Source organism: Anomaloglossus baeobatrachus, chromosome 5 (assembly GCF_048569485.1).
Source record: "Anomaloglossus baeobatrachus isolate aAnoBae1 chromosome 5, aAnoBae1.hap1, whole genome shotgun sequence".
Classification (NCBI taxonomy): domain Eukaryota; kingdom Metazoa; phylum Chordata; class Amphibia; order Anura; family Aromobatidae; genus Anomaloglossus; species Anomaloglossus baeobatrachus.
This window is the reverse complement of record NC_134357.1, coordinates 505,498,397-505,720,351: the sequence shown is the minus strand read 5'-3', so window position 1 is coordinate 505,720,351 and position 221,955 is coordinate 505,498,397. Positions and strand designations below refer to the sequence as shown.

At 46.7% G+C, this 221,955-nt stretch overlaps 1 protein-coding gene across 1 annotated transcript; it reads right to left on the bottom strand.

The window, feature by feature from the left end:
- Positions 1-66,228: 66,228 nt before the first annotated feature.
- LOC142312847 (uncharacterized) lies at positions 66,229-208,292 on the bottom strand. The gene is made up of 13 exons (XM_075351835.1): positions 208,140-208,292; positions 173,205-173,328; positions 173,024-173,121; positions 151,758-151,848; positions 136,028-137,564; positions 131,161-131,487; positions 128,520-128,647; positions 113,064-113,251; positions 80,778-80,942; positions 80,572-80,695; positions 80,391-80,488; positions 78,410-78,500; positions 66,229-68,083 (listed from the first exon to the last, which is right to left on the bottom strand). Exons 1-13 carry the CDS (start codon positions 208,290-208,292, stop codon positions 67,059-67,061), a joined length of 4,149 nt encoding a protein of 1,382 aa, XP_075207950.1. The 3' UTR covers positions 66,229-67,058.
- Between the last annotated feature and the right edge of the window lie 13,663 nt (positions 208,293-221,955).

The window sequence follows — 221,955 nt, the reverse complement described above, 5'->3', positions numbered from 1 at the left end:
CAATTTCTAGCGATATCGAGCGTGTAAGTACCCGCCCCCGTCGCGCATGCGATTGTTTGTGATCGCTGTCGTAGCGAACATTATCGCTACGGCAGCGTCACACGTACTTACCTGGTCGGCGGCGTCGCTGTGACTACCGAACAATCCCTCCTTCAAGGGGGAGGGACGTTCGGCATCACAGCGACGTCACCGCAACATCACTAAGCGGCCGGCCAATCAAAGCGGAGGGGCGGAGATGAGCAGGACGTAACATCCCGCCCACCTCCTTCCTTCCTCATTGGGGCCGGCGGCAGGTAAGGAGACGTTCCTCACTCCTGCGGTGTCACACATATTGATGTGTGCTGCCGCATGAGCGATGAACCACCTGGATAAACAACCCTTACCGATTTTTGAGTTTGGGACGACCTCTCCATGGTGAACGATTTTCACCATTTTTGAGGTCGCTGGTCAGTGTCACATGCTGCGATATCGTTAATGACGCCGAATGTGCGTCACTAACAACGTGACCCCGCCGATAAAACATTAACGATATCGTAGCGTGTAAAACCCCCTTTAGGCCGTGTTCACACGTAGCATAAATACGGTTTATTATTTTCTGCAGGTGTCCGCACCCAACTACACAATAACAATCTCCCCTGATTACTGCATTTATGCTGAATTTTTATTGCCTTTTCCCTCTTATTTGATGCGTTTTTGGTGCAGATGTGAAGCTGCGTTTTTAATGTGGTTTTATAGTACAGAAAAGCTTTGATTTTGCACTTAACATAATTGTGTATTTTACTTACTTTTTTTCAGGCTCCACACATACTGTAAGCCTCTAGGGGAAAAACAAAGCACCAAAACCGCACAGTTCTATGGTTTTGCTGCATTTTTCCTCTGAAAGGCCACATATTGAGTTTTTTACCTCAACATTTGTAAGCCAAAACCCCAAGTGGGTAAAAAACACACAAGTGGTGCCCGTGTTTCTATTATACTTTTCCTCTAATTGTTCCACTCTGCTGGTTTCGGCTTACAAATAAAAAGGTAAAAAAACTCACCCAAAATGTGCACGTGACCAAAAGATCCCATGTAAGAAATCTACGGCTTCACATGATCACTACATCCAGTCCTGGCCCCGTCCTGCCCCCGGTATAATACACAATCGAACTATAGTCACAGACAGAGATTTATCACAGAATATCAACAATCCAGCACCAAAAACACAGAACTAATGTAAAAGGGAAAATATAAAATATCACAATGTTTCTAAAATATTTTCTATACACTAGGCTAAGACTGTGTGCACACGGTGTGTTTTTATCTCTTTTTCTGACGCGTTTTTGTGCAGTGCATCATCACGATGCTTGATCAAGTACCAAGTAGTGCTGAGCACTCTGGACGCTCATTACTTAAGCTCATAGGCCTCAATGCAAAAGCTCCAAAGCGGCTACCAAATATTGCAGGTGTTTAGTACAACTGATCTTTTCTTATCGGCCAGAGGGACCTTTTGGGCCCCATATGCTCCAGGGCCTGGGGCTATTGCACCTATTATCACTGCGTCTCATTACTGGTCTCCTGTGCTGACTTCTCCTGTGTTTCCTATGTGCCGCGAGCCCCAGTCCTTTCCCTCCAGCACTAAGTCCTGTTCCGTCCCCAGCCCCTCATTACCGGTCTCCAGTGCAGACTTCTCCTCCAGCCTTTCTAGTGTTTCCGGCTGTTTCCTATGTGCAGAGAGCCCCGCTCCTTTCCCCCCAACACTGAGTCCTGTTCCCTCCGTCCCCGGCCCCTCATTACCGGTCTCCAGTGCAGACTTCTCCTCCAGCTTCTCCTGTGTTTCCGGCTCTTTCCTATGTGTAGAGAGCCCCGGTCCTTTCCCCCAGCCCTAAGTCTTGTTCCGTCCGTTCCCGACCCCTCATTACCGGTCTCCAGTGCAGACTTCTCCTCCAGCTTCTCTTGTGTTTCCTATGTGCAGAGAGCCCCGGTCCTTTCCCCCAGCACTGAGTCCTGTTCCCTCCGGCCCCTCATTACCGGTCTCCAGTGCAGACTTCTCCTCCAGCTTCTCCTGTGTTTCTGGCTGTTTCCTATGTGTAGAGAGCCCCGGTCCTTTCCCCCAGCACTGAGTCCTGTTCCCTCCGTCCCCGGCCCCTCATTACCGGTCTCCAGTGCAGACTTCTCCTCCAGCTTCTCCTGTGTTTCTGGCTGTTTCCTATGTGTAGAGAGCCCCGGTCCTTTCCCTCAGCACTGAGTCCTGTTCCCTCCGTCCCCTCATTACCGGTCTCCAGTGCAGACTTCTCCTCCAGCTTCTCCTGTGTTTCCTATGTGCAGAGAGCCCCGGTCCTTTCCCCCAGCCCTGAGTCCTGTTCCGTCCGTTCCCGACCCCTTATTACCGGTCTCCAGTGCAGACTTCTCCTCCAGCTTCTCCTGTGTTTCCAGCTGTTTCCTATGTGTAGAGAGCCCCGGTCCTTTCCCCCAGCACTGAGTCCTGTTCCCTCCGGCCCCTCATTACCGGTCTCCAGTACAGACTTCTCCAGCTTCTCCTGTGTTTCCGGCTGTTTCTTATGTGTAGAGAGCACCGGTCCTTTCCCCCAGCACTGAGTCCTGTTCCCTCCGTCCACTCATTACCGGTCTCCAGTGCAGACTTCTCCTCCAGCTTCTCCTGTGTTTCCGGCTGTTTCCTATGTGTAGAGAGCCCCGGTCCTTTCCCCCAGCACTGAGTCCTGTTCCCTCCGTCCCCTCATTACCGGTCTCCAGTGCAGACTTCTCCTCCAGCTTCTCCTGTGTTTCCTATGTGTAGAGAGCCCCGGTCCTTTCCCTCAGCACTGAGTCCTGTTCCCTCCGGCCCCTCATTACCGGTCTCCAGTGCAGACTTCTCCTCCAGCTTCTCCTGTGTTTCCGGCTGTTTTCTATGTGTAGAGAGCCCCGGTCCTTTCCCCCAGCACTGAGTCCTGTTCCCTCCGGCCCCTCATTACCGGTCTCCAGTACAGACTTCTCCTCCAGCTTCTCCTGTGTTTCCGGCTGTTTCTTATGTGTAGAGAGCACCGGTCCTTTCCCCCAGCACTGAGTCCTGTTCCCTCCGTCCACTCATTACCGGTCTCCAGTGCAGACTTCTCCTCCAGCTTCTCCTGTGTTTCCTATGTGTAGAGAGCCCCGGTCCTTTCCCTCAGCACTGAGTCCTGTTCCCTCCGGCCCCTCATTACCGGTCTCCAGTGCAGACTTCTCCTCCAGCTTCTCCTGTGTTTCCGGCTGTTTTCTATGTGTAGAGAGCCCCGGTCCTTTCCCCCAGCACTGAGTCCTGTTCCGTCCGTTCCCGACCCCTCATTACCGGTCTCCAGTGCAAACTTCTCCTCCAGCTTCTCCTGTGTTTCCGGCTGTTTCCTATGTGTAGAGAGCCCCGGTCCTTTCCCCCAGCACTGAGTCCTGTTCCCTCGTCCCCTCATTTCCGGTCTCCAGTGCAGACTTCTCCTCCAGCTTCTCCTGTGTTTCTGGCTGTTTCCTATGTGTAGAGAGCCCCGGTCCTTTCCCTCAGCACTGAGTCCTGTTCCCTCCGGCCCCTCATTACCGGTCTCCAGTGCAGACTTCTCCTCCAGCTTCTCCTGTGTTTCTGGCTGTTTCCTATGTGTAGAGAGCCCCGGTCCTTTCCCCCAGCACTGAGTCCTGTTCCCTCCGTCCCCTCATTACCAGTCTCCAGTGCAGACTTCTCCTCCAGCTTCTCCTGTGTTTCTGGCTGTTTCCTATGTGTAGAGAGTCCCGGTCCTTTCCCCCAGCACTGAGTCCTGTTCCCTCCGTCCCCTCATTACCGGTCTCCAGTGCAGACTTCTCCTCCAGCTTCTCCTGTGTTTCTGGCTGTTTCCTATGTGTAGAGAGCCCCGGTCCTTTCCCCCAGCACTGAGTCCTGTTCCCTCCGTCCCCTCATTACCAGTCTCCAGTGCAGACTTCTCCTCCAGCTTCTCCTGTGTTTCCTATGTGTAGAGAGCCCCGGTCCTTTCCCTCAGCACTGAGTCCTGTTCCCTCCGTCCCCTCATTACCGGTCTCCAGTGCAGACTTCTCCTCCAGCTTCTCCTGTGTTTCCTATGTGTAGAGAGCCCCGGTCCTTTCCCTCAGCACTGAGTCCTGTTCCCTCCGGCCCCTCATTACCGGTCTCCAGTGCAGACTTCTCCTCCAGCTTCTCCTGTGTTTCCGGCTGTTTTCTATGTGTAGAGAGCCCCGGTCCTTTCCCCCAGCACTGAGTCCTGTTCCCTCGTCCCCTCATTTCCGGTCTCCAGTGCAGACTTATCCTCCAGATTCTCCAGTGTTTCCGGCTGTTTCCTATGTGTAGAGAGCCCCGGTCCTTTCCCCCAGCACTGAGTCCTGTTCCCTCCGTCCCCTCATTACCAGTCTCCAGTGCAGACTTCTCCTCCAGCTTCTCCTGTGTTTCTGGCTGTTTCCTATGTGTAGAGAGCCCCGGTCCTTTCCCCCAGCACTGAGTCCTGTTCCCTCCGGCCCCTCATTACCGGTCTCCAGTGCAGACTTCTCCTCCAGCTTCTCCTGTGTTTCTGGCTGTTTCCTATGTGTAGAGAGCCCCGGTCCTTTCCCCCAGCACTGAGTCCTGTTCCCCCCCGTCCCCTCATTACCGGTCTCCAGTGCAGACTTCTCCTCCAGCTTCTCCTGTGTTTCTGGCTGTTTCCTATGTGTAGAGAGCCCCGGTCCTTTCCCCCAGCACTGAGTCCTGTTCCCTCGTCCCCTCATTTCCGGTCTCCAGTGCAGACTTATCCTCCAGATTCTCCAGTGTTTCCGGCTGTTTCCTATGTGTAGAGAGCCCCGGTCCTTTCCCCCAGCACTGAGTCCTGTTCCCTCCGTCCCCTCATTACCAGTCTCCAGTGCAGACTTCTCCTCCAGCTTCTCCTGTGTTTCTGGCTGTTTCCTATGTGTAGAGAGCCCCGGTCCTTTCCCCCAGCACTGAGTCCTGTTCCCTCCGGCCCCTCATTACCGGTCTCCAGTGCAGACTTCTCCTCCAGCTTCTCCTGTGTTTCTGGCTGTTTCCTATGTGTAGAGAGCCCCGGTCCTTTCCCCCAGCACTGAGTCCTGTTCCCTCCGTCCCCTCATTACCGGTCTCCAGTGCAGACTTCTCCTTCAGCTTCTCCTGTGTTTCTGGCTGTTTCCTATGTGTAGAGAGCCCCGGTCCTTTCCCCCAGCACTGAGTCCTGTTCCCCCCCGTCCCCTCATTACCGGTCTCCAGTGCAGACTTCTCCTCCATCTTCTCCTGTGTTTCCGGCTGTTTCCTATGTGTAGAGAGCCCCGGTCCTTTCCCCCAGCACTGAGTCCTGTTCCCTCCGTCCCCTCATTACCGGTCTCCAGTGCAGACTTCTCCTCCAGCTTCTCCTGTGTTTCCTATGTGTAGAGAGCCCCGGTCCTTTCCCTCAGCACTGAGTCCTGTTCCCTCCGGCCCCTCATTACCGGTCTCCAGTGCAGACTTCTCCTCCAGCTTCTCCTGTGTTTCCGGCTGTTTTCTATGTGTAGAGAGCCCCGGTCCTTTCCCCCAGCACTGAGTCCTGTTCCCTCCGGCCCCTCATTACCGGTCTCCAGTACAGACTTCTCCTCCAGCTTCTCCTGTGTTTCCGGCTGTTTCTTATGTGTAGAGAGCACCGGTCCTTTCCCCCAGCACTGAGTCCTGTTCCCTCCGTCCACTCATTACCGGTCTCCAGTGCAGACTTCTCCTCCAGCTTCTCCTGTGTTTCCTATGTGTAGAGAGCCCCGGTCCTTTCCCTCAGCACTGAGTCCTGTTCCCTCCGGCCCCTCATTACCGGTCTCCAGTGCAGACTTCTCCTCCAGCTTCTCCTGTGTTTCCGGCTGTTTTCTATGTGTAGAGAGCCCCGGTCCTTTCCCCCAGCACTGAGTCCTGTTCCGTCCGTTCCCGACCCCTCATTACCGGTCTCCAGTGCAAACTTCTCCTCCAGCTTCTCCTGTGTTTCCGGCTGTTTCCTATGTGTAGAGAGCCCCGGTCCTTTCCCCCAGCACTGAGTCCTGTTCCCTCGTCCCCTCATTTCCGGTCTCCAGTGCAGACTTCTCCTCCAGCTTCTCCTGTGTTTCTGGCTGTTTCCTATGTGTAGAGAGCCCCGGTCCTTTCCCTCAGCACTGAGTCCTGTTCCCTCCGGCCCCTCATTACCGGTCTCCAGTGCAGACTTCTCCTCCAGCTTCTCCTGTGTTTCTGGCTGTTTCCTATGTGTAGAGAGCCCCGGTCCTTTCCCCCAGCACTGAGTCCTGTTCCCTCCGTCCCCTCATTACCAGTCTCCAGTGCAGACTTCTCCTCCAGCTTCTCCTGTGTTTCTGGCTGTTTCCTATGTGTAGAGAGTCCCGGTCCTTTCCCCCAGCACTGAGTCCTGTTCCCTCCGTCCCCTCATTACCGGTCTCCAGTGCAGACTTCTCCTCCAGCTTCTCCTGTGTTTCTGGCTGTTTCCTATGTGTAGAGAGCCCCGGTCCTTTCCCCCAGCACTGAGTCCTGTTCCCTCCGTCCCCTCATTACCAGTCTCCAGTGCAGACTTCTCCTCCAGCTTCTCCTGTGTTTCCTATGTGTAGAGAGCCCCGGTCCTTTCCCTCAGCACTGAGTCCTGTTCCCTCCGTCCCCTCATTACCGGTCTCCAGTGCAGACTTCTCCTCCAGCTTCTCCTGTGTTTCCTATGTGTAGAGAGCCCCGGTCCTTTCCCTCAGCACTGAGTCCTGTTCCCTCCGGCCCCTCATTACCGGTCTCCAGTGCAGACTTCTCCTCCAGCTTCTCCTGTGTTTCCGGCTGTTTTCTATGTGTAGAGAGCCCCGGTCCTTTCCCCCAGCACTGAGTCCTGTTCCCTCGTCCCCTCATTTCCGGTCTCCAGTGCAGACTTATCCTCCAGATTCTCCAGTGTTTCCGGCTGTTTCCTATGTGTAGAGAGCCCCGGTCCTTTCCCCCAGCACTGAGTCCTGTTCCCTCCGTCCCCTCATTACCAGTCTCCAGTGCAGACTTCTCCTCCAGCTTCTCCTGTGTTTCTGGCTGTTTCCTATGTGTAGAGAGCCCCGGTCCTTTCCCCCAGCACTGAGTCCTGTTCCCTCCGTCCCCGGCCCCTCATTACCGGTCTCCAGTGCAGACTTCTCCTCCAGCTTCTCCTGTGTTTCTGGCTGTTTCCTATGTGTAGAGAGCCCCGGTCCTTTCCCCCAGCACTGAGTCCTGTCCCCTCCGTCCCCTCATTACTGGTCTCCAGTGCAGACTTCTCCTCCAGCTTCTCCTGTGTTTCTGGCTGTTTCCTATGTGTAGAGAGCCCCGGTCCTTTCCCCCAGCACTGAGTCCTGTTCCCTCCGGCCCCTCATTACCGGTCTCCAGTGCAGACTTCTCCTCCAGCTTCTCCTGTGTTTCTGGCTGTTTCCTATGTGTAGAGAGCCCCGGTTCTTTCCCCCAGCACTGAGTCCTGTTCCCTCCGTCCCCTCATTACCGGTCTCCAGTGCAGACTTCTCCTCCAGCTTCTCCTGTGTTTCTGGCTGTGTCCTATGTGTAGAGAGCCCCGGTCCTTTCCCCCAGCACTGAGTCCTGTTCCCTCCGGCCCCTCATTACCGGTCTCCAGTGCAGACTTCTCCTCCAGATTCTTCTCTTACATGCAGCCGCTTCCTAGAGGAAATCACTTCAGAATTAGTTCACTTCCTACAAACTTTCCTCTGACTCCTCCCTCCCATGTGACTGATCACATGACTATGACCTCATCACAGGTCTTGTACATCTTTCCAGAATAGATGGAGGATAACCTCTGCTCGGTGCATTATTCCCTCCGCACACATTTCCCTTTCCTTTCTCCCGGGCAGGAGGAGTTGTCAGAGGGTCGGTGGCAGTGAGGGACATTCAGCCGCAGCCCGAGACTGCAGGGCACAGACCCAAATCCAGTTGTGTCCGCTGGAGCCGGGACGGTTGGGAGCTGCGGGGTTATTTTTGCTCCTTCATAGTTGTAGCAGCCAGAACTTCCTCCTCTTTATGGAGCTTCACTGTACGACATCTCGCTTTGTGTCTGTAAAGCCGTGTTCACACGTTACATAAATACACGATGCTGAAGTTGGTTTCTTATTCGTCAGTTTCTTATTCGGCAATTTAGTTTTTTCAGTTTTTTTATGCATTTAACAACAAAAATAACACATGACAATAATAAAATACAATGCACTGAGGTGCCCTAATATAAATACACTCAAAATCAGCTGCAAAAATTATAAAACTGGCAAAAAAATGGGCATCAAAGTATGTTAGTGAAAGGGTTAAATGGCTTTGGGCCACTGATCTACCACCAGAATTGCCTATCTAGTGATGCCTCTAATCAAATTCAGATCATTCCAGCCTGGCCCAAACAGGTTCTGGGCATCAGAACTGGCATCAAAGTGGGCACACAGCCAATTTTCACAGATTTAAATAAGTAACTGGTGTTTTTGAGGGGTTAAATGGCTTTGGGCCACTGATCTCACACCACATTTACATACCTAGTGATGCCACACATCAAATTCAGATCACTCCAGCCTGGCCCAAACAGGTTCTGGGCATCAGAACTGGCATCAAAGTGGGCAAAAACGCAGTTTTCACAGATTTGAATAAGTAACTGGTGTTTTTGAGGGGTTAAATGGCTTTGGGCCACTGATCTCACAAAACATTTACATACCTAGTGATGCCACAAATCAAATTCAGATCACTCCAGCCTGGCCCATACAGGTTCTGGGCATCAGAACTGGCATCAAAGTGGGCAAAAACCCAGTTTTCACAGATTTGAATAAGTAACTAATGTTTTTGAGGGGATAAATGGCTTTGGGCCACTGATCTCACACCACATTTACATACCTAGTGATGCCTCACATCAAATTCTGATCACTCCAGCCTGGCCCAAACAGGTTTTGGGCATCAGAACTGGCATCAAAGTGGGCAAAATCCCAGTTTTCACAGATTTGAATAAGTAACTGGTGTTTTTGAGGGATTAAATGGCTTTGGGCCACTGATCTCACACCACATTTACATACCTAGTGATGCCACACATCAAATTCAGATCACTCCAGCCTGGCCCAAACAGGTTCTGGGCATCAGAACTGGCATCAAAGTGGGCAAAACCCCAGTTTTACAGATTTGAATAAGTAACTGGTGTTTTTGAGGGGTTAAAGGGCTTTGGGCCACTGATCTCACACCACATTTACATACCTAGTGATGCCACACATCAAATTCAGATCACTCCAGCCTGGCCCAAACAGGTTCTGGGTATCAGAGCTGGCATCAAAGTGGGCACACAGCCAATTTTCACAGATTTGAATAAGTAACTGGTGTTGTTGAGGGGTTAAATGGCTTTGGGCCACTGATCTCACACCACATTTACATACCTAGTGATGCCTCACATCAAATTCTGATCACTCCATCCCGGCCCAAAGGGGTTCTGGGCATCAGAACTGGCATCAAAGTGGGCACACAGCCAATTTTCACATATTTGAATAAGTAACTGGTGTTTTTGAGGGGTTAAATGGCTTTGAACCACTGATCTCACAAAACATTTACATACCGAGTGAAGCCACAAATCAAATTCAGATCACTCCAGCCTGGCCCAAACAGGTTCTGGGCATCAGAACTGGCATCAAAGTGGGCAAAACCCCACTTTTCACAGATTTGAATAAGTAACTGGTGTTTTTGAGGGGTTAAATGGCTTTGGGCCACTGATCTCACACCACATTTACATACCTAGTGATGCCACACATCAAATACAGATCACTCCAACCTGGCCCAAACAGGTTCTGGGCATCAGAACTGGCATCAAAGTGGGCAAAAACCCAGTTTTCACAGATTTGAATAAGTAACTGATGTGTTTGAGGGGTTAAGTGGCTTTGGGCTACTGATCTCACACTACATTTTCATACCTAGTGATGCCACACATCAAATTCAGATCACTCCAGCCTGGCCCAAAGGGGTTCTGGGCATCAGAACTGGCATCAAAGTGGGCACACAGCCAATTTTCACAGATTTGAATAAGTAACTGGTGTTTTTGAGGAGTTAAATGGCTTTGGGCCACTGATCTCACACCACATTTACATACCTAGTCATGCCACAAATCAAATTCAGATCACTCCAGCCTGGCCCAAACAGGTTCTGGGCATCAGAATTGGCATCAAAGTGGGCAAAACCCCAGTTTTCACAGATTTGAATAAGTAACTGGTGTATTTGATGGGTTAAATGGCTTTGGGCCACTGATCTCACAAAACATTTACATACCTAGTCATGCCAGAAATCAAATTCAGATCACTCCAGCCTGGCCCAAACAGGTTCTGGGCATCAGAACTGGCATCAAAGTGGGCAAAACCCCAGTTTTCACAGATTTGAATAAGTAACTGGTGTTTTTGAGGGGTTAAATGGCTTTGGGCCACTGATCTCACACCACATTTACATAGCTAGTGATGCCGCACATCAAATTCAGATCACTCCAGCCTGGCCCAAACAGGTTATGGGCATCAGAACTGGCATCAAAGTGGGCAAAACCCCAGTTTTCACAGATTTGAATAAGTAACTGGTGTTTTTGAGGGGTTAAATGGCTTTGGGCCACTGATCTCACACCACATTTACATACCTAGTGATGCCAAACATCAAATTCAGATCACTCCAGCCTAGCCCAAACAGGTTCTGGGCATCATAACTGTTCTGGGCATCAGAACTGGCATCAAAATGGGCACACAGCCAATTTTCACAGATTTGAATAAGTAACTGGTGTTTTTGAGGGGTTAAATGGCTTTTGGCCACTGATCTCACACCACATTTACATACCTAGTGATGCCACAAATCAAATTCAGATCACTCCAGCCTGGCCCAAACAGGTTCTGGGCATCAGAACTGGCATCAAAGTGGGCAAATGGCTAGTTTTCACAGATTTGATCTGAATTTGATGTGTGGCATCACTAGGTATGTAAATATAGTGTGAGATCAGTGGCCCAAAGCCATTTAACCCCTCAAAAACATCAGTTACTTATTCAAATCTGTGAAAATTGGCTGTGTGCCCACTTTGATGCCAGTTCTGATGCCCAGAACCCCTTTGGGCCAGGCTGGAGTGATCTGAATTTGATGTGTGGCATCACTAGGTATGTAAATGTAGTGTGAGATCAGTGGCCCAAAGCCATTTAACCCCTCAAAAACATCAGTTACTTATTCAAATCTGTGAAAACTGGGTTTTTGCCCACTTTGATGCCAGTTCTGATGCCCAGAACCTGTTTGGGCCAGGCTGGAATGATCTGTATTTGATGTGTGGCATCACTAGGTATGTAAATGTGGTGTGAGATCAGTGGCCCAAAGCCATTTAACCCCTCAAAAACATCAGTTACTTATTCAAATCTGTGAAAATTGGCTGTGTGCCCACTTTGATGCCAGTTCTGATGCCCAGAACCCCTTTGGGCCAGGCTGGAGTGATCTGAATTTGATGTGTGGCATCACTAGGTATATAAATGTAGTGTGAGATCAGTGGCCCAAAGCCATTTAACCCCTCAAAAACATCAGTTACTTATTCAAATCTGTGAAAACTGGGTTTTTGCCCACTTTGATGCCAGTTCTGATGCCCAGAACCTGTTTGGACCAGGCTGGAATGATCTGTATTTGATGTGTGGCATCACTAGGTATGTAAATGTGGTGTGAGATCAGTGGCCCAAAGCCATTTAACCCCTCAAAAACATCAGTTACTTATTCAAATCTGTGAAAATTGGCTGTGTGCCCACTTTGATGCTAGTTCTGATGCCCAGAACCCCTTTGGGCCAGGCTGGAGTGATCTGAATTTGATGTGTGGCATCACTAGGTATATAAATGTAGTGTGAGATCAGTGGCCCAAAGCCATTTAACCCCTCAAAAACATCAGTTACTTATTCAAATCTGTGAAAATTGGCTGTGTGCCCACTTTGATGCCAGTTCTGATGCCCAGAACCCCTTTGGGCCAGGCTGGAGTGATCTGAATTTGATGTGTGGCATCACTAGGTATGTAAATGTAGTGTGAGATCAGTGGCCCAAAGCCATTTAACCCCTCAAAAACATCAGTTACTTATTCAAATCTGTGAAAACTGGGTTTTTGCCCACTTTGATGCCAGTTCTGATGCCCAGAACCTGTTTGGGCCAGGCTGGAATGATCTGTATTTGATGTGTGGCATCACTAGGTATGTAAATGTGGTGTGAGATCAGTGGCCCAAAGCCATTTAACCCCTCAAAAACATCAGTTACTTATTCAAATCTGTGAAAATTGGCTGTGGGCCCACTTTGATGCTAGTTCTGATGCCCAGAACCCCTTTGGGCCAGGCTGGAGTGATCTGAATTTGATGTGTGGCATCACTAGGTATATAAATGTAGTGTGAGATCAGTGGCCCAAAACCATTTAACCCCTCAAAAACATCAGTTACTTATTCAAATCTGTGAAAACTGGGTTTTTGCCCACTTTGATGCCAGTTCTGATGCCCAGAACCTGTTTGGGCCAGGCTGGAATGATCTGTATTTGATGTGTGGCATCACTAGGTATGTAAATGTGGTGTGAGATCAGTGGCCCAAAGCCATTTAACCTCTCAAAAACATCAGTTACTTATTCAAATCTGTGAAAATTGGCTGTGTGCCCACTTTGATGCCAGTTCTGATGCCCAGAACCCCTTTGGGCCAGGCTGGAGTGATCTGAATTTGATGTGTGGCATCACTAGGTATATAAATGTAGTGTGAGATCAGTGGCCCAAAGCCATTTAACCCCTCAAAAACATCAGTTACTTATTCAAATCTGTGAAAACTGGGTTTTTGCCCACTTTGATGCCAGTTCTGATGCCCAGAACCCCTTTGGGCCAGGCTGGATTCACTTGAGTTTGATTAGAGGCATCACTAGATAGGCAATTCTGGTGTTAGATCAGTGGCCCAAAGCCATTTAACCCTTTCACTAACATACTTTGGTGCCCACTTTGATGCCCATTTTTTTGCCAGTTTTATAATTTTTGCAGCTGATTTTGAGTGTATTTATATTAGGGCACCTCAGTGCATTGTATTTTATTATTATCATGTGTTATTTTTGTTGTTAAATGCATAAAAAACTGAAAAAACTAAATTGCCGAATAAGAAACTGGACGAATAAGAAACCAACTTCAGCATCGTCATAAATACTGAGGTTTATCTTTTCTGCAGGTGTCTGCACCCAATTATGATATTTTTTCTAATTATCACATTTTTTTCCCAGCATTTTCTATGTTTTTCCTCGTATTTGATGCTGATGTGAAGCCTCATTTTTAATGTGTTTTTTATACTGCAAAAAGCTTTCATTCTGCATTTGTAAAATAAAAAATGGTGAAGGTTCAAAGATGCTTTGAGGTTGTTTTGCTGCCTCTGGCACTGGGTGCCTTGACTGTGTGCAAGACCGCATGAAAGCTGAAGATTACCAAAAGATTTTGGGCTCATGCGCACGTAACTGCTGAATATTCTGCAGCGATTTGACAGCACATGTGCGCTTCAAATCGCTGCAGAAACACTGCATAATGAATACCACCATTGACAGAGTGGGAGCTGTATCCAAAGCGCACAAATAATTGACATGCTCATTTTGTGAACGCACGGATTTGGGTTAAAATTTTAGCATCCAAATCGCTGCGTTCATAAAAGCATCGTGCGCACGTATCATGCACAATCTACATAGATTGTGCAGGGGATGAAGGATGCATGCATTTACGCTGCAGTGCAATACACAGCGTACATGCATGTGTGCCGCCCCCATGCCAGCAGCTGACGCTGCTCAGGTCCGAGCCTTCAGGGGTGGTGGCTCGAGGGTCTCCGGACCCGGGGGTCTTGCGGACACGCCGAATAAATGGGGGGGGGGGGTGTAGATGTACGGGCTAGGCCGTAACAAGTTCGTGACGCCACCCACGGTGTGTGGTGAAGTGGGACACCACCGCTGCTGTTATGGGGCACCCGGGGGAGATGTTGTGCAGCAAGTTGTTAACCCCTCCGTGGGCAGGGATGGTAGCCCCGGGACCCAGTGGTTCGGTGCAGGGGATGGCGACTGCAGGGGTTGCTGGAGTACTCACGATTAGTAACACACACAAGTGTCTGGTAAACCAAGATGTTGGTGGCCGGTACCGCGGCCGGTTGCATTCAGGGTCCCCCACCCGGCTGGTGGTCTCTATCCTGTTCCTGCACCTTTTTGTGTTCAATGGACTTCCCCGGTATGGAACTCGGGAGTCTGCTCCCGGATGGATGTGGTCTAAGGAGCCGTGCCCGCAGACGCTTGTCCGTGGGATCTCTGGGCCTTGGCGGTGACCACTTATCCCTATTCGGTGGGCTGTTGTCTTCTATGAGGGACTTTGGGTGGGACAGGACCTCTAGTCCTGGCCTCAATCGGTTAATTAACCAGTTCCAGTAGGTTCTGGCACTGGCTTCAGGGTCCGAGTACCCCCCTTTGTGCACGGTTTCCGGTCGGGTCCCCGGTGTAGGTACCGGCGGGCTACAACCCTGTCCCGGTCCACCTCGGTTCTGCCGAGCCGTCTTCCCATCTCCTGCTGACGGAGACCACCGTCTGCCTCCTAGCCAGTGGCACCAGGGCTCCTACCCTGGCACCGTTCAACTTGAACTTCACTGCTGGAGCTACACCTAGCTCCAGCCCACACTCCTCTCCAAACTGAACTACAAACTAGACTGCTTGTTTTCCCGCCCTGGGCTGTCTAGATCCCTGGGTGGGTGTGTTCCAACCACCTGGTCACGCCCACTGGTGTGTCTATCTGTCCCTGAGGGGGGGTGACTAGGGTTTCTGGTCGGCTGTGTGTTTCCTTGTGAGGGAAGGTGTTATGCAGGGGCCTACCTGTGACTACCTGGTTTTGCCAGGGCGTCACACATGCAATTATGCAACGTGCCCACGAGCTCTTAGGGTCACAATGTGGTGCCCAGTGTCATAAAGCTGGTTTTGTGTGTTAGGTCATGGGTCTTCAGCAGGACAATGACCACAAACTTCAAGAAGCCCCTAGAAATGGATAAAAACAAAGTGCTGGAGAGTTCTGAAGCCGAAGCAATAAGTTCGGATCTAAATCAAATTAAATGTTCAGATCAAGCACAGACTTAATGAAAAAAAGTTCGGGTGGTTTACGTATAAACATCACTCGCACGTGACCAGGGCCGGCCTTAGGCTAAATGGCGCCCTGTGCCAAATTACCCTTTGGTGCCCCCAAACCATGTCACAGGCGACCTGCAGCCAATCAGCAGCTGGTTTACTCTCTCCTCCTTTAGATAAAACTGACATCCAGAGGAAGTCATAAACAGCAGCAGCTCTCATTTCTCCTGGATTACAATTTTGAAAGAGGGATAGTGAAGCAGCGGCTGATTGGCTGCAGATCACAAGACCCCGGTGCCCGGTTGTATTGCTTTTCTGCTGCGTTTGTTTTTTTCATGTACTGTAAAATGACAAAAAAGCCTCGCCCTAAGTATACTGCAATTTAGTTATTTAAAAAAAAAATAAAAATCATTTGCAAAACACATCCTGAAAGTCTATATGTATGCGCCGTTGTTACTGGCTTCATTTCTGGTGTCTATGTAATGACGGTATTCTGTGTCCTTTAAGTATATAGAGCGAGGGGCTTCTTCCAATTTTAGCCGCCCCACGAATGAGAAGGTTACTTCTTCTAGCCGTTTCATGGCTTTTGAAGCCTACAGCAGCTAAAATAATTAACCGAAGACGGAACATGTGCACAGCAAAATCATTTTGAAATTGCTGTGCATCATGTCCCTTTGCTATGGTGTATTTGCAGCGCTTTTTTAGGCAGGTACTCCCTGTTGCTCACATGCTTTATCTGTTGTGCACAGAAACATGTCCGCTTTTTTCTGGCATCACTGATGTCCCACAGACCACACTATGCTGTGATCCGTGAAACATGTACCAGAAAAACACGGACATTGAAAATAAAGTGATTTTTACATTCAACTTCTCCAGCTGTTTCCGGCCTCTGCTGGCTGCTGCTTCCTGCCCGGCTAATTACTGTCATGCATATTCATTTATGTATGGCACAGCCGACCCGGAAGTACTTGCAGAGGGGAGACACAGCGGCGGCCAGATGCAGCAGTGCCGGAGAGTTCAGCACCACGGACAGCAGGAGCGGGGGCAGGTGAGTTTATCTCCATGTGCTATCATGTATCACAGATCACGGATTGCACATTGACAACCCACGTGTGCTGTGAATCACGGCACACAGAGGGACACATGCGCTTTTAACACGTCAGTGAAAAACGTCTGTTTTTCACTGACATGCAAAACAGGCCTAAAATCTTAAATCTTAGCATATGTCAGAACGGATGCAGTCAGTAATCTCTGGAGAGGTAGCAAAAGCTGCTGACAGATTCTCTTTGTTGGTGCTGTTACATTGATACCAGATTTATATTGTTCAGCTTCTATCACACAATGAAAATGCTTTTTTTATAAAAAAAAAACAAAAAGTTTTTTCATCGCCATATTGTGAGAACTGTAACTTTTTTCCTTTTGGAGCAAACAGGGCTGTGTGGTAGCTTATTTTTTGCGCAATAAGCTGAAGGATTTTTGGTACTGTTATGGGGTACATACCAGTTCTTGACTGCTATTTATTCAGATTTTTGAGGGAAAACCAGCGATTCGCTTATTCTTTTACATTTTTTGCTCAGTTCACCATGCGATAAAAGTGATGACTGATTTATTCTTCGGGTCAGAACGATTACGCTATACCAGATTTATACAAGTTTTTATACTTTGCAACGTTTGCACACTAAAAGCAATATTTTACAAAAATTAATTTCTTTTTGCATCGCCATATTCTGAGAGCTGTAACTTTTTTTAATTTTTTTTGTTCAAAAGAGCTTTTAGGGCTTATTTCTTCACATAGGACTTTTGTTCGCTTTTTATTCAATTTTTGTGTTTTCAGTAAGACTAAAAAACATTTTTGGAGTGATTTTTCCCAAAGTTTTTTTTTTTTGTTAATTTACAGTGTTTGCGTAACAGCATTATAATTTCTTTATAATAACCTACACCTTAGGTTAGACATTTACTAAAAGAACAGCCCCTGTTAAAAGGGCTGTCCACTAAATTTGACAACCCCTATTCATTCCATTTGTTGAAGCATAACCACATATACCCTTTGTAATAAAATGATGCCCCACTTCAATCCATAAAAGGGATGTCAACATCCCCTTCTCATTCCCCTTGTTTGCCCCAGAAAAATAAATAAAGCTATACTCCCCTCCGGTACGGCTTCGGTTCCAGCGATGTCTAAAGCTGCGTTCCATGAGGCCCCTTAACCAAACAGTGCCCAGTGTCTCTCTCTCCGCCTTCAGACATTTGAGCAGGATGTGAGGGCTACACTGAATATCTGCCGAAATGTCCAAAGGTAAGAAAGCCGGCGCTAATTGCTTTTGGGGTTCGTGTGTCATAACAATGTCACAGATGTCCCTGGAACGCAGCTTTAGACATCGCTGGAACCGAGGCTGCACTGGAGGGGCGTATAGCTTTCTTTATTTTTCTGTAGCAAGTAGTGGACTTCCCTTTTATGGACTGGAGTGGGGCATCATTTTATTACAAAGGGTGTATGTGGTTATGCTTCAAGGAGGTGCCATTTTACAGTAATGGTGCATATTAATATACTACTATGTAAGGACACACTCACACACACACACACACACACACAACACGCCTTGCATGAAAATGATGCCCACTCCAGGAACACAATCACATATCCTTGATGGTAACAAAAGCACATACCACATTTTTTGTTTTATAAGATGTGCCGGATTATAAGACGCACCCCAAATTTAGAGATAAAAAAAAGGTAAAAAAATGGGGTCCGTCTTATACTCCATTGTTGTTTTACTGGAGAGGGAGCAGGGTCACAGGAGGCAGGCACGGCGGTGGGAACGGTGTGGCGGTGCTGGCAGCGGAAGCTGTGCTGGCTGTGTGGAGCAGGCTGGTGCGGCGGGTGTCCCAGATGCTCTGTCAGCGGTGCAGGCTTCAAAGAAATAGCCTCCGGAGCAGATTGAGCTCTCAGTTCAATGACAAGATCTTGAGCTAAGGGCTCCATCTGCACACGCGCCGCCTCGGACGCCATCATTTGAACTCAGAGCATCTGGGACATCAGCCACACCGCCCTGCTCCACACAGCCACCGCTGCCCGCACAGACAGATATCCAGCCGGCCGGCCTCCAGCACAGAGAGGCAGGCAGCCGGCCGGTCGCCCGCGGAGAGAGGCAGCCGGTCGCCCGCGGAGAGAGGCAGCCGGTCGCCCGCGGAGAGAGGCAGCCGGTCGCCCGCGGAGAGAGGCAGCCGGTCGCCCGCACAGAGAGGCAGCCGGTCGCCCGCACAGAGAGGCAGCCGGTCGCCCGCACAGAGAGGCAGCCGGTCGCCCGCACAGAGAGGCAGCCGGTCGCCCGCACAGAGAGGCAGCCGGTCGCCCGCGTAGAGAGGCAGCCGGTCGCCCGCGTAGAGAGGCAGCCGTTCGCCCGCGTAGAGAGGCAGCCGGTCGGCCTCCCGCCCGCGCAGAGAGGCAGGCGGCCGGCCTCCCGCCCGCGCAGAGAGGCAGGCGGCCGGCCTCCCGCCCGCGCAGAGAGGCAGGCGGTCGGCCTCCCGCCCGGGCAGAGATGCAGGCGGCCGGCTGCCCGCCCGCACAGAGAGGCAGGTGGCCAATCGGCCTGCCTGCACAGAGAGGCAGGCGGCCGGCCTCCCGCCCGCACAGAGAGGCAGGCGGCCGGCCGCCCGCCCGCACAGACAAGCGTCCGTCACCCGCACAGAGAGGCAGGCGGCCGGCCCACACAGACAAGCGGCTGGCGCCCGCACAGAGAGGCAGGCGGCTGCCCACCCACCCGCACAGACAAGCGGCCGGCGCCTGCACAGACAAGTGGCCTGCGCTCGCGCACCCGCATAGAGAGGCAGGAGGCTGCCCGCCCGCACAGAGAGGCAGGCGGCCCGGCCGCCCGCACAGAGGCAGGTGGCCGGCCGCCCGCACAGACAAGCAGCCGGCGCCTACACAGAGAGGCAGGTGACTGCCCGCCCGCACAGACAAGCGGCCGACACCCGCACAGAGAGGCAGGCGACCGCCTGCCCGCCCGCACAGACAAGCAGCCGGCGCCCGCAAAGAGAGGCAGGCGGCCGGCCACCCGCACAGACAAATTCAGATCACTCCAGCCTGGCCCATACAGGTTCTGGGCATCAGAACTGGCATCAAAGTGGGCAAAAACCCAGTTTTCACAGATTTGAATAAGTAACTAATGTTTTTGAGGGGATAAATGGCTTTGGGCCACTGATCTCACACCACATTTACATACCTAGTGATGCCTCACATCAAATTCTGATCACTCCAGCCTGGCCCAAACAGGTTTTGGGCATCAGAACTGGCATAAAAGTGGGCAAAACCCCAGTTTTACAGATTTGAATAAGTAACTGGTGTTTTTGAGGGGTTAAAGGGCTTTGGGCCACTGATCTCACACCACATTTACATACCTAGTGATGCCACACATCAAATTCAGATCACTCCAGCCTGGCCCAAACAGGTTCTGGGTATCAGAACTGGCATCAAAGTGGGCACACAGCCAATTTTCACATATTTGAATAAGTAACTGGTGTTTTTGAGGGGTTAAATGGCTTTGAACCACTGATCTCACAAAACATTTACATACCGAGTGAAGCCACAAATCAAATTCAGATCACTCCAGCCTGGCCCAAACAGGTTCTGGGCATCAGAACTGGCATCAAAGTGGGCAAAACCCCACTTTTCACAGATTTGAATAAGTAACTGGTGTTTTTGAGGGGTTAAATGGCTTTGGGCCACTGATCTCACACCACATTTACATACCTAGTGATGCCACACATCAAATACAGATCACTCCAACCTGGCCCAAACAGGTTCTGGGCATCAGAACTGGCATCAAAGTGGGCACAAACCCAGTTTTCACAGATTTGAATAAGTAACTGATGTGTTTGAGGGGTTAAATGGCTTTGGGCTACTGATCTCACACTACATTTTCATACCTAGTGATGCCACACATCAAATTCAGATCACTCCAGCCTGGCCCAAAGGGGTTCTGGGCATCAGAACTGGCATCAAAGTGGGCACACAGCCAATTTTCACAGATTTGAATAAGTAACTGGTGTTTTTGAGGAGTTAAATGGCTTTGGGCCACTGATCTCACACCACATTTACATACCTAGTCATGCCACAAATCAAATTCAGATCACTCCAGCCTGGCCCAAACAGGTTCTGGGCATCAGAATTGGCATCAAAGTGGGCAAAACCCCAGTTTTCACAGATTTGAATAAGTAACTGGTGTATTTGATGGGTTAAATGGCTTTGGGCCACTGATCTCACAAAACATTTACATACCTAGTCATGCCAGAAATCAAATTCAGATCACTCCAGCCTGGCCCAAACAGGTTCTGGGCATCAGAACTGGCATCAAAGTGGGCAAAACCCCAGTTTTCACAGATTTGAATAAGTAACTGGTGTTTTTGAGGGGTTAAATGGCTTTGGGCCACTGATCTCACACCACATTTACATAGCTAGTGATGCCGCACATCAAATTCAGATCACTCCAGCCTGGCCCAAACAGGTTATGGGCATCAGAACTGGCATCAAAGTGGGCAAAACCCCAGTTTTCACAGATTTGAATAAGTAACTGGTGTTTTTGAGGGGTTAAATGGCTTTGGGCCACTGATCTCACACCACATTTACATACCTAGTGATGCCAAACATCAAATTCAGATCACTCCAGCCTAGCCCAAACAGGTTCTGGGCATCATAACTGTTCTGGGCATCAGAACTGGCATCAAAATGGGCACACAGCCAATTTTCACAGATTTGAATAAGTAACTGGTGTTTTTGAGGGGTTAAATGGCTTTTGGCCACTGATCTCACACCACATTTACATACCTAGTGATGCCACAAATCAAATTCAGATCACTCCAGCCTGGCCCAAACAGGTTCTGGGCATCAGAACTGGCATCAAAGTGGGCAAATGGCTAGTTTTCACAGATTTGATCTGAATTTGATGTGTGGCATCACTAGGTATGTAAATATAGTGTGAGATCAGTGGCCCAAAGCCATTTAACCCCTCAAAAACATCAGTTACTTATTCAAATCTGTGAAAATTGGCTGTGTGCCCACTTTGATGCCAGTTCTGATGCCCAGAACCCCTTTGGGCCAGGCTGGAGTGATCTGAATTTGATGTGTGGCATCACTAGGTATGTAAATGTAGTGTGAGATCAGTGGCCCAAAGCCATTTAACCCCTCAAAAACATCAGTTACTTATTCAAATCTGTGAAAACTGGGTTTTTGCCCACTTTGATGCCAGTTCTGATGCCCAGAACCTGTTTGGGCCAGGCTGGAATGATCTGTATTTGATGTGTGGCATCACTAGGTATGTAAATGTGGTGTGAGATCAGTGGCCCAAAGCCATTTAACCCCTCAAAAACATCAGTTACTTATTCAAATCTGTGAAAATTGGCTGTGTGCCCACTTTGATGCCAGTTCTGATGCCCAGAACCCCTTTGGGCCAGGCTGGAGTGATCTGAATTTGATGTGTGGCATCACTAGGTATATAAATGTAGTGTGAGATCAGTGGCCCAAAGCCATTTAACCCCTCAAAAACATCAGTTACTTATTCAAATCTGTGAAAACTGGGTTTTTGCCCACTTTGATGCCAGTTCTGATGCCCAGAACCTGTTTGGACCAGGCTGGAATGATCTGTATTTGATGTGTGGCATCACTAGGTATGTAAATGTGGTGTGAGATCAGTGGCCCAAAGCCATTTAACCCCTCAAAAACATCAGTTACTTATTCAAATCTGTGAAAATTGGCTGTGTGCCCACTTTGATGCTAGTTCTGATGCCCAGAACCCCTTTGGGCCAGGCTGGAGTGATCTGAATTTGATGTGTGGCATCACTAGGTATATAAATGTAGTGTGAGATCAGTGGCCCAAAGCCATTTAACCCCTCAAAAACATCAGTTACTTATTCAAATCTGTGAAAATTGGCTGTGTGCCCACTTTGATGCCAGTTCTGATGCCCAGAACCCCTTTGGGCCAGGCTGGAGTGATCTGAATTTGATGTGTGGCATCACTAGGTATGTAAATGTAGTGTGAGATCAGTGGCCCAAAGCCATTTAACCCCTCAAAAACATCAGTTACTTATTCAAATCTGTGAAAACTGGGTTTTTGCCCACTTTGATGCCAGTTCTGATGCCCAGAACCTGTTTGGGCCAGGCTGGAATGATCTGTATTTGATGTGTGGCATCACTAGGTATGTAAATGTGGTGTGAGATCAGTGGCCCAAAGCCATTTAACCCCTCAAAAACATCAGTTACTTATTCAAATCTGTGAAAATTGGCTGTGGGCCCACTTTGATGCTAGTTCTGATGCCCAGAACCCCTTTGGGCCAGGCTGGAGTGATCTGAATTTGATGTGTGGCATCACTAGGTATATAAATGTAGTGTGAGATCAGTGGCCCAAAACCATTTAACCCCTCAAAAACATCAGTTACTTATTCAAATCTGTGAAAACTGGGTTTTTGCCCACTTTGATGCCAGTTCTGATGCCCAGAACCTGTTTGGGCCAGGCTGGAATGATCTGTATTTGATGTGTGGCATCACTAGGTATGTAAATGTGGTGTGAGATCAGTGGCCCAAAGCCATTTAACCTCTCAAAAACATCAGTTACTTATTCAAATCTGTGAAAATTGGCTGTGTGCCCACTTTGATGCCAGTTCTGATGCCCAGAACCCCTTTGGGCCAGGCTGGAGTGATCTGAATTTGATGTGTGGCATCACTAGGTATATAAATGTAGTGTGAGATCAGTGGCCCAAAGCCATTTAACCCCTCAAAAACATCAGTTACTTATTCAAATCTGTGAAAACTGGGTTTTTGCCCACTTTGATGCCAGTTCTGATGCCCAGAACCCCTTTGGGCCAGGCTGGATTCACTTGAGTTTGATTAGAGGCATCACTAGATAGGCAATTCTGGTGTTAGATCAGTGGCCCAAAGCCATTTAACCCTTTCACTAACATACTTTGGTGCCCACTTTGATGCCCATTTTTTTGCCAGTTTTATAATTTTTGCAGCTGATTTTGAGTGTATTTATATTAGGGCACCTCAGTGCATTGTATTTTATTATTATCATGTGTTATTTTTGTTGTTAAATGCATAAAAAACTGAAAAAACTAAATTGCCGAATAAGAAACTGGACGAATAAGAAACCAACTTCAGCATCGTCATAAATACTGAGGTTTATCTTTTCTGCAGGTGTCTGCACCCAATTATGATATTTTTTCTAATTATCGCATTTTTTTCCCAGCATTTTCTATGTTTTTCCTCGTATTTGATGCTGATGTGAAGCCTCATTTTTAATGTGTTTTTTATACTGCAAAAAGCTTTCATTCTGCATTTGTAAAATAAAAAATGGTGAAGGTTCAAAGATGCTTTGAGGTTGTTTTGCTGCCTCTGGCACTGGGTGCCTTGACTGTGTGCAAGACCGCATGAAAGCTGAAGATTACCAAAAGATTTTGGGCTCATGCGCACGTAACTGCTGAATATTCTGCAGCGATTTGACAGCACATGTGCGCTTCAAATCGCTGCAGAAACACTGCATAATGAATACCACCATTGACAGAGTGGGAGCTGTATCCAAAGCGCACAAATAATTGACATGCTCATTTTGTGAACGCACGGATTTGGGTTAAAATTTTAGCATCCAAATCGCTGCGTTCATAAAAGCATCGTGCGCACGTATCATGCACAATCTACATAGATTGTGCAGGGGATGAAGGATGCATGCATTTACGCTGCAGTGCAATACACAGCGTACATGCATGTGTGCCGCCCCCATGCCAGCAGCTGACGCTGCTCAGGTCCGAGCCTTCAGGGGTGGTGGCTCGAGGGTCTCCGGACCCGGGGGTCTTGCGGACACGCCGAATAAATGGGGGGGGGGGGTGTAGATGTACGGGCTAGGCCGTAACAAGTTCGTGACGCCACCCACGGTGTGTGGTGAAGTGGGACACCACCGCTGCTGTTATGGGGCACCCGGGGGAGATGTTGTGCAGCAAGTTGTTAACCCCTCCGTGGGCAGGGATGGTAGCCCCGGGACCCAGTGGTTCGGTGCAGGGGATGGCGACTGCAGGGGTTGCTGGAGTACTCACGATTAGTAACACACACAAGTGTCTGGTAAACCAAGATGTTGGTGGCCGGTACCGCGGCCGGTTGCATTCAGGGTCCCCCACCCGGCTGGTGGTCTCTATCCTGTTCCTGCACCTTTTTGTGTTCAATGGACTTCCCCGGTATGGAACTCGGGAGTCTGCTCCCGGATGGATGTGGTCTAAGGAGCCGTGCCCGCAGACGCTTGTCCGTGGGATCTCTGGGCCTTGGCGGTGACCACTTATCCCTATTCGGTGGGCTGTTGTCTTCTATGAGGGACTTTGGGTGGGACAGGACCTCTAGTCCTGGCCTCAATCGGTTAATTAACCAGTTCCAGTAGGTTCTGGCACTGGCTTCAGGGTCCGAGTACCCCCCTTTGTGCACGGTTTCCGGTCGGGTCCCCGGTGTAGGTACCGGCGGGCTACAACCCTGTCCCGGTCCACCTCGGTTCTGCCGAGCCGTCTTCCCATCTCCTGCTGACGGAGACCACCGTCTGCCTCCTAGCCAGTGGCACCAGGGCTCCTACCCTGGCACCGTTCAACTTGAACTTCACTGCTGGAGCTACACCTAGCTCCAGCCCACACTCCTCTCCAAACTGAACTACAAACTAGACTGCTTGTTTTCCCGCCCTGGGCTGTCTAGATCCCTGGGTGGGTGTGTTCCAACCACCTGGTCACGCCCACTGGTGTGTCTATCTGTCCCTGAGGGGGGGTGACTAGGGTTTCTGGTCGGCTGTGTGTTTCCTTGTGAGGGAAGGTGTTATGCAGGGGCCTACCTGTGACTACCTGGTTTTGCCAGGGCGTCACACATGCAATTATGCAACGTGCCCACGAGCTCTTAGGGTCACAATGTGGTGCCCAGTGTCATAAAGCTGGTTTTGTGTGTTAGGTCATGGGTCTTCAGCAGGACAATGACCACAAACTTCAAGAAGCCCCTAGAAATGGATAAAAACAAAGTGCTGGAGAGTTCTGAAGCCGAAGCAATAAGTTCGGATCTAAATCAAATTAAATGTTCAGATCAAGCACAGACTTAATGAAAAAAAGTTCGGGTGGTTTACGTATAAACATCACTCGCACGTGACCAGGGCCGGCCTTAGGCTAAATGGCGCCCTGTGCCAAATTACCCTTTGGTGCCCCCAAACCATGTCACAGGCGACCTGCAGCCAATCAGCAGCTGGTTTACTCTCTCCTCCTTTAGATAAAACTGACATCCAGAGGAAGTCATAAACAGCAGCAGCTCTCATTTCTCCTGGATTACAATTTTGAAAGAGGGATAGTGAAGCAGCGGCTGATTGGCTGCAGATCACAAGACCCCGGTGCCCGGTTGTATTGCTTTTCTGCTGCGTTTGTTTTTTTCATGTACTGTAAAATGACAAAAAAGCCTCGCCCTAAGTATACTGCAATTTAGTTATTTAAAAAAAAAATAAAAATCATTTGCAAAACACATCCTGAAAGTCTATATGTATGCGCCGTTGTTACTGGCTTCATTTCTGGTGTCTATGTAATGACGGTATTCTGTGTCCTTTAAGTATATAGAGCGAGGGGCTTCTTCCAATTTTAGCCGCCCCACGAATGAGAAGGTTACTTCTTCTAGCCGTTTCATGGCTTTTGAAGCCTACAGCAGCTAAAATAATTAACCGAAGACGGAACATGTGCACAGCAAAATCATTTTGAAATTGCTGTGCATCATGTCCCTTTGCTATGGTGTATTTGCAGCGCTTTTTTAGGCAGGTACTCCCTGTTGCTCACATGCTTTATCTGTTGTGCACAGAAACATGTCCGCTTTTTTCTGGCATCACTGATGTCCCACAGACCACACTATGCTGTGATCCGTGAAACATGTACCAGAAAAACACGGACATTGAAAATAAAGTGATTTTTACATTCAACTTCTCCAGCTGTTTCCGGCCTCTGCTGGCTGCTGCTTCCTGCCCGGCTAATTACTGTCATGCATATTCATTTATGTATGGCACAGCCGACCCGGAAGTACTTGCAGAGGGGAGACACAGCGGCGGCCAGATGCAGCAGTGCCGGAGAGTTCAGCACCACGGACAGCAGGAGCGGGGGCAGGTGAGTTTATCTCCATGTGCTATCATGTATCACAGATCACGGATTGCACATTGACAACCCACGTGTGCTGTGAATCACGGCACACAGAGGGACACATGCGCTTTTAACACGTCAGTGAAAAACGTCTGTTTTTCACTGACATGCAAAACAGGCCTAAAATCTTAAATCTTAGCATATGTCAGAACGGATGCAGTCAGTAATCTCTGGAGAGGTAGCAAAAGCTGCTGACAGATTCTCTTTGTTGGTGCTGTTACATTGATACCAGATTTATATTGTTCAGCTTCTATCACACAATGAAAATGCTTTTTTTATAAAAAAAAAACAAAAAGTTTTTTCATCGCCATATTGTGAGAACTGTAACTTTTTTCCTTTTGGAGCAAACAGGGCTGTGTGGTAGCTTATTTTTTGCGCAATAAGCTGAAGGATTTTTGGTACTGTTATGGGGTACATACCAGTTCTTGACTGCTATTTATTCAGATTTTTGAGGGAAAACCAGCGATTCGCTTATTCTTTTACATTTTTTGCTCAGTTCACCATGCGATAAAAGTGATGACTGATTTATTCTTCGGGTCAGAACGATTACGCTATACCAGATTTATACAAGTTTTTATACTTTGCAACGTTTGCACACTAAAAGCAATATTTTACAAAAATTAATTTCTTTTTGCATCGCCATATTCTGAGAGCTGTAACTTTTTTTAATTTTTTTTGTTCAAAAGAGCTTTTAGGGCTTATTTCTTCACATAGGACTTTTGTTCGCTTTTTATTCAATTTTTGTGTTTTCAGTAAGACTAAAAAACATTTTTGGAGTGATTTTTCCCAAAGTTTTTTTTTTTTGTTAATTTACAGTGTTTGCGTAACAGCATTATAATTTCTTTATAATAACCTACACCTTAGGTTAGACATTTACTAAAAGAACAGCCCCTGTTAAAAGGGCTGTCCACTAAATTTGACAACCCCTATTCATTCCATTTGTTGAAGCATAACCACATATACCCTTTGTAATAAAATGATGCCCCACTTCAATCCATAAAAGGGATGTCAACATCCCCTTCTCATTCCCCTTGTTTGCCCCAGAAAAATAAATAAAGCTATACTCCCCTCCGGTACGGCTTCGGTTCCAGCGATGTCTAAAGCTGCGTTCCATGAGGCCCCTTAACCAAACAGTGCCCAGTGTCTCTCTCTCCGCCTTCAGACATTTGAGCAGGATGTGAGGGCTACACTGAATATCTGCCGAAATGTCCAAAGGTAAGAAAGCCGGCGCTAATTGCTTTTGGGGTTCGTGTGTCATAACAATGTCACAGATGTCCCTGGAACGCAGCTTTAGACATCGCTGGAACCGAGGCTGCACTGGAGGGGCGTATAGCTTTCTTTATTTTTCTGTAGCAAGTAGTGGACTTCCCTTTTATGGACTGGAGTGGGGCATCATTTTATTACAAAGGGTGTATGTGGTTATGCTTCAAGGAGGTGCCATTTTACAGTAATGGTGCATATTAATATACTACTATGTAAGGACACACTCACACACACACACACACACACAACACGCCTTGCATGAAAATGATGCCCACTCCAGGAACACAATCACATATCCTTGATGGTAACAAAAGCACATACCACATTTTTTGTTTTATAAGATGTGCCGGATTATAAGACGCACCCCAAATTTAGAGATAAAAAAAAGGTAAAAAAATGGGGTCCGTCTTATACTCCATTGTTGTTTTACTGGAGAGGGAGCAGGGTCACAGGAGGCAGGCACGGCGGTGGGAACGGTGTGGCGGTGCTGGCAGCGGAAGCTGTGCTGGCTGTGTGGAGCAGGCTGGTGCGGCGGGTGTCCCAGATGCTCTGTCAGCGGTGCAGGCTTCAAAGAAATAGCCTCCGGAGCAGATTGAGCTCTCAGTTCAATGACAAGATCTTGAGCTAAGGGCTCCATCTGCACACGCGCCGCCTCGGACGCCATCATTTGAACTCAGAGCATCTGGGACATCAGCCACACCGCCCTGCTCCACACAGCCACCGCTGCCCGCACAGACAGATATCCAGCCGGCCGGCCTCCAGCACAGAGAGGCAGGCAGCCGGCCGGTCGCCCGCGGAGAGAGGCAGCCGGTCGCCCGCGGAGAGAGGCAGCCGGTCGCCCGCGGAGAGAGGCAGCCGGTCGCCCGCGGAGAGAGGCAGCCGGTCGCCCGCACAGAGAGGCAGCCGGTCGCCCGCACAGAGAGGCAGCCGGTCGCCCGCACAGAGAGGCAGCCGGTCGCCCGCACAGAGAGGCAGCCGGTCGCCCGCACAGAGAGGCAGCCGGTCGCCCGCGTAGAGAGGCAGCCGGTCGCCCGCGTAGAGAGGCAGCCGTTCGCCCGCGTAGAGAGGCAGCCGGTCGGCCTCCCGCCCGCGCAGAGAGGCAGGCGGCCGGCCTCCCGCCCGCGCAGAGAGGCAGGCGGCCGGCCTCCCGCCCGCGCAGAGAGGCAGGCGGTCGGCCTCCCGCCCGGGCAGAGATGCAGGCGGCCGGCTGCCCGCCCGCACAGAGAGGCAGGTGGCCAATCGGCCTGCCTGCACAGAGAGGCAGGCGGCCGGCCTCCCGCCCGCACAGAGAGGCAGGCGGCCGGCCGCCCGCCCGCACAGACAAGCGTCCGTCACCCGCACAGAGAGGCAGGCGGCCGGCCCACACAGACAAGCGGCTGGCGCCCGCACAGAGAGGCAGGCGGCTGCCCACCCACCCGCACAGACAAGCGGCCGGCGCCTGCACAGACAAGTGGCCTGCGCTCGCGCACCCGCATAGAGAGGCAGGAGGCTGCCCGCCCGCACAGAGAGGCAGGCGGCCCGGCCGCCCGCACAGAGGCAGGTGGCCGGCCGCCCGCACAGACAAGCAGCCGGCGCCTACACAGAGAGGCAGGTGGCTGCCCGCCCGCACAGACAAGCGGCCGACACCCGCACAGAGAGGCAGGCGACCGCCTGCCCGCCCGCACAGACAAGCAGCCGGCGCCCGCAAAGAGAGGCAGGCGGCCGGCCACCCGCACAGACAAGCAGCCGGCGCCCGCAAAGAGGCAGGCAGCCGGCCGGCCACCCGCACAGACAAGCAGCCTGCGCCCGCAAAGAGAGGCAGGCACCCAGCCGCCCGCACAGAGAGGCAGGCGCCCGGCCGCCCGCACAGAGAGGCAGGCACCCAGCCGCCCGTAAAGAGAGGCTGGCACCCGGCCATTCGCCCGCACAGAGAGGCAGGAAATTAACTTCTTACCTCCCTGCAGAGCCCCCCCTGAAGCATGGCCGTTGGCGCCCTGTGCGGCCGCACAAGTCGCACATGCCTAAAGCCGGCCATGCACGTGACCAGTGTGAGCCACTTGCAGTGTTTGAATGGCTCTTACTGTGGGTAACAAAAGTATGAGCAGATGTCGTCTACAGCAAAAATATAAAACAAACTGGAAAACCCCTCCCACCTACCTCTGGAAGTGTTTTGTGTATGGCTGGATGTGGGTGGAGCCCCGAACTGCCAAATTAGTGACTTCAGTTGGGGTTCAGGTTAAGTCTCGGTCCCAAACCGAACTTTATCTAAAGCCCGGATAACGCCGCCGAACTGAATTTCAACGGGCCCACTTCTCTTTAGTGGAGAGATGTTAAGGCTACGTGAGTATGCTTCATCTTTGTGGTGACCACAAAGATGCAACTTTTTGGTCCTAAAAAACCGCACCTTCGGCATGCATTTTTTGCCGCTTTTTACTGTGTTCATTTTACTGCATTTTTGCCCAGTGCGTTTTGTAAGTCAAATCTATTGACTGGAAGGGCTCAAAAACACTGGCAAAAACGCAGAAAGAATTGATATGCTGCATCTTTGTGATCACCATAAAGACACAGCCAAAAAAAAGCTGCAACGTGCGGACAGCAATAATGAAATCTCAGACTTTGCTGGGGAATGAACTGCATGTAGTTTTGGGACCAAAACTGCACCCAAAAAAAGTGGCAAAAAAAGGCGTGTGCACAAGGCCTAAAATTACTGTTAGGAGAAGGCGTCCTTCAAATATGAGAGACCTGGAGCAGTTTGTAAAAGAAGATTTGTCCAAAATTCCAGTTGAACTTGACAGGAATATGAAACTTACTGATGGTTATAGGAAGTAATTGCAGCAATTTATTCTAAAGGATGTACAACCAAATATTATGTTGAGGGTATCAACAATTTTGTCCAGCTGTCACCTGGTGTTCAGCTCTAAACTTACCGAGTGTCATGGCGACTTCTGACCCTGTTCACACTGCAGAGTCTGACACGTCACACTATGGTTTCCCTGGTGCTTCTGAGTAGCACAGTCAGACTTGGGCATTGACTAGTTGTATGCTTATTAGTGATCAGTCTAGCAGGAGTTAATTTCTGCTAGTCTGTGGATGTCTGCTAGGGTCACAGGTTACAGGAGACCTATCACAGCCACCTCCGCCCTGTAAATGATGGTGGAGCTTGTTCCCCCCACTCCGACTATAGCTTTATTTGCGATACCTGTCCTTGTGCTGTGGTGATCTTGTTCTATTGCTCTCCTGTGTGTTATTTGGTGTGTTGTGGAAATATTTTCATAGTCTATTTCCTCCTGACCATCTATTTTCTTACCTCTGTGTGTTTGTGTGCAGTAAATTTACGTTTTGGGTTCTCCCTTGTGTGGAATAAACCACTCCTGTCCTGGCCCACTCCATGGGTATAGACCAGGGCTATTCAGAAGCTAGGGTTAGGAAGGTAGCCCAAACATAGTCACCATAAGATGTATCTTTGGGAATTAGGGTCAGTGTAGGTTCCCTCTTCAAGTTACCTCGTCACACCAGCCCATTTTTAGAGTTTTGTGTGAAATTATGTCCTATTTGCCTTTTTTTGTGTTATGCTGAAACACACAAAAGAAATGAACTTGTGTATGACAAAACATGTGAAATTGTAAAAATTTTCTGGGAGAACTTCATTTTCTAAAAAAATTTCAAGGCTGCTAACACATTCGGCCATGACTGTGTTATGTGGCATTTTGTGATGTTTATTATTTTCTGCATTGAAAATTAAGTTTTTGAATTTATTATTATTTAGAAATTTTATAGGAAGAAAAAAATGAATCTTTATTTTCACTCTGCAATACAGGTACATAGAAATGCATTGATTTATAGCTGGCCGCCGACCCTTTAAATCCCTACATGTGTTGATTGCATGTACCAATGGGCTCTCTCGCTGGCCAGTGCCAGCGTGCTCAGGACTTACTTTGTGGGTGGGTTTAGCGCTCTGCTCTTCCATCCCACAGCAGCTACAAAACATCCAACGGTGTGTGCCCGCCCACCGGTGCTGTGTGCCTTGCGCTCGCCCTCTGGCGCTGTGTGCCTTGCGCTCACCCTCCGGCGCTGTGTGCCTTGCTCCCACTCTCTGATGCTATGTGCCTACCCTCCTGTGCTGTATGCCTTGCACCTGCTCTCCGATGCTGTGTCACCCCCAGTGTTGTGTTCCCTCCAATGTTGTGTAAAACCCCCCTAGTGATGTTTGTGCTCCGCAAGTGCTGTCTGTGCACCCCAGTCTTCCCCTAGTTATCAAAAACAGGAGACCAAAGAGTATATGTGCAAAATAGACACATTTTTATTTATGAAAAAACCACAATAGACAATTAAAAACACGAATAAGACCTCACCAAAATGAATCATCTGAGGGGAATATAAAGATTGTTACACCGACAGGGCCTTTCTCAGAAAAACACCAAGGTCATTCCAGATACCCAGGATCCAAGTGGATCCTAGAAGTAATTAAAATACAAGGTATCACAAAAATGCAATTAGAATTCAGTCTGGTAAATCGGAGACTCCCAGTCAAAATGCTATACAAACTGAAGGGATGGAAAAAGTTGTCAGGGAGCACCACCCAGGACCATAAGATTCGTACCGTATTTTTCGCTTTATAAGACGCACCTGATTATAAGACGCACCCCCAAATTTGGTGAAGGAAAAGAGAATTTTTTTTTTAATGTTAAATGGGGTCCATCTTATAATGCCAGTGTCCGTCTAACAAATCATACAGGGTATATGTCCCTCATAGCCCCCCATCCTAAAATTAGCCCCCTTAATCTGGATATGGCCCCCTTATATTAAATATAGCCCCCTTGTAATGGCACACGTTCCCCTGTGCTGCCTATGGCCCCCTATGGATTGCATACGTTCTTTATATTCCCCTCAGATGATTCATTTTGGTGATGTCTTCTTCATGTTTTTAATTGTCTATTGTGGTTTTTTCATAAATAAAAATGTGTCTATTTTGCACATATACTCTTTGGTCTCCTGTTTTTGATATGTTCATGGGAGTAGTGCTGTCTGAGTAGATGGTTCATTGTGACCATCTCCCAGCATAATTGTAATTGGATCCAATGTTGAGAATTTTGTTCCTTCCCCCTAGTGATGCCTGTGCCCCCCCCCTTAGTGATGTCTGTGCACCCCTAGTGATGCACGTAGCTGCCTGTGCCCCCCCTAGTAATGTCTGTGCCCCCCAGTGATGCCTGTGCCCCCCCCCAGTGATGCCTGTGCCCCTCCAAGTGATGCCTGTGCCCCAGTAGTGGAGCCTCTGCCCCTCCTAGTGATGCCTATGCCCCCTAGTGATGCCCATGGCTGCCTGTGCCCCCCTAGTAATGTCTGTGCCCCTCCAAGTGATGCCTGTGCCCCAGTAGTGAAGCCTCTGCCCCTCCTAGTGATGCCTGTGCCCCCTAGTGATGCCCATGGCTGCCTGTGCCCCCCTAGTAATGTTTGTGCCCCTCCAAGTGATGCCTCTGCCCCTCCAAGTGATACCTAGTGATGCCTGTGCCCCTTCTAGTGATGTCTGTGCCCTTCCTAGTGATGTCAGTACCCACCTCCTGATGTCTGTGCCCCCTAATGCGCTACGTGCTGCCCTAGTGATGTCTGTGCCCCCAGTGCTGTGTGTGCCACACAGCCAAGTTTATGCCTCTCAGTGATGCCTGTGCCCCAGCCCCTCTTGTGATGTATATGTCCCAGCCCCTCCTGTGATGTATGTGTAGCGCCCCTGAAGTCATCAGGGTGCTACAAGGTTTTGCATCCCCACAAGGATGCAGGGCCTACCCCCTTAGGGACCCAGAACCCCAGTGCCAGTAACACCAAAAACCCAGGTAATCCCAGTTTTTCCTAGCAATCCCCCATACAATGGTACTTAGCTAGGGTGGGACCAATGGATGGCTGCCTAGAGGTGGAGCCACTCCAGTCCACTAGTGGACCAGGTGGGAGGGGCAGACTATGGAGGGTAGTCAGACTAAGTCTGAACTGCAGTAACAGTGGAGAGGAGAGTTGAGTAGTGACTGTAGAGGTGTGAAAAAGGAAGTGAAGTGACACCCTGACTCGGTTTATCGGCGACCTGGTACCCAGGAGAGGTACTTGCCGGTGGAGTACTCCCAGAACTATGCACCGATGGGGTACAGGACTCTAGGACACGAAAGAGCTTCAAGCCGACCTGTTAACACCTGCACAACAAAGGGGACCATCAAGGACCTTGCTGACCCTAAAGAATCCGAAGACTAGTAGCAAAGAAAAAAACGGGGACATGTCCAGAGACTCCAACCTCACAGGGTTCACGCTTCGGTCAGGCGGACAGAAGTGGACAAACCACAGACCGGGGACCCCCAGTGTTCAATACCATGGGAACCCACTTATCAGAGACAGGTGCAGGTGAAGAAGGTACCAGAGAAGCCAGACTGGCACTGGGAAGAAAGGGACCTGGAGGCGAAACCAGCCGGCCTCGGGCAACCAGTTAACATCCAAGTGAGTAAACCAGTTGCACTGAATACCTGTCTGGACTCCTTCTTCCGACGCCCACTGCACCATACACCCGCTGGGGCAATACCCTACTTGAGGAGGGACTACCATACTAGCTGCTAATACCATCAGCCCCAGGAGAGACACTTTGCAGCGGCGGCTCCCTATATATAGCCGCAACACCGCAAGTGGCGTCACAAATAAACTTTATTCACCAATCCCCTGTAAATATCCCCATTACAAAAAGGGCCAAGGGCATGGAACCGGGTAACGGCCACCACTGTGACATTCCCAATAGAGACTCTGTCCGGAACCTAGTACCCCATAACCCTGGGTGCTAAATATGCCCCCAGCCCCTCCTGTGATGTATATGCCACATTGTTTCCTGTTTTGTGTATGCCCTCAGCGTCTCCTGTGATGTGTATGCCCCAGTCCCTCATGTAATATATATTACATTGGAGATGCTGGGGCATATACCTCACAGTAGACTCTGTGGCATATGCAGCACATTTGAGATGCTGCGGGCATACAAATAACAGGAGGGACTGGGGGCATATACATCACAGGAGGAACTGGGGGTATATACATCACAGCAGGGGCTGGGAGCATATAGATTACAGGAGGGGCTGGGAGCATATACATCACAGGACGGGCTGGGAAATATTCAGTGGGGGAAAAAAGTATTTATTCAGCCACCAATTATGCAAATTCTCCTACTTAAAAAAAATGAGAGAGGCCTGTAATTGACATCATAAGTAGACCACAACCATGAGAGACAAAATGAGAAAACAAATCCAGAAAATAAACTTTGTCTGATTTGGCAAGTATTTTTTTAATATTATGGTGGAAAATAAGTATTTAGTCACCTACAACATGCAAAATTTCTGGCTCTCACAGACCTGTAACTACTTCTTTATGAGGCTCCTCTGTCCTCCACTCATTACCTGTAATAATGACACCTGTTTGAACTTATCAGTATAAAAGACACCTGTCCACAACCTCAAAGAGTCACACTCCAAACTCCACTATAGTGAAGACCAAAGAGCTGTTGAAGGACTAAGAAACAAAATTGTAGCCCTGAAACAGGCTGGGAAGACTGAATCTGCGATAGGCAAGCAGCTTGGTGTGATGAAATCAACTGTAGGATCAATAATAAGAAAATGGAATACATACAAGTCCACTGATAATCTCCCTTGATCTGTGGCTCCACGCAAGATCGCACCCGTGGGGTGAAAATTATCACAAGAACGGTGAGCAAAAATCCCAGCACCACACGGGGGACCTAGTGAATGACCTGCATAGAGCTGGGACCACCGTAACAAAGGTCACCATCAGTAACACACTATGCTGCCAGGGACTCAGATCCTGCTGTGCCAGATGTGTTCCCCTGCTTAAGCCAGTACATGTCTGGTCCCGTCTGAGGTTTGCTAGAGAGCATTTGAATTATTCAGAAGAGTATTGGGAGAATGTCATGGTCTGATGAAACCAAAGTAGAACTGTTTGACAGAAACACAACTCATCATGTTTGGAGGAGACAGAATGCAGAGTTGCATCCAAATAACACCATACCTACTGTGAAGCATAGGAGTGGCAACATCATACTTTGGGGCTGTTTCTCTGCAAAGGGACCAGGACGACTGGTTTGTGTACATGAAAGAATGAATGGGGCCATGTATCGTGAGATTTTGAGTAAAAACCTCCTTCCATCAGCAAGGGCATTGAAGATGAAACGTGGCTGGGTCTTTCAGCATGATAATGATCCCACGCACACTGCCAGGGCAATGAAGGAGTGGCTTCGTAAGAAGCATATGAAGGTCCTGGAGCGTCCGAGCCAGTCTCCAGATCTCGACCCCATAGAAAAGCTTTGGAGGAAGTTGAAAGTCTGTGTTGCCCAGCGACAGACCCAAAACATCACTACTCTAGAGGAGATCTGCATGTAGGAATGGGCCAACATACCACTAACATTGTATGCCAATCTTCTGAAGACTTACAGAAAACGTTTGACCTCTGTCATTGCCAACAAAAGAGCTATACCGTGGCAAAATATTGAGATGAACTTTTGTTATTGACCAAATACTCATTTTCCACCATAATTATAAAAAATAATCTTGTCAAATCAGACAAGGTGATTTTCTGGATTTGATTTCTCATTTTGTCTCATAGTTGTGGTCTACTTATGATGTCAATTACAGGCCTCTCTCATCTATTTAAGTGGGAGAACTTGCACAATTGGTGGCTGACTAAATACTTTTTTCCCCACTGTACATCACAGGAGGGGCTGGGAGCCTATACATCACAGGAGGGGCATATACATGTGCCCAGCCCCTTGTGTGATATATGTGTCTCCTGTGATGTACATACAGCAGTCCCAGCATCTCCTATGTGATGTATATACAGCAGTCCCAGCGTCTCCTATGTGATGTATATGCTCCCAGCCCCTCTAGTGAGGTTTGTGTCTCCTGTGATATGTATACAACAGTCCCTGCCTCTGTTATGTGATTAGTATCACTGAACATCACAGCCACACCAAAGAGAAGCAGCTCCGGCCACCAAAGTAGGGGTGAGTTAATTGTTTGACCAATATAGCCGGGTCATTTTCACATTGATAACTGGTTGATAGAAATTTGCAAATGGCCCTTGCTAGAAAAAAGGTTCCCCACCCCTGGTTTATAGAGATGTACAGTGTGGAAAAAAAGTAAAAATACACAGCCAATTTTGCAAATTTTCCCACATACAAAGAATGGAGAGGGCTGTAATTTTTATTGTAGGTACACTTCAACTGTGACAGAAAAAAAAAAAATTCCAGAAAAATCACATTGTATAATGTTTTAATATTTCATGCGATAAAATGCAAATTAAGTAATCACCTACCAACCAGCAAGAATTCTCGCTCTCACAGACCTGTTATTTTTTCTTTAAGCAGCCCTCTGCATGGAGCCCCAGACAGAGTAAGGGCTCGGGCGCACGTTGCGTAATTGCATGCATTTACGCTGCGTATTGCACTGCAGCGTAAATGTGCAGGGGACGCAGGACGCATGCAATCTATGTAGATTGTGCATGATACGTGCGCACGATACTTTTATGAACGCAGCGATTTGGGTGCTAAAATTTTGACCCAAATCCGTGCGTTCATAAAATGAGCATGTCAATTATTCCGTGCGCTATGGATGCAGCTCTCACTCTGTCTATGGTGGGGGCAGCAGCCAGAGCGCATGAAATCGCCTTTTTTCTACAAAAAAACTGCATTCATTATGCAGTGTTTCTGCAGCGATTTGAAGCGCACATCTGCTGTTAAGTTGCTGCGGAATATTCAGCAGTTATGTGCGCATGAGCCCTAAGATTGACAGTCAACTTGTGTTTCTTCCATTTTCTAATAAATGCACCAACAGTTTTTGCTTTCGCACCAAGCTGCTTGCCTTTTCTCCTGGCACCCATCCCAGCCTTGTGCATTTCTACAATTTTGTCCCTGGTGTCCTTAGACAGTTCGCTGTTCTTGGCCATGGTGGAGAAGTTGGAGTGTGATTGATTGTGTGGACAGGTGTCTTTTATACAGGTAAAATTAATTCTGAGTGCAGAGTAGGAGGGCTTCTTGAAAAAAAAAAAAAAAAACATGCCTGTGAGAGTCAGAATTTTTGCTGGTTGGTAGATGATCCAATACTTAGTTCATGCCATAAAATGCAAATTAATTATCATACAATGTGATTTTCTGGATTTTTTTTTATTCTGTCAGAGATAAAAATTACAGACCTTTCTATTTTTTCTAGATGGAAAAACTTGCAAATTTGTCAGTGTATCAAATATTTATTTTCTGTATCTTTGTGGACAAGTACAATCTGCCTATAATTTCATAGTGTAAAGTGCACATTCAAGTTAAGAAAATTGTCCCATCTTTGGGTATCAGCACGGCTCTGTACAGCACAAGCGATCGGACAGTGCCATCTTAGGGCTCATGCGCACAATGCAGGTTTTTTTTGCGTTTCTGCAGTGTTTTAAGCTGCAGCGTCACATTGTCAAAATTCATGTGTTCTGCTTCCCCAGCAAAGTCTGAGAAATATGCAAAATTCATGGGCACGATAGTTTTTTAAACGCAGCGTTTTGATTGTCAAAAATTTGACAAAATCTCTGCATTTAGAAAAACAGCATGTCAATTCTTTTGTCCGTTTTGGCAGCGTTCTACACCCATTGAAATCAATGAGTTGTAGAAAAACGCTACCAAAATGCTAAGCAGTGCGTTTGCACTGCGTTTTTGTTGCGATCCGCATGTTTTTTTTACATTCAAATGCAGGTCTTTCGGTTTCTATCTCTCTCTGTCGATGTCGGTCTCTCCCTCCCACCCCCTCTCTCATACTCACCGATCCATGATCACGGCGCGGCGCTGCACGGCGTTCACACTGTGGCGGCTTCTCTTTTGAAAATGCTGGACGCTCATTATTCCATCTTGAAATTCCCTGCTTCCCCGCCTACCGGCGCCTATGATTGGTTGCAGTCAGACCCGCCCCCACGCTGAGTGACAGCTGTATCACTGCAACCAATCACAGCCGCCGGTGGACGTGTCTATATCGTGCAGTAAAAAAAAAAAAAAGATAATTAAAAAAAAAAAAAAACAACGTGCGTTCTCCCCCAATTTGGATACCAGCCAGAGTAAAGCCACATGGCTGAAGGCTGGTATTCTCACGGTGGGGAGCTCCACATTATGGGGAGCCCCCCAGCTTAACAATATCAGCCAGCAGCCGCCCAGAATTGCCTCATCCATTAGATGCGACAGTCCCGGGACTCTACCCGGCTTATCCCGAATTGCCCTGGTGCGGTGGCAAACGGGGTAATAAGGAGTTAATGGCAGCAGCCCATAGCTGCCACTAAATCCTAGGTTAATCATGGCAGGCGTCTCCCCGAGATACCTTCCATGATTAACCTGTAAGTTAAAGAAAATAAACACACACATCCAAAAAATCCTTTATTTGGAATGAAAGACAAAAAAAACACCCTTTTTCACCACTTTATTAATCCCCAAATACACCTCCAGGTCTGACGTAATCCACATGAGGTCCCACGACGCTTTCAGGTCTGCTACATGAAGCTGACAGCGAGTGGCCACAGACCACAACCGCTCTCTGTCAGCTCCACGCAGCAACTGAAGTGAGCCATGCGATCAGCGATGACGTCACTCAGGTTACTCGCGGCCACCGCTCTCAGGTGGAAGACTCCAGCTATGGCCGGGGGTAACCTGAGTGAAAGCACAGTTGATCGCGCGGCTCACTGCAGTCACTCAGGGGATTTGCAATCACAGGTGAGTCCTTCACGTGTGACCGCAAATCAGATTACGACACAAAGAGAGCCGCGCGATGTCAGTGAAATCAGGTGAAGCTCTGACGTCACTGCTGCGGACTCCTGTGTCCTGGCACTGACCTCGGAGGTTCATCTGAGTTCATGATAGCACACAGAGACAGAGCCGCGGGATGACAATGAAGTCAGGTGCAGTTCATCCGAGTTCATTCTCATCGCCCCGCTCTATCTGTGTCTGCTGTCAGCGGGCATATAGCAGAGCTGGGGGACCGCACTGACAAAAAGGCATCCAAAACGCATGTAAAATGCATGCAAAATGCATCCAAAATATCTGCGTTTTGGATGCATTCTTTTAGTTAACACGCAGCGTCAAGTCTGCTAGAGGGTGCATTTATTTCTCCACTGGTCAGGACGCAATGTGCGCATGAGCCTTTAAAGTCCCCTAAGGGGACTAGGAAAAATAAGTAAATAGTTTTAAAAATATGTAAAGAAAAAAAGCCAAAAAAAAGCCAAAAAAACAAAGTTCAAATCACCCTTTTTTTTCCCCCATTAAAAGTAATTAAAAAAAAAAATAAAAATACACATATTTGGTAGTGCTGAGTTCAGAAATGCCGACCTATCAAAATATAATGCAAATTAATGCGATTGCTAAACTATGTGACTGAAAAAAAAATTTTTAAACTCTGAAATTGTTTTTTTGGCCTTCGCAACATTGAATAAAATATCAGGTGATCAAAACATCGCATCTACACAAAAATCGTAAAATTAAAAATGTCAGCTCTGGGCACAAAAAATAAGTCCTCCCTTAGCCCCAGATCCCAAAAAATTAGAACGTTATGGGTCTCAGAAAATGCGACAAAAGGGCATTTACCGTATTTTTTGGACAATAAGACGCACCGGACCATAAGATGCACCCTAGTTTTAGAGGAGGAAAATAGGTAAATAAAATTTTAAGCACAAAATGTGGTCATGACACACTGTTATGGGGTGAGGATCTGCTGTTGACAGTTATGGGGGTAATGTCCCCAAATTCTCTACTAAGGTACCCCATCCTGGTAATGATCCTCCTGCCTTGTATATAATCCCCATCCTTGTATACATATGTCCTTCATCCTGGTATATACCGCCATCCTGGTATAGCGCCCATCCTGCTACATAGCGCCATCCTGGTACAGTATATGCCCTCATCCTGCTATATACCCCCATCCTGCTATATACTGCAATTCTGGTATATACCCTCATCCTGCTATAAACCTCCATCCTGCTATATACTGCCTTCCTGGTATATACCTCCATCCTGCTATATACTGCCATCCTGGTATATGCCCTCATCCTGCTATATACCGCCATCCTGGTATATACCCCCATCCTACTACATAGTGCCATCCTGGTATATGCCCTCATCCTGCTATATACCCCGATCCTGGTATATACTGCCATCCTGGTATATGCCCTCATCCTGCTATACACTCCCATCCTGCAATATACCCCCATCCTACTATATACCCCATCCTGGTATATAGCCTGCATCCTGTGGCACACAGAAAAAATAAACGTTTTTATACTCACCTTTCCTCACTGCAGCAGCATTGCTCATCCTCCTGTCTGTGTCAGCAGCAGCGCTGTTGACCTGTGTGGAGACGTCACCGTTGAATGCAGCATCACGATGTCCTCCTGTCTGCCGCCTGCTGATGTGTGAGAGCGGTGAGCACAGCGATGACGTCATTGCTGTGCGCACTGCTAGTCTCCACACACAGCAGCGGCCGGCAGACAGGAGGACATCGCGATGCTGCATTCAACAGTGACGGTGATGATGATGAGGGGGGAGTAGTGAATACAGCGCTGAGAGATGATGGGCAGGAGGATGCATAAGAAATGAGCGGACGCATGTGGTCACGGCAGGCGCTGCTACAGCCTGCGCATGCCGCGATGACTTATTCCACGGCAGCACCCTCATTCCCGCAGCCATGCCCTACATTCAGACTATAAGATGCACACCCCACTTTCCCCCAACATTTGGGGGGAAAAAAAGTGCGTCTTATAGTCTGAAAAATACGGTAAATAATAAAAAAAAACTATACGTTTGGTATCTACGAACTCGTACTCACCTGGGAAATCATAATACTTGGTTAGTTTGACCATATAGTGAACATGGTATGTTAAAAAATTAAAAAAAAAAAAAAAATATTGTTCAATTGCCCTTTTTTGCTATTTCACCGCACTTGGACTTTTTTTTCCATTTTCTAGTACACAATATGGTAAAATTAATTCTGCCATTCACACGTACAACTCATTCAGAAAAAGAAAAGCCCTTGTACTGCTATAATTGATTAATTGATGGCAAAAGAACAAAAAGTGATGTGGCTAATGTATTATTCAGTATTTTATTCATACTCTTTGTTACTTTCTTTATGTAATGAAAAAATTTCAATAAAAACAGATTTATCATAAAAGAACAAAAAGTTATGGCTCTTCAAAGAAGGGGAGGGAAAAACAAAAAAGGGAAAATCGACCAGGAATTAAAGGTTTCTTCACACACAGTTTTTGCATTCAAAAACAGGTTTTTGGCAGGAAAAATGGTGCACATAGTATCATGATGAGTGTATCTCTCTCAGAGGAGACCCCGCGTGAATCTGGTGTCAGAACGTCACAGCGCCTCGCTGCTGGCAGGTCCACTGTTGTTATTTATTAACATCTCCTTCCTTGTGGTGCTGTAAGGGTTAAGCACCTTTCTTGCCTGGCTGCGGGCTTTAGCTGTCAATCTCATGTGTGGCTCTTTGAGGTCACTTCCCTTCCTTATTTAAGTCACGTGATCTGATCACATGATGCCGGTTATAGAAACTAAATCCTCATTTCTATGTGGTCCACTTTGGAAGGAGTGAGCTCTAGAAGAAGATTGTCTTGTTGTGTGCAGCAGTGGTGTTGGGTGCACTGAAGCTGCCTTGAGTGTCTTTTCCTTGCATATCTATTTCCCCTGTTTGTATTCCTTCCCTTGTGTTTCTGTATTGTAGTGGCGAGTCTAGTGAACTCGTCGGCCTACTCACTAGACAGGGTGAGATTAGAGCCAGCGGAGGGAATAAGGTATCCTGCTCGCAACAGATTGAAAGAACCTGTATAGGGACCCTAGGGAGCTCAGGAGTCCGCTTGAGGTGAGTTCAGGAGGTGCCCCCTCACCCCTCCTAGCACCAGGGATCTCCGTTGTATTGTGACCCGTGTCCCCTGTGTATTGTAACATCTTCTGGCAGTTTACCAGGTACTAGGTAAACTCCGCTAGTCATCTGCGTGACAAGTATGTGCTTTTTTGTTTTTGAGAGTTTCTTCTTGGTTTTTTTTTTTGCTCACCATTCACTTGAATAGGGAAAAATCGCTGCAAAAAACGTTGAACGAATTAACGTGCTGCAGATTTTTAAAAAACCTCAATAGCTGAAAAACTGCAAAGAAAATAAATAAAAACACCCCATTTTTCGAGGTGAAAAGGCACTACATATCACCCCAGAAACACCATACCAGCAGGGAAGTTTGGAGGTGGGAACATCATGGTGTGAAGCTGTTTTTCACAATACAACACTGGCAAACTTCATATAATTGAAGGAAGGATGAATGGACAAATGTACAGAGACATTCTTGATAAAAATCTGCTGCCATCTACCAGGATGATAAAGATTGTACATACAGGAGGCGTCTTGAAGCGGTTATCACCAAGAACAGCCTTTGTATGAAGTATTAAATAAATTTAAGTAAGCGTGTTCAATAATTATTCCCTGTGTCATTTCTCATTATTACACATCACTAAATTTATGGATATCTATGGTTTGATTTTTTTTGCCTGTGTGGTTTGGATGGGTTGGTACCAACATTGGGTGAGAAATTTGTCTCAATAGCACCTTTAGAAGTATATTTACTTAGAAAATTGGTTTTATGTTAAATATGTATTTCACACGCTGTATGTTCAATTCATCTGTTTTGTTTTAACCATCTTAAAGCCTGATATTTACTCTCATCTTTGCAAGCCTAAAACAATTGTATACATTTGTGGTGCCCCTGAGGGTCCAGTCGCAACAGAGGTACTGCACTTCAGCCAGAGGTGTGATATCCCATTCCCTGGTAAGAAGGAGCACACAGACTGTCACACACACACACACACACACACACACACACACACACACACACACACACACACACACACACTGTTAGCATAGCTACACTCCATCAGGCCATGGTTAGGGCGAGTTGCTCCTTATGGAGAGCACAATCCCGGAGCCAGTCTGGAGGTGGGGCTAGTTAGCGGGTGGACACTTTAGAACGGAGTGTGGAAAAGAAAGTGAAACTAAAAAGAACAAGTTAGGCGGAGAATGAAGTAGGAAGCAGAGGGGAGAAGTCCTGAGAACTGGAGCTGGAGGAGCTCGTCCAAGGGACAGGTGGAAAGAAAAGGAAGATAAGGTCCTAGAGTCACGGGAAGTGAGAGTTCCACACATGGGCTCTCATCCACAGCCGACATATCGGTGTGGAGGGGCTTGGCGCAAAGGGGACCGGGCCCTAGACCAGTGGAGAACTACACTGTGTGCAGAATTATTAGGCAAATGAGTATTTTGATCACATGATACTTTTTATACATGTTGTCCTACTCCAAGCTGTATAGGCTTGAGAGCCAACTACCAATTAAGTAAATCAGGTGATGTGCATCTCTGTAATGAGGAAGGCTCAGACTCCAGCAAGGTGAAGGTGGGGTACTGGTATGGGCTGGTATCATCAAAGATGAACTTGTGGGACCTTTTCGAGTTGAGGATGGAGGGAAGCTCAACTCCCAGACCTACTGCCAGTTTCTGGAAGACAACTTCATCAAGCAGTGGTACAGGAAGAAGTCAGTATCGTTCAAGAAAAACATGATTTTCATGCTGGACAATGCTCCATCACATGCATCCAACTACTCCACAGCGTGGCTGGCCAGTAAAGGTCTAAAAGATGAAAAAATAATGACATGGCCCCCTTGTTCACCTGATCTGAACCCAATAGAGAACCTGTGGTCCCTCATAAATTGTGAGATCTACAGGGAGGGAAAACAGTACACCTCTGGGAACAGTGTCTGGGACACTGTGGTGGCTGCTGCACGCAATGTTGATCATAAACAGATCAAGCAACTGACAATCTATGGATGGTAGGCTGTTGATTGTCATCATAAAGAAAGGTGGCTATATTGGTCACTAATTTTTTTGGGTTTTGTTTTTGCATGTCAGAAATGTTTATTTCTAAATTTTGTGCAGTTATATTGGTTTACCTAGTGAAAATAAACAAGTGAGATGGGAATATATTTGGTTTTTATTAAGTTGCCTAATAAGTCTGCACAGTAATAGTTACCTGCAAAAACAGATATCCTCCTAAGATAGCCAAATCTAAAAAAAAACACTCCAATTTCCAAAAATATTAAGCTTTGATATTTATGAGTCTTTTGGGTTGATTGAGAACATAGTTGTTGATGAATAATAATAAAAATCCTCTAAAATACAACTTGCCTAATAATTCTGCACACGGTGTACAAGGCTCAGCTACCAAAACCGGAGGTTGAGGTAACTTCATGTTCCGAAACCACAACCACACACACATCCACTGAAAAGGTGACCACAGAGGGCTGGGGAATTAGGCAGAATAGCCTACCAGAACAGGGTCCGCGGACACCGGCTCAGGGTGTTTCTCACTGTGTGAGACACGGCAGGAGGACGAAGCCAGCAGAGGAAGACGACCAGGAAAGGGACACAGAAAGGAGCACCAGTCTTGTTCCTCCGAATTACCTAGTGATCAGCTGGATCCCATCCCCGCAGGACTCAGCACTCCAAGGGCAGCATTTAACCATCTGGACGCGATAATCTGGAACTGATAACTGTGAGTTAAGAACTTGTGACTCCATCCCGATGTGTCCTAGACTCATTGCCTGCGCAGCCAGCCTCGCGTTATTCAAACATCCCACTGACTGAAAACTGCCTACAGTTGCCCTGGGATCCCAGCTCCACCTGTGGGAAGCTGTACCATCTCAGCTGCGTCACCATCTGCCCCAGCGGTCCCGTCCAAGCAACGTCGGCCATACCTGACCGAAGACCACAGGTGGCGTCACAAATCATGATCCCCTGTAAATATCCCCCCATCTCATCACTCAATTTAAAACGACACCGCCAGGGTCACGGAGTTGGACCCTGCCGCCGTGACCTCCCAACAGAACCGGCCCGGTTCCGAGTGCCCCACGGCCCTGCTGGGCATGTCACATTAATTTCATCTTACTAAATTTGTTCCCTTATACTGTAAGGTCATCTCACTTGCTCAAAGACTTTATGATCCAGGTTGGTCTGCAAGCTTGTTTGTTTGTCTGCATTTTATTGTCTCCTGCTGTCTTAAGTCAATTGATTTATTATTAACATGTTAAATTAGACCTAGATGTTAGCACAAACCTTTCTATATATTTAGACATAGCTAAGGGGAAGGCACTTGTGCAGAATTTATAGAAGTAAGTATTTTCAAAGTACCAGGGCAGTTAAATATGGCAGTTGGGCAATGCATTCAAACAAACTTGTTCCTAGTTCATTTGTACTTCAAAATGTATCAATATATTAATGGCTCTTAGGCCTAGGGGATAATATAAGTCTATTAGAACACACAATATATTCCCCAAATTTATATAATTAATTTTATTCAAGTAAAAAATAGTTTTTACACCACACCATTTTGTGCATAATAAACAATACAATAATCAAATTGTCTTAAGACCAACTTAATGGCTACCCCTGATCTTGAACATCAAGAGCAGGGTTTACAGTAGATAAATGACAAATTTATACAATTTACAGATAAATGCAGTGCTGGTTCACACAGAGGACATAAATATACATCACATCAAGCCAGACTTAACTTTTAAGCTCCCAATGTGACTCTGCTGGCACGTTAGTGCTGATTTAATAAATCACAGTCAGATACAATAATCCAGGAGCATCCACATCAAGGTCACAAGGCGTTGGGTATTTAGTCCCTTAATCAGTATGGTAAACCGCCGACCATTTCTTATTATTTATAGACGTCTCCACCTCAACGCGTTTCCCCACATAAGCATGTGATTCATCAGGAGGTTGTCAGATCAAAAGATATAGGGCATGCAGGTCCATGGCGCCATTCAGTCAGATCAGCAGCATCACAGTACAGTCCTGTCTTGATAATAATATACTGCCGTCCTCCAGGCGTCCGGAGGCCTAAGGTTAAGCCTAAGTTAAGTCTGGCTTGATGTGATGTATATTTATGTCCTCTGTGTGAACCAGCACTGCATTTATCTGTAAATTGTATCAATTTGTCATTTATCTACTGTAAATCCTGCTCTTGATGTTCAAGATCAGGGGTAGCCATTAAGTTGGTCTTAAGACAATTTGATTATTGTATTGTTTATTATGCACAAAATGGTGTGGTGTAAAAACAATTTTTTACTTGAATAAAATTAATTATATAAATTTGGGGAATATATTGTGTGTTCCTTCAAAATGTATTCACCCTCTGTATTTGTAGAATTTATGTTCTAGCTGCTGCAATCACTCATATATACCACCCTTTTGTACACTCTATTCATATCAGTCCCTCTCTCCTCCCCTCACCTATGTACAGCTCTCATGCTCTTTTCATACTCTTAAACTAAACAAATGCATTCACACACACCATATAACACAAGAGAAGCTCTCAGAAATCACTTTATCAACTGCTCACTCTCTCTATTTTCCTTGTCGTATTTGCAGGAGATATCTGTCCTCACTTAATAGTAAATTTAACTTTCCCTACTACATGCAGAAAGCCTGCAAATGCTATTAATATTATTTGCCTGACTTCGTCTGACTCCTTTAACTGTGCCCTCTGGAATTCACATGAGGTAAACATGTAACAAATTCTCTTACATCCATGACTTTTCCCTTTCATATTCTTTTAACCTCCTAGCTCTTACTGAAACCTGGATGCAGCAATTGGACACTACCAATGCTGCTGCTTTCTGTTATAGTGGCTTAAATTTTCACATATGACCAGACCTGAGAACAGATGAGGTGGAGATGGTAGTCTGCTCCTTTCAACAAACTGTCCTTTTCAGGTTATGCCACCAGTACCTTCACTCATCTTCCCTTCTTTTGATGTCCACACTGTCAGACTTTTCCAGCCTTTATCCCTGCAAGTGGTGGTTGAGTGTTGACCCCGGCCTTTCACAACTTGATAACTTGCCTAAACATGACGACAGGAATAAACTGGATCTAATCTTCTCCCGCCTCTGCTCAATCCATGGTTTTACTAAAGCACCGCTTCTGTTCTCTGACCACAATCTTCTTACATTCTCTGTTAAGAACTGTCCCCCGCTCACACCCCCCGCTTACCACACTTATAGAAATTTATGTGCCATTAATACCCAGAAACTTAAGAATTTCCAGTTATCATTGGCTCCAATCTCCTCTCTCTCGTGTCCTGACTCTGCTGTGAAACATTATAGTGAAACACTGAAACAAGTTTTTACTTAAAAGATAAATCTCTGCCCATCGCCTTGCCAAACAAGCGACTGCACCGAACCTCATCACCTCACTATCCAACAATCAAGTGCCTGACACTTTTCATTCCCATCTCAGTCCTACAGTGCAGGCCCCAACCACCACCCTCAGTGTTGACAATCTGGCCAATCATTTCAAAGAAAAAATTGGCCATATCTGACAGGAAATGTTTTCCCTTTCCCTTAACACCATGTATTCACTTCCCTCCTGCACTTCATCCAGGTCACTTTCTGTCTTTGAACTGGTCACGGAAGAAGTTACTAGTATTGATGGGCAAACCTGCAGATATTCTGGATCGGCAGGTCCAACCAGATTTTAAAAAAGAAAACTGGTTTGGTATCGAAATTAATCCCGAATATCTGCCTAGAGGTCGATCCCCATATAATATGTCTATGAGGACCCAAATATTGTTCTTTAAAATGGAGGTAGAAAGGGGTAGGGGATTAGAACAGGTGCGTTATACTTACCGCGTCTCCCGCACAGCGGTAACACTACTTCCAGGGCCGCTCATTACCCTCATACATATTCACTGCTTCCTCCACCCACTGTCAGTCCTGGCGTCTCTGATTGGTTGCAGTCAGACTGCACCCCCCCATCCTATGTAACAGTGTATGTGACAGTGTGTGTGTGACTGCCTGGAATCACACACGCTGTCTGCATACCTATAGTGTAAATATACCGTATTTTTCGCTTTATAAGACGCACTTTTGTTCCCCCAAATTTTGGGGGAAAGTAGGGGGTGCGTCCTATAAACCGAATATACGGGGGGTGAACATATATATATATATATATATATATATATACTGCAGGATCCACTCTGGAGCGGTGCTGGGGGCAGGTGACAGCTGCGAGCGGCAGCGTTTGATCTCCTGCTCCCTCTCATATAATATGCACAGCCGCTGTCCAGCAGTGTGGTGCTGAAACTGCTTCACGCTGAGGGGCTGGGGCAGCGAGGCATATTATATCTGCCTGCGCTCTCCTTTGATCGCACATGATCCCCCCTGTGTTAGATATGGCCCCCGTGCTGCTGCCCATAGTAAAATAAAAAAAGCTTTACTTACCTCTAGCGCTGATCTCCGGTCTCCTGCTGCTGTTGTCTGTGATAAGGCACGCAGAGATGATATCACTCTGCCGTGCTGATCACAAGACTGGCAGCAAGAACCAGGAAGTAAGAAAGCCGGAGCTCAACTGCGAGGAGGGACAGCGCTGAGAAGGTTAGGAAAGAGTGTTTTATTTTATTATGGGCAGCAGCCTCGGGGCATATCTAACACAGGGGAGATGTGCCATCTATAGGGGCCATGGGCAGCACACATGGGGGGCATATCTAACACAGGGGAGATGTGCCATCTATAGGGGCCATGGGCAGCACACATGGGGGGCATATCTAACACAGGGGAGATGTGCCATCTATAGGGGCCATGGGCAGCACACATGGGGGGCATATCTAACACAGGGGAGATGTGCCATCTATAGTGGCCATGGGCAGCACACATGGGGTCCATATCTAACACAGGGGAGATGTGCCATCTATAGTGGCCATGGGCAGCACACATGGGGGCCATATCTAACACAGGGGAGGTGTGCCATCTATAGGGGCCATAGGCAGCACAAGGGGACGTGTCCCAGCACAAGGGGGCTATATTCAATATAAGGGGGCCATATCCAGATTAAGGGGGGCAAATTTTATGAGGGACATATACCCTATATGATTTGTTAGACGGACACTGGCATTATAAGATGGACCCCATTTAACATTAAAAAAAAAAATTCTCTTTTCCTTCACCAAATTTGGGGGTGCGTCTTATAATCAGGTGCGTCTTATACAGCGAAAAATACGGTAAATAAATACAAATATAGAAGTAAGGTCCCCCATATTGTGATACCCAGCACAAATAAAGCATGCAGCTCCCAGCCGCACGGTTATCTTGGCTGTGTATGAAAATAAGAATAACCGCATGCGGCTTTTTTTTTTTTTTTTTTTTAATTATTTATGCTGACGCATCGCTCTGATCTTCAGAAGCCTTTGGACAGTGCAGACAGAAACTGAATAGGATAACTGAAGTGAGCACTAATATATATATTATGAGTGCAAGCCAAAAATTACATACTATATACGGATAAGGCTGCACATCAAACTTAGATAATAGTATAATGCCTCAAGCATATGGACAAATATTGGAATATACAATGAAAAATGCTACTTGCTAATTTGAACATGTGAATAATGAATTGCATACCTGCCATGAATATTAGGAAAAAGGAGATATTTAGCAATCGCATTGATCAATGTAACTGAGCCCCAAGGCCTCGTCAAGGCATATCTCTATATTGGGGTCCCTAGCTCTGTGACCCTAACTGTGTGTCATCTCATTGCAATTAAAAACTGCTATGGGTGGAGAGGGGTAACTAAGGACTTTCTTATATAGGAGATGGAAAAAACATGGCCGAAAGGGGCGGAGCTGTGTTCACATTCAGAAAAAAAACTACATATAACTGAATAGGATAACTGAAGTGAGCACTAATATATATATATTATGAGTTATCTAAGTTTGATGTGCAGCCTTATCCGTATATAGTATGTAATTTTTGGCTTGCACTCATAATATATATATTAGTGCTCACTTCAGTTATCCTATTCAGTTATATGTAGTTTTTTTTCTGAATGTGAACACAGCTCCGCCCCTTTCGGCCATGTTTTTTCCATCTCCTATATAAGAAAGTCCTTAGTTACCCCTCTCCACCCATAGCAGTTTTTAATTGCAATGAGATGACACACAGTTAGGGTCACAGAGCTAGGGACCCCAATATAGAGATATGCCTTGACGAGGCCTTGGGGCTCAGTTACATTGATCAATGCGATTGCTAAATATCTCCTTTTTCCTAATATTCATGGCAGGTATGCAATTCATTATTCACATGTTCAAATTAGCAAGTAGCATTTTTCATTGTATATTCCAATATTTGTCCATATGCTTGAGGCATTATACTATTATCTAAGTTTGATGTGCAGCCTTATCCGTATATAGTGCAGACAGAAAGTCCCCTTGGGGCGCTAGTAAAATCAATAAATAAAATGTTAAGATTAAAAACAAATGTTAAAAAAATTAAAAAAAACAAAAACTAAAAAACATCAAATCACCCCCTTTTGCACCATTGAAAATAAAATAATAATCAAAAACATACACATTTGGTATTGCTGCGTTCAAAAATGTCCGATCTATCAAATATAGAGTTAATTAATCTGATCGGTACATAGCGTAGTGAGAAAAAAAATCTAAATGCCAGTTTAAATAAAGTTTTTTTGGTCGCCACACCATTGCATTAAAATGCAATAACAGGCGCTCAAAATGTCGCATCTATCAAAAATGGTATAATAAAAAATGTCAGCCTAAGATGCAAAAAGCCATCACTGAGCCCCAGGATCCCTGAGAACTTTATCGGTCTCGGAAAATGGCAACAAAAGCGCTATTTTATTTTCAACCCTCTGAATTTTCTTTTCATCATTTATATAAAAGTAAAACTATACATGTTTGGTATCTATGAACTTATACTGACCCGGGGAATTCTATTCCCAGGTCAGGTTTTAAAAATATTGAACACTGTAAATACATAAAAAAAAAAACCAATCGTGTAATTGCAGTTTTTTTATTTTCCAGTACAATATGTGGCAGAATTAATGGTGTTCAAAAGTACAACTCGTCCCGCAATAAACACACCCTCATATGGCAATATTGACAGAAAAAAAAAAAAGAAAAAGTTATGGCTCTTGGACGTAGGGGAGGAAAAAAAATGAAAAATGGAACATCGCCTGGGGGTGAAGGGATTAAAACAGGGAAAATTAGATCTCCTGGTGTGGACAGGTAAATAAAACGGGTATATCTGCTGAGAAACAGACAGTTATAGCTCTAGGAAGAAGGGGAGGAAAAAATGAAAACCTAAAATTTCCCAGGGATGAAGGGGTTAATATTGTATAGGTAAAATCACAGTGGGGATATCATATTGATCATACTGGGGGTTACAGTAGGGATAAAATGTTCAGTGTGAATTGACTTTGGAGGCATCATACCATGTGGAGGGCCACCTACGGGGGAAGGTCACACAGTGTGCAAGCCATGGAAGGTATATGATACTTTGTTGGACACTAAAGAAAATCACTACTTGTGTAAAATACATTTCTCTCTTTTTTCTCTTTAAAGGTTGTGAATTATACTTTTCATGAGCACACTAAATAATTTTGTGAGTTGTTTGAAGGAGTTTCCAATTCAGACTTTTGATTTGGGACCCCATAATTTCTATGAATGCTCCTGGTCACCAGGGTTGTGGAGTGGGTAAGCCAAACCTCCGACTCTTCAATTTCCATGACTCATGTTTGTGATGAATTTACTGTAGTAAAATGGTAACATCAGACTTTTAATCATTATTATGATCAGTGCTTTTTTGTAAAAAAATATATTCGCCGGTACGCATCTCTGAGGCAAGGAGCGGGGAAGGAGGGGTTGCTGTCAGGCACCACCGGCCGAGATTGAGGAGCATGGCGATGGGGGGTGGGGGGTGCCGGTGCCAGTGGAGAGAGGACGATCCTGTGAGCACAAGTATGGGATTTGTACACTTCTGGCCACATTCTGATTTGATGTGTCCAGCCTCAGTCAATTCATTTTCATTGAGCATGTCTGTTCAGCACGTGACCACATCTATGTAAATCGCATACTTGCAGCTTCATAACCTCCCACTCTCACCGCCAGCACCAGAGAATCCTGACAGCGTGCAGTGTGCACACTGTGAGAATTCAGAAGTCTGCAGTCACTCACAGAGTGACACACAGAGTGACTGTAGGCTCATCACAAATTTGGACAACCCCTTTAATGCTCCTAACAACATAAATAAAAACATAGTAACCCTTAACTTGTCAGACGGCACAAGACTTTATTAAAGAGATCGTCCACTACTTTAACATTAATGACCTTTCCTGAGGATAGATCACCAATGTCTGACTGGTCGGGGTCCGGCACCTGGCAACCCCGCCAATTCCCTACTCTGGGTGTCGGTGGTGGCCGGAAGTGCTCAGTTCTGGATCTGCTCCGTCTTCTAATAGTTGCAGCAGTCTCCTATTAAAATCAATGAGGTAAATGTGCAATACTCGGCCGCGGACACCATCAGAGGACAGAGCAGATCCAGAAATAAGCATTTCCGGCCACCTGCACCATAATCAGCTAACCAGTGGGGGTCCCATTGTGCTCACATCAGAAGCAATGCGCAAGTGGGACCAAGGCCTAATGATAAGACAGTCAGTATCAGAAATAAATATTTACATTCAGGTACCTTATAGATGATGTTGTCTCTAGTCATTTCTTTCTATTCTTCATCTTGTCCTGACGCAATGATGACTTTTCACATTCACATCTCGTCTCTGCAGATTTCTATCTTCTCCGGTCTTCTGTAACACATCCCAACACGATGCCCCTAAAAGTAGCAGAACGATTATACTTCTACTTAAAAATATCTGCCCTACACTGTGCCCCAGAATAAATACTGGCCCCTCACAGTATTCTCTGCACAAAATATGACCCACACTGTCCCTCTTATGGTACATGGTCTCCATATTCCCTCTCTTTCCAAACTGAGCATACTGTTTACAGTGTCCTTTACACTGTGTCCCCTTATACTGCCCAGTCTTTATACTGTGCCCTCATCACACTCCCCCTCCTTGCTATGGCCTCACACTGTCCTCCCATTCTGTCCCCTCTCCATACCACCCCCCTCCACTACCCAGTCTTTATTCTGTGCCCCTCACATTCTTCTCATCCCTTACTGTCTCCTCACTACCTCCTGTGTGTCCATATACTTTTCCACCTCACTCCCCATCCTGCCCACTTGCTCCTCATACCATGTCACTCTTTATTCTGTGTCCTCAAAATTTCTTTCCAGTTCGCTCCACATCCTCTCTGTCCCCATGCATCACCCCTCATCCTCTCTGTCCCCATACATCACCCCTCATCCTCTCTGTCCCATGCATCACCCCCTCATCCTCTCTGTCCCCATGCATCACCCCCTCATCCTCTCTGTCCCCATGCATGAAACCTCATCCTCTCTGTCCCCATGCATAAAACCTCATCCTCTGTCCCCATGCATAAAACCTCATCCTCTCTCTCCCCATGCATGAAACCTCATCCTTTCTCTCCCCATACTGTGTCCAAAGATACTTTCCCCCTCCCCATTCTCTCTTCTCACCATACTCTGTCCACAGATAGTTCCCTCCCCCACTCTCTCCCCCCCATACTGTGTATATAGATATTGCCCCCTCCCCACCCTCTGTCCCCTCCATAGAGTTTCCACAGATACAGTGCTGGCCAAAAGTATTGGCACCCCTGGAATTCTGTCAGATAATACTCAGTTTCTTCTTGAAAATGATTGCAATCACAAATTCTTTGGTATTATTCTCTTTATTTAATTTGTCTTCAATGAAAAAAAATAAAAAAAATTGTCATAAAGCCAAATTGGATATAATTCCACACCAAACATAAAAAAGGGGGTGGACAAAAGTATTGGCACTGTTTAAAAAATCATGTGATGCTTCTCTAATTTGTCTAATTAACAGCACCTGTAACTTACCTGGGGCACCTAACAGGTGTTGGCAATAAGTAAATCACACTTGCAGCCAGTTGACATGGATTAAAGTTGACTCAACCTCTGTCCTGTGTCCTTGTGTGTACCACATTGAGCATGGAGAAAAGAAAGAAGACCAAAGAACTGTCTGAGGACTTGAGAATCCAAATTGTGAGGAAGCCTGAGCAATCTCAAGGCTACAAGTCCATCTCCAAAGACCTGAAAGTTCCTGTGTCTACGGTGCGCAGTGTCATCAAGAAGTTTAAAGCCCATGGCACTGTGGATAACCTCCCTAGATGTGGAAGGAAAAGAAAAATTGACAAGAGATTTCAACGCAAGATTGTGCGGATGGTGGATAAAGAACCTCGACTAACATCCAAACAAGTTCAAGCTGCCCTGCAGTCTGAGGGTACAACAGTGTCAACCCGTGCTATCCATCAGCGTCTGAATGAAAAGGGACTGTATGGTAGGATACCCAGGAAGACCCCATTTCTTACCCCGAGACATAAAAAAGCCAGGCTGGAGTTTGCCAAAACTTACCTGAGAAAGCCTAAAAACGTTTTGGAAGAATGTTCTCTGGTCAGATGAGACAAAAGTAGAGCTTTTTGGGAAAAGCCATCAACATAGAGTTTACAAGAAAAAAAAAAAAGGCATTCAAAGAAAAGAACACGGTCCCTACAGTCAAACATGGTGGAGGTTCCCTGATGTTTTGAGGATGCTTTGCTGATTCTAGCACTGGACTGCTTGACTGTGTGCATGGCATTATGAAGTCTGAAGACTACCAATAAATTTTGCAGCATAATGTAGGGCCCAGTGTGAGAAAGCTGGGTCTTCTTCAGAGGTCATGGGTCTTCCAGCAGGACAATGCCCCAAAACACACTTCAAAAAGCACTAGAAAATGGTTTGAGAGAAAGCACTGGAGACTACTAAAGTGGCCAGCAATGAGTCCAGACCTGAATCCCATAGAACACCTGTGAAGAGATCTCAAAATGGCAGTTTGGAGAAGGCACACTTCAAATCTCAGGGACCTGGAGCAGTTTGCCAAAGAAGAATGGTCTAAAATTCCAGGAGAGCATTGTAAGAAACTCATTGATGGTTACCGGAAGCAGTTGCTCGCAGTTATTTGGGCTAAAGGTTGTGCAACCAAGTATTAGGCTAAGGGTGCCAATACTTTTGTCTGGCCCATTTTTTGCGCAGTTTTGTGTGAAATGATCAATGATTTGATTTTTCTTTCATTCTCTTTTGTGTTTTTTCATTGCAAGCAAAATAAATGAAGTTAATAATACCAAAGAATTTGTGATTGCAATCTTTTTCAAGAAGAAACTGAGTATTATCCGACAGAATTGCAGGGGTGCCAATACTTTTGGCCAGCACTGTATTTCCCTCCCCCACACTGTTTCATAAATACTCCCCTCTCACCCCATAATGTTCCTCCTCCGTGTCTTCAGCTCCACAGTGGAGCACTTATCAGTGTTTCTCTGCCGCTTCCGCGCTACGGCGCTGGCTTCCGGGTCAGCAGTGTGATCAGCTGACCTGATCACATGAAAGCCGTCATGCTGACCCGGAAGTCAGCGCTAGAGATCACCGCTTCAATTGTCCTCGCGTCTGACAGATACAAGGACAATTGAGCAGTGGGAGCCGCAAGCTGCACTTTCTATGAGTGCGGCTGTCAGTGTGACAGCCACCCTCAGAAAATAGCCAGCTCCCACCCCGGCAGACTTCCACACCGCCGCATCAGGCAGCCGGACAGCGCCCCGCCATCTCCCCCCTAGATACGCCTCTGGCTTGTGCCTCCGCTCCACACATGGCTAATTTGTATAGTTTACAAATTAGCCATGTGGACAGAGCCAGAGGTGCTCTTCAGATTTTCCAGTACGCCGTAACGGCACGTAAGGCCGCAAAAAAAGCACTGATTATGATAGAATAATCAAGGGGTTTAGATAGAACATAAAATACATTTATTGGAATACAAGTTCAGAACACAAAAAACTTTAATAAATTGTAAATCTATAATACACTATGCAGTAAGTGGGAAAAAAAACAGTTTTCAACAAAAATGTACAGAATAACATTTGTGCAGTCTATGAATTTGTTCTGAGAAATAGTATGGTCTCCATCAGATCCTCCTTTTTAGATGACTTCAAATCTGACCTCATTATTTTAAGACTAGAGAACAACCTCTCTACACTAACTTGGGCCGGTGGCAAAGCGGTGACCACAAGGACAACATCTCTAACAATCTCTGGATATAAAGGAATTGCCTCATGCACAGTCAGTTTTGATGAACGGTCGAACTCTCCTAGTTCTATGAGACCAAGTGAAAAATTTGCTTAAATATGGTCAATCTGCTTGCTATGAGAGTGGAATGTGTTTCCCTGCGGCAACACTTTGCTGTTCCATGTTGTCTAAATACCTTTCAAAATTAAACTCATCTAATGAGGCTGAAGATACGGCAGCAGTTGAACTGGATGAACGATTAGACTCTTCTACTTCTATAAGAGAAAATGAAAACTTTTACTGAAATATGGTCAATCTGTTTTCTATGGGAGTGGAATATTTTTCCGTGGCAATGCTTTGCTTGCTCCTTGTCATTCAAATACTTTTAACAAATAAACTCATCTGATGAGGTTGAAGATATGGCAGCAGTTGCACAGGATGACACAATACCTCTTGCTCCTGGCCGTCCTGTTGCCGCTCCTTCTAAAAGCTACCTTCTTTTCCTTTAGTAAGGTGTTTATCATCCAGCAATATATGATGACTCGGGTCCACATACACAGCTGCCTGAAGACTGTTATTTTCTAATAGCAGTGTCACCTCTGTTTCATTGAAGCAGCTATGCCATCTGCTATTAAACCTCCTCTTTGGGAGGCAAAACAGTAAGTTCTTCTACTCCTTTATCAAAATGTCAGGAGTTAAATCCTCACCTTGTAAACTTTTTAGTCACTGTAAATGCATGATGAAGCAATTCATTCAATTAAGCCACCTGTGTCCATTAACCTTCATTTAGTGTTACCTGAATGTTGGCCAAAAAATGTTTTCAGCTCAAGCAATCGCTCAAACATTAAAACCCCCTTTTAATGTTTGAGCGATTGCTTGAGCTGAAAACATTTTTTTATTAACATATTTTTTATTGTCTAATTCGATATTATATTGAGAAGCAATGTTTTTGTCAAATACCTTATGTTGGCAATCGTGCCTGTGAGAGGCGCTATTGCAGACCGCTGTTCCCCGCTCCGGTGACGTCACGTCAACTTCCACACACGTCACATCCCTGTGGCCGGCTGCAGTCTTCCTGATTCACTAAGGTTTCACCGCTTGCCACAGCCCATCTGCTCCCTGCTCCCTCACAGCAGAACGATGCAAGCAGGAGACGCGCTGTGCTGTTACAAGCGGTGGAACACCACCCACAGCTCAGTGAGTCAGGAAGACTGCAGCCAGCCGCAGGGATGTGACGTGTGCGGAACTTGACGTGACGTCACCAGAGCGGGGAACAGCAGTCTGCAATAGCGCCTCTTCACAGGCACGATTGCTAACATAAGCTATTTGGGAAAAACATTGTTTCTCAATATAATATCGAACTAGACAATAGAAAATATGGGTGAACCACCCTTTTAAATAAGTGCTGCCTCACTGAGTGTCTTGATAAACAATTGCCCCTTTTCCAGCATGTCTCTTCAAGATGGAATCAATTTTAGAGGTTTTGGCAGCAATAACCAATTTCCTCACTTTGCTAGTCAGAGTTTCAGCATGTCCCTCTTGCATCTCTTGTTGATGGCTACAGGATAATGTTACTGTTCTTCTGTAATAATATTTGTTTGTTTCCCAGTTACAGGAACAGGACTGTGGCTCCATCTCAAACATGCTGAATCTGAAGTTTTCTTCTAGCTGCTGTTCACCTTCATTATTCTCATAAGTTTCATTGTACGTATCATGTGTGAAGCATTGTTTGTTACAATAGCAAGAACCTGTTCTGAGATGAGTGCAGTGACCTGGAGTTACCGCTGGGAGCGCTTCTCGCAGAGCAGAAAGCTGCTTAGTCAACAAGCTGTTTGTCTCCTGTTGCTGAACTAACGCCCGCTGGAGCTGGACATTGGTTTGTTGCTGCTGAGCATTAGCCTGTTGCTGCTGAGCATTAGCCTGTTGCTGTTGTGCACTGGTTTGTGCAAAAGCCTGCTGTAGTTGAGCAGTAGACTGGGCCAGCTGCTTTACAAGATCCTCCATAGTGGCTGCTGAGTTAAACTGTAACTTTGCAGGCTTGATCATAAACATGTGAAAACTGGGTTGTTGCCCCTAGCAACCAGGCTGCAACGCCTGTAAGCTTCGTGGACCCGCCGATCCACCGCAAACAGTCAGTAAAAAATATTTTTTTTTTTTTTTCCGGGTAAGTACCTCTTAGGCCATTGCCCTTAGCAACCAGGCTGCCATACCCGCATTCTCCACCATAATGTGAGGTAGCAGCGTTGCTTGGGCAAAATCGTGAGGCAGTGAGGCAGCAGCGTGTTCACACCAACAGTCTATTTATTGTTGCAGCATAAATAGATCCAATTTCCCACTGTCAAAGTCTCTTCCGGATCACAGCCGGTGCATATAGACAAATTCTTTGCATCAAAAAAAGTCTTGTTACCTTAGGACCCCGTTAACCGCAGGGATCTGTGTAAGGTTCTCCTAGGCTCACACTCTTGGCCTGTGTTCACTCCACACAGAGCCAGCCCAGCTCACACGGCATGTGTTAGCTTCACCAAGCCTGGCTCTCAACTGAGACACACCCTGCTGTGCTCTGCATGATTTTAAACGAAAATGCCGGACATGAGGATTGCTACAAAACCTGGACTGGGAGGAGGGATCTGTCTCCCTGTTACCCTTTGTGCTATACTCCCAGTAATAGCTATAGCAAACTCAGAGGGTTTCCAGACACATTCTGGGGGACACATAGCGGTCTTCAAATATTACCCCTGTCACTGCCTCACATATCCCCCCCCTCAGTTCAAACGGGCGAGGTTGAACTTTTGCCAACATACAGGGACCTCTGGACAGGGCATCCGCATTGCCCTGCAACCTACCAGCCCGGTGGTCCACAGAAAAGTGAAAGTTCTGCAAGGAGAGAAACCACCTGGTGACTCTAGCATTTCTCTCCTTAGCATTCCTCATCCAGACCAAAGGGGAGTGGTCTGTCACCAGGCGAAAGTGTCGCCCTAGCAGGTAGTAGCGTAGGGATTCCAGAGCCCATTTTATGGCCAGGCACTCCTTCTCCACTATGCTATAGTTCTTCTCTGCCGGGGTGAGTTTTCTACTCAAATAGGTGATCGGGTGCTCTTCCCCATCTACCTCCTGGGACAGAACTGCACCCAGATCCACCTCAGAGGCATCCGCCTGTACTATAAACTCCTTTTGAAAGTCAGGGTTGACAAGGACAGGCTGACCACATAGGACAACCTTTAGCGCCTGAAAGGCTTCCTCTGCTTGTGTATTCCAGTGGACCGTAACCGACTTCTTCCCCTTTAAGAGATCGGTCAAAGGCGCCGACCTTCCAGCAAAATTGGGTATGAATCGTCGGTAATACCCCATTATACCCAGAAAGGCTCTTACCTGTTTTGTGGTAAGGGGATGAGGCCAGTTTTGAATGGCTTCGATTTTGTTTACTTGTGGCTTGATAACCCCTTGGCCTATCACATACCCCAAGTAACGGGCTTCTTTGAGACCCATAGCACATTTGCTTGGATTCGCCGTCAGACCAGCAGCTCTGAGCGAATCCACTACCGCTTGTACCTGAGATAAGTGGGTGCTCCAGTCACTGCTATAGATGATGATGTCATCCAAATATGCGGAGGCATATGGTTGATGGGGTTCTAACACTATGTCCATTAATCTCTGAAACGTGGCTGGAGCCCCATGTAAACCAAATGGCAAGACGACATAGTAATAGAGCCCCCCTGGCGTGACAAAAGCGGTCTTTTCTTTTGCCGCCTCTGTCAGCGGCACCTGCCAGTAACCTTTAGTGAGATCGAGAGTCGTGAAGTACTGGGCCCGTCCCAGTCTCTCTATCAGCTCGTCGACCCTGGGCATGGGATACATGTCAAACTTCGAAACCTCATTTAACTTTCGGAAGTCATTACAGAATCTTAAAGAACCGTCTGGTTTCGGGATCAGCACAATGGGACTGGCCCATTCGCTCGTGGATTTTTCAATAACCCCTAGTTGGAGCATCTTTTTTACCTCCTCCGCAATGGCTTGCCTACGAGCCTCTGGTACCCGGTATGGCCTCAGGCGTACCCTTACTTGAGGCTCGGTGACAATATCATGGTGGATTACGGTTGTTCGGCCGGGTAGGCTTGAGAACACATCCGTATTCCGCTGCACTAACCTCCGAGACTCCCGTCTCTGCTGTTTTGAGAGAGAATCCCCTATCCTCACTCCCAATTCATCATCAGGGGACTCCTCCTTTGTTGTTGTCAAGGCACCTGAAAAGGTTAGGTCCAACGTTACGTCAGCCACCATACATTCCCTGTCTTTCCACGCCTTCAGCAGGTTTACATGGTAGATTTGCTCTGGTTTTCTTCTACCTGGCTGATACACCTTATAGTTTACTTCCTCCACTTTCTCCCGGATCTCATAGGGACCTTGCCATTTGGCTAAGAACTTACTTTCTGCAGTAGGTATTAGGACTAAGACACGATCTCCCGGTTTAAAAGACCTGATGGAGGCCTTTCTATTATACTGAGTATTTTGGGCTGCCTGAGCATCCAGCAAATGCTCTTTAACAATGGGCATTATTGCCGTGATACGATCCTGCATACCCATAACGTATTCCACTGTGCTTTTGTGAGGGGTGGGCTCCTGTTCCCAAGTTTCCTTAACTATATCCAGCAGTCCCCGCGGATGTCTGCCATACAGTAACTCAAATGGCGAGAACCCGGTGGAAGATTGTGGGACCTCGCGGATAGCGAACATTAAATAGGGCAATAACATGTCCCAATCTTTCCCCTCTTAGGAGACCACCTTTTTCAACATAGCCTTCAGAGTTTTATTAAAACGTTCCACTAGACCATCGGTCTGGGGATGGTAAACTGACGTGCTTAGCTGCTTGATCTGGAGGAGTTTGCACAGTTCCTTTGTAATTTTAGACATAAAGGGAGTGCCCTGATCGGTCAGGATTTCTTTGGGTAACCCCACGCGACAGAACATAGCAAACAACTCCCGAGCAATAAGCCTCGCCGAGGTGTGACGTAGTGGAATGGCCTCCGGATAACGTGTCGCGTACTCCATCACTACCAGGATGTGCTGGTGACGACGGGCTGATTTTACAATGGGTCCGATCAGATCCATAGCAATCCGCTCAAAAAGCACCTCTATAATGGGTAAAGGTATCAGAGGACTACGGAAACGGTGCGTTGGTGCGGTCAACTGACAAACTGGGCAGGACTCACAGAACCTCTTAATTTCTGCGCCGACCCCTGGCCAGTAAAACCGCTGAAACATGCGTTCCCGCATTTTCTCTTCACCTAGGTGCCCACTCATTAGGTGGTTATGAGCCAATTCCAAGGTCTGACGGCGGTACGGCTGAGGGACCACCAACTGTTCCACTATTTCCCCCCGGATTGTATCAACCCGATAGAGCAACTCTTGCTTTAGAGCCATGTAGGGAGTGTCCAGCCTGGCACCAGGCCGCTGGGGTACCCCATCAATTACCTGTACATTTCCACGTCCAGGAGCCAATGTGGGGTCCCGGAGCTGTGCTGTTCCGAAATTATCTGGAGACACGTTCAACTCCGGGATTGCCTCGGGTGGCTCAACCTCTCCTGCCATTACCTCTAGGGGGAACCTGGCAGGGTTACACTCTGTCCCTATACTGGTGACCCCTACGGCAGGTATCCCTGAGTCGGGATCGTCCGGCTCAGGGCCTGGTTCAATCATACACCTCGGAGGGCTAGGTCGCCTCCCACATAATGTCCAGAACAGGGGCAAGTCTCTTCCCAAAATAACAGCATATGGAAGTCTTTTCATCACCCCCACTTCATGTTGAACCTCTCCACACGAGGTAGCAATGGTGACCCTTTCCATAGGGTATTCACGTAGGTCTCCATGAATACAAAGTACCCCTACTTTATGTCCCGTAGGGTTTTCCCCGGAGACCAAGGAGGCATGTACAAGAGTCACTACACTTCCTGAGTCCAACAAAGCCTCTGCTGTATAGCCATTAACACGTACTTTGCAGAGATGGGGCTCCTCCCCCATAGTAACAGTGCTTACGGTACAAACAGTATGGGCATACATTGATACCCGGCGAGCGTACCGGCAGTCCATGGGTTCTGATGTGAGTGGGCACTATGCCATCACATGCCCGAGCTGATGGCACCGCCAGCACATAACAGCAGAGGTGTCCCTGTTTCGGGTGTCTGACTTTGGGGAACCAGGACTCCGGCTGACCTTAGTCTGGGGTTTACTCTCTGCCAGGGCTGAAGACGGGGCAGCACCCGAGGAGGGACGGGAGTCTTTTACCAACTGTGAAGGGGGCGTATCCCTACGGAGTGCCCGCCGTGAAGCAGAGTCCCGGACCAACTCCTGGGTAGCTGTGTAGCGTTCCAGCAAATTCACTAGCTGGTCTAGGGTACCGGGGTCCCCCTGTCCCACCCACCGTTGAATGGGGGCTGGCAAAGTCCGCACAAACCGTTCAATCACCACCCGCTCAATCATCTGTCCGGGGTTCAAGGTCTCCGGCTGCAGCCATTTTTTTACAAGGTCCAGTAAGACATGGGCCTGTGAGAGTGCAGGTTTTCCCTCCACAAAGGACCACTGATTCACTCGTTGGGCCCGGAGATAAGTGTTAACCCCCATTCGTGCAAGGATCTCACCTTTCAGTGTGCCATAGTCCTTGGCATCCTCCGTGCTGAGATCCAGGTAGGCTTTTTGGGGTTCACCTACCAAGAACGGGGCCACGACATCAGTCCAACGGTCGATAGACAATTTCTCTCGCTCAGCGGTCCTCTCAAACACGGAGTGAAAGGCTTCTGGGTCATCCTCTGCACTCATCTTCGTAAGTGCTGCCCTTACTCTGTCCTGGGCCGCAGGAAGGACTGGATGACCTGGAGTTACCGCTGGGAGCGCTTCTCGCAGAGCAGAAAGCTGCTTAGTCAACAAGCTGTTTGTCTCCTGTTGCTGAACTAACGCCCGCTGGAGCTGGACATTGGTTTGTTGCTGCTGAGCATTAGCCTGTTGCTGCTGAGCATTAGCCTGTTGCTGTTGTGCACTGGTTTGTGCAAAAGCCTGCTGTAGTTGAGCAGTAGACTGGGCCAGCTGCTTTACAAGATCCTCCATAGTGGCTGCTGAGTTAAACTGTAACTTTGCAGACTTGATCATAAACATGTGAAAACTGGGTTGTTGCCCCTAGCAACCAGGCTGCAACGCCTGTAAGCTTCGTGGACCCGCCGATCCACCGCAAACAGTCAGTAAAAAATATATTTTTTTTTTTTTTCCGGGTAAGTACCTCTTAGGCCATTGCCCTTAGCAACCAGGCTGCCATACCCGCATTCTCCACCATAATGTGAGGTAGCAGCGTTGCTTGGGCAAAATCGTGAGGCAGTGAGGCAGCAGCGTGTTCACACCAACAGTCTATTTATTGTTGCAGCATAAATAGATCCAATTTCCCACTGTCAAAGTCTCTTCCGGATCACAGCCGGTGCATATAGACAAATTCTTTGCATCAAAAAAAGTCTTGTTACCTTAGGACCCCGTTAACCACAGGGATCTGTGTAAGGTTCTCCTAGGCTCACACTCTTGGCCTGTGTTCACTCCACATAGAGCCAACCCAGCTCACACGGCATGTGTTAGCTTCACCAAGCCTGGCTCTCAACTGAGACACACCCTGCTGTGCTCTGCATGATTTTAAACGAAAATGCCGGACATGAGGATTGCTACAAAACCTGGACTGGGAGGAGGGATCTGTCTCCCTGTTACCCTTTGTGCTATACTCCCAGTAATAGCTATAGCAAACTCAGAGGGTTTCCAGACACATTCTGGGGGACACATAGCGGTCTTCAAATATTACCCCTGTCACTGCCTCACATTTCCAATGTGTTTTTACCCTTATCTGTAGAGGAGGAGCTTCGCTATTTATCATGTACATAAACAGCAGCACAGAGTCATCTCAACTAAAAGCTTAGATCCTTTGGTCAGGAACAGAAAATACATTTATAGGATATTTCATAACTTTCCAAACGCTTTTGAAAAAATGTTCAGCACATACTGCATTGAACTTCTGAACCCAATTTATTACACATTTTAGGTGTCAGGCTATCCATTTTATACCAACTCTGACTCCACCAAAATGGACATTGACTCCAACACCAAGACTTAAGGCCGCTTTACACACTGCGATATCGGTACCGATATTGCCATCGTGCATACCCGCCCCCCATCGGTTGTGCGACACGGGCAAATCTCTGCCCGTGTCGCACAACATCGCCCGGACCCGTCACACATACTTACCTTCCCTGCGACGTCGCTGTGACCGGCGAACCGCCTCCTTTCTAAGGGGGCGGTTCGTTCAGCGTCACAGCAACGTCACAGCAGCGTCACTGAACCGCCGCCCAATAGAAGTGGAGGGGCGGAGATGAGCGGGACGAACATCCCGCCCACCTCCTTCCTTCCGCATTGTGGCCGGGAGGCAGGTAAAGAGAGCCTCCTCGTTCCTGCGGTGTCACACGGAGCGATGTGTGCTGCCGCAGGAACGAGGAACAACTTCGTTACTGCTGCAGTAACGATATTTGAGAATGGACCCCCATGTCGCCGATGAGCGATTTTGCACGTTTTTGCGACGATGCAAAATCGCTCATAGGTGTCACACGCAACGGCATCGCTAGCGCGCCCGGATGTGCGTCACAAAATCCGTGACCCCAACGAGATCGCTGTAGCGATCTCGTAGCGTGTAAAGCCCGCTTTAGACTCCACAGCCCTGCTGGTCACATCCAATTATACTACAGAAGAAGAAATCGGATATATGCGCGCTAATACTCGGATTCAGTATTAATATAATTCCTTTGTTTGTACAGGTCGACGCGTTTCAGAGACATCAGTCTCCTCCATCAGGACATCAAAGGAACAATATGTCATCAGCTCCAGAGAAGCCACCCTATATACAAGTGAAATAGCACTATATACAAGTGAAATAGGGCATTTCACTTGTATATAGGGAGTCTTCTCTGGGGCTGATGACATATTGTTCCTTTGATGTCCTGATGAAAGAGACTGATGTCTCTGAAACGCGTCGACCTGTACAAATAATAAAGGAATTATATTAATACTGAATCCGAGTATTAGCGTGGCATATATTCGATCTCTTCTTCTATTGTATTATATGTCATACACCTCGGGGCTGTGGCTGATACCATCATTGCATGTGTTTCAAAGGGGATGTGACTTTCACAACATGAAAAGGTGAGTGAATCTTCAAAGGATGTTTCACCCATATTTTTTATTGTCTAGTTCGATATTATATTGAGAAACAATGTTTCTCTCAAATACCTTGTGTTGGCAATCGTGCCTGTGAGAGGCGCTATTACAGACCGCTGTTCCCCGCTCCTGTGACGTCACATCAAGTGCTGCCGACGTCACATCCCTGCGGCCGGCTGCAGTCTTCCTGACTCACTGAGCTGTGGGTGGCGTTTCACCGCTGTCATAGCACAGCGCGTCTCCTGCTTGCAGTGTTCTACTGTGAGGGAGGAGGGAGCAGGGAGCAGATGGGCTGTGACGAGCGGTGAAACACCTCTCAGCTCAGTGAGTAGGAAGATTGCAGCCGGCCGCAGGGATGTGACATGTGCGGCACTTGATGTGACGTTACCAGAGCGGGGAACAGCGGTCTGCAATAGCGCCTCTCACAGGCACTACTGCCAACACAAGGTATTTGAGAGAAACATTGTTTCTCAATATAATATCGAACTCCCCAAAATCCTATAGAATGTAAGCCCGCATGGGTAGGGCCCTCTTCCCTCTGTACTAGTCTGTCTACTGTAACTTGTGTATGTATTCTGTATGTAACCCCTTCTCATGTACAGCACCATGGAATTAATGGTGCTCTATAAATAAATAATAATAATAATAACTAGACAATAAAAAACATGGGTGAACCACCCCTTTAATCTTTGCCTATTTGATTTCCCTAATACATAAGACCCTATTGCCATTCTCTACTCCACAGTATTATTACCTGGGTCACATCAAATTGTCACCCTATTAATTGACACTAGCAGGGTATTATATGATTACTTTAGCAACTGTCCTGATCATGTATAGCAGTATCTCTCCATTTTCAAAGTCAAATAAGATGGTAAAAGGCATTACTAGACAAACCCTTTAAGATGCATTTGTAATGTAAATGTAAAATCTTATATACATTGATCATATATAAGTGTATTTGGATACTAATTTTCAATAACTGTCAATGGTAATTGTTTACATTTTCTAATAATCAAATGCTCTAAAAAATTGTTTTCCTTTTCTATTTGAGACATTGTCAATAAAACAATTACAAAAATAAATTGACTACTTTCCTGTGTGAGTTTTCAAATGTGTAAGAAGATTTGATTTTAAACTAAACAGTTAAAACATTTTCCACATTTGACACATTTCATCATGAAAATGGCTTCTCCCCTGTGTGACTTCTCTGATGTGTAACAAGTCTTAATTTAGTATTGCAAGATTTCGGACATTCTGAACATACAAATGGTTAATGCGCTGTGCGAATTACATGTCTATCAAGACTGTATTTCTCTGTAAAACATTTTCCACATTTGAAACATGAAAATGGCTTCTTTCCTGAGTGAGTTCTTAGGTGTTGAACAAGGTGATGTTTTAATGTAAAACATTTTCCACATTCTGAACATGAATATAGATTTTGCCCTGTGTGAATTTTTTGATGCGCAATTAAAGTTGATTTTTGTTTAAAAGATTTCCCACATTCAGAGCATGAAAATGCCTTGTTGCTTGAGTGACTTTTCTGATGTCTTACCAGACTGTATCTATCTGGAAAACATTTGCCACATTCTGAACATGAATATGGCTTCTCTCCTGTGTGAATTCTCTGATGGCTAATTAAAGTTGATCGTCGTTTGAACAATTTCCCACATTTGGAGCATGAAAATGGCCTCTCCCCTGTGTGAATTTTCTGATGAGCTACAAGTCTGAATTTCTCTTTATAACATTTCCCACATTCTGAACATGAAAATGGTTTTCCCCCTGTGTGAATTTTGTGATGCGCAATTAAAGTTGATTTTTGTTTAAAAGATTTCCCACATTCAGAGCATGAAAATGCCTTGTTGCCAGAGTGACTTATTTGATGTCTTACCAGACTGTATCTCTCTGGAAAACATTTGCCACATTTTGAGCAAGAAAATGGCTTCTCCCCTGTGTGAGTTCTCAGATGTTTTTCAAGAATGAATTTCTCACTAAAATTTCTTCCACATTCTGAACATGAATATGGCTTCTCTCCTGTGTGAGTTCTCTGATGTCTATTTAAAGTTGATCGTTGTTTGAACAATTTCCCACATTTGGAGCATGAAAATGGCCTCTCCCCTGTGTGAATTTTCTGATGAGCTACAAGTCTGAATTTCTCTCTATAACATTTCCCACATTCTGAACATGAACATGTTTTTCCCCCTTTGTAAGGCATTTCATGTTCAACAGGCCCTCCATAACTTATATTTGTCTTTGACAGAGAAAAATGACGTCCCTCTGTGCTCCTGGTACAGTCATCTGCCAAGAATAAAAATTATTTTATTATTTTTCAGTAACATTGCACGGGAATTACATTATTATTTATTTAATTATATACAAAAGAGGGAATGATAGTTAATAGTGTTAGCGGTCCTTCATAATGTTTTGGTTTTTTGTGTTTTTTTGTAGGTGATTTTACCTTGTAGATTGAGGCCTCGCGGGCAGGAACCTCTCTCCTCCTGTATCTGTCTGTGCCTTGTATTGTTTATGATTATTGTGCCTGCCCCTATTATGTATACCCCCTTCATATGTAAAGCGCCATGGAATTAATTGCGCTATAATAATAAATAATAATATTAATAATATCATACATTCTCTGACAGGCACAAGCACTAGGAAGGAATATGTACGTAAAGAGGGGTGCAGTACTAAAATCAAGAAGTCAAATATAATAAGAAGGGTGCTATCTCCTGTAACGTAATATAAATGTGTGAGTATCTCACAGCCATTTTCCTTCACATGGTTTGGATTTTGATTCTTCTCATTTGGATTCCCATTGGATTCCTCATGTGTAAGTAACTTTCCTTCCTCACTGTCTCTATATCTGGACCAGGGTCCCATGTGTAGGCCTTACCTCCTTTGGCTTCCCATGCAATTTATATATGTGTTCCCTATTTATTGGTTATTTATGAATATAGGTATATTCTAGCGTTATAGTTGATGTATTTCCAATTGAGTGGTCTCTGAGACATGGTATTAATAACCCAGTGGACGGTTCTCCCATTTTATTTAGCATCTTTACCCGAGTGATAACCTCCTGATTTCTCATATCTAACACTTTGGACTTGTTTTTCAGGCATCTGTAACCTATGTATGCAGGCTACTTTCCAATTGTATAATGGGGGTCTTTCACCCTATGGAGTCTATAATGTTACATCTAATATGAACGATTTTTCTGTACCATTATAAATTGTTCGATATTATACTAGCTTGGCCTATTGTGGCTTACAGGGGGTCTTGATCATTACATTATTTGGTATTTTTAAATGTTTTATATAGTGTGTTTTCTGTGGTTATCAATAAATATTTACACATTTTCTGCTATTTTAGATGTGCTCATCTATTGTATACTGTCTTTCTCCTCCCCTTAATGAGTTTATTAAGTGATTCTATCTCAGACATTCTCTGATTGGTACAAGCTATATAGCAAAGAGCAAAGCACATTGGAACAGATTGATTGTGTACACATAAGCCATGGCTTTGGAGATAATGTAAGGTTTTGTATATCTTTTAGTGCAAGCTAAGTAGTGGATATAATAGAGGAGAATACGTCCTTCATATTCTTATATATGTCATGCAAGCGAATAGACACATTGGCTGAATATTGGAATATGGGAGCACGAGGGGATCTGAAAAATTCTTTGCAGCAGTGTCCTCTGTAAACATAGTTGTCCATCCCTGGTTCTTTTGTAGATCACTTAGCCTTTTGATGGCGCTTGAAAATTTGTGAATCCTTAAATTTTTTTTTTCATATTTCTGCATAAATTTGACCTAAAACTACATCAGATTTTCACACTAAAAACAGATAGAGACTTCTATTTGTACTATCTAGCAGGCCAGTTATGTAACATTATGATTTCAGTCCTCCCCTATGCCAATGGCTGACTATTTTCTAACAACCAGGGTGGCAAGAGCCTGATTACGTCATTTTCTTGAGAAACCTTCCCATACTAATAATAATTGGCTACTTATTCATACAATGTGTATGAAAAGTATTCAGACCCCCTTTACATGTTTCACTCTGTGTTTCATTGCAGCCATTTGGTAAATTGAAAAAAGTTCATTTTTTTTTCTCATTAATGTACACTCTGCACGCCATCTTGCAGAAACACCCCCCCAGAAATGTAGACTGTTTTTGCAAATTTATTAAGCAAGAAAAACTGAAATATCAGATGGTCATAAGTATTCAAACCCTTTGCTCAGGCACTCATATTTAAGTCACATGTTGTCCTGTCCATTTCCTTGTGATCCTCCTTGAGATGGTACTACTCCTTCTTTGGAGTCCAGCTGCGTTAATTAAACTGATAGGACTTGATTTCGAAAGGCACACACCTGTTTATATAAAACCTCACAGGTCACAGTGCATGCCAGATCAAATGTGAATCATGAGGTCAAAGGAACTGCCCAAGGAGCTTAGAGACAGAATTGTGGCAAGGCATAGATCTGGCCAAGGTTAAAAAAGAATTTCTGCAGTATGCAAGCTCCTTAAGAGCACAGTGGCCTCCATAATCCTTAAATGGAGGACGTTTTAGACCACCAGAACTGTTCCTAGACCTGGCCGTCCAGCCAAACTGAGTAATTATGGGAGAAGAGCCTTGGTGAGAGAGGTAAAGAAGAACCCCAAGATCAGTGTGGCTGAGCTCCAGAGATGCAGTAGGGAGATGAAAGTTCCACAAAGTCAACTACCACTGCAGCCCTCCACCAGTCGGGCCTTTATGGCAAAGTGCCCCGACGGAAGCCATATGAAAGAAGATATATGAAAGCCCACATAGAGTTTGCAAAAAAACATATGAAGGACTCCCAGACTATGAGAAATAACATTCTCTCGTCTGATGAGTTGAAGATAGTGGTGATGTTCTAAGCGCTATGTGTGGAGAAAACCAAGCACTGCTCATTACTAGCCTAATACAATCCCAACAGTGAAACATAGTGGTGGCAGCATTATGCTATGGGGGTGTTTTTCAGCTGGTTGCAGTTGAAGGAAAGATGAATGCACCCAAATACAGAGCTATCTTGAAAGAAAACCTCTTCCAGAGTGCTCTGGACCTCAGACTTGGCTGAAGCTTCACCTTCCAACAAGACAAAGACCCTAAGCACACAGCTAAAAATAACAAAGGAGTGGCTTCAGAACAACTCTGTGACCATTCTTGATTGGCCCATCCCTGACCTAAACCCAAGTGAGCATCTCTGGAGTGACCTGAAAATGGCTGTCCACCAATATTCACCATCCAACATGATGGAACTGGAGAGGATCTGCAAGGAAGAATGCCAGAGGATCCCCAAATCCAGGTGTGAAAAACTTGTTGCATCATTCCCAAGAAGACTCATGGCTGTACTAGCTCAAAGGGGGGATTCTACTCAATACTGAGCAAAGGGTCTGAATACTGCATGACAGGCAGTGTAATGAATCCAATAGGCTCTGCCAGTGGTTGTCCATCTGTGAAGGTGATAGTCAGGGGATGCTAATGTGTAGGGAGCTAAAGTCGAGAGACCAGATAAAGATAAATGAAGTTACCCGCAGAGCAGAGAAGGACATCTCCTATCAGGCTAGGGTAACAACGATCAGTAGCTTTGGAAAGCAAATACTCACACCCAGGTTCTTCTCTCCCACTCCACTTGCATCAGCTCAGGAGCTCATGGTGTGGATTGCGGTAGCAAGAAGAAATGGAAGTTTGGGGACAGTCTGGGTGGTCTTCGGGCACGAGGAGACACTGCAGCTTGTTCCATGGTCTGCTTATGGAAAAGGAGATGTATCCTAGTGGCTAGGTGTATAAGGGCATCCAGAAAGGATGGTAGATCTCTGTTTGCCAACTCATCCTTTATACCAGTGTTCCCCAACACCAGTCCTCAAGGACACCAACAGTGCATGTTTGCAAGATTTCCTTAGTATTGCACAGGCGATGGAATTATCACCAGTGCAAAACATGCACTGTTAGTAGTCCTTGAGGACTGGATATGGGAAACACGGCTTTATACAACTGGACAGGTCTTGCCAGAAGGTCGCCATCTGGGCCTTCTTATTGCAAGCCAGCCCCTCTGTAAATGTATGGAAGCATAAGGCATACTGAGCCATGGAGTCCGTTCTCTACGGTAAACACATGAGACAAAGCAGCTGATGGAGGTGCAGCCTGAAATGTCGAATACTGCCCGGAATATGTCCATGGACCTCTCTATGTTGTGGGTCTTTGGACAACCATGATGCCAGATTGGATTTGCCCAGGCCAAGGCTTATATGGACAGCAGGAAGAGCATAAATGCTATGTTGCTCTAATCCGAGGGAAAGAGAGGAGTGTCAAGTAGTTCTCCCAGATTAATGAAGCAGCAGCTCTGCTTGGGGTCTCCTTCATAGTGGCTCGGAAGTGGAAGCTGGAGCTTAGCAGATCCACCAGAAATTGCAGAATTAGGCTGCTTCCTCGAAGAGACTTATTAACCAAAAAAGGATTGGCCAGAAATAGAGAAATCAGAAGAAAAGGAAGACATTGCAGTGGACAGATCCTGCAACTGTGCTGACACCACATTTGTGGCATGCATTAGCTGATTCTGATGCTCACACTGAGTTGGACCTCTTTGTACAGTACATGTACGCTAGACTTGGGATCCCTGGGTCCCGACTTGTCAGCGGAGTCTGGGGCCTGATCTAACTGTAATTCTAGTGGGTGTGGACCCACTGCGCCACTGGCAGGGTTTACCCTGGATGGACAAGAGTACTACTTGTATTTACTGGGTATTTTCTTGAGCCTCTGATAGTGAGAATAGGCTTGGACGCTGGTAGTCATCAGGTACCACTCCATGACAGTTCCTGGGACTGCAGCAGCTAACCAGAGGGTAACAGACATGGATGCGAGGTACACGTTAATGGTAAAAGTAGTAATCAGATTATTCCAGATAAGGGCAGATAGCACAAGTTCAATATACTTAGCTGAGAGCTGAGAGGTCAGGATAAACAAGCCAAGCTAGAAAACGTTAGAGACAATACAAGAAAGCACCGTGTAGGAATCTAGACAGGAACTGAACTAGAACCTTAGATCAGATGGAGAAGTGGTGGGATTAAATTTGTGCAGAAGCTGGCTGTGCCTCTCTATAGCCAGGAGGAAACTCACGTGCAGCAGGTAGATGAATGAATAAATATATTATATTATGTGGCAATATTGGAAATATTACATGTGGCAGCTCAGAAAGAAATTTGAGACTGGAGAAAGAAGAATGACCATCACGAGATATTACGTCTGTCTACATTTTCCTCATTGCACTGAATGGACATGTCAGAGACACATTTGTATATCATTGTCATGTAGAAAAACAAACCCCAAACACAGCACTCAGCACTTCAGAATTCAGGGATTTTTGGTTATGCCTCAATATATTTGTGCTGAATCCATTTTAAGTCCATGCATTTGCTTTTGCACTTCGTGTGTCATTACTTTTTTCTGATGTGGGAAAGAAATCTAAAGATTTTCCAAAGCTTCTCATATCAACTGCTCAGTGAGGAACAAACAGACAGTCAGATGACAGATCTCAGATACAGGAGGTATTCTGGGGTCCATCTGGGTTCTGAGCTGAGTCCATTTTTAGAATGGAAAACTAACTTGTGCATGCTCCACTTATTTTATAGCTATGCATATTTACATGGTTAAAAACATATCAACTATTTTAATCACACCATTTATCAATCTCCATAAATTTGTTCGCTGTATTGTATAGGTTGTTACAATTACACATTGGTATGCCATGTATATTGTACTTGTTTTGCATCTCTATTTTATCTTATAATGTACCGGCATATAGAGATATCTGTATAGGCCAGTATATTATAGCATGTAAAGAAGAATGCTATTGAAGTTTATAGGCGGTGAACAGTCTCTTGTACATAACAGTGAAGCCTGTGGTGACTGGTAATGTTTCTGCCGTCTATATCAGAGGTTACCGACATGAACAATCTTGAAAAATATATTTAGATACTCCACTGAGCACAGTGACCTGTGATGGGTCGGACTGGGAAGAAAGTGTCATCTCCTGTGCACAAGCTCAGAAATATGTTATGGATACAGAGGAGAATTCTTCGTACAAAATAGTGTAAAAAAGCATCTTTGTAGGCACTAAGGGGCTATTCATCAAAGTGCTTATGCAATTTTTCTGGCACAAAACACTGAAAAGCTGCAAACTTTTTGCTGATTGAAGTATTGCAAATTGTTATGATTTTTGGCATTTTCATGCGAGTCTCCGCCAGGTCCACCAACGGAGTGCAGCACTGACATGGCTTGGTGGTGCCTTACAAATTCATCAAGAGTTACTGAAATAATTTATGCATGTCTGATATGTTGAAATAAAAAGGAAACACCTGCACTCTCTAGTGCTAAGAAATATGGAAGAATGAATATGGGAATATAGACATGCATTACTGCTATGAAAAACAAGTAAAAAATAGGTTCTTAGCACACAAAAATGGCCAGTTTATGTCAGCCCAACAGCAAATGGCAAGGTGACCTCTTTTTGTTGGGTCCTTGCTTACTTTAATGTCTCTGTTTGGGTTAGAAAACCTACAATTTATGGGCAGCCAGGAACCTGCAAATGAAGAATTAATCTGTTCACATTAGAAAGGTAGGCTGTGCCATCAGTCTTTTTTAGATGTTAGAAATGTTGCTGCAGGCTATCCCTAACTAGAGCTGATCGAACAAACCAAAAACCGGGACCGGCGGATCACTGACAGATTTAAAAATAAGTCCGATCTGCTCCAGAATCCGGTGCCCATATAAGTTAATGGGCACTAGAATACGGAGATTAAAAACATCTGTGGAGGGAATAAGAGGGCAGGAGCACGCGCAGTATACTCACCGAGGCTGTGTCATGGCAGCACACTCCTTTCGGGTCACGCTTTTACCTTCAGGAGCCGACAATTCTATATTCACTACTTTGCCCGCCCACCGGCTCGTGTAATTGGTTGTAGATAGATGCGTCCTCACCCTGAGTAGCAGCGTATCACCTGACTGCAACCAATCACTGCTGGCAGGATGGCCGGTGGGCAGGGAAAGCAGAGCAAGTGTCTGCGGGTCAGCATGGTGGTAAAAAATAAACAAATAAAACAATCGGCAGCACAGATATAGCTCGCGGCTGCAGCCCCAGCTGTCGGGCTGTATCTGTGCTGTGTATCCAGTCACACCTGCGAGGCTTTGCCATAGCAAACTCTTGCGAGTCCCTCGCAAGTGTGACTCCGGTCTAAGAGAAACCATATGCGGCTTTTTTTTTTTTTAATTTAAATAAATAATTAAAAAAAAAAAAAAAAATCGACGTGCAGTCCCCAATTTTCATCCCCAGCTTTGATAACACCGGCTGGGGGCTGATATTCCAGCCCACAGCCGCCTGATATTGCTGTATCTATTAGATGTGACTATTCCGGTGCGATACCAGCCCTTCCCGGTGGCCTGGTGCGGTGCCAATCGGGGTAATGAGAGGTTAATAGCAGCACACAGCTGCTACTAAACACTAGGTTAGTGATGGCACAGGCGTCTGAGATACCCGCATCACAAACCTATAAATAACAGTAAATAAACAAGACACAGAGAAAAATCCTTTATTTGGAATAAAGTACAAAACACACCCTCCTTCACCACTTTATTAACCCCCAACACACCCTGCAGCTCCGGTGTAATCCACACGAGATCCCACGATGACAAATCCAGTACTGCTACACCTCAGAGCGAGCAGCCATGGAGAAGACTGCCAGCTCTGTGTAGCCTATGACTGAGCCGCGATAAGCGATGACTGCAGCAGAGACTGTCACAAGCTGGGGGCGCGTCAGCCTGGAACCAATCACAGATGAGAGGACGGTCGGTGGGCGGGGAAAACACGGAAAGCTGTGTGTATACGATTATACAGTACAGGAAATGAATGCGTGACCCGGAAGCAGTGTGCCGCCATGACACCGAGTCTCGGTAACTATGAAACTCTCACTTATTTCTTCTTTTCTTTATGTTTAATTGCCGAATCCGGATCGTGCACCCGGAATTCCGCACCCGGGTTCGGCACCCTGATATTGTTGAGACCGCGCGGATCCGGACTTTTGGATTCATTCAGCCCTATCCCTAACGTAAGTACCATTTCTGGCAAGGAGCTCAGAGGCATCTGCTACTAAAAAGATGTGCCAAATTCAAGCAAGTTTCAAGCACGTCTTAATCAATTCATCCTATCTTACCCAATAGCACCCCTTCATTAAGAGACTGATGTGCCAGTGCTAACCTTAATGAATCAGCCTCTAAATCTTAAAGCATAAAATCTACATAAAGAAGTTCCATGTGAACACAACCTAAAAAAAATTGAACATCTAGTTATAATTATTCTATAAGCAGTGAGAGTAAGTTTTTAAACCCGTCTCAGCCAGGTCCATCAATGTGGGTGTAGGATTGACAAGGCTTGGTGATGCCATAACTTAAGCCTGTCAGATATGTTGCTCCAATCCATCAGAAATACCATTTCTGGCAAGGCGCACAGAGGAGCGTGATACTGAGAAGATGCGCTGAATTCAGTACCATATTTTTCGGACTATAAGACGCACCGGACTATAAGACGCACCCTGGTTTTAGAGGAGGAAAATAAGAAAATAAAACTTTAAGCAAAAAAATGTGGTCATGACACACTGTTATGGGGCGAGGATCTGCTGCTGACACTGTTATGGGGGTAATGTCCCCAAATTCTCTACTAAGGTACCCCATCCTGGTAATGATCCTTCTGCCTTGTATATGATCCTGCTATAAACCCAGATCCTGCTCATATACCCCCATCTTGCTCATATACCAGCATCCTGCTCATATTCCCCCATCCTGCTCATATACTCCCATCCTGTTCATATACCCCATCCTGTTCATATACCCCCATCCTATTGATATACCCCCATCCATCCTGCTCATATTCCCCCATCCATCCTGCTCATATACTCCCATCCTGTTCATATACCCCCATCCATCCTGCTCATATACCCCATCCTGTTCATATACCCCCATTCTGTTCATATACCCCATCCTGTTCATAAACCCCATCCTGTTCATATACCCCCATCCTGTTCATATACGCCCATCCTGTTCATATACCCCCATCCTATTGATATACCCCACATCCATCCTGCTCATGTTCCCCCATTCATCCTGTTCATATACCCCCATCCTGTTCATATACGCCCATCCTGTTCATATACCCCCATCCTATTGATATACCCCACATCCATCCTGCTCATGTTCCCCCATTCATCCTGTTCATATACCCCCATCCTGTTCATATACCCCCATCCTGTTCATATACCCCCCATCCTGTTCATATACCCCCCATCCATCCTGCTCATATACTCCCATCCTACTATATGCCCCCATCGTGCTCATATACCATCCTGGTATATGGCCTGTATCCTATAGCACAGAGAAAAAAAATAAACGTTTATACTCACCTTTTCCTCACTCCCTCCAGCACCGATCATCTTCATCTCTGCGCCGCTGACCTGTGTGTGTGGAGCCGTTCCCCTGCAGCATCGCGATGTCTTCCTGTCTGTGCCGATCAGCTGATCAGCACAGATCAGCTGACCGGCACAGACAGGAAGACATCGCGTGCTGCAGGGGGACGGCTCCACAAACGGGGACGGGTGAGTACACTGATTCACTGCACCCCGCGCTGATGATGACGCGCGGGGGGCAGTGAATACAGCCGCACATGATCACTCCAGGCTGTAATTGCCAGGGGTGATCACGCGGGCCGGGTCTTTACTATGCGCGCGTCTCCGCTCGTCCTAACGCCCACCTGTCAGCGCCGGCTTCTGCGCTTAGAGATGGGTGGGAGGATGGGCGTGCATATGTAATGAGCGGGCCCACGTGGTCACAGCAAGCTGCTACAGCTTGCTCGTGCCCCCGATGACCCGCTCCACCGCAGCACCCTCATTCCCGGCCGCAGCCCTATAGTCAGACCATAAGACGCACCCCCAACTTTCCCCCAACATTTGGGGGAAAAAAAGTGCGTCTTATGGTCCGAAAAATACGGTAAGTTGCATGCACATTTTAATGAATTCAGCATATCTTACCACACTGCACCCCTTCATTAAGAAAACTGGCAAACACATTGCCAGCATTAATGAATCAGCATCTAAAGCAAAGGGTAAAATCCATATAAAAAGTTCTATATGAACACAACCTACAAAATAAACTTTAAGGGGATGTGCGCACGTGTGCGTATTGCATGCAGTTACGCTGCGTTCTGCACCGCAGCGTAACTGCATGCGTCCTGCGTCCCCTGCACAATCTATGGAGATTGTGCAGGAGCCATGCGCACGTGGCATATTAGAACGCAGCGATTCGGCTGCTGCCCGAATCGCTGCGTTCTAAGTAGTGACATGTCACTTCTTTCGTGCGGTTTGCATGCTGTCTAAAGGGAGAGGCAGCATGCAGAGCGCACGTTCTCTGCCGGCACCATGCGCTTCAAAACGGAGCTTTTCAGCTGCGCTCTGAAGCGAACCTTTTCTGTGCGGTGCAGAGCGCACACGTGCGCACAAAGCCTTAAGCCGGTGACTGAGTAGAACCTGTGACTTCTCTGCATTTAGTGGTCACTACTCACCTGTGCAGTAATCTGTAGGAATCTCCTCTTTACACCACTCATCACCCCTCACATATGTCTCTGTAGTATTAATATGGGGCAGATCTTCACCCTGAAAATAATATTGTAAAGGTCACAGACAGATGGAGATGTTTGGTGAAAAGAGTTTCAAAAATAACAAAAGATCAAACAATATTCAATCTATTGGTTCCTTTTAACAATGAGCAGATTCAATAACCAGAAAATTGTGAGAAGATCCAGACAACATCTAATGTCTATGATCAGCTTTATCCTGTCATCTCCACCAAGTATAAACCATACACTGAATGGCCACATTATTACAGACACCATCTAGGAGCACATTGGGCCACAATTGGTCTTCAGAACTGCAGAAATTAATCACCTCAGATTCCTCTAGGTGTTGGGATTGTTCCCCAGGAATACTGGTCACTGCCAACAGGATCATTTCTTGCAGTTGTAAATTAGATGGAGGAGCTGACATTATCTGAACAATCTCATCTACCTCCGCCCAGAGATGCTTTATAGGATTAAGATCTGAGGATTATGAAGGACAGGGAAGCAAGAAGAAGTAATGTTATGTTCCTGGTGTAAAGAAATGGCAGATTTTGGCGCTCATCGGAGAGAATTGTTGTGTAAAAATAAAAAAAAATTCTGACCCTCCCATTATCAGTTGGGATTCATCCGAGCAGACAATAATTTACACTGCTCAGTGACATCATTTTCAGTCTCTTTTACCAAATGACTTGTTTTTCCATTAATATACACTTGTCACCATTACACAAAAAAACCCAAGGAAGTTGTCAATTTTTCACTGCTGGTCCCAGCTAATCTTACACCAATGACATTGCTCAATCTTTACATTATGAAAACTGATCACTCCGATTTATGCTGCACTCTGCAGTCGTGTGTCTAATAAATGTCAGATGGGAGCGTGAAAGTGCCTCTAATTACCGTATTTTTCGGACCATAAGACGCACCCTGGTTTTAGAGGAGGAAAATAGGAAAATAAAATTTTAAACAAAAAGTGTGGTCATGACACTATTATGGGGCGATGATCTGCTGCTGACACTGTTATAGCGGTAATGTCCCCAAATTATCTACTAAGGTACCCCATCCTGGTAATGATCCCCATGCTTATATATACGTCCCTGATCCTGCTATATACCCCCATCCAGCTATATACCCCCATCCTGCTATATTGCCAGCATCCTGTGGCCCACAAAAAAAATAAATGTTTATACTCACCTTTACTCACTCCAGCAGTATCACTCGTCTTCCTCTCTGTCAGCAGCAGCGCCGCTGACTTGTGTGGAGCCGGTCACCATTACCTGCAGCATCGCGATGTCCTCCTGTCTGCCTGCCTGCTGATGTGTGTGGAGCCGTGCACACAGAGATGACGTCATCGCTGTGCGCACCCCTCTCTACAAAGATCAGCGGGCCGTCAGACAGGAGGACATCGCAATGCTGCAGGGAACGGTAAGTATACTTATTCACTGCCCCCCGCGCTAATGATAATGCGCGGGGGCAGTGAATATAGCCGAAAATGATCACTCCAGGCTGTAGTTGCCAGGTGTGATCACGCGGGCCTGCTGCTAATTATGCGCGCATCCCCGCCCATCATCCCGCCCACCTGTCAGCGCCGGGTTCAGGCTGAGAGATGATGGGTGGGAGGATGCATGCATATGAAATGAGCGGGCCCACATGGTCACGGTAGGCGCTGCTACAGCCTGCTCACACCACTGATGACCTGCTCCACCGCAGCACCCTCATTCCCCGCAGCCATGCACTACATTCAGACTACAAGACGTACCCCCCACCACTTTCCCCTAACATTTGGGGGGGAAAAAGTGCATCTTATAGTCCGAAAATACAGTAGTTGGCTATTCAGTGTATAATACTGGTGGAAATAAGACTGAACACAAGACCTTCACAGCCGTCTACACATCATAGGGAGATTTCATGACACCTTCTCTACATCTACCTGATGATCCTGAGGAACATCGGAATCTTCTTGTTTACAGTCCTGTGGAAGAAGAGGACGGGGACAAATCTCTGGTGTTGTCCTCTCACTGGACAGAGCTGTAGGAAACACATACAGGGATTGAATTCATTCTTTACATACAGATAATTATAGGCCGTGTGTATTTAGTCCTGTCTATTACCTGGTGATGTGAGGGGCTGGGGAACCTCCATCATGACGTCCTTGTACAGATCTTTGTGTCCTTCTAAATACTCCCACTCCTCCATGGAGAAATAGACGGTGACATCCTGACACCTTATAGGAACCTGACACATACAATGATACCGTCATCACCAGATCCCTTCATACCGTTACTGTATAATGTCCCAGCATTCCCAGCAGTGTCACCTCTCCAGTCAGCAGCTCAATCATCTTGTAGGTGAGCTCTAGGATCTTCTGGTCATTGATGTCCTCATGTATCAGGGGGTGAGGTGGAGGCCCTGTGATTGGGCTCAGGGGTCTTCCCCATCCCTCAGACACAGGGTCCTGACAGCGATCACTAGAGGTCTTCTTCACTACTGTGTAATCCTGGATATGGAGAGACACATTAATAAACCTCACTACAGACATTTCCAGAGTCCTCACCTCTCCAGTTCTGTCCATCTGTTATTCCCATAGATAAGAATGATGTAATGTGACGTCATCAGAATCTCTCACCTCTCCAGTAAGCCGGAAGAGGATCTCTAGGGTGAGGTGTAATATCCTCTCCGCCATCTTGTCCCTTTCCTTATCCATCCTTCACGGATCAATCAGGAAAATTCTCTTATATAGAAGATCTGAGAGGATCCGATATTGTAGGGACCTGAATGGGGGAAAAAATTACAATTTAATATCTTAAGCCCAAAACTTCCTCATCTTTATGTAGCTTCACTATATGACATGTTGCTTTCTTGTATCTGTAAGGCCGTGTTCACACGTAGCATAAAAACGGTTTATTATTTTCTGCAGGTGTCCGCACCCAGCTACACAACAATCTCCCGATTATTGCATTTGTGCTGCATTTTATTTGCCTTTTCCTCCTTATTTGATGCATTTTTGGTGCAGATGTGAAGCTGCGTTTTTAATGTGGTTTTATAGTACAGAAAAGCTTTGATTTTGCACTTAAAATAATTTCATTTTTACTTGCGTTTTTTTTCAGGTTCCACACATCAGCTTAAGGCTATGTGCGCACGTGTGCGCTCTGCACCGCACACAAAAGGTCCGCTTCAGAGCACAGCTGAAAAGCTCCGTTCTGAAGCGCCTGGTGCCTGCAGAATTCGTGTGCTCTGCATGCTGCCTCTCCCTACAGACAGCATGCAAAGCGCATGAAAGAATTGACATGTCACTTCTTAGAACACACGCTTCGGGCAGCAGCCGAATCGCTGCGTTCTAATACGCCACATGCGCACGTCACATGCACAATCTTCATATATTGTGCTGGGGACGCAGGACGCATGCAGTTACGCTGCGGTGCAGAACGCAGCGTAACTGTATGCAATACGCACACGTGCGCACATAGCCTAAAGGAGGAGGGAAAAAAAGCATCAAAACCACACAGTTCTACGGTTTTGGTGCATTTTTTCTCTAAAAGGCCACATTCACAGAGTTTTTTACCTCAGCATTTGTAAGCTAAAACCACAAGTGGGTAAAAATACACAAGTGGTGCCCGTGTTTCTATTATACTTTTACTCTAATTGTTCCACTCTTGGTTTTGGCTACAAATACGGAGGTAAAACAAAATCACCTAAAACGTGCACGTGACCAAAAGATCCCATGTAAGGAATCTCCGGAGCCGTTACCGGTTTCACATGATCACTACATCCAGTCCTGGCCCTGTCCTACCCCCGGTATAACACAATCCAACTATAGTCACACACAGAGATTTGTCACAGAATATCTCCAATCCAGCACCAACACAGAAGAAATCTAAAAGGAAAATCTAAAATATCTCAATACTTATTAAATATTTTCTAAAAACAAGGCTAAGACTGTGTGCACACAGTGTGTTTGTATCGCTTTTTCTGATGCGTCTTTGAGTGCAGTGCATCATCAATGCTTGGTCAAGTACCAAGTAGTGCTGAGGGGACATACAGTGGTACCTCGCTTAACGAGTAACCCTCTTACGAGAATTTCGCTTAACAAGCAAAGCTTTCTGTAAATTTGTAACCTGCTTTACGAGAAAGCTTTGCTGTACGAGCGAAATTCTCACCGCACACACTTCCAGTTTCGTCCATCCACCACACTCTGACCCGCACTTGCAGTCCACACAAACACACACATGTACGCACAAACACACACAAACATACACGCACTCACACACATACAGTATTATGCTCACCTTACCTTCCGTTCCACCGCCGGCCTCATGGTTCTTGTAGATCCCGGGTACATCGCGACGTCCTCGCGGCGAACTACAAGACCCAGGAGGCCTGCGATGGAACGGAAGGTAAGGTGAGCATATAATATAACATAATATGTTTACCTTTCGTTTCATCGCCGGTCTCCTGGGTACTGTAGTGCGCCGCTGCGCTCCAGTCCACGCTGTGTATCTGCATCCATAGCGACGAGGGAAGAACTTCCTGTCACCGCTAATGAAAGGCAGAGCGCTGGCCAATCAGAGGCAAGCGGCTCTGCCTTTGACGTCAGCACTCTGGCCGGGAAGTTCCTGCCTCGTCGTTATGGTAACGCGTTACACAGCCCGGCCCCGTACCAGAGAACAGCAAGTCCCAGCAGACCGGCGATGGAATGGAAGGTAAGGTGAGCATATAATATATGTGTGTGCATGCGTGCATGTGAGTTTGTGTGTGTTTGTGTGTGTTTGTGTGTGGTTGTGCATGTGTGGAATGATAGAATAGGGGACCAGGATGGGACATTTTAGAAGTTGTGGAATGGATCGTCAGCATTGCAATTGTCGCAGGCGGAGGAGGGGACGCTGCGCTCTCCCACTGCTCGGGTCCGGCTGCCGCTGCTGCTGCGGCCGCTGCCGCTCGGTGGCTCGAGCGATGGGCCGGATCCCGGGGACTCGAGCGGCGCTCCTCGCCCGTGAGTGAAAAGGGGAATGGTTTTGGTTTTTGGGGATATTGTCCGTGACGCCACCCACGGTTGTGGTGATTGTGTGGACACCACCGCTGCTCTGGACATGGATCCCGGGAGCGGTGACAGGGAGCAGCTTTGTTGTTACTTCTCCCCTCCATGGGTAGGGGGTTGGTTGTCCCGGGGCCCGGAGATGGGGTAGGGGTGGATGGCAGGCCGGGTGCGGGGCCTGGTGAGGTGCAGGGTCGCGGGGGCAGCGCTGTGCCGCACGGCACGGTGGCACTCACCCAGCCTGAGACGATGACACAGTTCTCGGTAAAACACACGGCTGGAAAGACGGTTCCCACGGACGGCTGCGGTTGCTTTTCCCCGGTAGTTAACGGTGACTGTCTCTTTCCCTGCACCTAGTACTTCTGTTGGTTCCAATGGGTTCCCACCGGTAACCCGCTCCCCGACTTGGATATGGGCCGGAGGAGCCCCTCTTTGCCCGCAGGCGCTGGCCCTGAGAAACTGGTGCCTTGGCGGTGGCGGTGTCTCTCTCATACGGTTGGACTGTTGCCTTCAATCGGGACTTAGTTGTTTGGGAACCCGGAGGTCCCCTTCACTGACGGATTTGGCAAATTCACGGCGACTCCAAGCCTTGCCGGGATCCGAAAGGACCCTGCCAATGGTGCTGGCTTCTCCTTGTGTACCGGTCCGGTATCGCCGGGCCACCGCCCGTCCACGGTCCTTACGGCAACTCCGATAGGCCACTCCTGCAGACGGTCACCGCCGTCTGCTAACCTTGCTGTCTCAGTCCGGGGCACACACCAGGACGCTCTCCCGTCCAACACTAAACTGCCTCTCACTTCCTCCTCCAAACTCTAACTCTTCGTGTTTTCCCTCCTCCAGCACTGTGAACTCCTTGGTGGGTGGAGACCAACCGCCTGGCTCCACCCCCTGGTGTGGACATCAGCCCCTGGGGAAGGCAACAAGGATTTTTGGGTCTAGCTTTGATGTGCCTAACCGGGGTGTAGGGTGTGGTGATGTCATTACCTGTGATTCCTGGCTTGTCCAGGGCGTCACACAATGATTTCCTATGGGAAATCTTGCTCTGCTGAACGAGTACCTTAATTAACAAGCACAGTTCCAGAACGGATTGTTCTCGTTAAGCAAGGTTCCACTGTACTAAAAAGAATGATGAAAAGGAATAAATAAAAAAAATGAAGATAATAACTTATTAGGTGTATATTATGTAGATGTATAAAAGGTTTCTTGGGCAAGTTAGACATGGAATGAACATTATATTTGAGCATCATAGGTGTGCCAATGATCAGGAAATATCTGTAGATTACAGGAGAATTAACGTATATGGCATATAACCAGATGTATATTATGTTACCTGAGCATTATAGGTGTGGAATGATCATGAAATATATGCAGATAAGATGAAAATGAACGCATATGCCATATAACCAGGTGTATATTATGTTACCTGAGCATTATAGGTGTGGAATGATCATGAAATATCTGTAGATAATAGGAGAATGAATGCATATGACATATAACCAGGTGTATATTATGTTACCTGAGCATTATAGGTGTGGAATGATCATGAAATATCTGTAGATTACAGGAGAATGAACGCATATGCCATATAACCAGGTGTATATTATGTTACCTAAGCATTATAGGTGTGGAATGATCATGAAATATCTGTAGATTACAGGAGAATGAACGCATATGCCATATAACCAGGTGTATATTATGTTACCTGAGCATTATAGGTGTGGAATGATCATGAAATATCTGTAGATAATAGGAGAATGAACGCATATGCCATATAACCAGGTGTATATTATGTTACCTAAGCATTATAGGTGTGGAATGATCATGAAATATCTGTAGATAATAGGAGAATGAACACATATGCCATATAACCAGGTGTATATTATGTTACCTGAGCATTATAGGTGTGGAATGATCATGAAATATCTGTAGATAATAGGAGAATGAACACATATGCCATATAACCAGGTGTATATTACGTTATCTGAGCATTATAGGTGTGGAATGATCATGAAATATCTGTAGATTACAGGAAAATGAACGTATAACCCATGTAACCAGGTGTATATTATGTTAACTGAGCATTATAGGTGCGGAATGATCATGAAATATCTGTAGATAATAATAGAATTAACACATATGGCATATAACCAGGTGTATATTATGTTACCTGAGCATTATAGGTGTGAAATGATCATGAAATATCTGTAGATTACAGGAGAATGAACGTATGTAGCATATAACCAGGTGTATATTATGTTACCTGAGCATTATAGGTGTGGAATGATCATGAAATATATGTACATTACAGGAAAATGAACGCATATGCCATAAACCAGGTGTATATTATGTTTCAATACATAAACTGAAACACATATATTATATAGAGTAATTACACACAGAGGGATCTATTTCATGTACTTATTTCTGTCAATGTTTATGACAATGGCTTACAGCCAATGAAAATCCAATGGTCATTATCTCAGAAAATTAAAGTAGGGAGGATGAAGCGTCTGAGAGATAAAATATGACCTAAATAGATATCAGAGGCTTCACCTTGCATGGTTGTGAGAGTCACAACCACTATAAAAGCAGATCATGGCTGCTGCAGTCCCCAGTGTGGTGCATATAGAGTAGGGAGGTTGAAGGGTTAAACACCGCGCTGCTGTATTCCATGAAACATCAGAGGGTGGATATTGGTTAATTAGTCAACGCGTTTCAGGGCTCCCAGAAACATGGCAATATGATATTGATCCTGACCAAGGGGCCAGGAACTTCTGAAATGCATTGACTAATAAATCAATATTATACACACCCTTTGATGTTTGAATACAGCAGCGCAATTTTTAACCCTTCATCCTCCCTACTTTAATTTTCTGAGATAATAACATTTAGGTTTTCAATGTCGGTAAGCCATAATCATCAACATTAACAGAAATAAACACATGAAATAGATTCCTCTGTTTGTAATGACTCTATACATGCGCTTCACCTCATGTGTTGAATTAATGAAATAAATTAACTTTTTGATGATATTCTAGTTCATTGAGATGCACCTGTATATGTCATAGGTCAGGGACACCATCCTTCTCAAAACATATAGGTATGTTAATGCTTGTGAAGGGGTTAAAAAAAATAAAAAAGTAAACATATTTAGAATTGCCATGTCAAGAACAACCCAATGTCTAAAGCTGTTAGACTAGAATACCCATTCAATGAATACCGAAAAAAAAAAATAAAAAAAAAAAATCAACAAATAAAAACATGGTCAACAAGTATGGCTTTTTCAACATAATGACCCCCAAAACATGGAAAAAACGTGATAAAAAAAGGCAAATGTTAATAAATATGGTATCCCTGAAACAAATCTGCATCTTGGTGCCACTTCACCACCACTGTACCTGGTGCTCCACCACCACCGCTGGATCCATCACTACACCACCACTGGACCTGGTGCTCCACCACCACTGGACTCGGCGCGCCACCAATACTGCACCCAGCACTCCACAACCACTGGACCCGGTGCTTCACCACCACTGGACCCGGTGCTCCTCCACCACTGGACCCGGCGCTCCACAACCACTGGACCCGGTGCTCCACAACCACTGGACCCGACGCTCCACAACCACTGGACCCGGTGCTCCACCACCACCAGAGAAGACCCAACCTACTTGGCTCTCTCCCCATCGTCCTGTAGAATGTAAGACCGCAAGGGCGGGGTCCTCTCTCCCCTCTGTATCGGTCTGTCACTGTTAGTTTGTTCATTGTATTTATAACTTGTTCCTATGTAAACCTTTCTCATGTACAGCAGCATGGAATCAATGGTGCTCTCTAAATAAATAATAATAATAATAATTTCAAGCAAAAAAAAAATAAAAAAAAAAAGATATAGATCCCAGAATATAGCAATGCCAATAAAAACATTTTTTTTTACACTGACAACCAAAAGAGTAACAATGTTTTGACCTTTTGACTTTCAGGATCCATATCTCACCATCTACTACAGATTTAAGCAGGTCTAGACTGGGCATCTGGCAAACTGGGCAGATGCCCAATGGGCTTTGGCACAAAAATATCAAATGGCCCGGTAGTCCTGCTTCCCTTCCACAGGTTGTTTCTATTTTTGACACTGGCTCTTTAAGTAAGTTACAAGTGGCAATACAAGTGCACTCACAAAAGCGCACTTCCCCTCTCAGCACCGTCGCGGATCGCACAGTTCTTTTACCAACTCAGACGCTGGGTCGGTGCGAGCATTAAAACTTTTTTGTGGTCGTACTTCATGCTCTGTTCTTTCCGACGTCCCCATGGATTATTTTTCTCACTGCGCCAAGCATTCCGCGCGTCGCCTGCTATCACCGCCCCATACTTTCATCTCTCTCCATCTCCAGGATAATAATAATCTTTATTTATATTGCACCAACAAATGTTTAAGTGCTTTAGAATTCAGTGGTTCATATACTAACGGTCATAAGTAACTGTTATATAAAAATTCAATTCTGAACGGCTGTGGAGGAAAACTTGCTCAGCACAAAACTTTATCAACTATAAATTGATTAAAGAACTTAGAAACTCTGCCCTTCACCTCGCCAAACAAACCTACTTCACCACCCTGATCTCCTTACTATCTAACAACTCAAAGAAACTCTTTGACACCTTTCACTCTCTCCTCACTCCTAAAGTGCAGGCCCCATCACTGACCTCTGTGCTGATGATCTGGCTTCGTACTTTACGCAGAAAATAGACAACATTATCCAGGAAATCAGCTCCCAACCTCCAAGGGCTGTTGCTCCCATTCTTCCACATATTTCCTCCGGCTCAATCTCCATATCTGACCCAGTCACAGAGGAAGAAGTCTCCAGGCTCCTCTCTCTCATCCCACTACATGCACCACTGACCCTACTCTCTCACACCTACTCCAGTTTCTCTACGGTAGTCACTACTCACCTAACCAAAACCTTCAACCTCTCCTTCTCTTCTGGCATCTTCCCTTCCTCCTTCAAACACTATCATTACTCCATTATTAAAGAAATGTTCTCTTGATCCATCCTGCATGAATAACTACAGACCAGTCTATAACCTGCCCTTCATCTCAACTCCTGGAGCGCCTGGTGTACTGTCGCCTCACCCGATACCTCTCCCCCCACTCTCTTCTAGACCCATTATAGTCTGGTTTCTACCCCCTAGATCAGCAAAAATACCTAAAATATAACCTTTATTGGTTTCTCGAAAAAAGGAAAGGAATACCTTACCTCATAGAATATAAAAACAATGTCTGCTGCAGAGACTGAGGTACTGCAACACCCTTCAATCACATCAAGGGATTAATACACTCTGCCACATGACACGTCGGTGTTATGAATGGTACAAACAGGTATTACATCCGACCACAAAGGTACACATTGGTTCTGCACAATTGGCAGTGTATATGGGTAATAAACAGTTGTTTCCACTAATCACACTGCCTATACAACAATGCACCAATACCCCTACCCATTAAAGGGAATTAATGCACATTGACAAACAGATATCCAAACCACCAGCCTGGTGTCCGGGCATCTAACCAAATATGTACTCAGGGTTCAGATGAAACATGACAATGCTCTGAGATAACCATACATAAGGATCCCAAATATAGCAATGTCCAGAAATGTGGAAAAGGAACAATCTCACCCATTTCGGTGTGGCCTATTCCCACAAGGGCAGCTTGTCCTCATTATAGGCGTCTCCACGACCCCTCATAAACTGGGCCTAGGATCCCTTTAGAGCACTTGCTGTCCCATCCCAAATTCTCCTCCTCCCGACGCGTTTCCTACTTTATTATTCATCAGGGGAGCTTGAAGAGATAAAAAAGTTTCTAATGTGGAAACCTCTCATGGGTTAACTAGAAAGAGAAAAAAAACGGGACAATAAACAGGGGTTCCATAGACAAAAATCCCCTAAACACCTTTCCCTTAACTTAAGAAACCAGGAGAAGCAGACATGTTACGTTTCAGGGTATAGATGTTGTCCCACCACTGAAACGAGGAGGTGACTGGGATAAGAAGATCCTCCAGAAAGAATGTAGATGGATTTTTCGGCTCAAGACGGTTCACCCCCTCGGCTTGAATGAATCCCTGTCCTTTGAACCCTTTTTGTAGGTGAAGGATTAGAACAGCTAGGAGGGAAAGCCATCGGTGAGCGGGGGCGCCAATCACCGTAATTTAGGGTGCCAACCTCCGCAACTAGGTAGGGAAAGTTTCATCTAGTTAGTGTAGCTGGTGGTGGAGTTGATAGGTAGTCTATATTTCTCTCTTTTTTCTACCCCCTTTTCCCTGGGGTACTGTCGGTTGTATTCTGGCTGAAGTTGGGGCCTATGATTTCTCTCCCTCTTGATCCTCCTGCCATTTAGTGGCTAGTTTGTCTCTCCGGTATCCCTCTCAATACTAATTCAGTTGCCTAATACATCTGAGTTCCCAGTGATGAAGAGTTATACTATTTGTTGGGCTTTTCCCTCTGGAAGTTTCCATAAGATTCAGTTTATATTTGAGCAATTCCTGGGTCATTGTAGGCCTGCACATATTATCTGGTAATTTATTGTTCCGCTACCTATACGCTCTATTTGACAGAAGCGGTTATTGTATACACAGAAGGAATTGCCCTTTTAAGGTTTCAGCGCATGCGCAATGAAGTTATATGCAGGGCGCTGTTTCTTATCTGTGGAGGGGCGGACTTTGTGGACGCTAGTGCGTTCTGGTCATGTGCCTCAGGTTGGTGATGTCATGACCGCGCAGGGTGGTTCTGGCGTCGCATCCTAAGGGACGTGCGGTCCAGGTATGTGTTAGGGCCAGGTGGACGGGCAGACCCAGGAGGTGGATCCACTGGGCCGAACTCCTTGATGATGGTAAGGGGTCCGGTAGCTGGAGCACTACAGGTAGCAGGAGAGTCCGTGCACAAGAGTATAATGGAGAAGTCCCTGGGACCACGGAGTCACTGATGGTAGTCCGGGTGACGGAGCTCAGGTTCGGAAGCCGAGATGATGTCAGGCGGAGTCCGGAACCGTTGGAGCGAGATGACGGGTCACCACAGGGATCAGAGATGGTACGGACTGTCAGGATGGCAGATAGGCAGCGTTCGGGGTGCGGGATTCGGCAGGACCGGATGGCAAGGCAGGATCGGCTCTAGAAGAGAGAGAGGTGAGTATCTCACAGGAACACAAGGAGACCTGACTCCTAGCTTGGGAAACACGAAGAACAGGCACCGCCCACTTGGACACTAAACCCCTTTATACCCTGTACCTGTGTGCATCATTTCCTGTCAGTGGACGCTGGCCCTTTAAGAAAGGGTCAATGACCGCGCGCGCGCCCTAATGCGCATGCGCGCGGCCCGGGTGCCAGAAGCCAGAGCAGGAAGCTGTGAGGAGGAAGCAGCAGAGCCGGGCTGGGGCTGAGAAGCCGACGGGCGCCGGGAGCGGGGACCAGGACGCCTGGGAAGTGCAGGCAATGGAGGCTGGAGAGCGGGGAGCGGCGGAGACCGGACCGAAGAACCGGGGAGCGAGGCAGGGGAGCAGAGGAGCGTGGCAGGTGAGCCGGGGAGCAGGGCAGGTGACCCGGGGAGCGTGACAGTACCCCCCCCCCCACGCCCTCTCCCCGCAACCGGGACAGGAAGGCACGGATCAGAGGAGTGCCCACATTCTCCCGAGGCTCCCAGGACCTATACTCAGGACCATACCCTGCCCAGTCCACCAGGAAGAACTGTCGACCCCGTACGGTCTTCATGGCCACGATATCCCTTACCGCATAGATGTCGTCATCGGCAATAGGAGGAGGAGCCGAACTGGCAGCAGCGGAGAAGGGACCAAGGACAACCGGCTTGAGCAGGGAGACGTGGAAGGAGTTGGGTATCCTCATCGTGGCCGGGAGCTGTAGCTTGTAGGAGACCTCATTGATCTTGCTGAGGACTTTAAACGGCCCGATGTAGCGAGGACCCAGCTTGTAGGATGGTAGCTTCAATCGGACGTACTTGGAGGCAAGCCAGACGAGATCTCCAGGAGAGAAACACGGAGGGTCCAGACGTCTCTTGTCCGCGTGTCTCTTCATCCGCAGGGAAGCACGTTCAAGGGACGTCTTGACAGAGTCCCAAATCGTAGAAAAGTCACGGACTACAGCATCAGCAGCAGGAACATCCGAGGAAGAGGATACAGGTAAAGGGACGGAAGGCTGAAGTCCGTAAACGACATGGAAGGGAGAGCTGGAGGAGGATTCACTGACGTGGTGGTTATGGGAGAATTCAGCCCAAGGAAGAAGCGTGGACCAGTCGTCATGATGGGCGTTGACGTAGTGACGTAAGAAGGAGGTCAAGATCTGATTGACCCGTTCCACTTGGCCGTTCGACTGAGGATGGTAAGCTGAAGAAAAGTCCAGAGTCACTCCCAGATGTTTGCAGAGAGCCCTCCAAAAGCGGGAGGTGAACTGAGTTCCTCTGTCGGACACAATGTGTGATGGAAAGCCATGCAAGCGGAAGATGTGATGTATATAGGCGTCCGCGAGTTCTTGGGCAGAGGGCAGTCCAGTCATAGGGACGAAATGAGCCATTTTAGAGAATCGATCCACCACGACCCATATGACTGTGTGTCCGGAGGACAATGGCAAGTCCGTAATAAAGTCCATCGCAATGTGTTGCCACGGAACTGAGGGTATAGGCAGAGGCAGAAGACGGCCATATGGCAGGTGTTTGGGCGTCTTGTTCCTGGCACAAGAGGAGCAGGCAGAGACAAAAGAAGCGACGTCCGTGCGAAGGGATGGCCACCAGTAATGACGTACAATCGCACTCCATGTTCTCTTCTGACCAGCATGACCGGCTGTTTTCGAGGCATGGCCCCAGTGTAACACTTTTTGCCTGTCAGTCTCAGAGACATAGGTCTTCCGGGGCGGTATCTGGGCCAGGGTGACAGGAGCCACCGGAATGATTTTACTAGGACAGATGATGGGTTGAGAGGTCTCCTCCTCCTGCTCCATGGGCATGAAAGACCTGGACAAGGCATCAGCGCGTACATTCTTGTCCGCGGGTCGGAAATGGAGCTGGAAATCGAATCTGGCAAAGAACAAGGACCACCTGGCTTGCCGTGGGTTCAGTCGCTGAGCAGACCGCAGGTATTCCAGGTTCTTGTGGTCCGTGTAAATAATAACGGGGTACACTGCTCCTTCCAGAAGGTAGCGCCATTCCTCCAGAGCCAGTTTGACTGCCAATAGTTCTCGGTCACCGATGGTGTAGTTGCGTTCAGGCGCTGAGAAGCTCTTGGAGAAGAAACCGCAAGTCACCATCTTCCCGGAGGAGGACTTCTGCATGAGCACTGCTCCGGCTCCCGAGGAGGAGGCATCCACCTCCAAGGTGAACTGGCGGTTTAACTCCGGACGGTGGAGTACAGGAGAGGAGGCAAATGCCCGCTTCAGAGAGCCAAACGCGGCGTCGGCCGCAGGTGACCAGTCCTTTGGATTAGCCCCCTTCTTGGTCAAGGCGGAGAGAGGAGCAGACAGAGCAGAGAAGTGAGGGATGAACTGGCGGTAGTAGTTGGCGAATCCCAGAAAGCGTTGGATTGCCTTCAGTCCAGAAGGAGGAGGCCAGTTGAGAATGGAGGAGACCTTCTTTGGATCCATCTGCAGTCCGGTATCGGAGATGATGTAACCCAGGATGGGGAGAGAAGACTGCTCAAAGACACACTTCTCGTACTTGGCGTACAGACGATTCTCTCTCAGTCGTTGTAGAACCAGCTGCACGTTCTCTCTGTGGGTCTGGAGGTCCGGAGAGAAGACAAGGATATCATCCAGATACACCACCACACAGACGTAGAGAAGGTCCCGGAAAACGTCGTTCACCAATTCTTGAAAGACTGCTGGTGCGTTACACAGGCCGAAGGGCATCACGCAGTATTCATAGTGCCCATCGCGAGTATTGAACGCGGTCTTCCATTCGTCCCCAGAGCGGATGCGGACCAGGTTGTAGGCACCCCGAAGATCCAACTTGGTGAACACACAAGCTCCTCTAAGCCGATCAAACAATTCGGGGATGAGCGACAGGGGATACTTGTTTTTCACGGTGATTTGGTTCAATCCCCGGTAGTCTATGCATGGGCGTAAGTCGCCTTCTCTCTTCTTAACGAAGAAGAAGCCTGCTCCAGCAGGAGAGGAGGATCTCCGAATGAATCCCCTTGCCAGGCTCTCTGTGATGTAGGTAGACATGGCCCTTGTCTCGGCTGGAGACAGCGGATATATCCGTCCTCGAGGAGGTGTAGTTCCCGGGAGCAGGTCGATGGCACAATCGTATGGACGATGTGGTGGAAGTACCTCTGATTCCTTTTTATCGAAGACATCCGCGAAGGACCAATAGGCCGAGGGCAGTCCCGGTAGGGACTCTGGAACCGGAGGTCGTCGGATGGGTTGTATGGTCTTCAGACAGTTTTCATGGCAAGAAGAGCCCCATCGGGTGATTTCACCAGTGCCCCAGCTGACTGATGGCTCGTGTGTCCGTAACCAGGGAAGTCCCAGCAGGATTTGATGGGACATGTGTGGAAGGACGTAGAGAGCGATGGTCTCGGTGTGCAGGGCACCGATACGCAGTTCGACCGGCTTGGTGATCCATGAGATGGTGTCAGAGAGGGGTCTCCCATCCACAGAGGCAATCACGAGGGGTTTGTCGAGTGGAGTAACAGGCACCTGGTACTTGTCCACCGTGGCTTGCTGGATGAAATTGCCTGCTGCCCCAGAATCGAGGTACGCCTCAGCCGTGAACCGCGTCTCTCCCGTTGTCACTTGTACAGTCCACATAACCGGGTCTGAGAGAGTCCCAGCACCTAGGGTGGCCTCTCCTACCAACTCTAGGCTTTGGAGTTTCCCGGCCTTTCTGGACAGGAGCGTAGCAGGTGTGTGCCCTCTCTGCAGTAGAAGCAGAGGCCCTTGGCGAGCCGCTCTGCTCGGCGTTGTTCAGACTGCCGCACACGGTCGATCTGCATGGGCTCGTGGACGGAGACACCAGATGCCGTTGACTGAAGTACGGCGGGCTTCTGCGGAGGAGAGGAATGCCGTACCGGACGTCTCTCACGGGACACTTCTTTGGATCGCTCCTGAAAGCGAATGTCCACTCGAGTCGCTAGGGTAATCAGGGCATCCAGGGTGGACGGTACGTCACGGCCAGCCAGCTCATCTTTAATTCGACCCGAGAGTCCTTCCCAGAAGGCGGCGGTTAGAGCCTCGTTGTTCCACCTGAGTTCAGGAAGCCAAGGTGCGAAAACGGATGGCGTATTGACCCACCGTCAGAGTCCCCTGACGTAACCGGAGAAGAGATGAGGCAGACGCGGAGGCGCGTCCGGGCTCATCAAAGGTGCCACGAAATGCCTGCAGGAACTCCTGGATGTTTGTGGTCACAGGATCTTCCTTTTCCCACAAGGGGTTCATCCACGCCAGTGCCTCACCCTCTAGATGGGACATGATGAACGCGACCTTGGCTTGGTCGGAGGCAAACAAATGCGGCAGCTGCGTGAAATGAAGGGAGCATTGGTTTATGAAACCCCTGCAGGTCTTGGGATCTCCGGCGTACCGGGGTGGTGAGACCAAACGAAGTCTGGAAGCATCCGAAGAGGCTGCCACGGGGGCTGGAGCCGTGGATTGGCTAGTGGAAGCCCGAGATGCTGAAGATGTAATTGACGCTTGTAGCGTGTTCAGGCGGGCGTCCACCGAAGTCATGAAGTTCAGCATGCGGGTCTGGGTCTCACGCTGGCGTTGGAGTTCCTCCTGCAAGGCCGCTAGTGCTTCAGCGGGATCCATGGCCTGTTCTTACTGTTAGGGCCAGGTGGACGGGCAGACCCAGGAGGTGGATCCACTGGGCCGAACTCCTTGATGATGGTAAGGGGTCCGGTAGCTGGAGCACTACAGGTAGCAGGAGAGTCCGTGCACAAGAGTATAATGGAGAAGTCCCTGGGACCACGGAGTCACTGATGGTAGTCCGTGTGACGGAGCTCAGGTTCGGAAGCCGAGATGATGTCAGGCGGAGTCCGGAACCGTTGGAGCGAGATGACGGGTCACCACAGGGATCAGAGATGGTACGGACTGTCAGGATGGCAGATAGGCAGCGTTCGGGGTGCGGGATTCGGCAGGACCGGATGGCAAGGCAGGATCGGCTCTAGAAGAGAGAGAGGTGAGTATCTCACAGGAACACAAGGAGACCTGACTCCTAGCTTGGGAAACACGAAGAACAGGCCCCGCCCACTTGGACACTAAACCCCTTTATACCCTGTACATGTGTGCATCATTTCCTGTCAGTGGACGCTGGCCCTTTAAGAAAGGGTCAATGACCACGCGCGCGCCCTAATGCGCATGCGCGCGGCCCGGGTGCCAGAAGCCAGAGCAGGAAACTGTGAGGAGGAAGCAGCAGAGCCGGGCTGGGGCTGAGAAGCCGACGGGCGCCGGGAGCGGGGACCAGGACGCCTGGGAAGCGCAGGCAATGGAGGCTGGAGAGCGGGGAGCGGCGGAGACCGGACCGAAGAACCGGGGAGCGAGGCAGGGGAGCCGAGGAGCGTGGCAGGTGAGCCGGGGAGCAGGGCAGGGGACCCGGGGAGCGTGACAGTATGCGTTCCACCACGATAGGCGGAAGTGGGGAGCGCAGTTACGGATGTGACGTCAGACGCCGGCGGGAGAGCGGCGATTATTTAAACATGGCAAATACTGACAGCGGTGTACAGCAGAGAGGATTCATGCTGTCACCGTCTGGTAAGTCTGCTTCTCCTGGTTTCTTAAGTTAAGGGAAAGGTGTTTAGGGGATTTTTGTCTATGGAACCCCTGTTTATTGTCCCGTTTTTTGTCTCTTTTTAGTTAACCCATGAGAGGTTTCCACATTGAAAACCTTTTTATCTCTTCAAGCTCCCCTGATGAATAATAAAGTAGGAAACGCGTCGGGAGGAGGAGAATTTGGGATGGGACAGCAAGTGCTCTAAAGGGATCCTAGGCCCAGTTTATGAGGGGTCGTGGAGACGCCTATAATGAGGATAAGCTACCCTTGTGGGAATAGGCCACACCGAAACGGGTGAGATTGTTCCTTTTCCACATTTCTGGACATTGCTATATTTGGGATCCTTATGTATGGTTATCTCAGAGCATTGTCATGTTTCATCTGAACCCTGAGTACATATTTGGTTAGATGCCTGGACACCAGGCTGGTGGTTTGGATATCTGTTTATCAATGTGCATTAATCCCCTTTAATGGGTAGGGGTATTGGTGCATTGTTGTATAGGCAGTGTGATTAGTGGAAACAACTGTTTATTACTCATATACACTGCCAATTGTGCAGAACCAGTGTGTACCTTTGTGGTCAGATGTAATACCTGTTTGTACCATTCATAACACTGACGTGTCATGTGGCAGAGTGTATTAATCCCTTGATGTGATTGAAGGGTGTTGCAGTACCTCAGTCTCTGCAGCAGACATTGTTTTTATATTCTATGAGGTAAGGTATTCCTTTCCTTTTTTAGAGAAACCAATAAAGGTTATATTTTAGGTATTTTTGCTGATTTAGTATTTACTGTACCTTCAAATACCATAGCAGTGGCTGTATTAATTTTTCTACCCCCTACACTCTACAAAAACTGCTCTCAAAGTGACCAATAGCGTTCTGACAACAAAATGTAATGGTGACCACTCTCTACTTATTCTTCTTGATCTCTCTGCAGCTTTTGACACAGTTGACAACCATCTCCTACCCTCTATGCTGCAGTCCATCGGCATCAATGACATGGCTCTCTCCTGGTTTTCTTCCTATCTTTGACTGCTCTTTCAGTGTATCATTTGCTGGCTCCACTTTCTCCCCTCTTCCTCTCACTGTTGGGGTCCTTCAGGGTTCAGTCCTTGGTCTTCTTCTCTTTTCTCTGTATCCGGCACCTGTTGGACAGACCATCAGCAGACTTGGCTTCCAGTACCATCTCTATGCTGATGACACACAATTATACACTTCAGCCCCTGACCTTAGCTCTGCGGTACAAAAGAACACCAATAACGGTCTAACCGCAGTCTCCAATATCATGTCCACTCTCTATCTGAAACTAAACATTTCCAAAACTGAACTTCTTCTGCTCCCGCCCTCCACTAACCTCCCTAAATCTGACATCTCCTTCTCAGTGTGCGGCACCAAGATAACGCCTAGTCAGCAGGCTCACTGTCTGGGTGTCATGTTTGACACCGATCACTACTTCACTTCCTATATACAATCTCTTCTCCCTTGCACGTGAAGAACATTTCTAGAGTCCGCCCCTTTCTAACCATGGTAACAATAAAAACCCTCAACGTAGCCCTGATCAACTCCCACTTTGATTAAGGTTATAAGATTATAAGATTGATTCTAAGAAATGTGTTCATTCCCCTATTATCTACATATATTACAAAGCTCTCCACAGTGCGGCACCCCCCTACATCTCCACCCTCCTCTCTGTCTATCACCCCACCCGTTCTCTACGCTCTGCAAGCGACTTTCGACTAACATCCACACTAATTCGAACCTCCCACTCCCGGATCCAAGACTTCTTCCGAGCTGCACCAACCCTCTGGAACGCTCTACCCCAAGAAGTTAGGACAAATCACAACTTACTCAGCTTCAGACGCACCCTAAAGACGCATCTTTTTAGGGCGGCCTATCACACTCCCTAATCAGATTCGATTCACATAGTCCCTCTACAACCTCTCACAACATAGCTCCACATCAAACTCCATGGCACCCAAAGGCATCTAAAGGCTCGGGCCCACTGGTCCAGGAAACCATTATCCAGCCCCATTTCCGTGAGATGGTTGGATTGTCATTGTAAATAAGCACTTGAACCTTGCCTCTCCCCCCACCTCATTGTAGATTGTAAGCTCTCACGAGCAGGGTTGTATTTTTTTCCCCTCTAAATATTGTATTTCTATAACTGTTACTTGTTTGTATAGGATCCTCCTGAATTGTAAAGCGCTACGGAATATGTTGGCGCTATAGAAATAAAGATTATTATTATTATTATTAAATGTTCATTCCACAACTATAATGCTCAGGTAGCATAATATACACCTGGTTATATGGGATATGTGTTCATTTTCCTGTAATCTACAGATATTTCATGATCATTCTAAACCTATAATGCTCAGGTAACGTAATATACACCTGGTTATATGGCATATGCCTTCATTTTCCTATTATCTATATATATTTCCTGATCATTGCACACCTATAATGCTCAGGTAACATAATATACATCTGATTATATGCCATATGTGTTAATTCTCCTATTATCTACATATATTTCATGATCATTCCATACCTATAATGCTCAGGTAACATAATATACACCTGATTATATGCCATATGCATTCATTCTCCTGTAATCTATAGATCTTTCTTGATCATTCCACACCTATAATGCTCAGGTAACATAATATACACCTGATTATATGCCATATGTGTTCATTCTCCTGTAATCTATAGATCTTTCTTGATCATTCCACACCTATAATGCTCAGGTAACATAATATACACCTGGTTATATGCTATATACGTTCATTCTCCTGTAATCTACAGATATTTCATGATCATTCCACACCTATAATGCTCAGGTAACATAATATACACCTGGTTATATGCCATATGTGTTCATTCTCCTATTATCTACAGATATTTCATCATCATTCCACACCTATAATGCACAGGTAACGTACTATACACCTGGTTATATGGCATATGACTTCATTTTACTATTATCTACATATATTTCATGATCATTCCACACCTATAATGCTCAAGTAACATAATATACACCTGGTTATATGCCATATGCATTCATTTTCCTATTATCTACAGATATTTCATGATCATTCCACACCTATAATGCTCAGGTAACGTAATATACACCTGGTTATATGCCATATGCGTTCATTCTCCTATTATCTACATATATTTCATGATCATTCCACACCTATAATGCTCAAGTAATATAATATACACCTGGTTATATGCCATATGCATTCATTTTCCTATTATCTACAGATATTTCATGATCATTCCACACCTATAATGCTCAGGTAACGTAATATACACCTGGTTATATGCCATATGTGTTCATTCTCCTATTATCTACAGATATTTCATCATCATTCCACACATATAATGCTCAGGTAACATAATATACACCTGGTTATATGGCATATGTGTTCATTCTCCTATTATCTACAGATATTTCATCATCATTCCACACATATAATGCTCAGGTAACATAATATACACCTGGTTATATGGCATATGTGTTCATTCTCCTATCTATAGATATTTCATGATCATTCCACACTTATAATGCACAGGTAACGTACTATACACCTGGTTATATGGCATATGTCTTCATTTTACTATTATCTACATATATTTCATGATCATTCCACACCTATAATGCTCAGGTAACATAATATACACCTGGTTATATGTCATATGTGTTCATTCTCCTATTATCTACAGATATTTCATGATCATTCCACACCTATAATGCTCATGTAACATAATATACACCTGGTTATATGACATATGCCTTCATTTTCCTATTATCTACATATATTTCATGATCATTCCACACCTATAATGCTCAGGTAACATAATATACACCTGGTTATATGACATATGCCTTCATTTTCCTATTATCTACAGATATTTCATGATCATTCCCCACCTATAATGCTCAGGTAACATAATATACACCTGGTTATATGGCATATGCGTTCATTCTCCTGGAAACAGACAGGGTGGTGGAGTCCGCTTACTACTGTCCCCACAGTGCACTTTCCAGGTCATCCCCCCAGCTCCATCACTCTCATTCCCATCCTTTGAGGTCCACACCATCAGACTCTTCCATCCCCTTCCCCTCAGAGTAGCTGTCATATACCGTCCACCAGGCTCACCCATCCAGTTCCTTGACCACTTTTCAGCCTGGCTGCCACACTTTATGTCCTCTGAATTGCCAACCCTGATCCTAGGAGACTTCAACATCCCCATTAACAGCCCCACCTCCCCATCTGCATCCCAGCTTCTATCTCTCACCACCTCCCTTGGCCTCTCACAGCTCTCATCCTCTGAGACACATGAAGATGGTAACACCCTTGACCTGGTCTTTTTCCGCCTCTGCTCAATCTCTGACTTTGACAACTCACCTCTTCCCCTCTCTGACCACAACATCCTCTCCTTCAAGCTCACAAACCCTCGCCCACCCCAACACACTGCCACCTATCACACATTCAGAAACCTACAGGCCATTGACTCTCAAACACTTACAGACTCTCTACACTTATCACTATCCCCTATCTCCTCACGTTCATGTCCTAATCTGGCTGTAAAGCACTACAATGACACACTCGGAAGCACCCTGGACCAAGTAGCACCCCTCACCCTCAGAACCTCCAAACACCGAGTAAAACAACCTTGGCTCACATTACAAACTCGATTTCTCCAGCGATGCTCTAGGTGTGCCGAGCGCCTATGGAGGAAATCCCGCACACCAGAAAACTTCATCCACTACAAGTTCATGTTAAGGACCTACAACTCTTCCCTTCACCTCGCCAAACAGACCTACTTCACCACCCTTATCTCCTCACTAGCCAACAATCCAAAAAAAGCTCTTTGACACCTTTCACTCCCTCCTCAGTCCCAAAGCACAGACCCCTATCACAGACCTTCATGCTGATGACCTGGCCTCGTATTTCACAGAGAAAATAGAAAACATCCGCCAAGAGATCAGCTCCCAGTCAACAAGCTTTGTGAATCCCATCCCTCCCCATATCCCATCCAGCTCACTTTCCACATTTGACCCAGTCACAGATGAGGAAGTCTCTAGGCTCCTCTCTTCTTCTCATCCTACCACTTGCCCTACTGATCCCTTCCCCTCACACCTACTCCAGACACTCTCTCCGGTTGTCACCACTCACCTAACTAAAATCTTCAATCTCTCTCTCTCTTCTGGTATCTTCCCTTCCTCCCTCAAACACTCTATTATTACTCCATTATTAAAAAAACCTTCCCTTGATCCGTCCTGCACAAGCAACTACAGACCAGTCTCCAATCTCCCCTTCATCTCTAAACTCTTGGAGCGCCTGGTCTACTCTCGCCTCACCCGCTACCTTTCCACTCACTCTCTTCTAGATCCTTTACAGTCTGGCTTCCGCCCTTTACACTCAACAGAAACTGCCCTTGTCAAAGTGACCAATGACCTTTTGACAGCAAAACGTAACGGTGACCACTCTCTGCTTATTCTTCTTGCCCTCTCTGCAGCCTTCGACACTGTTGACCACCATCTCCTTCTCTCTATGCTCCATTCTATCGGCCTAAAGGACACTGTTCTTTCCTGGTTCTCTTCATATCTTTCTGGCCGCTCATTCAGCGTATCATTTGCTGGCTCCACATCTTCTCCTCTCCCTCTCACTGTTGGGGTCCCTCAAGGTTCAGTCCTTGGCCCTCTTCTGTTCTCCCTCTACACTGCCCCAATTGGAATGACCATCAGCAGATTTGGCTTCCAGTACCATCTTTATGCTGATGACACACAGCTATACACCTCATCCCCTGAGCTCACCCCCGCTGTACTACAGAACACAAGTGACTGCCTGACTGCAGTTTGCAATGTCATGTGTGCTCTCTATCTGAAACTTAACCTTTCCAAAACTGAACTTCTGCTGTTCCCTCCATCTCGCAACCTTCCTAAACCTGACATCTCCCTCTCTGTGTGTGGCACAACGATAAGTCCTAGGCTGCAGGCCCGCTGTCTGGGTGTTATACTTGACACTGATCTCTCCTTCACCTCCCACATACAATCTCTTGCCCGCACCTGCCGCTTGCACCTCAAGAACATCGCTAGAATCCGCCCCTTTCTCACAATCGAAATGACAAAAACCCTCACCGTGGCCCTGATCCACTCTCGCCTTGACTACTGTAACTCTCTATTAATTGGTCTCCCCCTAACTAGACTCTCCCCTCTACAATCCATCCTTAATGCAGCAGCCAGGGTCACCTATCTGGCTAACCGCTACTCGGATGCCTCTGCTCTTTGCCAGTCATTGCACTGGCTGCCCATATATCACAGGATCCAATTCAAACTGCTTGTTCTCACCCACAAAGCTCTCCACAGTGCAGCACCCCCCTACATCTCCACCCTCCTCTCTGTCTATCACCCCACCCGTTCTCTACGCTCTGCAAATGACTTTCGACTAACATCCACACTAATTCGAACCTCCCACTCCCGAATCCAAGACTTCTTCCGAGCTGCACCAAACCTCTGGAACGCTCTATCCCAAGAAGTTACGACAAATCACAACTTACTCAGCTTCAGACGCTCCCTAAAAACTTATCTTTTTAGGGCGGCCTCTCATACTCCCTAGCCAAACTAATTTCACCTAATCCCTCTACAACTTCTCAGAACATAACCCCACGTCAAACTCCATGGCACCCAAATGCATCTCAAGGCTCTGGCCAACTGGTCCAGGAAGCCATTATCTATCCCCGATGAGCTGGCTGGACTGTCATTGTAAATAAGCACTTGTACCTTGCCCCTCCCCCCATTTCATTGTAGATTGTAAGCTCTCACGAGCAGGGTTGCCATTTTTCCTTTTAAATATTGTATCTTCTATAATATTTACTTGTTTGTATATGTTTATGTATATCATATGTATATGTATATGAGCCTCCTGAATTGTAAAGCGCTGCGGAATATGTTGGCGCTATAGAAATAAAGATTATTATTATTATTTATTATTATTCTCCTATTATCTACATATATTTCATGATCTTTCCACACCGATAATGCTCAGGTAACATAATATACACCTGATTATATGCCATATGTGTTCATTCTCCTGTAATCTATAGATCTTTCTTGATCATTCCACACCTATAATGCTCAGGTAACATAATATACACCTGGTTATATGCTATATACGTTCATTCTCCTGTACTCTACAGATATTTCATGATCATTCCACACCTATAATGCTCAGGTAAAATAATATACACCTGGTTATATGCCATATGTGTTCATTCTCCTATTATCTACAGATATTTCATCATCATTCCACACCTATAATGCTCAGGTAACATAATATACACCTGGTTATATGTCATATGCGTTCATTCTCCTATTATCTACAGATATTTCATGATCATTCCACACCTATAATACTCAGGTAACATAATATACACCTGGTTATATGCCATATGCATTCATTCTCCTATTATCTACAGATATTTCATGATCATTCCACACCTATAATACTCAGGTAACATAATACCGTGTTTTTCCAAAAATAAAACACTGTCTTATATCTTTTTTGCCTCCCAAAAAAGCACTAGGGCTTATTTTTGGAGGAGGTCTTATTCTTGGAGAAACACGGTTGGGGGGTAAGTTTATCCCCAAAAAAGCAGACCCCCCACTTCCCAGGAGACTTGTACTCACCAGACTCGGACGTCTGCGTGGCTCCCAGGTCCTCCTGTGATCTCCAGTGGTTGCTACACGCCATTCTCCAGTGCTGCTGGCTGACACGCTGACACACACAGCCCGATCGCAGACACACACAGCAAATCACACACACAGCAGATCCCAGACACGCACAGCAAATCACACACACAGCAGATCCCAGACACACACAGCAAATCACACACACAGCAGATCGCAGACACACACAGCAAATCACACACACAGCAGATCCCAGACACACACAGCAAATCACACACACACAGCAGATCGCAGACACACACAGCAAATCACACACACAGCAGATCGCAGACACACACAGCAAATCACACACACAGCAGATCCCAGACACACACAGCAAATCAGACACATACACAGCAGATCCCAGACACACACAGCAAATCACACACACACACACACAGCAGATCCAAGACACACAGCAAATCCCACACACAGCAAATCACACACACAGCAAATCACACAGCAGATTCCAGACACAGCAGATCCCAGACATACACACAGCAAATCACACACACAGCAGATCCCAGACACACACAGCAAATCATACACACAGCAAATCACACACACACACAGCAGATTCCAGACACACAAAGCAAATCACACACACAGCAGATCCCAGACACACACAGCAAATCACACACACAGCAGATCCCAGACACACACAGCAAATTACATACACAGCAAATCACACACACAGCAAATCGCAGACACACACAGCAAATCACACACACAGCCGATCGCAGACACAAACAGCCGATCGCAGACACACACAGCCGATCGCAGACACATACAGGAGATCGCAGACACATACAGGAGATCGCAGACACATACAGCAGACACATAGCCGATCGCCAGACACATACAGCAGATCACAGACACACATAGCCGATCACACACACACACACACACACACACACACAGCCAATCGCACACACGCACACATGACATCACATCCAGTGCTTCCGGCCGTAGGGAATGATGAGAGCAAGTCACGTGTCCGGCCGCAGGTCCTGTTCTGCAGGCCGTTGCGCTCAACCGAACTGCCTCTCAGGATTCTGCCGGCGAGGAGAGATTGGTATTGCTGGATGAGGTAAGTATGTATGCGATCTGATGTGTGTGCGATCCGATGTTTGTGTGTGCGATCTCGATCTGATTATGTGTGCGATCCGTTGTTTGTGTGTGAGATCGGATGTTTGTGTGTGAGATCTGGTGTGTGTGTGTGAGATCGGATGTTTGTGTGTGAGATCTGATTGTGTGTGTGTGTGTTTGAGATCTGCTGTGTGTGTGTGTGTGTGTGTGTGTGTGTGTGTGTGTGAGAGCTGATATGTTTGTGATCCGATGTTTGTGTGTGTATGAGAGCTGATGTTTGTGTGTGTGTGTGTGAGATCGGATGTTTGTGTGTGAGATCTGGTGTGTGTGTGTATGAGAGAGAGATCGGATGTTTGTGTGTGAGATCTGATTGTGTGTGTGTGTGTGTGTGTGTGAGATCTGCTGTGTGTGTGAGAGCTGATGTGTGTGTGATCCGATGTTTGTGTGTGTGTGAGAGCTGATGTGTGCGGGTGTGCGATCACTGTGGGTCCTGCCGCTCAGCGTCAGGTGAGTGATTGCGGGGTGCCGCTGTCTATAATGAAGTGTCCTGTATCTGTAACTTTTTTAGCTGCACGGACACTTCATTACTGAACCGCGACTAGGGCTTATTTTCGGGGGAGGGCTTATATTTAAGCCTTGCTCCGAAAATGCTAAAAATCCCTGCTAGGGCTTATTTTGGGGGGAGATCTTATTTTTGGAAAAACACGGTGTACACCTGGTTATATACCATATGTGTTCATTCGTCTATTATCTACAGATATTTCATGATCATTCCACACGTATAATGCTCAGGTAACGTAATATACACCTGGTTATATGCCATATGCGTTCATTCTCCTATTATCTACAGATATTTCATGATCATTCCACACCTATAATGCTCAGGTAATGTAATATACACCTGGTTATATGGCATATGCCTTCATTTTGCTATTATCTAAATATGTTTCCTGATCATTGGCACACCTATAATGCTCATATATAATGTTCATTCCATGTCTAACTTGCCAAAGAAACCTTTTATACATCTACATAATATGCACCTAATAAGTTATCTTCATTCTTTTTATTTATTCCTTTTCATCATTCTTTTTAGTATGTCCCAGTGCTGAGCACTCTGGACGATAATTACTTGAAGCTCATAGGCCTCAATGCAAAAGCTCCTATACAGCTGCCAAATACTGCAGGTGTTTAGTAGCACTGATATTTTCATATAAGCCAAAGAGACCTTTTGGGCCTCGTATGCTCGAGGGCCTGGGGCGATTGCAGCCATTGTACTTATTATCGCTCCATCCCCGGCTCTTCATTATTGGCCTCCAGTGCAGACTTCTTCAGCTTCTCTTCTGTTTCCTATGTGTAGAGAGCCCCCATCCTTTCCCCCAGCACTGAGTCCTGTTCCCTCCGTCCCCGGCCCCTCATTACCGGTCTCCAGTGCAGACTTCTCCTCCAGCTTCTCCTGTGTTTCCGGCTGTTTCCTATGTGTAGAGAGCCCCAGTCCTTTCCCCCAGCACTGAGTCCTGTTCCCTCTGTCCCCGGCCCCTCATTACCGGTCTCCAGTGCAGACTTCTCCTCCAGCTTCTCCTGTGTTTCCGGCTGTTTCCTAAGTGTAGAGAGCCCCGGTCCTTTCCCCCAGCACTGAGTCCTGTTCCCTCCGTCCCCGCCCCCTCATTACCGGTCTCCAGTGCAGACTTCTCCTCCAGCTTCTCCTGTGTTTCCGGCTGTTTCCTATGTGTAGAGAGCCCCAGTCCTTTCCCCCAGCACTGAGTCCTGTTCCGTCCGTCCCCGGCCCCTCATTACCGGTCTCCAGTGCAGACTTCTCCTCTAGCTTCTCCTGTGTTTCCTATGTGTAGAGTGCCCCGGTCCTTTCCCCCAGCACTGAGTCCTGTTCCCTCCGTCCCCGGCCCCTCATTACCGGTCTCCAGTGCAGACTTCTCCTCTAGCTTCTCCTGTGTTTCCTATGTGTAGAGAGCCCCGGTCCTTTCCCCCCAGCACTGAGTCCTGTTCCCTCCGGCCCCTCATTCCCGGTCTCCAGTGCAGACTTCTCCTCCAGCTTCTCCTGTGTTTCCGGCTGTTTCCTATGTGTAGAGAGCCCCGGTCCTTTCCCCCAGCACTGAGTCCTGTCCCCTCCGTCCCCTCATTCCCGGTCTCCAGTGCAGACTTCTCCTCCAGCTTCTCCTGTGTTTCCGGCTGTTTCCTATGTGTAGAGAGCCCCGGTCCTTTCCCCCAGCACGGAGTCCTGTTCCCTCCGTCCCCTCATTACCGGTCTCCAGTGCAGACTTCTCTTCCAGCTTCTCCTGTTTCCTATGTGCAGAGAGCCCCGGTCCTTTCCCCCAGCACTGAGTCCTGTTCCCTCCGTCCCCGGCCCCTCATTACCGGTCTCCAGTGCAGACTTCTCCTCCAGCTTCTCCTGTGTTTCCGGCTGTTTCCTATGTGTAGAGAGCCCCAGTCCTTTCCCCCCAGCACTGAGTCCTGTCCCCTCCGTCCCCTCATTCCCGGTCTCCAGTGCAGACTTCTCCTCCAGCTTCTCCTGTGTTTCCGGCTGTTTCCTATGTGTAGAGAGCCCCGGTCCTTTCCCCCAGCACGGAGTCCTGTTCCCTCCGTCCCCTCATTACCGGTCTCCAGTGCAGACTTCTCTTCCAGCTTCTCCTGTTTCCTATGTGCAGAGAGCCCCAGTCCTTTCCCCCCAGCACTGAGTCCTGTTCCCTCCGTCCCCGGCCCCTCATTACCGGTCTCCAGTGCAGACTTCTCCTCCAGCTTCTCCTGTGTTTCCGGCTGTTTCCTATGTGTAGAGAGCCCCGGTCCTTTTCCCCAGCACTGAGTCCTGTTCCCTCCGTCCCCTCATTACCGGTCTCCAGTGCAGACTTCTCCTCCAGATTCTTCTCTTACATGCAGCGGCTTCCTACAGAGGAAATCACCTCACTTCCTAAAAACTCCCCTCTGACTCCTCCCTCCCATGTGACTGATCACATGACTGTGACATCATCACAGGTCCTGTCAGCAGAGCATAGAAGGAGGATAACCTCTGCTCGGTGCATTATTCCCTCCGCTCACATTTCCCTTTCCTTTCTCCCGGGCAAAAGGTTGTCAGAGGGTCGGTGGCAGTGAGGGACATTCAGCCGCCGCCCGAGACTGCAGGGCACATACCCAAATCCATTTGTGTCCGCTGGAGCCGGGACGGTTGGGAGCTGCGGGGTTATATTTGCTCCTTCATAGTTGTAGCAGCCAGAACTTCCTCCTCTTTATGGGGCTTCACTGTACGACATCTCGCTTTGTGTCTGTGAGGCCGTGTTCACATGTTACATAAATACTGAGGTGATTTTCTTCAGGTGTCAAAACCTCAGTATACAATAACAATCTCCTGGTTATTGCTGCATTTTTTATGCTTTTTCCCCTTATATGAGGTGTTTTGGAGGCAGATGTGAAGCCGAGTTTTTCAGTGTTTTTATGGTGCATACAGAAAAGCTTTGATTCTGCCATTAAGAAAATAACTGCAGTTTTTTACATGGATTTTTGTAGACTCCAAATCGAAGCCACTAAAGAAAAAACAAAACAGAAAACCGCACAGTTCAGCAGCGTCTTCAGACGCACAGCAGGGGCAGTTTTCATTAAATTACATCCACTTTGCTTAGACAGTTAAATGTCATGTTTTAAGTCAAATGTATGCTGAAAATTCTGAAGGGTTCACAAACTTTCAAGCCTTGGTCTATGAATATATTTGTGTCTAAAAAATAAATAACCAATTATGTCATTACTTTTTTTAACCCCAGTGCGGATTAAAACAGCGACAGGAAAGGGTACTTATTCCATATTGCCATTTTAAAACAGCGGTAAGGAAAAAGCCTGTAGCCCCCCCCCCAGCATTGAAAAATCTCTGGGGTTTCAGCTACCGGTGGAAACGGAGTTCCTGGAGATCATGATTTCGGCTGTTTTTTCCAGTCCTCGGTCATGTGATCGCCATTATACACAGTTATAGCAGCGAACACATGGAAGTAAATGTAATCGGTGAAAAATGCTTTTTCTCACATCTGACATGATCAGATATGTCACATGGGAGAAAAATGACCTCCACTGATCCCATCCGGTCACTCGGTGCTGCCACGGTTCCCCCTTACACCCCTCTTCGTCTTTAGTCTGAAAAATGGCAGGCACATGCTCTGTGTGGCCTCCAAGAAGTGTCGCCATCTGGTGATCTCTCTTACATCTGACATGATCAAACACATCAGATGAGAGATAGAGTACTCCCCGAGTCTTCCCCCAATTTTTGCCCAGTGCACGATCCCCATTAATGTCTCCACCAGCCCCCCCAGCTTGTCAAATAGCGGCTCCAAAATCATCTTCTTCTGTCCCATCTGACATGATCAAACATTTCAGATGAGCCAGAAGTGTCCTCCTCCGGTACCTGAATAAAATTCCAGTTCCCCCACGGGCCCTTGTTCTCTGCTGCTCCAAAATGGCGGGCACATACACAGTGCACTTTCCAAAATCTGCATCCTCCACATAGCAACCTATTTCATTGGTTCCTGGCATTTGATCACTGTGGTAGATTTTATCACAGTGATCAAATACCCAAAATATTTAGAGAAATGCCTCTCTCTTCTCTCCCTTGTAGTTGATCTTGAGAGAGAGAGACTACATCTGCTGCGTGTGAAAAAAAATAAATCAAATTTATTATAAATCTCCCTAAATTGTTCCCGATATCCCCAAATACCGTCATCACTTCCTTGACCATCCCCACCTTTTGTCATTCCCCTAGTTAGAATTTTTTGGGGGTGTTTTCTTGATTTTCTAATTTTTATTTTTCTTTCTTAGACCAGGGTTAAGGTTAAAAAAACAACAAAAAACTAAAAAACAAAATCTAAAAAAATATATATTTAGTCAGGGAAGGTAAAAATAATAGCTTGCAGAACATTTACCGCTGAGCAGGCAAACTCGCTGCTTGCTGCCATCAGTTCAGGCTCGGATACGGAGTCTGCTTCTAAAATCGAGGGATTTTCAGATGGTGACGACTCGGTTTCCTCCACGTGATCCCACAGCCAGTTGGTAGCAGAGTCAGTCGTCACTGCTGGAGCTTCAGAGGCAGGCCCAAGTACTGCAGTTCCCCCTCCACTATGGTATCCCAACGAGTCATTTTCCCCCCAATATCCCCCTTTTGTAGCAGCTCCTGGGATGAAAGTAAATGTAACAAATTTTTCCCTCCTTTATAAACCAAAATGTGTACACTGATAACTATTGCACCAGAATTCCCTTTATAAATTCCTCTATGTTGAAAATACAGGGGCCTGTGGCACAATCAGTAAAAACAGAGTTGGTCAACCATCTCAGTTGGTATCCAAACATCTGGGAAGGGTCCGTCCTGCTCACTAGCAAGTGACCATCTTTTTGCCGTGAAAAAAGGACCACAAGGACGTATTCATGCTGACCAACCCTGCATGCGGACACCAATGTGACAGTATGAGACAGAGGCACCACTAGGGACAAAGAAGCCGCTCTGTGTTGCAGACTATAATAAGTACATAGGAGGCATAGATCTGTCTGATCAGGTGCTTCAGTTTTATCTGGTCAAGTGCAAGACAAGGGCCTGGTTCAAAAAGGTAGCAATCTACCTCATCCAGTTTGCCACGTATAAAAGAGTTGTGCTGTATAAAAAAATTGCAAGGACCACTCGCTTTCCTCCAATATCAGAAGACAATTATTGAGCTTCTACTTTTTGACTCGGAGGCACAGGGCGAAGCCTTCAAGTTGGAGGATGTGCGGACACTGTCTGAGGGCCATTTTATTTGCCTCAGCCCTTCCACTCCCACCAACAACTGTCCACAAAAAAGATGCCAGGTTTTTCAGAAGCATGGCATAAGGAGTGATTCTCGCTACTACTGCCCCACGTGCCCCTCTAAACCAGGCCTTTGTGTCACCCCCTGTTTTGAGATCTTCCACACAACCTCGCATTATTGAATTGGCATCACTTCCCCCAAATTGTGTAATAGCATCTTTTTTTCCACATAATTTATATTTTCTGTTAGTGGACTCCAGTAGAGATTCTATTTATTACGTGTAAAATAAAAATTACTATTTTTATGCAGTAGAACTCATTTTACCCCATTTCAGAAATAATTCCAGGCCACAATTATCCCAATCCAAACTATTGTTCAGACAAATCCTCATCCACATGCCCACATCTGCATACTCCAGAATGTGGATCCCACTAATGTTCTTGAAAAGTCTGATCATTTGACAACTTTCTAGGACTCGGTCACTCACAAGCACTACCTTGGCGGGCAGGAGCCTGTTATGGTGTACCATGTCGCTTGGCATATCCGTCCCTCATATAGTGATTGATGGGGCTAGGAAGACGTTGTACGACCAGTCTCTGAATAATAAACCTGTCCTTCTTGCCCTGCTGGTGTTCTTTCATCCTTGGAACTAACTCAGGTTTGCCACATCGTAGCTGCATTTTCCTCCACATTTTGAACATTTTGCCCTTCACACTAGTACAGTTTATTCTTCCTGCTACAGTATATGCAATTGTGAGATAACTGTTTTGTTAGCAAGACCAAATTTTATAATTAGCAAATGTGTTTTTAGGGGCATGCCCCCCTTTGTGAGTAATAATTCCTCTAAAGATTTTCTTGTTTGGTAGCTCAATGTCTCTGTAAGCTTCGAATCGGTCTTGGAATTCCATCAGTATTACCCTGAAGACCAAATGGGGCACCATCTATAATAGGCACATGCGTGTGCTGCCTCAACTGCATACAAAATAGTGGTGGAAAACTACTCACTACCTCCCTAGATAAATACATTACAGGGTAGATTTTTCAAAAAAACCCATTTATGTTTGTTTTCCGTTGTTCTTGTATCACATAGGCTCTGAAAAATATGACAATCTATTCCAAATACAGACAAATTTGCTTTCCAAATTCAAATATTGCTCCTTCCCTTCCAAGGTCTGCCGTTTGTCCAAACAGAATTTTTTGACTACATGTGAGGTAACGCTGTGTGCATAAGAAAGTGGATAACACACTGTGGAGTCCGCTCTTTGGTGTTATCTATTGAAAAAGTGAGAAAATTAGTGCTAAAGCAACAGTTTTGTAAAAAAATGAAAATTTTCAATATGATGACCTAATGTTATAAAATTCTGTGAAGTACCTGTGGGTTAAAAATGCTCTCTATACCCCTAAAAAATCCTTAAAGGGTCTAGTTTCCAAAATTTGGTTCCTTGTGGGGGTTTCTGTTGTTTAGCTACCTTAGGGACCCTGCAAATGCAACATGGTGCACGTAATCGATTTTAGCCAAATTTGCTTTCCAAAATTCAAATATTGCTCCTCCTTTTCCGGGCCCTCCCATTTCACCGCGCTCATGAGAAACTGGGTAAATAAGTTTTGGGTCCATTTTGTCATGTGGTTTCTTGTAAAAGTGAATAATTGTGGCTAAAGCAACATTTTTAGGTAAAATGTTAATTTATGTTTTTTTTTTTCATTTTTTCATTCCACATGGCTTTAGCTCCTGTGAAGCATCTTGAGGGTTACAAAACTTTTTGAATGTGGTTTTGAGCAGTAAGAGAGGTGTAGTTTTCAGAATAGTGTCACTTTTGGGTATTTTCTGTCACCTAGGCCTCTCAGTTACTTCAAATGTGACGTGGTCTCGAAAAAAAATGGTTTTGTAAATTTTGTAACTTCCTAACCAAAAAATTATGTTTCAAAAATTGCGCTGATGTGGTAAGCTTTATTCAATAACTACTTTGTGTGACGTAACTCTCTGGTTTAAGGACAGAAAAATTAAAAGTTTGAAAATTGTGAAATTTGAAGCGTTCCAGAGTTATAACCTCATAAAGGAATACTGGTCAGAATTGTAAAAAATGGTCTGGGCATTAAGTTCAAACTTGACTTTGTCTTTAAGGGGTTAAGTTAACTTTCCTTCTGGCATGGCAGTTTCTTAAATTCTTTCATGTTCAAAATGTTTCCTCTGAGGACGATCCCCGAGCACAGGTCACATGATTGTTTCTTTGATTTCTCTTGAATGAGCACAGCACAAGCTCAGCTTTGCCATCTTCCTTCTCTGGTGTATGAGGTGGATAACCACTGCTTGGAGGTTGAACCAGACTTAGCACCCAACTGTGAAACTTTATCTGTCCTGGTGACAAGGGTCCATCACGGCTATCGAAAACCTTTGCACAGTGAGCTGGGAAAGACATGTACATTCTGTACAGGACCATAATTGCTGCTCAATGGTTGAGGGCACATTCCAGCATAATACCAAGAAAAAAAGATTGGCTCATGTAATCCTGCATCTTTGAGCACAAAGACAGCACCTAGTGATGAGCGAGTGTTACTATTCACTACTCGCATGGATAATGCGGTATTCGTATTACTCGTTATATTGCGAGTTTATGTGTATTCTCCTTAATATATTCGTATGTCCCGCCCAGCAGGTTTGGCACCTGATTTCCAGCCATTAAACATGCTGGGCTTCTTAACCCATTCACAGTAATGCCGCATCCATCTTGGTTGTGGCATTACTGTGATTGGCTGGCCGCACATCGTCATAGGGTCTATAGAAGCCCTTCCGCCATCATTTTGCGCACATTGTATCTGACACCAGCGTTGTATCAGTATAGAGATATAGTGAGCAGCTGCTAGGGAGAGGGTTAGGCCTCTTAATAACACAAAAGCCCTTTTAAGAGCTACCTGCTGTGTCAGTGTAGTATAGGGAGGGACAGATTTTCGAGCAGGGACAGAGTTTAAAGGAGCGTGTCGCTACCTCCATAGTACCATCCAGAATACAATAGCTCTTTTAAGAGCTAAAAACACTGAACAAGGTCACAGCAGGTAAGAATAGATTGTGGATTAGGTAGGGAATCGGGACCTTTTATCACAATATTTAGGAGTTCACAGCCTGGCTTGTGCCATCCACAGCAGCCACATTAATACGTTGCTAGTGGCCTTTGCAAATACAAAGCAGTACTCTAGCATTTAGTGCTGCCTGATACATTAAATGCACCGGTCCGGTTTCCAAAATACTTAGGAGTTCACAGCCTGGCTTGTGGCGTTCACATCAGCCACATAACTGTACATTGCTAGTGTCCTTTGCAAATACAAAGCAGTACTCTAGTATTTAGTGCTGCCTAATACACTAAACGCACTGGTCCTGTTTCCACAATATTTAAGGGTTCACAGCCTGGCTTGTGGCATCCACATCAGCCACATTAATACGTTGCTAGTGTTCTTTGCAAATACAAAGCAGTACTCTAGCATTTAGTGCTGCCTCATACACTGAATGCACTGGTCCTGTTTCCACAATATTTAGGGGTTCACAGCCTGGCTTGTTCTGTCCACATCAACCATATTAACATGTTGCTATTGGGCTTGCCAAATACAAAGCAGTACTACTAACATTTTGTGCTGCCTGATAAACTAAATGCACCTCTCCTTATACGCCTTGGAGGTGCTGGCCTGCCCAGCTGCTAGTGTGTTGTCAGAGCGTGTTTTCAGTTTTGCTCGGGCAATCATCACTGATAGGCACACACGACTCTCCACAGAAAATGCAGACAGACTTACTCTGATTAAATTCAACAAGGACTGGATTTCTCCACAGTTTCTAATTCCTCCAGATGAGAGCAAGCCAAACTAAATTCCCCCAAAATTTTGATTTTGACAACTGCTGCTACTTTGCATTTTAGGTTAGCCCCACAGTACCTTCCCTTATCTTCCCTTTTTTTGAGGTCCACACTATCAGACTTTTCCAGACCTTCTCCCTGCGAGTGACAATTGTGTATTGCCCTCCAGGACCCCCCCTCTTCAGTTCCTTGATGACTTTGCCATGAGGCTTCCACACTTGCTGGCCTGTGACAGCCCCATTCTCATCATAGGTGTCACGAATCGGGGTACGGGGGCTCCTCATTTGTCTTCTGGAGCTGTTCCTACCCGTACACGAGGTCGCTCGGCCCGATCTCCTGAGCCACGGATGGTGACCAGGACTTCTTGGAATTCTGACACTAAGTGTCAAAAATAGCGAACTGAGCATGTGCGGGATTCCTATGGGTCTTTTGACACTATCTGAGCATGTCAGTGATGTGGCACGTTCCTATTGGCCACAGTGACATCATCGGTGATGTGGTACGTTCCCATTGGCCGCCGTGACATCATCAGTGATGTGGCATGTTCCCATTGGCCGCCGTGACATCATCGGTGATGTGGCAGATTCCTATTGGCCGGTGACGTTATCAGTGATGTGGCACGTTCTTATTGGCCACCGTGACATCATCAGTGATGTGTAAGGCTCTCATTGGCCAAAGGGGCTGGCTACACGTAGTTCCTCCATCTTGTGGGCGGTACAGAGGTGATAAAAGCCCTGACACCCACATGGAGGTGCGCACTCGTCTTTGTGCATTCAGCAGCACACAGCTATCTTAGGTAGGGATACGCGGCGAGGTCCAACCGGATTGACTGAGGGTCAGGAGGCAGGTTAGGGTGAGGCGTCGTGGTCACATCTAGACCGAGTTAGGGTTAGAAGCCGGCTAGGCAGGATTCCATAGATATCGGGGTTGTGCTGCTAAGGGACCGGTGGTTAACCGGCTACACCCTAATACATCCCGATATAGGAGCAGTACCCTACACGCTCACTCCTGCATATACCCAGAGCATATACTAGCAGAATACGGGTAGTGTTCTGTAGGCCTATCCCTATCAATACTGTGTATGCAACATATATTAACTTCTGTGAAGTCACAGGAGAGCATTGCGCCATATCTGGTCCTGTGAGTTAACAGGGTCCTGTCCTTTATATATTATTACCCGCTTCGGGTCCTGTGAGTTAACAGGGTCCCGATATATTATGCTACAGCTTCTGTGTGGCGTAGAACACAGAGACTGCACACGCAGGTTCTGAGTACTTATTATATCTGCGTTAACGCCTGTGTGACCTGTAACACAGGCGTATATTATTACCTGGGGCTTTGTTGAATATCAGTAGAGCTGTATTCTATCAGCTGCAGTTTACCACCACTGCACAGTGGACCCTGACCATTGATATCGGTTTACTCTCATCTTTTACCATATCAGTAGGTCCATTCGTAACAGTACGAGTGCGCCAAGGGTCTGGCTGTAATGTCTGATATTCAGCAATTGCACCGGTATATCCAGCAGTTGGAGGCCAGACTTAAAACTGTGGAGGAAGGCACTTCAACTGCTAACCTTGAAACAGTAGCTGCACGTGCAGCCCATCAAGCAGCAGCATTTTTTACTCCTGCAGTACGGCTCGCTCAGGCGCAACCTAAGTTGGCTCTTCCCCATAAGTTCTCTGGGGAGAGTAAAACGTTCCGTGGTTTCATTAACCAATGTCGCAACCATTTGGTGCTGCTTGAAAAAGACTATCCCACTGAGGAGACCAAAGTGGGATTTATTCTTTCCCTATTGGAAGGAAGAGCTTTAGACTGCGCTACTCCTTTATGGGAGAGAGAGGATGTAGTAGTTGCCACTGCAGAATTATTTATTGAGGCCTTAAAAGCCGTATTCATGGGTCCTCAAGTCACACATGATTCAGCCCAACAATTACTGGAACTCTCTCAGGGGTCCTCTAGTGCCAGCCTATACGCCATTAAGTTCAGGACTCTGGCTACTGAACTGGATTGACCTGACAGGGTTCTTGTAGCTCTTTTCTGGAAAGGATTAGCTGGGTTCATTAAACCCTTCAGCCCCCGGGCACTTTCCGTTTTTGTTTTTTGCTCCCCTTCTTCCGAGAGGCGTAACTTTTTTATTTTTCCATCAATCTTGCCATATGAGGGCTTGTTTTTTGCGGGACGAGTTGTACTTTTAAATGAAACCATAAGTTTTACCATATAGTGTACTGGAAAACGGCAAAAAAATTTCAAGTGCGGAAAAATTGCAAAAAAGTGGGATTGTACAATAGTTTTTGGGATATTTTATTCACTGTGTTCACTATATGGTAAAACTGAGGTATCTATGTGATGCCTCAGGTCGGTGCGAGTTTGTAGACACCAAACATGTATAGGTTTACTTGTATCTAAGGGGTTAAAAAAAATTCACAAGCTTGTCCAAAAAACGTGGCGCACGTTTTGCGCCATTTTCCAAAACCCGTAGCGTTCTCATTTTTCAGGATCTGAGGCTCAGTATTGGCTTATTTTTTGCATCTCGACCTGACGTTCTTAACGGTACCATTTTTGCGCAGATGCTACGTTTTGATCGCCTGTTATTGCATTTTGCGCAAAATTTGCGGCGACCAAAAAACGTAATTTTGGCATTTGGAATTTTTTTGCCACTACGCCGTTTACTGATCAGATTCATTGATTTTATATTTTGATAGATCGGGCATTTCTGAACGTGGCGATACCAAATATGTGTGTATTTTTTATTTTTTTAACCCTTTAATTTTCAATGGGGTGAAAGGGGGGTGATTTGAACTTTTAGGTTTTTATTTTTTTTTAATTTTTTAAAACTTTTTTTTTTACTTTTTTTTTATTTTACTAGTCCCCCTAGGGGGCTATTGCGATCAGCAATCCGATCGCTCTGCACTATCTGCAGATCTCAACTACAGAGCTGAGAACTGCAGATTTGCTGCTTCACTTTCAATGCCGGCTGTATTCCGGCATTGAGAGGAAGTGAGTCATGTTAGCTACAGGCGTCATCACATGACCCTGTGCTACCATGGCAACCGCCGAAAGTCACGTGATCATGTCACGTGACCTCCGGTGGGGGCGGGGTAAGTCACTGTCATGGCGGCGCCCATATACATATCGCTGCCAAGACTTTGGCAGCGAAATGTAAGGGGTTAATGGCCACGGGTGGAAGCGATTCCACCCGCGGCTAGCAGGCACACATGTCAGCTGTTGATAACAGCTGATATGTGCGCGTCTAGCCGCCTGTCGGCGGCAGGGGGCGGGGCTTAACGGCACACGATCCATGACATACCCAGTACGTCATGGGTCGTTAAGGGGTTAAAGATGCCCTATCCACAAGGGAAATTCCCACTACTCTACTACTAGTCCTTAATAACCATAGCTACTAGAATTGATGTCAGACGTTCTGAGCGAAAGTTAGAAGTCGCTCAGGCACGTCCTAAGGTGCGACTGGCTTCTTCTTTTTCGACTCCCATAGCTCCTCAGTCGTCTGAGTCTTCTATTACTTCTATGGAGATAGCTCGGCCGGGTGCCAGAGTTCATTGACAGGCTCTTCTACCTCTTGTTTTGCCTGTCGCCAATCTGGACCCTACGCTAACAGGTGTCCTTCCCGTCAGGGAAACGCTTTCATCTAGTGACCCTTGGGGGGGGTCACTAGATGTGCCTACTTCTACCTCTAAATTGACCCTCACAGGCTCTCTTTCTTTTGACACTTGTAAGATAGAGGTTGTGGCATGTGTGGACTCTGGGGCAGATGGGAATTTTCTATCCTCCCATTTTGCTCGTCAACATGCTATTCCTTTACTACTACTCCCCAAATCTATTCCCATACGTGTGGTGAATGGTTCGGTGCTACCCGAGATGGTAACCCATAGAACCGTACCCCTTACCCTACGTATGCCTCATAACCATCAGGAGGTCATTTAGTTTTTGGTATTACCAGAAGGGGTAGATGCCATTCTTTTGGGACTACCATGGCTTAAACTCCATTCTCCACACATAGATTGGGCTTCTGGGAAAGTGTTTGCTTGGGGTTCCATGTGCCAAGAAAGTTGCCTGGTTCGTACAATAAAGACTATTTCTTCTAGTACCTCTTCTTTGCTCTCTGAGTTACCATCTCCATATCATCAGTTTGCAGATGTGTTCTCCAAAAAGGGTTCTGAAGCACTACCTCCCCATCGTCCATACGATTGTGCTATTGATCTCATATCAGGGACAGAACCACCTCGGGGTAGGGTGTATCCTCTTTCCATTCCGGAGACTGAGGCCATGTCAACTTACATTAAGGAGAGTCTTGAGAAGGGTCTATTACAAAGTCTGTGTCGTCTGCTGGAGCAGGATTATTTTTTGTGAGAAAAAAGGAGGGGGACTTGCGTCCGTGCATTGATTATCGGGGACTCAATACCATAACCATAAAAAACAAGTATCCCTTGCCTTTAATCTCTGAGTTATTTGATCGCTTAAGGGGAGCTCGTATATTCACGAAACTGGACCTGCGGGGGGGGGAATTTAGTACGAATCTGAGAGGGTGACGAGTGGAAAACGGCATTTAATACTCGTGATGGCCACTATGAGTACCTCATCATGTCTTTCGGATTGTGTAATTCCCCCGCAGTGTTCCAAGATTTCGTGAATGATGTGTTTCGTGATCTGCTGCTTACATCAGTTGTCGCTTACCTAGACGACATCCTAATTTATTCCCCAGATCTGGAAACACACCTCTAGGATGTGGCACGAGTCCTGACCCGCTTGCGAGCTCACTCCCTTTATGCCAAATTAGAGAAATGTATCTTCGAGCAGCCCGTCCCTTCCCTTCGTAGGGTATATAGTTTCTCATAAATGTCTAGCCATGGATCCATCAAAAACCGAGGCAGTAAAGAGCTGGGCAGAGCCAAGGTCGTTGAAGGCTATTCAACGCTTTTTTGGCTTTATTATTGTTATTATTATTGCATTATCTGTATTGTTATACATTTTGAACTATCTATGGTGATTCTGGTACAATATTTATCTTTGAGAGGACTTATTCTGGATTGGGTCTCATTATTATTATCCTTGGTGTTTTTTAATATGTCTACACTGTGTTGTATTTTGTATGTGTGTTTTTAAACTTTTTGATACACAAATAAAAATTGTATTATAATCTAATTCTGGAGTGAGTGCCTTTTGGTCAAGCACTTTTCTTGTGATTGATATAGTTGGTTTTGCTTGACAGGTGCACCCTCCCCATTACTGATAAATTTACCGTATAAACTATGGCTGTACACTTCTAATTGTTTTTTCTCGCTTTTTTGGCTTTGTGAACTATTATAGGCAATTTATACCTCATTTCTCTACTCTGGTGGCTCCTTTGTTGCTCCTTACCAAAAAGAGAGCTAATCCAAAAAATTGGTCACCTGAGACAACAGATGCCTTTAAAAGCTATAAAGGACCATTTTGTGAGTTCCCTGATCTTACATTGGCCAGATGTAGAGAAACCATTTTTGATAGAGGTGGACGCTTCTTCGGTAGGAGCTGGAGCAGTGTTATACCAGAAATATAGCAATGGTAGGAAAAGACCTTGCTTTTTCTTTTCCAAGACCTTTTCTCCAGCTGAAAGGAACTATACAATAGGGGACAGGGAGCTTTTAGCTATGAAGTTAGCGTTTTTGGAGTGGCGTTACCTTCTTGAGGGGGCTAAGCACCAGTTTCAGGTTTTTACGGACCAAAAAAATCGGGTTTATTGGCAAACCGCTCAGAGATTAAACCCGAGACAAGCTCGTTGGTCTCTTTTTTTCTCTCGGTTTAATTTTTCTCTCCATTTTCTTTCGGGTGAGAAAAATATTAGAGCAGATGCTCTGTCTAGGTCTTGTCTTACGGTAGATGAGGATGAGGAACCTCGGTTCATTCTACCTCCTTGCTCCATACGTGCTGTCGCACCAGTGACCTTAGACCACGTACCACCTGGGAAGACGTATAACCCGCCTGATAGACAAAATTACATCTAGTCTTAGGCACATACATCTAAGGTAGGTGGCCACTTTGGAGTTCGGCGTACCCAGGAGCTAATCGAAAGAAGGTATTGGTGGCCAAGACTGTCGAGAGATGTCAGGGAATACCTTTATGCCTGTATGTCTTGTGCCAGGAACCGACCTTCCCGTCAACGACCTGCTGGCCTGTTATATCCATTGCCAGTCCCAGATAGACCATGGGAGGTCATGGGAATGGACATTGTGGTTGATCTTCCGAGATCCCAGGGTCACAAAGTCTTCTCGGTTGAGACCGACCATTTCTCCCACATGGTTCACCTGGTTCCACTCTCTGATTTACCATCTTCACGCCTTTTGGCCAAGTTGTTCATCAAGCATATCTTTCAATTGGGTTACCCGACAGGACTGTTTGTTATCGAGGCCCTCAATTCGCCTCCAGGTTTTGGAAGGCTTTGTGTCAGCTCCTATGTATTGAGCTAAATATGTCATCTTCCTACCATCCTGAGACCAATGGTTTAGTGGAACGCACAAACCAATCTCTCCTAACTTATTTACGGCACTTCGTAAGTGCTAATCATGATGATTGGTCGGTGCTTCTACCCTGGGCAGAATTTGCCTTAAACAACTCCGTCTCGGAGGCTACGGGTCAAACACCCTTCCTCTTAAATAACGGGCAACATCCCCAGGTACCAGTACCCATGCCCGTCTCTTCTCCTTCGCCTGCGATTGCAGATTGGGCATCCTCGGCCAGGGAGACGTAGGATGACACGCAGGCAGCCATCGCAGCTGCTAAGGAGCGCATGAGGCGTGGAGCAGATAGATTCCAACGCCCTGCTCCTATATTCTCTCTGGAAGACTATGTTTGGCTGTCTGCAAACAATATAAAACTCCGAGTGGAGTCACCCAAATTTGCTCCACGGTATTTGGGTCCTTTTGAAGTCATTAAACAAATAAATCCTGTAGTGTACCAGTTACGCCTGCCTGCCCACCTCCGGATCCATAACACCTTCCATGTGTTGCTACTTAAGCCAGTGTGTTTGTCCACTAGTCCTAGACAGGAGCCTTCGTCGCCTACTTCGTCATCATCTGAATATTTAGTTCGAGCCATTCTGAAGACCAAAGTGGTCAAGGGCAGAGGATATTATTTAGTGGACTGGGAAGGTTATGGTCCCGAGCATCGCTCCTGGGAACCGGTTGAGAACATTCATGCCCCTGACTTAATTGTGGTCGGAGGGGATGTTAGAGAGGGGGGTACTGTCACGATACAAACGAGGAGCCCCCGTACCAATACATGGTACGGGGGCTCCTCGTTTGTCTTCTGGAGCTGTTCCTCCCGTACCCGAGGTCGCTTGGCCCGATCTCCTGAGCCACAGATGGTAACCAGGACTTTTTGGAATTCTGACACTGTCAAAAATAGCCTACTGAGCATGTGCGGGATTCCTATGGGTCTTTTGACACTATCTGAGCATCTCAGTGATGTGGCACGTTCCTATTGGCCACAGTGACATCATCGGTGATGTGGTACATTCCCATTGGCCGCCGTGACATCATCGGTGATGTGGCAGATTCCTATTGGGCGGTGACGTTATCAATGATGTGGCACGTTCTTATTGGCCACCGTGACATCAGTGATGTGTAAGGCTCTCATTGGCCAAAGGGGCTGGCTACACGTAGTTCCTCCATCTTGTGGGCGGTACAGAGGTGATAAAAGCACTGACACCCACATGGAGGTGCGCACTTGTCTTTGTGCATTCAGCAGTACACAGCTATCTTAGGTAGGGATATGCGGCGAGGTCCAACCGGATTGACTGAGGGTCAGGAGGCAGGTTAGGGTGAGGCGTCGTGGTCACATCTAGACTGAGTTAGGGTCAGAAGCCGGCTAGGCAGGGTTCCATAGATATCGGGGTTGTGCTGCTAAGGGACCGGTGGCTAACCGGCTACACCCTAATACATCCCGATATAGGAGCAGTACCCTACACGGTCACTCCTGCATATACCCAGAGCATATACTAGCAGAATACGGGTAGTGTTCTGCAGGCCTATCCCTATCCATACTGTGTATGCAACATATATTAACTTCTGTGAAGTCACAGGAGAGCATTGCACCATATCTGGTCCTGTGAGTTAACAGGGTCCTGTCCTTTATATATTATTACCCGCTTCGGGTCCTGTGAGTTAACAGGGTCCCGCTATATTATGCTACAGCTTCTGTGTAGCCTAGAACACAGAGACTGCACATGCAGGTTATGAGTACTTATTATACCTGCGTTAACGCCTGTGTGACCTGTAACACAGGCATATATTAATACTTGGGGCTTTGTTGAATATCAGTAGAGCCTTATTCTATCAGCTGCAGTTTACCACCACTGCACGGTAGACCCTGACCACTGATATCGGTTTACTCTCATCTTTTACCATATCAGTAGGTCCATCCGTAACAATGGGAGATTTTAGCTTCCCTATTGATGATCCCCTCTGCCATCTGCTATTCATCATTTACCTCTAACTTTCTTTCTTGGCCTTTCACAACTTACTAACTTCCCTAAACATGACGACAGGAATACACTGGATGTAATCTTCTCCTGGCTTAGCTCAATGCATGATTTTACTAACTCCCCTCTCCTGCTCTCTGACCACAACCTTCTTACTTTACAAGAACTGTCCCCCCGCTTAGTACAGCCCCACTTACCAAACTTATAGAAATTTATGTGCTATTCATACCCAGAAACTTATAAAGAATTTGCAGCCTCCATTGGCCCCAATCTCTTCTCTCTCATGCCCTGACTCTGCTGTGAAACATTATAGTGAAACACTGAAACAAGTTTTTGCTTAAAAGATTAAACTCTGCCCTTCACCATGTCAAACAAGCGACTGCACCAATCTCATCACCTCACTATCCAACAATCATAAGTGCCTGACACTTTTCTTTCCCACCTCAGTCCTAGAGTGTAGGCCCCAATCACCACCCTCAGTGCTGACAATCTAGCCAATAATTTCAATGAAGAAATTGACCATATCTGACAAGAAACTTTCTCCCTTTCCCTTAACATCCTGTATTCTCTTCCTCCTGTACTTCATCTAGCTCACTTTCTGTCTCTGAACTGGCCACAGAAGAAGTTACCAGTATTGATGGGCGAACCAGTAGATATTCTGGATCAGCAAGTCCAACCGGTTTTTAAAAAGAAAACTGGTTTGGGATCAGAATTAATCCCAAATATCTGCCTGGAGGACGATCCCCATATAATATGTCTATGGGGATCCAAATATTGTGCTTTAACCCCTTCAGCCCCCAGCCTATTTTGACCCTAAAGACCAGGCCATTTTTTGCAATTTTGACCAGTGTCACTTTATGAGGTTATAACTCTGGAACGCTTCAACGGATCCTGGTGATTCTGAGATTGTTTTCTCGTGACATATTGGGCTTCATGTTAATGGTAAATTTATGCCAATATTTTTTGTGTTTCTTTGTGAAAAAAATGGAAATTTTGCGAAAATTTTGAAAATTTTGTAATTTTCAAACTTTTAATTTTTATGCTCGTAAACCAGCGAGACATATGACACAAAATAATTAATAAATTACATTTCCCACATGTCTACTTTACATCAGCACAATTTTGGAAAAAAAAAAAAAATTTATAAGGAAGTTATAGGGGTTCAAAGTTTATAAGCAATTTCTCATTTTTACAATAACATTTTCAAAGCCACTTTTTTTAGGGACCACATCACATTTGAATTGATTTTGAGGGGCCTACATGAAAGAAAACACCCAAAAGTGACACCATTCCAAAAACGGCACCCCTCAGGCTACTCAAAACCACATTCAATAAGGTTATTAACCCTTCAGGTGTTTCACAGGACCTAAAGCAATGTGGAAGGAAAAAATGAACATTTTACTTTTTGCTACAAAAATGCAAATTTAGCCTCAAATATTGAATTTTCACAACGGTAGCAGGATTAAATGGACCTTAACATTTGTTGTGCAATTTCATCCGAGCATACCGATACCTCATATGTGGCGGAAAACCACTGTTTGGGCGCACGGCAAGGCTACGAAGGGAAGGCACGTCATTTGACTTTTTGAACGGAAAATTAGATGAAATTGTTGCCGCACCATGTTGCGTTTGGAGAGCCTCTGATGTGCCGAAACAGTGGAAAATCCCCACATGTGACCCCATTTTGGAAACTAGACCCCCCAAGGCATAATTATAGATGGGCAATGAGCACTTATAACCCTCATGTGCTTCATACATTGAGCCGAAAAAACAAAAAAGTACTTTTTTTTCCACAAAAATGTTATTTTGGGCTCAATTTTTTAATTTTTACATGGGGAACAGGATAAAATAGACCCTAAAATTTGTTGGGAAATTTGTCCTGAGTAAGCCGATACTTCATATATGGCGAAAAAACACTGTTTGGGCGCACAGCAGGGCTTCGAATGGAATGAGCAATGTATTTTATCAGGGACCTGGTATGTCAATTTTATATTTGTGTTGTGTAGGTTTTGTCAAGTCGCCGTCTTTGTCATGTAGTGTGCCTCAAGTCACCGTCTTTGTTGTGTAGTGTGTGTCAGGTTACCGTCTTTGTTGTGTAGTGTGTGTCAGGTCACAGTCTGTTGTGTAGTGTGTGTCAGGTCACAGTCTGTTGTGTAGTGTGAATCAGGTCAGTCTTTGTTGTGTAGTGTGTGTCAGGTCACCGTCTTTGTCGTGTAGTGTGTGTCAGGTCACCGTCTTTGTTGTGTAGTGTGTGTCAGGTCACCGTCTTTGTTGTGTAGTGTGTGTCAGGTCACCGTCTTTGTTGTGTAGTGTGTGTCAGGTTACCGTCTTTGTTGTGTAGTGTGTCAGGTCACCGTCTTTGTTGTGTAGTGTGTGTCAGGTCACCGTCTTTGTTGTGTAGTGTGTGTCAGGTCACCGTCTTTGTCGTGTAGTATGTGTCAGGTCACCGTCTTTGTCGTGTAGTGTGTCAGGTCACCGTCTTTGTCGTGTAGTGTGTGTCAGGTCACAGTCTTTGTCGTGTAGTGTGTGTCAGGTCACCGTCTTTGTCGTGTAGTGTGTCAGGTCACCGTCTTTGTTGTGTAGTGTGTCAGGTCACCGTCTTTGTTGTGTAGTGTGTGTCAGGTCACAGTCTGTTGTGTAGTGTGTGTCAGGTCACAGTCTGTTGTGTAGTGTGTGTCAGGTCAGTCTTTGTTGTGTAGTGTGTGTCAGGTCACCGTCTTTGTTGTGTAGTGTGTCAGGTCACCGTCTTTGTCGTGTAGTGTGTGTCAGGTCACCGTCTTTGTCGTGTAGTGTGAATCAGGTCACAATCTTTGTCGTGTAGTGTGTGTCAGGTCACAGTCTTTGTTGTGTAGTGTGTGTCAGGTCACCGTCTTTGTCGTGTAGTGTGTGTCAGGTCACCGTCTTTGTCGTGTAGTGTGTCAGGTCACCGTCTTTGTTGTGTAGTGTGTGTCAGGTCACAGTCTTTGTCGTGTAGTGTGAATCAGGTCACAGTCTTTGTCGTGTAGTGTGTCAGGTCACAGTCTTTGTTGTGTAGTGTGTGTCAGGTCACCGTCTTTGTCGTGTAGTATGTGTCAGGTCACCGTCTTTGTCGTGTAGTGTGTCAGGTCACCGTCTTTGTCGTGTAGTGTGTGTCAGGTCACAGTCTTTGTCGTGTAGTGTGTGTCAGGTCACCGTCTTTGTCGTGTAGTGTGTCAGGTCACCGTCTTTGTTGTGTAGTGTGTCAGGTCACCGTCTTTGTTGTGTAGTGTGTGTCAGGTCACAGTCTGTTGTGTAGTGTGTGTCAGGTCAGTCTTTGTTGTGGAGTGTGTGTCAGGTCACCGTCTTTGTTGTGTAGTGTGTCAGGTCATCGTCTTTGTCGTGTAGTGTGTGTCAGGTCACCGTCTTTGTCGTGTAGTGTGTGTCAGGTCACCGTCTTTGTCGTGTAGTGTGAATCAGGTCACAGTCTTTGTCGTGTAGTGTGTGTCAGGTCACAGTCTTTGTTGTGTAGTGTGTGTCAGGTCACCGTCTTTGTCGTGTAGTGTGAATCAGGTCACAGTCTTTGTTGTATATTGTGTGACAGGTCACAGTCTTGAGGCTATGTGCCCACGGGAGCTTGCTTCTGTGGAATTTGCAGTGGAAAACCTGCAGATTTATCTGGATTTTCTAGATAATTCCGCAGGTTTTACCATGTACAGACACTTTCCATGTTATCCTATGGGACATGGGGAATGTCTGTGTCCACTATGTGGCTGCGGAACATGCTGCGGATGTCCCGCAGCCGCACGTAATTGAATGGCAATTCTTCCTGCGGAATTACCTGTGGAATCCCCGGCCCTCCGCTATGGAGATATAGGCCGGGAGATCCGCAGGTATAGCCGCATGTTTCCCGCAGCTATTTCGCTGGAATCTTGCAGCTAAAAAATAGCTGCGAATGCCGGCGGGCAGCTGCGGGAAATATCCGGCCGTACCTGCGAATATATCCAAAGGTACGTGCTCCCGTGGGCACATAGCCTTAGGGTGCTTTACACGCTGCGACATCGCTAGCAATCTCATTGGCTTTGTAACACGCCAGATCGCGCATGCAATCTGCCGAGATCGCATGTGCGATCTGGCGTGTTACATTGCTAACGATGTCGCAGCGTGTAAAGCAGCCTTTTGTCGTGTATTGTGCCTCAGGATTTTTAGGTGGGCTATATCAATTTAGTACCCGGACGAATGATAGACTTTGAAGCAGTCACTCATACAAAGTCCGGGTTTGTCGGGACAAGTATCGCATAGATACTTGCTTTCCCGCCTCACCCCTTTTTTATAGCACATCCGGCACCTTTTCTGCGTTGTTCCTCTTGCGGTGGTTTGTGGTACCTCACCAGGAAAATGTTGCCCTGGTACCACACGGGAACCTTCAGTTCTAGAGGTAGTAGGAACTGCTGCTGCTTCTTCTCCTCCTCTTCCAAAGATCATGGTCTTGATTACTACCTCCTGAAACTGAAGGAAGGTGTTGGTCTGGCCTGCACATTGTGAGAGCACGAAAGCATTGTATAGTGCCATCTGCACGATGTGCACAGCCAGCTTTTTGTACCACACCTTAGCCTTCCGCATGGCACTATAGGGTTGGAGGACTTGATCAGAAAGATCAACTCCTCCCATATGTTTGTTGTACGCCAAGCCACAGTCCGGTTTGCGAACCTGTGCTGACGTACCTCGAACATTGGTTGCAGAGGTGCCGGGACCATGTATTGTGGTTAAGAAAAGGACATCCCTTTTGTCCTTGAACTTAACTACAACCATGTTGTCGCTACATTGGGCTCTGCTCTCACCTTTTTGGAGCAGCTGCCCAATTAGCGTAACAGGGAGGCCCTTCTGGTTTTTCCGGATCGTACCGCAAGCTGCGGTACCTCTGGAAGAGAGGGATTGGAAAAGTGAGATGCTTGAATAGAAGTTATCAACATACAGATGATAACCTTTATCAAGCAGTGGGTGGATCAAACTCCACACAATTTTCCCACTCACCCCCAGAGTAGGTGGGCATTCTGGGGGTTGGATCCGCGTGTCCTTGCCTTCGTAAACACTAAAGCTGTGAGTGTACCCTGAGGTACTCTCGCACAGCTTGTAGAGTTTAATGCCGTACCTTGCCCTTTTACTGGGCAAGTACTGGCGGAACTTCAGTCTCCCCTTGAAGTGGATGAGGGACTCATCCACACAAATTTCCCTCTGCGGAACGTACACTTCAGCAAACTTTTTGCTAAAGTGTTCGATGACCGGACGAATTTTGAACAGTCTGTCAAAATTCGGGTCATCTCGGGGAAGACACTCCAAATTGTCCCTAAAATGCAAAAATCTGTGGATAGCCTCAAACCGTTTGCGGGTCATAATCATACCAAACACTGGAGTGTTGTATAAAACATCAACACTCCAATATTGGCGAAGTTCAGGCTTCTTCACTAACCCCATGTGAAGAGCCAGACCCCAGTACTTCATCATTTCTACTGAATCCGTTGGGGTCCAGCTAGAATATGATGAGCGAGGTTTTTCGGCCAAAAATTGTTGGGCATAAAGATTTGTTTGCACCACCATGAGACTAACGAACTCTTCAGAGAAATAGACTTTGAAAAATTCTATTTCTCTAAGGTTGTTAGTATCAAACTGGATTCCTGATTGGGGAGTAAAATCAGGAATCCGAGGTGCAAAATTTTCAGGGACTGGGGTCCACTCCCGATCACTAGTGCTAGGTTGGGGGTCACTAGCACTAGTGCTGGGCTGGGCATCACTCACACTCAGCGCCGGGTCTTCTCCACTGGGCGCCGGGTCTTCTCCACTGGGCGCCGGGTCTTCTCCACTGGGCGCCGGGTCTTCTCCACTGGGCGCCGGACGATTCTTTCTACGACGTTTTCTTGGTGGTTCCTCGGCACTGGAGGAGGAAGAGGACTGGGACGAACAAAGGAATGTGGGGTCATCTCCTTCGCTATCAGTCTCGGAGGCAACAATGGCATATGCCTCCTCGGCTGAATACAGCCTCCGAGATTTGGAAGACTGGGACATCTTATGTGTGGTGTGTGTATGTGTGCAAAAAAAACTTTATTCAAATGTAGAAGTGTGTGTCTATGAACAGGAAAAGACCTATAAAAAAAAAAAAAAAAAAAAAAAAGTTTACACGAGCACCTGCAACTGACACTAAGCCCAGCGTCACACGTGTGAGAGTTTCGCATCGCATCACCTTGCACAGCCGCCGGCTCCTTGGTAAGAAGCGTGCAGCAGCATGTATTTGTACACGGCTGCACGCTCCTGCCCGGGAAGCGGGCGGCCGTGCAAGGTGATGCGATGCGAGGCTCTGAGCAAGAACATGGGGCAGCGGTGGATTGGGGGCGGGTGGAGGGAGCAAGGGGGTCGGCAGCAGAGATGGATGGGGGAGGGGAAGCAGGCACTGGCCTGCGATTACAGGCAGTCTGCGGAGTGGGGCAGCGGAGCGGTGGCAGTGATGGAGCGGGGGCAGCGGCGGAGCATGGGCAGCGGCAGAGCAGCGATGGAGCGGCGATGGAGCGGGGGCAGCAGTGGGGCAGCGGCAGAGCGGCGATGGAGCGGGGGCAGCAGTGGGGCAGCGGCGGAGCAGCGGCAGCAGTGGGGCAGCGGCAGAGCGGCGATGGAGCGGGGGCAGCAGTGGGGCAGCGGCAGAGCGGCGATGGAGCGGTGGCAGCAGTGGGGCAGCGGCGGGGCAGCGATGGAGCGCGGGCAGCGGAGGGGCAGCGATGGAGCGCGGGCAGCGGAGGGGCAGCGATGGAGCGCGGGCAGCGGAGGGGCAGCGATGGAGCGCGGGCAGCGGAGGGGCAGCGATGGAGCGCGGGCAGCGGAGGGGCAGCGATGGAGCGCGGGCAGCGATGGAGCGCGGGCAGCGGAGGGGCAGCGATGGAGCGCGGGCAGCGGCTGAGCGGCGATGGAGCGCGGGCAGCGGCTGAGCGGTGCGGGGGCCTCGATGGAGCGCGGGCAGCGGCTGAGCGGTGCGGGGGCCTCGATGGAGCGCGGGCAGCGGCTGAGCGGTGCGGGGGCCTCGATGGAGCGCGGGCAGCGGAGGGGCCTCGATGGAGCGTGGGCAGCGGCTGAGCGGCGATCGAGCCTGGGCAGCGATGGAGCGTGGGCAGCGGAGGGGCAGCGATGGAGCGCGGGCAGCGGCTGAGCGGTGCGGGGGCCTCGATGGAGCGCGGGCAGCGGCTGAGCGGCGATCGAGCCTGGGCAGCGATGGAGCGTGGGCAGCGATGGAGCGCGGGCAGCGGCTGAGCGGTGCGGGGGCCTCGATGGAGCGCGGGCAGCGGCTGAGCGGTGCGGGGGCCTCGATGGAGCGCGGGCAGCGGCTGAGCGGTGCGGGGGCCTCGATGGAGCGCGGGCAGCGGAGGGGCCTCGATGGAGCGGGGGCAGCGATGGAGCGCAGGCAGCGGTTGAGCGGTGCGGGGGCCTCGATGGAGCGCGGGCAGCGGAGGGGCCTCGATGGAGCGGGGGCAGCGATGGAGCGCGGGCAGCGGCTGAGCGATGCGGGGGCCTCGATGGAGCGCGGGCAGCGGCTGAGCGGCGATCGAGCCTGGGCAGCGATGGAGCGTGGGCAGCGGAGGGGCAGCGATGGAGCGTGGGCAGCGGAGGGGCAGCGATGGAGCGTGGGCAGCGGAGGGGCAGCGATGGAGCGTGGGCAGCGGAGGGGCAGCGATGGAGCGTGGGCAGTGGAGGGGCAGCGATGGAGCGTGGGCAGCGGAGGGGCAGCGATGGAGCGTGGGCAGCGGAGGGGCAGCGATGGAGCGTGGGCAGCGGAGGGGCAGCGATGGAGCGTGGGCAGCGATCGAGCCTGGGCAGCGATGGAGCGTGGGCAGCGATGGAGCGTGGGCAGCGGAGGAGCGGCGATGGAGCAGCGGTGGAGCGGAGGCAGCGGCGAGGTGGTGCGGGGTCAGTGATGGAGCGTGGACAGGGGCGGTGCGGGGGTGGGGGGAACAGCAGTGGATGAGTTGGGCAGCAGATGGGGGGCGGGGTAGCAATACTTACAGAGAATCGCAGGCTGGCTCGGCGAGGATCACGGCGGCAGGCACGGCGAGGATCACGGCGGCAGGCGCGGCAGGCACGGCGAGGATCACGGCGGCAGGCACGGCGAGGATCACGGCGGCAGGCACGGCGAGGATCACGTCGGCAGGATCGCTCTCCTCAGCTTCCACGGATGGAATGAACCTGAGGTAAGCGGTCACCGGCAGTTCACCGGAAGCCGATTCACTGTGATTGGAGGGTTCAAGCACGAGGACGATCCCTCCAATCAGAGCTGGGGGGGTTGAAACAAAGGTCAGCCAATGAGCAGTGCTAGAGAAGCACCGATCAGGGCTGGATTGCAATGTTTCAGCTATGTTTATTAGCTGAAACATTACAATGCCTGTGATTGGCTCATTGTCACAAATCAGCCAATCACAGGCACCGTAGGTCCGGGGTGGAGAAACCACGCCTCGGGAGGTCAAGTAGAGGTCCCCTCCTTCTAGAATATGGTGGAAAATTCCACCGATTGCTATTACCGGGACCACAGTGCCGCGATTCCGCCATGACGGATCTAGCCGTCATGGGTCTTTAAGTACCAGGGCACCATGACGGCTAGATCCGTCCAAGGTCGTGAAGGGGTTAAAATGGAGGTAGAAAAAGGAAAGGGATTAGAACAGGTGCGTTATACTTCCGTGTCTCCCACACAGCGGTAACACTACTTCTAGGGCTGCTCCTTACCCTCATACATATTCAATATATTCACTGCTTCCCCCTCCCACCATCAGTCATGGCGTCTCTGATTGATTGCAGTGAGACCGCGCCCCAACCCTGTGTGACAGCATGTGTGACTGCTTGGAATCACACATGCTGTCTACGTGCCTATGGTGGTGTCAAAATAAATAAATGAAATGGAGTAGGGTCCCCCCATCTTGTGGTACCCAGCACAAAGATCATACGGCTAGAGGCTGCAGCCGTGTGATTATCTTGGCTGTGTATCAAAATTAGGGGGACCCCATGTGGCTTTTTTAAAAATTTAAATTATTAAAAAACGAAAAAGACTTGCGGTCTTTGAGACCCCCTCATTACTAATCTGTAAGTGAAAAGAAAAATACACATACTGGAAAAATCCTTTATTTGAAATGAAATACAAAAAACACCCTCATTCTCCAATTTATTAACCCTAAACACCCAGTTAAGACGTCATCCTTTGGGCTGGAGCCTCTCATCTGGCTATTGTCATTTAAATGGGTTTCATTTTCTTTTGGAACTGCAGTGGTTAAGTGCCAGTTTTGCTACGGCAGTTTTTCCTAAGCAGTTCCTTGCTGATTGATCAGTTGCACTTACTCAGTAGTCACCCCCTTCAGCTTCAAATAGCAGTGTATCCCAGCATTCCCTGCTGAAGATACAAACTCATTTGTGTCCTGGCTGCCTCTGAGAAAGTTTCAACGAGTTTGGTTCCTGTGCTCAGGCAATATTGTTTGGTTATCTTTTCACCTGTTTGTCTTTGTTTCCCTGATGTTTCCCTTACTATAAGACCGGGGCCACATGGGGACTACTGTGATCCTAGCACTGGAAGCACTGGATCCTAGCTGGAAGCACAGAGCGAGCCGAGTGTCATTGCGATAGGACCACAGCTGCGGGGGGCGGGCCGAGACTGAGGAGGGGAGGGCCAGCGCTGAGGAGTGGAGGGTCGGCGCTGCAGAGGTGAGGGATTTATCTCCCTCTCTCCTCCATTGCCGGCTATTGCCATTCTCGCTCTGCACTCGCATTACACTGGTGTAATGTGAGCGCAGCGCGATTTTTCTCTTGCCCCATAGGTTTGAATGGGTGCGAGAGAAACAAGGATCGCATTGCACCTGCAGAATGCTGTGACTGTTTTCTCAGTCCAATTAGGGCTGAGAGAATAATCGCTCATGGGTGCTGGCACATAGAGTAATATTGGTCTGAGAGGAATGCAATGTTTTATCGCAATCCACTTGCTCAGATTTTCATGCCATGTGGCTTAGGCCTAAGGCCTTTTATAGAGTCCCAGGTTCCTGTTTGGCCACAGTTGTGGAAACTGTATAGGGACTGGTGAGGAGAGAAAGGACAGTTGCAGATGCCTACCTACCCCTCTCACTAGTTTCAAGGCCTCCCATTGTTTTTGTGTCCCTGTTACCCCCTTTTCTTGTGTTTTTGTTGTGCTTTAGAGGAACATAGGTCTGAATGCACCCTGCCACGCTTGCTACACCCGGCAAGTGTGACAACAGTAGGGATAAATTGCTTAGTGTGAATTCACATTGGAGGCATTATACCATGTGGAGGGCAACCTACGGGGTGTCATGCAGTGTGCAAGCCATGGAAGGTATATGATACTTTGTTGGACACTAAGGAAAATCACTACTTTTGTGTAAAATACATTTTTCTCTTTTCTGTCTTTAAAAGGTTGTAAATTATACTTTTAATGACCACACTAAATCATTTTGTGAGTAGTTTGAAGGAGCTTTCAATTCAGACTTTTGATTTGTGACCCCACCATTTCTATGAATGCTGATGGTCACCAGGGCTGTGGAGTTGATAAGCCAAACCTCCGACTCCTCAATTTCTCTGACTCTGACTCCCTCATACATTACTCAAGTTTGTGATAAATTTACTGTAGTAAAATCAGGCTTTTAATCATTATTATGATACAATAATCAAGCTGCTTAGATAAAACATAAAATACATTTATTGGAATACAAGTTTAGAACACAAAAATCTTTAATAAATTGTAAATATACAATACAATGTGCAGTAAGTGGGAGAAAAACATTTTCAATAAAAATGTATAGAATAACATTTGTGCAGTCTGAATTTGTTCTGAGAAATAGTATGATCTCCATCAGATCCTCCTTCATAGATGACCTCATTATTTTAAGTCTAGAGACCAACCTCTCTACACTAACTTGGGTTGGTGGCAAAGTGGTGACCACATGGGCAACATCTCTAACAATCTCAGGATATAACGGAATTGCCTCATGCACAGTTAGTTTTGATGAACGGTTGAACTCTTCTACGTCTATGAGAGCAAATAAAAAAAAATTGATAAAGTATGGTCAATCTGTTTGCTATGGGAGTGGAATCTTTTCCTTGTGGCAACACTTTGCTGCTCCATGTTGTCCAAATATTTTTAAAATTTAAACTCCTCATGTGATGAGGCTGAAGATACTGCAGCAGTTGGACTGGATGAGACAATTCCTCTTGCTCATGGCCATTCTGTTGCCACTCCTTCTAAAATCTATCTTCTTTTCCTTTAGTAAGCTGTTCATCATCCAGCAATATACAATGTCTTGGGTCCACATACACAGCTGCCTGACAAATGTTATTTTCTAATAGCAGTGTCTCTCCATTTCATTGAACCAGCAATGCCATCTGCGATTAAACCTCCTCTTTGGGATAGGCAAAACAGTAAGTTCTTCCACTCCTTTATGAAAATGCCAAATGGGTGATGAAGCAATTCCTTCAATTCAGCCACCTGTGTCCATTGACCTTCATTTAATGTTACCTTAGGGTTGGCCATGTCTACAAGGAAGGGTTTCCGCTCAAGCAATTGCTCAATCATTAAATAAATAATGCCCCACTGAGTGGCTTGATAAACACTTGCCCCTTTTCCAGCATGTTTCTTCAAGATTTCGAGATGGAATAAATTTTAGATGTTCTGTCAGCAATAACCAATTTCCTCACTTTGCCAATCAGAGTTCCAGCATGTACCTCTTGTAGGCTATCTCTTATTGATGGCAACAGTGTGCGCACAACACAGCGCATGTGATAAATAGGAGAGAGATGTGAAGCAGGTTCAACAAGATTATCTAATTATAAAAGATCATTTTACTGTACTTCTGTAATATGTTTGTTCCTCAGTTACAGTAATAGGACTGTGGCTTCACCTCAAACATACTGAAGTTTTTTTCTAGCTGCTGTTCACCTTCATTATTCTCATTCATAAGTTTCACTGTACTTATCATGTGTGAAGCATTGTAGGTACAATAGCAATAATCTGTTCTAGCAGTTTTGAGATGAGCGCAGGCATTCCTTCCTTCCCAGTGTGTTTTTACCCTTATCTGTAAAGAATTGGCTTCACTATTTATCATGTACATAAAGTGCAGCACAGATTCTTCTCAACTAAAAGCTTAGATCCTTTGATCAGGAATAGAAAATACATATATAGGAAATTTCATAACTTTCCCAAATTCTTTTTTGAAACATGTTTAGTACATACTGCATTAAACTACTGAATCCAATTTATTATATATTTTACTAGTCAGAGTCTGTCCATTTTATACTGACTCTGACTTTACCAAAATGGACACTGACTCCAACTCCAAGACTTGGACTCCACAGCTCTGCTGGTCACATCAAATTGTCATCCTATTAATTGACACAAACAGGGTATTATCTGATTACCTTAGTAACTGTCCTGATCATGTATAGCAGCATCTCTCCATTGTCAATGTCAAATAAGATGGTAAAGAGCATTATTAGACAAACCCTTTAAGATGCAGCTGTAATGTAAATGTAAAATATTATGTACATTGTTCATATTTAAGTGTATTTGGATATTATTTTTCAAAAACAGTCAATAGTAATTGTTTACATTTTCTAACAATCAGTAAATGCTCTAAAATTTGTTTTCCTTTTCTTTTTGAGACATTTTCTTTTTGAGACATCAAAAAAATAAAATAATTAAAAATATAAATTGGCTACTTTCCTGTGTGAGTTTTCAGATGTGTAAGAAGATTTGATTCCTATTAAAACATATTCCGCATTTTGTCATCAAACTGGCTTCTGCCCTGTGTGACTTCTCTGATGTGTAACACTTCTTAATTTAGTACTGCTAGATTTCCTACATTCTGAACATACAAATGGTTAATGCCGCGTATGAATTAAATGATGTCTATCAAGACTGTATTTTTCGGTAAAACATTTTCCACATTTCAAACATAAAAATGGCTTCTGCCCTGAGTGAGTTCTTTGATGTTTATCAAGGTGAGCTTTTACTGCAAAACATTTCCCACATTCTGAACATGAATATGGTTTCTCTCCTGTGTGAGTTCTTTGATGTTTAATAAGGTGATGTTTTAATGTAAAACATCTCCCACATTCTGAACATGAAAATGGATTTTGCCCTGTGTGAATTTTTTGATGCGCAATTAAAGTTGATTTTTGTTTATAAGATTTTCCACATTCAGGGCATGAAAATGCTTTGTTGCCTGAGTGACTTTTCTGATGGCTTACCATAATGTATCTCTCTGTAAAACATTTCCCACATTCTGGGCAAGAAAATGGCTTCTCCCCCGTGTGATGTCTCAGATGTGTAACAAGAAGAGATTTCTTACTATAATGTTTTCCACATTCTGAACATGAATATGGCTTCTCTCCTGTGTGAGTTCTCTGATGAGTAACAAGATAACATTTTTCTGTAAAACATTTCCCACATTCTGAACAAGAAAATGGCTTCTCCCCTGTGTGATTCTTTTGATGTTTAACAAGATTTGATTTCCCTGCAAAACATTTTCCACATTCTGAACAGGATAATTGATTCTCCCCTGTGTGAATTTTCTGATGTTTAACAAGAAGTGATTTTTTGTGAAAACATTTCGCACATTCTGAGCAAGAAAATGGCTTCTCCCCTGTGTGACTTCTCTGATGTTTAACAAGGTCAGCTTTCATATAATAACATTTCTCACATTCTGAACAAGAAAATGGCTTATCCCCTGTGTGGCTTCTCTGATGTGTAGCAAGAAGAGATTTCTTACTATAATGTTTTCCACATTCTGAACATGAATATGGCTTCTCTCCTGTGTGAGTTCTCTGATGAGTAACAAGATAACATTTTTCTGCAAAACACTTCCCACATTCTGAACAAGAAAATGGCTTATCCCCTGTGTGACTTCTCAGATGTGTAATAAGATCAAATTTTTTACTATAACGTTTTCCACATTCTGAACATGAATATGGCTTCTCTCCTGTATGAGTTCTCTGATGAGTAACAAGATAGCATTTGTATGTAAAACATTTCCCACATTCTGAACATGAAAACGGCTTCTTCCCTGTGTGAATTCTCTGATGGCTAATTAAAGCTGATTGTCCTTTGAACAATTTCCCACATTTGGAGCAAGAAAATGGCGTCTCGCCTGTGTGAACTCTCTGATGAGCTATAAGCATGAATTTCTCGCTATAACATTTCCCACATTCTGGACATGAAAATGGTTTTTCCCCTGTGTGAATTCTCAGATGCCTACCAAGATTTGCTTTTTGAGTAAAACATTTTCCACATTCTGAACATGAAAATAGTTTCCCCCCTTTGTAAGCTATTTCATATTCAACAGTCCTTCCGTGACTTTTGTTTTTTATATTTGTATTTGATGCAGGAGAAAAATGATGTCCCTCAGAGATCCTGGTACAGTTATCTGCCAAGAGTAAAAATGATTTTCTTATTTTTCAGTGACATTGTATTGGCATAACATTACTATTTATTTCATTATATACAAAAGAAGGAATGATAGTTTATAGTGTGAGCAGCCCTTCATACTGTTTTGGTTTGGTTTTTTTCTTTGTTATTTTTAGGTGATTCCATTTCATACATTCTCTGACAGGCACAAGCACTATTAAGGAATATGTATGTAAAGAAGGGTGTACTACTACTACTACTACAAGCAATAAGGCAAATATAATAAGAAGAGTGCTACATGATGTAACAATGTAAATGTGTGAGTGGCTCACAGCCATTTTCCCCCACATGGTTTGGATTTTCATTCTTTTCATTTGGATTCCTCATATATAAATAACTGGTCTGCTTTCCTTCCCCACTGTTTCTATATCTGGACCAGGGTCCTGTGTGTACTAATTACCTCTTTTGGCTTCCCATGCAATGTATATCTGGTTCCTATTTATTAGTTATTTATGAATATAGGTATAGTCTAGCCTTGTGTTTGATGTATTTCTAATTGAGTGGACTCAGACATGATATTACCCACCGGATGGTTCTTACATTTTATTTATGCATCTTTACCTGAGTGATACCCTCCTGATTTCTCATATATCCAACACTTTGGACTTGTTTTTCAGGCATCTGTAACTTATGTAGGCAGGCTACTTTCCTCTTGTATGGTGGGGGCCTTTCACTCTATGGATTCTGTAATGTTAGATCTGATATGAACAATTTTTCTGTAGCATTATAGTTTTTATATATATATATATATATATTGTGAGGTAGCACGGTCGGCTGCGCAGCAGAAGACACGGGATCCAGGCATTAAGGTTCACAGCACACGGTTTTAATGTCCAAACAAAAGTCCATAACACAATACATGTGCCTCTCCAGCAGAAAACTCAGGGAGTTCTGTTCACTCCCTCACACCCGGAACACCTGCCCTTGTTCCTGATTCTATTTAACCCTTCCTTCAGTCTGTAGGGAAACAGCATTAACCCTATAGTGGATTTACTTTCTATCATGGAGTGAGCACAACCTGGGCGAGACATACCGGCCGTCATAGATAACCCCGGTCACAGTCTCACATACCCCCCCCTCAGTTCAAGCGTGCGGGGTTGAACTCCAGCCATCAAACACGGGCCGCGGGACAAGGCATCGGCGTTGCCCTGCAACCTACCGGCCCGGTGTTCAACCGTAAACCGGAAGTTCTGCAGAGAAAGGAACCACCGGGTAACCCGGGCATTCCGTTCCTTGGCGGACCTCATCCAGACCAGTGGAGAGTGATCCGTCACCAAGCGAAACTGCCGTCCCAGCAGGTAATAGCGTAGGGACTCCAAGGCCCACTTGATCGCCAGGCACTCCTTCTCCACTACGCTATAATTCCGCTCGGGAGGGGTGAGCTTCCTACTCAAGAAGGTGACGGGGTGTTCCTCCCCCTGAACCACCTGAGACAGTACTGCCCCCAGGCCGACCTCCGAGGCGTCAGTCTGTACAATGAACTCCTTCCGGAAATCAGGGTTGACCAGAACGGGCTGTCCGCACAGGACCTCCTTCAGGGCCCGGAAGGAGTCCTCGGCCTGCGGAGTCCAGCGCACCATGACGGACTTCTTGCCTTTGAGAAGGTCCGTCAAGGGGGCTGATAGTCCCGCAAAATCCTTTACAAACCTCCTGTAGTACCCCACGATACCCAGGAAGGCCCTAACCTGCTTCGTGGTCAGGGGTCTAGGCCACTTCTGGATCGCCTCAACCTTGTTAATTTGGGGCTTAATCACTCCTTGGCCTATCACGTAGCCCAAGTAGCGGGCTTCCGTGAGCCCCAATGCACATTTCTTGGGATTGGCTGTCAATCCGGCTGTTCGAAGCGCGTCCACCACCGCTTGTACCTGTTCCAAGTGGGTCTGCCAATCGGAGCTGTAAATAATGATGTCATCCAGGTACGCTGATGCATACGCCTGGTGGGGTTCCAGCACTAAGTCCATCAACCTCTGGAACGTGGCCGGAGCGCCATGTAACACAAAAGGCAAGACAACATAGTGGAAGAGACCCTCCGGCGTAATAAAAGCGGTTTTCTCCTTGGCGGACTCCGTTAGTGGCACCTGCCAGTACCCCTTGGTCAGGTCGAGCGTGGTAAAATATTGCGCCTGTCCCAGCCTATCAATCAGCTCATCCACCCGGGGCATGGGGTAGAGATCGAACTTGGATATTTCGTTCAATCTCCTAAAGTCATTGCAGAACCTTAAGGAGCCATCAGGTTTTGGTATTAGGACAATCGGACTAGCCCATTCACTCCGGGATTTTTCGATGACCCCCAGGCGTAACATTGTCTTTACTTCCTCCGATATGGCTTGTCGTCGAGCCTCCGGTACCCGGTATGACTTCAGGCGTACCTTCAGGTGGGGCTCGGTGACAATATCGTGTCGTATCAGACTTGTCCTACCAGGCAGCTTGGAGAAGACATCGGGGTTCTGCTGAACCAACCGTCTGGCCTCTCGCCTCTGTTGCTTGGTGAGGGCTTCTCCAATCCTTACTTCCGGTTCGTCCTCTCCGGAGGTCGCTGGAGCCGGATGTGAACGACCCGAAGAGGAGGGAGGTGGGGAAAAAACAGCCATCAGGCTTTCCCGTTCCTGCCAAGGTTTTAATAGGTTGACATGGTATATTTGTTCAGGTTTCCGCCTACCGGGCTGCAATACTTTATAGTTAACCACCCCTACTCTTTCCTTTATCTCGTAGGGGCCTTGCCACTGAGCCAGGAATTTACTCTCCGCCGTGGGGATTAATACCAACACCCGATCCCCGGGTTTAAAGGTCCGCACGGTGGCTTGTCTATTGTAGCGGCCGCTTTGCGCTGCCTGAGCCTCCTGTAAATGCTCCTTCACAATTGGCATGACCGCGCTTATGCGGTTCTGCATACCTAAAATGTGTTTGATCACACTTTTATGGGGGGTGGGCTCTTGTTCCCATGTTTCTTTTGCCAGGTCCAACAATCCCCGTGGATGTCGCCCGTATAACAATTCAAAAGGCGAAAACCCCGTGGATGCCTGTGGCACCTCTCGTATGGCAAACATCAAATAGGGAAGCATCATATCCCAGTCTTTCCCGTCTTTTGAGATCACCCTTCTTAGCATGGTTTTCAGGGTTTTATTGAAACGCTCGACTAAACCATCCGTTTGAGGATGATACACAGACGTACGTAACTGCTTGATCTGGAGTAGCCGGCATAGCTCTTTGGTCACTTTAGACATGAATGGGGTCCCCTGATCCGTAAGGATCTCCTTAGGCAACCCCACCCGGCAGAACACAGCAAACAACTCCCGAGCTATAAGCTTTGCTGCAGTATGTCTGAGAGGTATCGCCTCGGGATACCGGGTGGCATAGTCAACGATCACTAGGATGTGTTGGTGCCCTTGAGCGGACTTTACGAGGGGCCCCACCAGATCCATCCCTATCCGTTCAAAAGGGACTTCTATAATGGGTAACGGTACCAACGGACTGCGAAAATGGGTCAGGGGTGCGGTAAGCTGACACTCCGGGCAGGTTTCGCAGAACCGTTTTACCTCCCCAAAGACCCCGGGCCAATAGAACCTATGCAATATTCGCTCCTGCGTTTTCTTGACCCCTAGGTGGCCACTCATCAGGTGTTTATGAGCCAAGTCGAGGACCCACCGGCGATGCGGCTGGGGCACCACCAACTGTTCTACCCCTACGCCCCGTATTTCATCTACCCGGTAGAGTAAATCCTGCTTAAGAGCGAAATGGGGGTACCTTACCTGGGCACCGGGCAGCTGTGCCACCCCGTCAACTACTGTCACCCGACTCCGGGCATGTATTAACGTAGGGTCCTGGAGTTGGGCTGTCCCAAACGTATCCGGGGACGCCTCCAACTCTGGGATGGGCTCGACCGTCTCAGCCTCTCCTGCCAATACCTCTAGGGGCGACCTATCGGGTTCACACTCTGTCCCTATCATGGTGACCCCTACGGCAGGTGTCCCGGATTCAGGATTGTAGGGCTCAGGTCCCGGACCGACCAATATCTGAGGGGACTTAGGGGGTCCCCTCCATAAAGTCCAAAAATAGGGCAGATCCCTTCCTAGGATCACGTCATAAGGAAGAGTGTTAAGAAGTCCCACCTCATGTTGCACCTGACCGCAAGGTGCTGTGATGGTGACAATCCCCGTGGGATAGTCGCGGCGGTCCCCATGTATGCAAACCACCCCCACGGTGCGTCCTGTGGCCTTTACTTTAGCTCTCAAGGTGGATCGCACAAGGGTCACTAAGCTTCCGGAATCCAACAATCCTGTAACCGGACATCCATTCACCTGTATTTGGCACAAGTGGGGCTCCGTCTCTGGGGAGACCAGGTCAGCGGTACACACCACCTGAGCATACATTGAACCCCGCCGGGTAACCCCACAATCCATGGGCTCCGTGGTGAGTGGACACTGGGCTTCCATATGTCCCACCCGCTGGCACCGCCAACATCTAATGGGGACGGAAACCCCCTTGACGGGTTGTCGTTTAGGGTACAGAACCTTCCGGACCTCAGAAATGGCGGTCGCGGCCTCAGACGGGACGGTAGGGGACTCCTGTACCGTTGTCAGCGGTGGGTCCTTGGCCCTAGGCTTGGAGGGGCCGGACCGACGGGCGGTACGCAAAGTCTCAATGTCCCGTATCAAGTCCTGCGTAGCCACATGCCGCTCTACCAGGGACACTAATTGGTCCAGGGTACTTGGGTCACCCTGTCCGACCCACCGTTGAACAGTGACGGGTAAAGTGCGCACAAAACGATCCACTACTACCCTTTCCACCATTTGCGCCGGGCTCAGAGTGTCAGGCTGCAACCACTTTTTTACAAGATGCAACAAGTCATAGGCCTGGGAGCGTACGGGTTTGGCTTCCTCATAGAACCACTGATTTACCCGCTGAGCCCGTACATAGGTATTCACCCCCAACCGAGCCAGTATTTCGGCTTTCAGGGTCACATAGTCAATGGCGTCCTCGGCACAGAGGTCCAGGTACGCTTTTTGGGGTTCCCCCGTCAGATAGGGCGACAATACCTCAGCCCACTGCGGGGTCGGCAGCTTTTCCCGCTCGGCCACCGGCTCAAACACCGCCAGGAACGCTTCCACATCATCACCCGGGGTCATCTTTTGCAACGCTTGTCTCACCGCTTTCCGGACGCTGCCGTCGTCACCCGGTCCCGGGGTTGTTGCTGCCGGTCCGGCACGGATCGACTTGGCCAGGAGAACCATCTGTTCTTGGTGCCTTTTTTCCTGCAATTGCAAGGCTTGCTGCTGACGTGCATTGGCCTGATCCATCTGTTCTTGGAATTTTTTTTCCTGCACTTGCAAGGATTGGAGCAGGTGTGCATTGGTCTGTTGTTGCTGTGCATTAGCCTGTTGTTGCTGTGCATTAGCCTGTTGTTGCTGTACATTAGCCTGAGCCAAATGCTTTAGTATGTCCTCCATGGCGTCGCCGGGTTTGGGCTGTAGTATAGCCGCTCGAATCCAGGACATGCGCAGCTGGGTCACCAGGGATGGATGCTACACCTCACCGGCTGTGATGCCCGCATTCTCCACCATATGTGAGGTAGCACGGTCGGCTGCGCAGCAGAAGACACGGGATCCCGGCATTAAGGTTCACAGCACACTGTTTTAATGTCCAAACAAAAGTCCATAACACAATGCATGTGCCTCTCCAGCAGAAAACTCAGGGAGTTCTGTTCACTCCCTCACACCCGGCACCCCTGCCCTTGTTCCTGATTCTATTTAACCCTTCCTTCAGTCTGTAGGGAAACAGCATTAACCCTATAGTGGATTTACTTTCTATCATGGAGTGAGCACAACCTGGGCGAGACATACCGGCCGTCATAGATAACCCCGGTCACAGTCTCACAATATATATAAATATATTAGCCTGGTTTATTGTGGCTTACAGGGGGTCTTAACCATTACATTATTTGGTATTTTTAAATATTTTATATAGTGTGTTTTCGATGGTTATTAATAAATATTTACATATTTTGTGCTCATTTGGATGCGCTGTCTTTCCCCTCCCCTTAATGAGTGATTAAGTGATTCCAGCTCATACATTCTCTGACAGATACAAGCTCTATAGTACAGAGCAAAGCACATTGGCCGTGTACACATAAGCCATGGCTTCAGATATAAAGTAAGGTTTTGTACATCTTTTATTGTAAACTAAGTAATGGATACAAGAGAGGACATAAAGTCCTTCATATATTATATATGTCATGCAAGCGTATAGACACATTGGCTAAATATTGGAATATGGGAGCACTGGAGGATCTGAAAAAGTATTTACAGTGGTGTGCTGTGTAAACATAGTTCCCTATCCCTGCTTCTTTTGTAGATCACAGCCTGTTGTTGACACTTGAAAATTTGAGAAACCTTAATTTTTTTCAAATTTCTGAATAAATTTGACCTAAATCCACATCAGATTTCACACTAAAAATAGATATTACTATTTGTACACTATCTATGTACAGCTCTGGCAAAAATTACAAATGTGATGGTGTAATATTGTGGGTCATGTACCATTTTGTGTGGGTTCATGTTTTGGGCATGGTGGGCTGCCTATTCGATGTATAGTTTATCCTGTCTGCAGGGTTATAACTACTTGAAGCACTTCTGTCCCTAGGTGTGGGGGAATGGGCCTAGAATCCACCCAAACTCTCTGCTTACCTGAAGAATGGGGCAGTCTGTTTGAAAACTTGAAGAGAGAAGAATTGATCCTCTGGGAGAAGCTGCAGCTTCTCAAAGAGACCTCGATATTTATCGCTTACTGGACTATATTTGTGTTTCTGGACTAATTTTACCCTCTGTTTTGTGGATTATGTTATGGACCATTTGATTTGCTTGGAATAAATGTTCTTTGGATTGTTCCATGATCTCTTGCACTGTTGATTGTGTGATATGGGAGAAGAACCCTGTCACAAGGTATATTTTTGAGTAAACTGTAGATTGTTCTTTTATTCTATAAACTACTGTAAACATGTTTCCGAATTTCCAAGAAATAAATTTTGTATTTATTTTCTGAAAATAGTAGTTTATAGAATAAAACAACAACTTGCAGTTTACTTATATATATATATATATATATATACACACAAAATATATAGTTGTATAAAAATAAATAAATAAAAAAATGACGTAGTGCTCTGCGGTAGTTTTGATTCTTAGCGCAGATAAAGGTGACAGCTACAGGCTGCCTGGCTTTACCTTGGCTGGCAATCAAAATACAGGGAAGCCCATTATTTTTTTTTTCCAAATTATATAAAAAAAATAATTAAAAAACCCAAAATGCGTGGGCTCTCGCCGTATTTTGATCGCCAGTCAGGTAAAACCAGGCAGCTGGTGGTTGGGATTCTCGGCAGCCCACAGCCACCATTGGAAATGGCGCATTGTTTCCAGGCTCTTTATCCGGCTCCACCAGTGGCCCTGGTGGCAGCGGTACGCTGAGTAATAAAGGGGGTAATACCAGCTTTGTATTCTCAAATGGTACTAAGCCCGAAATTCATGGTGTCACGCCAAAATTAGACATAGCCACCATGAATTTTTAGTAAACAGTAAAAAACAAAAAACACAACTCAGATAATTTTTTTTTATTTGAAATAAAAGAAAAAAAACATGTAGAAACTCCAACTTTATTATAAAAAAAAAATTCTTAGTCCGATGTACTCAACTGGGAGAGCCATGCCAGCTCTGCTTCATCACTCTGTACAGACAGCATCTATACAGAGTGAAAAGCAAGCTGACACTGAGGTCGGAGTTCCACTTGCGTATGCTCATGCAGTCTTGCATCGGCATCACCCCGCACGGACTGACACTCTCCAGACACGAGCGCCTCAGTTGCATGGAAGTACATGCAGCCAACCGCTCCTGTCGGGAGAGTGTGCGGCATTAGACCTAAAGCAAAAAAAAAAAATATTTAGAGACTCCATCTTTATTATAAAAAATCCTTAGTCCAACGTAGTTCACAGGGACAGCAATGTCAGCTTCATCACTCTGTACAGACAGCGTCTATACAAAATGAGAAGCAGACGGAGCTACATTGCTCTGTACTGAGAGAAAAGCAGGCTGACAGTGAGGGGATGATTCCACTTGCGTCTCGCATTGCATCACCCCGCACAGTCTGACACTCATCGGACAGGAGCGCCTCAACTGCATGGATATACATGCAGCTTACCCGCTCCTGTCGGGAGATTGTGTGCCGTGATGCGATGCGACACTCACACAGTGACAGTCAAATTTCAGTTCACAGGACCTTCGATGACGTCATAGTCATGTGACCAGTCTGTAAGACAATGTCTGTACAACATTCACACCAGACTGGTCACATGGCTATGACGTCATGGAAGGACCTTTAGGTCTCTTTTACACGTCCGTGAAAATCACGCACGTTTTTCACGGACGTGTCAAAGGTGCGTATTGCCCTCGGTGTGCCGTGTGAATGGCACACGTGTGTTATCCGTGATAACACACGGAGAACGGGAACTTTCTACTCACCTGTCCCTGGCGTCGCTGTCCGTGGTGCTGATCTTCGGTCTCCGTCCCTGCCGACTCCCCGCTGCTACTGCATCCGGCCACAGTGAAGTGAATATTCAATGAGCATAATGAGTGGCGGTCGGCAGCAAGTGACAGCAGCAGCAGAGATAGCAGGGCAGGAAAAGGTGAGTAAAGGTTTGGGGTTTTTTTCTCACAGACACATGTCTTTTCTCCGGTGCGTGTCACACGGAACACATCCGTGTGGTCCGTTTGCTTTACGTGTGACACGTTTGCGTTCCGTTTGACACCCGTAATGCCGGAGAGAAAACGGACATGTTGCCATGAGAAACACACGGACACATGTAAGTACGGAATGGACACACGTACCGTGCGAAAATACTTACGTGTGTCCAAAACCATAGGAATACATAGGTCTACATGTGTACGTGTCTCCAGTACGTGAGAAAACTGCCAAACACGTACGAAAGGCACGTACGTGTGAAAGAGGCCTTAGGCAGTGCTGGTTGCCGGGGAGCACAGCAATGATCGGACGCTGAAGCGGCTGGAGAGCATCGCAGGACCTGTAAGTATGATCATAATGTTTTTTAATAATGTGCTTTTTTTTTACAGCCCCTGGACCCGAACTGTAACACGAGCTTCTCAGGAAAGCTCGTGTTCGGGATCGTGTACACGATCACTATGTGATTTGGTACGATCCCTGAACTTTACAGTACGGGATGGCCCATCACTAGCCAAGAGAAAACTCACGAGCAGCAGGTTGATGCAGTAATATTGGAAAGGTTACAGGAGATAGCTCAGAAAGACAATCTGAGACTGGAGAAAGAAGAATGACCTTCCCCTGAGATATTACATCTGTCTACATTTTCCTCATTGCATTAAATGGACACGTCAGAGACACATTTGTATATAATTCTCATGTAAAAAGAAATAAACTCCAAACACAGCGCTCTGCGTACAGCACTTCAGAATTCAGGGTTTTTTGGTCATGCTTCAATATATTTGTGCTGAATCCATTTTAAATCCACGTATTAGTTTTTGCACTCCGTGTATCATTATTATTTTTCTGATGTGGGAAAAAAAAAAAATCTAGAGATTTTCCATACTGTAACTTCTCATATCAACTGCTCAGTGAAGAAGAAACAGCAGTCAGATGACAGATCTCAGCTGAACATACTGAAGGTATTTTGGGGTCCATCTGGGTTCTGAGATCAGTCCATTTTTAGAATGGAAAATAAAGTTGTGCATGCTCTGCTTATTTTATAATTATACAAATTTACATAGTTAAAAACAAATCAACCACTTTAGTCACACCATTTATCAATCTCCATAAATGTGTTTGCTGTATTGTATAGGTTGTTACAATTACACTTAGTATGCCATGTTTATTGTACTTGTTTTGCATCTTTATTTTATCTTATAATAATTCCCAGACGAAGAAGCTGAAACACGTGTCGGGTGCCACACGCCACACATGGTAACCGCTGGTTTATGCTATATATGAGTTCAGTAATATACTTCTAATAGTGACATGCCGTAATAGGCTACATATGAGTCTGTCTGCGTTAGATGGTAAGCTCATTGTAAGTTCATAGGTATAAGTGTTTATAGAACCTTCTTTGCTATTCAATAGTGACCTCTAGTGGTCGGATATGTTAAATTATGTTTATTGAATTCCATATGCTAGTTCTAGATCCATAGAATGTTTCGACTGTGCCTATATACAATCAAAAAGCACAAAAGAATATCATTACTTACAGCAAGAAGGAATTGCAGCTGTATATTGCTCAGGCCAAAAAAGTACTACTACTTCAGCAGGATACAGCTAAACCCCCACTAGGTGGAGGCATCGCAGGGGGAGCCAATCACACTCACTTCCAAATATGGAGGAGGTGATGGCTGGATGGTAAAACTGCACACTAGTGGCTAGCATAGAGCACTGTTCACACTAGCAGACGCACAGTCACAAACCCGCAGCCTATTAGGGGACGCCCATACTATTAGATCAGGCGGGCTGCCAAGCCGTACCCCCACTGCGCGCTACACAGGGACAGAAACTCTAATAGCAAGGCCTAACAAAAAGGGGCCTGGCTGTATCCTGTACAAAAAAAAATATGAGGTTTTTTGTTAGCGTTATGGCCATAAGGCCATAAGCCTACAACCCTCGTCACGGGAACCTCATGCTTGTAGGTCCCTACACTATATATAATATCAAAAAGCACAACAAACAGCTAACAAAAAACCTCATTTTTTTTTGTACAGGATACAGCCAGGCCCCTTTTTGTTAGGCCTTGCTATTAGAGTTTCTGTCCCTGTGTAGCGCGCAGTGGGGGTACGGCTTGGCAGCCCGCCTGATCTAATAGTATGGGCGTCCCCTAATAGGCTGCGGGTTTGTGACTGTGCGTCTGCTAGTGTGAACAGTGCTCTATGCAAGCCACTAGTGTGCAGTTTTACCATCCAGCCATCACGTCCTCCATATTTGCAAGTGAGTGTGATTGGCTCCCCCTGTGATGCCTCCACCTAGTGGGGGTTTAGCTGTATCCTGCTGGAGTAGTAGTAGTTTTTTGGCCTGAGCAATATACAGCTGCAATTCCTTCTTCCTGTAAGTTGTGCCTATATACAGTATTAAAGCATATATATATATATATCTTTATGTCTTTAAGATGGGGTTCTGGTAATTGGTTATTTTATATAGACGCTTGATGAATTGTACCAGTAATTTCTTGTAAACTTTATTATTACTTTTTCAATAAAAAATCATTAATAATAAATATACTTGTTTCTTCAATTTTTGGGCTTTTGATCGCTTTTCTCTCTTTTTTGTTCTAATGTACTGGCATATAGAGATACCTGTATAGGCCAGTATATTATAGCATATAAAGAAGAATACTATTGAGATTTTTAGGCTGAGAAAATTCTCTTGTACATAACAGTGAAGCCTGTGGGTGACTGGCAATGTTTCTACCATCTATATCAGAGGTCACCGACATGCTGCAAAAGTATATTCAAAGACATCCACTGAGAACAGAGACCTGTGATGGGTCGGACTGGGAATAAAGAGTTATCTCCTGTGCAGAAGCTCAGAAATGTTTTATGGACAAGGATATGAAGCCTTCGTACAAAATAGTGTAAGAAAGCATTTTTTTTAAGCATTAAGGGGCTATTCATCAAAGTGTTTATGCCATTTGTCTGGTACAAAACACTGAAAAGTTGCAAACGGTTTCTCATTGAAGTATCACAAAATTTTGTGATTTTTGCCATTTTCATGACAGTCTCAGGGAACCATTGTATCAAGGACTATTGGGACCTCGTAATATTAACTGGAAAATATATTGGACCCCACGTCCTTTATCCTGGTATAAAACTGCTGCATTGTATCGTTAATGATTAGGGTATATGCATTACCTGTTTTAGATTATGCATCTAAGCATATATATATCTTGGGCAATTTGCTATTGAGGGAGAAAAAAAACATCTTGTGGTCATGAATTACTGCATATCTCATGTGCCTTGCATTAACTAATGGGGAATTTTTCTATTTTTGTACATTTTTATTAACATCATCTGGATCAATCATGGCGTCTTATGGTTTTTAAAAAAAGTTTTTTACTGAAATTTGTCACTTATTCTATAATAAATTATGTTTGTTTGCACCTTAAAAACTCAGATTCTCTGTCTCCTCTGAATTATGAATATGAGTTTGTGCCACCCGTGGGGTCCTTGTAAACATTGGACCTCCGGGATGTTTTCTAATATGGTCTTATGGAACCTTTTTCTAATACTCCAAAGTGTTTGTAGCATTACCACGGCTTGGTCGTTCCCGGATTGGCAGATATGGTGCACTCCAGTCATGTGACCCCCGAAGTTGCAACGCTGCCATTGTACTGTATACATTGTACTGGAGTGCGCCGGATCTGCCAATTCGGCGAAAAGACGGATGTGTGAAACTAGCCTTAGTGACATAACTTATGCCTGTCAGAAATGTTGTAACAAAAAGGAAACACCTACAGTCTATAGTGCTAAGACATGTGAAACAGTGAATCTGGCAATATAGACATGCATTACTGCTATGAAAAAGATGTAAAAATTTAGATACTTAGCACACAAAAATGGCCAGTTTTATGTGAGCCCAACAGCCAGCGGCAAGGCGACCTCTTTTTTGTTGGCCCCCTAGCAAACTAATGCCTCTCTTTGTATTAAAAAAAAAACCATACAATTTATGAGTGGACAGGGACCTGCAAATGGAGAATTAAAATTCGCAGAGGCTGAAGAGCAGGAGTGCTTAATCAGAAGGCATAACCCAGTAATCTAAGAAAAAGATTGATGGCACTTCCTACCTTTATAATGTGAACAGTTGCAAACTGAACATGAAACATCGTAACTAAAAGTAAACAGCTGCACTCTGTAGTGCTAAGACATACGGAACAATGAATATGGGAAAATAGACATGCATTACTGCTATGGAAAACATGTAAAAACTGAGATACTTAGCACACAAAAATGGCCAGTTTTATGTGACCCCCAATAGCAAACAGCAAGGCGGCCTCTTTATCTTGGGTCCTTGACTACTCTAATGCCCTTGCCTTGCCATTGACTGTTGGGCTCACATAAAACTGGCCATTTTTGTGTGCTAGGTATCTCAGTTTTTAAATGTTTTTCATAGCAGTAATGCAGGTCCATATTCCCATATTCATTGTTCCACATATCTTAGCACTACAGAGTGTAGCTGTATTCTATTTGTTACTATGTTTCATGTTCAGTTTGCACCTGTTCACATTAGAAAGGTAGGGTGTGCCATCAGTCTTTTTGTTAGATGTTAAATGTTTCTATAGGCTGTCTTTAACGTAAGTACCATTTCTGGCAAGGAGCTCTGAGTCATCCACCACTGAAAAGAGGTGCCGAATTCACATAAGTTTGAAGCAAGTCTTAATGAGTTCAGCATATCTTACCCCATAGCACCCCTTTATTAAGAGACTGATGTGCATGGTGCCAACTTTAATGTATCAGCCTCTAAATCTTAAAGCGTAAAATCCACATAAAAGTTCCATGTGAACACAACCCCCCCCCAAAAAAATTGAACATCTAGGTATAATTATCCTACAAGCCAGTGACTGATAATCAATAATTAAAATAAGTATTCTATAGGGGCATTGCGGTGTACTTTGGAGCCTTTACAGACCACTTAAGGTATAATTCTCCTTGTAAATTAAACAAACGTTAATCATATTTTACCACATAGGATCATTATACCATAATCTTTCTCATATACGGCATATGATTTGAATATTTAATCTTGCACTGTGCACTTTGTCATATATTATGGATAGATATTTAGTTAAATAAGTGATCTTGGCACTATGCACTTTATTTTCCTAGTAAAACCGCTGCTATACTTTATGGGACTTTTTTCCTGCCTTGTATTTATATGGACTTGTAAAGAATACTTATTTTAATTATTGAATAAAAATAATTTTAACGCTATTTACACCATCATTTCCTTTATTTATTTAATCCTCACGGACTTTTATCTGAAGGCATTTTTGATATTTATTGAAATTTAATGGTGATCTTTATACGGAAATTTTGATTATTAAGCCAGTGACTGAGTAGAACCTGTGACTTCTCTGCATTTAGTGGTCACTACTCACCTGTGCGGTTATCTGTAGGAATCTCCTCTTTACACCACTCATCACCCCTCACATATGTTCCTGTAGTATTAATATGGGTCAGATCTTCACCCTGAAACAAAAATGGTAAAAGTCACAGAGAGATGGAGATGTTTGGTGAACGATTTGGAAAAACAACAAAATATTAATCATAATCCATGATACTGGTTCCTTTGTACAATGAGCAGATTCAATAACCAGAAAATTGTTAGAATATCCAGACAACATCTAATGTCTATGATCAGCTTTATCCTTTCATCTCCACCAAGTATAAACTATACACTGAATGGCCACAGTACTGGAGACATCCATCTAGAAGCATTTTGGGCCTCCATCTGTCTTCAGAACTGCAGGAATTAATCACCTCAGATTCTTCTAGGTGATGAGATTGTTCCCCAGGAATACTGGTCACTGCCAACAGGACAATTTCTTGCAGTTGCGTAAATTAGATGGAGGAACTGACATTCTCTGAACTACCTCATCTACCGCGTCCCAGAGATGCTTTATAGGATTAAGATCTGAGGATTGTGAAGGCTGGGGAAGGAAGGAGAAGTACTGTCATGTTCCTGGTGTAAAGAAATGGAAGATCCTGGCGCCTACTGCTGTATAAAAATAAAAAAAAAAAACACAAAAAAAAACAAAAACAATTTTGATCCTCCCATTATCAGTTGGGATTCATCTGAGCAGACACTATTTGTATTGCTCAGTGATATCATTTTCATTCTCTTTTACCAAATAACGTTTTATCTTGTTTCCATTAATCAGCAATGACCCTAGAACTGGTTGTCTGCTGCTATAGCCCATCTGTACTATTCCTTAAAGAAGCAACGACCGGCTATTGCCGCGCGACCATGATAAAATCCTGACAAAACAAAATCCAGACCGGACAAAAAAGAGAATTTTGTTTACTTACCGTAAATTCTTTTTCTTATAGTTCCGACATGGGAGACCCAAACCATGGGTGTATAGCTACCGCCTCCGGAGGACACACAAAGTACTACACTCAAACGTGTAGCTCCTCCCTCCGGCTATATACACCCCCTGGATGACAATCTACCCAGTTCAGTGCAAAAGCTGAAGGAGGACATCCACCCATAAGTAGAGAAAGAGTAAAACTCGGAAAGACCAGAACTCTGTCTACTAACAACAGCCGGTGAAACACACGGAACAAAAAACTGCGAACAGGCAACAGGGAGGGTGCTGGGTCTCCCATGTCGGAACTATAAGAAAAATAATTTACGGTAAGTAAACAAAATTCTCTTTTTCTTTATCGTTCCTTATGGGAGACCCAAACCATGAGACGTTCCAAAGCAGTCCATGGGCGGGAAATAAACCAAACTGAGAAGTAGGCAAAACCTAACTTCACAAATGTGCGACAGCCGCCTGAAGAATGCGTCTGCCCAAGCTCGCATCTGCCGAAGCATGAGCATGCACCTGGTAGTGCTTCGAAAAAGTGTGCAGACTGGACCATGTGGCAGCCTGACAAACCTGCTGAGCCGTAGCCTGGTGCCTGAAAGCCCAGGAGGCACCGACAGCTCTGGTCGAGTGCGCCTTAATCCCTGGCGGGGGAGGCACCTGAGAACACTGGTAGGCATCGGAGATAGCCGACCTGATCCAACGAGCTAGGGTCGGTTTAGAAGCAGCGAGACCCTTGCGCTGACCAGTGGTTAGCACAAAAAGTGAGGTGCACCGCCTCAAAACGGCGGTGCGTGACACATAGATTCGGAGCGCCCGCACCAAATCTAAGGAGTGCAACGCCTTCTCAAAGCGATGCACAGGGGCCGGACAAAGAGAAGGCAATGAAATGTCCTGGTTAAGGTGGAAACGAGACACCACCTTAGGGAGAAAGTCCGGAGTCGGACGAAGAACCACCTTGTCTTGGTGGAACACCAAAAAGGGGGATTCTGAAGAGAGCGCAGCCAAATCCGAAACTCTCCTGAGAGAAGTTATGGCTACTAGAAAAACAACTTTCTGTGAAAGTCTAAACAAGGGAACCTCCCTGAGAGGCTCAAAGGGGGGTTTCTGTAAGGCCGTGAGGACCAGATTAAGGTCCCAGGGATCCAAGGGCCGCCGGTAAGGAGGAATGATGTGAGATGCGCCCTGCATGAAGGTGCGCACCTGAGCCAGTCGGGCGATACGCCGCTGGAACAATACCGACAGAGCCGACACCTGTCCCTTGAGAGAATTGAGGGACAGTCCTAGCTGTAGACTGGACTGTAGAAAAGACAGGATGGTCGGCAAGGAGAACGGCCAAGGAGCATGGCCGGACGAACGACACCAGGACAGGAAAATTTTCCAAGTCCTGTGGTAAATCTTGGCCGAGGAAGACTTCCGAGCCTGAGTCATGGTGGAGATGACCTCAGAGGGAATGCCTGAAGCCGTCAGGATCCAGGACTCAAGAGCCACGCCGTCAATCTGAGAGCCGCAGAATTCTGGCGGAAGAACGGACCTTGAGAGAGAAGGTCTGGGCGGTCCGGGAGACGCCACGGCACCTCTACGGACAGATGGAGCAGGTCTGGGTACCACGCTCGCCTGGGCCAGTCCGGAGCAATGAGTATGACTCGACGGCCCTCCATTCTGATCTTGCGCAGAACCCTGGGCAAGAGCGCTAGAGGGGGAAACACATAGGCCAGACGGAACTGAGACCAATCTTGAACCAGTGCGTCTGCTGCGAAGGCTTGAGGATCGTGGGAGCGAGCCACGTAAACCGGAACCTTGTTGTTCTGCCGGGATGCCATTAGATCTACTTCCAGAGTGCCCCACTTGCGGCAGAGTGATTTGAACACTGACGGATGCAGGGCCCACTCGCCGCCGTCTACGGTTTGACGGCTGAGATAATCGGCCTCCCAGTTTTCTACGCCTGGGATGTGGACTGCAGATATGGTGGACTTCGAGTCCTCCGTCCACTGGAGGATTCGTTGAACCTCCAACATCGCCAGACGGCTGTGAGTCCCGCCCTGGTGATTGATGTAGGCAACCGCTGTCGCGTTGTCTGACTGGACTCGGATGTGCTTGCCCACCAACAGGTGGTGAAAGGCTAGGAGAGCTAGAAACACAGCTCTGATCTCCAGCACATTGATTGAGAGGGCTGATTCGGACGGAGTCCAAATGCCCTGTGCTCGGTGATGGAGAAATACTGCTCCCCAACCGGAGAGACTGGCATCCGTGGTGAGGATCACCCAGGACGGAGTCAGGAAGGAGCGTCCCTGTGACAGAGAGAGGGGCCGAAGCCACCACTGAAGAGAGCTCCTGGTCTGTGGCGACAGAGCCACCAGCCTGTGCAAGGAAGAGATCCGCTTGTCCCAACAGCGGAGGATGTCCAGCTGCAGGGGACGCAGATGGAACTGGGCAAAGGGAACCGCTTCCATTGACGCCACCATCTGACCCAGCACCTGCATGAGGTGTCTGATGGAATGACGGCAGTGCCGCAGCAGAGAGCGTACCGCCAGACGAAGGGACTGCTGTTTGACTAAGGGCAGCTTCACAAGTGCCGGCAGAGTCTCGAATTGCATCCCTGGGTACTCGAGTTTCTGGGTTGGAATCAGAGTGGACTTGGGCAAATTGACAAGCCACCCGAACTGGACTAGAGTGGCGAGAGTGAGCGAGACACTCCGCTGGCAGTCTGCACTGGATGAGGCCTTGACTAGAAGGTCGTCCAGGTAAGGAATCACTGCCAACCCCTGGAGGTGCAGGACCGCAACCACTGCTGCCATGACCTTGGTGAATACTCGAGGGGCCGTGACTAGGCCGAAGGGGAGAGCCACGAATTGGAAATGTTCCTCTCCGATTGCAAAGCGTAGCCAACGCTGGTGCGAAACCGCAATAGGAACATGCAGATAGGCATCTCTGATGTCGATGGATGCCAGAAAATCTCCTTGGGTCATTGAGGCAATGACCGATCTCAGAGATTCCATGCGAAAGTGCCGCACCTGAACATGCTTGTTGAGAAGCTTGAGATCCAGGATGGGCCGGAAGGAACCGTCCTTTTTGGGGACTAGAAAGAGGTTTGAGTAGAAACCGCTGAACCGTTCCCGGGCGGGAACCGGAACAATTACACCGTTGGCCTGCAGGGATGCCACGGCCTGAGAGAAGGCGGCGGCTTTGGCGCAGGGGGGGGTGGACAGAAAAAATCTGTTTGGCGGGCTGGAAGAAAATTCTATCCTGTAGCCGTGGGAGATGATATCCCGCACCCACTGATCGGAGACGTGTTGAAACCACACGTCGCCAAAGTGGGAGAGCCTGCCACCGACCAAGGACGTTGCTGGCGCAGCCAGATAGTCAAGAGGAGGCTGCCTTAGTGGCAGCGGCTCCTCCGGCCTTTTGAGGACGCGGCTTTGCGCGCCGGTTGGGTTTACGATCCTTGGCTGCGGTAGTGGACGAGGTCGAGGGCTTAGAGGCTGACCAGTTAGAGGAACGAAAGGAACGAAAATTCGATTGGTTCCTGCTCTGGACCGGTTTCCTGGTCTTAGTTTGTGGCAAGGAAGTACTCTTTCCGCCAGTAGCTTCCTTAATTATGTCATCCAGCTGTTCCCAAACAGCCGGGACCCAGCAAAAGGGAGACTCGCAAGATACTTCTTAGAGGAAGCGTCTGCTTTCGACTCTCGAAGCCACAAGATCCTGCGGATCGCGAGGGAGTTAGCGGAGGCCACCGCCGTGCGGTGAGAAGCCTCCAGGATGGCAGACATGGCGTAGGATGCAAAAGCCGAAGCTTGAGAAGTTAAGGCATCCATCTCAGGAATAGAGTCCCTGGTGAGTGAATGCATCTCCGCCAGAGAGGCAGAGACTGCCTTAAGAGCCCCTACTGCCGCAAAAGACTGGGAGAACGAGGCTCCTGCCGCCTCATATACAGACTTGGCCAGAAGGTCAACCTGGCGGTCAGTGGGATTCTTAAGAGAAGTGCCATCAGCCACAGCTACGACTGTGCGGGCTGAGATTCTGGACACCGGAGGGTCCACCTTTGGGGACTGGGCCCATTCCTTAACCACCTCTGGTGGAAAAGGAAAACGGTCATCCGAACTACGCTTCAGAAAACGTTTGTCAGGACAGGCCCTGGGCTTGTTAACAGTGGTCTGAAAGCTGGAGTGGTTAAAAAACATACTTTTAGCTTTCTTAGGAGAGGTAAACTGGTGAATCTCTACCAGAGAGGTTTGTTCCTCTGACTCTGGTGGGTTGAGGTTCAGAACGGAGTTAATGGACGCAATCAAGTCACTAACATCCGCATCACCCTCAGACAAATCAATGGGGTACATAGAAGTAGCGTCTGAGCCCACAGTAAACGAATCCTCCTCGCCCTGCACCTCGGCACGTGAATCAGAGCCGTGGGACGAGGGAGGAGATGGGTCCCTGCGTCTCCGTTTAGGGGGACTGGGACCTAGAACATGCTCTGAGGGCTCCGCAGAGCTCTGAGCAGCAGAGGCACCCTGGGAAGGGGTTTGATGCATGGAAAGCAGTGTCCGGGACAGCTGCCCCATGGAGTCGGCAAAAGACTGGGAAATAGCTTGTGAAAAAGACGCTACCCAAGCCGGGGGTTCAGCCACCGGGGCCGGAGCAGCCGAGGGGACCCCTGAGGAGGCTCCAGGCTGAGACACAACCATATTAGCACAGGCATCACAATGTGGGTATGTGCTCGGCTCTGGCAGAATGCGCTTACATGCAGTGCATATAGCGTACATGTTTGCAGCCATGCTCCGGGTGACAGACATGCTGCTGAGGTGGAAGCTCTGCAGCAATATAACACTCCTGTAGAATGCCTGAAAGTGTATAATAAAAAGCCCACAACCAGAGGTTGTGGCTTACCACACCACTCTCTGTGTGCCCTCCGGATTCCACAGCTCCAAGTCCCAGTGAAGCGTCAGCTTTCCCAAAACAGCAGCAGCTGCAGCTCCCAGCGCCGTCCAGTGTAAGAACGCTGAGAAAATGGCGCTGGGAGGAGGAGGGGGGGCGTGTATAAGCCCAGGAGCGGGAAAAACGGAGGGCAGAGAGATACAGGAAGAGATACAGGGGAGGGCACATCTCCCCAGAGAGGAGAGTCCTCCCCTCTGCTGGCCGGGCGGTGGGCGGCGCCGTATGCAAAACATGCAGGGAAGCCGAAAACGAAACTAGGCCCAAACTGAAGCCGGGGCCTAGATTTCAAAACGCGGCCGACCAGCAGGCACCTTCGGCGCGGTTCTCAGAGGAAACTCCCAGAACCGGCCGAAATTTACAGTAAAGTTAAAACACATACTGTCCCCCAAATAAAAGTACCCGGGACCCCTGAAAAGCGTCTCAATACTTAGCTTTTGAGACGCAGGGCCATGTCCCTGGAGAGGGGGGTAAACGCTCCTTCCAGCAGGGACCAGACAGGGCTGCGGATGGAGACCGGCCTCCTGCAAGCAGAGAGGACCGTGATGGCTCCCACTTCAAACAGAGCCTCGACAGAGGATGCGAAGGAGCTCGGCATGTGAAGGCTCCAGCCTTATTAAAGTCAACCTTAACAGCACCCCGCAGAGTGGGGCGTGAAGGGACATGCCGGGAGTCCAGACTGGACCCGCTTTTCTTCCAAATCTTTAAAAATAAAAATGAAAAAAATATCAGAGAATGCAAGTGTGTGTGACCTCCTGAAACACAAAGCATTGAACTGGGTAGATTGTCATCCAGGGGGTGTATATAGCCGGAGGGAGGAGCTACACGTTTGAGTGTAGTACTTTGTGTGTCCTCCGGAGGCGGTAGCTATACACCCATGGTTTGGGTCTCCCATAAGGAACGATAAAGAAAATCACATGCATTTTTTGTACTGAAGAAGGGGAATGTCATGCTGTACTAAGACGTGGCCCGGGGTAGTACAGCGGTCACTAGAAGGTGGCTGGAGCATAGCCAGAGAGCCGAGTCAGCAACAGGAAATCAAATCAATGTACGATGGGTAAACAAACTCGGAGTCAAAAGAAAGCAAAGGGTCAGAAGCTGAACGATAATGGAGAAAGCCGAAGGGAGAGACAGAACCAAGTCAGGGACAGGAGCGTAAGTCAAGTACCGGGAAGTCCAAACTACAAACAAAGGTATGACGAGCGGAATGGGGCTGTGAGAGAACAGACAGAGAAAGGTTAGGCGAGAAAGGGTACACGGTAGGACAGATCAGGTAACTCACCAGAGCCAGCTACACACACTATGAGACTAAAGGGTGCTTTACACGCTGCAACATCGCTAACGATATATCGTTGGGGTCACGTCGCTAGTGACGCACATCCGGCGTCGTTAGCGACATCGCAGCATGTGACACCTAGGAGCGACGTTCAACGATCGCAAAAACGTCAAAAAACGTTGATCGTTGACACGTCGCTCCTTTTCATAATATCGTTGTTGGTGCATGCCGCTGGTTGTTCGTCGTTCCTGCGGCATCACACATCGCTATGTGTGACACTGCAGGAACGACGAACGTCTCCTTACCTGCGTCCACCGGCAATGAGGAAGGAAGGAGGTGGGTGGGAAATTCCGCCCGCTCATCTCCGCCCCTCCTCTGCTATTGGACGGTTGCCGCGTGACGTCGCTGTGATGCTGCATGAACCGCCCCCTTAGAAAGGAGGCGGTTCGCCGGCCACAGCGACGTAGCAGGGAAGGTAAGTCCGTGTGACGGGTGTAAGCGATGTTGTGCACCACAGGCAGCAATTTGCCCGTGACGCACAACCGACGGGGGCGGGTACGCTCGCTAGCGATCTCAATAGCGAGATTGCAGCGTGTAAAGTGCCCTATAGACTATAACTGGCACTGAACCAAAGGAGTAGCACCCAGATATAGCATCCTGGAAACCGGAACAAGGCAGGGAGAAATTAACCTCTGACATGACCAGGCCGGAGCTGGGAGGTACCACAGCGACAGATATCAGCCTGGATCATGACAGTACACCCCCTCTCAAGGTTGGGGGGACACTGGACCCCCAGGTTTCTCAGGAAGCCTTGTATGGAAGGCACAAACCAGTCGATTGGCATGGACTGATAGCGCCAGGACCCAAGACAATCCTCTGATCTTTAACCCCTCCAATGTACTAAGTACTAAAGCGAGCTATGGACTATATGAGTGTCGACAATGTGCTCAACTTCGTATTTCATCTGACCATCCACAGAAACGGGAGGAAGAGGAAGTGGAACCTCAGCAGAGGAGGGGACAAACGATTTGAGAAGGGATTTGTGAAACATATCGGGGATGCGAAATGACTGTGGTAAGCGCAGACGAAAGGCCACTGGGTTGATAACCTCGACGATCTCGTATGGACCAATAAACTTGGGACCCAGCTTAATGGAGGGAAGTCTCAGACGAATGTTTTTAGTAGACAACCACACTTTGTCCCCTACTTGAAAATTAGGTCCTACAGATCGTTGCTTATCGGCAAAGCGCTTCTGTCTGCCTTGGGCCACCCCAATGTTCTTTTGTACCTCCCGCCAAACATCCCCCAACCATTGAATCGCCAAATCAGCCCCTGGACACCCAGAATCCAGTCTAGAAAATTCACCAAAATGAAGGTGGTAACTGTAATTACAGAAAAATGGGGTGGTGCCAGTGGACTGATTGACCCGATTATTGAAAGCAAATTCGGCCATGGGCAACGAAGAACAAAATGTTCCAGTGACTGACTGGTTCTCTCCGTTTGCCCGTTGGTCTGCAAGGAGTTTGTATGTTCCCCCTGTGTTTGGTGGGTTTCCTCCGGGCACTCCGGATTCCTCACGCACGCCAAACAAATCATACTGATAGGGAACCTAGAGTGTGAGCCCCAATGCAGACAGTGTTGCCATTGTATGTAAAGCGCTGTGGAATTCATAGCACTATATAAATGAATAAATATTATTTATTATATGTGTAATGTAATATATATATATATATATATATATATATATATATATATATATATACACATACATATATACACACACATACACACACTAAATGCAGGTAATATGCCAAATTTCTATTTTTTCTTTCATGTTCCACCTGCGGTCATTCTTTCCACTTTCTTTGTCTTCATACAACGTTGCAGCTCTCCCCCTCCCAATATATTGTCTTTTATTTCTACACAATATATCACCATGGGATATACTGTATGGTATAGCTTCCTCTTTTTGTTTATATACATATATTCACATTGGTGTCTCGTTATGCTATATATGTTATATATAATATAATTCTATTGATTTAAAATGTAGATTCTTGTCCTCATGTCCACTTTCGTGATATGTATCTTACGCCCACATCTTGCTTCCGTGCTTTGTATTGTTTTCTCACCACCAATTATATTTAAGATTTAAATATGCTTTGATTGTTATTTTTTTTTGTATTTTACTTATCCAACCCGTGATAAAAGCTATAAATCTAGCTGAAACGTCAGGATTTATATACACGGATTGTGTATCTAAACATTTTTTGTGTGTGTATTGTTTTCTTATAAGCTCTGTCATTAAAGTGGACATTGTCCTTTTTGTGCAGAAGGCTTATCTGTGTGCCGGAGTTTATTTCTACAATTATTACTAACATTTTACTCTTGAGCACCAACAATAAGGCAGTTGAGCTGCCGTATTCTTCTCTAACAATGTACATAGGAACGCCATGCAGCCGCACAACATGTTCGATAAACAATTTAGACAGTGTTTCTGCACTAGGTAGACCTGCCAAGGGAACAAAGTGCACGTGTTTTCTGAATCTGTACACCACTACCCAAACAATAGTCATGCCATTGGAAATAGGTCAATTGGTGATAAAATCCATGGACAAATGAGTACAGGGTCTATCCGGAATAGGTGACGGTACCAATTCCCCGGCCGGCCAGTTATGGGAGACTTTAGCATGTGCACACATATCACAAACAGACACAAACACGGCGACATCAGAGTACATGGAAGCCCACCAAAATAACCTGGCCATAGCTCTCCGAGTGGCCAAGACAGCTGGATGACCACTAAGCGCAGAGTCATGGAATTCCTGGAGAACCCTTAACCTAAACTGAAAAGGAACAAAGAGCTTGGTATCGGGTAATGAAAAAAGAGAACCACAACTGTAATAACCTCACGAGGTAAGATTCAAAAGAAACCACCTAAACAAACCTCTAAAAAAAATCCTTTAATATTAATCAATAAAAACAATGTAAGACACCAATGTCAAACTGACATTGGTGTCTTACATTGTTTTTATTGATTAATATTAAAGGATTTTTTTTAGAGGTTTGTTTAGGTGGTTTCTTTATCGGGTAATGAAGAAGTAGCAAGTGACTGGGCACCATGGAACTCAGCCTCTAATTCTAAGCATAACCCACCAACAACCATCCCATGAGGAAGAATGGAGGAAGGAGGTTCCGGAGGTGATATTGGATCCAGACTGAGACAAGGCATCGGCCTTAACATTCTTGGAACTGGGTCTAAAAGTGATGAAAAAATGAAAACGTGAAGAAAAAAAAAAAAGGGACCACCTAGCCTGTCTAGGAGTTAAACATTTAGCAGACTTGATATAAGACAAGTTCTTATGGTCCGTAATCACCATGATCCGATGAGCAGCCCCCTCCAAAAAGTGCCTCCATTCTTCAAAAGCCGATTTTATGGCCAACAATTCACGATTTCTAACATCATAATTGCTTTCCGTGGAGGAAAACGTTTTGGAGAAGAATGCACACGGTCTTAAATTGGTTAAAGTAGCGGATCCCTTCGATAGCACAGCACCCACACCCACCTCCGAAGTGTCCACCTCCAAAACAAATGGTTCAGAGAGATCAGGCTGAACAAGCACCGGAGCAGTCATAAAACATTTTTTTTTAACTTCATAAATGCTTCAATTGCCACAGAGATGACCAAACTTTAAGATCAGCCCCCTTATGGGTAAGATCAGACAGTGGCTTGACCACCTGAGAAAACCCCTTGATAAATTTTCGGTATTAATTGACGAAACCCAGAAAGTGCTGCAGGCCCCTGAGGTCTCTGGGTTTTATCCAATTAACAATAGCTTTTTGGGGGGCGTGGCCTGCACCCTGATGGCGACGGCTGCTTGAAGGAGAGCTCTGTGCTGACAGCAGGATAAACCGGCTCTTATCAGCTCACAGATAACAGGATTACCAGCTACAGGAGGTGTGAGTAACCCCAGCCCCCAGCTATGCCTAAGGGGAGACCTAAAAAAACTGGCACTCCAGCCAAACTGACAGACTTCTACCCCCGGGATAGGGATCTCACCTCACCAAGCAAGATGGCGCTGGCTTCTCACTCAGCTTCTTCCCACTCCTCACAAGGAGATACAGGCTGCTTGAGAGGCTGCACAGCCATTCCTCTGACAGAGGAAACAATGCAAGCTCTGCTGAAAACGCTGAGGGCTTCCCTGCAGGCTGATCTCAGAGAAATAGTAAGAGAGCTGAAGGAAGAGATCAGGTCTCTAGGTGATCGCACAGAGCATGTAGAAACTAAAATGGCTGAACTTGCAACATCACATAACAATCTGATAGATGCTAACACAGCTTTGGAAAAGGAGGTGGAGGCACTAAAACTTAAAATCAGTGATATAGAGGAGAGATCCCGAAGAAATAACCTAAAAATCAGAGGGATTCCCTCATCAGTAGCAGATAAAGACCTCCAGGAATACTTCCACAAGTTTCTGCAGCTTATACTCCCTGGATGGGACACCAGAGACCTGATAGTGGACAGGATTCATAGAGTCCCTAAAGCCAAAGGCATAGATCCAGCTCTGCCTAAAGATATCCTGGCTAGACTTCATTTCTATAAAACAAAAGAAGCTGTGTTTCACACACTGAGGGGAAATCCAGCCCTGCCAGACACTTTCATGGGACTAAAAATCTTCCCAGATCTTTCTGCTGCAACTCTTAATAAAAGAAGAGAATTTGCCCACATTTCTAAACTCCTTAGAGATCAAGACATCAAGTACAAGTGGGGTTTTCCGGTGAAGATGATAATTTTCAAAGATGGAGGCACTCACATATGTCATACTCCTTCTCAGCTGGGCAAATTGCTGGATGACTGGGGAATAGCCCACTCACCAAACCCTGGTGGGCAGGAGAATCATAGAGGCCCTCCAGACAGGATTAACCCTGAATGGTCAGTAGCGTAGCTGGGACTCCTTCCTGCTTATGGCACCTGCTGTCCCTGCTCCTGTGACACGGGATGTCACGTAGCCCCCCTGATGTTCTCGCCTATGGCGAGCGGTTATACACCGGGCACCCTACTCGGGGCAAACCGGTGTTGTTGGAATTTTTTTGTTTTTGTTCCTCTTCTCACAAATGTTCCTTAATTTTTTCTGGAAATTTCTCTCAATTCCTTGCTGGTCTAGCCCCTCTCATCCCTGATGGCGTTCCTAGGAATTCAAACCCCCCTGCGGCTCCAATATGAGAATTAAGATATTGTCTATTAATGTGAACGGACTCAACTCCCCAGCAAAAAGGTCAATGATGTGGAGAGAGGTGAAGGCATCTAACTGTGATATAGCGTGCATTCAGGAGACCCACCTTCTTTCCACAGATAATAAACGGCTACTTCATCCAAGGTTCCAACACACCTTTTTTGCTAATGACTCAAAAAAAAGAGGAGGAGTGGCCATTTTAATAAAGAACTCAGTGGCCTTTAAATTGATAAATGTCAGTTATGGAGCGGATGGAAGATATATTATTTTTTCTTGTTATATCAACAGCGTCCCTTATACCTTGGCAACGGTCTACTCCCCAAATTCATCACAATTGACCTTTGCTAGGAAATTTTTCCAAGCATTCAAAGATACTGCCACAGGGGCGGAAATCATCTGTGGAGACTTTAATATAACTGTAATACGCTCCATGGATTGCTCCAACACCAGCATCCCACATGCTAAGGAACTTAAGCATCTCATCAATGAATTCCATTTTCATGACATCTGGAGATATTTGCACGCATCAGAAAGAGACTATACATTCTTCTCTTCCAGGCATCGCTCATACAGTAGAATTGATTTTTTTTTGGTCGACAGCAAATCTATAAGTAATTGTGTGGCAGCTGATATTGGTTTAATTACTTGGACAGATCATGCGCCGATCTCTTTGTCTGTTCAGGGTAGCTTTAATGTTCAAAATTCCCCTAGGTGGAGACTGAATACCAGCTTGCTTGGTAGGCAGAAGGTACATGATGAAGTAGAGTCAGTGTTAACAGAATATTTTAAACTTAATAATAATGGGGAAATTTCTGACGAGACCCTGTGGGCTGCTCATAAAGCAGTAGTCAGAGGGCAGCTCATAAAAATAGCCTCCATCCAAAAAAGGAAAAAAGACGCAGATATTAAATATATATTAACCCGTATTCATCACCTTGAATCCCTGAATAAAGCCAAAGCATCCCCTAACTTGACTAAAGAAATTGTAACCCATAGATTCCAACTAAGATCCCTACTCCTGCAAAAATACGAACATAATCTTAAAAAAAATAGATCGACATTTTATGCTATGGGCGATAGAGCGGGGTCCTTATTGGCAAGAAGGACGAAAAAACGTGAGATCCAATCTAAAATAGAATTCCTGAGGGACCCAAACGGAACAATCACTAGGCATCCCATTGAAATAGCAGAAGCATTTGCGAAATACTATGAGGCCCTGTATAATCTAAAATATGATTCCAATACGTCACAGCCGACTCAAGTGGATATACAGGGTTTCCTAGACACCCTGGATCTTCCCCGGGTCTCAGATGAGCAATTAGAGGAACTTAATCTTCCCTTTACTACACATGAAATCCTGGGTGCCATCAAAATGACTAAGTCTAACTCTGCCCCGATGGGCTGCCATACGAATATTACAAACAATTTACATCCACTCTGTCCCCCTTTATGTCAAAAACCTTCAATTTTTGGCAAAATAAAGGGTCAATTTCCCCAGACAACTTAGAAGGGATTATTATCACGCTACCCAAGCCAGGGAAACCTGCAGACACCCTGGGTAATTTTAGGCCCATTTCACTCCTAAATTGTGATGTTAAAATTTATGCCAAACTAGTGGCAGATAGACTTCATAAAGTGATCCCGACCTTAGTGGCTCCAGACCAAGTTGGGTTTGTGACAGGGAGGCAATCTAAGGATGGCACCAGACGGATGCTTGACTTGATTGGACTGGTGGAGATATCGGGTGAACCCAGTGCATTCCTGTCTCTTGATGCTGAAAAAGCCTTTGACAGGGTGCACTGGGGATACCTGGAGAGAGTTCTAACAAAATTCGGGTTCTTGGGGAAAATCAAGTCATCCATTCTAGCCCTCTACTCTTACCCAAATGCGTCAGTGTTGGCATCGGGGTTTCTGTCATCTAAATTTCAAATAAGTAATGGCACCCGCCAGGGGTGTCCATTGTCTCCCGCTATTTTTGCTTTAGTGGTAGAACCTCTGGCGGAAGCTATACGAAAAAACATAGCCATTTCTGGTATAAGAGTTGGGGAATTTGAACATAAACTTGGTTTATACGCAGACGATGTGATAATTTCCTGTTCTAACCTTGCAGTGTCGATTCCAGCAGTGGTGAACACATTATCAAACTTTTCTAAAGTGTCGTATTATAAGCTTAATGCGGCAAAGTCTTTGATACTGCCATTTAATGTACCGGTGGAGGCCAGGAGTGCGCTGGAGGGGGCCTTTCAATTCAAATGGTGCGACAGGGGGATACCTTATTTGGGTATTAAGCTGACACCATCGCAGATGTTAATTAAAGAAAATTTGGAACCTCTGATCCAAAATTTAGAAAAGGAATTGGGAAGGCATGAAAAAATATCATTGTCCTGGATGGCCAGGATACAGTCCTTTAAAATGGTTTTCTTACCCAAAATATTGTATGTGCTCAGATGCCTTCCCATCAAAATTTCTCACAAAACCCTGATGAAACTTCAATCGTTGACTAACAAATTTGTCTGGGGTAATAAAAGGGCTAGGGTCGCAGGTAAAGTCTTATACCCCCCATATGACTTAGGGGGATTGGGCACCCCAAACATATCGGCATATTATAAAGCCTTACTAATTGAATCACTAAAGGAATGGTGGCGTCCAGGTAATTCACATAGATGGGCTTAGATTGAAAATTTCCTGTCCCGCCAGGGCTCGCTCAGAAGAATGATGGAAGCCGTTCACGGTTCTCCCCGTGTGTTCCCACCATGTCAGCCTCCCTGGAGGTCTGGCGAAATGACTTGATTCATAAGATTCAGATTCCTCTTTCAGAGATTTCCCTCAAGTCGTTGGAATCTCAAATCCCCTTTTTGAATCTGGCCAGGTGAGAGGGATCGGGCATTACAGTGCTGGCGGATCTATACTCTGATTTGGGTGTTAACCCCTTTAATGAAATAGTACGGGAACACCCCTCTTTAAAGGGCTGTTTCTATCAACACATCCAAATTAGTCATTTTCTGGCCTCTAAATTTCCTCCAAAGTCGAATCCTCTGTTACCTACAACAAAGGCTTTGGTATTTAAAAAGATAATTAAATCCAAAGGTATCTCCTCGACATACAAATGGCTCAATAACCCCCCCCGAAGAGTAAAAATCTCCTTATATGAATAAATGGGACGTGGAGTTGAGTGTCTCTACCTCTCCTTCAAACTGGCACTCGGCATCAGCAAATATCCAAAAATATTCCAAGTGTATAAATCATCTGGAGCAACTGAAAAAAGTACACCTGCGATGGTATCGGTCCCCAGCCAACTTAGCACAGTTCCTCCCAAATTATTCGCCACATTGTTGGAAGGGCTGCCTCCAAAGGGGTACTCTTGGTCACTGCTGGTGGGCTTGTCCCAAGGTTTTCTCGTTCTGGTTGGAGGTGTTTGGCCTGATGGGTGAGCTGACAGGCAATCCTATTAATCCGAATCCAGGTCTGGCAGTGCTAAACGTGGGTATAGAGGAGTTCTCTTGGGAATCCAGGGGTTTATTAGTTCACATTCTAGTAGCTGCCAGATATTTCATAAGTTTGCACTGGAAATCCCCAAAGACACCTACATTAGTTGAACTATATAACCGAATTAATCTCCAATGCCAATACGAGTTCTGTCTGGCTCACTCCATCCGCGCCAAAAACAAAATACTTCAGATTTGGGACACGTGGCTAAACTCTGTATATGCATCCCCTGTCAGGCATCTGTCTCCAGGGCAAACTGTTGATAATTAAAAATGGGTCAAATAGGGTCAAAGAGAGTGTTACGCAGGGAGTTCACCCATACCACATGTCAATATTCAAGGTGTTTAAATCTCTGTTGTTGTTACTGCTCGGGCTACCCCGAAACGCCATCCAATTCCCTCCCTCCCCCCTCCCCCTCCCTGGTTGCTTCCTTGCAACCATCCATGGTTCTCCCCCACCTCTCTTTCCCCTCCCTTTTCTTATCTTCCTTTCTTACTCTCTGGTTCTGGTTGTTTGGATCCCTCGTTTTGAGGATTAAAGAGTAAATTGGTAGGTTGACTCTATACGTATTGGGTATTGATTAACCTAAAAAAAGTTGCAACTTGCATCAGACATGATTGGTGGTGGTGTGACAGGAAATGTGAATCATAATCAAAGGTGATACTACCACATGTTACAGCGTTGTTTTCTTTGTGTATTATTGCCAATGATACCTGAATTTCTCCTTTTTGTAATGTTACTTCCTACAATAAAAATTGATTGGATTAAAAAAAAAAACAATAGCTTGTACCTTTCCGGGATCCATACAAAACCCATCCGCAGAGAGAATAAACCCGAGAAAGGAAATTTCTTGGGCACAAAAAGTACACTTCTCAGGTTTTGCAAACAGGGAATTCTCCCATAACCTAAGTACCGCATGTATATGACCAATGTGAGACTCTTTAGTCGGATAAAAAAATGAGAATATCAGAAGTATACAACAGTAAAACACCCAATGAAATCAGAAAATATGTTGTTCATGAAGTTCTGAAATACTGCATGCGCGTTAATGAGACCAAAAGGCATGACTAAGTTTTCAAACAGGCCCTCTGAGGTGAGAAATGCCGATTTCCACTCATCTCCCTCCTAGATGCGAATGAGGTTATAGGCTTCCCTGAGATCCAGCTTGGAGAACCATTTCGCTCCAGATAACTGATTATAGAGATCCGGGATGAGTGGAAGGGAATTGGCATTTCTTACCACAATCTTATTCAGTTCACGAAAATCGAGGCATTAGCATAGTTTGCCATCTTTTTTCTTAACAAAAAGCAGCAACCCAGCAGCAACAGGCGAGACAGAGGGATGAATGTGACACTTACGCAAACTATCGGAGATATAATTTTTCATGGCAACGCATTTCGGGCCAGTAAGATTATACAAACGGTCCTTGGGAAATTTAGCACCCGGAATCAGATTGATGGTACAATCGTAAGGGCGATGTGGTGGCTAAGGCTCAGCCTCCTATTCGTAAAACATGGCTCAAAAATCTTTTAGGTACTCTGGAATACCCTTCAGATAAGAGGAAGACACTTGAACAGTAAAAAGACAGCCATTAGAACAGTTAAGACTCCATTTAACAATATCGCAAGATTCCCAGTCAATAACAGGGTTATGCATCTGTAATCAGGGGAATCGCAACACCAGTTCCGCCGTGAGGTTATCCATGATATGATATGAAATACATTCCTGATGAAGGGAGCCCATTTTGAGGAGAAACATTTTAGAGACACAATTAACCACATTCTGTGACAACGGTGTCTTATCAATACCAATGATGTGAATAGGAGTCTCTAGCCTAACTGTCCCTATCTTAGCTTTGGCCACCAAACTAGAGTCAATGAAGTTCATGGAGGATCCACAGTCCACAAAAGCAGAGGGTGGAACAAAACAATCTCCCATACAAAGTTCCTCTTCCAACAGAATCTTTTGAAATGAGGAAAAGTGTACTTGAGAGTCTGGGTGACCTCCTCAACCATTACCCAGATTTAGACGTTTCCCGATGGCTTGGTGGTTGGAGGGCAAGTGGGGCAGTCCTTCTTCCAATGTCCTGGACCTCCGCAATAGAAACATAACCTCCAATCCCTTCGCCGTTTCCTCTCTTTCTCCTTGGAATCAGTGACACCGACCTCCATGGGCTCCGTGTCTGGAACAACCTCGGGCTTGACAGAACATAATGAGGCTTCTCATTGGGTCACTCCTCTCTCCCGCAACCTCCGATCCATAAGTATTGCCTGGGTCATGGCCTCCTCCAAAGAACTGGGTGGAGAATGCAGGGCCAGGGCATAATTGAGAAGATCAGACAGTTCTCTCCTAAACTGGCATCTCAGAGCAGAGTCATTCCAGGATACTTTGGTGAACCACCAACGGAACAATACCATTCAGCAGTGTGTCTACCCTGAGAGAGACCCATGATTGTGTCCTCCACCACCGTGACCTGGTTTGGTTCGACATAAATCAGTCCTAGGGTGTCAAAAAACCTATCCACAGATGTACGTTCAAGGGCTGTCGGGAGTAATGAGAAGGCATAAGTCTAATGACCCTCTCTGAGCAAGGAGATTATTATCCCCACCCACTGACTCTCATCCCCAGAGGATTGGAGTCTAAGTGAAAAAAGTAATTTATAACACACCCTAAATATATGACTTCTCCTTCTCCCCAGAGAACGTATCAGGAAGCCTAATCATGGGTTCAGGAGAGTGTAAAGAGATATCAATGGGATCAGGCTGTCTAATGGCTGACTGTGCCATGGAACTCTGGAAGGCTTTTACGGCAGCTGTAAGCTCCCCCTGGAGTTTACTATGGGACGTGACCAAGGCCCTATGCTCAATGGACAAATCCTGCATCTTCTGGGTCAGAATTGACATCTGATCTGTAAGGGTGTGTAACAGGTCCATAGAGGGAGAAAAAGTAATGGGCCAGTTATAATGTCACACTATACTAAAACATTAACCAGAGTAGTATAGTGAAGTCACCACAAGGTGGCAGGATCATAGGTAGAGAGCCGAGTCAGCAATGGGAAGTAAATAAAAATGTATGAGGGGTGAACGAACTCAGAATCAGAAGCAAGCAAAGGGTCAGGAGATAAACTGTAATAGAGAAAACCGAAGAGAGAGACAGAACCAAGTCAGGGACGGGAGCGTAACTCAAGCGGGAAGTCCAAACTAGAAACAAAAGGTATGACGAGTGGGATGGGGCTGGGAAAGGACAGAAAGAACGAGAAAGAAAAGGTTAGATGGGAAAGGGTGCATTGCAGGACAGATCAGGTATGTGGCGCCCTGGACTAGCCAGGTCGTCACAGGTACTACAACACACACACCCCCACCCCGAGACAGGCACAACGGCCAAACACAAAACCCTTGTTGCCTCCCTCCAGGGGCTGATGTCCACACCAGGTGGGGTGGAGTCAGGCGGTTGGCCCCTCCCACTGAGGAGTTCACAGTCCTGGAGGCGGGAAAACCAGCAGTTAGCTAGAGCGGAGAGTAGAGAGTGGTAGGAGAAAGTGGAGGAGCTGCACTGGCTGTGTCTGGGTGTGTGGCCCAGGCACTGACAGCAAGGTTGGCAGACGGTGGTGGCCGTCTGCAGGAGAGGCGAATCAACGCAGAACCGTAGGACCGGGGTCGGGCGGTGGCCCGCCGGTACCGAGCTGGGGAGCGAAGTGAAGCCAGCACACACAGGCAGGGCCTGCGGACCCCGACCAGGCTTGGAGCCGCCGTCAAAGGTCAAATCCGTTAGTGACCGGAACCCCAGGGGTTTCCTAGCAGCCAAGACCCGATAAAAGGCAACCGTCCGACCAGCAAAAGGAAATACAGCTACCGCCAAAGCTAGAATTCCAACGGGCCAGAGCCTGCGGGCAAAAGGGCTCCTTCGGCACATTTACGCTGGGGAGCGTGTTACCGGTGGGAAGCCATTGGAGCCGAACACACACAAAGGTGCAGGGAAAGGCAGCCACCGCCAACCGTCCGGGAGAAGCTACAGCAGCCGGCTGCGGGACCCGTCCATCCAGCCGTTTGGTTTACCAGAGACTTTGCGTGCATCTGTTGCTGAGTGAGTACACCAGTGCCATCCGGCACCGCGCTGCGCTGTCCCTGCGACCCTGCACCTCGCCAGACATGCCTCCCTGTCACAACACCGGGCCCCGGGACCACCAACCCCTACCCACGGAGGGGGAAAACAACATCCCAGCTGCTCCCTACCATCGCTCCCGGGATCCCCGTCATCAGCAGCGGTGGTGCTCACCTTCACCACAACTCGTAGGTGGCGTCACGGACCAAATCCCCAAACCAAACCACCCTTTTCACTCACGGGCGAGAAGCGCCGCTCGAGTCCCCGGATCCGGCCCACCGCTCGAGCCACCGATCAGCAGCAGCAGCGCCGGACCCGAGTGTTAGCAAGCGCAGCGCCCCGCCGCCCGCGACAGGTAACTCACCAGAGCCATCAATACACTACAAGACAGACTATAAATGGTGCTGCACCAAAGCTGCAGTACCCAGCTATAGTGTCCCGGAAACTGGAACAAGGCAGGGAGAGATTAACCTGACATGACCAAGCCGGAGCTGAGAGATACCACATCGGCAGATACCGGCCTGAATCATGACAGAAAAATTGCTCTCAGTAACGTGTCAACAATAAAAATCACAATCTTCTCATCTTGTCTGGGATTTCTCCATGGTCGCGAAGCAATATCCCATCTTTGCTTCTTTAAGAAATACTACCACCAGAGATGCTGCTGAAGCCGTTTTTGCCTTCCCAGTAGTTGTGGCTTTTACAACTACCCCAGGTGAGCCTTTTTTTGTCTCTCGAAGTTATCCACTATCCTCAGATAAGACCCTATTTACAATACTTTTTTTTTTTTCTTTCTTTTCAATTTATTGTTTAGCCCATCTATGTAAGGCATGGTGACTGCATTCGGACACGTTAGTTGAGCTACAGCACGGTATTCAGCTGCAGGGCATAACTGGGCTCCTCATGTTCTCAGAACTAATTCTGACATTTTCCTTGATACATTGATATGTTGCTTACATTCAGGGGAAACAATATCACTGGAAATTTTTCATTGATGACACCATTCCCAATGTACACTCGTCACCATTACATGAAAAACCCAGTGGAGTTGGCAGTTTTTTAATGCTGGTCCCGGCTAATCTAACACCAATGACTTTCTTCAATCTTCCCATTCTGAAAACTGATCTCTCCGATTTATGCTGCACTCTGCGGTCATGTGTCTAATAAATATCAGATGGGAGCGTGAAAGTGTCTCTAATTAGTTGTCCATTCAGTGTATAATACTGGTGGATAAAACAAGACTGAACACAAGACCTTCACAGCCGTCTACACATCATAGGGAGATTTCATTACACCTTCTCTCCATCTACCTGATCATCCTGAGGAACATCGGGATCTTCTTGTTTACAGTCCTGTGGAAGAAGAGGATGGGGACATCTCTCTGGTGTTGTCCTCTCACTGGATAGAACTGGAGGAGACACATACAGGGACTGAATTCATTCCTTACATACAGATAATTATAGACCGTGTGTATTTAGTCCTGTCTATTACCTGGTGATGTGAGGGGCTGGGGATCCTCCATCATGACGTCCTTGTACAGATCTTTGTGTCCTTCTAAATACTCCCACTCCTCCATGGAGAAATAGATGGTGACATCCTGACTCCTTATAGGAACCTGACACATACAATGATACCGTCATCCCCCGATCCCTTCATAGCGTTACTGTATAATGTCCCAGCATTCCCAGCAGTGTCACCTCTCCAGTCAGCAGCTCAATCATCTTGTAGGTGAGTTCTAGGATCTTCTGGTCATTGATGTCCTCATGTATCAGGGGGTGAGGTGGAGGCCCCGTGATTGGGCTCAGGGGTCTTCCCCATCCCTCAGACACAGGGTCCTGACAGCGCTCACTAGAGGTCTTCTTCACTACTGTGTAATCCTGGATATGGAGAGACACATTAATAAACCTCACTACAGACATTTCCAGAGTCCTCACCTCTCCAGTTCTGTCCATCTGTTATTCCCATAGATAAGAATGATGTAATGTGACATCATCAGAATCTCTCACCTCTCCAGTAAGCCGGAAGAGGATCTCTAGGGTGAGGTGTAATATCCTCTCCGCCATCTTGTCCCTGTCCCTATCCATCCTTGATGGGTCAATCAGGAGAATTCTCTTCTATAGAAGATCTGAGAGGATCCGATATTGTAGGGACCTGAATGGGGAGAAGATGACGATTTAATATCGTAAGTCCAGAACTTCCTCATCTTTATGTAACTTCACTATGACATGTTGCTTTCTTGTATCTGTAAGGCCTTGTTCACATGTAGCACAAATACTGTTTATTATATTTTGCAAATGTCCACACCAACTACACTTTCATTTTGCATTTATTCTGCAATTTTAATGCCTCTCCCTCTTATTTGATGCATTTTTGGTGCAGATGTGAAGCTGCATTTTAATGTGGTTTATAGTACAGAAAAACATTGATTTTGCACTTCACATAATTGCATTTTTTACATGTTTTTTTTTTCAGGCTTCACACAAGCTTATAGAAGAAGAAAAGCATCAAAACCACACAGTTCTACGGTTTTGCTACATTTTGTCTCTAAAAGGCCATGTGCACACAATATGTTTTTGAGTTTTCTACCTCCGGGTAAAAAAATACAGAAGTGGTGCCCATGTTTGTATTATACAGATACATCTCAATAAATTAAAATATCATCTAAAAGAGAATTTATTTCAGTAATTCCATGCAAAAAGGGAAACACATTATATAGAGTCTTTACAGAGTGATTTATTTTAAGTGTTTATTTCTGTTAATGTTGATGATCATGGCTTACAGCTAATGAAAACCCAAAAGTCATCTCAGAAAATTAGAGTAATTACCACAAAACACCTGCAAAGGCTTCCTAGGCGTTTAATATGGTCCCTTAGTCTGGTTCATTAGGCTACACAATCATGGGGAAGACTGCTGACTGGACAGATGTCCAGAAGGCAGTCATTGACACACTCCACAAGGAGGGTAAGCCACAAAAGGTCATTGATAAAGATGCTGGCTGTTAACAGAGTGCCGTATCCAAGCATATTAGTGGAAAGTTGAGTGGAAGGAAAAAGTGTGGTAGAAAAAGGTGTACAAGCAACCAGGATAACCGTAGCCTTGATAGGATTGTTAAGAAAGGCCATTCAAAAATTTAGGAGAGATTTACAAGGAGTGGACTGCTGCTGGAGTCAGTGCTTCAAGAGCCACCACATGCAGATGTATCCAGGACATGGGCTACAAGTGTTGCATTCCTTGTGTCACGCCACTCATGACCAATAGAAAAACACAAGAAGAGTCTTACCTGGGCCAAGGAAAAAAAGAACTGGACTGTTACTCAGTAGTCCAAGGTGTTGTTTTCAGATTAAAGTAAATTTTGCATTTCATTTGGAAATCAAGGTCCTGGAGTCTGGAGGAAGAGTGAAGAGGCACACAATCCAAGCTACTCAAGGTCTAGTGTGAAGTTCCCACAATCAGTGATGGATTGGGGAGCCATGTTATCTGCTGGTTAGGTCCACTGTGTTTTATCAAGACCAAAGTCAGGTCAGCCATCTAGCAGGAAATGTTAGAGCACTTCATGCTTCCCTCTGCAGACAAGATTTTTGGAGTTGGAAATTTCCTTTTCAAGCAGGACTTGCTACCTGTCCATACTGCCAAAAGTACCAATACCTGGTTTAATAACCACAGTATCGCTGTGCAAACTCTCCTGACCTAAACGCCATAGAGAATCTATGTGGTAATGTCAAGAGGAAGATGAGAGACACCAGACCTAACAATGCAGACAAGCTAAAGGCTGCTATCAAAGCAACCTGGGCTTCCACAACACCTCAGCAGTGCCACAGGCTGAAGGCCTCCATGCCATGCTGCATTTATGCAGTAATTCATTTAAAATGATCCCCGACCAAGTACAGAGTGCATTTACTGTACAGACATTTGAGTAGGTGCCAACATTTCTGAGTGTAAAATTATTTTTACATTTGGTCTTATATAATTTTCTAATTTTCTAACATAATGACTTTTGGGTTTTCATTGTCTGTAAGCCATAATCATCAACATTAACAAAAATAAACATTTGAAATAGATCACTCTGTGTGTAATGACTCTATATAATATATGTATTGTATTGAATTACTGAAATAAATTAACTTTTTGATGATATTCTGATTTATTGAGACACACCTGTACTTTTCCTATCATTGTTCTACTCTTCTACTATTGGTTTCAGCTAACAGCTAACAAATACTAAAGTAAAAAAAAAACCTCACCAAAAACATGCACGTGGCCAATAAATCCCATGTAAGAAATGTCCAAAACTGTTACCGGCTTTACATGATCACTACATCTAGTCCTGGCCCCGATATAACACACAATCCAACTATAGTCACACACACAGATTTATCACAGAATATCTCCAATCCAGCACCAACAACACAAAACAAATCTAAAGGGAAAATGTAAAAAATCTTAATTTTTATGAAATATTTTCTAAAAACAAGGCTGACACTGTGTGCACACAGTGTGTGTTTTTATCGCGTTTTCTGATGCATTTTTGAGTGCAGTGCATCATCACAATGGTTGATCAAGTACCAAATAGTGCCGATCATTCTGGATGATAGTTACTTGAAGCTCATAGGCCTCAATGCAAAAGCTGCAATGGGGCCACCAAATGCTGCAGGTGTTCAGTAGTACTGATCTTTTCATATTAGTCAAAAAGGTTTTTAGGGCCACATATGCTCCGGGGCAACCTCTGCAACTATTATCGCTCCGTCCCCAGATAGTCACTACCGGCCTCCAGTGCAGACTTCTCCTCCAGCTTCTCCTGGGTTTCTGGCTGTCTCCTATGTGTAGAGAGTCCCGGTCCTTTCCTTTCCCCAGCACTGAGTCCTGTTCCCTCCGTCCCCGGCTCCTCATAAGGGTACTTTCACACTTGCGTTAATTACCTTCTGGCGGAATCCGCCCTTTTGGATAACAGCGGAATCCGTTAATGGATTCCGCTGTTTCCAATAGACTTGTATAGATGATGGATTGTGCCAAAAGTACCTGCGTTGCTTCTGCCGGGCGACGCTGCGTTGCTTCTGCCGGGCGGAAGGAACGCAGCATGTAACATTTTTTGAGCGCTGAAATCCTTTATTTTTCACTGCGCATGCTCATCTTTTTTTTTTTTTTTAATCACAGAAACTTTATTTTGTCTCTCGGTGGCCGAACGTTCAGGCTTTTGAGAGTGCTCAGCTGAGCGCCCGGCAGCCGGCTTTTGGGAGCGCTCAGCTGAGCGCCCGGCGATCAGCTGATCGTTCACAATAGTCTGCCGCCGGTAAAACTGTAAAGAAGAAAAAAATCCGTTGTGCCATTATATGCAACGCATCCGTTGCATCCGTCACACAACGCAATGCAACGCAAGTGTGAAACTAGCCTTACCGGTCTCCAGTGCAGACTTCTCCTCCAGCTTCTCCTGTGTTTCCGGCTGTTTCCTGTGTGTAGAGAGCCCCGGCCCTTTCCCCCAGCACTGAGTCCTGTTCTCTCCGTCCCCGGCCCCTCATTACCGGTCTCCAGTGCAGACTTCTCCTCCAGCTTCTCCTGGGTTTCCGGCTGTTTCCTATGTGTAGAGAGCCCTGGCCCTTTCCCCCAGCACTGAGTCCTGTTCCCTCCGTCCCTTCATTACCGGTCTCCAGTGCAGACTTCTCCAGCTTCTCCTGTGTTTCTGGCTGTTTCCTATGTGTAGAGAGCCCCGGTCCTTTCCCCCAGCACTGAGTCCTGTTCCCTCCGTCCCCTCATTACCGGTCTCCAGTGCAGACTTCTCCTCCAGCTTCTCCTGTGTTTCCAGCTGTTTCCTATGTGTAGAGAGCCCCGGTCCTTTCCCCCAGCACTGAGCCCTGTTCCCTCCATCCCCGGCTCCTCATTATCGGTCTCCAGTGCACACTTCTCCTCTAGCTTCTCCTGTGTTTCTGGCTGTTTCCTATGTGTAGAGAGCCCCGGTCCTTTCCCCCAGCACTGAGTCCTGTTCCCTCCGTCCCCTCATTACCGGTCTCCAGTGCAGACTTCTCCAGCTTCTCCTGTGTTTCCGGCTGTTTCCTATGTGTAGAGAGCCCCGCTCCTTTCCCCCAGCACTGAGTCCTGTTCCCTCCGTCCCCTCATTACCGGTCTCCAGTGCAGACTTCTCCAGCTTCTCCTGTGTTTCCGGCTGTTTCCTATGTGTAGAGAGCCCCGGTCCTTTCCCCCAGCACTGAGTCCTGTTCCCTCCGGCCCCTCATTACCGGTCTCCAGTGCAGACTTCTCCTCCAGCTTCTCCTGTGTTTCCGGCTGTTTCCTATGTGTAGAGAGCCCCGGTCCTTTCCCCCACCACTGAGTCCTGTTCCCTCCGGCCCCTCATTACCGGTCTCCAGTGCAGACTTCTCCTCCAGCTTCTCCTGTGTTTCCGGCTGTTTCCTATGTGTAGAGAGCCCCGGTCCTTTCCCCCAGCACTGAGTCCTGTTCCCTCCGTCCCCTCATTACCGGTCTCCAGTGCAGACTTCTCCTCCAGCTTCTCCTGTGTTTCCGGCTGTTTCCTATGTGTAGAGAGCCCCGGTCCTTTCCCCCAGCACTGAGTCCTGTTCCCTCCGTCCCCTCATTACCGGTCTCCAGTGCAGACTTCTCCTCCAGCTTCTCCTGTGTTTCCGGCTGTTTCCTATGTGTAGAGAGCCCCGGTCCTTTCCCCCAGCACTGAGTCCTGTTCCCTCCGTCCCCTCATTACCGGTCTCCAGTGCAGACTTCTCCTCCAGCTTCTCCTGTGTTTCCGGCTGTTTCCTATGTGTAGAGAGCCCCGGTCCTTTCCCCCAGCACTGAGTCCTGTCCCCTCCGTCCCCTCATTACCGGTCTCCAGTGCAGACTTCTCCTCCAGCTTGTCCTGTGTTTCCGGCTGTTTCCTATGTGTAGAGAGCCCCGGTCCTTTCCCCCAGCACTGAGTCCTGTTCCCTCCGTCCCCTCATTACCAATCTCCAGTGCAGACTTCTCCTCCAGCTTCTCCTGTGTTTCCTATGTGTAGAGAGCCCCGGTCCTTTCCCCCAGCACTGAGTCCTGTTACCCCCGGCCCCTCATTACCGGTCTCCAGTGCAGACTTCTCCTCCAGCTTCTCCTGTGTTTCTGGCTGTTTTCTATGTGTAGAGAGCCCCGGTCCTTTCCCCCAGCACTGAGTCCTGTCCCCTCCGTCCCCTCATTACCAATCTCCAGTGCAGACTTCTCCTCCAGCTTCTCCTGTGTTTCTGGCTGTTTCCTATGTGTAGAGAGCCCCGGTCCTTTCCCCCCAGCACTGAGTCCTGTCCCCTCCGTCCCCTCATTACCGGTCTCCAGTGCAGACTTCTCCTCCAGCTTCTCCTGTGTTTCTGGCTGTTTTCTATGTGTAGAGAGCCCCGGTCCTTTCCCCCAGCACTGAGTCCTGTCCCCTCCGTCCCCTCATTACCAATCTCCAGTGCAGACTTCTCCTCCAGCTTCTCCTGTGTTTCTGGCTGTTTCCTATGTGTAGAGAGCCCCGGTCCTTTCCCCCCAGCACTGAGTCCTGTTCCCTCCGGCCCCTCATTACCGGTCTCCAGTGCAGACTTCTCCTGTGTTTCCGGCTGTTTCCTATGTGTAGAGAGCCCCGGTCCTTTCCCCCAGCACTGAGTCCTGTCCCCTCCGTCCCCTCATTACCGGTCTCCAGTGCAGACTTCTCCTCCAGCTTGTCCTGTGTTTCCGGCTGTTTCCTATGTGTAGAGAGCCCCGGTCCTTTCCCCCAGCACTGAGTCCTGTTCCCTCCGTCCCCTCATTACCAATCTCCAGTGCAGACTTCTCCTCCAGCTTCTCCTGTGTTTCCTATGTGTAGAGAGCCCCGGTCCTTTCCCCCAGCACTGAGTCCTGTTACCCCCGGCCCCTCATTACCGGTCTCCAGTGCAGACTTCTCCTCCAGCTTCTCCTGTGTTTCTGGCTGTTTTCTATGTGTAGAGAGCCCCGGTCCTTTCCCCCAGCACTGAGTCCTGTCCCCTCCGTCCCCTCATTACCAATCTCCAGTGCAGACTTCTCCTCCAGCTTCTCCTGTGTTTCTGGCTGTTTCCTATGTGTAGAGAGCCCCGGTCCTTTCCCCCCAGCACTGAGTCCTGTCCCCTCCGTCCCCTCATTACCGGTCTCCAGTGCAGACTTCTCCTCCATTTTCTCCTGTGTTTCTGGCTGTTTTCTATGTGTAGAGAGCCCCGGTCCTTTCCCCCAGCACTGAGTCCTGTCCCCTCCGTCCCCTCATTACCAATCTCCAGTGCAGACTTCTCCTCCAGCTTCTCCTGTGTTTCTGGCTGTTTCCTATGTGTAGAGAGCCCCGGTCCTTTCCCCCCAGCACTGAGTCCTGTTCCCTCCGGCCCCTCATTACCGGTCTCCAGTGCAGACTTCTCCTGTGTTTCCGGCTGTTTCCTATGTGTAGAGAGCCCCGGTCCTTTCCCCCAGCACTGAGCCCTGTTCCCTCCGGCCCCTCATTACCGGTCTCCAGTGCAGACTTCTCCTCCAGCTTCTCCTGTGTTTCCTATGTGCAGAGAGCCCCGGTCCTTTCCCCCAGCACTGAGTCCTGTTCCCTCCATCCCCTCATTACCGGTCTCCAGTGCAGACTTCTCCTGTGTTTCCGGCTGTTTCCTATGTGTAGAGAGCCCCGGTCCTTTCCCCCAGCACTGAGCCCTGTTCCCTCCGGCCCCTCATTACCGGTCTCCAGTGCAGACTTCTCCTCCAGCTTCTCCTGTGTTTCCTATGTGCAGAGAGCCCCGTTCCTTTCCCCCAGCACTGAGTCCTGTTCCCTCCGTCCCCTCATTACCGGTCTCCAGTGCAGACTTCTCTCCAGCTTCTCCTGTGTTTCCTATGTGTAGAGAGCCCCGGTCCTTTCCCCCAGCACTGAGTCCTGTTCCCTCCGTCCCCTCATTACCGGTCTCCAGTGCAGACTTCTCCTCCAGCTTCTCCTGTGTTTCCGGCTGTTTCCTATGTGTAGAGAGCCCCGGTCCTTTCCCCCAGCACTGAGTCCTGTTCCCTCCGGCCCCTCATTACCGGTCTCCAGTGCAGACTTCTCCTCCAGCTTCTCCTGTGTTTCCGGCTGTTTCCTATGTGTAGAGAGCCCCGGTCCTTTCCCCCAGCACTGAGTCCTGTTCCCTCCGGCCCCTCATTACCGGTCTCCAGTGCAGACTTCTCCTCCAGCTTCTCCTGTGTTTCCGGCTGTTTCCTATGTGTAGAGAGCCCCGGTCCTTTCCCCCAGCACTGAGTCCTGTTCCCTCCATCCCCTCATTACCAGTCTCCAGTGCAGACTTCTCCTCCAGCTTCTCCTGTGTTTCCGGCTGTTTCCTATGTGTAGAGAGCCCCGGTCCTTTCCCCCAGCACTGAGTCCTGTTCCCTCCGTCCCCTCATTACCGGTCTCCAGTGCAGACTTCTCCTCCAGCTTCTCCTGTGTTTCCGGCTGTTTCCTATGTGTAGAGAGCCCTGGTCCTTTCCCCCAGCACTGAGTCCTGTTCCCTCCGTCCCCTCATTACCGGTCTCCAGTGCAGACTTCTCCTCCAGCTTCTCCTGTGTTTCCGGCTGTTTCCTATGTGTAGAGAGCCCCGGTCCTTTCCCCCAGCACTGAGTCCTGTTCCCTCCGTCCCCTCATTACCGGTCTCCAGTGCAGACTTCTCCTCCAGCATCTCCTGTGTTTCCGGCTGTTTCCTATGTGTAGAGAGCCCCGGTCCTTTCCCCCAGCACTGAGTCCTGTCCCCTCCGTCCCCTCATTACCGGTCTCCAGTGCAGACTTCTCCTCCAGCTTGTCCTGTGTTTCCGGCTGTTTCCTATGTGTAGAGAGCCCCGGTCCTTTCCCCCAGCACTGAGTCCTGTTCCCTCCGTCCCCTCATTACCAATCTCCAGTGCAGACTTCTCCTCCAGCTTCTCCTGTGTTTCCTATGTGTAGAGAGCCCCGGTCCTTTCCCCCAGCACTGAGTCCTGTTACCCCCGGCCCCTCATTACCGGTCTCCAGTGCAGACTTCTCCTCCAGCTTCTCCTGTGTTTCTGGCTGTTTTCTATGTGTAGAGAGCCCCGGTCCTTTCCCCCAGCACTGAGTCCTGTCCCCTCCGTCCCCTCATTACCAATCTCCAGTGCAGACTTCTCCTCCAGCTTCTCCTGTGTTTCTGGCTGTTTCCTATGTGTAGAGAGCCCCGGTCCTTTCCCCCCAGCACTGAGTCCTGTCCCCTCCGTCCCCTCATTACCGGTCTCCAGTGCAGACTTCTCCTCCAGCTTCTCCTGTGTTTCTGGCTGTTTTCTATGTGTAGAGAGCCCCGGTCCTTTCCCCCAGCACTGAGTCCTGTCCCCTCCGTCCCCTCATTACCAATCTCCAGTGCAGACTTCTCCTCCAGCTTCTCCTGTGTTTCTGGCTGTTTCCTATGTGTAGAGAGCCCCGGTCCTTTCCCCCCAGCACTGAGTCCTGTTCCCTCCGGCCCCTCATTACCGGTCTCCAGTGCAGACTTCTCCTGTGTTTCCGGCTGTTTCCTATGTGTAGAGAGCCCCGGTCCTTTCCCCCAGCACTGAGTCCTGTCCCCTCCGTCCCCTCATTACCGGTCTCCAGTGCAGACTTCTCCTCCAGCTTGTCCTGTGTTTCCGGCTGTTTCCTATGTGTAGAGAGCCCCGGTCCTTTCCCCCAGCACTGAGTCCTGTTCCCTCCGTCCCCTCATTACCAATCTCCAGTGCAGACTTCTCCTCCAGCTTCTCCTGTGTTTCCTATGTGTAGAGAGCCCCGGTCCTTTCCCCCAGCACTGAGTCCTGTTACCCCCGGCCCCTCATTACCGGTCTCCAGTGCAGACTTCTCCTCCAGCTTCTCCTGTGTTTCTGGCTGTTTTCTATGTGTAGAGAGCCCCGGTCCTTTCCCCCAGCACTGAGTCCTGTCCCCTCCGTCCCCTCATTACCAATCTCCAGTGCAGACTTCTCCTCCAGCTTCTCCTGTGTTTCTGGCTGTTTCCTATGTGTAGAGAGCCCCGGTCCTTTCCCCCCAGCACTGAGTCCTGTCCCCTCCGTCCCCTCATTACCGGTCTCCAGTGCAGACTTCTCCTCCATTTTCTCCTGTGTTTCTGGCTGTTTTCTATGTGTAGAGAGCCCCGGTCCTTTCCCCCAGCACTGAGTCCTGTCCCCTCCGTCCCCTCATTACCAATCTCCAGTGCAGACTTCTCCTCCAGCTTCTCCTGTGTTTCTGGCTGTTTCCTATGTGTAGAGAGCCCCGGTCCTTTCCCCCCAGCACTGAGTCCTGTTCCCTCCGGCCCCTCATTACCGGTCTCCAGTGCAGACTTCTCCTGTGTTTCCGGCTGTTTCCTATGTGTAGAGAGCCCCGGTCCTTTCCCCCAGCACTGAGCCCTGTTCCCTCCGGCCCCTCATTACCGGTCTCCAGTGCAGACTTCTCCTCCAGCTTCTCCTGTGTTTCCTATGTGCAGAGAGCCCCGGTCCTTTCCCCCAGCACTGAGTCCTGTTCCCTCCATCCCCTCATTACCGGTCTCCAGTGCAGACTTCTCCTGTGTTTCCGGCTGTTTCCTATGTGTAGAGAGCCCCGGTCCTTTCCCCCAGCACTGAGCCCTGTTCCCTCCGGCCCCTCATTACCGGTCTCCAGTGCAGACTTCTCCTCCAGCTTCTCCTGTGTTTCCTATGTGCAGAGAGCCCCGTTCCTTTCCCCCAGCACTGAGTCCTGTTCCCTCCGTCCCCTCATTACCGGTCTCCAGTGCAGACTTCTCTCCAGCTTCTCCTGTGTTTCCTATGTGTAGAGAGCCCCGGTCCTTTCCCCCAGCACTGAGTCCTGTTCCCTCCGTCCCCTCATTACCGGTCTCCAGTGCAGACTTCTCCTCCAGCTTCTCCTGTGTTTCCGGCTGTTTCCTATGTGTAGAGAGCCCCGGTCCTTTCCCCCAGCACTGAGTCCTGTTCCCTCCGGCCCCTCATTACCGGTCTCCAGTGCAGACTTCTCCTCCAGCTTCTCCTGTGTTTCCGGCTGTTTCCTATGTGTAGAGAGCCCCGGTCCTTTCCCCCAGCACTGAGTCCTGTTCCCTCCGGCCCCTCATTACCGGTCTCCAGTGCAGACTTCTCCTCCAGCTTCTCCTGTGTTTCCGGCTGTTTCCTATGTGTAGAGAGCCCCGGTCCTTTCCCCCAGCACTGAGTCCTGTTCCCTCCATCCCCTCATTACCAGTCTCCAGTGCAGACTTCTCCTCCAGCTTCTCCTGTGTTTCCGGCTGTTTCCTATGTGTAGAGAGCCCCGGTCCTTTCCCCCAGCACTGAGTCCTGTTCCCTCCGTCCCCTCATTACCGGTCTCCAGTGCAGACTTCTCCTCCAGCTTCTCCTGTGTTTCCGGCTGTTTCCTATGTGTAGAGAGCCCTGGTCCTTTCCCCCAGCACTGAGTCCTGTTCCCTCCGTCCCCTCATTACCGGTCTCCAGTGCAGACTTCTCCTCCAGCTTCTCCTGTGTTTCCGGCTGTTTCCTATGTGTAGAGAGCCCCGGTCCTTTCCCCCAGCACTGAGTCCTGTTCCCTCCGTCCCCTCATTACCGGTCTCCAGTGCAGACTTCTCCTCCAGCTTCTCCTGTGTTTCCGGCTGTTTCCTATGTGTAGAGAGCCCCGGTCCTTTCCCCCAGCACTGAGTCCTGTCCCCTCCGTCCCCTCATTACCGGTCTCCAGTGCAGACTTCTCCTCCAGCTTGTCCTGTGTTTCCGGCTGTTTCCTATGTGTAGAGAGCCCCGGTCCTTTCCCCCAGCACTGAGTCCTGTTCCCTCCGTCCCCTCATTACCAATCTCCAGTGCAGACTTCTCCTCCAGCTTCTCCTGTGTTTCCTATGTGTAGAGAGCCCCGGTCCTTTCCCCCAGCACTGAGTCCTGTTACCCCCGGCCCCTCATTACCGGTCTCCAGTGCAGACTTCTCCTCCAGCTTCTCCTGTGTTTCTGGCTGTTTTCTATGTGTAGAGAGCCCCGGTCCTTTCCCCCAGCACTGAGTCCTGTCCCCTCCGTCCCCTCATTACCAATCTCCAGTGCAGACTTCTCCTCCAGCTTCTCCTGTGTTTCTGGCTGTTTCCTATGTGTAGAGAGCCCCGGTCCTTTCCCCCCAGCACTGAGTCCTGTCCCCTCCGTCCCCTCATTACCGGTCTCCAGTGCAGACTTCTCCTCCAGCTTCTCCTGTGTTTCTGGCTGTTTCCTATGTGTAGAGAGCCCCGGTCCTTTCCCCCAGCACTGAGTCCTGTTCCCTCCGGCCCCTCATTACCGGTCTCCAGTGCAGACTTCTCCTGTGTTTCCGGCTGTTTCCTATGTGTAGAGAGCCCCGGTCCTTTCCCCCAGCACTGAGCCCTGTTCCCTCCGGCCCCTCATTACCGGTCTCCAGTGCAGACTTCTCCTCCAGCTTCTCCTGTGTTTCCTATGTGCAGAGAGCCCCGGTCCTTTCCCCCAGCACTGAGTCCTGTTCCCTCCATCCCCTCATTACCGGTCTCCAGTGCAGACTTCTCCTGTGTTTCCGGCTGTTTCCTATGTGTAGAGAGCCCCGGTCCTTTCCCCCAGCACTGAGCCCTGTTCCCTCCGGCCCCTCATTACCGGTCTCCAGTGCAGACTTCTCCTCCAGCTTCTCCTGTGTTTCCTATGTGCAGAGAGCCCCGTTCCTTTCCCCCAGCACTGAGTCCTGTTCCCTCCGTCCCCTCATTACCGGTCTCCAGTGCAGACTTCTCCTCCAGCTTCTCCTGTGTTTCCTATGTGTAGAGAGCCCCGGTCCTTTCCCCCAGCACTGAGTCCTGTTCCCTCCGTCCCCTCATTACCGGTCTCCAGTGCAGACTTCTCCTCCAGCTTCTCCTGTGTTTCCGGCTGTTTCCTATGTGTAGAGAGCCCCGGTCCTTTCCCCCAGCACTGAGTCCTGTTCCCTCCGGCCCCTCATTACCGGTCTCCAGTGCAGACTTCTCCTCCAGCTTCTCCTGTGTTTCCGGCTGTTTCCTATGTGTAGAGAGCCCCGGTCCTTTCCCCCAGCACTGAGTCCTGTTCCCTCCGTCCCCTCATTACCGGTCTCCAGTGCAGACTTCTCCTCCAGCTTCTCCTGTGTTTCCGGCTGTTTCCTATGTGTAGAGAGCCCCGGTCCTTTCCCCCAGCACTGAGTCCTGTTCCCTCCATCCCCTCATTACCAGTCTCCAGTGCAGACTTCTCCTCCAGCTTCTCCTGTGTTTCCGGCTGTTTCCTATGTGTAGAGAGCCCCGGTCCTTTCCCCCAGCACTGAGTCCTGTTCCCTCCGTCCCCTCATTACCGGTCTCCAGTGCAGACTTCTCCTCCAGCTTCTCCTGTGTTTCCGGCTGTTTCCTATGTGTAGAGAGCCCTGGTCCTTTCCCCCAGCACTGAGTCCTGTTCCCTCCGTCCCCTCATTATCGGTCTCCAGTGCAGACTTCTCCTCCAGCTTCTCCTGTGTTTCCGGCTGTTTCCTATGTGTAGAGAGCCCCGGTCCTTTCCCCCAGCACTGAGTCCTGTTCCCTCCATCCCCTCATTACCGGTCTCCAGTGCAGACTTCTCCTCCAGCTTCTCCTGTGTTTCCGGCTGTTTCCTATGTGTAGAGAGCCCCGGTCCTTTCCCCCAGCACTGAGTCCTGTTCCCTCCGTCCCCTCATTACCGGTCTCCAGTGCAGACTTCTCCTCCAGCTTCTCCTGTGTTTCCGGCTGTTTCCTATGTGTAGAGAGCCCCGGTCCTTTCCCCCAGCACTGAGTCCTGTTTCCTCCGGCCCTTCATTACCGGTCTCCAGTGCAGACTTCTCCTCCAGCTTCTCCTGTGTTTCTGGCTGTTTCCTATGTGTAGAGAGCCCCGGTCCTTTCCCCCAGCACTGAGTCCTGTTCCCTCTGTCCCCTCATTACCGGTCTCCAGTGCAGACTTCTCCTCCAGCTTCTCCTGTGTTTCCGGCTGTTTCCTATGTGTAGAGAGCCCCGGTTCTTTCCCCCAGCACTGAGTCCTGTTCCCTCCGTCCCCTCATTACCGGTCTCCAGTGCAGACTTCTCCTCCAGCTTCTCCTGTGTTTCCGGCTGTTTCCTATGTGTAGAGAGCCCCGGTCCTTTCCCCCAGCACTGAGTCCTGTTCCCTCCGTCCCCTCATTACCGGTCTCCAGTGCAGACTTCTCCTCCAGCTTCTCCTGTGTTTCCGGCTGTTTCCTATGTGTAGAGAGCCCTGGTCCTTTCCCCCAGCACTGAGTCCTGTTCCCTCCGTCCCCTCATTATCGGTCTCCAGTGCAGACTTCTCCTCCAGCTTCTCCTGTGTTTCCGGCTGTTTCCTATGTGTAGAGAGCCCCGGTCCTTTCCCCCAGCACTGAGTCCTGTTCCCTCCATCCCCTCATTACCGGTCTCCAGTGCAGACTTCTCCTCCAGCTTCTCCTGTGTTTCCGGCTGTTTCCTATGTGTAGAGAGCCCCGGTCCTTTCCCCCAGCACTGAGTCCTGTTCCCTCCGTCCCCTCATTACCGGTCTCCAGTGCAGACTTCTCCTCCAGCTTCTCCTGTGTTTCCGGCTGTTTCCTATGTGTAGAGAGCCCCGGTCCTTTCCCCCAGCACTGAGTCCTGTTTCCTCCGGCCCCTCATTACCGGTCTCCAGTGCAGACTTCTCCTCCAGCTTCTCCTGTGTTTCTGGCTGTTTCCTATGTGTAGAGAGCCCCGGTCCTTTCCCCCAGCACTGAGTCCTGTTCCCTCTGTCCCCTCATTACCGGTCTCCAGTGCAGACTTCTCCTCCAGCTTCTCCTGTGTTTCCGGCTGTTTCCTATGTGTAGAGAGCCCCGGTCCTTTCCCCCAGCACTGAGTCCTGTTCCCTCCGTCCCCTCATTACCGGTCTCCAGTGCAGACTTCTCCTCCAGCTTCTCCTGTGTTTCCGGCTGTTTCCTATGTGTAGAGAGCCCTGGTCCTTTCCCCCAGCACTGAGTCCTGTTCCCTCCATCCCCTCATTATCGGTCTCCAGTGCAGACTTCTCCTCCAGCTTCTCCTGTGTTTCCGGCTGTTTCCTATGTGTAGAGAGCCCCGGTCCTTTCCCCCAGCACTGAGTCCTGTTCCCTCCATCCCCTCATTACCGGTCTCCAGTGCAGACTTCTCCTCCAGCTTCTCCTGTGTTTCCGGCTGTTTCCTATGTGTAGAGAGCCCCGGTCCTTTCCCCCAGCACTGAGTCCTGTTCCCTCCGTCCCCTCATTACCGGTCTCCAGTGCAGACTTCTCCTCCAGCTTCTCCTGTGTTTCCGGCTGTTTCCTATGTGTAGAGAGCCCTGGTCCTTTCCCCCAGCACTGAGTCCTGTTCCCTCCGTCCCCTCATTATCGGTCTCCAGTGCAGACTTCTCCTCCAGCTTCTCCTGTGTTTCCGGCTGTTTCCTATGTGTAGAGAGCCCCGGTCCTTTCCCCCAGCACTGAGTCCTGTTCCCTCCATCCCCTCATTACCGGTCTCCAGTGCAGACTTCTCCTCCAGCTTCTCCTGTGTTTCCGGCTGTTTCCTATGTGTAGAGAGCCCCGGTCCTTTCCCCCAGCACTGAGTCCTGTTCCCTCCGTCCCCTCATTACCGGTCTCCAGTGCAGACTTCTCCTCCAGCTTCTCCTGTGTTTCCGGCTGTTTCCTATGTGTAGAGAGCCCCGGTCCTTTCCCCCAGCACTGAGTCCTGTTTCCTCCGGCCCCTCATTACCGGTCTCCAGTGCAGACTTCTCCTCCAGCTTCTCCTGTGTTTCTGGCTGTTTCCTATGTGTAGAGAGCCCCGGTCCTTTCCCCCAGCACTGAGTCCTGTTCCCTCTGTCCCCTCATTACCGGTCTCCAGTGCAGACTTCTCCTCCAGCTTCTCCTGTGTTTCCGGCTGTTTCCTATGTGTAGAGAGCCCCGGTTCTTTCCCCCAGCACCGAGTCCTGTTCCCTCCGTCCCCTCATTACCGGTCTCCAGTGCAGACTTCTCCTCCAGCTTCTCCTGTGTTTCCGGCTGTTTCCTATGTGTAGAGAGCCCCGGTCCTTTCCCCCAGCACTGAGTCCTGTTCCCTCCGTCCCCTCATTATCGGTCTCCAGTGCAGACTTCTCCTCCAGCTTCTCCTGTGTTTCCGGCTGTTTCCTATGTGTAGAGAGCCCCGGTCCTTTTCCCCAGCACTGAGTCCTGTTCCCTCCGTCCCCTCATTACCGGTCTCCAGTGCAGACTTCTCCTCCAGCTTCTCCTGTGTTTCCGGCTGTTTCCTATGTGTAGAGAGCCCTGGTCCTTTCCCCCAGCACTGAGTCCTGTTCCCTCCATCCCCTCATTACCGGTCTCCAGTGCAGACTTCTCCTCCAGCTTCTCCTGTGTTTCCGGCTGTTTCCTATGTGTAGAGAGCCCCGGTCCTTTCCCCCAGCACTGAGTCCTGTTCCCTCCGTCCCCTCATTACCGGTCTCCAGTGCAGACTTCTCCTCCAGCTTCTTCTCTTACATGCAGACTCTACCTACAGAGGAAAACACTTCACTTCCTACAAACTCTCCTCTGACTCCTCCCCCCATGTGACTGATCACATGACTGTGACATCATCACAGGTCCTGTCAGCAGAGCATAGAAGGAGGATAACCTCTGCTCGGTGCATTATTCCCTCCGCTCACATTTCCCTTTTTCTTTCTCCATGGCAGGGGAAAATATGTTTTTCCCCATATTTGATGTGTATTTGGTGCAGATGCCGCATTTTTCATGTGTTTTTTATACTGCAAAAAAAGCTTTCATTCTGCATTTTTAAAAGTCAAATATGGTTGATGTTAAAAGATGTTTTGAGGTTATGTTGCTGCCTCTGGCACTGGGGGCTGTTACATGATGCAAGACATAAAAAAATCTGAAGATTACCAAAATATTTTCGGTCACAATGTAGTGCCCAGTATTAGAAAGCTGGGTTTGTGTCTTAGGTCATGGGTCTTCCAGCAGGACAATGACCCCAAATATTCCAGCGGGACTTCAAGAAGCCCCCAGAAATGGATGAAAACAGAATGCTGGAGAGTTCTGAAGTGCTAGCAATGAGTCTAAAGGTCCAGTCACACTAAGCAACTTACCAGCGATCCCAACAACGATAGGGATCGCTGGTAAGTTGCTAGGAGGTTGCTGGTGAGCTGTCACACTGCGACGCTCCAGCGATCCCACCAGCAACCTGACCTGGCAGGGATCGCTGGAGCGTGGCTACACGAGTTGTTGGTGAGCTCACCAGCAACCAGTGACCAGCCCCCAGTTTCCTAGTTACAGCACACATCAGGTTAATTAACCCGATGTGTGCTGCAGCTAAATGTGCACAGAGCAGGGAGCAGCGCACAATGCTTAGCGCTGGCTCCTTGCTCTCCTAGTTACAGCACACATCGGGTTAATTACCTGATGTGTGCTGCAGCTAAATGTGCACAGAGCAGGGATCAGCGCACAATGCTTAGCGCTGGCTCCTTGCTCTCCTAGTTACAGCACACATCGGGTTAATTACCTGATGTGTGCTGCAGCTAAATGTGCACAGAGCAGGAGCCGGCACTGACAGTGAGAGCGGAGGAGGCTGGTATCAAAGGTAAATATCGGGTAACCAAGGACAGGGCTTCTTGGTTACCCGATGTTTACATTGGTTACCAGCCTCAGCAGAAGCTGGCTCCCTGCTCACTGCACATTAGTTGTTGCTGTCTCGCTGTCACACACAGCGATCTGTGCTTCACAGCAGGACAGCAACAACTAAAAAATGGCCTAGGACATTCAGCAACAACCAACGACCTCACAGCAGGGGCCAGGTTGTTGCTGGATGTCACACACAGCAACATCGCTAGCAACGTCACAAAAGTTGTTCGTTACCAGCGATGTTGCTAGCGATGTTGCTTAGTGTGACGGGGCCTTAAATCCCACTGAACAACCTCTGACTGCTCCTACGGTGCTATCACTAGGTTATTTACAGTGATGTTACCTAGTTATCTTAACAATTTCCCTCTGTAAGCTAAAGAGAAGTGTGAGAGAGATTTAGGCCCTATAGCGAATGAACAATGGGATGATATGGAGGTGATGATGATGAGACTCAGATACCTGAGGCGCACAAGTACTGTCCTATGATGTCAGGTCAGGAAGAGGAGGAGGGGGACAACATACAGCATAACGACGAAGTTGGAGATCCCAATATGTAGTGACCAGAAAACCCACTACCAATGTGTGTTCTGTATTATCTATGTGATTACATTTGTGACACCTATTCCCCACCTTGGGAGGAGGTAAATTATTTAGCGTTGCGCTGCCCTCTACTGCCTTGCTTTGGTATTGCAATTGATTTGAAAGCAAGGAAGTGGCTGTTGGGGGCGGAGCTTGAGGAGGCAGTTAAAAAGAAAAAACGGTTAGATGCGGTTGAGTTGCTGTGATGCAGCAGAAAAAAAAAAAGACCTCCATTGAGATATGCGGGGAGTGTAATTATCACCCTATTCAGAGCGCCCCGTTTCTGCAACAACAGAGTACTGAAAAACGCAGTTAATCCAATTGATAGTGACATCCATCCTCCCAAGGCCGGGATAGGAAAAACGCTTGAACTAGTCCACTGTGTAAGAGATCTCTTTATTTATTGCTATGAAATGACTGTCTATTGGAAATGGAAAAACAACTTTGATTGACTAAAGATTGATTACAAGATTTAAGTAAAGTTCCTCATTTACGTTTTCACAGAATCCTTGGTGTCTGTCTTCCTTCAGCGGCCTTATACCTGGCAGATATCACCACAACTCAGTCTCCTATCTCTGTTATTTTTCTCTTTATAATTTGCCACCTAACCTAGGGATTTGCTGGAGCCATCGGAGATACCGTGACCTGAACATCCTCTGAGGTAGTAGGCCCGGCTTCTCACAAGGTGGTGCGGCAAATTACAAATATCCTTCAAAACAAGAATAAATGTTTCTCCAAGCGTAGTCTAAAATCTTAAGAAATGTGGTACAAAACTAATGGTATGTTGCTTTTAGAAAGTATAAGGGATACAGCCAGATGGACCACACTTAGTCGATGGATCAAACATGCCAGCAGGATCACTACCAAAAGAAACAGGAGCCTGAAAAGTAGGGGCCATGGGATATGATGGCTGCTGCTGGTTTGGAGGCGGAGCCTTCAAATTATTGTTGTTTTGTTCAGCAATACCCTGAAGGTTATTTGACAGAAAACACAGATTATTTATCAGATGTGGTGTACCCACTTCTCCCTTCACAGTGATCTTCTGCTCCATAGGTGGCAGCCCTTGTTCTTCCACCTCCTTTTCCAACCCTTTCCACAGCTACTGTAGAAGTGAATATGTCATCAGGAATATCCACATGCTCCTCTCTCGGTACTTTGGTGACAGAGTTTGATAAATGGCTGGCTCCACTGAATCTGGAGCTAGGGAAGGCCATGTGCAAGTAGGGTACAAACCTGGTGTTGGCACTACAACTACACCACGTGTAGGTGACATCACATATGCACTTCATGGAGCAACCTGTTGGTACAGCAATTTCTATGGCAGTATTACATCCTGGATGGTGCAGCTGTAGAAGGTACAGTCACTGTGTGCTCACTTTTTCAAATTAAAATGTCGTCCCACAGCCTGTGTTGCATGGACCGTACCTCCCTGCTGTTTTAAGGCACTTTTAAGGGGGAAAATTGATGCTACTGTACTGCTATCTGCCTGAAGGCATTTTGCATGTTGAGACTCCAAAATGGGTGTGAAATTTGTGTCTTCGGTTAGTCCCAGGCTTCTGGGGCCAAGAGGCCTACACCGGTCACTGTAGTATGTGTCACGCTCCCCGGGTCCTCGGCTCCCCTCCCCGGGTCCTCAGCTCCGCTCCCCGGCTCACCTGCCACGCTCCCCTCGTCCCAGCCTCCGGTGCCCGTCCTCCATAGGTCCTCTGGTCGCCGATCCCGGCGTCCGACATCTTCCCAGACCCTGGCCGGCTCTCCTGCGTCCTCCTCGCAGCCTCCTTCCCTGGCTTCTGGCACCCGAGCCGCGCGCATGCGCATTAGGGCACGCGCGCGGTCACTGACCCTTTCTTAAAGGGCCAGCGTCCAGTAACAGGAAATGAGGTTAGTCAGGTTCAGGGTATAAAGGGGGTTCTTGTCCAAGGGGGCGGGGCCTGATCTTCGTGTTCCCTGAGCTAGGAGTCAGGTCTCCTGGTGTTTATGTGCCTGTACTCACCTATCTCTCTTTGTAGAGCCGTACCTGCCTCGCCATCCAGTCTGCCGTATCCCGAACCCCGCACGCTGTCCGTCTGCCATCCGACAGCACCTGCCATCTCGGATCCCTGCGGTGACCCGTCATCTTGCTCCAGAGGTTCCGGACTCCGCCTGATATCATCTCGGCCTCCGAACCTGAGCTACGTCACCAAGACTACCTTCTGTGACTCCGTGGTCCCAGGGACTCCTCCGCTGTCTTCACTTGCACGGACTATCCTGCTGCCCTTCAGTGCTTCAGCTGCCGGACTCCCTGCCTCCATCTTAGAGTTCGGTCCAGTGGATCCACCTCCTGGGTCTGCCCGACCGCCCGGCCGTGACAGTAAGATCAGGCCATGGATCCCGCTGCTGCACTAATGGCCCTGCAAGAGGAACTCCAACGCCAGCGTGAAGTCCAGACCCGCATGCTGCAATTCATGACCTCCGTGGACACCCGCCTGTACACATTACAAGCATCAATGACGCCTGCGGCACCCAGGTCCCCCGCCAGGCAAGCCATGGCTCCCGTACCAGTGGCAGCCTCTTCAGATGCTTCCCGACTCCGTTTGGCGTCACCTCCTCGGTATGCTGGAGATCCCAAGACCTGCAGGGGCTTCATAAACCAATGTTCCCTTCACTTCACGCAGCTGCCACATCTGTTCGCCTCCGACCAAGCCAAGGTCGCCTTTATAATGTCCCACCTAGAGGGCGAGGCGCTGGCGTGGATGAACCCCTTGTGGGAGAAGGAGGACCCCATGACCAAGGATCTTCAACAGTTCCTACAGGCCTTCCGCAGTACCTTTGACGAGCCAGGACGCGCCTCTGCCTCTGCTTCATCACTCCTCCGCCTACGTCAAGGGACACTGACGGTGGGTCAATACGCCATCCGTTTCCGCACTTTGGCTTCAGAACTCGGGTGGAATAATGAGGCCCTAACAGCCGCCTTCTGGGAAGGACTCTCGAGTCGCATCAAGGATGAGTTGGCGGGTCGTGACGTGCCCTCCACCCTAGATGCACTGATCGCCCTAGCAACTCGTGTGGACATACGTTTTCAGGAGCGCTCCAAAGAGCTATCTCGGGAGAGACGCCCGGTACGGCATTCTCCTCCTCCGCAGAAGTCCTCCGTTCCTCAGTCATCAACAGCTGGGATTCCCGTCCACGAGCCCATGCAGATCGACCGAGTGCGGCAGTCTGAACGACGTCGAGCAGAGCGGCTCGCCCAGGGCCTCTGCTTTTACTGTGGTGAGGACACCCACCTGCTACGCTCCTGTCCAGAGAGGCCGGGAAACTCCAAAGCCTAGGGTTGGTAGGAGAGGCCACCCTAGGTGCTGGGACCCTCTCTGACCCAGTTACATGGACAGTGCAAGTGACCACGGGAGAGACGCGGTTCACGGCTGATGCCTACCTCGATTCCGGGGCAGCAGGCAATTTCATCCAGCAGGCCACGGTGGACAAGTACCGGGTGCCTGTCATGCCACTCGACAAACCCCTAGTGATTGCCTCGGTGGATGGGAGGCCTCTCTCTGATACCATCTCCTTGATCACCAGGCCTGTCGAACTACGCATCGGTGCTCTTCACACCGAAAACATCGCTCTCTACGTTCTCCCACACATGTCCCACCAGATCCTGCTGGGACTTCCATGGTTGCGGACACACGAACCATCAGTTACCTGGGGCACTGGCGAGATCACCCGATGGGGCTCTTCGTGTCATGAGAGGTGCCTAAAGTCCATACAACCCATCCGACGACCTCCGGTTCCAGAGAACCTACCGGGGCTGCCCTCGGCCTATTGGTCCTTTGCAGATGTCTTTGATAAAAAGGAATCCGAGGTACTGCCGCCACATCGTCCATACGATTGTGCCATTGACCTGCTTCCAGGGACAACCCCACCTAGAGGACGGATATATCCTTTATCTCCAGCCGAAACCAGGGCCATGTCAGATTACATCTCAGAGAGCCTAGCAAGAGGGTTCATTCGGAGATCCTCCTCTCCTGCTGGAGCAGGTTTCTTCTTTGTCAAGAAGAAAGAGGGAGACTTACGCCCATGCATAGACTACCGGGGTCTCAACCAAATCACCGTGAAAAATAAATACCCCCTGCCGCTCATTCCCGAATTATTTGACCGGCTTAGAGGAGCTCGTGTGTTCACCAAGCTGGATCTTCGGGGTGCTTACAATCTGGTACGCATCCGCTCTGGTGACGAATGGAAAACCGCGTTTAATACGCGCGATGGACATTATGAGTACTGCGTGATGCCCTTCGGTCTGTGTAACGCTCCTGCCGTCTTCCAAGAACTGGTGAACGACGTGTTTCGGGACCTTCTCTACATCTGTGTGGTTGTTTATCTAGATGACATCCTTGTCTTCTCTCCGGACCTCCAAACCCACAGAGAAAACGTACAGCTGGTCTTACAAAGACTGAGAGAGAATCGCCTGTACGCAAAGTATGAGAAGTGTGTCTTTGAGCAGTCGTCCCTCCCCTTTCTGGGGTACATCATCTCTGATACTGGACTGCAGATGGACCCCAAGAAGGTCTCCGCCATCATCAACTGGCCTCCGCCTTCTGGACTGAAGGCAATCCAACGCTTCCTGGGATTCGCCAACTACTACCGCCAGTTTATCCCGCACTTCTCTGCCTTGACCGCTCCTCTCTCCGCTTTGACCAAAAAGGAGGCTAATCCTAAGGACTGGTCACCTGCGGCAGACGCCGCATTTTGTTCTTTGAAGCGAGCATTCGCCTCCGCCCCTGTACTCCACCGACCGGAGTTAAACCGCCAGTTCACCTTGGAGGTGGATGCCTCCCCCTCAGGAGCCGGAGCAGTGCTCATGCAGAAGTCCTCCTCCGGGAAGATGGTGACCTGCGGTTTCTTCTCTAAGAGCTTCTCAGCACCCGAACGTAATTACACCATCGGTGACCGAGAACTACTGGCGGTCAAACTGGCTCTGGAGGAGTGGCGCTACCTCCTGGAAGGAGCAGTGTACCCCGTGATTATCTACACGGACCACAAAAACCTGGAATACCTGCGGTCCGCTCAGCGACTGAACCCACGGCAAGCCAGGTGGTCCTTATTCTTTGCCAGGTTTGACTTCCAGCTCCACTTCCGACCAGCGGACAAGAACGTACGCGCTGATGCCTTGTCTAGGTCTCTCATGCCCATGGAACAGGAGGAAGAGACTATCCAGCCTATCATCTCTCCTAGCAAGATTGTTCCGGTGGCTCCTGTCACTCTGGCCCAGATACCACCTGGGAAGACCTATGTCTCGGAGACCGACAGGCTAACGGTCTTACACTGGGGTCATACCTCAAAAACAGCCGGCCATGCAGGTCAGAAGAGAACATGGGGTGCGATTGTACGCCATTACTGGTGGCCATCTCTTCGCACGGACGTCGCCGCCTTTGTCTCTGCCTGCTCCTCTTGTGCCAGAAACAAGACGCCCAAACACCTCCCACATGGCCGCCTTCTGCCTCTGCCGATACCTTCGATTCCGTGGCAACACATAGCAATGGACTTTATTACGGACTTGCCATTGTCATCCGGGCACACAGTCATATGGGTCGTGGTGGACCGGTTCTCAAAAATGGCCCATTTCGTTCCTATGGCTGGACTGCCCTCTGCTCAGGAACTCGCGGACGCTTTTATACAACACATCTTCCGCTTGCATGGCTTTCCATTACACATCGTATCAGACAGAGGAACTCAGTTCACCTCCCGCTTCTGGAGGGCTCTCTGTAACCATCTGGGAGTGACTCTGGACTTTTCATCTGCATACCATCCTCAGTCTAATGGCCAAGTAGAGAGGGTCAATCAAATCTTGACCTCATTTCTACGTCACTATGTTAACGCCCATCACGACGACTGGTCCGCTCTTCTACCTTGGGCTGAATTCTCCCACAACCACCACATCAGTGAGTCGTCCTCCAGCTCTCCCTTCCATGTTGTTTACGGACTTCAGCCTTCCATCCCATTGCCTGTATCCCCCTCTTCGGATGTCCCTGCTGCAGATACAGTAGCCCGTGACTTTGCCACCATTTGGGACTCTGTCAAGGTGTCTCTAGGACGTGCTTCCCTGCGGATGAAGAGACACGCAGACAAGAAACGCCTGGATCCTCCGTGTTTCTCTCCTGGAGACCTCGTCTGGCTTTCTTCCCAGTACGTCCGCCTGAAGATACCTTCATACAAGCTGGGTCCTCGCTACATTGGGCCGTTTAAAGTCCTCACCAGGATCAATGAGGTCTCCTACAAGCTGCAGCTCCCGGCCACGATGAAGATACCCAACTCGTTCCACGTCTCCCTGTTCAAGCCGGTGGTCCTTGGTCCCTTCTCCGCTGCTGCCAGTCCAGCTCCTCCACCTATTGCCGATGATGACATCTATGCGGTAAGGGATATCGTGGCCATGAAGACCGTACGAGGTCGGCAGTTCTTCCTGGTGGACTGGGCAGGGTATGGTCCTGAGGATAGGTCCTGGGAGCCCAGGGAGAACGTAGGCACTCCTCTTATCCGTGCCTTCATGTCCCGGTTGCGGGGAGGGGGGCGTGGGGGGGGGGGGTACTGTCACGCTCCCCGGGTCCTCGGCTCCCCTCCCCGGGTCCTCAGCTCCGCTCCCCGGCTCACCTGCCACGCTCCCCTCGTCCCAGCCTCCGGTGCCCGTCCTCCATAGGTCCTCTGGTCGCCGATCCCGGCGTCCGACATCTTCCCAGACCCTGGCCGGCTCTCCTGCGTCCTCCTCGCAGCCTCCTTCCCTGGCTTCTGGCACCCGAGCCGCGCGCATGCGCATTAGGGCACGCGCGCGGTCACTGACCCTTTCTTAAAGGGCCAGCGTCCAGTAACAGGAAATGAGGTTAGTCAGGTTCAGGGTATAAAGGGGGTTCTTGTCCAAGGGGGCGGGGCCTGATCTTCGTGTTCCCTGAGCTAGGAGTCAGGTCTCCTGGTGTTTATGTGCCTGTACTCACCTATCTCTCTTTGTAGAGCCGTACCTGCCTCGCCATCCAGTCTGCCGTATCCCGAACCCCGCACGCTGTCCGTCTGCCATCCGACAGCACCTGCCATCTCGGATCCCTGCGGTGACCCGTCATCTTGCTCCAGAGGTTCCGGACTCCGCCTGATATCATCTCGGCCTCCGAACCTGAGCTACGTCACCAAGACTACCTTCTGTGACTCCGTGGTCCCAGGGACTCCTCCGCTGTCTTCACTTGCACGGACTATCCTGCTGCCCTTCAGTGCTTCAGCTGCCGGACTCCCTGCCTCCATCTTAGAGTTCGGTCCAGTGGATCCACCTCCTGGGTCTGCCCGACCGCCCGGCCGTGACAGTATGTCAGCCTGTGTGTTGTATGGACCGTACCTCCCTGCTGTTTTAAACCCCTATAGGGAAGAGGGTAATTGTTGCTACTGTACTGCTGTCTGCCCGAAAGGATTTTCAATCTCAAGACTCCAAAATGGGTCTCAAACTTGTGTCTTGTGGGTAGTGTCAGGCTTCTGGGATCAAGGGGCCTACAATGATCACTGTAGCATGTCTTAAAGGGAACACTCGGAAGAGAAGCCTGCTGCAATGCGCGCAGGATATTCTGACGTCGCTCCATGGTATCAAGCCCACAGGGGCGTGATACCACGGAAATATGCAGACGTCCATAGGGTAAGGCGCTGGCCCTGTGTCCACATTCCCTGCTATTTACATACAAAATCTGAAGGTAATAAAACGTTTTTTATTACTTTTGTTGAGGATAAAGAATTGAGTATCCAAAAATACTTAATTCAGCCATTTCATAGACTCAGTTATATAGTTCAGTAGATGTGAACTAATACACATATTTGTGAATGCTTTTGTTTCTTACTAACATGTATATATGTATATTGCATATTCAGTGTATTTTCCTTAACCTCAGTATATATTAGGATATATATATATATGTAATTGTAAAATGGCCACCATTTCCTGGTTTACACCCAAGACAGATGGACAAAGAGAAATTCCTGGAGCCTAGACTGACCAATCAACGGAGAATATGCAGATCTCTCTACGTCATGAAGCCCTGACCTGCGATACTTGATTGGACTAAAACTTTTGTTTACACCCCCTTACTGCTCGGTCTAGAGTCTCTTTCAAACAATAAAGAACACACTTGGTTAAGAGCCGGTCATGGAGATAGATGTAACTGACTTGCTGTGCAGTTATTTTTCATTCTCGTGTGCACCCATGACATTTTAATTAGAAGCAGCAGCCGGATATCAAGAGATCCTTTGAGTCTCATCATCATCGTCATTCTGACCTTGACAACTGGCGACCACGAAGGGACTACCGTAAAGGGTGAGTCAGAGCTTCCATTTTCCGGACGTCTGGGGGCTACTCCACAAGTATCCAGGTGTCGCTTGATAGGATTGATCACCCTTCATTTCGCAGGTAACCATCATATACATTGTGTGTGCTGTTTTACCTGTGGATCGAGAGACACCTGGCGAAAGTGGGTGGTCACTAGTCCGGAGAATGGTAGTGCACCGGAGACCTAACGGTGTGACTGTCACCCGCCGGTGGGCTAGAAGGACCCAGCTCCCATAGGGGCTAGGGGTAGGTTGTAAAGTATCCGGCTGTCTGTAATTAGAAATGGGGTGTTTTCTTGAGTAGCTGTTTTTATCTGTATATAGGTGTATGGTTAATCAAGCTTGTGATTTCTCTGTTTGGTTCTCGGAGAGTTAATTGAATGTAGTTTTTTCCTTCTTCGCTGTGAACAAAGGGAGAAGGGGGGTCTGGTTAAGCCCAGGGATATCCATGACAGTCTTTCTATTGAGAACAAGGAATGCGAGAGGGGGGAGCACATCCTTACATTCTTACACTCAGAGGAAGCAAAAAGGTGGGGGCTATATGTCCACCAGCTGCTTGAGGCAGAGCGGAGATCAAATTGCATAGCTATGTCCCTGCTGTCTTTTAGCTAAGAAACAGGGGGGTGGAGGGTGAAGAGGCAGATACCGGGAGGTAAAACAGCGCAGCTCTTTGGAGCGAAGAGAGAGGAGGGGTCAGTGGGCTGATATACAGGAGGTGGCTGCAGTCTTTGTATAGTACATTAAGTTGTAATGATTTGAAAGAAAAACAAGTGTTATTTCGGTTTGTATTAGAGAGAAATTAACGGGTTCATGCATTTTCAGTTTTTTTAACTTGTTTGTTTTTGAACAGAAGTATGAGAACTAGCGATTCCCCTGTGTTGCGGACACAGCCACTGTTTGTTAGATATTAGACATCAAATATTAAATATTGAATATTAAATATTAAATGTTGAATATTGAATATTGAGTGTTGGATAGATAATAAACGAGGCGGGAAGGGTTCTGTTAACTTAAAGTGGATTTAGCGTATTCCTCTGCGTATTAAACGCGAGCCACTGTTATGAGCAGGTAGGTCTTCATAACGAGGCAGGAAAGGAACTCACTTTAGTTGAGGTAAGGGTGCTGGAGTTAGCGGATTCTCATGCGTATTAGACGCGAGTCACTGTCAGCGTGTTACAAACGCGGACGAGACGAGAAAGGACTCCATTGGAACGGCCGATCCAATTAAGCACCGTATACTCTGTTCAAAAGATAAATATGTTGTTTTTAGTAGAAGCTGAGAACGCTGTCGCCCTAGTTACAAAAAACGGAAAAAATATAAAAGATTGCAAAAAAGTTGTGTAATATCGTTGGACTACCACTAGATGGCAGGCTGCAACCCATGTATTGAAGTTCAGATTAATCTGTAGTGAGTTTATAATGAAGAACAAAGACCTCATTCACTGTCTGTTGCTGTTTGTAGAATCACTAAATGTTTTTCTCTAGCGGTGCCTTATTGTTCTTCCCTAGAAGTCATTATATCTGGTGCTAATCATATCTCTCCTTTGTATGCTGGAATGCAAATTTACAGGCACTAAAGTATCCCTGGTTTACTACGTAGTTCCAGCCACTCCCAGTACACCCAGGGAGTCACAACATGGATGCTGCACCCGGAAGTCAGGTGCCTGGAACTTCCTGTGGCAGCCGTCTTGCTACACCCACTGATGGCAGTACACCTCATAAGCCACACCCCTCGCAATGGCTCTTTGTTCAAAGCTCTCCACCCATCCCCGGTGGGAGGTGTTCTCTGGTATATATGACTAACACATTTGAATAAGCATAAATAGTATATTTGTTTACTCAGTTATCCCATAAGTGCAAGTCAAAGATAAGTAAGTGAAATTTTTACAGAAATGATGTGGAAATAGATCTGTTCACATAAAATTAATTGGTATTTTAAAAGTCCTGCAGCATTATATCATAAAATAAAATAGAGGAAGGTAAATATATATATCTTTGTACTGTGTTAGTTAATTTAAAACAAAAATTGTAAACGACTTACCCCTACTGATGTCAAAATATATCAAATCCATTTGTAAAAAAGGAATTAGGAAAAATGTATAATGCATTCAATGTAGATATGGGTAATGAATGTGTTCACTGCTACGTCTTTGTTATAACAAAGGATGAGTTTTTTTTTCTTCTTCCTGTCTCGCTTTTAAAGAGACAGGGATGGAATGTGTCTTGATGGAATGTGTCTCTCTCCAATAGTGACGTAAGTTTGGTTTAACCCTTAGAGTTCAGGGTTTCACATTTTTAGTTTGCTGTTTATACCTGAATAGGGAATATTAAATTTTATGGGATGCGCGATATAATTTGTGTTGTTTTGTTTTTAATGGCGATTTATTTGAACAATATATTTTTATTTTGTGACTCTATCACCTTTTCTGTTTTTACGATTATTTCTAAACCATTCATATATTTTTTGCCAGTTAGTCGCCCAGTCACAGCTGTCATTTCATCATGTCTCAGTCGTTTCTACTATGAAAGGTTTTTCTTTTCTTTATGGATACAGTGTTGTTTATTGTAAAGTTTTTACAATTTCCCAGTAATGTATATTGTTGTGAGATATACGTTATTTTCAGTGTTTGTTCTTTTTAGGTTTTAGTATGTGGCTAATTTATTACCTGCTGTTTTATCTTTTCTTTTAGGGAATACCAGTATAAAAATGCTGAATTTTGCCATATTGGTAAATAAACAATTAAACAAGGGGGGAATAAGGTATTAATTATATTCTCCAGTTTCTTGGAGAGCGCAGCAGGCATATTAGATAGGTTTTGAAGTTGACCTTGGTTTTGAAGCTGACCTTTTTCCCATAGGTTATGTTTATTAGATTACTATGAGGTATATCTGTTAACTGAAATAGGAAAGTCTTGTCTTATATGTTTATTTGTTTGTTTATTTATTTAGTATTCTCAGTCATGTGAAGTATAGATGACCACTAACTGTATTATGATCAGAGATGAAGTTATAAGAATGATCTAATGTATATTTTTTTAGTTTTTGTTTTTATAGATGAAACCAGATGGTGGTCGATTCTGCACTGGATATGCTGCTGTTTACACCACATGAGGTAGTCTAAATTCGACCACTCCCTCCAATCCTATTGATACAGGAGACAGTGATGCATTAAATGCCCTCTCTAGATGGGTAGAACAGGAGTGGGTAAGAGTCTTTAGAGGTGTATGTAGGTTGTAGATTTTCTTCCTGTTGTCAAATGAATTAGGTATGCCGAAAAGAAAGTCTAGATCTGAGCTGATGGATTCGGATGGAGATCCTCGCACAGGTGCAGCTGACCAAGAAGCAGTGAACGGGCCTAGAGTTGAGAGTCTTTCACCAATACCGACCATGCCTTGGTGACATTGGTCACGTCAGTGACTTCTGTTACTCCTTGTGTTCTTAAATCCCTACAGGAACAAGCGATACAACAAGGAATGGAGTGTGACATGCAGGGAGCCAGCTGACTGAGGAAGGTCTGTGGATAAAGGGTGGTAAGCTTTCTCTGCCATGAGAGCTCTTCTTAATGATGGCCCAGGTAACATCTGTGAAAGACAATTGTCAGTGTGTGCTTTGGTGACACCGGGTTCAGTACCCAGGTGGGCAGATTCACCCAGTCTTGTGAGACAAGTGCCTAGAACGAAGTGAGAAAAAAACTGTAAAGAGTCCGTAGAAACACCCTGCACCTACTCTACCCATTCTTAGAGACTGCAAACTGATTATAGATGTATATCATGAGCACGTTGTATGCAAGTATGTGCGTGTTGTGTAAATTTCTTTCCAGGTTTGGTCAGAGGTATTCCAGTGCAGAAAACGACATTATTGTTGAGAAGCACATGAAGGTGGTATGTAAAGAAAAATGTGTTTACAAAAAGTGTATATTTTATAGAAAAGTGGAAACTAGTAAATGGTGTATAAAATGTATATGTTCTGTTTTCTTTTTGCAATAAGCAGGTCTTTATGTAAGATGTTTTTTGGTTTAGCATAGGCATGTATATTTTTATATAATTGACTGAATAGTGTGATAAACAGGTGTATTCTCCAATTCCAGATCTTAGATCAGAGCTATTAGCATATGGTCTCCAGTCAGGAGACTGATTGATTCTAAAGGACAAGCGAGAAAGAGCCATGAGTCAACACTAGAGGAGCTGATCCAACCACAGAAACATCTATGGATCCACACCTCGCATTGCAGAAGGGTTAATCAACCAGAGCTGCACTGAGCGTTCTGCTCATACTTATCCTTTCCAGAAAACCCTGTACAGTTTTAGACCAGTATTGCCAGAACAGTTAGAAGAGAGGACTTAGAGAACCTTGAGACATGGGAAAGTCCAACTACAAAGGGTGAGGACTCGCCTAGGAGTCCTTGGTCTCAAACCGGTGAAGAAAACCCCTTTCCCCTTTCCGCCCATGTTTCAACGTTCAGTTAGGCAGGTTTTTCAACAGATCTTTCTACCTCTCTTCCTAAGGGAACACAGTACCCTTAGAATTTAGAAATGGCAGAAGTAAGTCTTTAGGGGGGACTGTTGAGGATAAAGAATTGAGTATCCAAAAATACTTAATTCAGCCATTTCATAGACTCAGTTATATAGTTCAGTAGATGTGAACTAATACACATATTTGTGAATGCTTTTGTTTCTTACTAACATGTATATATGTATATTGCATATTCAGTGTATTTTCCTTAACCTCAGTATATATTAGGATATATATATATATGTAATTGTAAAATGGCCACCATTTCCTGGTTTACACCCAAGACAGATGGACAAAGAGAAATTCCTGGAGCCTAGACTGACCAATCAACGGAGAATATGCAGATCTCTCTACGTCATGAAGCCCTGACCTGCGATACTTGATTGGACTAAAACTTTTGTTTACACCCCCTTACTGCTCGGTCTAGAGTCTCTTTCAAACAATAAAGAACACACTTGGTTAAGAGCCGGTCATGGAGATAGATGTAACTGACTTGCTGTGCAGTTATTTTTCATTCTCGTGTGCACCCATGACATTTTAATTAGAAGCAGCAGCCGGATATCAAGAGATCCTTTGAGTCTCATCATCATCGTCATTCTGACCTTGACACTTTCATATTATACAATTTTATAACACAGGGAGGGATGGGTAGGGAGGTGTAATTAGGGCACACATGCGTCTGCTGATAGGTCAGAACGCATATTCTAGGTGACAGGTTCCCTTTAATTTTGCAAATTGTAATGCCAGCCCACAGCCTGTATGTTGCATGAACCGTGCCTTACAGCTCTTTTAGTGCCCTACGGGGAGGGGGGCAATTGATGCTACTTTACTGCTGTCTGCCTGAAAGAATTTTCAATATCGAGAGTACTAGATAAGTCTCAAAGTTGTCTCTTCTCTGTACTGGCAAGGGTATGAGAGCACCAACCCTACACCTGTCTCTCCTCTACCTCTATATTTCTTCTGTCAATAGCCTAGCAATCTAATGCCTATGTGTGCCGCCCCGCGCATTACCTTCAGGTGCAGGTCGTCGCAGGGTCGCCACAGGCTTGGAGATCTTCTGGTCACAGGTAGGTTCAATGGCGATTCGTGACGCCACTCTCGGTATTGCGGTCAGGGTGACCACCACTGCAGATTAGGGGACACCTGGGGCTGATGTTGAATGCAGATAGATGTAGTGGCCTCCCGAGAGTGAGGCTGGAGGCCCCAGTTTGGGTGTGTGGAACCACAAGTTGCAGAATGACTCACACGCACAACCAGAATGTCTTTCAGGGTTTTTACTCACATCAGGTGGCAAGGGTGAGTAACCTGAACGATGCTTCAGTAGACCAGGAAGAACCAGGTATCCCTTTGGCTGAAATAGGGGTGACTGCCGACTCCCCTTCCTAGCCCTCGTGTTTTGAGGTGACCCCGACTTGAAGTCTTGCTGGGATCACCCAGGGAAGTCGCATTCGCCGCTCTCCCCTTTCTGGCCCGTTTCTTTGCAGCGTGGACCAGACGATTCTAGCTGCTGCTTTCTGTTGCCTATTGGCCCCCTTGTTGCTGCGTGACTCCGGACTCTGTGAGTGGTTGGTGGTAAGTTTGCAATGCTCCCACCAGCAGGTGAAGCAGGCCAACTGAATGGGCCCCTGCTCTGGGTACCTGTACCCCGTGCGGGCAGGGTCTCCTGGCAGTCCCCGTACTCAGCCACCTCTCTGCGCTCCGGCCTCAGGTGGTTTTCGGGCGGCACTACCAGGTAGCCCTTTCTCCCCCGCCAGCTGCCACGAATGGTGCAGTGTCTGGAAGAGCTCTGCTCCTGCTCTCCCCTCCAGACGTGACTTCTCTCCTCCACCTCCTCTCACTGACTGCCTCTGCACACTCCCTGTTCCCAGTCCCACACCTAGCTGGGAGGCGAGGGCCACATCCCCTCCCTGAGTCTGCTCAGGGGTCCCCTGTAGCTGTGTGTGCCCCTGGTTACTGAGTGTTCCATGTGTCCACACCCTAGTCAGCCTCTGGGATTACCTGTGTTGTACTGACCCAGCATGGGTGCAGTACTCAGTGGCGCCTGACCTGGTCATCAGGGGCGCCACATATGCATTATGCAAAACAGTGGGGCTGCACTGTAAAATGTATTTTTGCTATTTTGAAAGCTTTTAGACCCCCTAAAAGGTGTATTCTGTGCCTTACGTTTGGCCTCTTATTGAATCGGAAAGGTTCGAAGTTCGGTTCGATAAAGGTGCGACGAACGTATCCTTTGTTCGGTTCGAACAGCAGGAGGTTCACTCATCTCTTATCACTATTAGACATATCTCTGGGAACAGTAACAACTCGGGCCACCTTAGCCCTAGTGTCAGTGTAGTTGTCCCTGTTCCAAGTTACCTCATCACAACCCATGACACCAGCCCATTTTTAGAGTTTTGTATGAAATTATATCCAATTTGTTTTTTCTCTGTTTTTTGGTGTTGTGCTAAAACACACAAAGGAAATAAACATGTGCATGACAAAACATGTGTAATTGTATATATTTTCTGGGAGAAATACTTCATTCTCTAAAACAATTTCAAGGGTGCCAACATTTTGACATGACTATGTGTTATGTGCTGTTTTGTGAGGTTTATTTTTTTATGCATTGAAAATAAAGTTTTTGAATGTTCATTATTATTTAGTAATTTTATAGGAAGAAAAAAATAAATTTTACCTTTATTTTCTCTCTACAATACAGGCACATATAAAAAAATTGGTTTATAGAGATGTACGATGGGGAAAAGAAGCATTTGATACACTGCCAATTTTGAAAGTTTTCCCACATACAAAGAATAGAAAGGTCTGTAATTTTTATCGTAGGTACACTTGAACTGTGACAGACAGAATAAAAAAAATCCGGAAAATATTATTGTATAATTTTGAAATAATTAATTTGCATTTTATTGCATGAAATAAGTAATTGATCACCTACCAACCCGGAAAAATTCTGGCTCTCATAGACCTGAGTTTTTTTTCTTTAAGAAGCCCTCCTACTCTGTACTCATTACTTGGATTAATTGCACCTGTTTGAACTCGTTACCTGTATAAAAGACACCTGTCCACACACTCAAGCAATCACACTCCAACCTCTCCACCATGGCCAGGACCAAAGAGCTGTCTAAGGACACCAGAGACAAAATTGTAGACCTGCACAAAGCTGGGGTGGGCTACAGAACAATAGGCAAGCAGCTTGAGGAAGCACCAACTGTTGGCGCAATTATTAGAACCACAAGATGACTGTCAATCTTACTCTGTCTGGGGCTCCATGCAAGATCTCGCCTTGTGGTATCATTCTGAGAAAGGTCAGCAATATTAACACACTACACAGTCATAGAATGAAATCCTTCAGGACTTACAAGGTTTCCCTGCGCATGGCAGCACATGTCAAGTCCTGTTTGAAGTTCGACAATGACCATCTGGATGATCCAGAAGAGGCATAGGAGAAGGTCATGCGGTCAGAAGAGACCAAAATATAACTTTTTGGTACAAACTCCACTCACAGTGTTCGGAGGAAGAAGGATAAGTACAACCCAAGAACACCAAACCGTGAAGCATGGGGGCGGAAACATCATACTTTAGTGTGTTTTTTTGCAAAGAGGACAGGACGACTTCACTGTATTGAAGGGAGAATTAATGGGGTCATGTATCATGAGATCTTGGCCAACAACTTCCTTCCCTCAGTGAGAGCTTTGAAAATGGGTCATGGCTGGGTCTTCAAGAATGATAATGACCTGAAACACATAGCCAGGGCAGCTAAGGAGTGGCTCCATAAGAAGCATTTCAAGGTCCTAGAGTGGCCTAGCCAATCTCCAGTCCTAAACCCCATAGAAAATATTTGGAAGGAGCTGAAACTCAGTGTTGCTCAGTGACAGCCCTGAAACCTGAAAGATCTGGAGAAGATATGTATTGAGGAGTGGGCCAAAATCCCTGCTGCAGTGTGTGCAAACTTCAAGAACTAAAGTACAGGAAATGTCTGACCTCTATAATTACAAACAAAGGTTTCTGGGCCAAATATTAAATTCAGTTTTTCTATTGTACTAAATACTTATTTCATGCAATAAAAAAACACAAATTAAATGCTTAAAAAGCACCTAATGTGATTTTCTGGATTTGTTTTGTATGGTTCTGTCGATTTTGCCACTTAAAAGAAATGGAAAGGTCTGGAATTTTTATTGTAGATACACTTCAACTGTGACAGACAGAATCATACAAAAAAAAAGAAAAAATAGAAAATGACATTGTATAATTTTTAAGCAATTAATTTACATTTTATTGACCTAAGGGAACCTTGAGTGCCCTGCAGGATTTTAATCCATGACAGCATAGTGTGTCACTACACTAAAGATAATCTTTGAGACTGTGGTCCTAGCCTTCTTCAGGTCATTGAACACATCCTCCTGTGTAGTTCTGGGCTGATTCCTGAACTTTCTCAGAATCATCCTTACCCCACAAGGCTAGATCTTGCATGGAGCCCCAGACAGAGTAAGATTTACAGTCATCTTGTGTTTTTTCCATTTTTTACTAATTGCGCCAACAGTTGTTGCATTCTCACCAAACTGCTTGCCTAGTGTCCGGTAGCCAACTCCAGCCTTATGCATGTCTAAAACTTTGTCCCTTGTGTCCTTAAACAGCTCTTTGGTCTTAAAGGCAATGTTGGCAATAAACCCATCACAAGCTTCCAAAGACATGACATCATCATATGGGCTGTTCCATATTGTTTAGAGGCATAGTACTCCTGGTGTATGTATACTTTTGAATTTGCAGAAAGTAATTAAAATGCCTTAATACATTCTCTCCCTCTCATTATTCTGGCATTTGGCAAATATAAAATTATTTTGTTCCTAACTGATATAAAACGGGAAAGGTTTATTCTGATTTCATGTCAGATAGTGAGTAAAACATGCAGATGTGTCTTTATAGGTAGTATATGTAAACTTCTGGTTTCAACTGTATCACATTTTGATCGCTTGTTACAGCATTTTTTTGTGGTATTGCAGTGACTTGAAAACCTGCAATTTTGGAGTTCTTGATTTTTTTTCCCGTTTTTGGTGTTACCAATTAGGTTAACTATTTTTATATCTTTGATAGCTCTGACTGTCCTGAAAGCGGCAATACGACGTGTAATTTTTTTTATTATTATATTTATTCTTAATAGAGGAAAATATAGTAATTTGAACTTATTGAAAGCTGAGCCAGTCAAATTAGAAGTACATTAGTGCAAAATTATAGAACAAACTCCTAAAAATACAATTTTTATTAATTTTCAGTATTAAAAGGGAAGATTCCCAACATTTATATCAAAATTAAAAATAGAAACCAGATATCCAAGGGTACAAGGGAGGGGCCTGGCCCCTCAGAAACTATGATAGGAGCCGCTTTTTACAACTGAGTGGTTTTTCTTGGGTCATTGTACCCTATTATTTCCCAATTGAATTATATTGGATATAATATATTGGTATTATCTATATTGGACTTGGTTTGGTTCAGTTCTATAATTGACCTTGTTAAACTGTCACCTTATATCTGTTAGGGTCTGGTTAGGGCCTATAGGGACAGTCTTCGTTGAGCGGGGGCGCCAAGTGCGCAGGTTATAGGGTGCCAACCTCCGCGGCAAGGAAGGGGCGAGCTTAGGGCGCTATAAGGGCCAGGCTCCTCCCTTGTACCCTTATATATCTGGTTTCTATTTTTAATATTGATATAAATGTTGGGAATCTTCCCTTTTAATACTGAAAATTAATAAAAATTGTAATTTGAACTTATGTTTTTTTTTATTTTTTTCAGATTTTTTTAAAACATTTTTTTACTTTTCACCATATTCGTTAGTTCCCTTAGATGACTACAACCTGCAATTGTCGCATCACTTGTGCTATGTACAGTAATGTCATAGTATTGCTGTATATAGCAAGAATCACTGTCTCCTTTGAAGCTCAGACACAGCCTGTGTTTCAAGGAGCTCCATAATGATACACATGGAGGTCTTCAGCAGACCAGTGGCCGTCATAGCAAGCCATCAGCACCCTACAATCACATGACAGGCGTGCTGATGGGCGCATAAAATGTTGCTCCTCTATGCAAATGCTGGTTAAATGCCGCGTTTGCTACCCACGATTGTTAAAGGCAGGTCCTGGCTGTAAAACAGTCATTAACACCCCGTGAACCGGCTCCATACACCTGCCTCCGACTTGCGCTGTACATGTACGACGGATGTCATGAAGGAGTTAAAGGGGTTGTCCACTACTTGGACAACAGCGTCGCAATCACTGTTTCTCCCAAGTAAAATGGTTGTAGTTCTACTCCCCTCCGAAGCGGGCTGCGGCTGCTATCTCACGCCTTCTGGATGTTAGTTACATATGAAGGAGAGGAGAGCAAAGCAGCCAGTTATTGGGATCACGTGAGATAATAACGTAAAATGAGCCGCAGGAGAGCCAGGACCAGCACCTCTCACCGGAGGTGAATATACAGTTAGGTCCAGAAATATTTGGACAGTGACACAAGTTTTGTTATTTTAGCTGTTTACAAAAACATGTTCAGAAATACAGTTATATATATAATATGGTGGTGGTGCAGAGAAAACCTCGCATCACCTCTTGTGGGTGCTCTGGAGAAAAATGAGTCAGACAATAGGAACTCCGGCACACTCACTATCACCCTTAGAGACACAGAGAGTCGGAAAACATGAAACTGATATCAGAATCCTTTTCTTTTTATTTTGTAGTGAAAAAATGTGTCAAAAGTGCTGTACAATGGTCCGCCAATCACCTGTTTCAGTTTCATATATATAATATAGTTTGATATCAGTTTCATATATATAATATGGGCTGAAAGTGCACACTCCCAGCTGCAATATGAGAGTTTTCACATCCAAATCGGAGAAAGGGTTTAGGAATCATAGCTCTGTAATGCATAGCCTCCTCTTTTTAAAGGGACCAAAAGTAATTGGACAAGGGACTCTAAGGCTATGTCCGCACGTTGCTTTTTACCTGCTTTTTTGCTGCTTTTTCAACTGCAGCGTTTATTGCCAAAATGGTTCTGTTCTGCTTTTCAAGCAAAGTCTATGGGAATTTGGGTTTCTTGTCCGCACTATGCAGTTCAAACTGCAGCCTTTTTGTTGCAGAACTTTGGTCAAAAACTCAGCTTTGCAGTGCAAAACCCAAATGGCAAAAACAATTGACATGTGAATTGTTTTTGCCATTTGGGTTTTGCACTGCAAAGCTGAGTTTTTGACCAAAGTTCTGCAACAAAAAGGCTGCAGTTTGAACTGCATAGTGCGGACAAGAAACCCAAATTCCCATAGACTATGCTTGAAAAGCAGAACAGAACCATTTTGGCAATAAACGCTGCAGTTGAAAAAGCAGCAAAAAAGCAGGTAAAAAGCAGGTAAAAAGCAACGTGCGGACATAGCCTAAGGGCTGCAATTAACACTGAAGGCGTCTCCCTCGTTAACCTGTAATCAATTAAGTAGTTAAAAGGTCTGGGGTTGATTACAGGTGTGTGGTTTTGCATTTGGAAGCTGTTGCTGTGACCAGACAACATGCGGTCTAAGGAACTCTCAATTGAGGTGAAGCAGAACATCCCGAGGCTGAAAAAAAAGAAAAAATCCATCAGAGAGATAGCAGACATGCTTGGAGTAGCAAAATCAACAGTCGGGTACATTCTGACAAAAAAGGAATTGACTGGTGAGCTTGGGAACTCAAAAAGGCCTGGGCGTCCACGGATGACAACAGTGGTGGATGATCGCCGCATACTTTCTTTGGTGAAGAAGAACCCGTTCACAACATCAACTGAAGTTCAGAACACTCTCAGTGAAGTAGGTGTATCTGTCTCTAAGTCAACAGTAAAGAGAAGACTCCATGAAAGTAAATACAAAAGGTTCACATCTAGATGCAAACCATTCATCAATTCCAAAAATAGACAGGCCAGAGTTAAATTTGCTGAAAAACACCTCATGAAGCCAGCTCAGTTCTGGAAAAGTATTCTATGGATAGATGAGACAAAGATCAACCTGTACCAGAATGATGGGAAGAAAAAAGTTTGGAGAAGAAAGGGAATGGCACATGATCCAAGGCACACCACATCCTCTGTAAAACATGGTGGAGGCAACGTGATGGCATGGGCATGCATGGCTTTCAATGGCACTGGGTCACTTGTGTTTATTGATGACATAACAGCAGACAAGAGAAGCCGGATGAATTCTGAAGTGTACCGGGATATACTTTCAGCCCAGATTCAGCAAAATACCGCAAAGTTGATTGGACGGCGCTTCATAGTACAGATGGACAATGACCCCAAGCATACAGCCAAAGCTACCCAGGAGTTCATGAGTGCAAAAAAGTGGAACATTCTGCAATGGCCAAGTCAATCACCAGATCTTAACCCAATTGAGCATGCATTTCACTTGCTCAAATCCAGACTTAAGACGGAAAGACCCACAAACAAGGAAGACCTGAAGGCTGCGGCTGTAAAGGCCTGGCAAAGCATTAAGAAGGAGGAAACCCAGCGTTTGGTGATGTCCATGGGTTCCAGACTTAAGGCAGTGATTGCCTCCAAAGGATTCGCAACAAAATATTGAAAATAAAAATATTTTGTTTGGGTTTGGTTTATTTGTCCAATTACTTTTGACCTCCTGAAATGTGGAGTGTTTGTAAAGAAATGTGTACAATTCCTAAAATTTCTATCAGATATTTTTGTTCAAACCTTCAAATTAAACGTTACAATCTGCACTTGAATTCTGTTGTAGAGGTTTCATTTCAAATCCAATGTGGTGGCATGCAGAGCCCAACTCGCGAAAATTGTGTCACTGTCCAAATATTTCTGGACCTAACTGTAGCTGCTATTATTTTACTTGGGGGCAACTTAGTGATTGAGGAGGAGTTGTCTGAGTGGTGGTCAACTCCTGTAACAGAAGGCTCTCTCTATATAATATTCTTATCCTGCTAATAAAAGTTTAAATTGTACAAAGGCAACAGGTTTGGACACCTTCATTTGCACCAGTCATATCAACTCACCAGGTGAAGAATTTTTCCATTTCTTTGTGCAGCTAGCACTATTAAGAAATTTACATTCTGAATCACCTCCTCTCAACCGTACTAAATTCAAAACCAAGATTTTAATATGTAAATAAAGAAATATAGTTAAAAACATAATGGTAAAAGTTATAAAGCTCATGTCTAGTAATGATTGGTAGCAAGTTTGACTTTACTATAAATGATCAGGACAGCGGTCAAGACAACTCTGATTCTTAACAGGTCTCATCCAGTGGCGTACTGCTAATGACGGCAGAGCACATGGCCAATAAGAGCCTGTAAGCCAAGGGTTGGAACAGGAGCCCAGTGCTGAACGGCCCTGCCTGGAATCTCAGTTTTAATGGTATTTGTCTGCATCCTGAGGAAATAAGGTAAAGTGACCTGAGGAAGCCGACAGAGTGCCGAAACCAATTGCCTTTGTAATCTAATCTGATAATTCTATATTCAGTATGGAATTGCCTGAGTACTGTGAGAATTTTTAATATTGTAATAAAAGTTATTTTTTACTTTATCTGGAGGATTCCCAGCTGGACTATTTTTTCTTAACCATAGATAAAGTTGCATACAATGGTGGAACAGGGAGCGATCAAATCACTGCTCCACCATTCAGCTAGTACGTCTCAGTTCTTGAGGAGCACTGTGGTGGCCTCATAATGTGTTGGGAGGCACAGGGGGTCCATTATACTGTATTGGAGAACTCAGTGGTGCAGTCATTCCAAATTAGGGGATGCATTGGAGCATTATACTATATTGAATATATGACAGTGGACTCATACTTCATTGGGGACACTGTGGTGGACCAGGAAAATGACTGCTGTAGGAAGGAGATAGGAGTGCAGCAAAGGTCAGACAGATGTTCATGGTAGGGGACTCTATAATTAGACAGACAGACAAGGTTATCTGCCTCCGAGACCATGAATGCCAAACAGTGTGTTGTCTGTCAGGTGCTTGGGTTTGGCATATTGCAGATCGAATAAACAGATTTCTGGGTTGGGCTGGTGAAATACCAGTGGCCATGTTGCACATTGGTACTAATGACAAAGTTAAAGTTAGAGGACACTCCTTAAAAATAATTTCAGGGAACTAGGAGAAATGCTGCAGTCCAGAACCTCCATGGTGATGTTCTCAGAGATATTACTGGTGCCACAAGCATCACAGGAGCTTAGGGAGATAAATAAGTGGCTTGGAAATTGGTGCAGGAAGAAGGGGTTTGGGTTCATGGAGAACTGAGCCGACTTCTCTGTTGGCTACAGGCTCTACGGTAGGGATGGGCTGCACCTCAATGGGGAGGGTGCAGCTGTGCTGGGAGGAAAAAATGGTCAGACAGATAGAGGAGCTTTTAAACTAGGATCTGAGTGGAGGAGGGAAGTTAATGAAGTAAATAAGGGGACAGAAAAAGTAGAGAGACAGAGTGAGACAGTTGGGGATTTAAGGATTTAAGGGGTGCTAAGAAGTGCAAGGAAAGGAGGGAGGTAAGTAGGAATAATAAATGTGCTAATAGTATTAAATGTCTGTTGGCATATGGAAGAAGTCTTCAAAACAAAATTAATGAAATGGAGACTCTTATGTCAACCACGATTATGACGTGGTGGGTATTACAAAAACCTGGCTGGATGAGACCAATGACTAGATGACATACATAGAGGGTTACACCACATTCAGAAAGGACAGGAAAGACAAAAAAGGTGGAGGGGTGTGTATATTTATCAAATCTAACTTAAGACCTGTCTAATCCAAAAGAGAGAAAGCCACAGCACAGTCCATCTACTATTCCAAAGTGCTTCATTTAATTCATATGGTGCAGGCTAAAATAGCGGGGAAAGAGACGCGTGCAGGCCCCTAGTGCAACTGGCTCTTTCCCTGCTATTTTTACCTGCACCATATGAATTAAATAAAGCACTTTGGAATACTGGATGGACTGTGCTATGGTTTTCTCTCTTTTGGATTGGATTTGGACTTTCTCCTAATTTGACCACGTGCACCCGTGACCATTTCCTTAAACGGAGGACCTGGAGCTGACCTACCTCTTCCCGATGTAAACGTATTGTGCGGTTGTTGCGAAACCGCTTCTGCATATAACTTAAGACCTGTGTTCAATGACCACAAGTAGAGGGTGAAATGCTGCAATAAATTTAAAAGGCAGCTAATAATAATAATAATAATAATAATAATAATAAAAAACGGGTTCTTATTATGGGGGGTTTCAATTATCCAGAAAAGCAGTGGGGTATGGAATCTTCTGATTTTGCTGAAAGCTGCAAGTCTGTATCAGTAGATCTAGACAGTTACCTCTCTCAGTCGATAGATGAACCAACCAGGGGAGATAATATGCTGGATCTGTTCCTGTCAAATAGACCAAATTTCAGATATACAGGTCTGGAAGCAGTTGGGCAGCAGTGACCATAACATGGTAAGTTTCAATATAAAATTTAATAGAACATTTCAAAGGGGAAATGGAAAAATCTGGATCTTTAGGAAAGCTGATTTCAACACATTAAGGAAGAGCTAAATCATGTAGATTGGGACCACGTCATGATCACTGGGGATTACAAACATAATTGGGGCATGTTTAGCTCCTTCACGACCTTGGACCTATAACCTATATATACGTCCTAGTTTGTGTCCCCCACCAGTAACCTCACCTCAGACTCCAGTGGTGAGCCCATGGTGGTGTACAGCAGACATGTGCAGCTAACAGGTGTGGGTGGATCAGAGATCCACCCGTGCCTGCTTAACACTAAGGGGGTACTTTGCACGCTGCGACATCGCTACTGCGATAGTCGGGGTGAAATCGAAAGTGACGCACATCCGGCGCTGGTAACAACGTCGCAACGTGTAAAGCCTAGATGCGCCGATAAACGATCGCAAAAGCGTCAAAAATCGTTGATCTGTGTAGCGTCGGTCATTTTCATAATGTCGCACCAATAGGAGATACGATGTTGTTCCTCGTTCCTGCGGCAGCACACATCGCGAGGAAGCGAGTGAGGAACATCTACACAGGCACTTAAAAGTCACTGCTTCTTTTGGTAGAGCTTTCACTAACTGTTTCATTAGTCCTAGCTCAATTTGAAGTGGTGGCAGGAGTACTTTAGTGGGATCAACTAAACTTTCCACAACTATGTTCTTGAGTCCAGGTTGTAAAGTTGTTCTCGCTGGGCAACTTTTCTGGCTGCAGTGACGAGTCCTATCCCGGCTGTCCCATTCACACAAAAAAGCAAGGGTACTTTGTGTATCCTCCTTGCTGCCCAATGAGCAAGAGAGAACTTTTAGATCACCACATACTGACCATCCCTGATCCTCGTAGTTAAGTTTCTGGAGAATAAAGTCTAAATTCTTATAGCTTTCCTTCAAGTGCACAGAATACCCTACAGGCACTGAAAAATATTTGCTGTCATTATGTAGTAGCACAGCTTTCAGAATTTTTTTTTTTGATAAATCAATATTCTCCACTCGCTCACATTGCACTCAAAATTGCATTTTTCCATCGGACCAGGAACATCACTGCAATACACTAGAGGACCATCTTTAGAAAAGTATGGAAGGAATTTCTTTTTCTGCTTCCATGAAAACAGGTACCTGCAGCTAGCAGGAAATTTTCCTTTAGTCTAGAGCCTAAAAGTCCTACAAAATGCTTAGGAAGGTTTAAACCCCTGACTAAATAATTTAATTTGAGTTATGAAAAAAGCTTTGAAAGTCTTTATCAGAATCCTACTTCTTATGTAGTGAATCTTCTGAATCAGGAGGTGAAGGGACAAGTATTCCTGGACCATAAGACAAAGGACAAATAGCTAACGGGAGGTCCAGGCATATAATTTCCTTGGTTGAATCCCTTCAAGTTGTACAAATAAAAGTAGCAGTCATGACTATGATTTTGCGCTTCCCTTCAGATCATAGGCACGCCAAAATGAAAGCTCTCTTTTTTCCCTTTAGACCACTGTGGTAGTTCTTCTACAAAAACAGAACACACTACATGTGGAGCCCACGATTTGTCTTGCGTTTTACCCCAAAAGTAAGTATTATACACTTTTCTAACAAAATTTCACCAAAAGTCACACAAATAGTTCAAAGAATTGAGCGAAAAAAAAAAAAAGACTATGGAGTCAATGTTTGTGAAAACACTGTATGTAATGGAATTTTTTACAATCCTATTACAGAGTTCAGAGATCAAAATTATAAAAAGATCACCTCTTACTTTTCAAACAATTTTACCCTTGCAGACCCGTGTAATCATTTAAAGGGAATCTGTCAGGTGACTTTCTAGTACAATACTATTGGTATCCTAAAATAGAGCATGGGCAGCCCTTTCATGATATGTAACATTTAATGCTGTAGCTTCTCCGGTTGTCTTGCTGAAGCTCCAGAGAATTCAGTGTCACATGCTGGCTAGTCAAGCGTACGTAATTCTAAGCTGACTATGCACTGATCCAGATGCCCATAATCTCACCCACCTCTCGGCGCTGTCATCAGTGATAGAACATGACAGTGAAGATTTTTACTATTACTGACGAGAGGTGGGCAGGTTTATGGGTGTGGTGAGCAGTGCATATTCAGGTTAGATTTACATACACTCTACTAGTCACTGAATTCTCCAAATCTTAGTGATAGACAACCAGAGAAGGTAAAGCAATAAAAGTTACATACAGTGGGGAAAATAAGTGATACACTACTGCTTTTGCAAGTTTTCCCACCTACAAGGAATGGAGAGGCCTGTAATTTTTTTTATCTAAGGTACACTGGTACAGACAGAATGAAAAAAAACACAAAACAGAAAAAAAAAATCACATGGTTTTAGTTTTAAATAACTAATTTGCATTTTACTGCATGAAATAAGAATTTGATCACTTACCAACCAGCAAGAATTCTGGCTCTCACAGACCTGTTATTTTTTCTTTAAGAAGCCCTCCTACTCTGCACTCATTACCTGTATTAATTCCCCTGGTAGAGCTGTCTGAGGACATCAGGGACAAAAATACAAAAATTGTAGATCTGCACAAGGCTGGGATGGGCTACAGGACAATAGGCAAGCAGCTTGGTAAGAAAGCAAAAACTGTTGGTGCAATTATTAAAAAATGGAAGAAACACAAGATGAGTGATAATCTTATTTGGTCTGGGGCACCATAAAAGATCTCACATCGTAGGGTAAAGATGATTCTGAGAAAGGGTAGGAATTAGCCCAGGACTACACGGGAGGACCTGGTCCATGACCTGAAGAGAGCTGGGACCACCGTCTCAAAGATTACCATTAGTAACACACTATGCCATCATGGATTAAAATCATGCAGGGCATGCAAGGTAACCCTGCTCACGCCAGCACATGTCATGACCCATTTGACATTTGCCAATGACCATCTGGATGATCCAGATAAAGCATGGGAGAAGGTCATGTGATCAGATGAGACCAAAATAGAATTTTTTGGCATCAACTCCGCTTGCTGTGTTTGGAGGAAGACGTATGAGTACAACCCCAAGAATACTGTCTCAACTGGGAAGCATGGAGGTGGAAAAATCATACCAGGGGGTCTTTTTCTGTAAAGAGGACAGAACGACTGCACCATAATGAAGGGAGGATGGATGGGGACATGTATTGCTAGATTCTGGCCAACAATCTCTTCCCTCAGTAAGAGCATTGAAGATGGATTGCAGCTGAGCCTTCCTGCATGACAATGACCTAAAGCACACAGATAGGGCAGATAAGGAGTGGCTCCATAGGAAGCAATTCAAAGGTCCTGGAGTGGTCTAACCAGTCTCCAGACCTGAACCCAAAAGAAAATCTTTGGAGGGAGCCAAAACTCAATGCTGCCGCTCCGAAACCTGAAAGGTCTGGAGAAGATCTGTATGAAACAGTGATTCAAAATCTCTGCTGTAGTTTGTGCAAACTTGGTCAAGAACTAGAGAAAACGTCTGACCTCTATAACTATTATTATTATTATTATTTATTATTATTATTTATTTATAGAGCACCATTAATTCCATGGTGCTGTACATGAGAAGGGGGTTACATACAAAATACGTATACAAGTTACAGTAGACAGACTAGTACAGAGGGAAGAGGGCCCTACCCTTGCGGGCTTACATTCTATAGGATTATGGGGAGGAGACAATAGGTGGGGTGTAGGTCAGGCGGCGGCTCCGCACGGTGGTCGGGCGGCAGCTCCGCACGGTGGTCGGGCGGCAGCTCCGCACGGTGGTCGGGCGGCAGTGAGTTCATTGTAGATTGTAGGCATTTTTGAACAGGTGAGTTTTCAGGTTCCACCAGGTTCCACTAACTGCAAACAAAGGTTTATGTACCATATATTAGTTCTGTTTTTCTATTCTATCAAATACTTATTTTATACAATAAAATACAAATTGATTATTTAAGAATCATACAATGTGATTTTCTGGATTTTTGATCATTCTATCTGTCACAGTTGAAGTATATATAACATAAAATACATACAGTAGTGACACTAACAATGTTACTATGAATAATGAGATTATGACTCCAGTAGCTATCAATCTCCCTCCTGAAAAAGATTTCATTGATCTTTTGGACCTTTCAGTGCATGATAATGACTGCCCTTTTTCTGATTCTTTACCTACTGGTTCAATTTCCGTACCCATATCTGAAACGTATGACGATAATGTTTCCTATGGTACCACAACTGATATGTCGGGTAAAAACAACCCATGTATATTAATTGATAACTTTAATAAAACTAGTTCCTGTGTGCCTTTTTTACCTGCGGCAAAAAACTCAGGGGTAGATACGATCACAAAATATTTAACACCAAAAGCATCAAAAAAGAAAAACGATTCAGAGGCTGCAGAGCCGACTCAAAAGTACAGCAGAAAAAACATAGGGCACATATAAATAAAGCCAACATAAATAAAAAGGCGATTTTAAACCTTTCTTCCCATACATTATCCTCTAATGAAGAAAAAGTACTTTTAATGGGATTGTCATTTTGTCCCTCCAGTTTCTCCAATGATTTTGATTTATATTTGGATTTTCAGAATTTTATAAGAAAAATGACACTTATGAGACATTTTGCCTTAAAAACTCCAAATAATTCTCCACCCATTCAAGAGGATCCTTTTCTACATACCAATTTTAAAGTAAAATCCAGATTTTATCCGATTGAGAGCAAGGGTCATTATCTAAAAACTTTTTGTGATTTGGTCCTTGATGATTTCAAAAAAATTGCTGTAAATAGACCTAAAATTCATCATAATTTGAGTAAAGGGGAAAGAGAGGCACTTATTTCTCTGAGAAATAACAAAGATATTGTAATTAAAGCTGCAGATAAAGGGGGAGGTGTTGTGATACAGGATAAAGAAAATTACATTAAAGAGGCCATGAATCTACTATCTAATACTAAAAACTACATAAGAACAGATACCATTGAATATGAAAAAGCTGTTGGTAGATATACTGAATTGATTAATGAAGAGGCTGCATCAAAGATTCTCACCCAAACTGAAAAAAACGTTTTTAGAGGTAAAAAATTCTAAAATAGCCTTTTTATACCATCTACCAAAGGTCCATAAAGATCCTTTGAATCCTCCGGGTAGACCTATTATATCAGGAATTGATTCCCTAACTGCAAACATAGCCTCCTATATAGACAATATAATGCAACCCCATGTAGTCAATCTCAGAAGTCATTTAAGAGACTCAACACAACTGATTGGATTGGTGGAAAATATGACATGGGAAAATTCCTATGTTTTTATTACGGTAGATGTGTCCTCTCTATACACTAACATTGATCATGAATAGGGCTATTATGCTTTACTGAATTTATCAATATAGATGAGAGAATACCGCACGAGCAGAAAAACTTCATTTTAAAAGGGATGCGGTTTATTTTATATAATAATTTTTTTACTTTCTTGGATCGTATATACCATCAGCGGTCCGGTACCGCGATGGGTTCGAAAGTAGCACCTACCTATGCCAATCTTTTTATGGGTATTGTTGAACTCATTCACATTTACAATTCCTGTTTTGCACAAGATATATTATATAAAAGATATATTGATGATCTTATAATTATCTGGGACGATAAGGATAACACGGCATCTTCCTTTTTAAAAACCCTTAATGACAATAGATGGGGACTTTCACCCCACTAGTAAGTAGAACGAGCATTGATTTTTTGGATCTGACAATATTTCATGCCAATAAAAGAATTTTTACAAAAACCTTTTTCAAAAAGGTCGATTGTAATGGGTTTATAGAATATTCTAGCAACCATTATAACAAAAGGCTCATGAATATCCCTAAAAATCAGTATAAGAGGATTCGAAAGAACTGCACACGTAATGAGGATTTTAAAATACAAGCAGATCTACTAAAGACAAAATTCTTGGAGAAAAAATATCCCACAGGGCTGGTTAAAAAAGCGTATATGGATACAAGAAATTTAGAACAAATTAATCTAATACAATCAAATACTATTAAATCCGCTTTTCTAGAGAAAACATCGAGTTTTGCTTCTAATTTTATTACTACCTTCAGGACGGATAACTTGGTGATAAAAAAGATCCTGAATAAACACTGGTATATCCTACAGGGAGACCCAGTTCTAAATACAATTATACCACCACATCTGGGGATTACATACCGCAGGGCACAAACTGTTAAAAATATATTAGCCCCTAGTAGGTTGAGACCATCAGAAAAAAATCAAAAAGTGTATTCTACAAACACAAACAGGCTCCTTCAGATGTTGTGCAAACAATTGCCTATGCTGTAGAACTATACAACATAGGCGCTACTATTTTTCTTCTTCTACTGGTACGGAAAAATTTCCTATCAAACAAAGATTAACATACCAGTCTGATTATGTAGTCTATTTAATAGAGTGTGACTGTGGTTTGCTGTACATAGGGAGAACTACACAGCCCCTACATAACCGTTTGAACTCCCACAGGCACAATATTAAAACTGGTTATTTATTACATGGCTTATCCAGGCATTGTGCTTTGGTCCATAATAAACAAATTTCACTTAAAATTACTCCCATAGAACAGATACCTTCAGGCACACAGAACCGCCTGGACATTTTGAGTAAAAAAGAGACCTATTGGATTTATAAGTTGAACACCTTAAAACCAGTAGGTCTCAATGAGCTTACGGATCTCTTTTATTAAATTACCATACATATTTTAATTATTGTTCTATGAATCATCTATTCAATTAATTCTGGGTCCTGTGAAATATCTAATCTATTTCTCGTTTTAAAATGTATATATTTTTTCTGTGTATTTTATCCTTTTTAACTATGCGTTTTTTATATAATACACAAACAATTAAATTTTAGAATTAATTTAACTAAAAAAA

Coding starts and splice junctions, on each gene's coding strand:
- LOC142312847 (XM_075351835.1), bottom strand. CDS start 208,292: ATGTCTTTGGAAGCTTGTGATGGGTTTATTGCCAACATTGCCTTTAAG. Junction 173,329..208,139: donor TTGGTGAGAATGCAACAACT/GTTGGCGCAATT, acceptor TGTATGTGTCAG/GTTCCTATAAGGAGTCAGGA. Junction 128,648..131,160: donor GAGCCAGCCTGCGATTCTCT/GTAAGTATTGCT, acceptor ATCATATTCTAG/CTGGACCCCAACGGATTCAG.